The sequence below is a fragment of the Sprattus sprattus genome, assembly GCF_963457725.1.
Source record: "Sprattus sprattus genome assembly, chromosome: 16".
Lineage (NCBI taxonomy): Eukaryota > Metazoa > Chordata > Actinopteri > Clupeiformes > Clupeidae > Sprattus > Sprattus sprattus.
In genome coordinates this window covers 24,174,385-24,423,341 of record NC_137914.1, presented here as the reverse complement: position 1 = coordinate 24,423,341, position 248,957 = coordinate 24,174,385, and the positions used below count along the sequence as shown (strand labels likewise).

The 248,957-nt window shown below is 41.2% G+C and overlaps 3 protein-coding genes across 3 annotated transcripts; 1 reads left to right on the top strand and 2 right to left on the bottom strand.

Annotated features, from left to right (window-relative positions):
* Positions 1 to 20,097: 20,097 nt before the first annotated feature.
* itpr3 (inositol 1,4,5-trisphosphate receptor, type 3) lies at positions 20,098 to 175,295 on the bottom strand (the record flags this gene model as incomplete). The annotated part of the gene is made up of 57 exons (XM_080853365.1): positions 20,098 to 20,211; positions 27,221 to 27,382; positions 27,981 to 28,141; positions 28,351 to 28,516; positions 28,915 to 29,039; positions 32,965 to 33,154; positions 33,291 to 33,455; positions 34,210 to 34,391; positions 35,413 to 35,526; positions 35,796 to 35,988; positions 36,779 to 36,889; positions 44,493 to 44,579; positions 47,852 to 47,953; positions 55,768 to 55,863; positions 56,017 to 56,127; positions 57,892 to 58,092; positions 67,591 to 67,793; positions 70,177 to 70,339; positions 82,763 to 82,938; positions 83,190 to 83,289; positions 83,376 to 83,484; positions 83,837 to 83,985; positions 96,165 to 96,346; positions 96,491 to 96,611; positions 97,702 to 97,824; positions 97,965 to 98,090; positions 98,185 to 98,436; positions 99,694 to 99,894; positions 99,993 to 100,115; positions 103,564 to 103,683; positions 103,886 to 103,960; positions 104,126 to 104,290; positions 115,046 to 115,211; positions 115,424 to 115,478; positions 120,127 to 120,247; positions 123,794 to 123,969; positions 125,087 to 125,231; positions 125,345 to 125,489; positions 125,575 to 125,826; positions 135,916 to 136,104; positions 147,125 to 147,244; positions 147,757 to 147,929; positions 148,228 to 148,389; positions 148,504 to 148,645; positions 148,769 to 148,929; positions 149,031 to 149,130; positions 154,831 to 154,973; positions 155,454 to 155,498; positions 155,958 to 156,053; positions 156,142 to 156,288; positions 156,534 to 156,617; positions 157,368 to 157,466; positions 157,675 to 157,833; positions 159,668 to 159,754; positions 159,960 to 160,081; positions 165,045 to 165,115; positions 175,204 to 175,295. 57 exons carry the CDS (start codon positions 175,293 to 175,295, stop codon positions 20,098 to 20,100), a joined length of 7,920 nt encoding a protein of 2,639 aa, XP_080709491.1.
* Positions 175,296 to 202,047: 26,752 nt separating this feature from the next.
* On the top strand, positions 202,048 to 203,900 carry gpr37l1b (G protein-coupled receptor 37 like 1b; the record flags this gene model as incomplete). The annotated part of the gene is made up of 2 exons (XM_080853281.1): positions 202,048 to 202,551; positions 203,040 to 203,900. The coding sequence occupies 2 exons, from the start codon at positions 202,048 to 202,050 to the stop codon at positions 203,898 to 203,900; spliced, it is 1,365 nt and encodes a 454-aa protein (XP_080709407.1).
* A 22,771-nt stretch (positions 203,901 to 226,671) lies between these two features.
* Positions 226,672 to 245,258, bottom strand: LOC308376849 (E3 ubiquitin-protein ligase NRDP1). The gene is made up of 6 exons (XM_080853333.1): positions 245,198 to 245,258; positions 242,551 to 242,693; positions 241,075 to 241,346; positions 232,992 to 233,127; positions 231,064 to 231,167; positions 226,672 to 227,722 (listed from the first exon to the last, which is right to left on the bottom strand). Exons 2-6 carry the CDS (start codon positions 242,638 to 242,640, stop codon positions 227,368 to 227,370), a joined length of 957 nt encoding a protein of 318 aa, XP_080709459.1. The 5' UTR covers positions 242,641 to 242,693; positions 245,198 to 245,258; the 3' UTR covers positions 226,672 to 227,367.
* Positions 245,259 to 248,957: the final 3,699 nt, after the last annotated feature.

The following is a 248,957-nucleotide window of genomic DNA, read 5'->3' as shown; positions in this document are numbered from 1 at the left end:
CTCAGAAGCGACCACTCTCTTGATTCAAATCAACACCCTAAAGTTATATATGCCATTCTCAAACAGCACTTCAGTGACATTTTATATTCTTGCATGCCGCTTGCAGATTTTTACAGCACATTACCTAAACATAGGGAGAGTGCATTTGATTACTGGGTTCGCGTAAACAAAGCAGCAGACGTCGCTGATGAGTGCTTGAGGCGCCAGGGCAAGAGAATAGAGGATGTGAACAAAGAGGTAACAATGATGTTTGTGTGCCACTGCCCTGATCAGTCCCTTGCCATGGTGTTCAAGAGTAAACTTGTCGAGCAGTGGACGGCCAAGGAGGTCCAGGAAAGGATTGATGAGCATCAGCGTGAAATGAGGACCAAGCACACTGAGGTCAGTTCCTTGCCCAGGCAGAATGCAGCGTTCATGTTTAACAGTGAAGAGAGTCACAGTGACTGCAGTCCAGATGGTGCATTGCAGTCCTGTAAACAAACGAAATAGCAGCCCCGCCGTCTTGATGAGTCTGTACCCACTTCACAGATTAGTGTAGACAGGATGGCTGACATGCTCAGCAAAGTTCTTGACAGTGTCAATGCCCTGCGTGCTACTAACTCATTCAGTGCTCCACAACACACTAAGAGGGGCTGTGACAGTTGCCGCATATGAAGTGAGGGCTCTCACTCCACCCTCGAACACTGCCGAACCCACCATCTGTGCTTTGCCTATCACCAGCCTGGTCACCTGAGACAGTCCTGTCCCTCTGCTCCAATGTGCCATCACCGTCCCCCCAGTTAAACTAGATAGCCTGCATTCTGAGAGGGGAAGTGAAGGCTTTTCTAATGCATCGCTCAAACACACTGTTGACTTAAAGGTCATGTTTGAATCAGTTAAATGGGCAAAATGGGCACCCTTGGCTAACATCAGGATTTAAAACAGAAACAAATGCATTAACTCCAACAGCACCATTCAGAATTCTCCTCAAGCAAATCCCCAATTTTCTTTATTAATGGTAACTTGTAAAACGTAAACTTGCTCTCGTGTCCAGCATCCTTTTGTTTTAGGAATTAACACAGGTTTTGTATAAAGCTTTACCGGTTGCTAGCCTTGGATCCAAGAATGTCAATTTATCACATTGCAAGTAAATTCATGTGCATTCCAAAAGATTGGGAGGCAAAGAGAAATTGGGAAAAAGATCACTGCAGTCTGGACTGCACAACCCACTAGGCCCATATACATGTGTCAATTTAACCCACCCAATTTATCGAATCGCCTTCACGAGAAGTTCTGAAGATTTTTAAGGGAAACGGCTCATGTCGTTACGTGTATATATGGAGCGAAATTTGAACCGGTTACCTTGCCTTGGGCATGCGTAAAGACGACGGAGATGTGCTCCCACCTGGTTTGTTTACTAACAACATCAACGTGGATCCGCATCGTGCACAGGCAGTGTAGTGGCTAATAGTTCCCTTCTTTCTTTCAGCATATAGTTCTTCATATTTTCTTTGAATAACCACTCTCAGACGGAAAGAAAATGAGCATGGATGTGTTTCAACAACGGTAGAAAACTGTGTTTGCTGAACTGAACTCATAATTATATGACAGTGGTATTAGTATAGCTGAGACATGGGTACAGTTGATACACCCGAAATAACTTGCATGCGCAGCAATCCTGAGACGTGATTTTTAGTTTGCACATGAATACTACAACTTCTTTGATCCCAGGAAATTTGAGCACATAACCCATCTCCCTTACGGAGATATTGGCGAAAGTTGTTTTACCTACTTCATTGCAAACGTCTAGGTTTGCAAACGTGTCTAGTTTTTGTGCAGTAGTGAATAGAGTCTCAGTCTACTACACCATACATAGTGTAGGAATTATTTAATGAGTAAGAAGTAATTTAGGATAATTCATTTCAGGGGTTAGTGAAACACACACACACACACACACACAATACGATGTTGAGGGGATTTTACCTAAAAAATGGGTGTGGTATAAGGTGCCAGGGACATCTTTTGATTTGGTTGGAGTCAGAGTAGATGAGGTCATTTCATTGGGTGAGGAGTTCAACCACTCATGAGGAAGGTGGGAGTGTCTGTTCATGTTTTTAAAATGTGAGCCGCGAAGCTCAGGTGGGCAGAAATTCTACCGGTCTTGTCTTTCTCTAATTGTGGTTTAAAATCTGCAATTAAACCGCACTGAAACCAGCATTTGTAATCCGTCTTCTGATTGTGAATTAGTTTATAATACTTAATATTGGCCACAACAATAGCATATCATGTTTGTAGAAAATGATTAAGGTGCAACAAATGCCAATAAGCATATTTAAATTAAATGATTCATATTGCAAGTAAAATGGTGGGGCTGGAGCACATACAGGGAGGGACAACGGTGACGCATAATTTGGATGTAGCGACAAACATTTATGTGCTGTATCAAACAGTGTTAACCTGTATGTGGGGAACGTGGGTTTTATTAAAGCATAGCGTGTGTAATGTGTAGCTATTTCATTCCGTTTGATAACCTTTCCGGCTGTCTGTATTTACTAACCAGCAGCAGACGTAAAGGAAAGGGAATTAACCCCGAAGTTAAAAACATGTAATCTACTTCAGCAGCGGAGCATTTTACTCCCCTGCAATCTCTCTACAAACTTCCATATAGACGCGGGATCAGCAGAGGAAAATCTACTTTTCTTTTGGGAGAAACAAGGCCAGTCGTTCCCACGACTACAGCACCTTGCAAAACGAATTCTATGCGTTCCAGCAACAAGTGCTGCAAGTGAGTGCTCCTTCAGTGCAGCAGGGCGCGTTATAGAAGCCAGGCGCTCTCACCTGAATCCTGACACTGTAGATGCTATTTTATTCCTGCATAGTGCTAAGACAAATTCTAAATAGAACGAAGGTTAGGCATATCAGCAGAGGTATATTTTGGTTACATTAGGATGGCTACGTTTATAGCTTGCGTTTTGGGCGCACCACAATGCCAAGAAGTTTGTCGCGAATGTAATGGCATATTTTATTGTGTGGGTGATTGATAGCTTAAGGCTTACGAGACACAATAGCCTATATGCCGTTTTTTTTTTTTTTTTGTAACTGTTTGCAGCTAAAGGCTAGGCCTACATTAGGATATTTATTTATTTTGTTTAATATTTTTTTCTGCCTGTTGTTTCTTTTGAAATAGGCATTGTCTGATAGAGGCTATCAATAAAAGTTCATCTGTCGCGGAATTGGTGTTTTCCGATGTTTCACTGAGTCCTCTCTGTCTCTATCACACACACACATACACTAATATAACGGAAGCAAAAAAGTTTAAATTAAGTGACGATCCATCCCATGCCGCGTCTCCTTGCAGCGCCGCAAACCTGCAAGCTATGAGTCAGCTGTCAGTATTGGAAGAAGCCTTAACGTCTTGTAGATGAAACTGCCTGGGTTATTTTGTTTCGTTAGGCTACTAGTTATATTTTAAAACAGCCAGTCATTGTAGCCTACCACTCGTGGAATAAGGAATTTCAAAGAGATGATGGAGTGATTTGACTCAGAAGTGACATTGGGCATTGGCAGCGCGAGATGTTCAGAACAAGTTAAACTTCTAGCTCAGTAACATCAACAGTTAAGAAAGAAGGTAAGAAAAATTGTCGGAAAACTTTGATTTGCAAGGGAAGCAGGCAAGTGTTGGGGTTGTTACAGTATATAGCCTACAATATGGGGAAGTTTGGAATTAATAGGCTCGAGTCGGCGTTTCCTTAAAGGGACCAAGTGCAACTTTCGAGGCTTAAAAATAAACATTCAATTTCTATTTTTTTTTAAACGTAGTAAGTTTCAATAACTCCATACCATTACATATCGACATTCAAGGAACAAAGATGAGACATCGTCGTGTGGTGAGAACTGATAGAAAATCGATAACAACAACAATCGCCGCAATTTTCTTTATTTTTTTGTAACCTACAATAAATACAGCAGGCTTCCAGTCAATGGAAAAATGGCCTCTCCCCACCGGCGATTGTTGTCGTTTACGATTTTCTATCAGTTCTCACCACACAACGACGTCTCATCTTTGCTCCTTGAATGACGATATGTAATGGTATGGAGTTATTGAAACTTACTACGTGTAAAAAAGACTAGAAATTGAATGTTTATTTTTCATTGAATGTTTACATAAAGTTGCACTGGGTGCCTTTAATAGGCTTTCTTTTATTTTGCAAAAAACAGTAGGCTATATTACCATATTAAAATGGTGTACCAAATTACGTTTTATTACAATGATTTTATATTACAAAATATTGTAGGCCTACTAGCCTATGGTAAGGTCAGGTTTGCCGATGTGCTTGGCTAATTATTTATTTTTCACCCTGTGCATCGATCGGAGACAGACGTCACTTCACTGATAATATTCTGGGGATAGGCTACAACATAGTCAAAAGGCTATCATACTAGGGACCAGGGGCGGCTCGTCCATAAGGGCGATTGGGGCGACGCACTGCCTATGGGAAAAGGAAGAAAATAAAAAATAATAATTCTCGATGAATAAATTCAATTGTACGACTTTTTTTCTGTCGGATTCTACCACTAGACCTTCTGATATGCCTCTGTATGTCATTGACGAATCACAAAACAGAGCTCTCAATGCATTCTCTATGGCTTCCGGGAGGGCTAGCCCTTCCAAGTCTAGTCATAAGGCCCAATCTCAATTCTTCCCCTTGCCCCTTATCTTCCCCCTTACCCTTGAAGTTGCGCGTTCATGTGAGAGCTAGTGGTGTCTCAATACCCAGTTTGATCAAGATTAAGGGATAAGATTGAGGGCTATATGGCCCTTGGAGTTAAGATAATCCGAGACCTTACTTGCTCCTCCAAGGGCTATCCCAGAGCACACAGCGAAACCAGCTCGGGAATTTTCAAAAAAACATGGCTGCTTGAAGTGAGGAATATTTTACATGAATAAAGCTATCTACACAACTTTTTATATGTTTATAACAACTCGGTTTGATCTGAAATGTGCTACACCAACGATGCAGAGTATTGTAGGTCTTAACTGAAGCTTTCAAACAGTAGTTTTAGGTTACAGCTAGCGCGTATGCCACCACTTCATTGGATTATATGGTAGCTTGCTAGGACTAGCCTGACTCCATGCATGTGTACAGCTAACTTTATTATCCACGAATTACGTTTGATATCTGTGAATGACAGCACTTGCTTTGGAGACATCGATCCGTGCTTTACATGTACCGTCCACAAAACAATTACGACAGTCTAGTTTTGTGCTCTATACAGTCGTATATATTTGCAACCATAATTGAAACTTTTTTTAAATCGCTAGTTTCATAGCTCATACAGTCACGCATGTCTACAGATAACTTATCCACAAATTCCGTTTGATATCTGTGAATGACAGCACTTGTTTGAAGACATCGACCTGTGCTTTACATGTACCATCCTGTATTATCCAGGGACGCCAAGTGACGTACCCGAAACAGAGTGGCATCTCATTTCATAGGGGAAAGTTTTCAGCCCTTGGCCCTTACACTTGCAAGTGCTAGGGTTAAGACAAAGACAAAGACAAAGCAAAAGGGGCAAGGGGAAGAATCGAGATTCGGCCTTAGTTTCTCAAACGTCACAGTATGCGACTAAAAATGCATCACGTCATGTGAGCGTCCTATGTTTACGGTTAGTTTGCTTACTGATCATGGATGCTGTTAAGGTAGTGCTCATTTATACGTTAAGGCAAACGCAGAAATCTCCACTTTGGCCAGAGTTTTTAGAAAAAAAAAAAGTTTTTAGAAACGATTGTTTTCCGTGATAAAACCTCAGTTTTTGTGAAAATGAAAGGCCAAACCGCATGAAAATATATGCGTTTTCCCCAACGTGTAAACGGGGTCTCAATCTCTTTCTGGACCTGTTTAGCGATGGAGAGGGCACTGTCTTTAGTGGTCGTTACCTGAAGAAGCACTCGATTCCTATCCTCAAACAGCTCCTCTAGGGCTGACTTCTTGGCACGAAAAATACATAAAAGTAGTGATAAGACAAACATGCTTCAAAGAAATGCATTAATTTGAGATGTTTCATGATTATATATTTACATGTTTCTCTGCCTTGTCCTCATCATGGTTATCCGATACATCTTCCTCACGGGTCGGTCACACCTATGCGTTGATGCGTCAGGGTTAACGTATCCCCATTCACTTTGAATGGGGTGACGTCATCCTTTGCCGAACTGAATTGTGGTTCCGTTTGGTTCGCGTGCGTTGCGTTTCATGATTTGCTTGCAGCAAGAGTTGAAGAATTTTCAACTTTTCGAGAGGCAATGCATGAGTCAGCCAATCAAATTGCCTTTCATGCATAACTGACAGCACATGAGCTAGCCAATCATATCCTGTATATGCTCACGTCTACAGAGCGGCAAGCCCAAAAAATAAAGATGGCTGACCAAACTCCGTAGATGGTCGTATTTGTACCTGCAAGTTGGTTGTTTGACTTTTTTTTTTGTTAGATTTTTTTAAAGGTTACCGAGAAATAGACACTGTACAATGTAAAAACCCCTTTATTGTCACTGAAAAATACGTCTCATAGGATTTGCGAGGTGTCTGAGCACCCTATCTAATGATAGCATGCAACTACTCACATGCAACTACTCACAGGGTAAAAGCTTGCTGTGACGTGATTGGTTTGTTGACCTGTCAATCTCACTTTAACGTCTCCGGTATCAACAGAACCCCACGCGCCAGACTACTCCTCCGCCTTGCGTTGGATCAACGCATTCCAACGCATAGGTGTGACCGACCCGACAGTGTCTTGAAGGCCCTCCATTGGAAGCTGTAGAAACAATTTTGCACGTATAAATTGCTGCTGCTTTTTCCAACCTGTCCCTGGCACAAGCAACAGCACACACAAGTCTGCCCTTGAAGCGAGGGTCCATCAAAGTGGCCTCCTGGAGAGAGTTCTGAATGTCTTCATCCTCTAATGAAAACATGGCGAACTATTTAGTGTCTAACTGTAAAATAGGCTCTGAATGGAAATGGAAAATACCGTTTTTTTTTTTTTTTTTTTTAGATCAATCCAGACCTTCTCTTTTACAGCACTGGTAAATGCAGGGTCCACTTCAGCCACCTTCAAATGCACCTCCAGCTCAGTCAGGATGGGGAGAATTTGATGTGGGGGACCTCTCACGGCATACACAGAGGGTTGAGGTGTACAACAGCTTTGTCAATCTGCTTCCTGGAAGTCGTCAGCAGTGAGCCTTTCCAGTCTTATAAAGAGGATACGAAGATAAGAATGAAATATCAACTATTATTATTGTTACTGATTTTCTTATCCATCAACTCACCTGTCTTTCTCCATTGGCTTCTTGAGTCGTTGGTCCAGTGATGGCCGGGTACTGCTCCAAAAGCCTTTCCACCATCAGGAAAAGTGAGTTCCATCGTGTTCTGACATCCAGAAACACATTGTGTTCTGGCAGACCTGAAACACAAACACACATTTACAATCTACACTGCCGAAGACGTTTGAAACAAATTTTTTTTTTAGATTTATAAGGCTACTTAACTTAACTTACCAAGAAGTCGTTGCAGGACCTTTTTGGCCATGGTGGACCTCTTTAACCACACCACGACAGCTCTCAGTTTGGCACACCACTTTGTCACGGCAGTGAAGCCGTAAACTTTCTGTGCTGCCAGGTTAAGGGTATGGGCAAAGCACCCTACCTTTAAAAACTTTGATGCCTTCAGTGCGACATCCATGTTGCTGGAGTTGTCTACTGTGGCAGCTACAACTTTTGTTTTCAGGGAAAATTCCACCAGAATGCTAGTTATCTCGTCTGCCACCACCAGGCCTTTCTGGGACTCGTATTCAGCTTTGGTATTAAGCACCTTCTGCTTAATGTGGCCATGACTGGTGTAGTGTATAGTCACTGTTACATAGTGGTCCTGTGCTAGCCTGACGATGTCATACTCATAATTCTAGTCAGAATATGAGTCTGAGACCGAACCATTGGGCTGTGATTATGGGGCGTGTTTCAACGAACCAGGAAAGAAAATTCCTCTTCGCTGAATTGGATACCTAGAACCAATCAGAGCAACATAGTATTACTATCTGATAGATTAAACTTTTACCTGATCCCGTAGGAAGGACGGCAAAAACATCTTTTCAATCGACAAATGCCTTGATCGCGTTTCTCTGTTCCTCTTTCAAAATGAATGCGCTGTCAATATCTGTTGAGATATGCCTGCTCACGTTACTTAATTAGCACTCAAGGCTAGAAGCTACCATCTGTTTCAATGTTTTTTTTTGTCTACGCGTTAGCATAACCTATCAATAATGGTCTAGAGTGCTTCAGTTAAGACCTACAATCCTCGGCAACACTCGTTTTGCGTATACACAACTAACCGAGTCAATGTAGACATAAAAAAAGTCGTGTAGATAGCTTAAATCATATAAAATATGTCCCACTAAGCTCCCGAGAAGGCGCCATCTTTGTTCGGTGTATATTCTATCTATATCTGTCCATCAACGTATAAAGCCCGCCCTTACAATTTGATTGGTTTAGATTGCTTTCTCAACTTTTCTGAAACGTTTAATCCCTCCCAACTAGCCCGACTCCAGACTGAATCTCCCAGACCAAAAACTTTGTGGGCGGAGTTCAGGCTGGTATCCAGGCTAGTCCTGTGCCACACTGGTCCACCCATCCAGCGTTTCCGTTGTCCGTTATTTACCAAAAATAAAATGTCCGAAAATATTAAATCTAACCGGTCAAATTGTCCAATTGAAATTGCTTAAAAATCCCCTCCCCCAAAGCCAATCTGAATTTTAGAATAACTAAGCCCTATAAGGCAAACATGCACTGCCCTTATTATGTTTTAAAGGAACAGGCTATTCTGCCGTTTGAAAGTTATTAAACAACACGCATATGCTGCATTTTAAATATTGCACAAACCGTCAGTTATGAACAAAGAGCGAACTGAAAAAAAAAAAAAAAACATGGCCAAGCAGACAAGCCTTAAAAGCTATTTTCAGAGGCCAAATGCAAGTGATCAGGGTGAACCATCTGATGAGGATGAACCAGTTCGGACAGCTCCACCAGGAAAAAGGGCGTTTAGGTCGGAATGGAGCGAAAAGTTCCCTTGGCTAAGGCCCTGTGCTTACAAAGCCTCGATTATCTTAATTCGGGTAAATATTTCACCCGGATCGAAACTTTAATTGCGTGCAAATGGAGCCGGGTAAAGAGAAATGTGCGTACACATGAACCCAGCCAACCAGATTGAATCCGCTGTAGTTCATCCCCCAAGCCTGTTGGTGGCACTTTAACCCTGCTACAGACAACTGAAAAAACGGAGGAGCACACGGATAAACAGAAGACAGTAGTCAAGCTCCAATTAGCAATGTTTAGCCTAGCCGCATAGCCTACATTTAATCTGCACAGTAACAGATTATGGTAGTTAATAAAATCAGCGGTCAGAGCAGACTGTATGTTATGCAAAAACGAATTTTATTTTGTATTGATAATAAAGAGTTTGGAACAGTGCAACAAATCAATGTGCAACATGACATGTCTGTGAGTTGTCTTATGGAGAGGCTGAGCTTGAGCACAAGAGACCACAATTCAAGTGGTGTGGATCCTTGATGTTTCATGGTTTACAGTTGCTTCCAATTCCATGGTTTTATTACTAACAACAAATATATGCTATAGTTGAGGGCTTTGTCCTTCACGTACTGTACCTCTGAAGTGACGTTAATGCTAGCTATCATTGTCTGAAAGGACTAGAGCTAACTTAGCATTCGTCTTTCAGCATTGACTTTAAAAAAAAAAAAAAAGTTTTGTACAATGGTCTGATGCAAATAGATTAAACAGTGATAGATTAAAGTGTGGTTTGTCAATGTCATGCCTTTCCTAACAACATCGATTTAGGTAGATGGATAGTTAAACTTGTATTAATCCTGTTCGCCAAATTCACGTGTAATAGCAGCAAGATAATGATGTTTGTTTGTCAGGGTTTTGTCGGGAATCGAACACAGGTTGCTGGACTGGTAATCCAGTGCTCAGCCATCATTGGCCTGAGCTCAGATGGTGCTAGTGTAATGATGGGGAGACATGGTGGGGTTGCTGCTTTGCTGAAAAAACAAATCCCTTTTCCATCCAGATGCACTGCGTGGCCCAAAGAGCTGCACTTGTTGCGCTGGATGCAGTGAAAGCTTTAGACAGGGTTTCCCCAGGTTTGATCATCCCAAATTTTAAACTTTTTTTAGACCTTTTTAAGACCACTTAAAGCCCCATTATGCAACAATTATGCTTTCAGGATTAGGGTTAGGATAAGCAGTTTAACCTTAAAATAACAGCTTAAAAAAAAAATTGTGGCGCTACAATGACTTTTAATATGGAGAATCGCGTCCGTGCCATTGGCATATAACTGAGCGGGAATAAGTTAGCCGGACGTTCGATATTAGACAGATATTCGTTTTCGAAAGACGTGTTCGCATTCTGATTGCATATATATTCTCATTTTGATTGCTGTAGTAGTTGCCAGTGGTAGGCAACTACATACTACAGGTGAAATCTTCCTGATGTCTACCATCATAGTGAAACAGCATGCATTTAAATATTTAAAATATGCACCAAAACTCAACCGAAAGATATTTTCTCATTCCGATTGCTGTAGTAGTTGCCAATAATAGGCGTTTACTTACTGCAGGTGACATTTTATTGATATCCACAATCGTAGTGAAGCAATATAAATTTGAATGTTTAAAATATTCACCAAAAATCAACAAAAAGATATTTTTTCATTCTGATTGCTGTAGTAGTTGCCAATGGTAGGCAGCTACTTACTACAGGTGACATTTTGCTGATATCTGGCAAAATAGTGAAACGGTATGAAATTGATTTATATAAATATTCACCAAAAATCAATAAAAAGATAATATTCACCAAAAATCTATAAAAAGATATGTTTTTATTCTGATTGCTGTAGTAGTTGACAATGGTAGGCAGCTACTTACTACAGGTGGAATTTGGCTGATATCTGGCATTATAGTGAAACAGTATGAAATTGAGTTTTTGAAATATTCACCAAAAATCAATAAAAAGATATTTTCTCATTCTGATTGCTGTAGTAGTTACCAATGGTAAGCAGCTACTTACTACAGGTGAACTTTCAAGTTCAGATTGTAAATTTGATATGGTTGCCGAATTGTTAAATTTGATGAGACATCTGCTTAGGTCTTTCAGTGCAGACTCAGGAAGACCACTGGTTTTGATATCTGGGAAGTTTTGGGGGTCCAGAATTGAGAGGTCCGCATACAGATTGCCGTTATCGAGAAATCGTCTTTGCATGGCCTCAATAACGGTGTCCATAATTTGGTTATGGACTTTAACCTCATACGTCTTGCTTGGGTCATTGGAAGTTTCATCCTGGGCCATCTCTCCTGGCATTGACTTCTTCTTCTTTGGCCTCCTCTGCGGTAGTGAAACCTCCACCTCCATGCCCATCTCCTCATCCTGCTCCTCCAGCTTGTCATTTGCCTGTTTGGAGGTATTTGGATAGTGGGGTGGTCTTCTCAAATATCCGCAAGAATAATTGCGCGGTCAGGATGGTCTCGTGTCTGAGAAGGCCATCTTTGTATCCCCTTGCTTTGGATCTTACATTTGACTTCACTGTCGTCTGGTCTTGAATGGCTGAAAGGGTGCACAGAACATCAATGTAGAGACAGTCCTGCGGTTTCCCAAATGAGCCAAACACTTTCTTTAAGGCATCATGCTTTGCCCACCAGCGTGTCTCTCCAATGGGTGTTATTCGCTTGTGCCTGCTGCTGTGGCTTTCCTTCTCCCATACGTTCATTCTCTGATGAGATTCTCGGATGAACACAGTGATGTCATTCAGGAGATGAAAAAGAGTTTCCCATGGCTGTCAGAGCATAACCCTCACATTGACTGGTCCACAGGGAGAATATTGGGTTGGGACAAGAGGTGCTCTGTCACCTGCTCCTCTTCAGTAGCTACCTCAGAGGGTTACCACATTTCTGATGTATTGTCTCCAATCAGCCTTGTACTCACTGCGGTTCCGTGCAGCTCTGCTATTTCATCTCAACCAGCATCGCTGGACTCCGACTTCCCGGATCTCTCCAGGGTTCCCCGTGCTACCTCGACTTCAAGAAGGTTTTCAATAAGACCCGGGCATCCGCTCTACCTCCTCACCGACCTTATGACTGTGCCATTAATCTGTTATCAGGCACTTCACCCCCTAGGGGGCGCCTGTATTACTTGTCTACACCAGAGGTAGAGACCATGAGGAAATACATTGAATCCTGTCTGTCTACAGGACTCATTCGTCCATCCTCTTCTCCTGCCGGTGCAGGATTATTTTTTGTGGACAAAAAGGATAAGTCTTTTCTTCAATGCATTGACTACCGAGGGCTTAACGACATCACCATCAAGAACAGGTATCCTCTCCCTTTGATGTCCTCTGCTTTTGAGTTGTTGGGGAACGCCAAGATCTTCACCGAACTGGATCTAAGAAACGCGTATCATCTGGTGAGGATAAGGGAGGGGGACAAATGGAAGACTGCCTTCAAGACGCCTAGTGGCCACTATGAGTACATTGTGATGCCCTTTAGATTGACCAATGCCCCAGCTGTTTTCCAGGCTCTCGTCAATGATGTCCTCCGAGACATGCTTGACCATTATGTTTTTGTGTACCTAGATGACATTCTCATTTTTTCTCCAGATGAGACGACACACGTTCAGCATGTCCGGCAAGTTCTGCAACGCCTTCTCGCCAACCAGCTGTTTGTTAAAGCAGAGAAATGCAAGTTTCATGTCCCCTCCGTCTCGTTCCTGGGGTTCATTGTCTCAAAGGATAACATTGAGATGGACCCTACTAAGGTCAGTGCAGTGACAGAATGGGCTACTCCGTCTACTCGCAAGCAATTACAACGCTTTCTGGGCTTCGCTAATTTTTATAGGCGTTTTAGTAGAAATTACAGTTCTGTTGCTGATCCCCTGCATTTTCTGACCTCTCCCATCAATACGTTTCAGTGGTCTCCCTCAGCGGAACGAGCCTTCCAGAGGCTGAAAGAAATTTTCACTACTGCTCCTGTCCTCACTCTTCCTGACCCACACCTACAGATTGTGGTTGAGGTTGACGCCTCTGATGTCGGAGTTGGTGGTATCCTCTGTCAGCGTTCACCACAACAAACTCCATCCCTGCGCCTTCCTCTCCTGAAAGCTCTCTCCTGCTGAGAGGAATTATGATGTTGGGAATATAGAGTTGTTAGCCATCAAGTGGCTCTGGAGGAGTGGCGTCATTAGTTGGAGGGAGCAGAGGTTCCTTTCCTGGTGTGGACTGATCATAAAAATTTGGAGTACATCCGTTCTGCTAAGCGGCTAAATTCTAGACAGGCCAGGTGGACCCTGCTTTTCTCTCTGTCTTATCGCCCTGGCTCTAAGAATGTTAAACCTGACGCACTGTCCCGCCTGTTTGATCCTAGCTCTGCTCCCAGATCCCCCTCCAACATCCTACCTCCATCCTGTGTGATAGGGGCGGTCACGTGTTAACTGTCATGTGCAGGAGGGCTGCCCCCCAAACCGGTTGTTTGTTCCTGTGCCCCTTTGTTCCCAGGTCATCCACTGGGCCCACACCTCCCTGGTTTCCTGCCATCCTGGAGTACGATTAACACTCTTCGTCGCCGGACAACGGTTCTGGTGGCCATCCATGAAGAAGGAGGTCGGGGAGTATGTGGCGGCCTGCTCGGTGTGTGCCCGGAACAAGGTTTCCCACCGCCCTCCCTCGGGTCTGCTTCAGCTGCTTCCTGTGCCCCAACGTCCTTGGTCTGACATCTCTTTAGACTTTGTCACTGGGTTACCATACTCTGAAGGTCATACCACAGTCTTAACAGTTGTGGACAGATTTTCTAAGATGGTGCATTTTATCCCCCTGCCTAAACTGCCTTCTGCCAAAGGGACTGCGGAGGCAGTATTGTCCCATGTTTTCCGCATACATGGTTTTCCCAGGGATGTGGTGTCAGATCGAGGACCGCAGTTTATTTCGCAATTTTGGAAGGCTTTCTGTTCTCTCCTTGGTGCCACGGTCAGTCTCTCTTCAGGATACCATCCCCAGTCTAATGGTCAAGCTGAACGACTGAACCAAGAACTGGAGACTGGACTACGCTGTCTAGTCTCCCAGAATCCAACCACATGGAGCAAACACCTTATCTGGGTGGAGTATGCGCACAACACGTTACCCAGCTCTTCTACTGGTCTGTCTCCTTTTCAGTGTGCTTTCAGCTACCAGCCACCACTGTTCCCTGACCTGGAGATGGAAGTCAGCGTCCCCTCTGCGCAGAAGTTCATCCACCGTTGCGGCGCATTTGGAAGGGAGCCCGGAATATGCTCCTGAGAAGTGCGGCCCAGTCTAAAAGAATGGCCGACCGACGACGGATTCCCGCTCCCATTTACCAGCCTGGTAATAAGGTCTGGTTGTCCCCACGTGACCTCCCCCTGCGTGTGGAATCCCGTAAGTTGGCTCCCCGGTTTGTGGGACCATTCCCAGTGGCTAGTATCATTAACCCTGTTGCAGTGCGCCTCAAGCTCCCAAGGTCGATGAAGGTTCACCCCACATTCCATGTGTCCCGGGTCAAACCAGTTATGGAGAGTCCCCCCACTAAACCTCCTCCCCCTCCCAGGATGATCGATGGCGGTCCTGTTTTCACAGTTAAACGCCTTCTGTCTGTTCGGTGTCGCAGCCGCACACGGCAGTATATGGTGGACTGGGAGGGTTACGGTCCTGAGGAGAGGTCATGGGTATCTACTAGGGACTAGGACCCGTCCCTTATCCAGGATTATCATCGTCTTCACCCTGACCAACCTTGGACGTCAGGTGCCGTCCCTAGAGGGGGGGGGGGGGGTATTGTCAAGTCCCGTCCTGTTAGATAGTTTATGTTTCCCCAGTGTTGTCATTATCTATGTTCTGTGTTGTGTTTGTTTACTCATCTCTCCTCTTGTTTCAGACACGTCACGCCCTACCCTTGTGTGTGCGCCGCCCTGTTGACTGTCTGTCTCGTCATGATTGTTGTCACCTTTCCAGTCATGATTGTTGTCACCTGTCCGTCATCACCTTGTGTGTATATAGTCTGTGTGTCCCTGTCTCTCGTTGCCAGTTGGTCTTAGTTTCTTTAATGTCTCTAGAGTTCCAGCGTTTTTCCGTGTTCATTGTTCTCTTGTTGCCGACCTTGGATTGCCTAACGGATTACGCCTCTGCCCTTCCCCTTTCCGGATACCCTACCTCATCTTGGACTGCCTACCCGTGTACCGAACTCTACCGTACGTTCAACGGATCACGCCTCTGCCTTTCCCCTGTGTGGATACTGTGCCTCAACATCTACTGCCTGCCTGTGTACCGACCCTGGACTGTTCTTACTACGAACTCTGATTGTGTACTTATTTATGGACTACCGTTACGTGTACAAATCCGAAAACCAGTAAAAGAATTGAATTGCACATACCTCTGTCTCCTTGTCGTGCGTTTGGATCCACAGTCTCAACTGAAATCATTACAGTATGTTCCTTAGTTCCACCTTTTTTTTCTGCAAGCTTTGGCTGTTAAAAAGGCCATAGTAATTTTTTGTAAAGTTGCCCAGACAGAGCATATTTCGGAAAATGACCATATTTGGTAATTGCGTTGGTCATGTGACTCCAGTCCACATGGTATAGTTTTAGGTTTTGCTTCATGGCATAAATAGATGGAGTGGCAGTTCGCTTCGAGCAATAATTTCACAAAATTCAACGTTGGACATGTGTTTGTGTGCTGGTGTATACTGAGTGTAATTTAATCAATAAGCATGATGGCACTGTTCGTTTAGCATAAGCTGCTAATGTACAAATACGAGTGTTGAAGTTAACCTACGCAAACTTTTGAGCAGTCTTTCATTTAGCGGACATGCCCTTTTTGATCTTAGATTAAGCCAGAAGCATGTCATGGCTTAAGAGGTCGACTTCTTACTATTCCCTGTATAATTTATTATTTAAATGTCACTACAGGGTTGTGTGTTAATGTATATTTCTGTTTGGACTTTACTTTCAGAACCATACACACTCACACACACATACAATCAGGGTGCGATTTGCCGGGGGGGATTTACCCCCCCTCTGGTTTTTACATCCCCACCTCAGCTGGATGAATTTCATACATGGGGGGGATAACCCTCAATTATTAAAAAAAAAACAATGAAAAAACAGATAGGTTGTGACAGCGTTTTCTTACACTTGCTTACATCGCTGGCACTAACGTTCACCTTACCCGAACTGTCGGCATTCTCAGAATTCGCTGGCTTTGCTAATTTCCGTGTATAGGCTACTGTACAATGAATATGAAAATATTTGTTCACTGAATTAGCGAGTTCTGTCCAAAACAGTCGCGTTTCAGTTTCAAAGTTTCAGTTTCGGTTTCAGTATTTCAAGGTGAATGAGAAGGAGCACAAGAACTGAGCGTCTAGCAGCGATTATCATATCATAGACATATATGATGCATGTATATGAAGAGAATTAGGCCTATGTATTGCTTGTTTTTTTTTTCATGATAAAAAAAACAAAAAACATCCCCCCCTCTGGTTTTTGGACAAATCGCACCCTGCATACAATTCATTCCATTCGTTTTTGTTAATGCAATACAAGGTGTGAACAATCAAACTCGATATCCAAGTTTCCATTTTTTTCCATTCTAATCGGATGACCCTGAGTGATTACACATTTCCCGAACCCCCTCTATAACACTGGCTGTAGAGAGAACTGTAATTTTGATCGACAGCCTTCCCAGTGTTGCCAGATGTATAATAATTATCCTCCAAATACGATAATTTTGAGCCTTTGGTACGATACAGTACTTAGCCATTTCTAATTTGGCAACACTGGGGACCTTGCCAACTTGTTACATTGTTTACAATAGTACATGACATCTGCATGTGAAAAAGATGTGAAAACTCCGTCGCGGGGAGGGGGCAGGGTCCTGTGACGAAGTGTCCTCTTTTCACAAACTCAAATCTGGTCACCCTACATCACCACCTGCAGCTGAACACCAGGTGGTCAGCACCTACAAGTACTCAGGAATTTATCTGGACAGTAAACTGGACTAGTCAGCCAACATAGATGCCATCTACAAGAAGGGTCAGAGCCGGCTCCACTTCCTGAGGAGGCTGAGGTCCTTCAATGTCTGCAACAAAATCCTGCGCATGTTTTACCAGTCTGTTATTGCCAGCGTCCTTTTTTATGCTGTGGTGTGCTGGGGAGGCAGCATAAAGAAGAGGGATGCAGGGCGACTTGACAGGCTGGTGAGAAAGGCAGGAGCTGTTGTTGGCACCAAACTGGACTGCCTAACAACAGTGGCGGAGAGAAGGACACTGAGTAGGCTGCTGACCATCTTGGACAATGACCACCACCCACTGTACAGTACTTTCAACGGACAGAGGAGCATTTTCAGTGGCAGACTACTAGTGCTGTAGCGATGCGTCGATGATGTCGACGCGTCGATTTCAAAATTACGTCGACGCCATATTTTTACGTCGACGCTTCGCCACATACACGTGGTTGACCCAAACAGAAACAAACATTGCGCAAGGGCTGAGAGAGCAGAAACCCAGGGAATTGCGTGGCGCCATTCTTTGATATTGGCGATCTAACGTAGTGAATCATGATACATACTATAAGCTGACCAACACCATGACTTAGCTCTCTGTGCCGTTTGTTCATGCTTAGTTGCCGTGTTCTGCAGCCGTAAGTTAACGTTAACTAAACTGACACACTAGTAGCTAGCTAACGTTAACTACTAGCAACCAAGCACGAACAAACTGCACGGAGAGCTATAGTCGAAGTGCGCAGAGCTCAAGCTACACAACACACTGAACAAACGTTAAATTAATGTAACCAACGTTACTTATTGTCCCCTTCACGAGAGACAATGGGGTGCGTTTCTATCTCCATTCTCAAACGCACCCTATTGTCTCGTATTTAACGTTTGTTCAGTGTTGTGTAGCTTGTGTAGCTTGAGCTCTGCGCACTTCGGTGGTGCTAGCTAACTATCTTCTTAGCTCTCTTAGTGCAGTTTGTTCGTGCTTGGTTGCTAGTAGTTACGTTAGCTAGCTACTATAGCGACAGCGGCTAGACAGCTGTGTCAGTTTGGTAAACGTTAACTTACGGCTGCAGAACACGCCAACCAAGCACCAACAAACGGCACAGAGAGCTAACTCATGCTGTGGTCATTTACGAGTCAAACACATAACATTTGACTAACGTTGGCCAGCTTGTAGTATGAATCATGATTCACCACCACGTTAGATCGCCAATGTCAACTAATGCAGCCAAGCAATGTCCAGGACAGGGCTGCACATAAGGTGGTGCGCAGTGCTCATCAATGAATGAATGTTTTTATAAGCACTGAAAACATTTAAATTAATGAGCACCACATCCAAATGTGATAGGGCTCATTTGAGTACCAAACATTTTTACTGTGAACTCTAGATAAACATGAAATGCATTGTTGGACTTTTGCTGTGCAAAACGGTGCTCATTAAAGGATATTATTAAGATTTTTTGGGGTATTTATTTGAGATACATTATGGTTTTAATCGAGCAACAGAAAAATAATCGTTAGACTAATCGTCCAATTAGTCGTTAGATTAGTCGACTATTCGATAAAATAATCGCCAGATTAATCGTTTTGAAAATAATCGTTTACCCCCAGCCCTACAGACTACTGTCATGCTCATCGGACAGGCAGAGGAAGTCCTTTGTCCCCAGGGACATACAGCTTTATAACGCCATGCAGAAGGGGAGGGGGAGGGAGATGGACTTCTCTGCATGAGTCTACCTCAGTCTGCCCTCCTCTTCTCATCTCACTATATTCCATCCCACTGCCCATCCTTTTTTACTGGCTACACAAGCCCCTTGGACAGACTTTACTTTATTTTTACTATTTATCTCACTTTGCACTTTCCTCCCACACACAAGCACAGGACTCTATCTTTGCACTATCCACACATACACATGAACAATATCTCTCTGCACTGCACTCCTCGCACTACTTTCCTAGTGAACATCAACACTTGTCACAATTAATGCACACTGTAATATAGGGCCAGATCTATCCTGTACCTGTAAACACCCCACTCCCTGTGTACATGTTCTCCCTACGTGTATTGTTTTTATTGGGATTCATGTATGTATGTTTGTGAGTTAAGTGTATAAGATGGATGAGATGGATACTGAATGACCTTAATTTCCCTCCAATATCCATCCATCTATCTATCTATAGTAGCAGAGCTAATAGCAGCTTCACTCTCTCTCTCGGTTTTGTATTGTTTACTAATAAGAAACTACACACATCAAACAGTACATGTTCCCGTGGCAGCAATAACACAAAATATGAAACACAGGTCTCTGTCAAATTCTTTGGTGAAAGAAGCATGTCTACCATGTGACCACCACAGTAGATTGAATTCAAAGTGTTATACGACACATTAACTCCCATCTACATTTTGATAGATAACAACCAATTTTGCAAGATAACCCTGTACTGCTAAATATGCTAGAACACCAGCTAAGATAGAGCAACATAATTCATGTCTATTAGCACAAAAGGGGGACAGCACCGGTGGGAGTGTCACCTTACATCACAAAAACGTTTAATAAGCAATACTGCAACCCTCTCACAAAAGTTTAATTGTACCTTCCCATCAGCAGAAAACACAACAATGCCAAGTTCAGGATTCGAACAATAAAATAAAATAATGTCATACAACAAGTTTACATACCGGCAAGAGACATAAACATCTAGAGATATTCTGGACTGGTTAAGGCTAATGACAAATACATCTCTTGCATTATTAAATAGTAATATTATTTACGGAATGTGGTGGGACATCATGGATCTGATGAAAGAGAATGCACTTCCATGATTATCTTAATGCTATGGCAAAAAGTTTACAATAAAAGCTAGGAACACCAGTAGTTTTAGGTAAAAAACCTATTACTTGTGCTGATTATAGTCCACAGTTTTCCTTGGTGGACAGTGGCCTAAATAAATGTGTAAATGTAATATAAACTGAAAATGGGTGTTGCTCAAACTAGTGAGACATATGTTAGGGTTTATAGATTTGGTGGTTTCCTCCTGATGTGCTGGGTGGGAGAGTTGCACTGGCCCCTGCTTGTACGTCAAATCCCATTCTCTGTCTCCGCTTCCTCTGTTCAATCATCTGCAAACAGACATTAAAGGATATATTAAAAACTGACACACAAAAAAGCTGACAACACAAACACAGCAATACAAAACAGACAAATATCCACAATCCAAACTTTGTCTTTTGTTTTAGAAAAATATGGCCAATCAAATTATACCCCTCCTTTTTGTGCTCATGAAACAAGATGTATGGCTCTGTTGGTTCCCTTTGTTTTCCATTTACAGAGCCAAGATGCAAATATCCTTTTTGCAGGGTTGCTGGGGAAAACTCATGAAAAGTCATGAGGAAAGTGGTGTCGGATTGGCCTGTGAATGCCTCAGCACCTCACCAGCGTTGTTCTTGAGGAAACATCTAGAATGGACAGACATGGCTAAGTTCTATGAATAACGGGGCACTCACACCATATGCCTTGGAGGCTTCAACGGAGGCGCTTCCCATTCACTTTGAATGGGGTGACATCATGCATTGCCGAACTGATCTGATGGGTCAGGTTTCTTGTGTTGCTTGCGGTGAAAGTTGAAAAAAGTTAAACTTTTCAAGCGACAGCTAGGGTTGCCAACTTCCTCAACCCCATTTATGTAAGTGTTATATTAACATTTTATTATAGCTTTGACATTTAGGCATTTAAACATGATATTTAAACAGGTGTTGAACTTTTTGTTATTGTCCATCCATCTTCACTGTTTGTCTCTCATACATAAATTGTATTGGTGCTGCTATCCTGACCTGTTTCTGTTGTTTCTTACTATTGTAGTCTTGACTGTCTCTGTTATTATCCTCATTTGTCTGTGTCTTTGCTGTCTGTTTCATGGACCTCCTCTTACCCTGCAGTATATGACAATTAATTGGATTATTAGTTTGAGAAGAACTGCCCCTAACATATGGGGTCAGCTCATTTTTCCGACGCCCCATTGGTCCGATGCGTCAATATTCCGAAAATGTCCCATTGATCCTACAGCCCTTAGTCTTAGATAGATTTTCACCGATAAATTGAAACCCTTTGTCCCGACAGTTCAATGTTCCGACCAAAAGCTGCTTTAGATCACCGTCACCTCATGATAAAATAATGCATGCCTACAGGCCTATAGTATTATTATTATTATTATTGTTACTATAATTATATAGACTAAATCGATAGAAAACTGTGAATCTCAAAACCAAAGCGGAATCATCTTTCCATGACAGCTCTCGAAAAGCAGCGCAAACAGGGTTCTTTCCATTAAGCTATCCTCCCGTCCTCGAACTGTGCGTGGCTGCAGTAGACCTATGCTGCTGTTAGCCCATCCGTAGTTGGTTTGTTTTGTTTATTTTACATTTGCAAAGACGCTGCTGGCCTAGACTTCACTAGCTCGACCAAAAATCGAAATAACTTGTCCGTGTCTGTCTCCATTGCGTCTCTGGTGTCTGGGCGCAAAGTAGAGAAGCAACAACGTGCGTCTGCAGTCGTTACAGCGGCAGTCTACTTGGCACCCGGTAAAAGAGGGGCGAGGAATATACGACCTGGGGAATTATGTTGACCGACCCCAAACAGCCATTGGTCGGAACATTGAGCTGTCGGAGCAATGGGTTTATGTTAATCATTTCGAATTAGTGGGCTGTAGGATTAATGGGAAATTTTCGGAATATTGACGGGTCGGACCAAAGGGGCGTCGGAATAATGGCATGCTACCTAACATATGAGGTTATGTGTGGGGGTTGCATAAATAAGAATTAACAATCAAAGCCAAAAGAAGACTCACCATCTAAGCTACTTCCATGGATATATATTGCTGCTCCTCACTGATTTAACAGTTGACAGTGCCTACAAGTTAATTTTTGATCAGCTCTGTGCTGCATCTGTTTCTTGAATCTGACCATTTATCATCAGTGAGAAGATCCTCGCTACAAAGGCATTTGAGCCTGGCACACTGAGGACAAATCTGTTAACTCTAGCTTCTTAACAAGTTGACAACCAACATTGTGAAAAAAGGCACAGGTAAATGTCAGCAGTGTAGGTTTTTACTTCATCCTCAAACATTCTCCTCAGTACCACCAGACAGGTTTCCCCAAGGAACCTGAAATATGAGGTAAGAACAGGCCAGGTTTCTAGGAGACGAGTCACAGCAGGATGGAGGGAGAGCCATCTTGTGCACACATGACGCAATATCTCACGCCACTCTTTATCGACAAAAGCGAAAAAGGAACGTAATTCCTCTCTCCGAGATGTTGAAAAGTGGCAGTTTATGGTCTCAATATCCACTGCCATCTCATCGCTGGCATGTTTGCATGCATTTTGTTCGAGGTGGGCCGGTCAATTTGCTTTTAGAATGCCATAGTTTGCGCTGCTGAGTAACTTGTAAACAGAGTAGGGTTGCCACCTGTGTCTGACAAAAAACCTGGACATATTGATGACACGCCATACCACGGCCAACCATTGGACGGATTATAAAACCATGGGCCCCTGGGCCTGGCCGTGTAAAAGGCCCCCCACTCTTCGCGCCCGAAAAAAAAACATTCTTGTGCGCTCGCAAAACCTTACATTGAATTGACATTGACATTTTTTTTGTCCAACAGCACAATAACTTAATTCACCGAACAGGATATACAGCACACATATACATTTGCTAACACAGCGCAGGTACACTTAATAGTTAAAAACAGCGACTTCATGCAGAGGCTCTGGCTTAGGGGCCCCCTGAGCTCATGAGGGCCTGGGCCCAGTATGCCTGTTCGGTAATCCATCCCTGGGCCCACCTGCATGAACAAAAATGTCCCTAAGACATCCAACCGACGCGACAGAATTGTCTTTTGTGCAGATTGTATGCACTGAATATTTTAAACATAAAGCAAAATCATGAGTGGAAACAGCATACCTAGTCCTTAGATACTGGTGTGTGCATTGCTTGTGCTTGCCTTCTCTACCTCTCAGCTAAACACATGAAGGATGACAATAGAGTTTCCTTTAACATACTTTGGTATCACATAGCCTCTTACGCTTAATGCATCTGTCATATAGGCCTTCTTGATTTAATAATTGTCTTACCTGGTCTTCCATTTATACTGTATTTTTCCCTTTGCTGCAGCTATCAGTGACACTTGACAGGTAGCTGTAACCATGTCACACACCATGATAAGTAGCTGTTAATTCGGCAACAGTAACATTGTCTGCTGAACATTTTGTAATCATAAATGAAATTGCCTTGGTTTGTCTGGTAACTTAAACACGATTCTGATGTTTTTTTGTTTAAGCATGTTCATCCTAAGCAGATTTCACTTCATGCTTAACGAGAATCTTAACTGAGCATAGGTGACATGTAGCAGAAAGTGGATCGCCTGGTGTGGTTATTAGCCATTTGGAGTAATTTCCGTTTTTCATTCAATCATTATTAAAACAAGTGTTACGTTAAATTTACTTTTTAACTGGCCTGTCAGTTCCAGTAGTGCCATCCTCGTCCTCAGTCTCCCCCCTCCCATGTCAACGTTGTTTCTATTCAGAACAACCTAAAGTAACGTGCAGTAAGCGATTCAACCTCTTTCACACGCCCTCCGATAGCAAGCATCAGTTAAATTAATGCGCGAGCGAGATTGGCTATGCTACGTCACACCCCTAGTGGCCGTGCAGTCTGCGCAGGAGAAAGAGATTGAGCATAATGAGATACAACGCATATTTTGAGTGTATGGACCCGCAGGAAAAAACATTTTATGATCAGGAATGTTCATGTTGACAAAGCCCATGAAAAACCGGGACATTCTGTGTCCCGGGAGAATTTTGAAATTTTCCGGGACAGGTGGCAACACTAAAACAGAGTGATGTTTTCCATAATTCACGTTCACATTATCGGCTACGGCTACATATGCAGTAATGTTTCTTATATCCAGCCTATCCTTAATTTTCCAGGCAGGTCATTAGCTCTTGGATTGTAAGCCATCGGATACAAAGAAATACAGTCATGGACGAAAATGTTGGCACCCTTGCACTTTTCTCAGATAATGCACCACTACTCCCAGAAAAGTGTTGCAATTACAAATGTTTTTGCATTTACATGTTTATTTACTTAGTTTGCATTGGAAAAACACAAAAAATCTGAGAAATAATGCCCAATCTGACTTTATTCCACACAAAACTCAAAAAAGGGCCGGACAAAATGATTGGCACCCTCAACTTTATAATGGGGAGGACACCCTTAAAAATAAAGAAATACAAATATCTGAAATCAATTGCTTCCTGTAACCATTAATGAGGTGTCTTACACCTCTCTACTGGAATTTCGGACCACTCTTCTTTTGCCAACTGCTCTAGGTCTCTCACATTTGAAGGGTGCCTTCTGCCAACTACTGATTTGAGATCATGCCCCAGTTGTGCTATGGGATTAAGATCTGGAGTCATCTCGGACACTTCAGAACTCTCCAGTGCTTTGTCTTAACCATTTCTGGGTACTTTTTGAAGTGTGCTATGGGTCATTGTCCTGCTGGAAGACCCATGTCCTCTGACGGAGACCCAACTTTCTGACACTGGGCCCTACATTGCGCCCAAAAATGATTTGGTAGTCCTCAGATTTCCTGATGCTATGCACATAGTCAAGGCATCAGGTTCCAGAAGCAGCAAAGCAACTCCAAAACATCGGTCCAGCTCCACCATATTAGCCTGTAGGGACCGTGTTCTTTTCTTTGAAGGCCTCATTTGGTTGTCTGTAAACTACTTTACCAAAAAGTTATACTTTGGTCTCATCTATCTACAGGACGTTCTCCCAGAATGATTTTGGCTTCCCCAAGAAAGTTTTGTCAAACTCAAGTCTGGCTTTTTTAGGTCTCTGTGTCAGCAGTGGGGTCCTCTGGGTCTCCTACCATAGCATCCCATTTCATTCAAATGGTGACGGATAGTGCAAGCTGACACCGTTGTACCCTTTGTCTGCAGGGTAGCTTGAATTTATTTTGAAGTTTTTCTAGGTTATTTATCCACCATTCAAACAATCTTTTGTTGCATTCTGTCATCGATTTTTCTCTTCCTTCCACATCCAGGGAGGTTAGTGACAATGCCATGGGCTGTAAACTTGTTGATGACACTGCGCACAGTGGACACAGGAACATTAAGATCTCTGGAGATGGACTTGTAGCCTTGAGATTGTCCATGCGTTTCTACAATTTTGGTTCTCAAATCCTCAGACAATTCTTTGCTCTTCTTTCTTTTCCCCATGCTCAGCGCGGTATACACAGACACACAACACAAAGGTTGAGTCAACTTTGCTCCATTTTAACTGGTTGCAAATGTGATTTCTATATTACCAGCATATGTGGCTCGCCACAGGTGAGTTTAAATAAAGATTAAAGGCACCCAGTGCAACTTTCGAGGCTTAAAAATAAACATTCAATTTCTAGTCTTGTTTACACGTAGTAAGTTTCAATAACTCCATACCATTACATATCGACATTCAAGGAGCAAAGATGAGACGTCGTTGTGTGGTGAGAACTGATAGAAAATCGATAACAACAACAATCGCCGCCATTTTCTTTATTTTTTGTTACCTACAATAAATAAAGCAGGATTCCAGTCAATGGAAAAATGGCCTCTTCCAACCGGCGATTGTTGTTGTTTACGATTTTCTATCAGTTCTCATCACACAACGACGTCTCAACTTTGCTGCTTGAATGTCGATATGTAATGGTATGGAGTTATTGAAACTTACTACGTGTAAAAAAGACTAGAAATTGAATGTTTATTTTTCATTGAATGTTTATATAAAGTTGCACTGGGTGCCTTTAAAGGAGAATTACATGCCTGAAATACAATTATTTCTTAAGGGTGCCAACAATTTTGTCCGGCCCTTTTTTGAGTTTTATGTTTTTATGTTTTATGTGGAATAAAGTCAGATTTGGCATTATTTGTCAGATTTTTTTGTGTTTTACCAATGCAAACTAAGTAAATAAACATGTGAATACAAAAGCATTTGTAATTGCAACTCTTTTCTGGGAGTAGTGGTGCATTATCTGACAGAATTGCAAGGGTGCCAACATTTTCGTCCATGACTGTACCTCACGCATACAGTTTTCTATTTCCCTTTTTAGAGGCAAGCAGCAACCGTGTCCCATAGCAACATTTGCATGAGTTTTGGCAATTTTACAGTAGCCTATTATTGGCCGGTGAGGCTGTAATTGGAATACGGGACTGGAGATCAAAATCACTCATAATTAGGGATGTCCTGGACAATTCGGGACAGTTGGCAACCCTAGCGACAGCGCATACACTAGCCAATCAAGTCGTCTTAATGCAAATAGTCCAGGTGCTAGCCAATCAAATCACGTTTATCCAAGGACAGTGACATTTGTACACAAAAAATTTAAAATGAAAAAAAAAAAAAAACTTTATTGTAACTGAAGAATATAGAAAAATATTGTGTTGCCCCTTTTTTCCAGGGCAAAACAACTGCCCTTCAAAATTCCTGTGCACGTCCCTGATCTGAGGTGCTTGGCGAAGCGTCGGAGCCAACTATCTAACGTTAGCATGTTAGCAGAGGTAACTACCCACAAGGTAAACAGCTCGCTGGCGAGGTTACACAGCGGTCAGCAGTTTAAAGTGATTGGTTCTTGACCTGTAAATCTAAATATAATCGTCTGCATTATCAACACAATCTCAAATGTCGAGCCCAAGCACACTATCATGCATTAACACAACGCATACATGTGAGTGCAGTAATGTCAATTAGCTTCTTACTTAGTTCATTAGCTACTTAGGCTACTTACTTTCTTTAGTTACTTACTTAGTTCATTAGCTTACTAATTAGCGTAGTATTTCTACAAATGCATGTTTCATTTCATAACATAACATGAATAGAGAATGTATTGTACTCAAGCTACAACACTAAATGTTTTCTGTGGCACATGATGATGTAAAATATAGGGGAGCGTGCCTATGTTCCCACAGCCCTATGTTCCCACATATGACTTACAAAATGATTAATACCTAACACAATACCTCTGTTTAGTCAACTGTATGTAAGATTTTAAAATAGTTTTGCAGATAAAGTGAGACATGACATCTCAACATCACCTGCTCCTTCAGCTCAGTGAGCTGGCCAGTGAGCTGAGTCACCACATTCATTGTAGCATTCAAACGATCCTGCAGATTCCTCATCTCATTCTGCTCTCCATCTCCTTCGCTCACCACCAGAGACATTGCCTGCATGCGTGGGAACCAGTCTAGGTTTAAATCCTATCCAAGAAACAAGAAATGCATTTAATACATTTCACCAGAAGGTGAGCTACCAGCAATGCTCTCCTGGATTTTGGAGCATGACCAGTAATGTATTACACACATACCTGTTTTGAGTAGCAGTTCATATCATACTTAGTTTTAAGTAACCCTATGCCCTTTGTACTAATTAATAAATTATAACAGCGTTCAACTAATGTCAATTTTGTTACAAGACATAGTTATGTCTAGGAACCGGAATGTGACAATATGTATGTAGAGGTTCATTGTATCAAAACCATAGGCAAAAATAAATATTTATTTTCTGAAAACCTTGTGTGTAGGATTAGAACTAAGTTTAAAATTATGTCTACCTCTACAGAATTTTTTATCAGTTTTCTTCATTTTAGCTCCTGAATATGAACCTAGAATAAATGCTGTGTATAGAGTGAATAGCTGCCGGTAGGGAAGTCAGTTGCCTAAATTCTTACATGATGCAAAGGGGTCTTGTTTAAAACTTAGAATTACACAACTTCTGCTTAACTATAAGTGCAACTGCTGCTTTTTTATAATGTACTGCCTTAAATGCTGCTTTAATTGCCCCACACTCCTTATTTACCTTGATCATACGAACCACATAGCTCTCTGGACCAGTGTAATCTGTCTTGTTTTTCTCACGTAATAGCACAATGAAATACAGGTAATTCCAAATGTTGTGCTCCGCCTTGATGTGCTCCTCAAAAGAAACTGTCTTGTTATCAAACTTATCTCTCTCAAGACCTATTAAAACACAATAAAATACATTACAAATTGAGAGTTTCTTATAAAAGCATACTGTACATAACATCCTTTTTAAAATTCAGAAGGCTGAATATATGAAAAAAGCCAACAAAAATGATTCAATCAATTAATGTATTCCCCCTGTGTAGTTTATATTGGTTTGAAGAATCAAAGGAACACTAAGGGAGGTATAATATGTTGCTATATACCACAGATGAAGCAGGTATTCTTCAGGGTCTCCTCTTTGTTCTGCTTCTCACTGCGAAGGTCAGCGAAAGTGTCAATGATGACTCCAAAGATTAAGTTGAGGACGATAATGATGACGATGAAGTAGAAGAGCAGGTCGTATACTACCCGAGCTGGAAATAAGGGTTCCTAACAAAGAAATACACTGGGTGTGACATGAGCAACTTTACATGTGTGACATGATCAACTATACACGTGTGATATAAGCAACTATCATACGTATTAAATTCTAACCTACTAAGCTCTATCTGTTCTGTAATCCTTGCAGTTTTTTCTCCTTTGCTCATAAATGTATTTTATGATAATCATTATGTGATTATTATTATTATGATAATTATTATTAATAAACAGTGAATATCCATAGGCACAAAATGATGTGTCCTTCTGAAAGTTGCAATTCCGTTTCAAAGGGTACACTCTGCAAATTCCATCTGTTTTCCGTTATCGCAGAAATTGGACATACTGATTGGACATACTTCATGATTGTACATACTACATGATTTTACATACTACATGATTGCACATACTTCTTTGGATGGTCTGCGCAGCACGTCTCCAACCCCTCCTCCATTCCGGAGCCCATGGTTTAGCACCGTCACAATGCACATGAGCAGGGTGTCACAGGCACGCTCTGTGTTGTCGTCGTCCTCATCTACTCTCACACACACACACAAAAGCAGACATAGTACAACAGTACAACAACAGTACCTGCTTTTAGAATTATGTTTGTATTATGAATGTCTTTTAACTTGTGATCATTAAAGACACCTACAAGCATCCAAAAAAAGGAATTCTGCTGATTGGTCACAAATGATTATGGTTAATGATTATATATTGTGAATTTGTTTCAAACAAATATGAACAGCTACTGGTGACCCTGGCTGACCCTTTGCATCACTTTGTCTCCCAGGATGCCCAATGCTGACTAACAAGAACTTACAGTTCCATTAATGATCTACTCATTGCATCTGGAAATGGATTCAGATTTGACACTACTGACACCATCATGTTTTACTTCAGAGACTTTAACACCTGAACAACATGTTGGTATCCAATACTGTGCTCTCTCTACTGGCTTATGTCTTAACTCATTGGCTGTCTTCAGTGTGTACATGTGTACAATGAATCATCCAGTCATACAAAAGTAAGTTATGAAGTTCCCCAAGGCTCAGTGCTTGGACCCTTGCTGATGAATCCTCTCCTGAAACCTCATTAAAACTATAGTACCCAAAATAAAACCTTGGCTTAAAGATGTCAAAGCATGGATTACTAACAACAATCCTGCTCCTTAACATAAGTACAAATGAGGTTATGGTTGTGGGCCCCAAACATTTGAGAATGACACTATCCAGCTGTCTGCTTACACTTTATGGCATCTCACTAACATCCAACACAAGTGTTAAAGATATTGACTGGGACCTCTTATTCCACTCGCACATAAAACAGATCACAAAGTTAAGTGCTTTGAGACTAATCAATTGTTACTGGTGCTATATAAATAAATTGAATAGAGTGTTTTTTCTCCAGTGGCCTCCGAACCAATTCTCTGAACTCTTTAACTAACTTTAAGAAAGTGCCACACAAGTATGCACTGTTTCTTTGCAAAGGAATCTGCTGGAAACCTCAGGTCTCCTCTTCACTCCAAGCACATCATACACACACTCCAGCCGCTGTTTGAAAGATTTTAACAAGGCTGTTGGTTGAATAAAGCTTATTTTCATTACTGCTAAGGCCTAGGAAAAAAAAATGGTGTTTCCTGTTTCAGTCCTGAAAAAATTAGGGGAGGTAGGTAGGGATTATCCTTCTTTTTTTTTTTTATTTATTTTTATTTTGTTTTACGTCTTTGGCCAAAACTCTAGTGATACAATACAGTTTAAAACAGAGTAAAACTGAAATACATGAGGACATTTATTTTTTCAATGTCATACTTCAATTTTGTGCATAATGGTTACAAATCTGAGATACATTTATCCTTTATTAGATAGGACAATCATGACAAAAACATGACTGCAAACACTTCAAACTGTGTAGTATATCATTGTCACCTTGTAACCGGCTCAAGGAACGAACACAAAGGGGAGGCCACGCAGAATGTATAATAATAATATATGAAATATATATACAGTTATATATTTTAGCTAATAATTATAGCAAACGTGTAGTGGAGGTCAGTGTTGTGAATAAAAACAAAAGATGTAATGTAAAGTCAGTTAAATGGTATTCCAAAACAAACGACGACGATCCACTATCCAACGAGTATCCCAAATCCAGTGGACCCTTCCGCGACCACTCCCCAAAACGGTAACTGATCAATCATAGCATAGCAACGGTTACTAAGCTCGGGACCTCAGTCAAGCGAGCCATTTTGATGAATGGAAGTCAATGAGAGAGACGTCTGCTCGAGAAGAGAAAATGAAACGTTGCGCTTATGGAGTGTGTAATTCTGACAGCCGATATCCAAAAAGGCTGGAGGGAGGGGTTACATTTTATCCCTTCCCGAAACCCAAGACCCAGAGAGAGAAATGCCTGCTGTGGATCAAACAATGTGGACGACCCCCCCCATCAGCTGAATGTCAGCAACGTAAACAGAAGCACCTACTTTGTTCCAAGAAGCTATGTCGCTAAAATCTGCCCACTGCATCGAAAACGTGAGAAAACCCTTGCTTAAAATACGATTCAGTTTTACCACCTTACATGTTTGCGTAGCGGCGACTGTGTAGATAATAGAACAAATAAACATAGCTGGAATGAACCTGTTAGCCTTAGCATTTGTCTGTCTACAAACACGGCATGTAATGTCGTGGTTGTAGCCTATATAAGCATATTGCAGACCCTTTTGCCTGCTTCAATCTGAGATCTTGCCGTTTTTCCAAAAAATGCTTGTGATTTCTTTGGGTAGAGCTGAAATTGACATGGTTGAAAACATGTTGCCACGCCATTCATACCAATGCTGAGAACCTGGGAAACGTGAATGCTTGACTGATATAGCAACCGTTGCTAAGGGGGGCGGAGTTTGCGGAAGGGTCCATTCCTATCCAAATCCAACGATATCCAAAGACCAACGACCAATCCAACGCTCTCCTTTTAACATGGCACTTCCTTCTTTCACCTCCTGCAAACTCTGCTTCAGGTTCTCCTTCTCGGCCAACACCTCCCTCAGCTCCTTTTCCGTGCTGTTAGGCTGACGACCGGGTGCTGCACATCCCACCCCTTTTGGTGATTTAAAGTCAGTCTCCTCGCGCAATTTCCGATCCTGTTTAATTTCGACTTTCAGCTTTTCCCATTCTACATTGCGAGCTTTATCCCTTTCAGCTGCGTGAGCTTTCATATTCTCGTATTCTATTTTGCGAGCTTTATCCCTTTCAGCTGCATCTCTTAGTAAATATGCTCGCCTCTGTTCCATTAGCTGCTCAAAATCTAACGCACTCATGCACTCCATTTTAAACCTGCCCAACTTTCCGATCGTCTGAATTTAAACAATAGCCCCGACGCAATCGTGCACAGGTATATCACCACCCAAATACAAAAACCCACAGACTAGAGCTTTCACCACATCTATCTCCAAAACACAGTCCTACCTATTTCCAAACCTTTTTCTTCAGCGTGTCCTCATACAATTTGGTTGTCTAAACAACCCTAGCGCATCTGACACACCCAATGAAAATAACAAACTCTTATAAGCACGGCCCAAAAAAATAAATAAACAGCAGTAAGCGCTCTTTACCTGCGCAGGGTTTCTTGTTCGCTCTGTAGGTGTAACCTACCTTTACCCACCCAGTTAGCAACACATGTGCCCAATTGAAGCAGTATGCACAACACGTTTTTCTCGCAACGAGAGCCCACAGCTGTAGTCACTTTTTAAAAATGACTTTCCTCTTTCCAGGCAACCCAACGAAAACTTAAAAGTTTACAAATTATAAATTTTCCGCGTGCCCATGCCAAAGAAAAGGCTAGTGTCGGCAGTTTTTTTTAGGGTCGGTCGGGAAACAGGAAACACAAAAAACAAATGTCTAGGCCTAATCAAAATCAATTGGGTCTCTACTCCATAGACATTGAATGCAAACTGAAGAGAAAGCGAGAGCACAATCAACTTTTTTGCACCACCTCAGCAAGAGGTCCCAAGATGACCTAGTAAGGTTGGCTTCAATATATCAAACGGCTGCTGAGATATGACATCACTTCCTGTTTCACTTTCTGATTTCGATTGGCTATCTATATGACGAATTTTGTGACGCTTGGATTGGAAATCTACTGCATCAAATTTGGTGAAAACTTTGGGGCCTGTAAGGAATATTCAAACATTCTGATCCGAAAGGCAGGCGCATCAATTAGGTTGACATGTCCCATCACCATGTCAGAATTATTTCTTTAAGGAAAACACATCAACAAACATTTGCGTTTATTGCAGTACACCCCAGGAGTCTGTCCCATACATTTTACATCTGCTAGCCAACTGCTTTGAAGCTCCTGCTGCAACTCTGACACAATAACAGGGCTTTAATATTTACGTAATGTCAGGCAGCTTCTTGCTATAATTAAAATATCTATAGATCAGATTATGTAATCACACAGATTACCTGTATCCATGTTTGGTAAATGGTCAACTTCCATAATGAAGTCATTCTTCAGATACAGAAAACCCACAATGGAGAAGAGATAGACCAAGATGAGGGCCAAAAGTGCAGTCAGCAGGATAGAGCGCCCATTCCGTGTAACGCTCTTAATGACATTAAACAAGGTCTCCTCACGGTATATAAGGTCAAACAGCTGCGGAGAAAGAGAGAAAGTGTCATTTTCAAACATAGCATATACCTGCAATTCTCGAGTTTGTGTGATAATTCAATAAGGGAGAGAAAGTGGGTGCTTGCACACATATGAAGAAATGGATGAAATTAAAATATACCAGGATGCTGTAGAAGAGCTCATTCACACATAGTCCCAGGGTGCTGGTCAGCACATAAGCCAGATGATAAAGGAACTCAACATCCATCAGCATTGCACGGTATCCCATAATAAACGTACCATTATTGCCAACAAAGCTGACAACAAAGACAATCTTGTTGATAAGCTGTAAAAGCAAAAAAAAGTCAGGTGATCAAATAATGTCAAATGTTCATCATTGTAAATAATAGATTATATAATGACCAAAGAGTCAAAAGTGCTTTTCTAGAATGTACAGAGGCAAAACTTCTTCATGAAACATTGATGGAAAAACTAAAGAAAGACAAGTAAAGAAGAATCCAGATCCATAAGGCCGTTCCAGAGTTTAGTGGACAAATCTACGTAATTCTGTCTGGACTAGAGCAGCCTCATGGGAACAAATGGGGTTTCAAATTATTTGTTTAAAGTTCATAGATGAAATACTGTTGTGAAGTTATTTGTCCTTGTCTTAAATAGTTTTTTTTATGTAAAGTGATTTTGCATTTGCAGATGATACAAAACTTTTTCACAATCTCCACAAATCACTTCTAAATAAAATAAGGCTAAAAGTTTGTGAATGGTTTTAAGATTGCCCTCTGCTGCCATTGTTATTTCACCTGCTACCTCTTTAATGCTACTTCCCTTATATTTATACTCGTCTGCAATTTCAGAATCTGTCCCTTGGTGATGTTACATGGGAAGAGTTAGCAGAGGTTGTCATGACAATGTCCTGCTGACTCAGTACAAATGTTGATATTTAGAATATCTTGACTTATCACTCACAGCATTGTGTAACTTCTTTTTGGCTGATTTTGTCTGTATAAATGTGCTGCTATAGGGGAGCTCTCTGGCATCTAAAGAATGACAGCAGCACAGTGCCTTGATTTGAACCAACCACTCACATTCAGGGTTCCCAGCAGGATAAGGGTTGGGCCAATACCAAAGTGGTAGATGGAGCGTAGTATGAGGGCCACAGTGAGGGGTCTGAGCCCAAGGCGTTGAGACAACAGGCCCATAACGGACAGTCCTATGAAACCCCAGAACAGCATAGACAGCAGGGAAGAATCTATGGCCCCTGAAAGAGCTTCAACAAAACAATCACCAGAATTATTACATTTAAAGACACAGCACGTATTCAAAATGTTATACATTGACAATGATCATATCACCATAATGCACTGAAAAACTACTGCTCTGAGTTACACCACTCGCATGCAGTGCTCAAAGTCTGCTGTTACACACCAGTACATAGTAAAACTCACCAGTACATAGTAAAACACACCAGTACATAGTTGAACACACCAGTACATAGTTAAACACACAAGTACATAGTTACTAGGGGTGGGAAAAAAAATTGATTATTCGATTTTTCTCGATTCTCTCTAAAACGATTCTCTCTCGATTCAGAGAAGTTCATAATCGATTTTGTAATTTTTACACATCCATTTTATGTTGAAATGCAAGCTGCATCGATTATTGGATTGTTCATAGAAAGTCAAAATTGTGACAAGGAAAAGCTTTTTCTCTAATAAAAAATAGAGAAGGGAATTCATCTGTTGATTTTCTTTAATTATCAAACACAAAGTAGGAAGTGTAGCAAAGACTCTGAGTAGCAAACTCGAATGTTTTAAAAGTCGAAATGGATTGATAATCGTTTTATCGGTTTCTAATTGATAATCGATAATCGTTTTTTTTTGTTTTTTAAGGTATGTATGTCATAAACCTCCATTTTTTTTATTAAATAAACAATAAATTGTGTACTAAAGTAATGTCTTGAAAAATGATTTATTCCCCAAATTAAATTAAATGCAATACTTTATGGTTGGTCTAACAAACATGCTTTGTCAGGGCACTGCCATATCTACACTTATATAAATAAGGTCACAAATTACTGGTAGGCAGAGGCCACCAAACTATAAACTAGACTGACATAGGATAAACAGGTCCTGAAGTTGAATTGGTCAAAACTATTTAGTTAACTGATTGCTAAAGGAATTATTTCCAGTTCAGAAATACCAACATGTTATGACAGAAATACATTTAATATGTGGAAATTAGATTAATCTTAATCCAGATCCACTTTGGGTGGGTTCTTTCTTTCTCACCAGAGTTGTATGGGTAGAAGAAGGCAATAATGAGGTTTATAAAGACAGCCAGATTGAAGGAGATGCTGCCCCACAGCGTCATACGACCAGAGAACCAGAACAACACTGGCATACCTGCACACACGCACAGAGATTAGTTCACTCAAGCTTCAGGAATAGGATCATATCTTTGTTCATATATCTGTTAATAACATAATTTGTGTCTGACACCATAAGTCTATGAACAGTCACTCACTTTGTGACTTAAGGAGAAGATGTAAATTAAATCCAAACATATATGCTGCACAATGCCATTATATACAACTTTAAAAAAAGCTTTCAGTATGAGTAATGGATCTTTTTGAACAATATTCAGACACATGCCTATAAAAAGGATTTCTTACTGCGTAGCTTTTTCTGCCACTCCATCTCATTGTGCAGGAAGGATGTCTGCTCAAAGAACTGTGTCACTTTACTGCCCTGTTCATCCTGCTCTGTGCTGTTGAACACACGGACCTTCGACTCCTCTGTTAGGTACTCGCAGATGGGATGAATTGGGAAAACAATCTGCTCCATGCTGTGATCCTCACGCACAATCTGAGCCCAGACACACATAAACACATTGATCCTCATTGTTCCTCCGCAGACAGAGAATGATATCTGCAATTTAAAATCAACTGGCTGGGAATTTTCATATGGCTGCAATATGCTCAAATCAAAAGAAGTTGAATAAAAAAAAGATGCCCCATTTCCCCAGTATGTTTTCAATTCTATATAATTCATTATCTCCTTTACTTTACTACGTCTGTGACTGAGTCAACGGTCAGCTAAACTTACCACTATCCACGTGTGACGCTTGTGCGAATAAAGTCTAAAAAAATATTATTATTACAATTATTATTATATATATAAAGTAACTTGGTTTGTAGTACTTAATTGAATTATTAACCAGAGTTCCAAATTGATTTTAATACATTGAGTTGAATATATTTAAAGAGACTGATATATTTAAGACTGATTTGTGGATTATCTTTATTTTGACCACAGTGGAGGACACTACCCTTTGTGTGGCGCCCCCTAGGTTTTCAACTTAATTTATCTGCCTTTGTGTTGAATGGTTGATGCCTATCCAATCGTATGAGATTACCAACATATTGGTGCTGTTGTCAGGATAGTACCAACGTGTCTTGGTGGCCCTTTTGAAGACGGTTTCACAATTTACACACAATTGCACCCAAGTTGACCCGGCCCCTACTCACAAGGTAAGGTACCTACATATTCTGGTAATCCCATGTGACGCTGGTACCAATTACACCTACAGGTGTATGATACATGGGAAAGAATTTGAAAAGGTATGAATGAGATTTCTCCAGTGTTCGCAGTCTACCTCAATTTGTGAAGTGTGCATGTCATAATGCTCCAGCGGTTCCTCCTCTGGCTTCTCCACTGGGCCACTGGACTTCAGCATCTGGGAGAGCTGCCTGTTGTTCAGGTTCAACTGAGGGACACAGACAAAAACACACACACACTGTACCATCATAATATCCTTATTATGGAAATAATAGAATAAGAACCTGTTTTACATGTAATGATTTTGTTCCTTATTCTGATGTCAAGTAGTGTTTGGCAAGAGAAAACCTATATGTTTGTTGTTGCCATTCATCTTCATGCATTCTTGTCGTAACATATATCCAACACTGCACTTTCAATTCATACTTTTATGGTTTGGGTTTGCGACAAATCAAAAGGTTTTAATAAACGGCTGGTGCCAAGAAGTATTTTAAGTATTTAAGTGCTGGTGCCAAGAAGTGTTTAAGTATATCACAATCACTGAAGCACCTTCATCTGCTCCTGTCACAACCCGGCCTGGTTCACGCCCTCTGTAGTCTGTGATCTGGAGTATCAGTGCTGTTCCATGTGCTCCGTGCCAGGTTTTTCCTCTACCCTGTCTCCTGACTGACAAGCCAGGCACCCAATCACTGGTGCCTGCTCCACCACACCTGACTTCACTCTCATTTGCCACGGCTTTAAAAGCACAACAGGACTGACATTCAGTGCCAGATTATCGTGTCGTTTTCCTGATCCTGGTTAAAAACCTATCGATTCTGTCTTCAACCAAGCCTATTCTCGACCCATGTCTGTTTTTGGACTCTGATTATTGCCTTGTGTTCGATTTAACTTGGCTAATTTTAGACATGTATGGCCGAACTTAACTAAAGAGGCAGCCAAACTTTATATGCATGCATTCATCTTTTTTCACATCTCAAACTGTTACACAAGCTGGTCTCAAGCAAACACAACAACTCTGAAATCAATAGAGACCCTCTCCATGCAGACATTTAAAACTCTAGACCAGATCAGCTATTACCACTGCCATATATCATGATGATCAGATGATCAAGATGGCGCCGTGGATGGCTGCCACGGTGTTGCGCTCTCTCGTGCTTTTTATGTTTTTGTCACATTAAGTGTCCCACCAGAGACAAAAACACACTGGACCATTGCTAATGCATACTGCTCTGTTTCACGTGCAGCCTTGGGACTTTCCGATCACTGCCTGGTTCATCTCCTACCCAACTACAGGCAGAACCTGAAATCTGCAAAGCCTGTGGTTAAAACTGTGAAGAAATGGACCAACGAGTCAAAGCTGGAACTACAGGCCTGCTTTGACTGCACTGACTGGGGTGTTTTTGAGGCTGCATCCACATCTCTGGACGAACTCACAGACACTGTGACGTCATATATCAGTTTTTGCGAAGGCATGTGTGTACCCACCAAAACGTACCGCATCTTTAATAACACTAAACCATGGTTCACAGCAAAGCTCAAGCAGCTTCGTCAAGCCAAAGAGGAGGCCTTCAAGAGTGGGGACAGGATCCTATACAACCAGGCCAGAAACACACTGACTAAAGCCTAATTTATACTTCTGCATCCCTCTCCGTCCTCGAAAAAAAAATGGGCGGGCGGGGGCAGGCTGTTGATTCAGAAAAAATTGAACGTACTGGTCGGGCTTGCATACTACTCCGACGGCTATGCGTCCTAAAGCCTATTCAACCTATTCAACGCCAGACCGCTGGGTGGGGTAACTACTGTTTGTCGAGCCCGTAGCTACCACATAACCTCTTTATTGGAAGTCATTGATTGTTTTTCCTCCCAACTGTCACTGACATGACACGGATGCTGCTTCAAGACCTGTCGGGCAGGTGCAGTCACATGGGCCTTGGAGACATGTAGCACAGATACTAACATGTCTAATGCTATATATTCACTTGAGTAGGCAAATGTATCTCCATCGTGGTGGTCATTTTTTTGTGAAAAACATTGCGATTTATAACAAAACGATATGCTTATCTTACATACAATACAGAAACTATTATAAAACGATCCAATAAAATGAATACATTCTTATTTTCTTTGGTATTTTTGTCACATTCATACTGCAATGATCGCTGGGTAACCTTTGAATAACTACAACGCTATGACAATGCACTCATTGGCCACGAGACGGTTGCCCTTGTCAAAAAGTGGTAACGTGAATGTGTCACTATGAAACAAAGCATGCACACTTCGAACAAAATTACCCCCCAAACTCTGAGGACAGGGCCAGAAAAATAAACCCACGGTATTCATCATACATCATGCAGTGTTATAGTTATATCAGACACACAGCAAGAACATGCATACCTCAACATACAGTTGTGGGACTGCGATTTCAACCATGAATATATTGGAAAAACACATACATTAGCACACTTACTAATGATCATCTGCCAGGCTCTCACACACGAAAAGTTGATTCCAAAACTCTCGAATTTAAGACAGAGTGGACTGACAAGTAGGCTATGCATTTGTGCTGCTTGTGGGCAGGACAAAACCGATGTGTTTAATCTGCAACGAGACGGTTGCCCTTGTCAAAAGTGTTAGCGTGAAACGTCACTATAAAACAAAGCATGCACACTTCGAACAGAAATACCCGTAGAACTATGAAGTAAGGGGCAGAAAATTAAACCCACTGCAGTCTTCATACAAATCCACATGCAGTGTTATAGTTATATCAGAAACACAACAAGAGAACTAACAACTAACAGACAATGGTTGATGGTGGAGCTGCTGGACTAGTTTGAGTTATAAGCAGAGGACGTGCTTGTAGCGATTTGAGCGACAACTACAACAACAACAGAACAGGAGACAGGTGGTACGTACGTTTACTAGATTTTCCGCTAAATCAAGCGTTAGCGTATTCACAATAACTCTCAAAAGTGTGCTGCTAATAAGTACAACGTTGTCGTGCCGATTATGCTCTCACACGCCACCCTCATTGAGGCAAAAGTAATGTTTGACTCAAATGTCTTTCACTGCCGTTTTATGTAAAGTCAGTCATTCTAAATAGGTTCTACACATACATGAAATACATTTCCTATTTAATAGATGCAAAGTAATTATGCTGCCAGCATTACTCCGTAGCAAATTACGTTAGATGTCAGTTGAAGCTGGTTGGAGAAGGCACTTTCAACACCGAGCCACCAGCCAAGAGACCAACAGTGGTCGGGAGAAATGTACTTTTCGAGGGTTTATATAAGATACGGTAGCCTAATGCTGCATGCTGTGCAGCTTTGTAGTTTACCAAAGTCGTACTAAAACATTTTGACAGAAAACAGGAAATGTGAGGTCCTGACATGTGTGATTCCGGAAATGATGTCGTAAACTGGCCAATCACAGCCAAGGGGGTCTCCGACTCTCTCCGTCTCTTTAAGAAAAGTTAGAAAAAAGCGTTTGTCTCCGACCAGCTCTCCGACGGCTCTCCGACGGGTCGGATGGGCGGCAACACCTGGGTGAAGGTGTTACCAAGGCGTGCCAAGGCGTGCCAAAGTGTCCCTCTACGACCAAATCGGAGAGAATCGTAGAAGTATAAAAATGCCTTAAGGAGATCAGAGCAAAGAGAAGCTACTCTGAAAAGCTGAAAAACAGGTTTTCAGCTAACGACCCTGCGTCAGTGTGGAGAGGCCTGCAGGACATCACCAACTATAGAAAAACCTCCCCCCGCTCCATGGAGAATCCTCAACTGGCTGACGATCTGAATGTGTTTTACTGCAGGTTTGATCACCCCACATTCACACCCCTCACCCACTCCAACCCAGACTCTACACAATCATCGGCACCCCCTGTTATCACCTCCCCCCTCCCCCCTGACTCCCCCCCTGCACTGACGGTCTGTGAAGAGGATGTGTGCCAGCTATTTCAAAGACAGAAGACAAGGAAGGCCGCAGGCCCAGACGGTGTGACACCCTCCTGTCTGAAAGTCTGTGCTGATCAGCTGGCCCCCATTTTCACACGGATCTTCAACAGATCTCTGGAGCTGTGTGAAGTCCCCTCCTGCTTCAAACGCTACACCATCATCCCAGTCCCAAAGAAACCCTCCATCACTGGACTGAATGACTATAGACCCGTCACCCTGACATCTGTGGTCATGAAGTCCTTTGAAAGACTGGTGTTGACCCACCTGAAGGCCATCACAGGCCCCCTGCTGGACCCTCTGCAGTTTGCCTACCGGGCAAACAGATCAGTGGATGATGCAGTCAACATGGGGCTGCATCACATCCTACAACACCTCGACTCCCCAGGGACCTATGCAAGGATGCTGTTTGTCGACTTCAGTCCGGCGTCCTCACCAAACTCACCCAGCTCACTGTGCCTGCCTCCACCTGTCAGTGGATCACAAACTTCCTGATAGACAGGAAGCAGCAGGTGAAGCTGGGTGAAACAACATCCAGCACCCGGTCAGTCAGCACTGGTGCACCTCAGGGATGCGTGCTCTCCCCACTGCTCTTCTCACTCTACACCAACGACTGCACCTCAGGTGGCCCATCTGTTATACTCCTAAAATTTGCAGACGACACATCAGTCATCGGCCTCATCCGTGATGATGATGAGTCTGCATACAGGCGGGAGGTTGAACAGCTGGCCCTGTGGTGCGGTCGCAACAACCTAGAGCTAAACACGCTTAAAACCGTGGAGATGACAGTGGACTTCAGGAGGAGCCCCCCAGCACTGCCCCCCCCCCCCCCCTCACCATATTCAACAGTACTGTGTTGGCTGTTGAATCCTTCAAGTTTCTGGGATCCACTATCTCCAGGAACCTGAAGTGGGAACCCAACATCAACACCATCATCAAAAAGGCCCAGCAGAGGATGTACTTCCTGCGCCAGCTTACAACCTGCCTCAGGAGCTGCTGATCCAGTTCTACACTGCAGTCATAGAGTCTGTTCTGTGCACTTCAGTAACTGTCTGGTTTGGCTCAGCCACCAAACTGGACAAGAACAGACTCCAACGGACAGTCAGGTCTGCTGAGTCAGGAAACGGGCAGGAAAAATCACTGCAGACCCCTCACACCCCGGAAACAAACTTTTCAAACGCCTCCCCTCTGGTAGGTGTTACAGATCTCTGTTCACAAAAACATCCAGACACAAAAACTGTTTCTTCCCCCTAGCCGTCTCACTATTGAACAACTCAAAGTAACATACATATTTATCCATGTAGCATATATATTTATCCCTGCACTTCTTGCACTCTCCACTTTCTTCTTTGCACTATTGTAAAAATTCACAGCTCCTGTACATACTTTGTCAAACTTTCATGGACCATTGTACTGTTTGTTTTTGTATTGTATTGTGCTTGTTTTTGTATTGTGTTGTAATGTATATTTTGTGTAATATATTGTGTTTGTTTTTGTATTGTGTTGTAATGTATTTTTTTGTGTAATATATGTGTAAGCACATTGAGAGTCAGTTCACCAGGTCAAATTCCTTGTTCGTTCTAACTTACTTGGCGAATAAAATCTGATTCTGATTCTGATATAACAACAAACAAATGGTGCACTCAGTGAAGTGTGACTGCTGATAAGAGTGTTCAGTTGATCAGCTTCTCTGGGTGTCAAGCAACATTAAAATCCACAAATGCTTTCCTCCCTTTCAAAGCTAACTGAGAACAGGACAGAGGTCTTATGTTCAGTAACGAAGAGTGGACCTCAGTGTGCAATGACTTGAGTAATCCTTCTACAACTAATACCAAAATAGAATATACAATTTCTGAACTTCTGTTGAAATATTATCACACTCCATCCAAACTCAACACTTTGAGTACACAGTTTCTTCCCTCAAATGAAATAGGAACATTAATTTGGAACAGGCCATAAGCCTTTAAAACATGGTAATTTGGAACAGGCAATTAGCCTTTTAAACATGATCATTTGGAACAGGCAATGAGCCTTTTAAACATGAGCATTGAGGATTAGCCAACACAATTTCATTGATACAGGTGTGATGGTAAATGAGACTACAGCTTTGTACACCTTTGTAGATATTCCATTTAAATACATAATTTTCCGTAATAATGTATTTAATATAATAATTATGTAAACATTTGATTAATGTAACAATTAATTAAAATATTATGGCAGCACTTTACAGATCCCAGGTAAGTTGGTAAAAAATGTATTTGTAAAAAATAATAGTTTCCAAGGTGTTTATTAACAATTATCCACCATTTACTGTGGTAACACGTCTGTAACAAAATACCAGTATTTTAAAGTTCATATGAAATTTATTTTTAATAAATAGTCAGGTTTTAAATGTAGTATTGAAATGGGAAGAAACAGCAATTGCCAAGAAAGAAATACCTTACTTGCATGGTGATTGCATGGTATCAGGGCTGTAAAATAAGCCTTCTGAATTGCTTATTTTCAATTTATCTGTACGTGCCAAATGACTAACCTTGAATAATGGTCTAAAAACTGATGCTTCACACAAACTTCAGCTCAACTCTGACACTAACATTTCAGACAGTGAACGTACAGTCGAATGTGTGTTATGTACTGTATGTGTGCAAGAAGAAATATGTGCTTGCCAAAAAAAAAGTCCTCTCAATGTTCACATTTAGCAGTACAACTTAAAATGATAATAATTCAATTAAATTCAATTTTAATTATATAGCGCCATAACAATACAATTGCCTCTAGGCGTTTACAGAGCCCAGAGCCTGAACCCCCTTAGTGCACATAATGAATAAGAAAATTCATGCCTCATGCATAATTAGCAAGAATATTGGTTGATTGGTCCATTGCATTTTGTATGTAGTGATATCTGAATGTGAACATTGACAGAGCGTTTTGGTGCGCACCATTTCCCCCATTGCACACAGATTAAAAAAGGGTTGCAGTAGTGCATAGGCCAACTGAAGTTGAAGGTTAAAGGATTAAACGGCTAGCAGGCGAGAATGTGACTGAAAGGGTAAAGAATATACACAAAATATACAAGTGCTCTGTTTTTATGAATATTTTAGTCTATTTGTGTCCATTTCCTTTTATGAGTATAGCTTTGGCTTGTATGGATGATGTTAACATTTGCATGCTCCTGTTTTCATCACAATAAACAATTAAATCAAAGATTCAACGTTTGCAATGCATCAGTTTTTTGACCACTATAAATGTTAAAAGCTAGTCATATCCATTGCCATGATAATACCCACTTATAGTCACACCATTACCATGATATTACCCACTTATAGTCACAGCCATTACCATGATATTAACCACTTATAGTCATAGCCATTACCATGCTATTACCCACTTATAGTCACAGCCATTACCATGATATTACCCACTTATAGTCACAGCTATTACAATGATATTACCCACTTATAGTTGTAGCCAATTCAGATGTTTTTCAGTGTTTAATACAGCCCTGACCACAGCAATTGCCATCATGCCATGATTGTTCCATGATTTGCCCCACTCATTACCATGATATAAGCCACTTATTACCGATCTGTAAAGTGCTACCACATTTACCATGCCTATTTCTTATTATATTTCTGGTATTTTAGTTCTATTTTAATTTAAGAAAATGGGACCTCACTTCCTCACTTTGAGCCACACTTTTGAACTACAGTTTTGAACACTACTGAAGATACAAACAGTAATGAATACAAACAGTGTTTTTAAAGTGACAGCCCTACCATGAATACAGACACTCACACAGTGTTTTAAAGTGAAAGCCTAACATGAATACAGACACTCACAAAGTGTTTTTAAAGTAACATCCTACCATGGAACTGATGCCTTCCTCGCCATCTTCCTTGTTTTTTTTTGGCGGTTTCAGAAGACCCTGCAAGACTTTATTGTGCCGTGCCAACTGCCAGAGAGAAAGATCAAACATCAATCATCAAACTGCTGATGTGTAAAACCCTCTGCAGTTACAATTATATGGGCCATTCTACCGAATTCGTGTAATATGCAGTCCCTCAACAATAAAAACTATTTACAAAACAATTAGGTATTTAGGCATAGATATTTAATTAGAAAATGTTATGGTCTATATAAACCCAATGCATTACATGAGATAGTGATAAGCTAAATATATACAAAATCATCATTTATAGGGTACTTTCTATTGGGAAGTAGCTGTCCCCAACCCTGACATCTAAATTTCAATGCCTTTAAATAACACTTTTCAATTTTTTAAGATTTTTTTCAATGATTTAATTTCAAAGATCTTTATGATTGGGTTGAAACAGAACTTGGAATATTTAGATTTATTGTGGGTTTAATTTTTAAATCAATTTTCTATACTCAAAAAATCATGTCCCTAGTTTTCATGTCACTACCGAAACACAAGAGTTTTAGTCCATTGGCTGAGCCTGTGTTTTAGCCACGACTCTGCATTTTTGACCATGCAGTGACACTGCATCTCTGACCCTCATGGTTGAATGGTAAGTAGCTAAATCCCATAGTTTTTATATAAATGTGTTCCAAAGTCTGAAAATCGACGTGTAACCTTAAGAATTGTCACTACCGAAACGCATGTTTTCTTCAATTAAGTAAACCTTTTGGGGTTTCATGGAAAATCTTATGTTTGTATGTGTGTTCACCTCTTCAAAGATGTGTTTGCATGCCGTGTGCTTGTTAGAATTCTTTATTTATGCTTAAAGTTAGCTAGAATTGTCACTACCGAAACAGTCACTACCGAAACATATGGTAGTGACCTGATGATTTCAGTAGTGACAAAATGAAATGGTAAGTAGTTCAATCCCATAATTTTTAAATAAATGTGTTGTGTGGACTAAAGGGCAGCCCAGAGCACCTTTTGGAAGATTTTGGGAGAGAAATGAACATCCATCCAACAGTGCAGTCACTACCGAAACACTGGATGTCACTACCGAAACAGTGCAGCACTACCGAAACACAGGATGTTTTGTAAAAAATTAAGTATATTGAGTAATCAACTAAAATGTTATGATACTGATTGGATTAATGTATGTTCAATTTCATCAATTAACAACTCTGGAATCAATATGATCAGTATTTTGCATTTTACAAAGAAATATTGCACTTAGATTTTGATGAATTGTATAAATTGAACTTGAAAATTTGATAAAAAATTCATTTTTATGGATTTCATTGTGAAAACCTTCAAGAAATATTTGTAAAAATACTCTTCAGAGAAGGGAAGGAAACACAATCTGAACAGGTCAATAATAATACTTTTTTACTATAGTAAATGTGATGTTTCGGTAGTGACAATTTTTGGAAGAGGAAAAACATTCCAACACATTCTGAAAATACAATATAAAAATTGACTGTTCTTTTACTAGATAAGTGTACTTTAGATATGGTACAATATACATACGGACAAAGTTTTGGGAATAAAACATAAAAAAAATCTAAATATTTCCGACCTGACTTTGCACCAATTCGGTAGAATGGCCCATATATGGCAGTAGATCCAAAAAAATTGCAGAAACCATCACGAGTGAGAGTGGGGTTGGTAAAGGATATCCCCATAGCTTTGATTCATCTGTAGGACCGAGGCTGTGGGTAATCACAGCCGTGGGATATATCCTTTACCAACCCCACAGAGTGTAACCACAGCAGATTGTGATTTCTGTGATTTACATATTGTGATTTCGTTAAATGTGTAATCTCCACCCAAAACTAGTTCCAACCGGAGCATTCAGATTTAAGTATTGTCAAGCAACGAATACTGTTACTCACTGTAAGTAACTTACACATTAGTTTGTACATAACCCTGGACAGAGCACTCAGTGAAATGTGACTTTTTGCTAACAGTGCACAGTTGATCAGCTTTTCTGGGTGTCTAGTCATGTTAAAAAAAAATTGTTGCCTGACATTCTGATCTATCTTAGAAAGAATGGAATGTGGATGTCATAAGATTGAATGGGTAAAGTGAATGTGGATGTCATAGGATTGAATGGGTAAAGTGAATGTGGATGTCATAGGATTGAATGGAAAGACCCACATCTTGACATCAATTCTGCTGATTTGGACTTACCATCTTGTGTGGCAGTGCATTTGTGGATGTCATAGGATTGAATGGGTAAAGTGAATGTGGATGTCATAGGATTGAATGGGTAAAGTGAATGTGGATGTCATAGGATTGAATGGTTTAAGTGAACGTGGATGTCATAGGATTTAATGGGTAAAGTGAATGTAGATGTCATAGGATTGAATGGGTAAAGTGAATGTGGATGTCATAGAATTGAATGGGTAAAGTGCATGGAATGTAGACTGAATGTGTTTGTGTCGGGATGTCCCAGCGCCTGTGATGCCTCTTGTCCAATCAGAAAGCAATACATTGTTCAACCGAAGCAAACTGTTGTTTAACTAACCTCAGAATCCTTAAATACATACCAGGGTTTCCACAAGGGTTTGGTTTTCTTGCCGGCCCGATGTCCGGAAAGGATTTATTCTAGCAGCCAAATTTCTAATTTACTAGCCACATTGTTTAATAACAATGCACCAAGACTGACAAGATAATGACATCATCCTGGGATTAGCATTTGGAAATGTAAGGGGGGCAACTAAATGAAAGATGCCATAGAATGCATTTTAAAATTGTTCTGATATATATATATATAAGGTAAGTGTTAAGGCTTCTTTGCCGGAGAGGAGTTTTGAAAGGTCAGGATCAGCATCATAACTCAAATGGTGGTATCCATTTTTGCAATGTTAGGTGTGATAAATCAATATAGCCTACATATTGACTAGTTTGTTGCAAAACTGTGCAAAAATGAGTAAACAAAACAGCACGCAAATTTGAATATCAGCAGGGCAGTGGGACTTGATGTTCGTATATCACTGAGAAATGTGAGCTAGAGGTTACTTTACTATCTTGTCAATTGAGGTTGGGGCCCATCCAACATTATGTGGTCTAGCCCAAAATGTACATGTACAAAGCAAATACACATTCATAAATATTCCACTAAGCATTTTGAAAAGTTGCACTTACTCAATTCTTTCATTACACATTTATATGTGAGTGTTACTTGGAATGTGGTGTGACATCAAATGTGCACAGAAACTGTTACACACACAAAAAACAAATGTTACGTTTGAGTTGAGTCAGATTGGAGTAAAACATTGAGGTCCATGGAGGCTCTGGTGTACCTGCAAGGCTAGGATGTATATATTGTGTCCAACTTCTCGTGGTGAAACCTCTCCTTCTTCACAATCCCTTTCCTGCAGGTATGCTTTCTTGATAACCTCAACCTGTGGGTAGTCATGCACAAATATTTATAATTACAAGACAATTGACAGCGAAGTCTTATCAGATTATTACATGGAACATTTTTTGGGGGATTTTGATTTTAAAGACTCTACATACTCAGGGCATAAACAAAGAAATTATCCTTAAAAAATGTTATACCTTCTGGACTGTCTAGTGATCACGGACCGTAATGGTCTTAACTTTGTAATATACTGTACTGACATACCCTGAATTGTTGTTGGTTTTGGTATCATGCCAATCCAATATTTAGGGTTCATCTTATGTCACAACCAACAAGACGTGAAAGTTCATGACGCTTTGTTGTTTTATCCTGCTGCTCATGATCGATGGTTGGGCAGTTCTTATAGTGGTTAAGGTTGGGTTGTTGGGTATGAGAAGCTGCATGTGACAGTGAGAGGATTGGCTACTGTGAGAAATTCCCAACCAAAAACAAGGTTTGCTAGGTTCTTGCTTGGTGAGACATGGTGGTTGCTATGGTAATTGATTGGATTAATGGTGGTTGCTATGGTCATTTAATTGATTTATATGCCTGTTACTAGGCCATTGCTCAGGTAGTCATGGTGGTTTCTAGGTTGTCATTATGGTATTGGTTGCAAAGATGTTGCTAAGGTAGTCGAGGTGGTTGACAGGGTAGTCATGGTGGTTGCTATGGTAATGTAAGTGGCTGCTATGCTGGCTTCCAGTGTGTTGCTAGGGTAGACATGGTAGTTGCTAGGGTGCTGAGGGTCATAGAGGAGAGAAAGGTGGGGGGAAAAAACAAGTAGAATATGGAAGGTGCCTCTAATCATTTCTCCCAGTAATACAGTTATATTGAGATGGACCAAAGAGAAAGGGAGATTTTTTAATATTGAGAGTTGACAGTTCAGCACATGTGCAAGCCATTATGAGGTCACAATGGTTCCAATAATGGCTGCGTTCAATTAAAAAACACTATGCCCAGACTGCTAACTGAATTACAGAACATTTAGGTGAAATGATTTGCCAGGTCAATTTGACCTATCGCTAAGCCCCGCCTTTCGAACGCAGACGGGCCAATGGCAGTTTAGTAACAGCTGCTTTAGTAACAGCTGCACTCGGACATCGTGAGTTTACAGCTCCATAAGATAGCATTAGAGACCGTGATTTTTCTGCTGTTTTATGAGGTTTGTGGTAATGTAGGTTCAACAAAAATGGCCAAACGACGTGCATGGGGTAGATACAACACTGATACGAGGTATCATGAGAGGATAGGCAATGGGGTGTATTGTATCTCATTTCCTAAACGAAAACAAGACCGGCCCAAATATCTCCGGTGGATTAAGCTGTGTGGCAGACCACACAGTGAACGCTACGTTCATTAGCTTTCTGCCATAATCTTGTTAGGTTGGAATTTTCCTTTGCTAAAGCAATCAACTAAGCCTACATGATAAAAGACATACTCATTATTCACAGTACCTGCTTACTTTCACCACTAATGTTATGCTAGGCTTAGGCAAGTTATCTCTGGTTCAAACTAGCTAACGTTAACGATTCACGTGCTGCGCTAGCGTAGCTTTGTCGGTTATTTGGTAAAAATCGGCCATTCTATTAAACAAACAATATGCACAAGTATACATAAGTTTAATAATGGATTAACATGACAATGTGAACGAAACACACGCATGTCGGTAATTAACAAGGTTACAATAACAAGCTAGACAGTTAGGACCATATGGTTAGGACACTGTCCTGTCAGGGGCAGGTTAATGCTAGTTAATAAACGTAGGTCTCAGCTCTTGGTGCCTTCCAGATGAGTTAAATTAACTGAATGTGAATTCATTGTATCTTTCCCATGCGGTGCATGAACAATGCTGGTATTGGATGTATTTATCTGCAATCGCGCTGACCGTGAGTTGAGGCTTCTCCCCCTTGCATTGAGCTCTGTAAATTCTCGCCTCAAATTTAAGCTTGTTATCCACCATATCGAGTTTTAAATTGTATACATATCCCTCCATTGCATAATTAAGTCCCTTTTGAAGGCTTCTAGACGAAATCAGGTCCTTTTGTCTCCAAAAGTTGTCTAGAGCCTCTTGGGATATAGTTTTGACACTGATATCTGCCATTGTAAACTCTAGTCAGCTCTGATAATGTGTCCGAGTTAGCAACAGTAACAATGGGGGGCGGGGCTTAGCGATAGGTCAATTGTTGAAAACACAGGTTTCCGTAAGCCCCCATCACAGAAGCTTAATAAAAACCTTTGCCAATGGCAGCAGTCATGTATTTGCAGCGGTCAATATAAAGAAATATCACACCTCCGAATGCTGGGGTGGCCCATTCAAATACAAATGTTTTTGGAACATTATGAGGAGCGGTATAAAAAAATTATAATAATGATAATATTCAATTATAAGGTTTTTCAGAACCATACAAACCCTGATGTAGGCATCAAAGGCCATGAACTTGCCTGGCTGAGGTCTAACCTATGGTTATGGTTATAGTATTTAGCAGTCACTTTTGTCCAGAGCTAACATACATTAGAAAACAGATAAATAAAAATAAACATTTAAAAAGGCAGTAATACTACCCTAAGAAACAATATTAGGAATTATAAGTATTATAATTATTCATATCATTATTATTATTAATGAAAAAAATAACAAAAATAAATACCCTAACTATGACTATAGAGTCGGCCTCAAGCAAATAAACTAATTCGACAGATGATAATTAAAAAGGTTAGTTAAGCACTTTTTAAATGTACCAAGGCTGTCAATGGAAAGCGACCAGTGTAGGGTGACTAACAAATGTTAATTTTCAAACCACTCACCATTTGTGAACATCCCTGCATCTATTTGTGGATTGACACGGATTGATTTACGATTTTGGAGTAAAATCTACTTTTTTTTAATTCAGCACAGACGATTGAATGACGATTGATACCATTTCAGTTTGCTGGTTAATCTTGTTGATGGCTAATGTTTGCAAATATTTGCTAATGCTTAGCTTCAAACAGAGCAAACATTAAACTTGTTAAAGGCACCCAGTGCAACTTTATGTAAACATTCAATGAAAAATGAACATTCAATTTCTAGTCTTTTTTACACGTAGTAAGTTTCAATAACTCCATACCATTACATATCGACATTCAAGGAGCAAAGATGAGACGTCGTTGTGTGGTGAGAACTGATAGAAAATCGTAAACAACAACAATCGCCGGTGGGGAGAAGCCATTTTTCCATTGACTGGAAGCCTGCTTTATTTATTGTAGGTTACAAAAAATAAAGAAAATGGCGGCGATTGTTGTTGTTATCGATTTTCTATCAGTTCCGCTCCGCGTCGTGGTGTTGTTTGCCCCGCAGCGTCCATTAACTTCGTAGAACTGCACAGCTCGTCGGCCGTTATCCCTTACATAGTAATTATTGCCAAGACAGAGCATGATTCGGTAAATGACCATATTTGGTAATTGCGTTGGTCATGTGATAGTGTTTTGATTACTCTTCACGGCTTATTTAGATGGAGTGGCAGTTAACTTCGGGAATATTTTCACATAATTGAACGTTGCACTTTGTTGAAGTTGTGTGCGTCCATGTAGCCTATATGTAAGTTTGACTTTGTAGCCTACCTTGTCATTATGTGTTTGTTATAGTTTAGCTTGCTCATTGTTACGAGCACTGTCACTTAATTAATCCATCATGATGGTAGTGTTCGTGAACTGGCTTAGCATGAACTCGCTTAGCAAAAACTGCTAATGTACAAATTACATGTTACAGGGTTTACCTTTACTAACTATTGAGCGGTTTTACATGCTCTTGTACATGCTCTTGCATATCTTAGATTAAGCCAGTCGCATATCATTGCTTAAGAGGTTGCATTCTTACCGTTAGTTCCCTGTATAATTCATTATAAATGGTACAACAGGGCTGTGTATCTGTGTATCTCTAAGTTTCAGACAGTAAAAATCATACCTTTCTGTGCAAACTATGTCCTCCTGGAAAATTAGCAATTATTTAAAAAAAAAAATGAACTGAACTGAACAATGAACGAGTTCAGTATTCAAATGGTGAACTATGAACGTGAACGATTCATATTTACTTGTATGAACTGAACTTTGAACTAGTTCATGAGAGGTGTGAACGTGCACAACACTGCATAACCCTGCAAACAGGGAACGTCCCCAGGACGTTAACAGGACATTCGCAAGGTCCCCAATCGTCCCCAATTGGTCCCCGGCACAACGTTCGCTAGAGGACGTTACCAGAACGTTTTTGACGTTCGTAGCAAGTCTACGTTTGGTCCTTCTGTGACGTTCGCATGAGTCTTAAATCGGACTTTTAGGGAACATTATAATTTGGTCTCTCAGCACCAGCCCCAGGACGTCCTTCAAAAACGTCCATGTTACCTTATCCTGCAGGTCCTCTGCGTGACGTTCGCATGAGCCTTAAAACGGACTATTAGGGAACGATCTTATTTGGTCTCTCAGCATACGTCCCCAGGACATCCTTTAAAAACGTCCCTGTTACCTTATCCTGCAGGTCCTCTGCGTGACGTTCGCATGAGCCTTAAAACGGACTATTAGGGAACGTTCTTATTTGGTCTCTCAGCATACGTCCCCAGGACATCCTTTAAAAACGTCCCCGTAACCTTTACCTGTGGTCCTCTGCGGGACGTTCGCATTCGGTCCTTCCAAAACGTCCCCTTGACGTCCTCTGATGGTCCTCTCTGAACCAGAGGTTCCGCTAAAGAAAAATGTTTTTCATTTGCGAGACATTTTAATTATTTTATTTTCTTCATTTAGCTCAGCAAAAACGGTCGTGCCTGCTACGTCCGCGCTGCATCCTTGAATAACGTACCCAGGACGTCTAAAACACGTTTCCCAGATGTCACCACAATGCCCTTAGGACGTTCTTGCAACCTCCTGCAGAACGTCCCCAGGACCTATAGAAACACGTTCCCCAGACGTAACCACAATGCCCTCGGGAGGTGCTTGCAACGTCCTGAGTAACGTCCCCAGGACCTATAGAAAACGTTTCTCAGTTGTTACCGCAACGTCCTCGGGACGGTTTTGGAACGTCGTGCAAAACGTCCTAAAGTTGTCACGGGAACCATACACATTTACGTTTTTAGAACGTTCAGAGAGACCATTACAGGACGTCTAGGGGACGTAATTTTGCTTATAGGGAATATACATTGAGCTGGTAGGAGAAGGTGATTCAACAACTCAACTTTTTGACACTTGCTAACTTGAAGTTTTGAAGTGACGTTTTGTATGCAGTGATGTTGTTAACAAAAAAAAAAACATTTAAAACTATATGAATCTTTCTTCAATTAAAAAATCTTAAACATTGACTTCAGATATGGCCATGAGTGCTGTGGTGGGGTCTGGTCATCTATATCTGCTGTAGTCATCATGACCACAGCCAAATTCAAATTGAACTGAAAAAAATGCAGCAAGCACTTTGAACTTGACTGACAGCATAGGAGGGATGTGTTTTTCTTCTATGATGAACACAACGTATGGCCTATCGCATATTAGAAAAGAAAAGAACATTCATCTGCTGACTGCTGTATATATTATTTATACCAATCATCCGATGTGTGTTGTTTGAGTGTTACTTCGACTACTATGTTATGAGGAGATGACTTAGTTCCCAATGTTCAACAATTTGTGTTGTACATAGTCCTACTTACTGTGTCTGCCCAGTCAGCCCATTTGTCTAATCATTTTTGATAGCCTCAATCCAAGACATTGGGCCTCATTCTCGTTCATTTTCTGAACTTCTTCTGAAATGTTACTTACGCGACTTTAAAAACTACGCGACTTTTAAAACAACGTAAGGGAAACGCTTCCGCTGCATTCCCGCAGGCTTGAAAATGCGTTCATAAACAGCAAAAGTCTTCTCAGCTGTGTTCCTCCGGATTAGTTTCTTAAATTGATGCGCGTTCTCGTGAAAGTGGATTTGCATACATACACACCCCGCCAGCTCCTTATTAGGGCATGCAACCGTAGAAACGTTTGCTGTCGGAATCTCCCGTAAATACGAAAGCACCTCGCGAGTCATGTCTAAGCGGAAAGTGAGCAAAAAGCGCAGCTTTAACTTAACCAGTGCAGACATGGAGGTACTGCAGGATGTGTCCATTCTATTCCACTATGGCTATTTTAACGCGATTGGGTTTAGTGTGTATTTATTTATTCACTTACATGAGCAGTGTTCGTGTACAATTACATTCACATTCAGTCATTTAGCAGACGCCTTTGTCCAAAGTGACGTACAAGGGAAAGAACAGCTACGAGCAAAAGAGACCTAGTGTAACAATAAATACTACTTTACATAAGAAATAAAAAACGAGGCAGTTCATTCCACCAACGTGGATCTACAAATGAGAATAGTCTGGATTAGAATTCTGGTGTAGTCCTTTTATTTATTTAATGACATCACGATGCCTCGTAGAATCATGACTTTAAATGTGAAACGTAATTGTTAATAATACAAATATTCTCGTATGTATTTTATTATAATTATTTTAGTCCGAGGAGGTCTGTAGTTGACGCGAACGCAAGCACCAACGGTTTCTCACAAATTCAGCCATTAACCCAGTTTTTAAAAATGCGATTCCTCAAATAACCACAAGATGGCCACGTCATGTGATTTGAGCAATGGAACTGACAGTATTATATTAAACACCTCATTATCATGGTGTGAAGTGATTAAACACACCGTTCATGTGAAATGTGCTACAGACAGCTTATGTTGTACCGTGAAGGAGGGCAACAGATCCCGGGTACAGCATACGGCGCGTCTTGCAACTGTCACCAGCAAATTGGGCACTGTTGTGCACCCTTACAAAGCGTATGGCTAAAATATCTACTTGTACCAAACCTAACTAGATACTAAATAATATTCCTATACATCTAGCCAGGCAGCTTCTCCCTCTCTCTCTCCTTTCATATCACATTGCTAATGCCTATAACAACACTGATAAAAAAAGCCATATTGCCTACTGTTAAATCTACTACCCAAAGGTATCTCCTTATCTGTTTCTGAAATTGATGTCTACTTACAAAAATGTTCTCTCTCCGTTATAGCATGTTCAAATTGCTGATGGAAGTGGAAACATTGCTCCTCACCCCCACCACTCCTCATCTATGCATATGGACAGCCGAACTTTACCCAAACACTCTGTTCTTTTTCTCCACCATGGGACGCTGCTGTAGTCTCTCCACCTGGTCTACCTGTAGAAACCCTCGGCCAATTGCACCCACCGCCACCGCACTGCTGTACACTTACTCTACCCCATACCCTATGCTAGCATTTATATACAATATACATTTTTGCCACCACTGAAATGTTTCTCTGTCCCTACATCCCTTACCCCTGTAACAGTAACCCTATGAGCACAGTGTATACCCACTAAACTGGTCTTGCCTGTATCATGTATTTACCACCGGATGTCTGTATACGTACATCTACCAAATGCTGGCTGTGTACAACCCCTGTTGTTTCCCTTCCCCTTCTGCCACACAACCCTCCCTCTCTCCTATCTCCACCCGGCCGCCTCAAGCAGATGGGTCCCCCCTTATGTGCCGTGGTTCTGCTTAATTTTTCTTCCTGACCAACAGGGAGTTTTTTCTTGCCCCTGTTGTAAAGGGGTTCAGGCTCTGGGCTCTGTAAAGCTCCTAGAGACAATTGTATTGTTATGGCGCTATATAAACAAAATTGAATTGAATTGAATTGAATGAGTTAGCGTAGACTAGAGGGTGATTTCACTCAGTTAAATTTTGAGGATTTAGAGGTTATTGCCCCTCCTTCGTTCTCTACAAAAAGGTTTATTTCCTAACCAGTTCTTTGGGTCGAAGGTTAAACAGGATCCGCTCTGCATTCTCACTGTCATGGCGACTCTCCATCAAAGCAAGCAGCAGTTTGGAGGCATTGTCCTGAAATGAGAATACGTGTGAGGTACACACATTCTAAAGCTGAAACAAATAACTCAAAAAGTTCTTTATGTGGTACAAAGAAAAACAACATTGAAACATATTTTGGGCACACATTTGAATTCATCTTAGCTAAAATAAATAGCACAGACAAACCTTGAGCTGCAACACCATCTCCATGCGATAGCGACACAGGGGGCTTATATCATTCAGGATGAGGGCAGTTATGATGTCTATGCCATTACATTCATGGGTAACAATACAGGTCTACGTGGGGGGAAGCCAAACAAACATTACATATCAGAAAAAACATTTAGTATATGACTTAATACATTAAGGGCCTGATTTACTAATATGCGAGCGCTTCTTAATCTGCGTTCGCAAATTGACGCACAGTGTTTTTTTGCATTTTACTTGGTATTTATCAAACCAGATCTGCGCTGGGCAAACTGTGTTTACTCCGCCCTATATAGGGCCTGATTTACTAACATTGCGACCGCTGCTTAAACTGCGTTCGCACATTAACGCACGGTGTTTTTCCGCATTTTCCGTGGTATTTATTTAGGAAGAGAAAATGAATCTTCAGCGAATTGGTTATATATTGGTTCACGTTCGCTCAATCACTGAACCTGATTCAATGTGCTGCTATATTGTTGTTCTGCCCGCCATCGACTACAGCAAGATGTTTAAAAGAACACGATTATAAAGAATATGATATTGGTGGCATTAATGCATAAATTGTCTATTATAACAATATAGATGTGTACATGGCGAGATTAATTATTTCTACAAGGACATGGGTTCACTACAATATATATGGACGTGGGTGCAATCAATGGTTCATATTACGTTCGGAAAGTTTGCGATTTCAAAAAAAGTCCTGTTTGATGTCTATAATTTCAGCTGTGGCAGTGGGGAAATGTATTGACTAGTGCGCCATAGCAATGCTTCGAGTACCTGTGTGAATATTTGTGAAGGCTGAGATATATGAACTGCTGATACTATAACTGTTTGAAATGATCCGGTGCCAATATTTGCAATGCTTACCAACTGATTGAATGGAATGTGATCTCCGGTTGGAGGGTTAGATGTCATCTCTGATCTGGTCCAGTAATTGAAGTATTGCGTGGCTGGTTAACCTGTACCGTCTAATGATTTCTGGTTCGCTTAATTGAAAAAGTGTTATACGAGTTGAAAAAATTCTTTCTGTGCGCTGCCTCTGTCTATGTCTTCGCCTTGCTCTTATTACTGCTGCCATATCAACGTATTCAGACTCAGTCGAAATGCGCTTCCTGGTTAAGACGTGCTTTTATGAGGCGGAGAATTAAACTGCAAATTGGAGACGTGCGCTCGACAGGCAGTTTAGTAAATACCACGCATGACATCATTAGGCGCACTTACCTTGTCTCCGCCCATGTAAATTGCGCCTCACGCCTACGTTACCACCCACCTCCACGTTTCCTCCCCTGTTCACACCCACAGGTGTTAATATGCGCTGCGGCCCCTTAGTAAATACCGTTTTATGTTTACGACCGCTATTTTACGCCAGAAATGGGCGCAATCCTGTTAGCAAATCAGGCCCTCAGTATATTAACACTTTAGGCTTTGTTTCTGTAAATGTAATTTAATGAACATTTCTGTTTTATGAATATGTGCCAAACTGTCAAGAAAGCAGGAGTAGGTGCTTTATTTAAAGATGTATTCCATTTTCAAAAGGATCACATTTGATAATTGTATTGCTTTTAAATACTTCAGTTTCATATTGAAGGGTCCTCCCCAAATTGTATTTTGTAACTATTTACAGACCACCAAAATACAACTTCATTGATGACTTGTTCCTGTGTATAACTAATATAAACTAGATTTTCATTTTCAAGGAAATACCAGTGCATGCAAAGCAAAAGAAATAAAAAAAAAATTATATATTTTTCTGTTATATGACTAAAATGATTGTTCATCTTATTTCTATGTGTTTTGAGTTGAGTTTGTTGATCTCCAGGTTTTGACTGTTAGATGGAGCGTTGACCTCACCTGGTTCTCCTGACATGGTCCTTGGCAGTACTCTGTGAGCGTCTCTAGGGTCTGGATGATCAGGTCAACATTATACTCATTGATGTAAAGTCCAAGCAGACCTAATCCCCCAGTAGTGCTGCCACACATGATGTCCAAGAACTGTAGAGTTTCGCACACCAAGTTGTAATTTGTCTTGTTGTTCTGACAGCGCAGGAAATTCTGTGACAAATTGAGTGACAAACTTAACTAGAGATGGATTTCCACAAAAATATGCAAAGTGTGATAGCAGACCCTCACCCAACAAATGACAGATTATACAGCCCAAATGGTGGTTATTATAATTTATATATTATAAGGTTGTAACCATAATGCAAAAACATAGTTTTGACATCGACGAGTAGTCTCATTACTCTTGTACATACCCTTGTAATAGTAACCTTAATGAGCGCAGTGTATACCCACTAAGCTGTTCTACAATACTTGAATGCTCTCTCCCCATCTTATTCACTATACATTTTATATGTGTCATGTACATACCATCTTTATGTTTGTATGTATCGTGTACATTTGCCACGTGGACTTTGACTGAGACAACTGCACGGCAATATTGGGGTGGAAAATATATTCTAGTGCCAGGCCGTGTAGTTCTTTTACAATTAATCAGCAGAACTGTAAAGTTGATGTGAAAATGTACTAGAATTGTTAAGATCCCAGCGATCTAAGACATTTGTATTGCGATTGCTGCTTGTGTTCTGTTTTGCTACTGTTTTGCTACGTGTTTTCCTATGTTTGTTTTGTTCCTGTGATCAGGCCATGTGCGTTTGTTATTGGTTGCAGACTCCGCCCTCTGCCTTTCCCTGACCTTTCAGTAACTCACCGGTTTCCCATTTTACCCCGTGATTTGTTGGCCTAATTGTTTCTCCCTTGCCTTGTTAATTCCCCTTATTGTTTTCACCCGTGTATTGCTCTGTTCCCATTCATTTCGCTGAAAGTTTGTGCAAGAATTCTGTTCACCTGTGTTAATTATCCCTGGCCCAATTTATCGTTGATTGCTTTACCTGAAATGTTTCACCTGTGTATTCTGTTCCCCCAGCTATATATTGGTCTGTCCCTCTTTAGTTCACTGTCGGATTATAATTCTTATCGATGCATATCTATGCCCGAATTCTGTCTTTTCCCGAGTGCCTGTGGTATTGTATACGATTTTCTGTTTTGTGATCTTCCGTGTTTTGCCCTTGGAATTCTGTTTGCCTGTTTTGTCTTTCGGACTTTCTGATTTTTGCTCTTCTGTGTTTTGCCCTTTTGGAATTGTTGCGTGTTCTGTTTTTGGAAGAAAATAAATCTCAGTGTTTTTGCAATCTGGTTTGTGATTGGGTCCTTGCCCTGAGAAAGCCTAACAAGAATCCAGTGAAGTGAGGCTAAAATAGGAGTAATATACTCTAATCTCTGAGCCTTGACTAAAATAGGAGTAATATACGTTAATCTCTGAGCCTTGGTTAAGCATGGCTGTTGAGTATGGAGGACCAAACCTGCCATATTTACAAATGAATGAATAAATAAATAAATGTCCACATCAATGCATTTAGACAGAAATAAATGGATAAATGTAAAAATGAATGCACAATTGTCAATCAATAGTTACTTATAATTTACATTTTTGTACGTATTTATTTATTCATTAATATATTCATTCATTCATTTATTCATTTATGTATTTATTCATTCAATCATTCATTCGTTGTTCCCAATATGATAATGAGAGGAGGCCAATAGGCGTGGAAACTGACGTTCAGACATTTTGCAATCAATCCAGAGCCTTGATGATACTGATTAAATTCTATGGCTGTTTATGAGATCGCCAGGTTATTGCTCTCAGGTTGTGCTTTATGCATACCATGGGATACAAAGGCCTTTTGGGACGTTTTGTTCAACATTGATGCAGTGTGTTAAGCTCCTAGCAACTAGCTGGCGTTTGCTATCGCTAGTAGCTAGGATAGCTCAGAGTGCAATTTTTCAAACAGTAACATTAGCATTTTGATGGTAACATTAACATTTTGATTTTAACATTAACACATTTGTTGGAGAGACTAGTTATGTACTTCTGATGGTAATAATACTAGTTGCCATGAACAATTACTGTTAGGGGATGTTCTCTCAACTAGATAGTTAGTCGTCATAACTAGCGATAGATAGCTAGCTAACTGCAAGCAGCTTCATTTATTTTGGAGCAGACATATGTGTATTTTGCGATATGTTGAGTTGGGAGAGGGGTCTCCCACACTGTTTAATCCACAGCTGGCAACTTTCCTCCTATGTTTTGGGCTTTGAAAAATGCGAACAAAGACGACGTATCCCTCTTATCTCTCAGGGTACCTTGTGTCAGATCTACAAGTCCCGTTGGCCACTGGGGACGGCCCAGTGTTCCGAAAGGCCAATTTTCCGAAATCTCAATATTGCAAGAAAAAAAAGTCCCCCTGGCATACTTTAGAACTAGTTTAAGTGGCACAAAACACACACACAGCTTTTAATTTGCGCAGCGGAGACGCTCATAGGACTATCACGCATATCACTTTTCCTAGGCAATATTTGTTAACTTAGCCTACTCTGGTTTTGAATATGGGGTACCATTCGTGCGAAGGAAATCACCGTTATTGTAAACAATGCACCTAGTGGGGCCGGCAAAGTGCTCAGTATCGTGCCAAATGCTCAAATTGATCGTATTTGGAGGATCATTATTGTGCAGTCGACCTCTCTAGTCAGAGCTTGCACAAGAGGGTGGAACATAAGGGAGATACCCTTTCCAAAACTTGTCAGGGCGTAAAAACTAGTTTGTGAAAGACCCAGAAAAAAAAAATATCCGATGACGCAAAATTCCGGACAATTTTGGAATCCCAACATTTTTTACGCATTTTTTAGGTCTCGGAATGTCCGAGTAAAAGAGGACGTCTGGTCACCCTACAAAGCACAACCTGAGAGCAATAACCTGTCGATCTGATACGAAGCCATATCATTACATCAGTATCATGAAGGCTCTGGATTTATTGCAAAATGTCTGACCGTCAGTTTCCACATCAGTTCCCACGCCTACTGGCCTCCTCATTATCATATTGGGAACAACGAATGAATGAATAAATAAATATATGAATGAATGAATGCATGAATGAATCAATGAATGAATACATAAATGAATAGACGAATAGATGAATTAATAAATAAATGAATGAATAAATGAATAAATACATAAATGTAAATCATAAGTAACTATTGATTGACAAATGTGCATTAATTAATACATTTATCCATTTATTTCTGTCTAAATGCATGGATGTGGACATTTATTTATTTATTTATTCATTCATTTGTAAATATGGCAGGTTTGGTCCTCCATAGTTGAGTTCTGCACCCCTTGAAGCCGAGCAATACAATGTGGATTTCAGTAGGACAGTAGTCAAGTTGTTATGAAATCAAAAAGTATGAATAATCCTGTCAGTGTCATTAAAAGATAGTATTGGGCCTCATTTACCAACACATTTACAAACACATTTTTTTCTTAAATGTGTTCCACTGTTAATGGAGAACACATAAGCTTCTCATATATACAGCACTGAATGGCCTTACTACCAACTCATTTACACCGCTGACGGCCTTACTAACAACTCATATATACAGCAACAAAAAGAATGGGGCTCTGTGCTGAAGAGCATCACAACAACCCCGAGAGTAGAGCGTCTGTCCGGTATAGAGGCATTATTTGGGTTATGAGGATAGTAGACGAACAGTATAGAGACATTATTTGGGTTATGTTAGTAGAGCGTCCAGTATAGAGACATTGTTATGTATGTGATTGCATATGATGTGTGTGACGTATTGCACCCTGTATGGTTACAACGCACCTGCGCCTGGCTATGTAATGAGACTCACCTGCCTGATGATTGAAGTAAAGAGAGCGACACGCTCAAGTAAACCAGAACTATGTGTCGGTGACGTGTTCTTAATGTTGAATGTGTGTGTATATACTTATAGGAACATACATAACAATTGGCGACGAGGTCAAAGATATGCACACTCGGGAGAAGGGAAACTTCACAAGGATCTGAAACGAGAATTGGGAGAAGTTCGTCGATTCTAAGCGGATTGCTGGAGGAAGCTAGCTAACAAACTCACTGGAATAAATGTCTGAGGAGGAACTAAACGAAGCGGAATATAAACCAAGGATGGCAGGAGCAATCGGGAGACTGGACTGTTTCGACAGCTCATCGGAGGATTGGGCAACGTACATCGAAAGGTTAGATCAGTATTGTGTAGCCAACGACATTGCCGAAGGTAAAAAAGTATCTGTCCTTTTGTGTGCAATGGGAGCTAAAACGTATACATTGTTGTGTAGCCTCTAAGCGCCCATTAGACCAGCAGAAAAGTCTTACGGAGAGATAGTACGTGTCTTACAAGAACATCTGAATCAGAAACCACTTCTCATTGCTGAACGTTTTAGGTTCTATTAACGTAATCAGCTAAAAACAGAATCGATTGCTGTCTTTGTAGCGGAGCTTAGGAAACTGACTGAACATTGCAAATGTGGGGGTAATTTAGCAGAGACTCTGCGTGATAGATTTGTGTGTGGATAGGACAGAGAAAACATACAAAAAAGACTGTTGACTGAGAGAGATCTGACATTCCAACGTGCCATAGAAATAGCATCTTCCATGGAAACTGCTGCAAAAGACACGGTGGAATTGCGAGAGCAGATGGGGCAAGAGCATCACGTACAGAAAATGGAGTGGAGGCCACAGAGAATTAGGCCATGTTTTCGCTGTGGAAAGAATTCACACACTCCAGATGATTGTTGGTTTAAAGAGAAAGAATGCAGGCAGTGTCAGAGAACAGGCCACATAGCGAGGAGAAAAAGGGTTATAAACAAAAATGGAAAAATCTAAATATCCATGATGTTGAAACATGCGAATCAGACTCTGATCAAGATCTAGCCTACTTTGATGTGTGTTCATTGAACAAATCCGACAGGGGAATTATCTGGGTTTCACCCAAAGTGGAAGAGGTTACATTGAACATGGAGTTGGATACTGGGTCCGCCTTGTCTGTGATCTCTAACAAAGACTACAAGAAGCACTTTGCACACCTGCAATTGAAATCTACTGCTGTGATGCTGAAAACATATACTGGGGAGAGGATTACACCACTGGGCGTGATCACAGTGAATGTGAAGTATGCTGACCAAATGCATGTGCTATTGCTGTATGTTATTGAAAAAGGAGGTGCACCCCTGTTTGGACGTGAGTGGCTGCGTAAAGTACAACTGGATTGGGAGTCAATTAAAGAAATGCAATCTGTAACAGACACTGCAAAACAGAGCTGCAGCTACACAACTGAAAGACTGAGAAAAATACTGATGAACACCGGAGAAGTTTTACAGGAAGGCATTGGGACGTTGAAGCACATGAAATGCCAGATTGTGTTGGAAGACGACGCAGTCACCAAGTTTATCAAGGCTCTTCAGGTACCATATGCCCTTCGCCCCAAAGTGGAGAAGGAGCTCCAAAGCTTGGAAAACGTGGGCATTCTATCCAAAGTGGACTGGTCAGAATGGGCGACGCCTATCGTTCCAGTAGTAAAGGGGAATGGATCAATACGCATCTGTGGAGACTTTAAAGTAACCATCAATCCCGTCTTGAAAGCTGAACAATACCCCTTGCCACATATCGATGACATCTTTGCAGCATTGGGTCAAGGTAAGCGGTTTTCCAAGATTGATCTGGCACAGGCGTATCTACAGATGGAGATTGATGAGTCTTCCAAAAAGTACCTCACGATCAACACCATGAAGGGCCTTTATCAGTACAACCGCCTGGTGTTCGGCATAGCTTCTGCTCCAGCTATATGGCAGAGGGCAATGGAACAAGTCCTACAAGGCATACCAAGCACACAGTGCTATCTTGATGACATAGTGATAACAGGAGCCAATGACGATGCACATCTTGAAAATCTGGAAAAAGTTCTGAAGAGATTAGAAGACTAGAAGGATTAAGGGCCAACAAATCGAAGTGTGAGTTTTTCCAGGATTCTATCAAGTACTGTGGTCATAAAATTGATAAACATGATCTACACAAGTGCAAGGACAAAGTTTAAAGGCACCACCACCACAGAGCATTACTCAACTGCGCTCTTTCTTGGGCTTGGTAAACTATTACAGGAAATTTCTCCCCAATCTATCATCAGTGCTTCACCCACTGCATGGTTTGCTCCAAAATGGCACTAGATGGCACTTGTCAAAAGAATGTGAAGATGCCTTCAAACAGGCAAAGCAGTTAGTTTTATCTGACAATGTACTTACATGTGATGCTTCCCCATACGGGATTGGGGCAGTACTATCTCACAGGTTCGCTGATGGAGCAGAGCGACCAATAGCATTTGCTTCAAGATCTTTGAATGCAGCAGAACGCAACTATGCACAAATTGATAGAGAAGCTCTTAGTCTAGTCTGGGGAGTGAAAAAGTTTAATCAGTATTTGTACGGCAAACACTTTACCCTTATCACAGACCATAAACCTCTTGTGTCCATTTTCAATCCAGAAAAAGGAGTCCCCGTCATGGCTGCTGCACGTCTCCAGCTGCTGCACGTCATAATATAGTTGGGTACAAGACTGGAAAGTTTGGTATATATAGGTTGAACTGAAGTGGAGATTTTTTCCTTGGAGTATGACAAAAAACTAATTTTGAGAAAATCGCATTTAAAGATTCCAGGAAGTGTCAAGCCATACCACGTGATGCGTCTAAACTAATCACGTTCATTGGTTACTGCTGGAAAGGAAATGTCCTTATTTGGATTACATAGCGTTGTGTGGGAGATACAGAGCTTTTCAACGATACCAAACATGTCAGGCATCAGAAAGCCGATATACTGCACGTTACCTTAGAATGCTAACTTTCCAGGAAACCTAGGAGAATGCTGACGCCGCAAACAGACAAAATGTGAATAAATATACACATTAATGTATAATTAGGATATTTTCTTTATGCTAGTATGAAAGATTATATGTTTAGGGAGTAAACTAGCTCAAAATCTCAAAATTGACCACTGCTGAAAAAAACGATGTTTTTGCCTGCCGTGTCTCGTCCTAAGGCCATGGACAAAGACGGTGGATCGATTCAGCATAAGATTGCGAACTTCCTCTTGCCGTATCGAAACAGCTCTCATGCCAAAACTGGACAGACCCCAGCCATGCTCTTTCTAGGACGTCCACTGAGATCACGTTTGGACTTACTGAAACCCAACCTACAACAACATGTTGACATCGAAGGTTGTGACGTCGGCGCCTGAGATATGGCTGCCGCTGCCGTTGCTCCTCCAAACTTTTTTTCATCTTTATAATGTTATTTTCACATGTATTAACAACATGTCAAGCGCGAATCACGTACGACAGAGAGGCTTTACTGAATATCAGGCTGAATCTTCAAATTACAAACGCATCTTGGGACTTTCACTCCGTTGGTTACCAGAGTTGTTTACCTGGCTGTTCGGGCAAGAATAAAGGAGGTGGTGTGTGTATCCTGATCAACAACCAGTGGAGTTTGGATGCGAAAAAAACATCGTCCGGCTGCTCACCTGACTTCAAACATCTAATGGTCAAGTGCAGACCATTCTCTGCAGTCGCTGTTTACGTTCCACCTGACACCTTCCGTCACATCCCACGCCTTCGCCTGCTTTGTGTTTGTAATGTCCTGGTACATGTCATGAGACTCCTGGCTATGCCTAGCGCCAATGCAAGTGGCAGCTTTTTCATGTAGCTCTGGTGTTTTCTATTCATGTATGAATTGTTTGTGAGTTGTATGTGCTTATGTGCTGAGGTGTGTTTCTTTACTGTTCCCACACTGTACTCCTCTAGGAGCATAGTCTGGGTGTTGTCTTTCTCTCCTTCTCTTCTTCCCTATCTTTAGCCAGTTTCACTCTGGCAGGGGGACTGCCAATGGAAACTAGCCTTTTGGCTACAATTGGGTGCATTTACATTCTAATGTTTATTAATGCACACGGTCCCTCTTCATCAAATAAACAAATCAATCAATCAATGTACAGCGAAAGCAGTCTGGTGCTGCCTTACCTTCAAAAAGGCGATCTTTGCGCACCTTCCGTGTTGGACAGAATGTGCTGGCCAGAGACTACCGCAACAATAGTCAGAAATGGCAACCAGGTACCATCGCATCGCAGACTGGGTTGTTGGCCTACACCGTCAGCGTCGGCCAGGACGTGTTCTGGCGTAGACATGTTGATCAGCTGTTGGATGCAGCTGAGCAGACAGGCAAGGACTTTGAGCCTACCCCTAGCTGGGATGAACTTGAGTTCAAAGATCAAGTCCCTGACAACAGCCACACCCCTGAAAACCAGGCAGATGCAGTAGGCCCACCTGTAGTCCAAGAGCCTGCTGAAACTGTGACTGAGATGCCTGCTAGGAGTTACCCGGACAGAGTTCGTAAACCACCAGAGAGATACAGACCACATTTACACATAGCCGGGTATTTTCAGAAACGAATATTTCTGCCCCTCCGTTTTCAAAAATAACGTTGTACAAACAAGGTCGTTTTCAAAAAAGTTTCTGTTTACATGAACCCGCATATACGCCCCCAAGCGCCATCATAACTATGCCAAACCTGTAGGTTTGCATAAGTAGGCTAATCCATTACATTGGCTATGAGTCCTAGATATTTAAGCGTATTTAATCTGGGCTACTACAATAGGTAGACAAAATGGAATGGAAAACTCGTTGTCCACTGGTGAAAGTGCGGGGGATACCATTGTTAAAGCCAATAGTCACAAACTGGGAAACGGTTGAGATTCCGTTAGGCTATAGGGTTGAAAGAATGCAATCCTGCGTTTGCCTTAACGTAAATGAGCACTACCTTAACAGCATCCATGATCAGTAAGCAAACTAACTGTAAACATAGGACCATCACATGACATGATGCATTTTTAGTCGCATTCTGTGACGTTTCAGAAACTAAAACTCCGTTTGACCCAGTACACACCCAAACACAAAAACTGAGTTTTCAGAAATCTCCACTTTGGCCGGAGTTTTTAGAAATTATCGTTTTCCGTGATAAAACCTCAGTTTTTGTGTAAATGAAAAGCCAAACCGCATGAAAATATCTGCGTTTTCCCACCGTGTAAACGGGGTCACAGTCCACAAGATTAAGAACCTGTAATTATGTTGTTCAGATGTAGTTAAGTGCTATACCCCTCCTTAGTTTAAATAAGAACATCAATGCTGAAAGGGAGGAGTGTTATGTATGTGATTGCATATGATGGGTGTGACGTATTGCACCCTGTATTGTTACAACGTACCTGTGCCTGGCTATGTAATGAGATTCACCTGCCTGATGATTGAAGTAAAGAGAGCGACACGCTCAAGTAAACCAGAACTATGTGTCGGTGCCGTGTTCTTAATGTTGAATGTGTGTGTATATACTAATAGGAACATACACAACAGGTTAGGACAGAAGAGCGTCCAGTATAGAGGCATCATTTGGGTTATGATAGTAGAGCGTCCAGTATAGAGGCATTATTTGGGTTATGATAGTAGAGCGTCCATTATAGAGGCATTATTTGGGTTATGATAGTAGAGCGTCCAGTATAGAGGCATTATTTGGGTTATGAGGATGTTTACTTTACTGCAAGACTTTTTGCCTTCAGACTCAAGGAACTGTAATAATCACCTGCAGGTCCTGGTTGTGGTTCTCACACAGAAGTTGCAGGAAGCGCAGGATGGGTTTCATGATGCCGACAGAAGGACCCATCTCTACCTCCACCTCCTGCTCAGGCTGCTCTGGGGCAGGAGACAGGGGAGCATCTGGGGGCACTGAAGGACTGGAGCTTAAGGGGAGGACCATGGTCTGTGGAAAACCTAGCTGCTGTGACCCTGATGTCGAAAGAGAAAGAAATAAAGAAACAAAGAATTCACAGTTAGACAAAAAGAGGTAGTAAGAGAGAAATTAAATGAAAGGAAGAGAATAGGGACAAATCTGAGAAGTATTTAGACATTTGTCATAATTCGTACTTCAAATCAAATGTTTGTTTTTTTAACACAAGATTTATTTAGAATTATTCATTCATGACCACCTGCCTAATCTGCTGTTAGTCTTGACTTTGCCTCCAAATGAGCTCTGCCCCAGGCATGGTCTACAAAACCTCTGTCGTTGCCCTGTGCTACTTGGCACCTGTAAGTTGGAGGTACGGCCACCACTGATTCAATTATGTTGTGCTACTAAATGCTATTAGGTTTTAAAATTTTACAACTATTGTTTTCATCAAAGTGACCCAAATCTTCAGCCTGGTCTAAGGCATCTAGTTTGACAACTATGATAACTGACTGTTCAGGGGTCATAATGTTTTGAGTCATTGATGTTTACAGATCTGGTTAAAAGGACATACCATCTCATTCAATATGTTGTATTTTAAAAACACATCAAATCTGTGAAACAACACATGGAAATAGGGTAGATGGAGATCCTTACACTTTGCTAATCGACAACCACTAGCAGACCATTAAACATACCATTAGTGGTAGCACATAGCAATGGATTGTTTAATTGGCAATACCTCAGTGGCATTGAGCTCAATGAGATAGGGGAGACAGTGCAACATACTATAGTCCTTGAACAAACAGATACAATATGATGTAGTATTGATGTGTATTCTATGTTACATTGAGGGGCTTGAGGGGCCTTACCAGGGACGTGCAGTCATAGGAGGCAGGGGAGGCAGAGCCTCACCTGTCATTTTGAAAAGTAAAAAAAAAAAATATTTAAAAAAAAATTTTTTTTTTGTATAATAATCATATATATTTATGTATTATAAAATGAATATTCATATTTCTCTAGTTATCTGTGTTACGAGTGTCATTTCTGCATGATTCCGAGCATTTTTATTATCAAAATCGCTGAATTTGAACATTTCCGGTTCCCAGTGATCAGCCAATGAGCATTGGACGTGCGGTCAAGGGAGGCAGATGCATTGCAGTCTATGGGCAGGGTAGGCAGTGCCTCCCCTAGGATTGCGAAATCACTCCAAACTGGGTTTTACGCATGCGTGCGCAAGCGTAGAACCTTTTGAGTTGAGCTGAAAACGCATTGAAAAATATTGCAAGGGAGGCACGCACTTCCACGGATTCAAGAAGGGTGGCGAGCGAGAGGGCACTTGTTGGGTATATAATCTGAGGTTGGATTTTCTTCTTCACTTCTCTACTTGAGTTTGACAGCGAAAATGGAAGATTGCATTGCTAACCTGAGGCATGTTGAATTAACTAAGAATGTTTAAGTATTTTAAGTTAACACAGTAGTATTACACATTTGCATTGGAGTATTTCACGTTTCCCAACGGGACTACATATTCATGCGCAACACGAACCTAAAGAAGCTAAAGGCTGTTGATGCAGGAAAGTTGCCTTGAAGTTGTGAGCAGACTAGGTAGGTGCTAATCCTGAGCTAAACTAGCCACTGACTGCATTCACTCAAGAAGAGGACAACGGATTTCCACTGATCTATACTGATAATCGTGAGTGGATTCATTTTGTTTCACCTCAAACTGACGGTTATGAGCTCCAACGAAAGTGCACCAACTTTAAATTATACTGGCCAGTAGAACATTTTGGTATTGTGTGCTATGTATGCGGTGTTTAACTGTTTACATGTTAATATGTTGTGTAAATAAATATGGAATTGTTTTTTCGAAGCTGTCCGAGTTGGTTAAATGGTCATTTAAATGAGCATCCCACCACCGTAGTTATATTTTCTCCAGACAAAATGAAATGAGCCATATCATTGGTGGGACGGCTACATACACTAGCTTGCAACTATTAATATCTTATTAATAACTCATCATAATACAATAAAAAAACAATCGTTTGAAAATAATGGTATTAGACAATAAAACAACGTTTTTTCAGTTCTGATCAGATGACAATTTTAAAACCATAGACATATATACATGTATATATACATTATATATATAGTTTAAACTAGAGCTCAAAATGACGTAATCACTTCCGGTTTCTGTGCCTCACCAGCTCCGAACCTCACTGCACGTCCCTGGGCCTTACTGCATGCTACTGCTATTAAGGAGATGAATTGATGAAAGGCGATGAGCTGAAACTAGGTGAATGTGGGTCCAAGTGGAACCAAACAGTTTTACTGGTGCGAATATAACCAGTGCAAACACTTAAGTTAAATGTATCCAATAACGTCTGTCTAACAAGTTCCGGATACTGTATTCCGTCATGTTTGGCTGCTTCCACCCAATCTCACCAGTGTCCAGGTCTTTCTCATCCTTGGCTTTGTTGCTCATTTCTCCCACATTCACAGAGACTGTGGCCTTGATTTCCTGTTGGGCATCTTTCATTCGATCATTCAGGACCTTAAAGAAGGTCTCTGACTTATTGTCACCCATCATCAACTTGTAGAAAGAGTTCTGAGTGGATGGCAAAAAAAGGAAAGAGATCAGATGTTCACCACATTGATACAACAGTGCACACACAAATACACTAAATAGACTACACAAAACTTTTATCAATGTTGTTAGCACTTTGTTCTACCAGTTGAGCCACGGAAAGACAGGAATATTTTAACATCATTGTAAAAGATGTCTGAGCATATAAGAAATCTGCATGATCATTGCCAATATCTTAATAAAATTAATATTAAAAATATATAATTTTTGTTTTTGTCCTTGAACCTCATTCTCACTCACAGTGAAAACAATGTATTGAATGTTTATTTAGTCTTATGGTTTTGTGTGGGAATTGTTGCTCAACGTTTAAGTTGAATCATTAATCAATCCCCTAGTGACCTAGTACCATAAACGATAATCTTCTGACAGGCTTGCAGTGAGAACCATTGAACCAGAGAAGGGCAAGGGGGAGGGGGGACTACTATACTGTAGTTGGCAATTTGGTGCTGTGAAAACTATTTTTCATATCTTCAGGGGTGGACCGACCTGGACACTGTGTGTAACCTAGACGACTAGTAGTAACAACAGGTGTGTTTATCTGTCCTCCACATGACCACATAAAGTACTCAACAGAAGTGAGTAAGCCCCTGTGCAATATTATTTAAATGTTAAATGATTTTAAATCACCCCTTTATAACTGCATTATTTCTAATTGCACAACTAGAGTGTCCCCTCTTATAAACAATCAAACAAATATTTAAAAAGACTATACTGAAAATATAGGCATCAAACTTTCAAAGTACAAAACTCAATGCAACATAGGTGAATACACCAGTGATCACTGACACAAAAGTTAGAAAACCTGTGATCATTGAAACCAAATTGAGAACACCTGTGTTTTTCAGTTAGCCTAACTGCATGAACATAGTTATAAAATTACCTGATAACAGTGCTGTGTCTATCTGCACGCCTGCACATGGTTATAAAATGACCTGATAACAGTGCTGTGTCTTATCTGCACGCCTGCATCATGGCTCCACATGGTCAAGAATTGTCAGATAAAAAATCTTATTGTGAGACTTCACAAAAATGGAAAGAGGTATAGGAAGATGCTATAAAAATATATAAATCAGTCGAAACACAGTTGCAGCTAGCCTGACGATGTCATACTCGTAATTCTAGTCAGAATATGAGTTTGATACTAACCCATTGGGCTGTAATTATGGGGCGTGTTTCAACGAACCAGGGGGAAAAAATGCCTCTTCGCTCAGTTGGATACCTACAACCAATCAGAGCAACGTAGTATGACCATCTGATACATTAAAACTTTTACCTGATCCTGTAGGAAGGACGGCAAAAACATCTTTTCGATCGACAAATGCATTGATCGCGTTTCTCTGTTCCTCTTTCAAAATGAATGCGTCAATCTGTTGAGATATGCCTGCTCACGTACTTATTAGCAGCCAGGCTAGCTAGCTACTATGTGTCTTAATAGATTTGTGGTCTAAGCATTAGCATTTACCTAACAATAATGGTCTAGAGCGCTTCAGTTAAGACATACAATCCTCGGCAACATTCGTTTTGCACATACACAACTAACCGAGTCAATGTAGACATAAAAAAGTCGTGTAGATAGCATAATTCACTTTAATATTTCCCACTAACTCCCGAGACGCCGCCATCTTGGTAAGCTCTACTGTTAATTCAACTCAAGCGTTGGTTGATAATCTGTCCATCATCGTTTAAAGCCTGCCCTGACAATTTGATTGGAACGGCATAATCCGGTGATACTCCGCTGATACTCCGGTGATACAGCCGCTGATACTCTCTCCCCAACTGCACAAAGCCAGACCGAACTTCCCACACCAAAAATGTTGTGGGTGGGGTTCGGGCTGATATCCAGGCTAAGTTGCAGCAGTAATCAGGACATATAGAACGAGTCACGTTACCACAAATCACAGTGATAAATAGTGAGTTCTACTTGCACAATATAGCTCTGAAAAATAGACGGCAAGGGTATATTTATTTGACCTTCTTATGTATCTTATGTATTATGTTTCATGGAATCATGCATGTACCATGTATATATTGCACATTTATGCACAAATCCATCTGCTTGCTCCTGATTCTCTGAGTTTCCCTTGCCCTTGTCACAGAACGAACAGACTTCGAGATGGTAATTGGTTGAACAAAGTTAATTTGCAGATGAAGACAGCCAGGGACACACAGAGCAGACAACAGGTTGCAGACACGTAGATGCTGAGGTAGTGTTCGCCACGAGGATACAGGCTCAACTCACGGAGGGGCGCAGGCTCGTGGCCCTGCCGAGAACTAAGAATGCTGGCGGTTAAGCGCGCAGAAAAGAACACTTACAGGCAACCTCTGTACGAACTAAACTGTAAACTATGAACGCCGTTGCGGCAAACAAAACACGAGTCACACTCGGCAAGGGATTAACTAAACTGAAAATAAAGAGGTAATACAAAACAGAAACAAAGGCGAAGCTCAAACAGGTACAAACTATGACGGGGAAAGGCAGTAATCAAACTGAGAGTCAGGCTGTGGGAATTCTCTGGTTTGTGTATCCGTTGAAGTGCGATACCAGAAACCGAGTGCAAGGAGTGGGAGGTATATGTAAGGCTGTGACAGGTGTGGTTGATCAGCTGAGTGCAAATGCGGTGCAGGTGAGTGAGGATGCAGGTGTGAGTGATCAGTACTCCAGTGACAGAGCGCTCACACGGTTCTGTCTGAATGCGTTGATACATTAACAGCTCACTCACATTGTTGCGTTGGAATGCGTTGATGCGTCAGGGTTAACGCATCCCCATTCACTTTGAATGGGATGACGTCATCCTTTGCCGAACTGAAATGTGGCTCCGTTTGGTTCGTATGCGTTGCGTTTCATGCTTTGCTTGCGGCAAGAGTTGAAGAATGTTCAACTTTTCGAGAGGCAATGCATGCGTCAGCCAATCAAATTCCCTTTCATGCATAACTGACAGCACAGGCGCCCGTATATGCTCACGTCTAGAGAGCGGCATGCTCAAAAAAAAAAAAGATGGCTGACCAAACGCCGTAGACGGTCGTAGTTGTACCTACAAGTTGGTTGTTTGACTTTTTTTTTGTTAGATTTTTTAAAAGTTACCGAGAAATAGACACTGTACAATGTAAAAAAAACCTTAATTGTAACTGAAAAATACGTATCATAGGATTTGTGAGGTGTCTGAGCACCATATCTAATGAGGGTAAAAGCTTGCTAGTGACGTGATTGGTTTGTTGACCTGTCAATCTCACTATAACGTCTCCGGTATCAACAGAACCCCACGCGCCAGACTCCTCCTCCGCCTTCTGTTGGATCAACGCATTCCAACGCAACAATGTGAGTGAGCTGTAAGGGCGACCGATCCCCATTTACCAAGGGGCACATCAACACACGGTGTTTTTCCCTATTTTCCGTGGTATTTATCAAACCAGATCCGCGCTGGGCAATCATTATTTAGCGCACCGTTGAAAGACGGGAGAAATCGCCTGCAAGTTACTGCCACCATGAAGATTCGAGAAAGAGAAAATGAAGGTTCAGCGAAGAGGAGATAGATATATTGGTTCACATTCGCTCAATCACTGAACCTGATTCAATGTGTGTGTGTTTCTGTTTCGGTAAATGTGTTCGTGGATTGAAGGTGGGAATGTTTGGATGTGGGTGCAATCAATGGCTCAAATTAGGTTCGGAAAGTTTGCAATTTCAAAAAAAAGTCCTGTTCGATGTCTCTAATTTCAGCTATGGCACTGGGGAAATGTATTGACCTGGGAGCCGTAGCAATGCGTCGAGTACCTGGGTGAATATTTGGCTGAGTGAAGGCTGAGATATACCAACTGCTGATGCTATAACTGTTTGAAATTATCCGGATGCCAATATTTGCAATGTTGTCCGGAGTTTAACAACTGATGGAATGGATTGTGATCGCCGGTTGGAGGGTTCGATGTCGTATCTGATCTGGTACAGTGATTGAAGTATTGCGTGGCTGGTTAACCTGTACCGTCTAATGATTTGTGGTTCACTTAACTGAAAAAGTGTTATACGAATTGCAAAAAAATATTTCTGTGCGCTGTCTCTGTCTATGTCCTCGCCTTGCTCTTATAACTGCTGCCATATCAAAGTTTTCAGACTCAATGGAAATGCGCTTGCTGGTTAAGAATTATCCCGCAAATTAGAGACGCGCGCTCGCCAGGCAGTTTTAGTAAATACCACGCAATACATCATTAGGCGCACTTAACTTTTCTCCTCCCATATATTTGCGCCTAACGCCCACGTTCCTTATAACCTCCCATGTCGTTGCGGTACACACCCACAAAGCGTAAAAATGCGCTTCTACTCAAATGCGCCTCCTTTGTAAATACCGTTTTATGTTTATGACCGCTATTTTACGCCTGAAATGGGTGCAATCCTGTTAGTTAATCAGGCCCCCAGTCTCTAGAACCCAGAAGCTCTCTGTCAAAATGCGCAAGAGTTTCTAAAATAAATAAAAATAAACCCGTCAAATTAAGTGGCCTGGCTTGAACCCAATAGAACACTTTTGGGTGTATTTTAAAGAGGAGTAGAAGGGTAGAGCAACACAACCCCTCCTGAAAAGAGCAACTAAAAAAATGTAAGACATTTGTGCACCACTAGTATTCTCCATTCCAAGGAGGATTGAGTTCATCAAACATGAAGGTGAATATACTTAGTATTCAACAAATCTGATTCCTAGTAATGAAGCGTTCCTACTATGGGGCCTGTATTTTTAACATACTACTGTAAGGCGCAGGGACGTGCGGTCAGAGGAGGCAGAGCCTGGTGTAAATCTCTCATGACAAAAACGATTCGATTCGTATCTCGATGCATGGGCAGTTTGGCACGATACGATACGAGAAAAGATGCATGTTGATAAAAAACGATTCAGTACAATATGATACGATGCGATGCGATGCAATGCGATGCGATTCGATTCGATGCCGTTCAATTATTGAAAACACTAAGTCAGGCATCCCAACCTGCAAAAAAATCATTTCAGGGAGGTATTCCCCCCCTAGGCCTAGATATTTCTGTTGTGGTCCCTAAAAGTTATAAAAGCATAATATCATTCTATAGGCTATAGTCCTATGCAATTCTTTGTTAATTATGTTTAAATATGTAGATTACTTTTAGTATTTATTATATGCTGCTAATACTTTCCTATTTTTGTTAACTGCTTTTATTTGTATTCCATTGCAACTTTAACCAAGTCTAAGGAGCTTGTTGTTTTCATGTAGCCCTGGCAACTAGCTGGCATGAATAATATGCACATGAAATTAAACTTGTTGAACTCAACTCAACCTGTCTATAAGAGTAATTTAACCCACCATGGGCAATGCTGAAATCACTGTAACAGATAGTACAGCGTGCAAGATGGTCATTGTGATTTACTTTTATAAGAGAGGGGTACACCTTTGTATAGTCTGTTGTAAAATGTCTTATATTTTCTTTTTGGGGGCCACTGTCCCTGTGCCATGGTGCCCCTGTTCCTAGATACACTGAACTGATTAATTCGGTTCGGCAGAAGAGATAAAAGCCCGTCCACACTGAAAATTGATTGGGAAACAGGCTAATCAGGATGCTCATGAGGCACACATGCACACTGCCTCACACACACACACACACACACACACACACACACACACACACACGCAGTCTCTAGGTCCCTCTCCCTCTCTGTCGCGCGCGTGCTACACAAATGCTAACACGATTTGGAGCACGTCTATCTTGTGTGCGCAGTCTTGTTCGCCCACTCTTGATTCCGAGAGATTTTAAGAAATTTGCGGGCATCAGGGAGTCGTTATCAATATGTGGGAGACTCCCGGAACTTCCGGGAGACTTGGGATGTCTGCACTGGCATTTGCACTGTTCATACTGTGCTTATAGTTATGATAGGACATCATGATGGCTCGGTCTCGGAATCATGACTGTAAATGTTAAACATAATTGTTAATGATACAAATATTCTCCTATCTATTATATATATATATATATATATGATAGGAGCCTGATTAGCCTGATTAGCCTGTTTCTCCCTGCCTCCATCAGAGCTGCAGACACCGTGCCTATATTCAAATCAAGACTTAAGACATTCCTCTTTAGTGCATCATATAGCCAAAAGTAACCGCGATTCCCGACTAACAGACCTGCAGACTGATTCGTCATTTCCTGTTTGTTAGATGGATCAGGAGGAGCCTCCTGGGCCTGATCACTCCCCTCCTCAGCCCGCCCCGAAACGCCCCTGCAGACCGGCTCCAGAGCAACACCAGCATCGCCCACGCCGCCCTGCTCCCCATCCTGGGCCCTCAACTCAGTCATCATCCCCTTGACGACTTCTCCCGCTTGATGTGACGACCCCCACCCTGGTCATCGGCAGCTCCATGGTCCGAGATGTCCACACCCCCCCCTTCAACAAGCGGCCCCTGCAAGGTCCACTGCCTCCCCGGAGCCAGGCGTGTTCCAATCGCTGTTGGATGTGGAACTTCCCTCCCCACCCCCACCACTCTGCACGTAGTCTCTCTACCTGGTCTACCTAGAGAAACCCTCGGCCAACCGCACCCACCGCCACTGCATTGCCGTACACCTACTCTACCCAATACCCTATGCTAGCATTTATGTACAATATACATTATTGCCTCCACCGAAATGTTTATCTGTCCGTACATCCCCTACCCCTGTAACAGTAACCCTATTGCCACAGTAATCTGGTCTTGTCTGTATCATGTATTTACCACCAGATGTATGTACACATATGTCCAGTGACCAAATGCTGGCTGTGTATTGCCCCTGTTGCTTCCTTTCCCCTTCTGCCACACTACCCTTCCCCTTCCCCCCTTCCCCCCGTCCCACCTTCCTGTCTCCACCCGGCCGACCTCAAGCAGATGGGTCCCCCCTTATGTGCCGTGGTTCTGCTCAAGGTTTCTTCCTGCCTAACAGGGAGTTTTTTCTTGCCCCTGTTGCCGTTGTGCATGCACTAAGGGGGTTCAGGCTCTGGGCTCTGTTAAGCGCCGAGAGGCAATTGTATTGTTATGGCGCTATACAAATAAAATTGAATTGAATTGAATTGAATATATATATATATCTATTTATAATTATTTAAATCCGAGGATGTCTATAGAAACACGCAATCAACAACGATGAATCTTCCTTGGCTGAAGTAGCTAGCATAGCATCGGCCATTGAAAATGAATAGCGAATCTAGCATAGCATTGTTGAGAATCTGTCATTCTCTCCAGGTCCTTGCGTAAATACTGATAATACAGCCTGATTTGTTTATGATATGCAGGCTTTGGCCAATGACAGGCTGTCATTATTCTGACTGAGATAAAATGCATGTTCCAAACTGGGTTTTGAGCATGCATAGAACCTTTGAGTCAAGCTCAAATCGCATTGAAAAATAATTGTTGGTGAGGCACACAGTACCTCTGCCTCAATGAAGGGGGCGAGCGAGAGCGCACTTGTCGGTATGTGACGTTGGACTTCTTCTACACTTCTACTTGACGGCGAAAATGGAAGATTGTATTGCTAAGCTGAAGCAGTTCTCAAAACTGGACTTTCAGTCCAAACGTGAAATGATTAATAATGGGAGACCAATGCCAGAGCTAAAAAGGTCTGCTTCCAATGACGGGACAGAAGGTATTGACATTTGCATTGGAGTGTTTCACGTTTCCCAACGGGGCTACATATTCATGCGCAACACGAACATCGCTAAAGGCTGCTGGTGCAGGAAAGTTGCTTTGAAGTTGTGAGCAGACCAGGTGCTAATCCTGATCTAAACTAGCCACTGACTGCATTCGCTCAAGAAGAGGAGGGAGATTGCGGGAGAAGACAACGGATTTCCACTGAACTTTACGGGTAGTCGTGAGTGAATTACTTTTGTTTCACCTCAAATTGACAGTTACGAGCTCCAACAAAAGTGCACCAACTTTAAATCATACTGGCCAGTAGAACATTTTGGTATTGTGTGCTATGTCTGCGTTCTTTTTAACTGTTTGCTTCTTAATATGATGTGTAAATAAATATAGAATAGTTTTTTTCTAAACTGCAAATTCAAAACTGTGTCTGAGTTGGGTAAAAGGTAATTTAAATTAGCATCCCACCACCGTAGTTATATTTTCCATAGACAAAATTAAATGAGCAATATCATTGGTGGGAGGGCTACATACGCTAGCTAGTTACTACTAATATCATGGCTGAGGTCCAATAGTCTTAAAATTCTGTCTTACTACCTTCCTCTCTTAAATAAGAGAAGGAAGGACCGTCCCAATTTGCTTAACTATTTTCTTCTGGGTTATAAGATACCTTAAAATACGTCACATAACGGTCATTTTTCAAGGTACCACCGATGTAGCCTTGATGCTGTCTATTACCCGCATACCTGTGCACCACGACCCTCCGGCAACTGAACAAACTCCGCTGACGGTCGTGTTTTGTATGTAAATGTACACTTTTCCGCGTTTTCGTGCTTAGATTTTTCCAAAGTTAACGAGAAATAGACACTGCACTATCCGACAACACCATTATTGTAACCAGCAATAATGGTTGATGTGATTTGCGAGTCGTCAGTCAGCCAACTTTCTAACATCAGTACGTTAGCCTTCGTAAGTTAGCGACGTAAGCTACGTAAGTCACCTACGTTCTTTCAGCATACCAACGTCTAAAAAAAGATTGTTCGTAAACAACGTTTTTTTGAATAATCTCACCCTTAAAAATAACCTTGCGCAAGACAGCTGTCTGGACGAGACATCAATGTTGTAAGACAGCTCTCTTACTTTTAAGAGAATTGAGACGCAGCTTTTTTTAAACAACTAGAGATCAGAATGACGTAATCGCTTCCAGTTTCTGTGCCTCACCAGCTACGAACCTCACGGCACGTCACTGGTAAGGTGGTACCATTTTGAATCATTTGCCATTAAAGTGATATTGCACTGGTGTGACTCACTGCTGTGTACCATGGAAATAAATTTGAAGTTGACACCAGTATAAAAACATGCTTCAGAAAGTGGTAAAATGTTGCATACTGTCTCTTCAACACACTCCATTTTGTCGGTCACATACATTCGACCTTTGTTGTGTTATTTTGATGATCAAATTTCTACCCAAACATTCATTGGGTCTTGAAGGTCTTGTTAACAATGCCCGTTTCCACAGCGTCTGCTGAGCGGTCATTCAGTACAATCTTAAGACATATCTACGAAGTACGATGACTGTCAAAAGACTGACCGGACTGGTTCTCATGCATATTCACACAGATTTGGAAATCGACAGTGAAAAAGTACTTAAACAATATGCAAAAGGAAAAGTAACTTAAATTAGAAGGGCAATGCGTTTTGGCTGCAACTCATTATTTGCGCACGTGTGTGTGTGAATGAACGTGAGTTTTAAGTTGTTGTTTAAGTTGCGCATACCTCACAATTTTTTTTTCTGCAGGCACCCCTGATATACTTTATACTTTCAAACTAAATTAACATAAAAATGTCCCATTGGAGTGAATGGTAGAACATTCTATAACTGTCAATCATGAATTATCAACAGTAAGTTGTCACTGCTTCAATCTCTGCTGCTGTCTCTGTCTATGAATCCTCATCCACCCACCCACCCATCTTTCTATCTATATATCACTTTTATGTTAATATCCAACTTCCCATCCATTTCAATTTCATGTGGAACTAAACGGTGAAATTGGAACGGTAAACTGGCCTGTAAGTCTGGCACAACGAAGGCCTACACCCAGTACTATTGCACAGTTGCCATGGCAGCTACACTCATTCCTTAAGGAGGTAAACTTGTACTAAAACCAGAGAATTTGCTAATATGTTCCTTGAGCGGTCCCCTTCAAAATGACATCTGATACAAGTCTTTCCCCCACTCCATTTAATCTTCAGTTTATTTTGTCCACAAAGTCAAAAGTGCATTCAGGCTTTTAGACTCTAGCTGTGAGGTTGCGGTATCGCGCATACTGAAAATAGGGCCAAGTGATAACGAGGTGTGACTTTTTCCACTACCGTGTTTTTGGGATGCAAATATATCACTCTTTTGAACACATAATGTTTTGGGAAGAGAAACGTTTTATTTAGCTGGGTCTAGCAAACCTGCCGGACTACTTTCGGTTTGACCAAAACTGGACGAGAACTCTGCTCAAAGGACGCTGCAGTCGGTAAGTCAGCGTGATTGCATGACACTGGTGATGGGGGATGCCATATAGATTCATGTAAAAAATCCCGAACTATCCCTTTAAACTGAGAAGTCAACAAAAAATATTCTGCTATTCCACAAGGATAGGTTGATAATTAACAAAAGCCGAAATAAATAAATAAAGCATTTGAAAAACCTATCCCACTCTTCAACAACGAGGATATTGATCTAATGTTTACAGTTCAACTCACAGTACAGTAAACAGTTACATTGGGAATAGCACCAACAGCATCTACAGCATCAGTAACCGCCTAAGCATTGCACTGGTTTCAGCCACTTTATCTATAACTGTGTCACTGCTTCTAGACATGAGGATTTCCTTTTCTGTGCACATTTACATGAAATCCTCCAAGTTCTCCTGACTCAATGAGCTTCGAAGCCTATTCTTCACAAATGTTAGGGTTTGGAAAGCTTCTCTCACATGCAACCTGTGTGATGGACAAAGTCAACCCAAACTTATATGCTTACCTAATGACATGATAAGCATCTGTGAGGAGGTTGTACAGTGAGAGTATTAAATGGGCACAAATGGCACAGTTTTTGCAGGAGGAACAGGTCCTGCTTTCAAGCTCCATCTCTGGTTCTTCCATATATGGTAGTCCGCCACTATCCTCCTGACCTTCCTGTGCTATCTCACGAGCCTACATGCCCTGACAGCACAACCTTCAGAAGAGGACTTTTTCAGTCTCTCCCACTGGTATGCCAGGCTAGACAGCTCAGATTGTAATGTGCTAACAGTAACTCTGTAATCAAACGTAAGCAGACATTTGCTGATTTCCTGGAGTGCTGAGTTAGGGAGCCCATCTATCTTTATTTCAGGAATGTTTTTAGGGTCAAGACAAGCTAAATCTAAGGCAAGTTTTGCATTTGCTGAAAACCTCCTATCCATGCTACCTGCCACAGTGTCCAGAATAACATTATGGACATTCACTTCAAAAGCAACATCAGATGAGACAACTGGTTCATCATTTAAAATCTCCCCTGGCATTCTTTTCTTTCATCAAGCACTGTCATATACTGCTCTTTCTTACATTAAATAACTTTAATTCATATTGTGTATTTGGTTAACCTCTCTACCTGTCCCTGTAGTCATGGCCTCCTCATTGCACATTTCGTTTAATTTTCAGCAGGAGTCATTTTACCATATATTGGGTGATATAAAAAGGCTAATATTTCAATTAAATGTAATATTTTGCTTGCGAATAGGTTTACAACGCTACAACGATATTAACCAACGCTACAATGCTAGCCGAATATTTACATTGCTAATCATTAGGCCTATGTCTCTCTTTACCAGTTGCCACTTGTGTTTTTACCTCTTGAAAATAAATCGGTAAACTTGGCACATTTGGCAGCATCCTCCTCCAATGCCTTTCTTTATTTCAAAGTGGCTTTTTCAGCCCCTCCTGGCCTTTTCCTCCCATCCGTCCTCCCTGCCTCGTATCGTTGCGTTTGGGCCTGCCCAGCAGCGGTCTAATGAGAAAACTTTTTGGAAAAGACGGGCTGTGGACCCAACCAACTCTATTTGGGAGGGGAGAACTTCCTCGCATGGTACAACCCATGCAGAGGCTGCGGTGTCAGAATGTGAAACGTGTTTAGCCTACTTTAAGAGAAGATGAACGAACGTGACAAATGTCAAAAAATGTCATTCTCGACCGGCCCAGAAGTGAAGCGGCCCAGCGGGAAAGCTCCCGATTCTCCCGATTACCCACCCCGGGCCTGGCTACACTTGCATAAAATAGACCTCTACCCTATTTTAGCCCCACCTAGTTGGCAATGCAACGGTCATATATTACTTGTCACTGTAAATTGCCAACTCTTATTGAAAATGAACGCCAGCTGGTGGTTTAGTCTCTCTTTCTTGTGGTTTTCGGTCAAAAGGCATTGCAGTGTTACATGGTTTAATAAAAAAAATGAATGCATGTTATACCACTGCATTTTTTTCTGTCTACAAAAATTCGTTTTACACGTGACGCCCAATTTAAGCCTAAATTAAGTTGTCAATTACAGTGTTGGAGTCTGTATCTGTGTTGGAATCTCTCCACACTCTATACTGCTGGTCTGAACTCCGAATAATTTAGCCTGATATTAGTTATCCGTTTCAAAATCATCTTTGTATTTACAAAATTGGGCTTCTCCTCCTGGAGACTAACCCTAGCACCACTCTAGAATAATTTACATGACCCGTGTCTAGTTCTTACCTGAATATCTGTGTTCCCCCCCTCAAGCAGACAGATGGCCAGCTGAATGCATTCCTGGAAAATCTTGTCACTTTTGGTGCTCATGACGAGGTCAGTAAAAAGCTTAGTCCCTCCCTCTCTGTCCAGACGACACTGGACTGCAGCTACAGCTGTCCAATCATGCTCTTCCTCACCACCTAAGGATAGACATTATGCAAAGACTTGGACATAAGGAAGGATGAGTATCTATCTCTTTATCTCTTTACAGTGTTACTGTCAGAGAATTTGGAAGTGAAGTTGTGAGCAGTGAGATTTGCTGTTCTGAAATATGGGGAGTAAAGAGTGCTTTGAATCTTCTAAGATTGAACTGAAGATTTGGAATGATGCCAATCGCAGTATTCATGGTACGTATTATCAGGCTGAGTTCACAGGCTCCTGGTGGTGTTACCTCCTCCTCCTGCTCCGATCTCAACTATCTCAGGCTTATTGCTGCCATTGACGTTGTTGTAGAGATAGTTTTGCAGTAGTACCTTCCTTAAGGATGTTCCCTGAAAACAAACATATAATTACATGTTTTGCACTTGTGGTTAAACAGACAGGCACTGAAACACTGAAATATTGGGTAACTTCTCACCTTCTCATCAAAGTCTAGTGAACGGATGAGCATCTCTTGCAGAGTCCTCAGTACCTTGATGCACAGCTTCTCCTCTGAACTCATCAGAGCTTTAGTATGCTGGATCAGCCTTTATTAGCAACCACAAACACACACACACACACACACACACACACACACACACACACACACACACACACACACACAAACATACATTGATAATTTCAGCAAGGTTCAATTCCCCTCTCCTCCTTACCAAGTGTGTCCTTACATTTCCTTGTAAGTCGCTTTGGATACAAGCGTCTGCCAAATGACTAAATGCAAATGTAAGGTCATTTATTTAATTTTTTGGCTTCCCTTTTACCTGTGTTTATAAAATGATCTGCAAAACACCTACCCAAATACTTACACGTATACATATGCGCATACACACATACACAGACACACACACACACACACACACATACACTAGTGGCGCTTACTTTGATATAAACCCTCCAGATTCACAGCGTGTCCTAGCTTCTGTGCCTTCCAGAAAGAGTAGCTCAGGCTGGTGCATGACATCCACTAGCACAGACAGCTCAGCGTTCACTAGAGGCTTCAAGCGCTGCTCCAGAGTATCTATAATGTCCTGCAATATCAATACCAAATATTCATGCAGGATTTACTGGATTTAAAAAAATATGTACAGTATATTTTCCTAATCTCCCACAATTTTGGCCTAAGACGACTTCACCATACCAACTTTTCCACCACAGGCACAAAGTCATCAAAAAACATCAGAATAACTAACTCTTCCATCTCCATTTTATGCATTGTAACTCCCTTCTCTACAGCAAGAAATGGCAAGACTCTTTCATAAGTGGTACCGTGATGCTAGAATGACATACAGTACCAGGTGTTGTCCTTTCCAGCAACAACCTTGGTATATTCAAGAGTTATTTAAATAGTTTAAAAGGTTGCTATTATTAGGTTTCCTCCGTCAGGAGCCCCTAGAACCATATGGTAACTTTTTGTGAAATCTGGCACACTCATTAAGGACAGTCCCTTCTTTATTCACATCAAGTTTCATGTCTCCCATTAGACCACTGTATCGCCACTTACGGGTCAAGTTGGACTTGTGTTAACACACGCAACTTTTGAACCGTATGACCAATTTTGAAGAAGGTTCCGATTTTGGACCGATTTTGAAGAAGTATGAACATATACCATTCCGACACCCTATTGTTTTTTTACGCGATGCACCTGCAGAATAAGCTCCATCAGATGACACAACTCAACCGTTACAAATCACGTCACTCTTCAGCAAGGACAGCAGAAAAGCCCATTACAAAGATGTCTGTGTCAGATAACTCATTCTCCAGCGAAATATCCCACTCCCAACCAAGTGTCAGTGAGGAGGTTGATAGCCAACAAGACCAGCCAACCCTTGTACATCCCTTGCCGTACCTGGAAGAATTTTTCGAGATGGTTGGGTGCAAAAGCAATTAATTTCGAATGCGCTGCAAGCTCTGCGCACCCAAGGTACCACGAGCTAATGGCTTCGACTCGCCGTCGAATTTGAAAAGGCATATTGAGGTGAGCTGAAAGTTTGTTATTATTAATTATTATATTATAGTAACTAGTGCTGTCAGTTTAACACGTTATTAACGGCGTTAACGCGAGCCCATTTTAACGCCGTCAATTTTTTATTTTGTTTTTTGATTAACGGTCTTTTTGCTCTCCCAAACTGTGTAGTAGGCTAACGTTACGTTTGAGTGAATAGTGAGCGCGATACGGCGAAATGGATGATAAAAAGCTTCTGAATAGAAAGTTTACCTTTAAAAGTTGTGATGTGCAAAAAAGCGAGCTTCACTGTTGTCTGAAAATGTCAACAGGCAGCTGGCTGAATGCACAGAAGTAGTAGGCTTACCTTTTATTGGTAACCTAACTGTTACGGTTCATTGTTTTTGAAATAAGAGGCCTGACTTCTATGTTCACAGCAAACTTGAAAAAAATATATATTAAGCTATGGTTTAACTGCACTATAGGCTGAGTCCTTGTTTATCTGAAATGTGCATTTTATAATTTTATTTTGTACCGCCATGTTTGGCAATGTTGTTTTTCAATAAAATAAAACATTGCAGAAAGCAAGCCAATCCACTTTTCCATGTTGATAAGAGCATTAAAAATATATATATATATTGAAGGGACATTTAGAATAGATACAAATTTGCGATTAATACATTTGCGATTAATCGTTTGACAGCACTAATAGTAACCTTAACCTATATTATTATATTGTAGTAATAGTAATGGCTAGGTGCATACTAAGACATGCCATGGTTTGCTTGCCAGCAGTAGTTAGGCTATGATTCAACTTTGCTAGTTCGTTTGTCGGGCTCTGTGGAGATTTGATATTCGACTTTAGCCAAATGTTATCTGAGCTTATATTTTTTCAATATGCAACATCTGCATGTAAATTGCGCAAAACTACTTTTCGTCATGATAGTCGATTATTGACTAAATGTTGTAGTAGTGACCAACGTACTGGCTAATGGTAAATTTGCAATGTTTGCTATGGCTAGGTACATGCCACGACACGCTATGGTTTTCTTGACAGTAAAAGGCTGTTCGTTTGTTGGGCTCTGTGTGACATTTGAAATTCGACTTAAGCCAAATGTTATCTGAACTTACATTATTGCTATATGCAATATTTGTAGGTTAATTGTGCAAAGATGTAGTCTACAGCTTGATGATAAAGCATGTACTAAGACAGGGGCGAGTTTAAGCTATTTTTAGTGGGGCCATGGCCCCACCGTGAGATAGCTTGGCTCCACCTGGCTCAGCACATTTTAAAAATATTATATTATGCGAAAATCTTGCTCTGCCATCGCGCAATACTTTGGTTGCACTGGCCAATCTGGCAACCTTGTATGTCTGGCAACCCTGCTTCAAAACGAGGCTTATGACTCGTCCACTTATCGACTACATCTCTTCTGATTGGTTTGCACATTCTACGGCTTGACAGTTTGATCTGGTAGTTAGATAGTTGCGACCATAAACATCACATTTCTGGAGTGGCGAGCACCTATACAAGAGATGAGAAGGTAAGTGTTTCTTCTTCAGTAGACGTGTGTGTTGTAAGAAAATATACACCGACACCAGATTATGCAAGCGTCTTCACTTCACTGAGAAACGTATCAACTGAAAATTTTCGCACCGAGTCTGTTGCAAGGCATTAGCAATTGGATTCAATTGAATTGAACTGAACAGACACAACAGTGTGTCGACCCGGCTAATTTGGGCATCATGGCGCTGTGGTTCACTAATAATTTTAATCCTATGTTGGTCCGGTTATAAGCGTGTATGTGTGTGTGTGGTAATGTCAGTATGCAGAAGCTTTTCGTAGTCCAGTAGAAGTAAATAGATGGCAAATGTGGGAGCCACTGAGTGCATTTAGCCAGGTTGAAACCTAGAATACGGGGTCAAGAGTGCGGCCGAGTGCAATTCCCTGACGTTAAACCGGACATTTTGAGATGTTAATGGAACATTAGGAAAATCTGACCGATTTTCTGTCTTTCCATAGATGGACGTACGTTCTTTTTTCAAGAACAAAGGCCAACGCTCAACTTCAGGTGAGCGAAGCAAATGCTGAGATAGTTTCGGATATATATATATTAGGGCCGGGACTCGATTAAAAAAAATAATCTAATTAATTAGAGGCTTTGTAATTAATTAATCAAAATTAATCTCATTTTAATCGCATATAAATATTTGACCTGAGAACAGTGAGAAGTAATTTTTTTCACATGGATTTTTAGTATACCATTGAATAATGACTGAATACATAAGCTTAAGCAACAAAAATATTGTTTATTTTATTCAAGTCCAACAGACCAGTGCAATTTTTGCCATTAAGTGTAGCAATACCATATTTAGAAATGTAGAACATTTCAGAAATGCAGGTAGCCTATAGATAGGTAGACCTTCTGTAAACTATAATACTTTGGGTTTTTTAAGTAAAACACAATACTTTCAAGTACATTCAGAACATTGGAAACCCTGACTGTTAGAAAACATCTCTGGTGGAGTGTGGGTTGTGTGTGGGTTGTACCCGGAGTAACTAACCCGGAGTCAGGCTTAACGTCCACGCTAGCTGCTATATGTTTTTGCATTGAGGTGATACTCGATGTGCTGCGGTGATATGCGAATTCCTTGTTGCATAGCTTGCACTGAACCATGTTCTTATCGACGCCTCCATCCGTTATTTTTTTGTAACAAAATGTCCCATCAATTGGCCCAACCAACGCGGTCTCATCAGCTTCTTTGTTCATGTTGGTGCGCCAGTATAATCGGTCCGTCTGGAACTCTTCCAGTGAGAAACGTTCCGCGGTGCAAAAATAGATGCGATTAAAATGCGTCAATTTTTTTAACGCGTTAATTTTTGTGTAATTAATTAATCTTAATTAACGCGTTAAAGTCCCGGCCCTAATATATACAGCCGCGGAAAAAATTAAGAGACCACTTCAAAATTATCAGTTTCTCTGGTTTTACTATTTATTGGTATGTGTTAAAGTAAAATGTACATTTTTGTTTTATTCTATAACCTACTGGCAACATTCCTACCAAATTTCAAATAAAAATATTGTCATTTAGATCATTTATTTGCAGAAAAATGACAATTGGTCAAAATAGCAAAAAAGATGCAGTGTCTTCAGATCTCGAATAATGCAAAGAAAACAAGCTCATATTCATTTTTAAGCTACACAATACTAATGCTTTAACTTAGGAAGAGTTCAGAAATCAATATTTGGTGGAATAACCTTGATTTAAAATCACAACTTTCATGTGTCTTGGCATGCTCTCCACCAGTCTTTCACATTGCCGTTGGGTGACTTTATGCTACTCCTGGCGCAAGAATTCAAGCAGCTCGGCTTCTTTTCATGGCTTGTGACCATCCATCTTCCTCTTGATCACATTTCAGAGTTTTTTTTATGGGATTCAGGTCTCGAAATTGGGCTGGCCATGACAGGGTCCTGATCTGGTGATACTCCATCCACACCTTTACTGGCCTGGCTGTGTGGCATGGAGCATTGCCCTGCTGGAAAAAACACTTCTCAGAGTTGGGGAACATTGTCAGAGCAAAAGGAAGCAAGTTTTTCTTCCGGGACAACGTCGTACTTTGCCTGGCTGAGGTTTGTAAAAGACCATAAGGATTGAACCAAAGCGGACTGGAGGGTCTCCTAGTTCGTCTTCTCTGATGAGTCCAATTTTCAGCTTTGCCCAACACATGGTCGTCTGGTGGTTAGACGGAGACCTGGAGAGGCCTACAAGCCACAGAGTCTTGCACCTACTGTGAAATTGGACTCATCAGAGAAGACGAACTAGGAGACCCTCCAGTCCGCTTTGGTTCAATCCTTATGGTCTTTTACAAACCTCAGCCAGGCAAAGTACAACGTTGTCCCGGAAGAAAAACTTGCTTCCTTTTGCTCTGACAATGTTCCCCAACTCTGAGAAGTGTTTTTTCCAGCAGGGCAATGCTCCATGCCAAACAGCCAGGCCAGTAAAGGTGTGGATGGAGTATCACCAGATCAGGACCCTGTCATGGCCAGCCCAATTTCGAGACCTGAATCCCATAAAAAAAACTCTGAAATGTGATCAAGAGGAAGATGGATGGTCACAAGCCATGAAAAGAAGCCGAGCTGCTTGAATTCTTGCGCCAGGAGTAGCATAAAGTCACCCAACGGCAATGTGAAAGACTGGTGGAGAGCATGCCAAGACACATGAAAGTTGTGATTTTAAATCAAGGTTATTCCACCAAATATTGATTTCTGAACTCTTCCTAACTTAAAGCATTAGTATTGTGTAGTTTAAAAATGAATATGAGCTTGTTTTCTTTGCATTATTCGAGATCTGAAGACACTGCATCTTTTTTGCTATTTTGACCAATTGTCATTTTTCTGCAAATAAATGATCTAAATGACAATATTTTTATTTGAAATTTGGTAGGAATGTTGCCAGTAGGTTATAGAATAAAACAAAAATGTACATTTTACTTTAACACATACCAATAAATAGTAAAACCAGAGAAACTGATAATTTTGAAGTGGTCTCTTAATTTTTTCCGCGGCTGTATATATGGGTCAATGAATGTGCTGTCTAGATAATCAACTCACTCATTTAATTTATACAATAGTGGCATTAGCTGTGGTTGCACCACCCTGACTTCTAATACTGAAACGTCATTGACCCATATATATATATATATATATATATATATTCTGAATCATGTTACTACAGAAGCAGAGGAGGAAGAGCAGGTTGAAGGTGAAGGTGACAGGGAGGTGAGCGGAGAACAGGAACAACCAGCAGCTTCAGTTTCGACAGAGACAGTTTTGGATTTAGGTGACAGAAACACAGGACCTAAACAAGTAAAGCTAGCCCAATACCCACAAAGTGTGTGTGGCACACACAAAAGGGCCTTCCAGTTCAAATGGTTTCAAAGCTTTAATTGGCTTGAATACTCCTGCAAAAGGGATGCTGCATTCTGCTATGGCTGTAGGGTGTTTGGGCGAAATTTAAAACAGGACGTATTCATTAGTGGTGGTGTGAAAAATTTCCACAAACATGAATCCTCACAGTCCCATAAAGATAGTGTCATTCGATGGCAGAGCTACAAAGCAAGTCTTTTGAAGGGTAGTGTCGTACAACAAATTCAGAGTGCTACTTCCTCTGAAGTGCAAGAGAGAAGGGAGTACTTAAAACGCATTGTGGCAGTAACTTCCCTGCTGGGGAAAGAGGGAATTCCATTCAGGGGTCACGATGAGTCTTGTGAAAGCCTCAATAAAGGGATGTTTGCAGAATGCTTCCAACTGGTTCATAAATTTGACCCATTTCTCCAAAGTTACACTCCTCCACTGAACACCACATATCTTTCAAGTAGCAGTCAGAATGAAATGGTGCAGTGTTGTGCAGAAGAGGTCACTGCAACTATTGTTAAGGAGATGAGGGAGGCGCAGATGTATGCCATTATGGCTGATGAAGCCAGGGATGGAAAAAGAGAACAGCTATCTCTCTGTGTGAGGTATGTCACAGGGGGTATGGTTAAAGAAAGATTCCTATCCCTAACAGAGTTGATGAGCTTTGATGCTAAGTCAATTGCCAACACCATTGAGCAACAGCTGGCTCTAATTGGCATTGGAGATCTCAAATGTGTGGCTCAAACATACGATGGTGCAGCAGTGAAGAGTGGGGCTGTGGGCGGCGTCCAGGCCCATTTCAGAAAGGAACACCCTGAAGCAGTGTATGTACACTGTTATGCCCATGAATTGAACCTTGTCTTATGTCACATATGCAGGGCAATTCCTGAGGCCAGAGAGTTTTTCGAAATGCTGGAAAGTGTGTACTCATTTTTCAGTTCATCACTTGTGAATCACCACAAGTTTACAGAGACGAAAGCAACCCTTGGGCTACAGCAAACTGAACTTGTCCAATTGTCGACAACGCGTTGGGCATGCCAAGTCCGTTCAGTTAACGCTGTTCTTGAGAACTTCCCTGCCATAATTGAATGCCTCCTTGGCATCAATACACCTTTGGCTGTGGGACTGAGAGTGAAACTCTCCAAATTCTCCTCTGTGTACTTGCTTGTCATGTTCCACGCTCTCCTGTCGGTATGTGCAGATTTGCACTTGTATCTGCAGAAGGAGAACATTGACCTTGTCAGAGCACTGGAGTACAAAGATGCAGTAACCCACACCCTTAAGGAGAAGCGTAGTGACTCCACTGCTGGTGAGCTGCATGCCCGAGCAATGGCCATTTGCGATGCCAACAAACTGGTTGTCTCTGATGAATCATCTTAGCAGAGACGCAAAACCAAAAGAATGACTGACTATATGGTGGAATCTACATGTGGGGCAGGCAGTGAGGCAACTGGTTCCTCCAATCCAGATGACCTAAAACAGAGGCTGCTATTTCCTTGCTTAGATGGAAGAATGGTAGCTGAACTGGAGAAGAGGTTTTCTGACGTCAGTGGGGAGCTCCTCAGTGGGATTATGGCTTGCTCTCCCAAATCTGAGCACTTCTTGTCTGTGCCTCTCCTGTCACCACTGGCATTGCACTACAACATAGACCTCAAGCCAGCGGAGGTGATGGTGGCCAGCAGCTTTTTTAAGCGGAAGAAGGAGACTGGGGGACATGTTGAGGACATGCTGGCTGTCTATCAGCAACTTGATGTTGACATGTTCCCTACACTCAAAGCTACTGTTCAGGCTGCTCTTACGATCCCAGTTAGCAGCTGTAATTTGGCTGTAATGGCAATTGAAGCAGAGGTTCTTGATGGCATTAGTCATGCTGCTGTGATCGATAGGTTTGCCAACCTTAAGGTGAGGCGACACCGCTTGGTTCTTCTGAAGTAGGTTGCTTAGATACTAGTCACTTAGTTCTTATTACTGTTTTTGTGTGAAGTGAATGGGATGTGAGTGGACAGATCTTTATTCCGCCTTTGTCAGGTATTAAAAACTTTCAGTTTGTCCTCCTGACCACTAGAGACCCCCTGTCCTTGTTCTGTTTAGGGCCCTTCTATTCTTAATCCACACAGAAAGAGACCTTATTTGTTTATTTTATTTATTTATTTTTCTATTATTATTTATTTATTTTATTTTCAACCAAGTGTGTGGTGTTCGTGTTTTTTGGCTCAATGATTAATCATTTTAGTGACCATTTTATTTCTTTTCTAGCATTTGTTTTTGTTTTATCTCTTTACTCCCATAATAAATGTTGAGTTATCTTCAATATTTGTCTCAGTCTCTCTGTTACCCATCTCAAGCCAGTCTTTTGAAATGAAGAGTTTAAAATTGACAGTTGCAGGGGGAAACACTACTCAAAACAAATCTAATACTGCAGCTCGAAAATGTATAAATGAACTAGTTCACCTCATATAGCAAGAAATAATGTGCCTCTGTGAGCACTGGGGGCTGGGCCCCCCTAAAGACCAGATCCTAAAATCGCCCCTGTACTAAGAATAGGCATGATCCTGTCTGTGTATGAGAGTGCGTGCGTCTGTGTAGGGCAGGCCCCATGGGTCCTTGTAAAGGCTTAACTATCAGCCAAATGCGGTTTAAAATGAATTAAAGTCGGACTATCTGAACAATAATGCTACTTTTTGGTCATGTCAGCAGCTGCTTGTGTTCCTAAATCAGCTGTAAATATTCTGGTCTGGTCAACATTATTGCATAAACCAGTGAAACTGCTCCCTAACTTGTAGTCTGACCTTCATTCATGAACCTCAAGCATGTCATTTAATACAGCAGAAGTCCTAGATAATCTGAGCTTGTGGTTTGAGATAAATAATATGAATCTCAATCTGTACCTGTACATTCATTTTCTCCACAGAAGAAACACTCCACTCGTCTAATGAGGTACATGCATCTAGTTCCCACATTAAAGACCTGCTGGACAAGTGACAAAAATAACCTCAAACTTGGTAAGTGTCTATCTTCTCAAATTCCCCTCAGTATGTGTAATTTTTATGGAGACAGTGAATGACACACACAATCCAATACACAATTACAATACCGTCATATGGTCTAAATTATCCAGATTTTTTTTATTTTTTTTATTCCACAGGCCTTGACTATATTAGAAGCCACTTGGACTGTCAGGCTGAGAATCACGTCATTGAGGGCTCCCAATCATCTGAGGAAGAGGACTTCTTTTCCTCCTTGAAGAAGGCCGGCCCTCTTAAAACGACCCAGCAGTCAGAGAATTTGTTTAATATGGCACTCCCTGCCTCAGCAGCCTATGAAAGACTGTTCAGTGTTGCAGGGCTCATCTTCAGGCCAAGAACAGCATGCATTGGCTTAAATAACTTTGAGAACCTGCTGCTTTTGCGGCTGAAGAAAGCCTATTGGTAGTGTTGTACATACGGGATTGAGTCCAAAGGTCTCAAGGTCTCGTCCAATAAAGGTTAAGTTTGACTTTTTGCACTATTACAATACTTATAGGCAACTAGTTATCATGTCTTCCGCTCCATGAAACCCATGTTAATGCTCAGTAGTACACATATGGTACCTTAATGTATTTGCATTAATAAAATGTAATCCTTTTCAATGGGCATATATGCAGCTGAAATTGGTAGCCTAGTGCATCGGACATTTTTAACATAACATTTTAATTCAACATTATAGTCATTATGGCCTTTAGAAAAATATTTTCAGGGGGGTGGGGAAGTGCACTATAGGCCCAAGACGCGGCTTAAGAGTTTGTCCTTAACGGGGGGAAAAAAATACCCTTACATTAATTTTTTAAGTAAAAAGCTTGAGTTGATACTTCAACTTTTACAAAAGTATTTTTAAACCCTTGTATTTATACTTCTACTTAAGTAATGAATGTGAATACTTTTGACACCTCTGATGTCCTCAGACGTCTCCAAGTGTCTTATGACCTCTCCAAAAACCAAAAACCAAAAAACACAAAAATCAGTTTTTCTAGCATTCAAACTTTTTCTCATCTTCTGTACTTCAGCAAACCATTAGGAATAAATTTCAGTTTAATATTTTGTATTGTATTGCATTTTCTTGAGAGAATATACATAAAGGTCTTTAGCGATGTTGACCATTATTTTATTGCTCCTGCTGCTTGCTTTTATTGATTTTATGTAAAGCACTTTGAATTGCAACTCTTGTACGAAATGTGCTATAAAAATAAAGTCTTACTTACTTACTTACTAGCCTCTCCTAAACATACCCAAACCCTATCCAAATGCATATAGAAGTACATTATGACATTGTAATGAATGTATTTTAGGAGGCAACTGACAAACTCCAAAAACAAGAACTATTAACAAATATGTAAAAAAAAAAAAAAAAAATGCAACCAGCCTTTCTTTGCTTCATGGGACCATGCCAGCTGATGTAGCACATCCTATATGAGACTAGGCACAGAGACACATTACAACGTAAACATTTGAACATAGTGCAGAGCTTGCACAGCACACATCTTCTCCTTGCCATGGATGCACAGATGAGTACTGGGTAACATTCTAGCGGCTCTGGCTCTGGCTCTGGTTGAGCCTCTTTCCCAACTTTAGCCAACTGTTCCAACAGAGCTTACCTGAAGCTCTTCTGGTTGAGGGGCTTTTGATTCTTTGCCTCTGCCATCTCCTTGTGGATAATGTAGCTGTTCACCACTACAATATCTACAAAGTGTAGAAACAGCTTCAAATACCACCGGTTTGTCTTCCGAGTCACGGAGAATTACTTGATGAGGGCATCAGAAAGGTCCACCCCCCATGTACTTATTATACTCCTTGATTGGGTCAGGTACAGGAAACACCTTCCTGGACCAGCTTTTATCAGGGTTGCGGACACGGCGCTGCGCAGACTCTCCACTGTATGCCTTGTGGATTGTGGAACACATGGCAACGTCACGCGTGTCCTTCCACTTCAAATACAGCAAGGAGCCCTCGCAGATCCAGCGCATTTCCCCTCGGTTGGCTTTCTTGTCCAAGCCGTTCTCTTTTGTGCGGGGAAACCCCACACGGTTCTCCCTGATGGTCCCACAGGCCCCAAAGCGCAGCTGGTGGAGATGACTGAAAAGCTTGGCACTGGTGTAAAAATTGAATCTAAACTGGCACCGTCTGAGAAGTTATCCTTGTCCCTAGTTTGTCTAACTTCTTCTTCGTCTTCGTCTTCACTGTTGAACAGGATCTCCAAGACTTCTTGATGCGTGTCTGTCTTCATGTCTTCAGCAGTTGTAATACCAACACAAGTAGTACAAAAAGTCGCCACAGGTAGAATCGCTTCGCAGTTGTTGTTGTCACAGCTGTATCACGCGCAATGGTCGTTCATCATGATGCACGGGCCATAAATCATGGTCAGAGCGATTACGCAGGATCCAATGAGGCTTCTTCATTACTCAAAGACAGATAATAGGCGTATCGTTGTAAACCTGAGAATGACAACTATTTTATCCAATAGTGCACAATCACTTTCTAATGCCTGGATTGGTGGAACAACCGTTTTGTAAATGGTACACTTTTACATGAATTGGGTACTTTACATAAAACCTATCGTAGAATGACAAATAAAATGTACTGTGGTGAATAATAACCACAAAGTTTAGTAAAAGAGACTTATGTCTTTCCTTATTCAGGTTTGTTTTTCGGAAAAAAAATATTTGTCATGGCCGCGAAAAACACGAGAAGTTTGAGATTGTATGATATGGGAAATGGAGGCACATTTGTTGCAGTGATGTGAGCACAAAAATAAACCACGATAAAACCCTCAGTTATAATTTCCAGTGTCATCATTTAGTTGTTTGGATAGATAACCATTTTTCCATTTAAAAAAATAAGACATTTTGGCAAAGATAGCATGTTTAAATGGACAATTAGTGTGAGGAGGCATCAAAACAGTAATAAAGCAGTGGGCACTTCCGGTTTCAAGTGAACACAATATCTAGAGAACTGGTGCACACTGGCATTTGATATTATAGGTGCTTGTGGCAGTAGTAGTGCTTAACTTAAAAATTCAGCTGCTTATGTTTTTTATTTTTGTTGCTACATACGACGTAAATTATTGAATCAGCTTGATCTCCCTTTGGCGACCACTAGGGGCGCTTCTGCACAGAGAGGTTAAAGCAACGGGTAGGTGGCAGTTTGTAAGTTAACTATGCGCTACCAGGAGCGTTTTCAACTAATTACATTTTGTGACTTGAACTAACTTTTGGTAAATCTAAAATTTGTGTGACTAGGAGGGATTAGGTCATGATGCCTAAAAAATATTTTAGCTATTTAATGAATAGGTGTCCTGAAATTCTGTCTCTGCATACCTGTAGTTTCTCAATGATGTTCTTGTAGTCCCATGGATTGGTAGGACCAGCTGGGCGACTGGAGCGTGAGGAGCCCTTACAACTCGTGTTGGCACGGGACAAGGAATTCTGAGTAATACTGGCAAGCATAATGGTAATCTGAGCCTCCAGCTCAATGGGCAAAGAGATGGTATGAGTCTTAGCTGCAGATAAAGGTAGAAAGGATAACAGGCTGTAATGCATATGTATGTATAAATATGTTTGCATATATATAAGACTATTTAATTCAATTGATTTCTTTGACCTTGACAGTAAGATAACTGTTTTAGCTTCTGTGAGGACCTCACCAGTAGCAGCAAGTGTGCGGATACAAGTATCAACCAGGACCCTTTGCGTTGGCTGCAGCCAGGTACAGTCCGACAGACGCAAGTTTGCCTGCAGCAGCTGGGTCACAATCAGGCTGTGGTTCTGAAAACACAGGGTTAGGGGGAGAAAACAGAGCAATTGTAAACCTGACTGGTACAAACTGTAACAAATCAAAATTATTTACACAGAATTCCATGGTTAACACATGCAGTCTTTTGAGTCTCTCTGAGGCAGAGTCTAGACCTGAGTAAGAGTCTAGACCTGAGGCAGAGACTAGACCTGAGGCAGAGACTAGACCTGAGTAAGAGTCTAGACCTGAGGGAGAGTCTAGACCTGAGTAAGAGTCTAGACCTGAGGCAGAGACTAGACCTGAGTAAGAGTCTAGACCTGAGTGAGAGTCTAGACTTAAGGCATACCTGAGTCAGAGCCTAGACCTGAGTCCAATTGAACACGTGAAACCTAAAGAGGGTTGTGTACACAAATTGTCCTCAGAATTTGCCCTTTCCAGAACATTAACTGTTTTCCCTTTTTGTAACACTGGGGCATGTGACAAAATGCTACAGATGAATGTCAATTTGAGTCCATATGTCAATGCCAGTATGTCAATTTGAGTCAATCTATCAATGTCAGTATGTCACTTTGAGTCCATATGCCAGTATGTCACTTTGAGTCTATGCATCAATGTCAGTATGTCACTTTTAGTCAAGCACCAAATGCACAAACCACATTTCCATCCATGCGTGTGTGATGTTTTCACTATAACCACCCAACAAAGTGATGCATTAGTTTGGTGAGTTCATGGTTCGGGGGAGTATGGGTAAATGCCACTGTCTTGTTTTAACATTTGGTTTGATGTTTGTCTTGGGTGGCATGCCAAGATGTGTGCAGGCAGAAGGGGTTATACGCTTGGTAACTGTGTATGTAGTTGTGAGAGAGTGGATGGGCATTATGGAAAAGGCAAGTCCTAGAAGCTAACCTAGCTCAGTGCTAATGTAATTCATTTCTCCACTTGCAATGCCTAGGCTGACAACGTACATTGTAGTATTATTTTGAGAAGAGGTCATGCTGGGTGAAGTTACGCTTCTAATTGTCTTAAGCATTCATTTTAGGAGTACTAGAGTACAGGAGTCCAGTACTAGAGTCACAGGCAGGCAGGTAGTGGTACTGTTTAAAAATATATATTTTTACCAACCTGGAGTGAGGTGCTGTTCTCAGAGAAAGGTGAACTTAAAAAGGCATGTATGGTGTCCAAAACCACATATATGACATACTTCTCCAGTGCAGCATCAGTTAGCTTTCTGTCCTGTCTGCATATCTAACACAAAAGAGAGCAATGTCACATTGTAATATATCTTACATATATATATTAGATATCAGGGTCCAATAAAATAGTGCCGTTTTGTGTTTTAAAAGTAGCAAGTTCCATATACTTGGTAGTAGTTCATATCCACTTACCTGGGCCAAGTCTACTGCAAAGTCATCAAACAACCTCCAGATGTGGTTACTGGTGTAGATCTCTTTCATTTCCACCTCTGTGTCCACGTAGCAGTGATTCACAAAGTTCACATAGGCGATTTTAACCTGAAGAAACACATGGGAGTCAATACTCATATTCAGTCACTGTCATTTGAGCTACAAAGCAGATTACTCCCCGTCAAAAAATCTTTTGCTATACCTCAGTGATACAATCATCATGTGTGACCACTCTGACTACATCTTCCAAAGGCAAGAGAGAGGTGCACTTGATTTCAGTGTACACATTCTTGCCCTCCGCACAGGCTGCCAGGAGCTCCACCAGTGAGATGTGGTAACGGAGAGGACTGTTGTCCTGGATACCCTCCCGTGACTCCACCATCAACTCCAACATGGTGGCAAAGGAGGCTTTGTCATTGTAGAATACCACAACATCCTCGCCTGCATTGGTTAACTGCATGAAAACGAAGAGAATATAACTAAGTTGAGTCTTGATCATTTTACTTTACAATGCAACACTATGATGTCAGAAGTACTTGTGTAAGGTGGGTTTAGTATTTTATATTTTAAGGTGAAATCAGTTAATCCAAAAAAAATTGTGTTTCAATCAATCAGCATTAAGTGACTATAGGTATGCAAATCAAAATACTTAAAAGGGTGCCCACATTTTTTCACAGCCTATTTTACACATTGATTTTGTTTCATACAACTTGTCATTATCTTAAAAATGATAAAAATACTAGCTGAGAAAGTCCTTTACAAGGCCTACTCAACAAAGTTCTAACTGATTGAGTTTAAGCAGACGAGAGTCTGATTTATTTAGTTTATTTCGAATTTGATTCTTCACTTTCCGCTTCAAAGAAATTGTTCCAACCGGAGTGTGAAAAAGAATATATATAAATATTGCTTTTGTAGGCCAATACTTTCAAGATTAGTCAATTCATATTGTTGGCTATGACTTATATGTTGCCCCTTTCTATATGTTGTTACTGGACATATCATGTGTTCTGTTAAGCTATTTTACATCATACAATATTTGACGAATGTGAATAATGAATAAGTGGGATCATTTATTGTGAAACCTCATTGCTTATGAAGGGTCCAGGGTGCAACTTTCTTCCATAGCTTTCCACATATAACTATAGCTACTCTATGTAGCTAGATGGGACATCTTACTGTTGTGTACTACCATCTAGTGAACAAAAAGGTATTGCTGTATGAGTTAATCAGCTAACACCAAATTGATTGTACCTACTGAATGGGTAGCCTTAATCATTACCCAAAAAATAGCCCCCCACCAGAGATTTCTTTCTGGAGCCGCCGCTGCTAGGATCACAGAAAGGCACCGGCCAGACCACTATTGACTTGAGCAACTTTATGCAGTGGGCCATGTGTTATTTGTATTTCGTTTTTTTTTTTTTTAAGGCACAGTCAGCGATCCGAATCCCATAGTTTTTGTCAAATTCAGCGAATTGCTCTACACGTTCCTCTAGCTGTCCGTTCAGTCTTTCAGCTCTGGTGTTCGGACACTGCACTGGCTCTGGTTCTCAATTCTGGTGTTAGTACACAGGCCTGGGTCGAGAGCTCAACTCTGTTCGTACACAGCCCTGGGTCTGGAGCTCAACTCTGGTGTTCGGACACAGCCCTGGCTCTGGAGTTCAACTTTAAATCTTCCATCCTTGTTGTCATCGTTCAGTGAAGGACCACTCACCTCAGTCATGATCATATCCTGACACTTCTTCACATACTTTCCCTCTGCCTTTATGATGGTGTGCAGGAAGTTGAGGTACTGGACATGACGCCCATGTGTGGCCAGACAATGGATGAAATGCTGGAGGACATGCTCACTGATCTCAGTGCACAGCTGGTAGTTATTACAGAAGATGTGCTGCACAGTCTCTGCCTCAAGTAGCTGAAGACAGAGCAAACAGTGAGAGTTCAAAAGGAAGGATGTAAACAGAAGTGGAGTACTAATATCATGAGACAACTGAATGAAGTGACTGTACTCACACCAGGGGTAAGGAACAGGCTCATGTGCTTGTGGAGGAGGATCTGATTCTCTTGGTTCCCTGTGCAAAACCTTTGTAGGAACAGGTGTGTGTGCTTAATGATCTCTTGCATTTTGGTGTCATGCTATAAAAGGAGATAGAACAAGATATACATTATCATGGTTCCACAATTAATCTGATCAAATATTCAAGGTGTTAATTAGTTTGAATGTAATCTCATACTCATTTTGAGTAGTATTTTATGAGAGTATTTAACATTCAAGCATTTTGTGCAGATCTAAATCCATTTCATACATTATTTTGGTTTATTGTAAATGTACAAAGCTTAATTTACATGCCTGAAAACAGGTTGCTTGGTCACATTTGAATTCAAGTCAAGTCAAGTCAAATGTATTTATAAAGCACATTTAAAAACAACCCAGTTTGAGCATGGCTATGTGCAGCAATTCAACTTAACTACACTATTAAATACAAAAGAAGAACTTAAATTTATATTACTATATGAATATTGTAGAAAATCAAACATGATGCCTGACAGAGCGTTGTAAATGTCACGCTCCTGTGGAGCTCCGTTCTGGCCACGCCCCCTTCTGCTCATTAACTCTCCCAGCTGCACGCTCATCAGCTGCATTCAGGTCTTCAATCACACAAGTACATACACCTGTCCCACTCTCTCGCCTCTCTCGCCTCACTCACCAGCACCACACTCACGGGGCGATCACATTGATGCGTTGATGCGTCAGGGTTAACGCACCCTCATTCACTTTGAATGGGGTGACGTCATCCTTTGCTGAACTGAATTGTGGCTCCATTTGGGTTGCGTGCGTTGCGTTTCCTGCTTTGCTTGCGGCAAGGGTTGAAGAATGTTCAACTTTTCGAGAGGCAATGCATGAGTCAGCCAATCAAATTCCCTTTCATTCATAACTGACAGCACAAGCCAATCATATCACGTATATGCTCATGTCTACAGAGCGGCAAGCTCAAAAAAAAAAGATGGCTGACCAAACTCCGTAGATGGTCGTATTTGTACCTACAAGTTGGTTGTTTGCCTTTTTTTTTGTTAGATTTTTTAAAAGTTACCGAGAAATAGACACTGTACAATGTAAAAACCCGTTTATTGTAACTGAAAAATACCTTTCATAGGATATGCGAGGTGTCTGAGCGCCCTATCTAATGATAGCATGCTACTACTCACAGGGTAAAAGCTTGCTAGTGACGTGATTGGTTTGTTGACCTGTCAATCTCACTATAACGTCTCCGGTATCAACAGAACCCCACCCGCCAGACTCCTCCGCCTTCCGTTGGATCAACACATTCCAACGCATCAATGTGAATGCTCAGTCACAGCCACCAGAGTACTGATCACTCACACCTGCATCCTCACTCACCTGCACCGCGTTTGCACTCACCTGGTTACTAATCATCCACACCTGTCACAGCCCCTACTTATACCTCACACTCCCTTCACTCTGTGTCTGGTATCGCACTTCAAAGGATAACTTTGGATTTCCCGCGGCCTGACTTCTATGTGGATAACCTGCGCTCCTGTTACAGTTTGTTCATGTTGCTTTCATAGCCTTAGTTATAGTTTAGTTCATAGTCTCCATTCTGTTCGTAGCCTTAGCTATAGTTTTGTTAGTCCTAGTACTTATTTTGTTTGTAGCCTTGCCAAGTGTGACTCGTGTTTTGTTTGCCACAAAGGGGTATACGTTTATAGCTTGTTTAGCATCAGGGGTTGCCTCTTTAGTTTCTTTCTGCGCGTTGATCACCAGTTCCCTTAGTTCCCAGCAGAGCTACAAGCCTGGGCCCCTTCGTGTTTTTTTTTCTGTGTTCTGGAGGATTGAAAACCTAAGCACCTACGTGTCTTGAACCTGAGGTTTGTCTTGTTAGTTCATGGCTGTAGTTGTCTGCAATAAACTCAAGAATTCCCATCTTGAAGTCTGTTCCACTAGTAAACTAGCCTGGTCCCCGGCAACCATAGGAATTGTGTTAAAACTATGGACTTTGATAGAAGTTGCTGATGGTGTTCAATGGTTGTATCAAAGATGGGGCTGGAGATCATTAAACATAAAAGCTACATTTACTGAGGGTGTGTTGCTATATCCCAACCTGAAGAGATCTGAAAATCACAAATCCTTTCTCTATTTCTGCTTTATGTATTTTTATGTTTCTGGCAAATATTGGTTGTAGGATTCTTGGAGTAAAAATGTATCCTAGCATACCCTTTACTTCTCACTGGAGTCAAACTAATTAAAGCAGAGCCTGCCTGACGAATAGAGGTAATTTCCACTTCCTTTCTGCCACTCTTTTGTGAATAGATTCATAGTTGTAGCAGCGTTTTTTGGGGGGGGGGTATTGTTTCTGTCTTTATCAGATCTTTATCTATGGAACCCGGGAGAGGTCACTTTAAATGATATTTTTTTCTGGCCGTGATAATTCCTGAGTACGTTTTCCTTTGATTGAGCTCTCGATTTAATAAAACGTGAGCACGTTTTCCTTTAATCGAGCCCTCGATTTAATAAAAGTGCTCACTTTTGTCATTTCCGACATTTGGAGCTCGCTCAAAATTAACTCTATAATATGACCTAAATCGTCATACTCACGACGGCGGAGACGGTTCGAGGTGAATTTCAGAGTGTGTGTGTCTACACCACCTCTGCCATAGAGAGGACTTTCACTGGGTGGCTAAAGTTCTCAATATATCCTTGTACACCATGCCCAAACCATGGTATACCCTGACCAGATCCATCTCGCTAGACAGGTTTCCACTATCTCCTGGATTGTTGTAACATGCTCATGTTTAAATGTGTCAACTCAAGACAATATCGAGTGCACGTTTTACAAATTGTGGCCACGTTTAAGTAGATCGTGCACCCACTAAATGATGCTCTTGTTGTAGCAAATCGTTCCCTCGTTTTAGTAAATAGTGTCCGTTTTAATAAATGGTTCCCTCGTTTTACAATGCTTTAAATGAGAGCACAATTTAGTAAAATGAGAGCACACTATAGTAAAACGAGGGCACACTTTAGTAAAATGAGAGCACACTATAGAAAAACGAGCGCACACTTTAGTTAAACAAGCGCACACTTTAGTTAAACGAGCGCACAATAAAGTAAAACGAGAGCACACTATAGTAAAACAAGCGCACGTTCTAGTAAAACGAGCGCACGTTCTCTGCACATGTAAAACATTTTGTGATGACCCCTACAGGGTTCCGTATTTATCTGTTGACCAATGGGGTTTGTTTAAATTATTTGGGTATGGACAACTTATCTTCCTGTGTAGGCAGTGGTCTCTGGACAGAGAAATAATTCTGTTTACTTATCTCTGGTTTGTAAAGAATCTGACTTGGTTAAGTCAGGGTTTTTCACTCACTTCAAGTATTATGAACAAGAATCTCCAGTTACCAGAGCAAATTTGTAACAAGTGCTACTTAGGGTTGAACTGTAAAACTATAAAAACTACATAATAATTTAAGATAAAATATTTTGTTTCTGAAAACAACTATGGTGGAATAACATTGGTGACATGTAGGTATTGAATATTTCTCCTCATTCTGCCACCAAGCTTACCTTGTCATAAGACACCTGTAGCAGATCCAACATCACTTTGTGGGCCCCCATGTTCTTCAGTAGCCGCTGCTGTTTCTTAAACACCCCTGAGCTACACATCTTGTTCAGCCTCTCCAAGATCTGCGGTACAAAGTCAGTGAAAAATAAGTACAAAACTGTACTATCAACTTTTGTACATCCTGTTTTGTGATGTTAATATCAATGATCAAATGTCTGAAGACATTGGAACTACTACCAGGGGTCCAACACAGAGAAGCAGCTGGGACCCTGTTGGAACTGTTTTGATTCATTTGTTCTTACAGGGGAACAAAAGAAAACCAACCTCTTTAACAATTTGGTAGTTCTCATTGCTCTTCTCCTGCTTGCCCTTCTTGGGGGCCAGCACTTCTGAAGAAGTCTGACAAGGGGAGGGGAGAGATCAGGTATTACATAGATGTGGTCTTATCAAAGCTTTGGCAGTGTATAATAAATGTTCACAAAATATTCCCATTAAATAAATCATATCAAACAATTTAGGTAGAGGCATAAAGAATAAAAAGATAATTTCATAGTGGATTATCACCTCCTTTTTCTCCTTCCCTTTTTTATCTTTCTTCCCCTCTTTCTCTGAAATTGCTTTCTTCTCCACCCACAGCTCTGACTTCTCCACCATAGTGCGCAGGCGATCCAAGTCACTTTTGATCAGCTTATAGTTCTCTACGTCCTGAGCGGAGATGAGCAGCTGTACCTGGAGAAATGGAAACGGAAAGAGTTTTTGAAATACCAAGAAACTTTCCATAAGGTGTCTAGACTGAGGGATTTATTGATTTCTTTGAATAAATAACTTTAAGAATGACTGTACCTGTTCCCTTACTGAAAAACAGTGCAGGTTTTCTGGTATACTGACCCTCCAATCACTGGGAGATTGGCAGTGATTGACATACTCTGGCATACTCATCACTTTTAACCAGGACTAAGAAGTTTGATTATATAACACCTGTTTTAGCTACACTGTATTGGCTCCCAGTGAAGTTCAGGGTGGATTTTAAGGTTGTATTGTTCTTAAGTCTGTGAATGGTCTAGCTCTAGCCTATATGTCACATGTCCCTATTGACTCCTGCTCTGCCATGAGCCCTAATATCATGCAATTAACTTTTAAGAGAGATTTAAGAGCAGATCTGTTGCATGCTTAGATCCTTTGAGAAACCAGACTTAAAACATGATTTCACACACTAGCATTCCCTGGTGTCACGTCCCTGCGGAGCTCTGCTCTAGCCACGCCCCCTTCAGCTCACAAACTCTTCCAGACTGCACGTTCACCAGCTGCATTCCGGTCCCCAATCACACAAACGCATACACTTGTCCCACTCTCTCGCCTCACTCAGCAGCACCACACTCACAGTCACCAGAGTACTGATCACTCACACCTGCATCCTCACTCACCTGCACTGCGTTTGCACTCACATAATTACTAACCACCCTCACCTGTCACAGCCCTTACATACAGGGCTGTAGTGGAGGGAAAACGCACGTAAACGCTGTTTATGCACCTCTGGAATTTTGAAAATAGCGTTTACGCACCTCTAAATAGCGTTTACGCACCTCAAAGTGGCATTTACGCATCTCAAAGTTCCCTGCGCCTTGTATTCTGCCGTTGGAATAATCTGAAATACATTTGGTGTAATTTTAAACCACCTAAGACTAAGTTTCATATTGTTGAACATATAAACGCTGAAGTTTTAATCATTTTTGTGTGCTGTATTATGGTCTGTGACTCTCCATCAGTGCCTTGCAGCTACACGGCGACACCAATAAGGATCCAGGAAGTATGTTAACACATATTTGTCGTGGATTAGCCTGCCTGCCTACCCGTTCGGAATGTATATCAGGCAATTTTTGAAGAGACCATGGAGTGCTTTCACTCACACAGATGCCCGCAAAAGGCCTCAAGTACAAGGTAAGACTGAAGAAGATTAATTCACATTTTTAAACGTTGCTTTGGTTCGCACAACATCGCATTTAGACAAACGGCAGGTAACAAGCCAGCCTTCCCGGTTCCATCTAAATAGGCCTAATAAAATGTTAATTCTTTCAGCAATTGAAAATTGTAGACAGATTCTTTGCAAGCCAGTTAGACATAGCTAAGTGAAATGTTTTAGCTTAGCTATAGAATCTTCCATTTTTGTAGTCAAGGTCAAATATAAGTGTAGGAGAAGAGCAATGGAAGAAGGAGGTTCATGTAATTTATCTTCAGGAAACCCATCTTTCTCGCCCAGAACATGAGAAATTAAAACGATTTAGATATAAACAACACAGTCATAGACGGGGGGTTATCAGCCTTATATCCAATAAGATTATCTTTTATTTCTTTTTGTCGCTCAAACTAAAAGAAGGCAGATATGTCATTGTGAAGGGAAAGCTTGATAATCACATGGTAACCTTGATAAATATATATGCACTGCCAGACAGCGATGAGCATTTTTTCAAATCATTGTTTGATGTAATTGCACTGCAAACTAGATTTACCTCACATTGGTGAAATACAGAACGATACTATGACGAAATAAATTACCCTAAAGGAAATTAAGAATGCAATTAGCAACTCAAAATCAAATAAGACCCCGGGCAGTGATGGTTTTGCATCAGAGTGGTATAAAGCCTTCAAAGGAAGGAAGGAGGCAATCATTACAGTAATCCCCAAAGAAGGGAAAACTAGGGAATACAGTAGTAACTACAGACCTATATCAATTCTCAATGTTGATTAAAAATTGTACAAGACAATCATTGCAAAAAGACTTGGAAATATTCTCCCAGATATAATAGATGAAGACCAGACGGGCTTCATTAAGAATCGCCAAACGCATGACAGTATCAGAAGGACCTTACATTTATAGATAATATACAAAAGGAGAATAAATCCACTGTCTTACTAAGCCTTGATGCAGAAAAAGCCTTTGATAGAGTCAATTGGGAATTTCTCTACCAAACCTTAGAAAGATTTGGCTTTAATAAGCAGTCAGTTAAGTGTATTAAAACATTACACCAGCAGCCAACAGCTAGGATCAATATTAATGGGTCTCTTACCTCAACAATCACACTGAAAAGAGGTAGAAGGCAAGGCTGCTGTGTGAGCCCAGCATTATTCAGTCTTTACATTGAACCCCTGGCCCAGGCAATTGGTCAGCATGAAGAGCTACAAGGTGTTAAAATAGGTCATGAGGACCATTTGATTGGTCTATTTGCGGATGATGTTATGGTTTATTTGACAGAACCTGAAACCTCACTACCCACATTGATGAGAGTCTTAGAAGATTTTGGCTACTATGCAGGCTATAAACTAAACATTGCAAAGACACAACTGCTAACATTTAATTATATCCCTTCAGAGGAAATCAAAAATAAATATACATTAAAGTGGGACATCATTGAGGTATTTAGGGGTGAACATTTTAAAAGACCTAAGTGAATTATATAAGTCAAACTACAACACGATTATCCAAGACATTAAAAATGACATTGAGAGGTGGTCCACAAACCCATTAGATTTTGGCGATAGAATTAATGTAATTAAGATGAACATCTTACCAAGAATACTGTATCTATTTCAGGCCTTACCAGTAGAGATCCCACAGAGTTAATTTAAAGCCTGGGATTAACTTATTTCTAGGTTTGTTGGGATGGAAAGAAACCTAGGGTAGATTACACAACACTTCAATTAGCCAAGCATAAAGGTGGAATGGCGCTTCCTAATTTAACCCCTTGGTGCCGCCCCATGTTAATATCGTTCCTTTTAGAACGATGACGTATTGCCGCCATGACAAGGAATAATAACATATTTGTGAACAAAAAATGTTTTACAAAAGCCACAAGACATCCAATCAGATTGCATGACGTATACATCTGTCTTATTGATTGGCTGGTCAAATTATATAAAAAAACAAGCCCTGCTTCTCACGCCACAAACGAAGATGGCATCAGCAAGCAAGAGACCGCGTACAAGAATCCGAGATTTTCCGCCCAAGAGGTAGCAGCGATTCTTATGAATGAGGAGAGTGATGAGGAGAGCAATGTCGATTCAGAGGTTGGAGGGATATCAAGTGGAGAGGAGTTGGAGTTGAACAGAGGGTTGGAGGGAGAAAGCGATGGAGAAAGCGGAGGAGAAAGCGTTTCTGTCATGAGGTAACCTTCACTGAAATACACACACCCAATAGGTAGTCACAGATATACATGCTATCCTCATTTGATTCTTGGAGTAGATAATAAACTTTATCCATTTGTGTTCGGCTCTCAACTTGACTACATGTGTAGCTTCATTAGAATGTTTTGAGGGCGAACATGTATTACCCGCAAAGTGCTAGTATGCACCTTGAAATATTTGCAAAGAGCCTGCGACTCTGTTGGCGTTAGCATAAGAAAGCAAGCATGGACTTATAAGACATTTACAAGAAAAGATAAAGGAGTATTTGTCTTCTTTTTTAAGATATTGTTCTAACCTAATGCATAAACAATTTTGAAAGTAGTTATGTTTTCAGCGTAGTTATGTCAATATTTCGTTGATTTGAGACATCAAGGTTTTGTGTGCTTGTAATTTCACGTCTTTACAATAATATATATATATATACAAAGAAAATTAACTTTAGATTAGATAAGATTAAACTTTATTGTCATTGTACAGAGTACAAGTACTGAGACAACGAACTGATTGTTTTTCTGATCAATTGATTTGCAGCTTAGGTAATGGTGAAAAGTGCTATGAGGAGAGCAGTGATGAAAGTCTGGCAGCCAACCCAGTACCAGCTAGAGGGAGAGGTAGGAGACCAAGAGGCCCACAAGCCAGGAGACCAGTGCAGAATCAACACAGTGAACACGGCAGCAGTTATGATGACCCAAATGAGCTTCCCGTTTTCTCACCAAGAAGACCTGCTGGCATTCATTTAGTAAAACCGGTTCTTAGGGGGACAATGACACGTGCTCTTGATTTTTTTCCCGCTGTTTTTTTCTGTGCAGATCCTTCAGGACATTGTTGCCCACACTAACTCCTATGCGTGGGGTGTCAGTGAGAAAGCAGTCTTTTGTTGACAAGAGTAGGGCATGGACTGAAACAAGCCCTGGAGAAATAAAGCAGATGATTGCCCTTATCCTATACTGTGGTCTGGTGGATGTTAGATTCTGGAGCACAAAGACCCTGTACCATGGGCTTTGAGCAAGGTCTATCTTGTCACGGGAGCGTTTCAAGGCCCTTATGGCCATGTTACATGTAGTTGACCCAAGTGCTGAGGATGGAAAGGATAAGCTGAGAAAAGCCAGACCATTTCAAGGAGCGCTGCAAAGCTCTGTATCAGCCCTTTCAAAATGTGGCTGTGGATGAGCAAATGGTGAAAAGCAAGCAAAGGTCTGGAATTCAGCAATATATAAAAAGCAAGCCAACAAAATGGGGTCTGAAGTTATGGGTGCTAGCCGATAGTAGCAATGGCTACACCTGTGATTTTAATGTGTACACCGGAAGAGATGCTGGGAGACAACTGAGTCTTCATGGATTGGCTGGTGAAGCACAAGAGAGCCTTGAACCCAATATCCAATGGTTCTCAAATGGTTAAAGAACAGGGGAAGTGTTTAATTGCAGCATGGTTTCTTTTTATATTTTACTTTTCAGCTGTCACACACTGGGCCTGTTTCCAGAGGCCTCCATTTTTTTTAAGGTCCTACAGAGGTCCTTTATTTTTTGTCTCCCCAACCAGCCCCTTGATTTTTGTGAGGCCTACACAAACTTTCTTTACTGTTTTCTTGACATTTTATAAACTAAAAACTCCAAACACATTCACTGTCATTGATTTATTATGACTTTAACTGATAACATAATGGAATATAGCCAGGTCAGCCTTACAGAGTCACAGCACCACGCTGGATCTAGCTAGTCCGGAAGCAAAACAATAGGCATGCCGCTTGGGCTTGGAAGCCGGACAAAAGTAGAAGGCTAACGTGCAGGTGCACATCAATAATTAACATAAAAGATGAGCTTTGACGAGCTCTGGATTTTGAAAACATCACAGCTTTCTCTTCATCGGATGGATTTAAGCCACATCAATAACCATTTGCAACATAAGTCATATTAATGAATTGTTACCTATTGAATATAGTAATCTTTTTAATGTCTACATTACTCACTATGAGCTCACAGAGTTTACCATGCAGCATATCTTGGGTAGTACAAGTTTAACAGCCACCATTTAAAGTAAATTCTAATTACATCTATTACATCTATAACATGTGTATGTACAACCCTCACAATACATAAAAGTGCTTTACAGAACCCAAGGCCTGAACCTCCTGTAGCAAGCACAAGGCAACTCCCAAGGAAAAAGCTTTGAGCAGAATCAGTTCAGAAGGGGAAGCTATCTGCCTGAGGCTGGCCCAAAGGGGGGACAGAAAGAGGGATTGGGGTATAGGGGGGAAGGGAACTCACATAACATCAATATCATTTTGGCACTTTACTTTCAATTTCCTTTCCTTGATTTAGTTATTTCCTTGCATTGTTCCTCACTTGTAAGTTGCTTTAGCATGCTTAATGTTAATGTCAATATGTGTATGCGATTGTTGATAGAACCATTCCAGGACATTAATTTAACTTCTTAAGTCTTCAATGTGTTTGACTTAATTAATCAAAAAAACATGTTGGGTAACGTCTCGGTTACTTACGTAAACTCGGTTCCTTTAGTGGGACCGCAGACATTACCAGATGGGATGTGACGTAGTACTAACACTATTCATTCACGCCTGGAAGGCTGAGATGCGTCAATCATCTCCTGAGCCCGCCCCCTCAGGAGCGCATAAATATGCACAGCAGACGCCGTCTTTTCCTCTTGGACAATTTAAGCGTAACATAAGAACACACCCACTCCAAGAAGAATGGACACTGTACACGCAAACCTTGGTAATGTCTGCGGTCCCACTAAAGGAACCGAGGTTACGTTTATAACCGAGACGTTCCTAGTCGCAGGACCTGCGACATTACCAGATGGGACCGTATCCCTTCACGCGTGAAAAATAGAGTGTCAATCAACCTTAACCAGTACCCGTACTTCTGACCTCCCAAGAGGCTCTCACGACAGCTGGCGGTTAGCATCACGGGGCAATCCCTTTTTTTACATAGGCTACAAGATCTCTGATCACCAGCCTACATGATTCCCCCTTATATCGGTTAATTTGCATTTATCATATAAAAGCTGATGAACACATGCATTATTATACCTTCCTTTCACGTAGCCCAGAGTGATCCCTGATCACCTGCCTTCATGATTTTCTCATATAACGGTTCATCTGCATTTATATAAAAGCTAATGAACACATACATTATCAATAACCTTCTCACGCACACTAAAGCGATCTCCAATCGTCTGTCTACATGATTTCCCCATGTATCGGAACGTCAGCATTTAACGTGTAAGCTGGCAACCGTTCATATTAATAACCATTCACAGGCTCTGGGGAGCTATTGAATTTTCAGCGTGTAAGACTCCTTGCAAGAAAGAGGGAATAGACACATCTAACATATAGAATCTAATGAAAGTGTGGCGAGAATTCCAACTTGCAGCCTTACAAATATCTTCGACTGAGACGCCTTTCAATAAGGCCCAGGAGGAAGAGACCCCCCGAGTAGAGTGCGCACGCAACTTTACTGGTGGCTCTAAAGATAAACTCTTATAAGACAAAACTATAGCCTCCACAAACCAACGGTAAAGGCTTGGTTTTGAAAGAGGTCTGCCCCTCGCGTGTGACCCAAAGCACACAAATAGCTGGTCGGAGAGCGCGCACAGGGCACAGCTTATTCAAGCGCTCCTTCGAAGCGAAAGTGGGGGGCGAAAATACTGCCAACTCAATTACTTGGAGTTGACACCACCTTAGGCGTGTAAGCTGCATTCGGACGCATAACCACTTTGTCACCAGCAATCGCGAACTGTAGGCATGATGCGCTGACTGACAGAGCCCGCAAATCACCCACGCGTTTTGCTGACACCAGAGCCAACAACAGCGCGGTTTTAAATGAGACAAATTTCATGTCTACTGTCTCGAGGGGCTCGAACGGAGGACCTGTGAGAGCGCGTAAAACCACCAGCAGATCCCATGAGGGTACTAAGTGCCTTTCAGGCACTCTGAGACTCCTAACGCCAGCCATAAAGCGTGACGTTAAAGGGTGATTACCTGGGGTTTTTACCATTAATGCCTGCATAGCAGGCCGAAATAGCCGCCAGGTAAACTTTGAGAGTGGAAGCCGCCTTCCCCTCGTCAAATAACTGCTGCAGGAATTCTAAACTGACGCTCAGAGCGCAGTTGATAGGGTCGCACTGACGCGCGACACACCATTGATCAAATCTGCGCCACTTCAGCATATAGAGGGATCGTGTCGACAGAGCCCGAGCACTCTGTATTGTGGACACCACTGCATCAGACAGCCCCGAAGCTATGAGCCTGCTCCATTCAGGTGCCAGGCTCTGAGCTGCCATAGCTCCGGTCGGGGATGCCATATCGTGCCGTGCGCCTGCGTCAGGAGATCTCTCCATAGAGGCAGCGTCCAGGGAGGTTGCACTGACATCCTGTATTGATCTGTGCACTATGGTCGATTGTGCCAATGGGGGGCTATTAATATTAATTATCTGCCCTCGTCCCTTATCCTGCTCAGCACCTGCTGAAGGAGAGAGATCAGGGGAAAGTGTAAAGACGCATGTTCGGCCATTGGTGGCCTAGCGCGTCTACACCTAACGGGGAGTTGTCTCCCCTCAGCGAGAACCAGAGCGGGCAGTGGGCATTCTCTCTGTTGGCAAACAGATCCACCTGAGCTCTGTGAAAACGTAGCCAGATCTGCTCGATCACCTGAGGGTGAAGACACCAGTCTGCAGCCTTTGGATTGCCCCTCGACAGCAAGTCCGCGCCCCAGTTGAGGTGGCCCGGAACATGAACTGCTCTGAGGGAACTGATGCGAGCTGCTGCCCACAAGAGCAGGCAGGATGCCAGGTGATGCAGCGTCGGAGACCGAACACCCCCCTGGCGGTTTATATACGCCAGGGCTGATGTGTTGTCTGTTCTGACTAGAACGTGCTGACCGTTTATTAAGGGCAGAAAGTGCTGCAGCGCCAAGAAAATTGTCTTTAGTTCTAAGACATTTATGTGTGACTCGGCCTCCGCCGCAGACCAGAGGCCGTTTACTGATTTCCCCTCGCAGATTGCTCCCCACCCTGACGTGGAAGCGTCTGTAGTTATTACTAAACGGCGTGTCACTATGCCCATCGGAGGTGCCGATGTGAGGAAGTGTGGCGTTTTCCAGATCGCCAGAGCTTTCAGGCACCTGGCATCCACTGTCACCCTCTTGCACCTGTTCCTGAAAAAAAGAGATACCACGTTTGAAAGGGGCGTGTGTGTAGCATTCCGAGAGGTAACGCTATAGCGGCCGAAGCCATCATTCCTATCAGCCTTTGGCAGAGAAGGGATGAAACTTTCTTTTTCAGTTTGAACTGACTTACACACGATCTGATTGCTTCAATTCTTCCTTGAGATGAACCCACCTCCATAGAGGTGGAGTTTAATATCATGCCCAGCAAGAGAGCGGACTGACTGGAAATTAAAACGCTTTTTTGTCTGTTCACCATGAAGCCTAGCCGATGTAGGTGCAACACCACTATATGGCACTCTTGTAACGCCGCTTCTTTCGACCTCGAGCAAATAAGCCAGTTGTCTAAGTAATTGTGAATTTGCAAGACTTGTCGCCGCAATGGTGCGATGGCGGCTTCTACGCATTTTGTGAATACCCTTGGAGCCAATGCTAGACCGAAAGGGAGCGCGCAGAAGCCTTCCCTCCGAATGCAAACCTCAGAAACTGTTGGTGTCTGGGGTGAATCGGGATATGGAAATATGCGTCTTTTAGATCGATGGAGGTGAACCAATCTCCCGGTCTTATGTATTGAACTAGCAGACGAGGGGTCAGCATCCTGAATTTCATCGTCATGAGAGCTTTGTTCAGAATACGGAGGTCTAAGATTGGTCGATATTTTCCGTCCTTTTTTGGGACTAGAAAATAGCGACTGAAGAACCCCCTGTTCTCTTCTCCGAGAGGTACAGGCTGTATTGCTCTCTTTCCTAGATGGGAGTCTATTTCCTCCTGTAGGAAACGCGTTTGGTGTAGTGGCACTTACGTTTGAACCACGCCCCTGAACTTCGGGGGGGGACGGGCAAACTGGAGAGTGTAGCCTACTGATATGGTTTTTAGAACCCAAGGTGACACTGCGCATGCGCGCCAGGACACTGCGCATGCGCGCCAGCTCTCCACACAGTCGTGCAGGCTGGGCCGAGGCTGGGAGCCGTGGCTGGAGGGCCGCGGTAGAATTCCCCGTCCAGCAGGGAAGACTGCACGACGGGAGGTGGAGGGAGAGGGAGACCGAGGTGGGTTGCAGCCCTAAGTGCCACCTCATGCAGTTGTTGGCCCAGGGTCCTGGAAGTGACGGGCGGCTGCTCGGCTACATCCATCTCCTCGTTCTCCGACGAGAGCTCGTCGGATTCGGGCAGGATCTCGGTGTCCAGCCCGAAGTCCAGTTCAAGGGCCGGCATCTCCTCGAAGCTAGAGGGTAGCTCCACCGCCTCGCGTTCCGTGATCACCTAGCGGGTGAGGCTATGGCCGGAGGGCGGATGCCAGACACCACGCTGCTTGAAGCGGAGGGAGCACGCAGCATGAATGGGGGAGCCCCCCCAGCCGGCACTGGCATACGCGTCCCTGAGCTCCTGCGTTCCCAGAACGCCAGGCGCTTCCTGACTCTGGCCAACTCCATCTTTGCACAGAGTTCACACGAGGGGTCGTCCTCGCCGAGGGCAGCAGCCGCATGGTCTTTGCCTAAGCAGACCAGGCACAGGCAGTGTCGGTCCCCTTTCTTTCTGGCGTGCCCGCAGTCCGGGTACGCCTGTCTGGTAGACATATCTGCAAATACAAAGAATTAGTGCGAGTGAAAGTAATTGTAACAAAGCACGTTAACAGGTGGTTAGCAAGCTAGTAAGCGACTGGCTAGTAACAGTTACAATACAGTGACTCGACTACAGAATAAAACAAGCCAATAAACTCGAGGCACTCAGAGCTAGTGAAGGGATAAACCCGACTCACCGGCTACAAGAGTGTAAGCACACGAGAAATTAGCAAGGAGCTACATTTTCTTGAGCGTAACGAGAAGTGTGATGTTAGGTACGAATACCTAACGTCGAAAATTGGAAAGAGGAAGAGACGGCATCTGCTGTGCGTATTTATGCGCTCCTGAGGGGGCGGGCTCAGGAGATGATTGACGCGTCTCAGCCTTCCAGGCGTGAATGAATAGTGTTTCGAATTGGATGCGTGACTACGACACGTCCCATCTGGTAATGTCGCAGGTCCTGCGACAAGGAACTTACAAGGACATAAAAAAACAGAGACCTGTTTAAAGGGGTCAGAGTACACAAGTACCTGTTTGAAGGGGTGAGAGGTCATGAGTACCTGTTTGAAGGTGTGCAGGACCTCCTGTCTCTGGCTGAAGTGTTTGAAGAGGAGTTGAAGAGCCCCGGAGACGAGTGGAGCGTAGTCATGCATGGTGAGGTGGATCAGCACCCTGAGGAACATGCGACCCCCTTCATCATCTACCTCCAGCATGCTGTTACCCTTTCTGCTGACAAAAAATATATATACATATACACACACATATACACACGCACATTCACATACACACACACACACACACACACACACACACACACACACACACACACGCACAAATACATACAAACCATAAACTTGATGCCTTCTGTCTATATGTAGTACAGAAACTGTAAAAAAAAAACATTAATAAACTAAATTGGGTGTTAACATTTCACTTACCCAACACCAAACATTGCCTCAGCTTGTTCCCCAATGTACTGCAGATTAATAGTAGCTGGTCGAAGAAAATTAAAAAAAAAGATTTTTGTACACTTACGTAACATTTAGACAATATCCAGACACAATTCACCCACATTGTATTTACACAACACCAGTTATGTGGTTGCCCTGTTTAAAACAGGATATTACTAAATTCAATTTTAAGAAATTATGACAAGTATTATACGAAAGACATACTGTAGAGGCATAGGGCCACATAGTATGTTCTGGTCCCATAAACACTCATTGTGGTGATGACATTCACATCAGATTATCATCACGTACTTCCTGGCTGTCAGAGTTGTGTTTAACTAAGGTCATGTTATAACAAGGGCTTCATACAGATCCTGCGATCATTCTGGGGAAGCACCGGCCTCTTGAAGAGGGACGGTACCCACCCTTTATGAAGAGGGACGGTACTCACCCTTCATGAAGAGGGACGGTACTCACCCTTCATGAAGAGGGACGGTACTCACCCTTCATGAAGAGGGACGGTACTCACCCTTCATGAAGAGGGATGGTACCCACCATAATTGCCTTTTTTGACCACTAGAGATTGCTATATTGGAAAATTTCAATTGTACAGGATGGATACAAAAACCTACTAGCTTTCCCAAAATACCAGCATTCAACACTTTTCCAGTCCAATGGTGATTGGACTCATTCTGTGAGCATTTTTGGTCAGCAGCGGCAGGGAAAGATTGACTGATGAAATGGAAGGCAAGAAGCCACACTTTACTATACAGATCGGAAATACAGTCCCGCTCAGCAGTATTGGCACCCCTAGTGAATATGAGCACACAGGCTATGAAAAAATATGTCTTTGCTGTTTATCCACTTGGTCTTCCACTCAAAATATTCATAAAAATCTTACCTTTTCATTGAGGTAAAATAATTGAGAGAAAAAGGTTTTTTTTTACATTAAATAAATATTATTCTTCAAAACATGTGTGCACAGGTATTGGCACCCCTTAATTAAATGTTTTGTGCAGCCTCCCTTTGCCAAGATAACAGCTCTGAGTCTTCTCCTATAATGCCTGATAAGGTTGGTGAACACATGGCACGGGATCTGACACCATTCTTACATACAGTATCTCTCCAGATCCTTCAGATTCTGAGGTCAACGCTTGTAGACTCAGCTTCAGCTCATCCCACAGATTTTCTTTGGGGTTTAGGTCGGGGGACTGTGATGGCCATGGCAAAACCTTTATTCTGCGGCCGGTGAACCATTTTTGTGTTGATTTTGAGGTAAGCTTCGAATCATTGTCCTGCTGGAAGCTCCAACCATGGCCCATTTTAAGCTTACTAGAGGGGGCTGTTAGGTTTTCATTTAATATCTGCTGGTATTTGATCGAGTCCATGATACCATGTATCCTAACAAGATGTCCAGGGCCTTTGGAAGAAAAACAGCCCCACAACATCAAAGATCGGCCACCATACTTCACAGTAGGTATGGGGTGCTTTTCTGTATGGCTATCTTTCTGTCTACGCCAAACCCACCTTTGTTGTTTTTGCCAAAGAGCTTTATTTTGGTCTCATCTGACCATTTAACTCAGTCCCATTGAAAGTCTGACTTCCATTTGGCAAACTGTAGGCACTCTAGTTTGTTGTTGATTGACAGCAGAGGCTTTTTTCTGGCAACCCTTCAAAACAACCTGTGGTGATGTAGGTGGCGTCTGATGGTAGTTTAGGAGACTTTCTAACTCCAAGACTCAACTAATGTCTGCAATTCTCCAGCTGTGATCCTTGGAGATTATTTTGCCAGTTGAACCATCCTCCTCACGGTGCGTGGGGTCAATGTACACACACGTCGTCTTTCAGGCTGATTCTTAACATCACCTGACGCTTTAAAGGCACCCAGTGCAACTTTATATAAACATTCAATGAAATAAACATTCAATTTCTAGTCTTTTTTACACGTAGTAAGTTTCAATAACTCCATACCATTACATATCGACATTCAAGGAGCAAAGATGAGACGTCGTTGTGTGGTGAGAACTGATAGAAAATCGTAAACAACAACAATCGCCGGTGGGGAGAGGCCATTTTTCCATTGACTGGAATCCTGCTTTATTTATTGTAGGTTACAAAAAATTAAGAAAATGGCGGCGATTGTTGTTGTTATCGATTTTCTATCAGTTCTCACCACACAACGACGTCTCATCTTTGCTCGTTGAATGTCGATATGTAATGGTATGGAGTTATTGAAACTTACTACGTGTAAAAAAGACTAGATATTGAATGTTTATTTTTAAGCCTCGAAAGTTGCACTGGGTGCCTTTAAACTTCTTTATTATTTCCATGATAGTGGAAATGGGTATTTTCTTGTGTCCATTTCTTGATTTGTGCAGCTCAACAACTTTTTATTGCACATCGTCACTGTGTTCTTGGGTCTTTCCCATTGTGATTAATGACTAATGGAATTTGGCCTGTGTCATCTCATATTTGTACATCAGTGGAACAGGAAGTCATGGTTAACCTCTTAAGAGTTCATAATTAAACAGGTGAACTTAAAAATGTAAAACATGACTGGAAATATACTTCAGTTAGATTTCAATTATAAGATTTTTCTAGGGGTGCCAATAATAGTGGTACACATGTTTTTGTAAAAAATATTTATTTAATCTCAACCGTTGTTTTCTCTTACAATAATTTAACTTCAATGTAAAGGTAAGATTTTTGTGAATATTTTGAGTGAAACACCAAGAGGATAAACAGCACAGACATATTTTTTCATACCCTGTTTGCTCATATTCACTAGGGGTGCCAATACTGCTGAGCGGGACTATAAGTGTATCATGTAATGAGTATAATAAGTATCATGGTACTGAGTGGTACACTTTGTTTGTTGGGACAAAATTACATTTTGTTATTGACTTGGTGGATTATTGTTTAGAAACAACCTCAAAAATGTGAATTGCCGATTCGTATGAGTGGCTACCATGATTTTACCCACTTAATGCCATGAAACTACCCACTTATAACCGATCTGTAAAGTGCTACCAAAGCATCTGAAACTATCATTTTGTGGGCTTCTTCATTACGCTATTAGCTAACTAGTAACATCAGGTCGTGCGGTACATTAGGGGGGAAGGCGGGTGGGAGAGAGAACAGAGAGACAGACCCACAAGCCCACACACATGTTCTGCCCTAACCTTTGCTGGGATTTCCCTAGCCTAGGTAGGAGGCTTAAGGAGACAGAACTGCATATGCAAACCTAATGTTACAGGGAGATCATTCAGGGTGTGTGATATGATAGCACAGTGTTGTATTAACTGGATTCATGTGATGTTATTTGCCTATATTGCAGAATATTGCATCCCAAGCTGCAAGAGGGCACACTTACAGCTACTAAAAGAAACGAGACAGAAGTACGGCTGAAGATGGCACCATCAACTGGTCCTAAGTATAGCTGATGAACCCTAATTGATTTGTTCATGGTTGTTTTGGTAAAGTCTCTCAATAATGGTGGTGGTGTACCTTGAGATGTCAAAATTCAATGAAACGCTAATGAAGGAAGGTGCCCAGGGACATGCTAATGAAGGCATCTCTTTGTTGGTGATGTTTTTAGTAGTATGATGGTTGTGGTGATGTGGTCTTATACATGGTGTAGACTCTAGGTTATTTTAGTATGATTACTTGAATGATACATGGTGTAGACGTGTCGATCTTGGAGACTTTCCCTGTCGATCTCCAAAACAAATAAAAATAAAAATAATTTTCATTTTCAAACTGTTTTCTTACGGACTTCGGAAGACCATAGTCAGAAAATATCTCTGAACACAGCTGAAGTGATCTCAAGAGGATTCTTAAATTGAACTTGAAATTGAATAAGTTGCCAGATTTCTAGAGACTTCCAGGCGAAAAACACATCGTCAACAGCCCTGTATCCAGGTTTGCCCAAACAGTAGATGCTGCTATGCTTTCTATTACTATGTATGCATGGCAAGTGTGAGAGCGCCGAAGTTGCGTAGTGGCCACGAGCAGTATTGCAGACAGATAGAGATTTCAAATTGGATATGAAGATGAAATCTGACTCATAGTTTCAGTGTTAAACTAATAAAATAATTGCTGTCTGTGGTTCTATATGGGCTGTGGAAATAATTTAGAAAAAATTATAGTTTGAGATGGATTGATAATTTATATAATTGAGAACCCCTGCTTAAATGTGTTCTAGGTCACATCAACTTGAAAGCTGGACCAAAGTGTTTGATTTAATTCAATTACAACTAGGCCCAATACAAAGATAAGCTGTAAGTGCAGTTTGGAGTCTGCACAGTCTTTTTCTCTCAACACCTCAATAGGTAGATCTTGCCTTCACCAAGGCAAAGGTCGGTGATCTTGGGCCTAAAAAGTTTCGGGACCACTGGTGTAGACTCTAGGTTGTTTTGGTATGATTACTTGAATGTGACATTGAGAGGTTTGGCTGCTGTGGGATGTCCGGCACCAACAGAGGTATTTAACATATTTTCCTGTGTATAATATAAATTACCTTAATAATATTTAAGATGGATTTGATAATGGTACAAATCATCACAAACCAGTTTTATGAAAACATCTCACCAAATGAACTGCTGTGATATTAGATGGCAGCCATTGGATAGATCACAATTGTGCATTTATGATAAAAATGTCTATATATGGATCAGTTTAATATTGAGTACCTGCATTTTCTATTGATGACGTGGCGTCAGCATCTGCCATAGGGTACATTTCCACAAATTCCTTCTTGAAGACAGACAGCAGAAAGGAGAGGCGGTAGTCCAGCCGCACATTGAGGATAAACTGAGAGAGGGTAAAGAGATCCAATGCATAGAAAACATGAGAGCACTGAGACAAGAAACATCAAAAGAATGTATTGGATATAATCTGTTCCCCACCCCTTAGTGGCTCTTGAATCATGTACTTGAATGCAATGGGAGAAGGAAGTGATTGAGAAAATGTGCAGAAGCAGATAGATTAGTAACAGTAAACTAAAATATGACTTATTGTAACTGTTTAGATTTTGTTTTGTTTATTTTTGTTCAAGTTTTGTTTGTGGTGATTATTTTCGTTTTGATAAGTTTGTTTTACCTTTTGTCTGTCTCATGATTGGGTTTAGTTTCGTAGGAAGTGAGGTCATGGGGGTCAGGGGTCACACACACCTTTATTATGGTAGCATACATTGTACCTGACTAGACCTGAGACGCCGGCTCGCGGTCATGGTAGAATACCGCTGAGCCCAAGCTGATGAGTGTGATTGCGTTTACCTTGCCTCATTTCCCCTCTCAATCGTTATGCAGCCAACGAGGTATGTTTGTCTATTTATGATGCTTTATTTCTTTGATTTCTGTGGGTTTGATTGTTTGGTTTGATTGTCTGTTGATTGTGTTTTTACTGCTTTTAACCAGTTCGACGTTGGATTTCAAATGAATTAAAGAGAGAAATAAATCCATCAGTAAATGAAGAACTTGCCTAAAGTGACTTCGAGCATGAACTGTGTTCGGATTTACAACGTGCTTTTCAGCGATTGAAGACGCGTGGAGGAACGGCATGAAACAGATAAGCAGTAGCCTATTTAGCATTCATGTTTTCTTTTAGACTGTTTGAAGCTTTAATCAATGAACAATGATAATGGGTTGTCTTTATTAGCCTAATGGCCACATTTTAAGGACATTTTAAAACTGATATTGGGGGCTTTGACATGCAACCGAATTGAAAATGTTTGCACGTGTACCACCAGGTTGCTGAATTGTATGTTGATGTAGGTTTGTATTGTTATTGCCGACTGTGTTCAAGTGTAGCTGAAGCTGTCATCAAGTTGCTTTATGAACCCTTCAAGTTTAGTAGCTAGTAATTGTTTGAAGACGGCGACTCAGTGTAACAGTACATAGGCAATACACAATCCACTATGTCTCAGATTGGTAGAGATGAAGGCCTGCCTTTAGTTGAGTCTCGGCATCCAGAAAATTCAGCAGAGCTTCAAAAGGCCAATGAGTCTGATGTTGTTGAGCAACAGCCTTTAGGCGCATTGGAACTACAGAATGAGCCTCGTAGAAGTGACCGATCACGTACATTGACAGAGAAGGGCAAAACCCTACACATGGACCAGTTAAACTTATTGCTGCTTCGTTTTAACAATGTCTATGAATATTGGAAAGTCAGGACTAAAGTGGCTAAAAGATCTGTGCAGCAATACCTTCCAAGTGTCATTCTTCAAGAACTTGTAACCCGCATTGAAAAGGAATTAACTTAACTTAATGATATTTACGATGCCTATAGAAAACTTGATGTTCCAACTCAAGACATGCGCCGCAAATTCGAAAAAAGCACCTCTATTACTAAGGTTATGATGAAGAATGTTAAGTCTCGGATTCAAGGAGCCGAGGAAGAAGCTGCAGTGGAGGGAGAAGCTCCAGTGCAGGAAGAAGAAGCTGCAGTGGTAGAAGAAGCTCCAGTGCAGGAAGAAGAAGCTGCAGTGGTAGAAGAAGCTGCAGTGGTAGAGGAAGCAGCTCTGGTAGAGGAAGAGGAAGCTTCTTTAGAAGAAGAAGCAGCAGTTTCGGAAACCGTAGAGGGTGAAGAGGCACCCACAGAAGGTGAGGCCGATCCTGCTGCTCCAGAGGAAGCTTCTGCTCCACCACCATCAGAAGACGTAGAGGGTGAAGAGACACCCACAGAAGGTGAAGCTGCATCTGATGCTGATACTCCTGCACCGGCAGAAGAGGAGCCCCCAGTGGAAGGTGGATCTGACACAGACACGGAGGATGATGCTGCAGTAGTGTCACAAGAGGAAGCCGCGCCTGTAGGAGATGACAAGGTGGGAGAAGTCACTGAGGATGATCCAGAACGTAAAGCTGTCCATGTGTTTAGGACCAAAGCAACGGAAAATGTGACATTGTTAGATCGTCTGACAAAGTTCTCTGATTGGAAGAGTTGTCAAGGCTGTCGCATGTCTTAAGCGTCATGCTAAATGTTTCAGTGGCTGTAAGTCAAACCCAAGTTGTGCCACAAGTATTGAAGAAAGACGAGAAGCAGAGGTATCTATTATTAAAATGGCTCAAATGGAAGCATTCAGCGTTGAAATTGAAAGTTTAAAAAGGAACCATGAAGTACAACAAGAAGTGTGCCATCAAGGGGTGGTTTCTCAAATGACACTCAAGATCTTGGCTGAGGCCATAGCAGCAAATAGGCTGCTGGTTCCAGAACCAACCATCTTCTGTGGCGACCCACTGCAGTTCAATCACTGGAAGTTATCCTTTCAAATTTTAATTGAGAGGAAGAATATCCCTGAATTTTGGTCAAGATGGAGAAAGGAATATCTCCTCAATCTTCAACAAAGACAGAGGTGGCAAAAGGATAAACCTAATACAAGAGTCAATGATAGTCATCCTCCTAGAAGATGATTCACCTTGAAATCAATGGAGATTGGCAAGGGTGGCTGAAGTTTATCCAAGCTCTGATGGAAGGGTTCGAAAGGTTAAGCTATTGATGAGCGATTCAACTTTGGATCATTTAGGAAGGCGCACTTCTTAACCTGTGTATCTTGACAGACTGGTTCAAAGGATTGTCGTGCTGCTTGAGGCTCAAAAATGCTGTACTTTGCACAGTTTGCCGTATAGGGTTATAATAGTTTGAACCATTTATGATTTTTTGAGTGAAATCAGTTATGATTCGGTGGGAGTGTAACTGTTTAGATTTTGTTTTGTTTATTTTTGTTCAAGTTTTGTTTGTGGTGATTATTTTCGTTTTGATAAGTTTGTTTTACCTTTTGTCTCTCTCATGATTGGGTTTAGTTTCGTAGGAAGTGAGGTCATGGGGGTCAGGGGTCAAACACACACCTTTATTATGGTAGCATACATTGTACCTGACTAGACCTGAGACGCCGGCTCGCGGTCATGGTAGTATACCGCTGAGCCCAAGCTGATGAGTGTGATTGCGTTTACCTTGCCTCATTTCCCCTCTCAATCGTTATGCAGCCAACGAGGTATGTTTGTCTATTTATGATGCTTTATTTCTTTGATTTCTGTGGGTTTGATTGTCTGTTGATTGTGTTTTTACTGCTTTTAACCAGTTCGACGTTGGATTTCAAATGAATTAAAGAGAGAAATAAATCCATCAGTAAATGAAGAACTTTGGCCTAGCGTGTTTCCTGGAGAGGAGTGGAGGGGAGTGATACTTATGAATGTTATTAATTCCTCATTTTGAAAATTGTTAGGCCTTTAGAGAAGGCTTAGCAAGCTCTGACATTCCACCACTAATGGCACTAATGTTGACTATATAACCAAGTGGAATCAACAGACTAAAAGCAAGAATCGTTCCATTGACATTCATGGAAATTGACTAAGCTGATACCTGGAGGATCTCCAATATCTTGAGTTTCGTGTCCATGACAGTAACATCCTGCATGTCGATGCTGTCTTTGAAGCGATCCAGGCTGACACTAGGTCGTCCTGGGGACTGTTTTCTGTTGAGCACCATTGTGGACACCATCTGCCCAACCCCATGGATGGATCGCTTCATGTTTTTCCCTAACAGAAGCAAAGGAAAAAACATAATTGTATCCAGTAAACTACAGAATGAACTCAAATTGCTTGATATCTATAGACTAGTTCAGGGGTACTCAATAGGCGGACCGCGGTCCGTATCCAGGCCCAGACGCAATCAAATGTGGACCGAAGCCAAAACCAACATTCTAATTTAATCATGATCCAAGCTGGTATTAATTGGTGCCTGAATTCGCGCTATATATTCTTGTCCTACTCAATGTGGTTTCTATCTTCCGTGTTCAATCCAGAGGTCCAATCAGGACCTGTAATAACAGCATCACTATGACAACTCACTCACTCAATGTTGGTTGCGAGCTTTCTGTGGGTCACGCAGGTTGTGTGTGTCACTGGCAACAACAAGGGCAGAAAGAGTTGTGAACAGTATCTTTTCCCAGCAAACGAAAATCATGGCGTGCTTTAAACCCGACAAAAAACGAAAAGTTGATTCCAAAAATCGCAAATTTAAGACAGAGTGGACTGACAATTATGCATTTGTGCTGCTTGTGGGGAGCACAAAATCGATGTTTTTAATCTGCAATGAGACGGTTCCCTTGTCAAAAGTGGTACCGTGAAACGTCACTATGAAACAAAGCATGCACATTTTGAACAGAAATACCCGCAGAAGTCTGAGGTAAGGGGCAGAAAAATAAACCACCTCCAAACAGACCAAGCAACATGCAGTGTAATAGTTAGATCAGCCACACAATAAGAGCGTGCATACCTTACCATAGCTCCCTTTTCAACCATGAATATGGTGAAAAACAAATACAGGAGCACGCTCAACTAATGAACACTTACATCAGTGCCTCCGCCTGTTATGCCCAAATAAGGCCAGACCACATCACCTTTTGTGCATAGTTCGAGCGTTTTTGTTGGAATTATGTTTTTGGATTTTGACTGTCACTGTTCCAGACCCTGGACTGAATGGAAATTTGGCAAGTGGACCTTTTGGGTTTCTAATTGAGTACCCCTGGACTAGTTGGTTAACATGAAGAGTGTCTAGCAGCCTGTCGCTAAACTCAACAATATATGTATGTAAAACCGCAAAATAAAATAAATGTTTAAAAAAGCTTAGTAAAAAGATAAACACAAAACTCACCAGTGCCATCCTCCTGGACTATGTGGTTTTGAAGCGCTGGGTGGGGGATGCAGTCTATGATGCCAAGTAATGTACGGGTCAGGCGTAACAACTCAAAGAAGCTATAGAAGCCAAAGTAGATGAGGTGCCTCGCCAAACTCACCACCTGAGATTCAATGATATTAACATTATCCATATATCCAAATCTTTCATTAAAACTATAGTACAGACATAATGTATGTTTCTATTCAAGAGGAAAGAAAATGGTCCATGCTATACCTCATAGGTCAGTTTGTTTTTTTCCTCATTTGCAAAAGGCAAATCATCGTTCAAGACATTATTGAGGTACTCCTCCATAAATGCCATTGTGGTGGCAAATTTATTCTTCTTATTATCTCTTGAGTAATCCATGTGTGCATCATAGCTGTGTCAAAGTAAAACAGTAGAATACATGGTCAGAGCAGCTCTGAGCTTGACATGCAGCTGAGCTGAATGGGAGGTAGCCTTACTCTTTAATGGTGATTGTTGTAGGGATCTCTGTCCAGAGACGGGCAAACTTCACAGGGGTGACGAGTTCCTGAGGGTCGCGGTCCACATGTGCATGCAGCATGAGCCGGCAGAAGGAAGCCCGCAGGTCAAAAGGTAGCGTTTCATCCATCATGCACAGGAAGATCAACTCAACATCCAGCTGCTTAGAGATCTCATCTATGGCCAGATACTGGCGGTCTAGACACATGCGTGCAAACAACTTCAGTTGGTACCTAAGAGCAAAGAGAGGGCAGTCAGACACAACCCAGATTATTCATCATTTATTCATGGGGTTCTATTTAATTTCTACTGACCCCCACAGGCGGTGCTTTCAGCACTGGATGTCAATCACGTGTACGTGTAGTTCGAGTGTTTGTAACAACAAAGTCACCTGTGACCTGGGCAGTGTTGTATAGTAACAAAGTAGAAATACTTCGTTACTGTACTTAAGTAGTTTTTTTTTTAATATCTGTACTTTACTTTACTACTTATATTTCTGTTGACTTTTACTTTTACTTCGCTACATTTTGCAAAGAAAACGTATACTTTCACTCCGATACATTACTCCTGAAACTCTTACTCTTACTCGTTACAAAATCGAATCATATTTAGAAAAAAAAAAAATCATGAGTGTGATGAGACCAACGTCGGGGACTGTGGTAGAACACATATATCCGCCATATCCTCGAGATCATGGCAAAATGGACTGCAATATGCAGTAGAAGGACATATTCAAAACATTAAGATCAACAACGAAAGGGACACATCAATAATCGAAGCAAAAGCATACAGGTCTCAATCAAAAATGATAAACCCCACGACACGACACTTCATTAATAATAATTCAATTTTCTATAGCGCTTTTAGAAATACTCAAAGACGCATTAAATACCACCAGCACAACCTTTTAAAGTAACTAGTCAGGTTCTTTCACCGCTGGGTAAGATCTGTATATAATATTTCAAGCTAGCTAATAACCTATAAAGATTATTTATTCGTATTCTTTATTCCATCTCTGGCGAGGTATCTATCTAGCCAGTTAGGATGGTGACAATCTAAAGTACAGAACAGTAGCGTGTGGAGCAAGATAGCTGCTAGTAACCTTATTGTTCAAGGGATGTGAGTGCATGTTGCTGAAAGTATTTCAAAGTCACTGGTCCGATAACTTGCTTGTAAATGAAATGCTATGGCTTTGTATCAGATCGCCAGGTTATTGCTCTCAGGTTGTGCCTTTGCATACCTTGGGATACTCGGGAGTAGGTTGGCCATTAACAAAATGTTTAATGATTAAAATTGAAAACATTCATGATGGCTTTTTGAGACGTTTTGTTCAACATTGATAAAGTATGTTTAGCTCCTGGCAACTTGCTGGCGTTTGCCAGGGAATAGCTCAGCGTGCAATTCCAGACGGTAACATTAACATTTTGACGTCAACATTTACATTTTGATTTTAACATTAACACATTGAAGAGACTAAAAGTGGTAATAATACTAGTAGTCAGGTAGAACTTTGTGGAATGTGGGTGTCACATAAGGTACTAATGCAATTTTTTTGCATAAATTGATAGCTTAGGGGTTGTAGACTCAGAATCTGACGGGTGCGGCTCAGGCACCCTTGAGCAACTTTTTAAAAAATGACATAATAGACCACGCCCCCTTTTTGACCATACAATTTTTTTATCAGATGCACATTATTGTATAAACCCATCATGTGTGGTATCAAATGAAAGCTCTTCTCATACAGAAATCAGAGTTGACAAAATGAATGGTTAAAAATAATTGTTTAGGTCCCTCTGGAGAACAAATGACCGTTTACAAAGTGACCTTTAAGGTAAATAAAGTAATATTGAATATTATAGCAAGTGTGATGTCCACAAAAGTGTAACTTTTTAGTTGACAATAGCCATAACTGTTTGGGGATGTTATCTTAACTAGATAGTTAGTTACCTAGCAAAAGTATAGATCGCTATCTAGATATCTAGCTGCAAGCAGCTTAATTTGCAGACATGTGTGTTTGTGTGTGTTGATGTATTGAGTAGGGAGTGGAGTTCAAATCAGCCCATGTTTATTAGTTTGCTCATTTTAGTCTGAATAAACTTGATTATTCTCAAAATTCTGACCCTTTGCTTTTTGAACTGTTAATTGGTAACTGACTGACGGTTGATTATTTCCCGCAATTTCAGTTCTAAAGCAGCTTGTTTTGGTAACTGTTAACGAGCGTGTCCACTCTTAAACGGAAGCCTACCTTACGTAACGTAAGAGGAATCATTGCAATGATCAGGTTTAAATTTGCTTGGTTAATATGGAGGCTTGGTCCATAATTAACTGCAGTGATTGTTCTTCACCCCGCAAACACAGTGGTTCAGCATTTATTATATGGTTTCAGGTGACTCTGTAGAGGAGTGTGTTCACTCTTAATCTTATATAACAGGGCCTAGTGTTATTTCGCTAAGGCTGCTGGTAAAATATCACTCTCTAAAAAATATATGGGCCATTCTACCGAATTTGTGTAATATGCAGTCCCTCAACAATAAAAACTATTTACAAAACAATTAGGTATTTAGGCATAGATATTTAATTAGAAAATGTTATGGTCTATATAAACCCAATGCATTACATGAGATAGTGATAAGCTAAATATATACAAAATCATCATTTATAGGGTACTTTCTATTGGGAAGTAGCTGTCCCCAACCCTGACATCTAAATTTCAATGCCTTTAAATAACACTTTTCAATTTTTTTAGATTTTTTTCAATGATTTAATTTCAAAGATCTTTATGATTGGGTTGAAACAGAACTTGGAATATTTAGATTTATTGTGGGTTTAATTTTTAAATCAATTTACTATACTCAAAAAATCATGTCCCTAGTTTTCATGTCACTACCGAAACACAAGAGTTTTAGTCCATTGGCTGAGCCTGTGTTTTAGCCACCACCCTGCATTTTTGACCATGCAGTGACACTGCATCCCTGTTCCTCATGGTTGAATGGTAAGTAGCTAAATCCCATAGTTTTTATATAAATGTGTTCCAAAGTCTGAAAATCGACGTGTAACCTTAAGAATTGTCACTACCGAAACGCATGTTTTCTTCAATTAAGTAAACCTTTTGGGGTTTCATGGAAAATCTTATGTTTGTATGTGTGTTCACCTCTTCAAAGATGTGTTTGCAAGCCGTGGGCTTGCTAGAATTCTTTATTTATGCTTAAAGTTAGCTAGAATTGTCACTACCGAAACGGTCACTACCGAAACATATGGTAGTGACCAGATGATTTCGGTAGTGACAAAATGAAATGGTAAGTAGTTCAATCCCATCATTTTTAAATAAATGTGTTGTGTGGACTAAAGGGCGGCCCAGAGCACCTTTTGGATGATTTTGGGAGAGAAATGAACATCCATCCAACAGTGCAGTCACTACCGAAACAGTGCAGTCACTACCGAAACAAATAAATTGAACTTGAAAATTTGGAAAAAAATCAATTTCTATGGATTTCATTGTGAAAACCTTCAAGAAATATTTGTAAAAATACTCTTCAGAGAAGGGAAGGAAACACAATCTGAACAGGTCAATAATAATACTTTTTTACTATAGTAAATGTGATGTTTCGGTAGTGACAATTTTTGGAAGAGGAAAAACATTCCAACACATTCTGAAAATACCATATAAAACTTGACTGTTCTTTTATTAAATATGTGTACTTTAGATATGGTACAATATACATAGGGACAAAGTTTTGGGAATAAACCATAAAAAAATTCAAAATGTATCCGACATGACTTTGCATCAATTCGGTAGAATGGCCCATATACAGTCCCGCCCACAATTATTGGCACCCCTAGTGAATATGAGCAAACAGGCTATGAAAAAATATGTCTGTGCTGTTTATCCTCTTGGTCTTTCACTCAAAATATTCAAAAAAATCTTACCTTTTCTTTGAAGTAAAATTTTTGAAAGAAAAAAAAAAAACGTTGACATTAAATAAATATTTTTCCCCAAAACATGCGTCCCACAATTATTGGCACCCCTAGAAAAATCTTATAATTGAAATCTAACTGAAGTATATTTCCAGTCATGTTTTACATTTTTAAGTTCACCTGTTTGATTAGGAACTCTTAAGAGGTCAACCATGACTTCCTGTTCCACTGGCGAACAAATATGAGGTGACACAGGCCAAATTCCATTAGTCATTCATCACAATGGGAAAGACCCAAGAACACAGTGACGATGTGCAATGAAAAGTTGTTGAGCTGCACAAATCAAGAAATGGACACAAAACAATCTCTAAACAGTTGGAAATACCCATTTCCACTATCATGGAAATAATAAAGAAGTTTAAAGCAACAGGAGATGTTAAGAATCAGCCTGGAAGACGACGTGTGTGTACATTGACCCCACGCACCTTGAGGAGGATAGTTCGACTGGCAAAATAATCTCTAAGGATCACAGGTGGAGAATTGCAGACATTAGTTGAGTCTTGCGGTCAGAAAGTCTCCAAAATTACCATCAGATGCCACCTACATCACCACAGGTTGTTTTGGAGGGTTACCAGAAAAAAGCCTCTGCTGTCAATCAACAACAAACTAAAGTGCCTACAATTTGCCAAATGTAAGGCAGACTTTCAATGGTACCGAGTTATATGGTCAGATGGGACCAAAATAAAGCTTTTTGGCAACAAACAACAAAGGTGGGTTTGGCGTAGACAGAAAGATAGCCATACAGAAAAGCACCTAATGCCCACTGTGAAGTATGGTGGCGGATCTTTGATGTTGTGGGGCTGTTTTTCTTCCAAAGGCCATGGACATCTGGTTAGGATACATGGTATCAAGAACTCCATCAAATACCAGCAGATATTAAATAAAAACCTAACAGCCCCCCCCCCAGGAAGCTTAAAATGGGCCCTGGTTGGAGCTTCCAGCAGGACAATGATCCGAAGCATACCTCAAAATCAATCCTTATGGTCTTTTACAAACCTCAGCCAGGCAAAGTACAACGTTGTCCCGGAAGAAAAACTTGCTTCCTTTAGCTCTGACAATGTTCCCCAACTCTGAGAAATGTTTTTTCCAGCAGGGCAATGCTCCATGCCACGCAGCCAGGCCAGTAAAGGTGTGGATGGAGTATCACCAGATCAGGACCCTGTCATGGCCAGCCCAATTTCGAGACCTGAATCCCATAAAAAACCTCTGAAATGTGATCAAGAGGAAGATGGATGGTCACAAGCCATGAAAAGAAGCCAAGCTGCTTGAATTCTTGCGCCAGGAGTAGCATAAAGTCACCCAACGGTAATGTGAAAGACTGGTGGAGAGCATGCCAAGACACATGAAAGTTGTGATTTTAGATCAAGGTTATTCCACCAAATATTGATTTCTGAACTCTTCCTAAGTTAAAGCATTAGTATTGTGTAGTTTAAAAATGAATATGAGCTTGTTTTCTTTGCATTATTCGAGATCTGAAGACACTGCATCTTTTTTGCTATTTTGACCAATTGTCATTTTTCTGCAAATAAATTATCTAAATGATAATATTTTTATTTGAAATTTGGTAGGAATGTTGCCAGTAGGTTATAGAATAAAACAAAAATGTACATTTTACTTTAACACATACCAATAAATAGTAAAACCAGAGAAACTGATAATTTTGAAGTGGTCTCTTAATTTTTTCCGCGGCTGTATATTGCATGCATGTTCATTACATGCACTGATTGCTGGGCCCCTCTTGAGACAGAGGACGGCCACGATAAGTGTCCCTCATGCCTAGGTGTTGAGCACCTCAGGCAAGGACTTACTGAGCTGGCATGCATGAACTGCAGCTGCATGAGTCTAGCTGTGCGTTTGGAGAGGCTGGCCCAGCCAAAACCACCCCCAGCACAGAGACGCAGCGCCATGTCTCCTAAGCAATGCAAACGCCGGAGGCCTGATTCCCAGGAAGCCTCTGGTAGGGGCAAATGCAGGAAAATTGATCCGCTTGCCCAGAAGGTAGACACTTCGACTTTGGAGTTCGCAGAAATAAAGACTCTGCTTCTAAATCTTCAACAACCTTCTGCACAGCCTGCTAGTGCTCTTGTACAGCGGCTCCACAGTCTCCTTCGGAGGTGCTCCCTCCAATACTGTCGCCAGCTTTTGAGATCCTCAAGGAGGATGTTCTCTCCACCAGGGCTTCAGAGAGGCCCCTATTACTCTCATCCCAGTTCTCTGGGTACGAGCCACACCACACTGAAGGGCTCCGAAAGAAGCCAAACATCAGTTAGACCACAGCGAAGATGGCACTAGCACGTCTGGGGTTGGATATTACACCCATGCAGACCTCTCCTCAGAGTGCCTTTTTTCAGAAAAGGCCTCTCCATCTACAGCTTTTAATGTTCCACCCTCGGCCCCATATATCAAGGAGCTGCAGAGATGCTTGGCAGATCCCAGACGGTGCTCTCATCTCCCAGGGGACTATAAAGCACTAGCCAACATGTAAGATGCATCTGCCCATGGCCTTGATCGTATGCCCAATATTGAACCAGCCGTTGCTGCCCTGGTGCTGACGCCTGGTAAAGCACTCCAACCTGATTCTCGCTGCCCCCAACCACAGTGCCGTTTGACAGACGACTACATATTCAATGTCACACCTGGTACTAGCCCTGTCCCAGACATTTCAGACTTCTGAGGCTGACTCCTCTGCACAGGCTGACTCCCTGCAGGCGTTTGCCTACATGACCAGGGAGTTGGGTAGGCGGTGTCCTAGTTAACCCAGGCTCGACGCCAGATATGGTTGGCCCAGTCTCCACTTGGAGCCGTGCAGGAAGGCCCTTTTGTCTCTTCCTGTCATTCCAGGACAGATATTTGGTCCTGCTGCGCAGCAAGCTCTGGAGTGCAGCCTACAGGTTACACAGGCCAAACAACAGTTTGCCAGTCTGAGCTGTGAGGCTCCCGGCAGACAGAGGCCCTCGGTTTGGACGTCGACCACTGAGGTTCCATGGAGTCAAAATGACCATCCTTGGGAGCAGGAACAGCACATACATTTATTGGAGATGCAGGTTGTTCTGCTGACGCTCAAACATTTTCTTCCAGTATTGGTAGAAAAGCATGTCCTGGTAAGAGCAGACAACACATCAGTGGTCTACCAGGTAAACCACCAGGGGAGCACAAGGTCCAGACAATCCTTGAGGCTGTGGCTGTGGGCCAATCCACTCTTTCTGAGCCTGGGGGCAATGCATTTGCCAGGCATTCAGAACACGGCTGTGGATTTGCTATCCCGGAAGCACCCACCTCCTGGGGAATGGAGGCTGCATCCACAAGTGGTGGAAGCGACCTGGCAGGGGTGGATCTTTTCCCCTCCCAGTTGACAACGCACTGTCCCCTCTGGGGAGTCTACAAGCCCCTTGGGCCAGAATGCACTGGCCCAGGCGTGGCCAAATCAGCTGCTGTACGCCTTACCCCCATTACCACTGATCCTGCCCACTCTGGACAGGATCCTCATAGGGAACCACAAGGTGTTACTTGTAGTGAGTCTGGCCTCTGAAGGGCCAGAGCCATTGTTAGGGTCATGTGACCCAGCGGTCCTGCGGACCATCCACAGCTCCTGGGCACCTTCCACCAATGGGCTGTACTAGTAGAAGCTTTTTTTGTGAGTGGTGCCAAACACAGAAGCAGGACCCGATACAATGTCCTGTACTGGTAAAACTCCAGTATCTCCAGTACCGTTTTGACAGAGGCCTTTAGCCTCCACCATCAAAGTATATGCATCTCAGCCATCTCAGCCATGCACAGTAGGGCAGATGGTCTGACAAGTGGGTCCCATACGCTAATGACCCGCTTTCTTAAGGGTGCTCAACGACTAAGGCCGCTTCAGCGAAGCTCAGTGCCCTCTTGGGACTTGCCTATAGTCCTAAAGGCACTCTGTCAGTCCCCATTTGAACCTCTAGAGATGGTGGAATTGAAATGGATGTCTATGTAGACCGCTTTTCTCTTGGCCATGGCATCGGCTAAACGAAAGCCATGCCAAGAAAGTCTATATTGGAACCCTGGAGGCACAGGGGTAACTTTGTGGCCGAATCCGGCCTTTCTTCCAAAAACATTTTCATCATCCTACCAGCGTTTCCGTTGTCCGGTAATTGCCGGTCTTTGTCCGGAAAAAAATTGAAATGTCCGAAAATATTAGATCCCACCGGTCAAATTGTCTCGCAAACACAATCTGAAATTGACAACAATCCTAATATTTAGACCTATAAAGCAAACGTGCACTGCCCTTATTATGTTTTAAAGGAACAGGCTAATATGCCGTTAGAAATTTTAAATAGAGCGCAAACCGTCGGTTATAAACAAGGAGCGAGTGAGAAGGATAAAACATAGCCAAGCAGACTAGCCTTAAAAGATTTCAAACACAACTAATGAGGGTGAACCGTCTGATGAGGATCAACCTGTAATACCTGCAGTGTTGTGCTGAACGCGTTTCATTTCATTATATTGTCTATGTTTGTGCGTGAGCGCGTCGAAGTTGCGTAGGAGCCGATAGCGGTATTGCAGACAGATAGAGATTTTGAAAAATTATAGCTCGCAGCCTATTGAAATAACGAACTGAACAAGTAATTTTTTGGGAGCTGTGAACTTAGTTCAAAATTTTGAATTATGAACTATGAACTGAACTAGTTCATGTAGAAAGTGAACTTTCCAAACACTGAATACCTGAAGCCCTAGAGGTTCGAGCAGCTTCACCAGAGAAAAAGCCGAAATGTCGGGCGTTTATGTCGTTATTGAGTGACAAGTTCCGGTGCGAGGTAATTGATAGTCACAGTAAAAAATTCTGTTAGCACTGCGAAAAGGCAGGACAACACAACGGATTCACAAGAGGGTCGAATCATTTTAGAATCTCTGCTCTCATTGAACGTAGACAGAGCAATGACCATGTTGCAGCGCTCAATTTAACGCCACAGCAGGTTGCGATTAAAGGCCACTTATTGACGCGCATCAAACATTTATGTTTTTTTTCATTGTAAACTTAGGCAAATAAACATGTTGCATTCTAAACTACCTGATTATGTTATTATTTAAGCTACGCATGCCGTCAGTTTTCTTCAATAGGCTAATTTAGAACCAGAAATCGATATTTGGCCGGCTTATCATTAAAATGTCTGGCAAATGAAAACTCTGCCGGTCATTTTGACCGGCAACATTTTTCTCTAGCGGAACCTCTGCATCCTACACAAATCAGCCGCTCAGGCTGGCTGCTTTTGAGCCCCCAGCTCAGTAGGATGAGCAGGGACAGAGCACCTACCTGTTGTGCCCAGTGAGAGCACTAAGGGCTTATATTGATATGACCGTGGAATTCCGCCAGTCTGATTCACTGTTTCCCTGTCATTCAGGACAGAGGAGATGGCACATCGTATCCAAACAACGGCTATCACGTTGGATTGTGGACGCTATTATTAGTGCCTATAGGAGCAGTTGCCTTCCGGTCCCTCAGGTCCGAGGTCACTCAACCAGGAGTGTATGTACATCGTGGGCAGCCCTAAGAGTTGTCCCCCTTTTATATTTTGGGGACAGCTGCATCATGGGCATCAACCTGCACATTTGCGAGGTTTTATAGGGTTAACGTGGTCCCACATAACCCAGTGACAGCAGCTGTTCTTCTTACTTCCTTACAGCGGGAGTAAGGTTAGATTTCCTTGTGACTTTGTTGGTATTAGTCATCCAGTGCTGAAGGCACCGCCTCTGGCGTTCAGTAGAAATGAAATAGAACGCTAGGTTACATATGTAACCATGGTTCTAGGAATTTCGGATGACCGCCAGAGCTTGGCAGTCACTCGAAATATTCGCGAGAAGATTGCCAAGGGTCAAGTCCGCGGTGAACATGCCTTTAGTACCGGGGCGAAGGGGCATACGTCACGCAGGTCACAGATGACTTTGTTGATACTGTAGCAAAGTAGTGGCCCAGTAGGAAGAAATCAGCTGGTGCCAGACGCTTGGAGGGAGCGTCACAGAGAGGAAAGTTAAACCAAGGCCACTCTCCCTACCAGCCCCAATACCGCACTAAAAGGGATTAGGCTGAATATTGGACCTGCAGTGGCTAGCTCAGGGGTTGGGTGCAGACAATGAACCAGAGCAAGGCAAATTAATTATCCAGAATTCAGTGTATTGGAGATTGACACAGGGCAGGAGCAATTTGATGAAACAAAACTAAATATATACAGGAAAAGAAAAGAACAGGGCATCAACAAGGCATCAACTGTTTCTCCCACAAACTCTGTTAACTTCCTTATCATCTGACAGCATCGTATTTACACACAGAAATGATCTGAAAAAAAAACTCAGGGTAGAGTTGCAGACATGTGACTTCATACCTGTAATAAGTGAGCACATTCTCATCATGGGTGTTTCCCTGTCTGGCTTCTTGTGCCAGCTGACGAATCCCCTTCTCTTGTAGCTCCTTGGTCTTGTCCATCCAGACCAGCCACACCTCATCCTCTTCAGTATAGTCCTCCATGCCCAAATATTCTGTGCCATGGGGTATCTCTTTGGGTGTACGGCGCCTGTGTGATGTGATATACACGTACCACTCACATTTACAAAACTAGTTTACAGAATGGGGCAAATGTAGGTTAGGATGCCAACCATCCATATTTCTAAAACAAAACAATACTACAAACAAACAGATGCTACAACTTCTACAAACCACAGACAAATTGCTTCAGGAGAACAAGAATTAAATTACTTATTTTGTAATGACAACATTTATTCACCAAACATGTTTATACATATGACTAGCATTTTTTATAAATCACTGCTAGAAAATATAATTTGGAATAATTTTTTAAAGGGTAAAATCCACATTCCACATTTTAAGGTTAAAATGTATTTGGTAAATAGAAGATGTCAGCACATTAGTGTTTGGTAGCATTGTAATTAGGGCTGAACGATTTTGGAAAATAATCTAATTGCGATTTTTCCCCAAAATATTGCGATTGTGATTCAATATGCATTTTCTTTTTTCATTGTATCCTCTTTTTTTCCCAACAAAGCCTAATGAATAATTTAAATATGACCAACACAATATTAGATACATTTAGTGTAAAATATTCTTTCCCACATTTTTTGCATTTTTATTTAACTGCTCATTACAGAAACAAATCGGTGGCTTTGCCCCTGTGCATTTAAGTAATTGAAACAAAGTCATTGTATAAACATAAGGCATGCACTTTTAAAAGTGGCATTATGCAGTAATTGTACTTCAGGGTTAGGGTTACGATAAGCAGTTTTACCTTATAATAGCAGCTTTAAAAAAATGGGGGCGCTACAATGACTTTTAATATGGAGAATCGCCTCTGTGCCATTGCCATACCAGGGTCCGTAGGCAATTGACTGCTTTATGTAGGTTTGACTGAAGCCGCCCGTTTTTTACTGTCTGCTGAACTAGTAAGTAGCTTATTTGCCGTCTTGCTTTTGTCTTGTGTTGCACTTGCTTGATGTTTGACTGTGTTAGGACAGTTGTTGACAAACTAGTTTGTCATAGTGTCAAAGTAAGCACATTTGACGATATTTCGCTAGTTGGAGCCACTAGCCTCTCGTGAGCGATTAGCAATTGATCTGTTATGCTCAGTGGCGGCTGGTGACATTTTTTTTTGGGAGGGGGGGCGCACTTGGGCGGCGCGGTTTAAATAGCCCTCCGCAATGAGAAAAAAACCCCAGAGGTTTTGATTAGAATATAAAAAAAAACATAGCTTTATTTCAATTCAATTTCTTTATTTCGCCATGTACACAGGTACTAGGAATTTTGAATGGTATTCTCCATGCAGGCTGGAGCATTACAAATAGAACACAGAACAGAACAAAGGGACAAGCCGGAACAACAATACAAGAAAAGTACCAGTATGACCATGGAGGTAGTGCAATAATAGAAATGTTAAATAAGTTAAATAAATAAAGTGCTGAGAGGAGCCATAAAGCTCATGTGCAAGAGCTGTTTATGAGGGCTATTGCTTGGGGGAAAAAACTATTGAGGTGACGTGAGGTTTTTGTCCTGATGGCCCTATATCGCTGTCCAGAGGGGAGACGGTTAGGCAGGATGTGAGGGGTGATCTTCACAGCTTTCCTGCGGGATCTGGAGCTGTGGAGGTCCTTGATGGAAGGAAGGGGGCAGCCGATGATGCGCTCTGCAGCCCGTACGACTCTTTGGAGCCTGGCCTTAGAGCGGGCAGAGGCAGAGTCATACCAGACCGAGTGTGAGGATGTGAGCACACTCTCAATGATGGCCCTGTAGAACTGCACCATAATGGGGGGGCTGACCTGAAGTCCTCTCAGCTGCCGAAGGAAGAACAGGCGCTGCTGGCCTTTCTTCACAAGTTGAGTGATGTTATTGTCCCATTTCAATAACATACAGTGCTCAACACTATCCAACAACAATAACCTGTTACTTTGGGCATGACAGTTCAGAGCAGAATGGTAGGGACATAAGTAAGAGACATTGGGTAGGGTTTCAGAGATGAGCAGAATAAAAAAGGTGCCCACACCCTCACATGAGAGGTTTAGAGCAGAAGAGACATAACATTTTATGAACCTCACTTACGATCTTTTCCCTAACAACAGCCAGCATACAGGCAAGAAGTTCATTCTGGACCGTTTTGGATGTTCCCTTGAACACAGTCGCGCTCTCGAGATGGTCTTTCAGTGCACCGTCGAGTGAGGCAACAACGTCCACCAAGCCACGAAATATCCCTGGGTTATCAGAGTTCTCGCTCTCATCATGACTACGCAGTGCCAACTCAAATGCACCACAGAACTTAATACAGTCTATAATTCTTGAGAGAATGTGCCTGTTCTTCCTTACTTCCTCATTGTGTTTACGGATACCGATTCGGTACCCTTCGTCGAGCTGTTCCGCTATACTCAGTCTCCCAAAGAGACTTAGCTTCATGCTGTTAGTAAAATGGCTGCGGCACGATTCGTGTTTCTTGCATTTCTGGGTGAACTGCTTTAGATCCCTCATCCCGTTGTAGTCCAGAGTATTTCAGTCCCAGTACATTGGAACAACAACCAGGGGAAACAAAAAAACACATTACTCACTGCACAGCCCGCTAACCAGCTCCGGTTAGCATAAAGGCTGGAGGAGAAGCTCCGCTTGTAGGTTCTTCCGCGGTCAGTGCTTATCTGTTCAAGTTTTAAATCCGGACGCTCAGGTCCCATTTCTTTTAATTTCTTAATTAGTGAAGTGCGCCCATGGCTCGAACTGTCATCCGCCAATGAGAAGCTGTCCTTGCTCAAATGTTCCTGCCCCTTTTTTTGGCTTCCATCGACTTCAACTTGGCCGGCGCCCACAGGGAGGAGTGGCTTCTCTCAGTGATAATGAATGGCAATATATTATATTTGGTCACATTTAAGTGGTTTTTGACAGGGGCTTATGGTCTCCGGCACACATTTAACGCTTTAAATCAGTACATTTCTTATTAAATGATTTGATATATAATGTTTTTTGACATGTCAATTTTTTTTTCATCTCAAAATTCTAGGGTGGGCGGCGCCCCAGCGCCCTATATTGACGCACCGCCACTGGTTATGCTGCTTTATCCACTGTGTGCAAAATGTACCATCTTAAAAAAAAAAAATCCATTTTAGACCACGTTGTAATCGCGGACGTTGCGGTTAGAAAATCGCGTTTTACCATATCGCGATTTAATCGCAAATGCATTTAATCGTTCAGCCCTAATTGTAATGGTCGTGGTACAAGGAGCACAAAGGGTCTCAGTAGTAGAACAACAGGGTAAATCTTTATAAAGTTTCCAGAACCATGGGGAAATGTTGGTCTTCAATCCACAGTGACACACCCTGCTGGGGTCACACAATGCAGCCCCAGGATCCTACCTCATGCCACTCATATGGAAATAACCCCAATAATGAAAAGGTCCCCAGATGTGTTCCCATTTGCCTTGTACTTTAAGAATGTCTTTCTGGCTGGGTAATTTAGGGAAGTGACAACTTAGGTTGAAAACGTTCTGTATCCAGAACTACCACACACATTTGGTGTGAAACCATGGGGCGTATTCACAAAGAATCTTAGGGCTAAAAGTAGCTCATAAGTGGCGAATTTAGGAGAAACTCCTAAAAATAATGGGCGTGTCAGTCTTAAATGTAGGACTCCTAATTTTTTTTACTAAGAGCAATTCACAAAATATTTTATCCCTAAAAGTAGCACCTAAGTCTAGGACAGCTTAAAACTTCTCATGAGGACTCCTAAGTCACTAAGACCTATTCACAAAAAATCGTAAGATGGCTGCAGCCGACTTGGAATTGATAAAAGACATTGCTTAAACCGTGAAGGTATTAATATTGTCGTAGAATTAGCGCGGGATGCAATGACGCCTTTAAACAACGATGTGTCCCGAAGTGAAATGTTTGGAAACATAAAGATAGATTATTTGGCTTCGCAGAAAACGCAAATGACGACACTGGGAATCATCATTCAGCCGTTTAATTCATCAAACTATCAACGCACTGTAGGCCCCACATCATCCAACAGTTGGATGTACCGATGACTTGTGCATTTCAACGGAGAGCGGTCTGCAGCAGGTTTTTGAGAACTTACCAGCTGGATGCCGCTGGGGTGACAGTGGCTATTGGTCCTGGTACCAGTAGGCTTTCGCTTAGGCTATACGTTTCACGTTCGTTTCGCTTTGATCAATTAAGATTGGAGGGCTTAAAGGGCCGCATGTGCTGATATTTGAAGTGGTCAAGGGCTGGAAATATAATAGCCTTACAGTTTGCTGGGTGCTTTAATTATTACTGCCTTGATTACATGCAATTGCCATATTTTATATTGATCGCTTTATATTTCTCTTAACGTGCAAAGTGTCATTCCCGTTGGATGCACAAACTTGTCATCATGCGTGTGCATTCTGCTAACTGCACTGTCCATGACTATTTAATATGACTTAATTTGAAGCCTAGGTTATTCTCTTATTTTCAGTCGATATAGTGGGATTGTTAGAGAGACGTCACAAATTAGTTTTTAATGAGAGAGCCTGTCAACAACCAATCACCGTCCTCACCCCTTCTAAACTCGTGCATGAGAAGCGACGTCATCCATAGCAACGGAGTTTTTATCTTAAGCTTAGGAGTTGGTATTATCCTTAGTATGAGTAGGTCTCAGAGCCGTTGTGAATCACTTTTAAGAAATTACTCCTACGTAAAAGGTTTTAGCGCGAGTTAGGAGCACTCCTAGTGGTAAGATAAAAGGCTTTGTGAATACGGCCCCATATCTCTAACAGGTATGCTAGATCCCTGACTTGCTTTCTATTTTGTATCACTGTTAATAGTATTACAACTTTGTTTTATTCTTGATTTAGGGTAGTCATTTAGTTTCTAATATGTATTTTATTGTCTTTGCTACTGTAATCTATTGTCTTTATAGTATCATAACTTTGTGTTATTCTTGACTTAGCTAAATCTATAATATTTATTTTATTGTTTAGTGTCTTTATCTTTGCATTGTATTTTCTAATTCCTGGTTTTACAATAAATGAATTCCTGGCAATACAATAACTTTAAAAGAGGGATTACCACAGATTAACAATAAGCTTTTTTTTGTAAAGCCAGGAATGAGCAATATAATGTAAAGATAATCCTGTACTATTCTCTCTTCTAAAGTAATTTACTTCCAGGAGTTACAAGGAGTTTGTGTATCAAGCACTCAGTGGGCAGAGTTGCTGTAGATCGCGCCAGAACTGTGTGATAATGTGACTGTGACTGTAATCGCATTCGTGACTACGGTCCGTGAACTGGTTTACAGACCGCTGTCAGAGTAGCATGTTTATCCGTAAGTGATTCTTTTTTTAACAAATGACGATTAATAAACTTTCAGAGAGACATAATATTACTGATTTGTATTTGCGGTGGTTAATGATAATAATAAAAGGAATTGGAAACAGACTGGTCAACCTAAGTAGTTTCACTTAGACGCTGGATAAAACCGATTACACATTAAACCTTTGGCCACTAGATTAGTAACCATCTCTCTGAGCCAACAATGGTTCCCCTACACTTCCAAGTGAAAAAAATGCATTCCCATCCGAGTAGGGCTGCACGTATCAAAAACAGGTTTTTATTCCAACTCCAACACTTTAATTGGATCAATGCTCAACAGCTGTGCTTTGTGTGTGTGATCCCAAACTTTAGACATTTTATGCCTTTTACGGCCGATGTCTTGATTCTCTGCCATCGCGCCACCTTAAATTTGAACGTGCGTGTGTCAATAATAACAGTCCTCGTGAAACAATGATACTGAAGCTGAGCAGGCCACATACCGTGAGTCATATGATAGCAGACACTTTTCATTAGAGGGAATAGAGGGAATTTTTTGTAATCGAATAATTTGAGTATTCCGAGTTTCCGAGTATCACACACAAGGCATGCACCCGCGTCAAAGTATAGATATATGTATTAAATTTAGGTGTTTGACTACATGGAAAAAATCCCTACAAAGATAGAGTTGTTTCTTTACCTCAATAACTGTCTGTTTACCTCAATAACTGTAAAGAAACTGTCATTTTCTTAACAAACTGAAATTTCACTACAAAAACTGTACAAAGGTTTTAATGAAAACTTTGTTTGAGCGAGATTTGTTTCTAATATTTTGCACATAAGCTATAAGGATTTAGGAAATACAGATTTTAATGCATAAAAATGACCCGTTCCTTGATGAATGAGACAAGAAAAGACCCCTGAGTGGAAGAGAAGATAATATCAACAGATAGTATACCACGTAATCCATCACCCTGTACATTTTACAGTCTGAAATTATAACGTCTTAAATACATAATAAACTGTCCATAAAATGAATACAGAGTAAGGTCTAACTCTTACCACTCTACTCACTACTCACTTTAAGGGAGACACTTGTCTGTCTTTTCTATTAATTGAAGTCATTCAAAATAAAGAGATGTTACATTTAATACTACTGAGGTTCCCACTGGACGGCCATATTTTCATGACTGTATAGAACCCTAACTCAGGCAGCGTAGTGACATTCTTCCTAGGTTTTTGTATATTGCAGATGAAGCCAAACATCAATGACTCTTGGTGAATTTTGAATGTGCCTCTGAAATATTATGTTAGGCGTTATTAGGTGCTGAGTAATGTTGTTTGTTTGTTAGTCTTATCAGTTGCTACACTACATGTCAGTTTACCGTTTTTAAAGCATTGTGTGAATTTCCATGTTTTTTTAATTTGTTGTTGTTGATGCTTGATTTCTTTCTTAACATATTTATATCTATTTATGCTTTTCCTTTTTTTTGTATGTGTTCACATCTGATATGTTGTTAATAATAATAATAATAATAATACATTTTATTTATAGGGCGCCTTTCAAGAAACCCAAGGTCGCCTTACAACAGTGAATAAAACATTGAATAATACATAATACAGCAACAACTTCAGTTGGCAGGACCTTTACAGGTATAGGCTTGCCTAAACAGGTGTTTTTTGATGTGTGTTTTAAAGAGAGTGATTGAGTTAGGGTCAATGTTCCTGATGTCAGGGGGGAGGGAGTTCCAGAGGTGAGGGGCAGAGCGGCTGAAGGCTCTGGATCCCATGGTGGACAGATGGGCTTGGGGGACGGTCAGGGTGATGGAGGAGGCAGACCTGAGAGACCGGGTAGGGACATTGATGTGGAGGAGGTCAGAGAGGTATGGAGGGGCGAGGTTATGGATTGCCTTAAATGTGTAGAGGAGGATTTTGTAGTTAATGCGGTGTTTAATGGGAAGCCAGTGGAGTTGATGTAGAACGGGGGTGATGTGACTGATGGATGGCGTCCTAGTGACGATACGGGCAGCAGCATTTTGTACCAGTTGAAGTTTATGGAGGAGTTTGTGTGGGAGACCAAAGAGAAGGGAATTGCAGTAGTCCAGGCGGGAAGTGTCAAGGGAGTGAACCAGGATTGCGGCGGTGTTGGGAGTGAGTGAGGGGCGGAGGCGGTTGATATTGCGGATGTGAAAGTAGGCAGATCGGATGGTGTTGTTGATGTGGGTATGGAATGATAGGGTGCTTTCGAGGACGACACCCAGGCTTTTAACCTGAGGAGAGGGGGTAACCGAGGAGTTATCTATGGTGAGGGTGAAACTGGGGTGTTTGGTGAGGGTGTGTTTGGAGCCAATGAGGACTGCCTCAGTTTTATCACTGTTAAGCTTTAGGAAATTGGAAGAAAACCAGGATTTGATTTCCTGTAAACAGGCACAGAGGGAGGAGGGTGGGAAGGTGGAAGTGGGTTTGGTGGAAACGTAGAGCTGGGTGTCATCCGCATAACAGTGGAAATGAATATTGTATTTACGGAAAATCAGTCCAAGTTGGAGGAGGTATATGATGAATAGGATAGGGCCAAGGACAAAGCCCTGGGGAACACCAGTGGAGAGGGGGGATGGGTGGGATGAGAATGATTTTAACTGGATGAACTGAGTACGTCCAGAGAGATATGAGCGGAACCAGTCTAGGGGTGTGTGAGTAATGCCAATGGAGGCTAGTCTGTCAAGGAGGGTGGAGTGGGATATGGTGTCAAAAGCAGCGCTCAGGTCGAGGAGGATGAGGATGGATAATAGTCCTGAGTCAGCTGCCATCAGGAGGTCATTAGTGATTTTGATGAGGGCCGTTTCTGTGCTGTGGCGGGGGCGAAAACCGGATTGGAATTGTTCATAGAGGTTATTGTTGGAGAGATGGGCATGGACCTGTGATGCCACTACCTTTTCCAGGATTTTTGAGAGAAATGGCAGTTTGGAGATGGGACGAAGGTTATTGAAGTTGTTGGGGTCTGAACAAGGTTTTTTCAGCGTCGGTGTCACTGCAGCAGATTTAAGAGAAGATGGGACTGAACCAGAGGTCATGGGAGAATGGATAATGGCAGTTATCAGGGGCAGTAGAGAGTAGGGTTGGGTACCGAGAACCGGTACCAATATGGCACCGGGACTATACAACCGATACCTACCCGGACCGAAATGTCACGCAGATTTCGGTGCTTCCTTTCGGTGCCTGAGCCGATTGAAATGAATAACATCAACAATTCATGCAGCTAAATGAACAAACCGGACCGAAATGTCACGCAGATTTCGATGCTTCCTTTCAATGCCTGAGCTGATTGTAATGAGGAACCGCAACAAATCATGCAGTTAAATGAACATAACGTACGTAAAATGTTGTCTTATAAACAGGAATTATTTCAGGCTGCAACATGAAGCACGGAGGCTGGTTCCAAAACAGTAGAAAACTAGCTAGCAGTAACGTGAGTGGCGTATGTATGATCTGTATGAATTATCTTTTATTTTGTTGCCAATCATGCATATTTCGTGGGTCACATTTAAAACTGCCCCATCTCCCAATGTTAACTTTGTCCTTTGGCGCTCACGCTTGGTGTTTTCATAGCAACAGTCTTATGACAGTGAAGCAGGCAGCATTTAACAGCGCAAGCACAAACAGAGCTCGCCATCAACCTTTTAACAGAGAAAATAGCGAAAGGTAAACGGTCAAAAGTGTGGCTGTATTTCGCACAAAAAGATTCAAACACCGCGACTTGCAGTAAATGCAACAAAACAATTGCGGGTAAAGAGTGGAGAGAAGGCAAGAGTCCTGGGCAGATCTGCAACCGCAAACTTAAACTGTAGGTAGGCTACCGGAGCTATAGTCTCTTAAAGGGGCAGTACACTTTCACGCAATCGGTGTGTTCAAGTAAACAAGATAGAAAAGATAACTAGGTATAAACAAATCAGAAAATTGTGAAATTTCATTAAATAAATGCAAACTAAATAATACATGTTTGACTACATAGGCAAATATGCTCATAAGTTTGAAGCTGTAGTCTGTGTGTGTGTGTTTTGTATTTATTTATATTTATTTAAGCATACTATAAACTGTTGTTAACAGTTAATATAATATTCATAGTTTGAAGCTGTAGTTTGAAGCAAAGTTTTTGTATGTATTTATATTCATAGTATTCTTTAAACAGTTAATATATTGTTCAATTTGAAGAAAAAAATTGGCCTCTGCAATAAAAAAAAGCCTTTCTTTAATGTCGTCAATCCTCATTTTGTGCTTTTTTTTTTTAAAGTATCGGTTCAGGCACCGTTTAGGCACCGGTATCGTTTTAAAAGTATCGGTTATGTACCGGTATCGGAAAAAACCCAAACGATACCCATCCCTAGTAGAGAGGGGAGGGAGGCTATAACCAGGGAGGATGGAAGGGGGTCGAGTTGGCAGGTGGATGATTTGGATTTCCGGCTGGCATCTGATAACTCGGCGGCAGAGGGGAGTTGGAAGCATGAAAGTGGTACAGAGATGGGGGAGTGGAGAACTAGAGGGGGTGGACAACTAGACATGTGAGGGGTTAGTTGCTGGTGGATGGTGGCTATTTTTGTATTAAAAAATGACATCAGGGTGTTACAGTGGTCAGTGGAGTAGAAGTGTGGGGGAAGGGAAACTGGGGGGCGCAGTGTGCTGTTGACCACTGAGAACAGGGCCCTAGTGTTCCCAGCACCAGCAGTGATATTTTTCTGTAAAGTGTTGGGATTTGGCTGAGGAGAGGGCGTCTTTGTATTTGATGATGTGGGCATGATAGATCTGCTTGTGGATAGTGAGTCCAGATCTTCTTGTTGTATGTTGTTGGAAGGAAGGCTAGGTTACATACAGATGTGCAGCTAAATACATTCATAAATAAAAGTCAGGCCATTGGCCATGGATGTTGATTATATGGCAACGACAGTACAAGCATTCTGATTGGCTAATGGGTAGTCATGACAGCCGCGTATTGCCCTCCTCACCGGTCAATACAGATCCGTATTGCCCTCCAGTGACGTCATCTTAAAAATGAGCAATACCATGTACCAAGTACTAAACATTACATCCTTAAAAATTTGCGATATTAATAGGGTCACAGCCATGAACATGTAATGTTTAGTACTGATATAATCAGGACTCCTATTATGAAATTATCTGTGAACAGGAAACTAGTTGAATGTTGTGGTACCATGACAGTTGATGACAGTTGAAGAGTGAAGACTCAAGAACGTGAACATTTTGAAATCGGGTAATACTTTATAGGACTTAGTACAGGTCAGTACAACTCAGAAGCAGCGAAAATGTCTTATTGAAAGTGATGATGAAGACTTGACTACTATAGTTTGAAAAACTTGTGTTTAACTGTAAATTAAAGCCATTTAAGCTGAGCCCTGTTGTCCGTTTTCTATTGATCATTGTAACTTGAAGTTAGCAAGTCATTGTTGTTTTCTATTTACAATTACCATTTATTTTTAAAATGAAAAGAGCTAAAAATGCCATATAATAAACAACTTATTAACCTCGACCGTTCGGTCATAGAGGGAAATATCGCAGTATGATATTTCCCTGCATGACCTCACTCTCGGTTAGTAAGTAGTTATTATTACAGTTAAATACTATTCATAAAGTATGATGGTGAGTATTTACAAGTGAAATGTCAATTGATATGCAATTAATTGTACTGGATTTTTACATCCATCCTGCATGCTAGATATTAGGAACAGAGAAACGTCAGTAAGGTCTTACTCTGTCTTAATGAGGATGTCCTGGTTCTTGGGGTCTAAGACACATTTACAGATGAGCTCCTGGGTTACTGGGATTGCCACGTTGTTAGACACGCACAGGTCTGAGAGATAGTCCAGAAACCTGAGGGCAACATGTAGACATGTTAACAGCCAGCACTGGTCAGAAAAAAGGGTTATGGAAGAACAATAGTACCAGAAACACTCAATGCAACTCAATGGTTTGTTGAATTAAAAGAACTGAATAAAAACATATCGCAATAACAATGCTTGAATTTGTCTGCATTGTAATTCAACAGGTAATATGTATGACCGCCGCTGCAGCATAGTGTTTGCCAAAGACTTTTATCTTCTGTTTTTCTTTTCACTGCTTTTTGGTTGGTGATTTCATATGCTTAGACAAACCACATGAAACGTGGCATGATTGTATTTGTGAGGGTGAGAAATAAACACTGCATATATCAAGCACATATCAAGCATTGCTATTGCTGTTTTTTTTTCTTCTTTGTATCAAATTAGAGTGCAGAAATATTCAAGCATTGTTATTTCAGTGTGGATTTATTCAATTCAGTGGCGATTCAACTGGCACTGAGGACTTCAGGCACTTCTATACTTCCATAAAAGGGAAACAGGTACCTTGGCTCCCGGTTCCTTCGTACCAGGCTCACAAAAGTCTCCACCTCGGTTTTAGTGATGTGCTTTTCCAGCAGTTTTCGGTTGTTGTGTAGCAAAGCAGTGATGGTGTCTTCAGCGAGGATGTCATACCCTATCTGAGACTGCATCACTCCAAACTGCTTGGCAATGTACTCCTATTGACATTAAGTCAGTTACACACAAGTTACTCAATGTACTCCTAGTGACATTGAGTTAGTTACACACAATTTACTCAATGTTCTCCTATTGACATTGAATTAGTTACGCACAATTTACTCAATGTACTACTATTGACATTGAATTAGTTACGCACAATTTACTCAATGTACTACTAATGACATTGAGTTAGTTACACACAGGTTACTCAATAACAGGTGGATTCAGACATGTAGCCAGCATCATTGATAGGAAAGATGTAGAGCCTAATAAGAAGAGTGTATAAGCCTAATTTACCTGATTTTTGCGATAGTCATCCTGTGAGTGTCGGAGTACCCGGTAGCAGAGGCGGAACATGTACTGGAATACCGCATTTTTCTGGTCTGACAGCTCCTCTAGCCGCAGCAGAGGGCCCTCATCTCCTCTTTCCTTAAACGGGACCTTAATAATCCCAAAAATCTGGGGGGAGGATATAACATTTCATTTTGTTACAGTATCATGTATAAAAAACTATTGTAACTAACTTTATGACAGAAAAAAACAACAGCTAGTCTTCTGAAATGAGGAAGATACCTGTTTGAGTATGTTCTGTTCTCTCATGAGCTTCTGTCGTTCCCGGTTTGGTTTGGTCATCACCACCTCTAGCACAGGTTGCTCATTGTTCACCTGGTCCACCACAAAGAACACCACATCCTCCAGAAGCTTAATGATAAATCTACAGGACCCCAAAGACAGTATCAACGTTACATGAAGCAGCTTTCAGATGTCATTCACATCACTGTCACATATTTTTAGTCGACAACTACACTTGTGGGAACCTTTTGCCACAGATCTGTACCTCCTGTCATTCTGGCTGATAACGCCCGCACTAAAATGATCCACCATGACGCTTAACATAAAACTGGCATCATTGGCAAAGTCCAAGTCCCTGATTTCCATCACTGGCACAGACACGATGGCAAAGGCCTCTTTGTCTTCCTTTGTAGGGCAGGTTCCCAGCTATCATCAGGAAAGGAACATAGAATGCAAATTATTCCCATAAAACAGCAAAAATACAAAGGAATCCCCTGAAGGGAAATAATATGTTTACAAATACACACCATGAGGCGAATAGGTCTCTCCTCGTCAATGTCTATGGGTGCATTGGTGCTTTGGATCCATGTATTTGTACATAGATGGCGAAGCCTCACATAAGAGTTTCTGTAAAGACAATTGTAAAAAAGTAATAGTTTAATCATAATTGTCTAAAATAACTATGTCATTGTTACAATAAATACATTCAATTCAATTCAATTCAATTCAATTTTATTTGTATAGCGCCATAACAATACAATTGCCTCTCGGCGCTTAACAGAGCCCAGAGCCTGAACCCCCTTAGTGCATGCACAACAGCAACAGGGACAAGGAAAAACTCCCTGTTGGGCAGGAAGAAACCTTAAGCAGAACCACGGCACATAAGGGGGGACCCATCTGCTTGAGGTCGGCCGGGTGGAGACAGGAAGGTGGGACGGGGGGAAGGGGGGAAGGGGAAGGGTAGTGTGGCAGAAGGGGAAAGGAAGCAACAGGGGCAATACACAGCCAGCATTTGGTCACTGGACATATGTTTACATACATCTGGTGGTAAATACATGATACAGACAAGGCCAGATTACTGTGGCAATAGGGTTACTGTTACAGGGGTAGGGGATGTAGGGACAGAGAAACAATTCGGTGGAGGCAATAATGTATATTGTACATAAATGCTAGCATAGGGTATTGGGTAGACATATGTGTCCTCATCATTGAAGTGGACTGGTCTTTGGATCTGTCCACGCTGTACCACTTACCTCCTACACACCAGCACATGGTGGGCACTATTGGTGACCAAGGTTACCACTGGAAGTTAATGTCTAAGGGCCTGATTTACTAACATTGCGACCGCAGCTTAATCTGCGGTCGCACATTAACACATGTTTTTGCGCATTTTCCGTGGTATTTATCAAACCAGATCCGCGCTGTGCACTCTGTGCTTACTCCGCCCTTTAAAGGGCCTGATTTACTAACATTGCGACCGCAGCTTAATCTGCGCCTTTGCCAGACGCACAGTGTTTCCCCGCATTTTCCGTGATATTTATCAAACCAGATCCGCGCTGGGCAATCATTATTTAGCGCACCGTTAAAAGACGGGAGAAATTGCCTGCAAGTTACTGCCACCATGGAGATCGAGGAAGAAAAAATTAAGGTTCAGCGAAGAGGATATAGATATATTGGTTCACGTTCGCTCAATCACTGAACCTGATTCAATGGGTTGTATTGTTGTTCTGCCCGCCATCACCTACAGCGAGATGTTTAAAAGAACACGATTATAAATAATGTGCTATTGGTGGCATTAATGCATAAACTGTCTATTATAAAAATATAGATGTGTACATGGCGAGATTAATAAGTTCTACAAGGGACATGGGTTCACTACAATATATCCCCACTGAAACAAATACATTTACCAAGTAGCCAGGTCTCTCCAAAATCACCGATGCTCAATCATGGATAGATGCCACTATTCCGGAAGATAAAACTGTCATGGACAGATCCAGGGTATTTGGCTACCACGTAAGTAATGGTCATGTTGGCATCACATATGACCTGGACATTCATTGAATATGTGTGCTTTCTGTTTCGGTAAATGTGTTCGTGGATTGAAGGTGGGACTGTTTGCATGTGGGTACGATCAATGGCTCCAATTACGTTCGGAAAGTTTAATTTCAGCTATCGTAGTGGGGAAATGTATATTTGGATGGCTCAGGAACATCATGACATGTCCAGCATACATTATGCCTCATAAGTGAATGAACAGTGGACTCAAAGGTAGGGCAGACAATGTGGAAAAACCAGCAAAATAAACTAGACTAAACTGGACCCGAAAAAATCCCAACCCCTTCCTTCCAGCCTCCCTCAAAGCCACTCCTCCAAAACACACTGCCTGACTACTGCTGGAGGACGATACGAATCATTATTAACCTAACCAATACTAACCATATCTAACTAGCTCATGTCTCATTCTCACAACTACAGAAACACACAAAAAGCTACATCACCACATTTATATAACGTCAAAGCCAATATAGACCAACATAAAAAAAAATATAAGATTTATAAAATGCATCATCCAAAGGGTATTGTGGTCAACAACAATGTAGACAGCACAAAGATAGATTACATACAAGGTCAATTTCCTGTTAACATAGCTACATAGTTTGCTAGCTTACACCTACAGAGTAGCTAACAACAGCGTACACAAGTAGCTACGTTGGCTGAATAGATGCGGAACATAACAAATTCACCCAAAAACAAAACAAAAACCAGAAATACTGCAACCATGGTGTCACTTTTCAGGCCCTTCAGCTTTCTCAGTTGTCGCCATCATGACCTCCTGACCTGTTGGGGCTTTGTTGGGCTGAAGAGCTAGGTTATAGCTCCCCTACTGCCACATCACCATTTATAAACCAACAACTGCCTGGCTTCCTGTCCCTGTGGTGGGTGCTTCTACTGAACTGTCAATCTTGACTTCTGGACCCCTTTATCCTTATTCTCCTTCTGGATCCCTTCATCCCTATTCTCCTTCTGGACCCCTTCATCCTTATTCTCCTTCTGGACCTCTTCATCCTTATTCTCCTTCTTCATCCCTTCATCCCTATTTCCTTCTGGACCTCTTCATCCTTATTCTCCTTCTGGATCCCTTCATCCCTATTTCCTTCTGAACCTCTTCATCCTTATTCTCCTTCTGGATCCCTTCATCCTTATTCTCCTTTGAGTTCTGGACCTCTTCATCCTTATTCTCCTTCTGGACCTCTTCATCCTTATTCTCCTTCTGGATCCCTTCATCCCTATTCTCCTTCTGGACCCCTTCATCCTTATTCTCCTTCTGGACCTCTTCATCCTTATTCTCCTTCTTCATCCCTTCATCCCTATTTCCTTCTGGACCTCTTCATCCTTATTCTCCTTCTGGATCCCTTCATCCCTATTTCCTTCTGAACCTCTTCATCCTTATTCTCCTTCTGGATCCCTTCATCCTTATTCTCCTTTGAGTTCTGGACCTCTTCATCCTTATTCTCCTTCTGAACCTCTTCATCCTTATTCTCCTTCTGGATCCCTTCATCCTTATTCTCCTTTGAGTTCTGGACCTCTTCATCCTTATTCTCCTTCTGGACCTCTTCATCCTTATTCTCCTTCTGGATCCTTTCATCCTTATAATCCTTCTGGACCTCTTCATCCTTATTCTCCTTCTGGATCCCTTCATCCTTATTCTCCTTCTGGATCCCTTCATCCTTATTCTCCTTCTGGATCCTTTCATCCTTATTCTCCTTCTGGATCCCTTCATCCTTATTCTCCTTTTGGACCTCTTCATCCTTATTCTCCTTCTGGACCTCTTCATCCTTATTCTCCTTCTTCATCCCTTTATCCTCACTACTACAAGTTACATGGTCAATTAAAATGTCTGTATTTGTACAATGCAGCATGAGGCAGGATGTGGCAGGATGATAGAAATGACCAGTTATGTAACGAACAGCATGGATGAACTCTGTGTTTAAATACAGCTGCAGGAGAAGGGACATCCAGTAGTACTCAAGGGGCCAGTAACACACAGGCCAGGAACACACAGCCTGCATCAGGTGAGTCCATTTTATAGTATTTATTCAAGCCACATCCATACTTTAAAGTAGACTAGAAACATGTTAGCATGTATTCAATACAACAGCTTGTTTTCTTAAAGTTTGTTTTTTGAACCAAAGTTCAACCACATTCATGATCATTTCACTTATTATATTTAACACTGCTTGTCTGGCTATACAATATGCTCGAATACAGGTGAAGGGACATCATGGACCACATCAAGCATTCAGGGCACCAGTGAAACTACACTGCCGCCTGCAGACACGCCACCCTCCACAATTCCTGATATCCAGGGAGAACCTATAGATCCTGCTGACTGGCCAGCCCTCTGTGATGCGGTAAGGACAGAGTTAGTTTGCAAAGGACCATACGAGACCAGTCTAGACTTTACATTTCCAAAAAGAGATGATGGGAGAAGCTGCCACCACAACCACTTCTTCAGGAAATTAGTAAATGGGGAGAAAATCAAGAGAAGCTGGCTTGTATATTCAAGGGAAAACAATATCCAGAAACAACTGTTCATCTTCTATTATTTGAGATGGGGATATAACTACTCAGAACTTCAATCTTTTAAATATGTAGTGGTACATACAGTATCCATTAAAGCACTTTTGTTTGTAGAGGGTAGGGTATAGAGGGTCATAATTTGCTTAAATGTACTTACAGGTGCTTAAGAGTGTTTTGCACAGTTTATGGAGTTAATTTAATCCTAACTTTAAATGTATAATACATTATACAAAATAATACAAAATAAAAAGTTCTGAAACTACTCTGGTGTTTGTTGTCCATGCACCATTTATTGTTAAACTGCAAAGTAGAATAGTAGAATTACATTATAAGTGGGTGAAAAAACTGCTATGCAAAGTAAAGCAGTTAAGTTAATATATGTATTTTCTTTGATGTTAAGTATTGTGTGTGTGTGTGTGTGTGTGTGTTGGGGGGGGGGGGGGGCGCAAAACAGACAGACAGCGAGAGGACTATGATGCATAATCTCACACACACACAACAGACAGACAGCCAGAGGACTAAAATGCATAATCTCACACACACACACGCACACAACGGACAGACAGCCAGCCAGAGGACTAAAATGCATAATCTCACACACACACACACACACACAACGGACAGACAGCCAGCCAGAGGACTAAAATGCATAATCTCTCACACACACACTTACACACACACACACACAACGGACAGACAGCCAGAGGACTAAGATGCATAATCTCACACACACACACACACACACAACAGACAGACAGCCAGAGGACCATGATGCATAATCTTGCGCTCTTGATATACAGCCAGTAAAGTCATGTGTCATGTACTTTTACACAGACATATTTCAGTACACATCACTACATCAGCTCACACACAATATTCACGTTATGAAATGTGAATGGTTTATGTCATTCACACTATGATGCATCACAATGAAGGAGGCCTTAATGGAATGACTCACAGTCTACGGCCAGCTACATATAAGTGACAGGGTGTTCAGTAACAGTCGTGTCCCACTGCGGTCTAAGTTTATTTAAGTTAACCTGTTAGTTCTGTCGTGTCCCACTGTGGTCTAAGTTTATTCCTGTTAGCCTGTTAGTGTTAGTGTCTAACTGTGTTAGATTTAGGTGGATTTCATATATAAGATCATAACTCCACATAGCAGACCGTATCTCAGTTTGCTCCCACTCTTAGATTGAATAGCACAAGGCCAGAGCCATCAAGCTTGGCCCCTGACCTTTTGTCTATATTGAGAGCCATCAGACAAGGTTACTAGCTTTTGTGAGTCTTGGAGCCAGAAACATTGGTCTCTGATTGTTGGCCTTTGTCTACAGCCACGACAAGATGGTTGAAGCCAAAGGTATTAGCATCTCTATTGCCATATCTGGTATTTTTTCTGGCAGCAGACGTGCCTCAGGGCATGCTCGTGCTGTGTGGAGGTGTCCACGACTAGTGTCTGAATAAACCCATTATTTCGCTAAGCCCTCTTCCACAAGTCTCTTACTCTGAACAAAGCTAACTTGAATCAAGTACAGGCATATTCTTTCACCTGATAGTTCTCAGCAGTTTTCTTTGATTTGAAAGGCAGGTGTAGGAAAAAGATTTGCCTCGTTGAGGTTGATGTTGGCATAGCATGCAACCTCTTAGCTTCAATAATTAAAACGTTTTTAGAAAGCAAGTATTTTTAGAGGCAATATCAAGCAATATTTGAACACTTTATGCACAGTGACAATGATGCTAGTGTACCGTGGCACAAATGAGTCTGTCTTCTGAAGGGTGGTGGGGTCCAGTTCAAACAGCGAAGCAATGTCACTCCCATGGGGCACGGGCACAAGTTTGTATTTGATTCCCTCGCCCAGGCTCCATTTGTTGTTCCTAGTGCTGTCCACCTAGGGATATCATCAACAGTTTTCTTCAACTCTGTACTTTTGATAAAGAAAAACAGCTAACAGCTCATCTTCTGATCTAGCATGTTGTATATGTATCGATGGATGTCAGCTAACAGCTTATCTAGGACTTTATGGAGCCTTAGGTGGTTCCGGTCTTATTTAGAAGGCCAGAGTTTCTTTTCCAAAGGTGCATGCGGTTTATGGACCTCACTAAGCTATGCTTTCAAATTAGGGCCCATTATATTAATCATCTCCTTTGTTACCATCTTGTATGCCCTGAGGGTTGGTCCCAAATAATTGTGAAACATTAATAGATCTAGCCCATGGTGACCTAACCCTGAAGAATGTGTTAGCATGTCCATATGAACAGCAATATTGTTGTATTAAATAGCAGAGGGAAGACAGTGACTGTTGCTTTTGTTTATGCATAAGAGAAACAATATTTAGGTCCCAGAACATAACATCCAGATGAATACTCACAATAGTTTGGACCTCATAGTTATCGCCTTTATAACCAGGGTTTTCCTATGACAAGAACATCAAACAAAAAAGACAAAATCCCCTTCATTTTACTGCTATTACAGGTGTGTTTTGACAGATTTCCTGTGTTCATAAAACTAAAAAATATCCTGGATCAGTGGACAAGCTACTGTGCAATGATGACCTGCTCTGAACCCTCTTGCTATCTAAGTCCCATGTGATTTTTTTAAGTGTCTAAACTGAAATTGCAAAATCTCAACCATTTCATTATATGTGTGTCTGTAAGAGTTAACAAGACATTTTCTTGACGTGCATGGAACACAATGACAATTTCTCCCTGCCAATAGTATTTATAAAATGAATACAACTCATCGCAATCCTATATTGTTGTTCCCCACTGAAAACTCCCTGTCCTTACAATACACTGGATAATTATTGCCCATTTTGTACACAAACATGGACAGTGTGAAGGAGAATGTGCACTTGTGCCAATGAGCTCTTTACCGCTGCTGCCAGGTAGTGCCCCGTGGCCAGGTGCTTGAAGCGATACAGGCTGTTCCAGTGGCCTGCCCCTCCTCTGCAGGGATCATGGTGCACCACCTACAACAGAAGAAAGAAAGGCTTTGGCATAGTACCTTTTGCAGTGTGGAGAGCAAGGTATAACTTATCACTTAAACTTGAGACTCACTTCCACCTCCCACAACGCATTGGAGCTAGTAGCAGAGGTAGCAGACTGACGCAGGGTTGTACGCAGGAACACATGAAGTTTAGATTTATACTCATCACATGTCAGGAACTTCTCTTGTTCAGCATGGAAGAGACGGACAACATCGCCCTGTCAGGAAACCAAAGTTTTAAATAAATAATACATATAAACCCCTAATTTTCTTGTCATTCAAGAACACAACACCGACACTTAATGGTGGAGAAAAAAATTATTCTGTACATTTCAAAAATCTAACATAAAGCTTTAATTGTGTGGTACTAAACATTCTGAACACAAAAGCTCAGAATTTGGACTTTAATTGAACTACTGTCTTGTATGGTTGGAAATCCAGGTTTCAGTGATGAGAAACCTACTCCTTTTAAGACGTCCTCCCTGTGGTCGCTATACATCATGAAGAGGTTGATCTTCCAGCTAGTGTTGCTATTTACTGAGTTCACCTGCAGGGGGCACAATGTGAAGAATGTGAGCCACACTTCCTGGCTGCATTGATTAATGTCTGTGGTTAGTGGCTGTTATTCTATGACAATAGCATTTGACGGAAAAGGAAAGACTCCATCAGCCATTTACATTAACCTAGAAATGGAAACAGTTTCCTTTTTGGCAACTGGTTATTACTTTGTGTTACTTATATGGCTACACCCATGCAATGTACACTGACATAAAGGGCTTCATAAATAAAGTCTAATCCTTCGGAGACTAGCGTGTGTTTCATGTTGTTCATCTAGAATGTTGTTCATACTCTCCCAATGTAAACTGAAGTTGAGATGATGGCCGTTTTGTGTGACTTGTTGATGAGATATTATTTCAGTGCTGTCTAATACACAGAATGCAAAGTGTTACCCTTTATCAGTCAATCCTTACTCCTCCAATGTTACCCTTTATCAGTCAATCCTTACTCCTCCAAGTGTTACCCTTATTTAGTCGAACCTTACTCCTCCAAGTGTTACCCTTTATCAGTCAAACCTTACTCCTCCAAGTGTTACCCTTTATCAGTCAATCCTTACTCCTCCAAGTGTTACCCTTTATCCAGTTCTCAGATCTATCATGTTTCCGTACAGAACGTCACCATTGTGTTTCAGTTCAATAAAAATAATAATCTCCCAACTGCTCAAAATTGACACAGATTTTTTAGTTGTGTGCTTTAAAAGCGTGTTTACTTGGATGAAAACCCACTGCCCCCTCGGTACCTCTTTGCATCCTGGGTGGTCGGACAGCTCATAGTTGCTTGCATGTAGAGGCTGGCCTGCATTTACCGGATTCATCATCACCTTGTCCCCTACCACAACCTGAAACAGTCAGTGATAAGCATGGTTAGTCATTGGCCATGACCTTCAAGACACAACACAGAAGTGTAAGGGAGATTTGTACTTGTGTATATTTTAGGATTTAGTTGGCATGACAACACACAGTGGGTTTACATTGTCTCTGTTGGCATGACAACACACAGTGGGTTTACATTGTCCCTGTTGGCATGACAACACACAGTGGGTTTACATTGTCTCCGTTGGCTCGGAGCTTCCAGAAGGGCTGGATGAAGAGCCAGGAGCCCTCGTTGCCAGTGCCGTCCAGTGTGACCCGCATTGCATTCTTCTCCAGCAATGCAGGCAAGCGTTTATTCACCGTCAGGTATTTGTTGCTCTTCATATGCAGAAGCTGTTGGGGAATGACAATTAGGGCACCTATACCAATGTCACACTTCAGCTTTAGTGCTTTAAGTTGGACAGCATTCAAGACAAATACATACAATTATGTCCATTATTTCAACAGCTTCCTCTTTCATTTTGTACTTTGATTTCATTTATATTTAGTAATTTATATACAATTGAATGAGGATCCTATGAATTCAGGGAGTTCTCCTATATTTGCGTCTGCCCTGTATCAGTGGAAGAAATAACAGAAATCAAGAGCTACTGTAAATCGCAACTACTGGGAAGAATTTGATAGCTTTACTTCATAATATGCTCTGGACAACAATTGTCACTTATCTCAGACTTTTTTTGTCACTAATACGTAATTGAAACCAGGGAATTTTACAATGAGTCACATAGTGATTTGACCAGTGCCTTACTCATGCTGAATAACGTATTATAGTACTAGTAGGCAAAGTTTAATAATGCGTCTTATATCATGCCTAATTCAGAAAAAAAAACAACTAGGTTTATATTCACTATTCTCATCTTCCTGCTGGATTTGGTTCTACTTTTTGTGATAAAATGCTTCATGACATTATGTAACTTATTTTCTTTTTAACCTTTACATATATATACATAGAACATGAAAATTGCTATAGTGCTATATTTGGTATTCATTTAAACATAAGATTTTCCGGCAATAGTGGTTCAGGAGGTAGAGGAGTCGTACAGCAATCGGAAGGTTGCTTGTTCGATCCTGACCTGATCCTGACGTGTTGAAGTCCTTAAGCAAGACCCCCAACTGCTCCTGATGTGCAGGTTGACAACTAAAGGGTCGTTTACACGGAGCCTTGATTGCCTGAATCCGGAAAGAAACATTGTCGGATCGGCCTCTCGTTTACACGAACCCGGTGGATTGGGTCACTGAATCCGCAACCTTCTGAATCCGGTCTCCAGAGTGGGTAGATTCAAACGTGCCAGCGGACCCGTCGTGTAAACGGACAATCTGCACAATTTCTAACCTGATGACTAATTGCCCCACTTGAATCCTGCTGCGTCATTTAATTACAGCAACAAAATGAGCTAAATCGATGTTGTTAAGATGCTGGTTAGAAAAGGATAACATTAACAAGACACACTTTAATCACTGTTTTATCTATTTGCATCAGACCATTTAAAAAAAAAAACGTTTTTTAAAAAGTGTCAGCAATAACCTATTTGAGCAAGGCTGACGTGAAAAGATTTGTATTATAGACGGACATTTCAAAACGGTAACTTATCACTAACAGGGGTCATGGCGAAGTAAGCAATTCTAACTAGTTCTGTTTGAGTGATGTGGTAACAGTGATTTCAGGTGCTAGAGAAGTTATTCAGCAATCAGAAGATTGCTAGTTTGATCTCGACCCGACTCGTCCTCTGTCACTTTATGCACATGCTACATGACGTCTTTACAGCAGATTCAACCGCTCCGCTCCGCACCAGCGTTTCCGTGTGAACAAAGATTTTTCTTGACACGGCTCCGTGTGACACGAAAAAAAAGGTAACAGATCCAAAAATGTTTCCAGGCAATCCAGGCTCCATGTAAATGTAGCCTTAGATAATAGCCTCTGACATCTGTGTATAAGTGGGTAGAGGTGAGGCTTTCATCTGTAAAGCGCTTTGAGTGCGCTATGAGTAGAAATGCACTATATAAATGCAATCCATTTTTGTTTCATGTAAAAGCATCCTGCCCTGTGACCTGACATCTAAATGCTGTTGGCATGTATGTATGAGTGTATGCCTATTGACCATCTGTAATAGTATCAAAGTTATCCTAGCACCACAGGTCTGTTTTTATGAATATACTCAGCCTTTACCTGTACGATGGTGCCATATTTCACAACATCTCCATGGACCTTCTTATTCTCGGTCTCATTTTGTTTTTGCTCTAAGTTAGATGCATGCTGTGGCAGTGAAATATGGAGAGAGCATGTATGAAAAAGTGAGTTTTACAAAATAGTACAATTATAATAATTATAATTGATTACATTCAAAATAACATTACAAAATTACTAAAACACTAAAATCACAAACATACAATAATGTGTTTGTGTGTGTGTGTGTGTGTGTGTGTGTGTGTGTGTGTGTGTGCATGCGCACTAACAATACCTGCAATTTCTGAAGGAGGACTAGATCAGCTATCTTGTCTTTCTCATATTTGGCTTGTTTGGCCTTCCAGAACTGCTTCTGTGCTGAATAGCGGTTCATGGGACACACCTTGAAGAGGCAGTCTGGCACATAAAAACAAACATTGTGAGACATCATCAGGAACTCAAGTCTTGGAACTCTGTCAGTAGGTACCGTCAAGATTATCAAATGTTTCAAAAGGCCAGGGTGAAACACTTGATAACATAGCCAATCGAAACTTACTGGAATTCAGAATTCATTAATTGAGACAAGGTTTAGCAAGCTACATTTGGCATTGTATCAGTGGATCTTACAGTTTTTCTCAGTTGCTTAAACAATTTTTTTCAAAGCATGCCTTGGTTTCTCTTAGCTGTTTTCAGATGACAAACACAGACCATTATTTGAGTAGACATTCTAAACATTGATTGAACACTGATGTGCTCAATGGAAAACACTACTATAAATTGATTTAACTCAAATATATAAAACCACACAAATATACAACTTAAATATTCCTTTTTTTTTTCAAAAGTGCTGTAGCCTTTACATCAGAGCAAACACAACTGAATGTGAAGATGATTAGCACAGAACAAACAATAGGATATAGGCCAGTACAGTCAACAAAAAAAGAAAGAAAGATTTACAGTTTTTCTCAGTTGCTAAAAATATTTTTTTTCAAAGCATGCCTTGGTTTCTCTTAGCTCTAAACACAAATCCCAAAACCTCTTACACAAAATGCAAAACCATTTATATCTCCTGCAAAATGCTACTTTGGTTTCAAAACACTATTATGTCACCTCAAAAGGGTATTTTGTTTTCAAATGACAAACACAGACCATTATTTGAGTAGACATTCTAAGCATTGATTGAACACTGATGTGCTCAATGGAAAACACTACTCTAAAATGGGAAAACACCCGTATGAAGGCCTTATCAGGAGCATTATGCCTTTTCATCTCTATTGTTACTGTACGCTTTCTCCTGTTGTAAATTATTGTAACTGTATAATGTTTTAACTCAAATATAAAACCACACAAATATACAACTTACATTTTTTTTCTCAAAAGTGCTGTAGCCTTTACATCAGAGCAAACACAACAGAATGTGAAGATGATTAGCACAGAACAAACAATTGGATATAGGCCAGTACAGTCAACAAAAAAAGAAAGAAAAATTTACAGTTTTTCTCCGTCGCTAAAACTCAATTTTTCAAAGCATGCCTCGGTTTCTCTGAACTCTAAACCCAAATCCCAAAGCCACTCACACAAAATGCAAAACCCTTTATATCTCTTGCAAAATGCTACCTTGCTTTCAAAACACTATTATGTCACCTCAAAAGGGTATTTTGTTTTCAAATGACAAACACAGACCATTATATGAGTAGACATTCTAAGCATTGATTGAACACTGATGTGCTCAATGGAAAACACTACTATGAAATGGGAAAACACTAGTATGAAGGCCTTATCAGGAGCATTATGCCGTTTCATCTCCAGTGTTACTGTACGCTTTGTCCTGTTGTAAAATATTGTAACTGTATAATGTTTTAACTCAAATATAAAACAACAACAATTTTTTTTCAAAAGTGCTGCAGCCTTTACATCAGAGCAAACACAACAGAATGTGTAGATGATTTGCTCAGAACAAACAATAGGATATTGATACAGTCAACAAAAAAAGAAAGAAAAATGTAAAATAAAAAAGGACAAAAAAACTAGACTGCATCCTGTTCTTGCTCAAGACAATATCGACAATTGTTGTGTTGTGAAACATCTGAAAATAACATTGGATTGGATTACAATTCAGTAATGTTTCAGTGCTGATAGGACGTAATCAGTTGTGGAAACGTACAGTACTGTGCAAAAGTTTTAGGCAGGTGTGAAAAAATGCTGTAAACTAAGAATGCTTTCAAAAATGGAAGTGTTAACAGTTTATTTTCATCAATTCTTCATAAATTAACAAAATGCAGTGAAGGAACAGAAGAAAATTCTAAATTAAATCAATATTTGGTGTGACCACCCTTTGCCTTCAAAAAAGCATCTATTCTTCCAGATACACTTGCGCACAGTTTTTGAAGGAACTCGGCTGGAAAATTGTTCCAAACATTTTGGAGAACTAACCACAGATCTTCTGTGGATGTAGGCTTCCTAAAATTCTTCTGTCTCTTCATGTAAACCCAGACAGACTCGATGATGTAGAGATCAGGGCTCTGTGGGGGTCATACCATCACTTGCAGGACTTTCTGTTCTTCTTTAAGCTGAAGATAGTTGTTAATGACATTGGCTGTATGTTTGGGGTTATGTTCCTACTGCAGAATACATTTGGTGCCAATCATACGCCTCCCTGATGGTATTGCATGATGGATTAGTATCTGCCTGTATTTCTCAGCATTGAGGACACCATTCATCCTGACCAAATCTCCAACTCCACTTGCAGAAATGCAGCCCCAAACTGGAAAGGAACCTCTACCAAGATTCACTGTTGCCTGCAGACTCTCATTATTGTACCTCTCTCCAGCCCTTCGGCGAACAAACTGCCTTCTTCTACAGCCAAATATTTCTAATTTTGACTCATCAGTCCAGAGCACCTTCTGCCATGTGTCTGCACCCCAGTTTCTATGTTTTCGTGCTTAGTTCAGTCACTTGGCCTTGTTCCCTTGTCGGGGTAGAGCTTTTTGACTGCAACTCTTCCATGAAGACCACTTCTGGCCAGACTTCCCCGGACAGTAAATGTCTGTACCTGGGTACCACTGGTTTCTGCCAGTTCTGAGCTGATGCCACTGCTTGAAATCTTCCGAAAAAGTAAATAAGCTTGATGTGTTTTTCATCAGCTGCATTAAGTTTCCTTGGCTGACCACTGCGTCTACGATCCTCAACGTCTTCTTCAAAAGTGTTTGAGCTGCACATTTTGAAACCCCTGTCTGCTTTGAAATCTTTGTCTGGGAGAGACCCTGCTGATGCAGTATAACTTTGTTGTGTCTTGTTGCTGTGCTCAGTCTTACCATGTAAATGGATAAAAAATAAACATTTATTGTTTACATTTTTCAAAGCATTCTTAGTTCATAGCTTTTTTTCACACCTGCCTAAAACTTTTGCACAGTACTGTATATGACTTACTTGCACATTGTCATATCATACTGTAATTGTTTGACTATCAGAGTTTCTGTCAAAAGGCTCCCTGTACACCTGCTTCATTCTCAAGGTGTTCTGCCTCAGAACATGGTTCACTGTGGCTAGGCTCACTGTATTGATGTTTAGGAATATGTCTTGGTCATCAATGGTTGCACTTTGTATTTGTTTATAATTTTACAAATACAGTACAATGTAAAATACTCTAAATACAAGAATACTATGCTCCTGATAAGGCATTCAAACTTGTGTTTTACTGTCATAGTAGTGTTCTTTACCCATTCTCTCTTCTGAATGTCCGGAGAATCGATGCAACTGAGAAGCGGCTTATGTTTGGTTGAACCCTCTGGCCAGCCTCCTGCATTGTCAAACCCATGTTGACCACATGGTTGAACACATTGGCCTGAATCTCATCAGAGAGACAGTAATGGCTCTCCTTCTTGCTCTTCCTCTTCATCATTTTCCTCCTCCTCCTACTCCTCCTCTTACTCTCACTCCTCTGCCTCTCTGATCACCTCTTACTTCAATGTTGCCATAAATTGTTCTCCAAACCAGGAGCTAAAGTTTTGATTTAAAATTGCACAACAGCTTTGGAAATGGAAGTTTGGCCATTTGAATAGCAGTGTGTTCTGTCTGAAAACAAGGAGGTTTTGGCATTGATGAAGTGTGCAAAGTAGAGAGGATGGTGTTTAGTGTTTTGTAGAAAGTGTGGTTAACAATTGAAATCTGTGTCTAAAGCAGAGAATTGTGTTGTGTTCTGAAGAAAGTGCTTTCAGCTTTCAGTGTTACCTACTCTTGTAAAAACAGTATACGTTGTCAGTGGTGTAGTGAGCCCATGAACCCGTGGTCCCCACTATTCACCTATGGACTGTGTGAACAATATATTTTATTGGCCTAATATTTCAATGGATTATAATACAATTTTCAGATGTTTCAGAATGGCCTTGGCGGGAGAATCGGTGAGAAGGACATGCATAATTGTCACACCTCTGTTGTGTCTCACATATAACATTAATTACATAATTTTACATTCTCAACTACGCTTAATGCAGGTGAAATTCTGTATGGATGTGATAATTATAGGTTTGCATGTATGGTTACTGTAGATGTGTGTGGTGAAGGTCATGAGTTTTTAAACATTAGAGGTGTCAGTTGTTTGTGTATGGAAGGCAGTGGTATAAACAGAACATAGGACTGTGGGACTGAAACAGATGCATTGAGCAACTAATCTACACTTGAACAAATCAGATTGGTTTATTTCAGCCTGTTCATATACCTCTACAATTGATGGGATATTATACAAGATTGAGTACAGTATTAGTAAGGAATAAGTTGCTTTTGAGAAATATGGAGCAGCTTTGGTCAGAGGATGGTTCACGTAGTTCAACAGCATGGACATGCCCACTTCCTATTTGTTCACCTTGGACTCAAACTAAAGGAATTATACTTAGACCTGGATGAAGTTTTGTTTTAAATGGACTTCTGCCCGCGTGGTCTATCTCCTCTCTTGAAGCCACAAGTAACGACGAACTGTTCAGCATGCGAACAGTACCACTAATGAGGGGGTGGGTGTTTACGCTGTCCTACTGGTGCTGTGACAGAGATGTGTATACCTGAACAATTCACTTATTTTTAGTTATTTTTAAACTGTCATTTTATTTGACAGTGTTAATCGAAAGGAAAAGCCTTTAAGGTTTATGGCAACGCTGCGATCGTGTTGGTCTAATAATTTGGTGTGAAGGATTGGATTCCAGATTCCAGACAACGATGCAGCTGACTTCAGGGGGTGGAATAATCTGTGATGATATTTCAATCTACATGGCACCGCAGACTCATTTTGTTATGTACTAACCCTATTATGTCAGGTTTTGCTTTGGTGGGTCTCACACACTTGCGCACACACACACACACACACACACATATGTTTATAAATTCATACCTCTGAACTTTTTTGGAGGATTTTCGAGGTCGCCTCCTGCTGGTTCCACAACACAGCGGTCATCTACAAGCCTATAAGGAGAGAGTATTAAGCATGCAAATCTAATGGCACACAAAGCAATAAGGTCTCACCATTTGTTTGGACATATGTGTGTGAAACTGCAAGCAAGCTGAAGGCTAGTCTGTAACTTCAGTTGATATCAGGGCTATTTTTTTGTTTACTTAAACACACAATATGTTCAATCAAGAAACAACAAGCTTTTATATGTCCATGCATGTCCATTTAAAGGCACCCAGTGCAACTTTATGTAAACATTCAATGAAAAATAAACATTCAATTTCCAGTCTTTTTTACACGTAGTAAGTTTCAATAACTCCATACCATTACATATCGACATTCAAGGAGCAAAGATGAGACGTCGTTGTGTGGTGAGAACTGATAGAAAATCGTAAACAACAACAATCGCCGGTGGGGAGAAGCCATTTTTCCATTGACTGGAAGCCTGCTTTATTTATTGTAGGTTACAAAAAATAAAGAAAATGGCGGCGATTGTTGTTGTTATCGATTTTCTATCAGTTCTCACCACACAACGACGTCTCATCTTTGCTGCTTGAATGTCGGTATGTAATGGTATGGAGTTATTGAAACTTACTACGTGTAAAAAAGACTAGAAATTGAATGTTTATTTTTAAGCCTCAAAAGTTGCACTGGGTGCCTTTAAAACCTGAATTTGTACAATTTTACATTAATGTTCTCCTTAGTCTCTCCTGGGCAACAGTGAGATTAAAAGTGACATTTAGTCTAATTTTCATATTGTTAGGTATTTTCTACCTGCGTGCTGGTTTAGAGAGGACGAAGCTTTTTGTAGCAAGATAAGTTTACTTGCTAAATAGTGATACAATACAGCCGTCAATGCAGTCCAGTTGAGAGTATTACACAGTCCCCCCAGGATTTCGCGGGCCTTTTTTGTGATAGTTGCGGCCTAAAATTACTGATTTCGCGGGGGCTTTTCAAAAAAGTTGCGGTGAAAATTGCGGTTTTTTAGGTGATTGTAGCGATGAAATTGCGGGAGCAAGTGAAAGTTGCGATAAAAAGATGCTTATTTCCCTCATTGTAATTATAATTGAGTTATTTGTTGAAAAATAAATAGTTAATAAACAAACATTCTCTAAAGAACCAACCTGTTGAGAAATGGTCCTCTAAATAACCTTACCAACATGCCAAACAAAAGATTACCAGTACTACAAAAATGTAGCACAATAGGCTGTTCTGCTCTCTGCTTATTTAGGTCAGAAAATGTATATTGTTTGTATTGTTGTTATAGAAACGAACACAGGACTTTTACTTTGACATCATTCAAATGTTCATCTCGTGGGAATGGCAATAGCTGTTAGACAGTTCTCTAGAAACATAGCTAGTTATGCTAAACACGTAGGGGGAACAGTACATAGGATTTACTTATCCACAACGAAGTGCACTGGTTGGAATTACAAAAGGACCATAAGTAAGACTGAATAAAATGTTACGAATATCTCAGCCTACACATAAAACTGCGTTTAATTTCCATACCTGGTGTAGCCTTTCTCATTGTTTACAACGGATTAGAACTCTGCTAGTGTCTACACCATGTCTGCAGAGCAGGAGAAAGTTGTGGGAGACGACAATGATTTGTCAAATTTGCGGGAAAGTTGCGGTGATGTGTTAAAATTGCTACGTCGCGCTGAATTCGCGGGTATTCGTTGAATTCGCGTGAATTGGCGCGATCGCGACATTGCGAAATCCTGGAGGGTCTGATTACATCAGCACTACACTAACGGCTGAAGAACCCGGATTCTGATTAGATACAGAAAATGTTCAAACATTTAAAGCCCCAGCACAGTGATGTCACTCTGGGCCCACGAGCCACCCCGATCATGGGATGGATGGTGACATACCGTCTGGTCCACTCTGAACATAGTAATAACCCATGACTTCTTGTAAAATCCCTGCTAACAGAACTTCTACATTTCTTGATCTGCTGACACATCTCAACTGCCTAACTGCCTTTATCACAGTGCATTCTGTCCCTGCCTGACTTTTTCATAAAGAACACTTCAAATGTATCTTACAATATGGACCTAATTTATCCAATGAAGTTAAAGGAGATATCACAACCAATTATGTTCAGTTTTTACTAAATGTTTAGACATCTCAATATTGCCTGCTCTGTTTCTCTCTAAGGACGACCTTGGTGTTTGGGGATGAGGCCGAGATTTTCACAATAAAGGGAACGTAACGAGCCTATGACAAGAAGACTGTTTAAAGCTGTTATGAAGAGATGTAGCAAGAGATAATTGTCAATTATGGTAGATTTTTACTAGTGCTGTCAAACGATTAAAATATTTAATCGCGATTAATCACATTTTTGTCATAGTTAACCCAAATTTATCGTAATTAATCGCAAATTTGTATCTATTCTAAATGTCCCTTCAATAATTTTTTTCAATCATTTTTATTTTATTTTAATGCTCTGATCAACATGGAAAAGTGGATTGGTTTGCTTTATGCATTTTTTTTAGGGCTGTCAGCGTTAACGCGTTAATCTATGAGATTAATGTGACCGCGATTAACGCGTTAAGATATTTTAATGCCGTTAACGCAACTTTGTTTTCTTCCGGTGTGCGGAATTAATTTACACGTCAAAGAGGAGTTTTATTTTGACACACGCACACAGTTCCCTGGGTGGTCTGAGTTCGTGCCCCCCTCCTTCTCCCGCTCTAACGTTACTCTTCTCCCTGTCACCTCTTCTTTCCCTGTTTCAAATCTTTTATGGAAGAGGTTTGCTATCTATTTTCAACCCTGACATGCTAGGTCTCGCTAGCATTTATGCTAACATGTTAGCTGGGCTAACTAGCTACCTGTGTGGGGCATGACCGTGTTTCTAGCATTCTCTGGAGGGGGGAGGTTGGAAAACTCAGAAGCCAGAGCCGAACAGCTAATTAATTTAGGTGTCGTTGGTGTTTTACAGAAGTCACAACAAAGAACAACCGGCCATTAATGTTTTGTCCGAACCAGAGTCTGAAGCAGTCAATGTCACAACTGTTCAAAACTAATCACATATTTACGTACGTTTTTTATGAATAGCCTGCCTTTATTGAACTCGGACAGCAACAGATAAATGCACTTGTTCACACAAACAAGCACAAGAGCATGAAATCAAATTATTCACATTGCAAGAACGGAATGAAATAGCCTACACATTACACACGACCGGCATCTGCCAAGCCTTCACGTTGTATGCTAAAACGGAGGAGGCACAGCAAACGAGAGAATCTTTTTCTTTCTTGCGGCAACGATTGTTATAAAACTACCATCATAGTCCAACCATCGAAGTCTAATCCATGTTGTTGTGGAGAACAGCCTCATTAGAATCTGCATCGACAACGTAGCAGGAATATCTTTACAGTAGATCTCTTCGTTTATCCCTCTCCTGATGACATTTTCTTTTAAACTTCCCATGATGCTTTGCCGATAGCAATCGCGTTGTCACTCAGTCACAAAAGTTTTTTCAACATTGTCTAAAATACACGCTGTCTGGAGTGATTACTAGTTTAAAAATAATAATAATAATAATAATAATTTAATCGCGATTAATCTAGATTAATGAATTTCAAAATGTGAGATTAATTAGTTAATTTTTTTTAATCTATTGACAGCCCTAATTTTTTTATTTTATTGAAAAACAACATTGCTAAACAGGGCGGTACAAAATAAAAGTGCACATTTCAGATAAACAAGGACTCAGCCTATAGTGCAGTTAAACCATGGCTTAATATTTTCTTTTTTTCAAGTTTGCTGTGAACATAGAAGTCAGGCCTCTTATTTTAAAAACAATGAACCGTAACAGTTAGGTTACCAATAAAAGGTAAGCCTACTACTTCTGTGTTTTCAAAAAGAAAAAAAACAACGTTAATCGGGCGATAAAAAAATTGACGCCGTTAAAATGGGTTTGCGTTAACGCCGTTAATAACGCGTTAAACTGACAGCACTAATTTTTACAATAAAGTATCTCATCTCGTGTCTGTCTCAAACGGTTTCTAATAAGGAATTTTAGGAGAAATATCTGATTAAACTGATACATAATTGAAACAATAACAAGATCTTTGAGACGGACATAATTATATTCATGTTATCTATACATGCATTAGATATCGACCATTTTACAAGCTTGAGCATTAACAAGAAAAACTGTGAAGACGCATTATACAAAATGGTGGTAAGCCCTAAGCCACCATTAACCTAGAAAACATCCCGTCATAATTTGTTGAAGTAGGAAGAAACTGGAATCCAACATAATAGTGGCAAGTTGCTATGGGGACACTGTTCCTTAATGACAGGACATACTACACTTATTTTTCAGTCAGCATTGCATATACCCAAATAATTGCAAAATTATGTTCTTTGCTCAACCCTTGACACTATTGCACCACTGAAAATACGATACAAAAACAGAAAGACTTGCCCCATGGTACACTGACCAGAGTTTAACACATTACTCAAAAAATAGACGATTGATTATGTGATTATGTTGCTCTGTAAGACCCGTCACAAAGAGAAGGGGCATGATCTAAAACTATTAATGCACCCAGCATGTGACAGTATGTAACACACAAACAAACTATGTACAGGCCTTAACAACACAAAGCCAGCTAACTATTTACAACTGTACACCCCCCTAGACAGAAGGCAAAATGCCACCTCTGAGAAAATTAGGGGAAATAGTAGGGGTGGGAATCTCTTGGCACCTCACGATTCGATTTGATTCCGATTCAGAGGTCAACGATTCAATTTAAAATTGATTATCGATTATCGATTTTAAATCGATTTTGTAATTAAAAAAACAGTTGTTTTTTTTAACACATCAATTTTATGTTGAAATGCAAGATGCATCAATTATTGCATTGCTCATAGAAAGTCAAAATTGGGACAAGAAAAAGCTTTTTCTAGAATAAAGCAAATGTGTTTGATAATTAAAGAAAATCAACAGATGAATTCCCTTCTCTATTTTTTATTAGAGAAAAAGCTTTTCCTTGTCACAATTTTGACTTTCTATGAACAATCCAATAATCGATGGAGCTTGCATTTCAACATAAAATGGATGTGTAAAAGAAAAAAAAAAAATCTTTTTTTTTAATTACAAAATCGATTATGAACTTTCTGAATCGAGAGATAATCGTTTTAGAGAGAATCGAGAAAAATCTAATAATCATTTTTTTTCCCCCACCCTTAGTAAATAGTATGCAGTAGAGCATGCATCAATTCAGTGGTCATCGATCAGCAACTTCATTTCATTGGCTCCTTTCTGTTACAGTAATCTCCATTTTTTCAACCTGTTTTACTTGATTCCCTTTTAAAATAAAAGTTTCTGTCAGTTCTGTCACTCAGGGTCTCACTCAATAGAAGTGTCAAATGAACAGGTATGTACATTTATCAGTGACCGAATTAGTAAAGACCCAAATCCTTCATTACCAGATCCCCTTTTAAAAGCAGGTGCAATCCATATGTGACCCGGCACGCGAAAAGGGGGAACAAGTCGGCCGAGACGATTTTGAGTAAAACACAATTGAAGGGTTTTTTTTCAAAATGAGTGATTTTCGTTTTTTTGCAGAATGTGCAAGTGGAAGTCATGAAGAAGCCACTCCATGTTTCAGATAACAGTATTGGTTACCTTAAAAGTATACATTTTGTCGTTGAAGTTGGTACAGTTTGGTTAAATTCAGCTTCACTCTCGTCACGCTTGGGGGGTGATACCTAATTTCCATATGAACTGCTGAATCGCGTTTGTTATTTTTTTCGACCAATCAGCTGCACATTACAAGCGATACACATGGCTACTTACACAGCATCATACTCCACTACTCTTATCCGAGGTTAAAAACATGTAGGCTAATCTACTTCGGCAGCGGAGCATTTTACTCCCCTGCAATCTCTACGTTCAGAGACAGACAGCAGGAAAGGTTAACAAACGGAATGAAATAGCTACACATTACACACGCTATGCTTTAATAAAACTCACGTTTTATGAGACACCAACAGAGGCTCAACAGACAAGTTTTACCATTGAAGATCTTTTTGCACGCAGACGTTCGTTCTGAAAACTATCTACATCCAACCAGCGAGGTTTATCCATGTTGTTGTGGAGAACGAGAGTTGCATCATCAGAGTTGCATCATATTTCATTAAAACTTCACACTTCTTACATTGGACATATCCACCAGCCTAATTACAATCTGCATTGTCTACTTAGCAGAAATATCTCCATACAGTAGATTTCCCTTCGTTTAGTATCATTTTAAACTTTCCAGATGACTGTATTGCCCCAGCTCGTCAAGTGAAACGTGTCCAGAAACAAGGCTCCTTTGTCTGGATAGCCAGAGCTAGCATAACTGCCATTCAAATCCAATGGTAATGCTATCTAGCTAGGTATGCTAATTGTCGGTATCCATTAGTACATTTAGTAGTACATTTATATCAGTACACTTGATTCATTACTGCTGATGTGTTACTTATGTTACTTATTAGCAGCTAGCTACCTAGCCACTATGTGTTCCAACTTCCAATGTGTTTTCAGTTAGTGTTAGCGGCAAGCTAGCTTAATAAGAAAGCTACATACAGTCAGGTGACGGTGCCTGTTAGCATGACCCATGATGTGAAACTTATTTTTTTCCCTTTTCAGAATTGGCAAAAACAACCTGACTGATATTATCAAACACTTTTTAAAATCTTTTAAATAGTATCTTTATTCTTATTGTCTAGTGTATTGGATTCATATTGACTTCCATTTTGCAGTCCTGGTTTATACTTTGGATTATGGGATTGTAACAATTTATTCTGTGTATTAATGCATGCTATTCAATGTCTTTTGTAATAAAAGCATTTCCATTTTAGTACCTTCTAATTCCAGTTCAAGTCCTAATGAAAATAACACTACATAATTAACAACACTAAAATTCTTGAGTCTTCAGTGACACCTGTAGGGGGAAGGGCTACAGATACCAGATGTCAGTGTGACATCTGTAGAGGAGGGCTAATCTCACTGAGATGCAAATGAGCACAACTGTCTTCCCTTTGTCCAAGGTGAGGTGGCAATTTGGAAAAATTAGAGGTCCTTTTTCTCAGCGAAAGCTTTTCTGAGGGGTATACATTCAAATTATCACAATTTATACAAATATTATCAGATCTACATGAGTGAGACATCATTGGATAGCTTTAAACCTACACTTTCAGAATCTGAATAACTCAAAATGTCTCTGGGGAGACTTGTGGCTGGTTTAGCCATGCCTGGTCACATATTATCTCTATATCTCTTAAAAGCAGATGAAATCCAGATTACCTCTATATCTCTTAAAAGCAGGTGTAATCCAGATTACATCTATTTCCCTTAAAAGCAGGTGTAATAATCCAGTTTACCTTTATTTCTCTTAAAAGCAGGTGTAATCCAGTGTACCTGCATTTTTCTTAAAAGCAGGTGTAATCCAGATTACTTGTATTTCTTTTAAAAGCAGTTGTAATCCAGTTTACCTGTATTTTTCTTAAAAGCAGGTGTAATCCAGATTACTTGTATTTCTTTTAAAAGCAGTTGTAATCCAGATTACCTCTATTTCTCTTAAAAGCAGGTGTAATAATCCAGATTACCTCTATTTCTCTTAAAAGCAGGTGTAATCCAGATTGTGCATCTGATGTGTGCATAGGAGTAGTGCAAACACCATTCATTTCTCAATTGTACCCTGTTAAAGTAACACTATGGAGTTTCTGGGGCTACTTTCTGATGGACTATTCAGTAATTTATTTGCTGTCTTGCTTTGTCTTGTGTTGCACTTGCTTGAGGTTTTGATATTTTAATGTGTTTGGAAAATGATTTACAAGCTAGCCAACATAGCTATCACAATAACATTACAAAGAAGTCGACAAGAGAGCACTTATTACAAGCATCAATGGCCAAGCTTTCTAACATCGCTAACAATGTCTTGCTAGCTGCTAAACTTAGCGAAACATTTTGGAATTTGCTTACTTTGTTGACAAACCAGCAGGTCAACAACTTTCCTAACACAGTCAAACATAACGTAAGTGCAACACACGACAGCAAATACATTACTGAATAGTCCAGCATAAAATAGCCCCCTACCTGGCGGCTCCAGAAACTCAATAGTGTTACTTTAAAAGCAACCTTTTCTCTCTGGGGGTAGTGTTTTTATTTTTATCGGAATCAGGGGTCCAGACTGATTTGGTTCAGGTTATTAGGGGTCCAAGCAGTGTGGTGAAGCAAAGCAGCAGGAACCTGTTTGTTTTGGTTCTGATGTTTTTTTTCTCCCCTGTTTGGACAGCAAAAAAAACATAATGCCTAGACACCTCAAAACTGGCGAGTGGGTTGCAAATTCAACCCACTACCCTGGCACTTAAATGCAAACTGTTTTGTCATAAAATTGATTATTTATAGCATAGTCAACTTAATATAGGCTAGAAAAGGTTTTAGCTTTGTCAACTATACCAGCTTATCTTCTTCGTTGATAAAAAATCTGTCAGTAGCATGCCATATTGCAGCCAGTATCTGCCACAGGAATTCATTTTCAAACTGCATACTTTTCTCTCTCTCTCTCACACACACACACACACACACTCTCTCTATCTCTCTATTGCACACTCTCTCTCTCTCGCTCTCTCACACACACACTCTCTGTCTCTCTCTCTCAGTCGCTTGTCTCTCACACACACACTCTCTGTCTCTCTCTCACACACACACACTCTCTGTCTCTCTCTCTCGCTCGCGCTCTCTCTCACACACACACACACGCTCTGTCTCTCTCTCACACACACACACACACTCTCTTACACACACACTCTCTCTCACACACAGACACACTCTCTCACACACAGACACACTCTCTCTCACACACACACTCTCTCTCTCTCTTAATTGTCATTACAGTATCTCCTTGTATGGAAATAAAAACATTCTTAAAAACACGTGAGCCTGACATGCCTCAGTCCCCAGAGGGTTAACACAGTTTTCAGATAAAACAAACATCTTAGAGTAAAAATGTTGTGTTAGTGTCTAGCCGTTCATTTCTTATTTCTTGCATATCCAGACCTATGAGTACTATCTAACCTACTGCTATCCTTATGTATTAATTTTATATTTATAATTTGACTTGCACACGTTTTCTTTTTTTATATACATTTTATTAATGATCACCTGCGGTACGAAACTGAGTCATGCCTGTGTGAATGACAATAATCAATTACAGAAACATAGATTCAGCCTCTTAAGAAATACATAGAAATGTTTGTCTTAGGGAAACTTTAAATAAATGGTTAGGGGAAAAAACACGTAGAAAAGTAAACAACTTCAGTAAGAATCTTCTTAAAACGCTAAGAGACATCGTTACTGGGAAACCCTCTCCAGGGAATTCTCTGGAAGCTCCCCATATAGCGATTGCTATGACATGCATTGCTTTATTTCAACAAAATCAACTTGCGGAATTTTCAAGCGCAGAGTGGCCTTCAAGATAAGAGTAAGATTTAGCCTATAATCACAGCCTATAAAAGCAGAGTCAGCTGGCATCACAGTCCGACAAACTACTGGTCATGAATAGATGAGATAGACGTAGCACAAAATAGGCCTATCTAAAAACATGAATCAATAACATCCCCAAAAATCAAACCAAAAAAAATAAAATCTCATACTTCAGTTAGGTTTACAGCTATGCTGTGAACCCTTTTGTTGCAAAAACTGAATGAGTTATAATAGGTTGATATAGGTTGAAGACACACTATTAGGCACGTCGAACTGGTTCAGGTGATAATCGTATTAAGAATCAGGTTTGGCATGTGTTGAACTCCGACAACTATTTTGCGACAACTATTTGACCTGATGTAATAACCTATTCTGGCACGCTTTCAACCAACAGTAAACAGCACTGGCCGACTGCAGCCTATAAACTGTGTAGGCTACAACCATTGTAAGGCTGTGCCATTGGCTAGTAAAGCCAAAAAGTTACCAGTGTCAAATTCTCCCTTTGCAATTAAGATGTACGCATGCAACACACTGTGCACGATTTCAAAGCAATTACAAGAAATTACATTAAAGTGTATTTTAAAAAAAATACGGCAGGACACTTACCCAAGTGTACTTATAAAGCCATTCACCGTGCCCTCCGCATAAAGGGAAACTATATCCCCGATATGTAAAAAACTAGACATTGAGTCAGACATTTTCAGTGTCTTTTCTGAAAACTCTGAAGTGCAGTCGAGGAAGGCAGTAACATTGTCCGTCTTCTCTCCGGGGCACCAACATTATCTCATTAATCTTCCTGGCGCGAGAGTTGTCCTGCTTTTGCATAATCATGAACATGTAAATTATCTCAACTGCTCGGTTTTTCAAAGGAAGGCTTACATCATCGTTCAATTTAAATACTCAAATAATCTGCGGTTGCTGAGGCGGTCAGGTTACTCCTGTATAGACTACTTAGCTGTGCTGTCACAAACCAGGAAGTTGTGGTACCCGTGATTATTCAATGAATAGTGTTTACACTTTGACTACAATACATTTCAGTTGATAACCGATACAAAAGCGGTCATCAGCTCGGCATGAGCAATCTACTGGTCATTAGAGAGGTTGCACATTTTAAGGCCCAATCTAAATACTTCCTCTTACCCCTTATCTTCCCCCTTACCCTTGAAATTGCGTGTTCATGTGAGAGCTAGTGGTGTCTCAATACCCAATTTGATCAAGATTAAGGGATAAAATTGAGGGCTATGTACCCCTTATTTTTAAGATTATCTGAGAGCTCACTTGCTCCTCCAAGGGCTATCCCAGAGCACATACCGAAACCAGGTCGGGAATTTTCAAAAAAACATGGCTGCTTGAAGCAAGGAATATTTTACATGAATAAAGCTATCTACACAACTTTTTATATGTTTATAATGACTCGATTTGATCTGAAATGTACTACACGAACGATGCATAGTACTGTAGGTCTTACAGTTTTTCACTGTTGCTAAAACCCGTTTTTCAAAACAGTAACTTCTTTCTCAAAACTGCACACAGAAAATTGAAAACCTCACACACAAAATGCTAAACCTGACACTCCCTTTGCAAGATGACTATTTGCTATCAAATCTCTTAACTGTTCACAAAATGGAACTCGTGTTTTCATTTGGTACACACAGCCATATTTTCAAAACACACACACATACATTCATTTAGTACACACAACTAGCTGCACACTACCAAGCATTTACAGCACACAGAAGTGCAAAATTGAAAACACAATCATCGAAACACACCATATGAATGACAATGACTCATTGAGCCCTTTCTCCTTTTGTAAAATGTATCAGTGTAGGCCTACATTTTTCATAGTCAAACACAAAACAGCAATACCGTTGTTCTCACAAACCATATTTACAATTTCAGTCTCCTGTTCCACCAGATTGTATTGACATAAAACTGTATACAAAATGCTTATAGTTTTTCTCAAATGCTTACACACAATTTTTGAAAGCATGCCTCATTCTCAAAACTCTAAACACAAATCCCAAAGCAACTAACTGAAAATGCAAAACCCTTTATATCTCCTGGAAAATGCTATTTTGCTTTAAAAAAATATTGAAAGTGTGTTTTCTTCCTCCACAGTGTGGTTCTCTTTCAGTCCTGCAAAATACAAATACTGTGAGCACACTACGTATATTCTATTGATATGCAGTATTACAGTACACAAGGCAAACAGATTTCGTACTTGTTCTCCATCCTGAAGGTTCTAATGAAAAACCATGAAAACATGGTCTACCACAGCGGCGCAAATCTCATTAGAGATGACCATTCTCCTTCTTCTTTCTCCTGATCCTCCTCCTTCTTCACCTTGTCCTCATTCTCTTCCTCCTCCTTGTCCTCCTCTTCCTTCTCTCTGTCCTCCTACTCTTCAACCTCCTACTCCTCCTCCTTCTTGTCCTCCTCTTCCTCCTCCTCTCACTCTTACCCCTCTCCTTCTCTGGTTGTCGATCTTTTCAAAGTTTTCAATAGTTTATCCAACAAAACAGAGGCTCAAGACACTTTTATGGTGCAGTCCTCACTGCAAATTGGTCAAAAGACCTGAAAGTTTAGAGATTTGACTATTTGTGGCTTGCAGGTTGATGCTTTGAGATTTTACTTGAAAATTGTGTGCAACAACAGAACTTTGTGTACACTGTTTTGACAACAACGTGATGTGTAATTGACATCAGTGTGTTCACAAGGAAAATCGGACTCTAATGTAGATAAGGGAATCTTAAGTATTTCCCACTTGGGGCGAGCGATTGATACATGACGTGAAGGTTGTGCAGATTGTGCCGAATTTTCGCTTTATACTTCTTAACAATAGTGAAAAACTGTAACCGTTCTTTTATAGGGTTCTAACCGGTTAATAACATGAAGAGAAGCATAGGAACACTGGAACGGAACAGAAAAATAATGTTTCTGGTCAGAACGAAACGAAATGAAAAATATTTTGCTTTTAATCCCTGCCTTAAACTATTTCTCATGGTAAAACACAATTTGCTGATCTCACTTAGACTTTTTAGCAAAACTCTAAACACATTCTCAGTCTCAAAACACATTCTGCACTCTAATGCACATGTCATCCATACTGGTAAACACAAGTGGCACAAATCAAATACAAATAGAGAACACATGTCATTGATTAAACACAACCACTCAAAATTGATTTCACTTGTGTCAAATGATGTGACACAACCAATATAAGCCAGTTTAGAGAGCAAACAGGTTGATGAAGGTAGGAAGGAGAAAGTATTGAAATGGATAGAAGAATCATTGTGAGAGGACGAGGACGAGTGCGTATGCGAGGTGGGGCACGAGGAGGAAGAGGAGGAGGGCGAGGAAGAGGAAGAGGAGGACAAAGAGGAAGAGGACAAAGAGGAAGACAAAGAGTGGCAATATCGGACGAAATTAGAGCAACAGTTATAGACCATGTTGTAGTCCATGGACTGACAATGAGGGAAGCAGGACTTAGAGTGCAACCCAATTTGAGCCGATTTTCTGTGTCCACCATAGTAAGGACATTCAGAGAAGAGAACAGGTACAGTATACTACTGTGTTTTTGTAATTGCAGATTTACTGTACTTCACTATTGCAGCGGTTTCAATTGACATTTGTAAAGTTCATCACTGTATGTATTGTACTGCATGCATATTTTTGTAACTGCACATCTACTTTTTTTAGAACTGCAAGGCTGCCACATGCAGGTGGAAGGACATCTGTATTCACTGCAGAGCAAGAGACCATTATAGTGGGCATGGTCCTTCAAAATAATTTAATTCGACTCAGAGATATCCAAGAAAGAGTCATACTAGACAACACAGACTTCCAGGGAATTGAAAGTGTTAGCATATCCACAATTCACCGTGTCCTCCATCGCAACGGCATGAGGATGAAACAGGTCTACCGAGTACCTTTTGAGCGCAACTCACCCAGGGTGAAAGAACTGCGAGCTCAGTATGTACAAGTAAGTGTACATTCAGACACATTTATTGTAATCCAGATTGTCTACAGTACTGCCACATTCTATGTGAATGACATTTCTGTACTCTTTAGTACATACAATGTATATTAATCAGAAGTGCATACAGTAGGCCTAATTGAACTCTACAATATAGCACTGTCTCTGTACGACTTACATAATTCTACATGTAGAATTGTATACAGTAATGTATACATTATGTTGTATTCCCACACAGACAATATTTGACCTGGAATCATTGGAAAGACCCCATGAGCTTATATTTCCTGACAAAGAGGAGAAGGAGAGGCCGAAATGTGCTTGGACAGCGGGCAATTGTTGAAGTACCTGGTCAACGAGGTGGCAATGTCACAATCTGTGCTGCTATCAGCAATCATGGTGTTTTACATCAGCATGTTACACTAGGGCCATATAACACCCAGCATCTCCTTACATTTCTGGGAAATTTAAGAGATATTTTATTTCAGCAGCGAGTCCAAGAGCAGCAGGGTCAAGAGCTACTAGTAAATGAGAATCCCATGCCCACCTACGTTATAGTGTTGGACAATGTAAGTTTCCACCGAGCTGCTTTGATAAGGGAATGGTTCAAACTGAATGGTCAATTTATGCAATTGTTCCTCCCTCCATACTCGCCTTTCCTTAATGCCATTGAGGAGTTTTTCTCCTCATGGCGATGGAAAGTCTATGATAGACAACCTTACACCAGAGTTAATCTGCTGGAAGCAATGGGATTAGCTTGTGGTGATATAGGTGAGGATTCGTGTCAGGGTTGGATACGGCACACAAGAGGCTTCTTCCCCCGTTGCCTCAGGCGAGAAAACATTGCGTGTGACGTCGATGAAGTGCTCTGGCCTGACCCAGCCCAAAGACAAGATGAAGCACATTGACATGTTTACTCCTTTGATTTTTGTCCCTGTTGTACAGTGCATTGTAGGCTGTATACAGTAATGTACAATAAACAAGGTGTCTGATCCTGAACATTGTGCTTTGTATTTGTTTTGCTTTGTACAGTAACAGTATTGACTGCTCAATAGATTTTGACTGGTTGCAGGTTCATATCAACAAAGAACAAGAGTGAGTTGTGAGTAGTGAGATGCAGGGTACAGTACTATAGGGGTATAAGGAGGAGAAAGAACCACGAAAAATTAGAGCAAAGCAGAGTGGTAATTTCTAGTAATACATTTGTATAGCTACTATGAGAACATGTATGAGAACATTCATCAACATCGTTCATCAAAAGACAATGACGGATAAATATGAAATTAGTTTTGAGATTAAAAATGTACTTCTCCCTGAGAACTATATGTTTTGAACAGTGGGTTTTCTATTTTTTGGTGTATTGTTTACTGACTGCTTGAAAGTGTATATCATTTTGATCACTTTGTTTATTTGAGAGCAGTGTTTGATTTTGAGACAGGTAAAACTGTTTTGAGGCGAAAGTTTCATTTTGCAAGAGGATTCAGAGGTTTTGTAAATAGTGCTTGAAGATGAGGTTTTGTGTTTAGAGTTTAGAGAAAATGAGTGACTGTTTCAAGAACGTGTTTTAGCAAGTGTAAAAAAAACTGTAAAAGAGGGAATTCTATGTAAGGCCCAGCTCAAGAATGACAAAAAGAATTAGCCTAGTAAAAGCCTGAGTCTGTGTCTATGTCTGTTCTTTGACAAATTTAGCACAACAAATTGATTAACTTATATGATGGCCTTGACTAAATGGAAAATTCGTTTTTCTGGACTAGGCTACTATTTTCCCTTTTTACTAAAGCACGAAAGCTAGGGTAGACTGTTTTAGAAGCATATTTTGTCATAATTCTTGAAGTTCTCTTTTCATCAACGATAGCAATGAATAAATCAAATGCTCTGGCAATGGAAAGAAAACTAAATCTGTCATCTGTCTGTGGAATGAGTCTAACACATTTGTCCATCCGAAATGCAGACACCATACATATATTAAAAATCAAGACTAAAGACATTCCTCTTTAGTGCATCCTATAGCCAAGCAGGGCTGTAGTGGTAAAATTAGAGGTGGGTAAACTCTGAATTTTGTGATCTGGCAGACCTCGACGCTAAGCAACTCGACGCGAAGCAACCCAACACAAAGCGTTGCGACTCTGTAAGGCTGTCCTGGCTATATTCCATTATGTTATCAGTTAAAGTCATATTAAATCAATGACAGTAAATAACTGTGTTTGTAGTTTATTCAATTTCAAGGAAACAGTAAAGAAAAGTATGTGTAGACCCCTTCACAATAATGAAGGGGTGGAGGGGGAGACAAAATAAAGGACCGCTATAGGACCTAAATCAAATTAAGGCCTCTGGAAACAGGCCCTGGGTGTTACAGCTGAAAAGTCTAATATAAGGATTGCTAATATACGTCATGAAACGCATAGAATTGTGGGTACGTTTGGCCAGGTCGCTGCTTGCTGCTTGAAAACAATTGAAGTCCAAGCAGCAAGTAGCAAACTGGTCTAGTACGTATTGAACATACAGTAGCTGTAAGCGGTCAGTTAGCGGCTTCAAGCACTTCAAAATCACACCAAAAATGCAGCGAGAGAAATTAAACATTGTTGGGCAATACAGACTAAAATTAAATAAAGACGCAAAGACAAGGTATATCGAAAAACTCAAAGGAGTCAAAGGAGTTGATCCCTATGAGCACAGCGACTGGTCCGGGGACATCAACCTGTTGCCCAATTTCCAGCATCCATATATCTATGAGTGTACATGTCTATGCTCGCGCCGACTTGTTTGTGCCGCGGATTCCCAAAATGCGTTGCGTTCATGACGTCACATTAGCAATCTCTATAAAAAGAAACCTCCAATGTCAACACAGGCAGAGCCTCACCTGTCATCATGAAAGTAAATCATGGCGAGCATTTTTATAATCAAAATCGCTGAATTTGCGCATGTCCTGTTCAAACTGACAGGAGACAGTAGTGAGACGGTGAGGCAGCGACAAACTGTGCCTCATCTCAGATTGCGCAATCCTTCACAAACTGGGTTGAGCGCAGGCGTAGAACCTACTTAGTCTTGCTGATCTGACATTACTGTAAACCACAGTGAAAAAACACGGTGAAGAGAGCTATTCTTCTACACTTATATTTGACCTTGACCGCGAAAATGGAAGATTCTATAGCTAAGCTAAAACATTTCACTAAGCAATTCACTAAGCTTTGTCTAACTGGCTTGCAAAGAATCTGTCTACAATTTTCAATGAATTAACCTTATCTACAGCGATATGCTTGAGGATAATTACTCATGCATCCTCAATTGCTGAAAGAATTTACGTTTTATTAGGCCTATTTAGATGGGACCGGGAAGGCTGGCTTGTTACCTGCATCATCGTAATTGCAAGCACGTTATTAATATAGTTTGTCCCTGTATTAATGCGATGTTGTCCGAACCACAACAATGTTTAAAAACATGAATTGATCTTCAGTCGTACTTGAGGCCTTCTGGGGGCATCTGTGGGAGTAGGAGCACTCGATGGTCTCTTAAAAAAATCGCTTGATATCCATAATTAATCCATTCCGAACAGCCAGTCAGGCTAATCCGCAGCGTGTATGTGTTTACATACTTCCTGGAATCTGATATGTGTCGCCGCCGCAGCCAAGGCACTGATTGGAGGGTCACAGACCATACAGCGCAGATGAAATTGATTCAGACTACAGCGTTTATATGTTCAACAATTTGAAATTAAGGTGTATTGAAATGACACCAATTTATTTCCAATTATTCGAACGGCAGAATACAAGGCCCAGGGAACTTTGAGGTGCGTAAACGATATTGAGAGGTGCGTAAACGATATTTAGAGGTGCGTAAACGCTATTTCCAAAACCATAGGTGCGTAAACGCCGTTTACGTGCGTTTACCCTCCACTACAGCCCTGGCCACAAGTAATTGCGTCGACAAACCTATCACCTGCTGAGCCAGCCACCCAGACATAGCCGAACACAAAAATGTTCTAGTAAAAATAAAAATATGTGCTACAGACAGCGTATGTTGGAGGGCCTTTACAGATCCCGAGTACAGCATATGGTGTGTGTTGCGACTGTCACCAGCCAATTGGGCACTGCTGCAACCCTAAAAAAGCTTACGACTAAAATCTCCATACATACCAAATCAAACTAAATGCTAAATGCCAGCATAACTAAACATATCTAAACACATGCAATACCCCCTTAATCAACAAAACTGGGCTATAGACAGCGTATGCTGTACTGTGTAGGAGGGCCTTTACGGATCCTGGGTACAGCATACGGTGCGTGTTGCGACTGTCACCAGCCAATTGGGCACTGCTGTGAACCCTGCAACAACAGAGCTTACGACTAAAATCTCCATAATGTACCAAACCAAAAAAAAAGTTTCAGTTTTTCACTATTGTTAAGACCTAAAAAGCGAAAATTCGGCACAATCTGCACAACCTTCACGTCATGTATCAATCGCTCGGCCCAAGTGGGCAATATTCAAGACTCCCTTATCTGCATTAGACTCTGATTTTCCTTGTGAACACTCTAATGTCAATTACACATCACGTTGTTGTCAAAACACTGTACGCAAAGTTCTGGTGTTGCACCCACTTCTCAGGTAAAATCTCAAAGCATCCACCTGCAAGACACAAATAGTCAAATCTCTAAACTTTCAGGTCTTTTGACCAATTTGCAGTGAGGACTGCACCATAAAAGTGTCTTGAGGCCTCTGTTTTGTTTGGTAAACTATTGAAAACTTTGAAAAGCTCGACAACCAGAGAAGGAGAGGGGTAAGAGTGAGAGGAGGAGGAAGAGGAGGACAAGAAGGAGTAGGAGGTTGAGGAGTAGGAGGACAGAGATAAGGAAGAGGAAGACAAGGAGGAGGAAGAGAATGAGGACAAGGTGAAGAAGGAGGAGGAGGAGAAAGAAGAAGGAGAATGGTCATCTCTAATGAGATTTGGGCCGCTGTGGTAGACCATGTTTTCATGGTTTTTCATTAAAACCTTCAGGATGGAAAACAAGTACGAAATCTGTTTGCCTTGTGTACTGTAATACTGCATATCAATAGAATATAGTGTGCACACAGTATTTGTATGTTGTAGGACTGAAAGAGAACCACGCTGTGGAGGAAGAAAACACACTTTCAATATTTTTTGAAAGCAAAGTAGCATTTTCCAGGAGATATAAAGGGTTTTGCATTTTTTGTTAGTTGTTTTGGGATTTGTGTTTAGAGTTTTGAGAAAATGAGGCATGCTTTCAAAAAATGTGTGTAAGCAATTGAAAAAAACTGCAAGCATTTTGTATACAATATTACTGTATGTCAATACAATCTAGTGTTTGGTGGAACAGGAGACTGAAATTGTAAATATGGTTTGTGAGAACAAGGGTATTGCTGTTTTATGTTTGACTATGAAAAATGTAGGCCTACACTGATACATTTTACAAAAGGAGAAATGGCTCAATGAGTCATTGTCATTCATATGGTGTGTTTTGATGATTGTGTTTTCAATTTTGCACTTCTGTGTGCTGTAAATGCTTGGTAGTGTGCAGCAAATGCTTAGTTGTGTGTACTTAATGAATGTATGTGTGTGTGTTTTGAAAATATGGCTGTGTGTACCAAATGAAAACACGAGTTCCATTTTGTGAACAGTTAAGAGATTTGATCCCAAAGAGTCATCTTGCAAAGGGAGTGTCAGGTTTAGCATTTTGTGTGTGAGGTTTTCAGTTTTCAGTGTGCAGTTTTGAGAAAGCCGTTATTGTTTTGAGAAACGGGTTTTAGCAATAGTGAAAAACTGTAAATGCCAGCATTACTAAACACATCTAAACACATTCAAAACCCCCCTAATCAATAAAACTGGGCTACAGACAGCGTAGGTTGTACAGTGAAGGAGGGCGTGAAAGAGAGCTATTTTGTGAATTATTTTGTCCAAAAAGCCAACTTATATTGACCATGACTGATTTATAAAAGCCATAAAAGGGTAAAACATCCAAGGGGGTGAATACTTATGCAAGGTTCTGTACCACACCGGATGTCTGTATATATACTACATACATCTACCAAATGCTGGTTGTGTACAACCTCTGTTGTTTCCCTTCCCCTTCTGCCACACACCCCTCCCCCTTCCCCCCTTCCTATCTACACCCATTTTTCTTGCCCCTGTTGCCATTGTGCTTGCACTAAGGGGGTTCAGGCTCTGGGCTCTGTAAAGCGCCTATGCAATTGTATTGTTATGGCGCTATATAAATAAAATTGAATTGAATTGAATTGAATTGACACATCCATGGCTTAAAGCTGCGGTAGGGAACCCCTTATAAAAATGACTTTTCTCACAACCAATCACAGCCAGGGGGAATGTCTAATAGATTGATGAATCACTCAGTGTGGACACATGTGTCCAATTTCCGATTTCAGTCCGATAAATTGGAGATTGGACACACGTGTCACCCCAAATCTAGATTTCTTGTGTCCGACTTGAGTCCGACTTGAGTCCGACTTGACTCCGATGTAAACCCCTGGATACACGATTCGATTCCGCTGGGAACTGGACTGGGAGCGCAAGTGTCTCTCGAATCTAGATTCAAATTGGACAACAACAACTTTTGCACGTGCTTGAGATCCTGCCCACAGACATATACATGCATCATATATGTCTATGATATGATAATCGCTGCTAGACGCTCAGTTCTTGTGCTCCCTCTCATTCACGTTGAAATACTGAAACCGAAACTGAAACTTTGAAACTGGAACGCAACTGTTTGGGACTTAACAAGCTAATTCAGTGAACAAATATTTTCATATTACTTTTCCACCAGTTGTTAGTCATGTAATCCATTCATATCGATGTGAATCAATCAATACTAATACAACTTTAACTGTGGTGTGTTTTTGTTTCATTTCACAACGTATTTACTGTATAATCAACGGTAGCAGATGTAAACATTCTGCATTTGATTTGAACTGACGCGGCCAAGATCTGGATTTGTCACTGCCGTGTGCTTTGAGATAGAGCAGTTAACCCCCCATGGAGACCCCATGGAGAGAATTGGATCGTTCGGAGTACTGCCATCATGTGCCCGCACTGACTGCTCGGCATCCGTTGTGGGCAGCCCCCCCTTCCCTGCACATGCTCTCACTCGGTCAAGCTCAATATCTTCAGTGAGGAGCTGAAGTTACAGGGAACTACAGGACCTAAAAGGATTCCAAACCAATCCGAGTTAGATGTCTCCTTGACAGGTGGTTACCCAAGCTTGATTTATGTTTGATTTGTGAAAAAAAAAAAAAAACATTGAAACCAAGACGATATTGGTTAAAGTAACACTCTTGTGGCAATTTGGGGAAAGCCAAAGGGTAAAAGGAGATATTTGTTTTCTGTACGATTCTACCAGTAGACCGTGTTATCTGCCTCTGAATGCCATTGTCCAATCAGGCTAAAGTCGTGCTTCAAATGGCCCCGCCCCCTTTTGGATTTTGGGCAAAATTAGAGTCGCCCCATACTTCTCTCATAGACTCTCATGTTAAACCATTTTTTTTTCACCAAACAGGGCTCTCAATGCAATCTCTATGGCTTTCGGGAGGGCTCGCCCCGCCGTGCTTTCGTAATACGTAACTGCTTATTAGGACGTCATACGGCTTTGATCAAGTTACATTCTGTCAAGATGGGTAACGTTCAGTGCAAAAACTGGATTTGCTCTTTGAAAGAAACTCCTTTTAGTCGGTGTATTCATGAAGATAAATTGAATACAAAACAATTAGGACCTATTACAGAAATGGCTAATAGGCTGTGAACGCTGTCAGTTTTTCTATACCACTGTCCTTTTTCATAGGTTTCACAGTGTGAATGTTTGCTACTTGCAGTGAACAGTAAGAGTTATTTTCTATGTGATGACTTATTTTGCTTCTGTAAGGCAATACATTTTCAAGATCAGTCAATATGGTTGGTTATGACTTATATGTTGCCCCCTTCTTTATATTTTTACTTGACATTATCATGTGTCCTGTTAAGCTATTTTACATCATACAACATTTGAGTAATGTGAATAATGAATAAGTGTGATCATTTATTGTGGAGCCACATCATTTTCGCTAATGAAGGCTCCTGGATGCAACTTTCTTCCATAGCTTTCCACCTGTAACTATAGCTCCTATATGCATTAATTAGAAGTCCTTGACTATTTGTACATGTTGAGTAAATGTAGCATGTTGCTACCCACCTTTGTCTGTGACATAAGGCGAGCACAAAGGTGTGTGGTGTGACTTTTTATGGTGGGCCAGTCTCTTCTTCTTCTTCGTCCCAGGCCAAGGAAAGAGTGTGTTTGAAGCAAATGGCTGATGTGTGATTATTACAGGGAAATACACCACACCCTGTTTGTATATCTTCACCTTGTATGAACTGTAAACAAAATGTATCAATGGTAGAAGCAAAAAGTCAATATGCCAAAAATTCAAAGGAATATGAGGCCCCTTTATCTTTTAAGGGAAAAGCGGGGCATTGATCTCACAATGACTCTCTATCCTACATCATAATGGGGAAAAAGCCTACATCTCACACATTCTCATACAAATGCTTTTCTGCCACAATGACATCATTATTCTGGATGCATAGACAGAAAGACAGAGCAGGACATGGAAATTTGCTGGGACAGGACCTCTTTCTCTCTCAGGACCTCTCTCTCTCTCAAGACCTCTCTCTCTCCCTCAGGACCTCTCTCTCTCTCTCTCAGGACCTCTCTCTCTCTCTCTCTCTCGACCTCTCTGTGAAGAGACTGCAAAGGAGACATGACCTCTCTGTGAGGAGACTGTAAAGGATACATGACCTCTCTGTGAAGAGACTGCAAAGGATACATTTAGGACACTTTGTGGCTGTGTTATTGTTTTGTTTTGTGTTTCTCAGTGCATGTGTGCAGAGGTGGCCCCAAAACAAAATATGTAGGGGTTTCAGACTACAGCAATGGATACTACACACTCATATGCATTAACATATATGATGGTCATATTCATATGTGATGTTCATATACATGTGAATACCAAAAAAATTACATTTCACTAATGGTGACTCTGGTAACTCTATAGATTTAACACGATAGATTTAAACATTGTCTTCTCATAACGATTCCAGACAAAGATTTTGTAAAACATTTGAAATATCTTGCCAAACATTGCCACTTGCCCAAATCTTTCCTCACAAAGGCTAAGCTTTATTGACCCATAACAGAGCTCTGGGGGTATGATTGCTCCTATAACCATAAAAGGTGGCTTTCTTAATTACACAACATATGGTCTCCTATCTAGCCATTATGCCTGAAGCTAGGATTTTCCAGGTCACTGTCTCTTATAATCCAGGTTCTATGCTAGCACCATGTATGGTTAACTTGAAACTGACTTTGGCATTGTTTCTTATTAAATCCTAACACTGGAAACACATAACTGGATCACTGTTTTGCTTTCTTACACATGTGCCATACCAGTGTCAGTATTAGAGTAGAGGGGGCCTCTGATGGCATCCATCCGACACTATGTTAATGCCTTCAATTTTCAGCAGTTGAAGGAAAGGTGTGTTTCAGTTTGTTCTCGGTACACAGGATCTCAAATGTGGCTGGTAATCCTGCCTGTCCACATCCTTATTTACCCCCAGAGATAGGGCCTTCTGAGCAACTGCCCACTTTGTAAACACAATGTTTATTGTGCAAATGATATATGTTGACCCACTTGGGTGTGTGTGTGTGTGTGTGTGTGTGTGTGTGTGTGTGTGTGTGTTTGTGTGTGTGTGTGTGTGTGTGATAGAGTGGGAGAACGAGAGAGTTTATTTGTCTGTTTGAAATGTGAGTAAAAACTTGACATTGAGACACCAATGCTAAAAAACACAACAGAGGCCAATGGGTGCTGTTGATGACTCATCTTGGCACACTCTAACTGGGGGACGCAAGCACTTGCTCTTAATCTCAGTTAGATCTCAGGGTATTTAGAACCAGGGAGAATACTGACCGCTGGGCATCTCTCTAGATCTCAGTTAGATCTCAGGGTATTTAGAACCAGGGGGAATACTGACTGCTGGGCATCTCTCTAGATCTCAGTTAGAACTCAGGGTATTTAGAACCAGGGGGAATACTGACCGCTGGGCATCTCTCTTGATCTCAGTTAGAACTCAGGGTATTTAGAACCAGGGGGAATACTGACCACTGGGAATCTCTATAATCAAAACACAACTAAACACAGTTTGGTTAAATTTAACAACCCCCTTTTGCATGCAGGTTTAAAATGGTTTCAATAGAAACCACTCATTAATATAAATATTGCAGGGACTACTCGAACCATCATACTGGTGCGATTATATTCATCAAAAGATTAAATCAAGCTTTTATGAAGTGTTTTAGAGAAGACTTCAAAATATTTATATATATATAAATCTAACTCACTCAATGTCACTTACCTCACTTCGCTAAGTGAGAAGTGTATCTTCTTTTTGCCTATAAAGTTCTATGGCACATTCTGCATTCAGGTTTTTGCTAATTAGTGTGCTTGCCCGAAGGGAAGCACAGTATTGTTATCGTCAAGTTTTCTTTATTTATTCTCCCCGTTTTTCTTGCAGCTAACTACTCCTCGCCCGATTGAGCTAGAGACGCCATTCAAACACCAAAACGTCCGGCCCGATCCGGTGCAGGTTGCTATGACTTTTCGTGGCGGTACTCCTTGTCACTCCTTTTTTATCCCTCTTTTTTCATCACCTTTTTCCCCCATAGACTTGCATGGCAGAGCGCTCTGCCATGATGACATCATAATAGGGTCATTAAACTGGCTTGCAGCTGTGCTTCACTGACACCTGCGCCAAATTCAAGGAACCTCGTCTCTCAGTCCCTCTCAATTCAACTTTGAAAAAGAATAAGAGTAACTACAGTTTCTAACCTAGCTACCGTATTTCCACTTCGTTAAGGTGAGTTGAATGGCAGCATTTTCAGTGTACTGACTGAAATTTTAATGGAAACTGATGTTGTTAGCCGTAGCAGCTAACGTCTCCCATCCATGGGAGTATCCACTGGCAGTTTCAGCTAGCCGTAACAGGGGATACTTTTCCTTAATTCAAGTTTTGAAGTAAACCTTTGAAGTAATTCATGAATTTAGTTGTGTGGATTGATATAGTGGGTTAAGGCTTGTATTCCTACAACGGTAACGTTAGCTATCCTAGCTGTGTTAAGCAGCTGTAATACCTATACGTTGTAGATATGCAAAAGTAGCTTATACTGAAAGAATGGTTACCTTGTTAGCTCACCAGTTTATTTTGTTGCTAATGTGGTTGGAGAGGACCGATAGCGTGAGTTAACATTAACCCGTGTCCTGGGAGTAATGATTCATGAGAGACCTTGAACCATTAGGTTACCTGAAAAACGTTTGAGGATGTACCTGGACACAGTGTAGCTATTGTAGTGTGCTCAGTTTTCGAAAACTAGACTGAAACTAAGAAGGATAATTATGACTAAATGTGACTAAAACTAATATGCATTTTTGTCTTAAGACTGAATCTAAAATAGCTGCCAAAATGAACACTGATAGGGGACCCCTTAATCTGCAATTCATGGTTGCTAGCTCTAATCAGATGTACTAACTAGGCTTATAAGAGAAGACTAACTTTTTATGCCAACGAACACACTAAACCCTTTCACAATAAACAAGCAAACATGAGAGAAAAACAGAGCAAGCACACTCTCGCAGTTCGTTCACGAAACGCATTCTAGTTTATTATTTCTCCCTGATCATCCGCCTTGAATGCAAAGTACTTCCATACACCACACTTACTGCTTTGAATATTAAGTACTTCCATACACCACTCTTACTGCTTTGAATGTAAAGTACTTCCATACACCACTCTTACTGCTTTGAGTGGAGGCGGAGTGGACGCCTTAGCTGCACCATGATCTTTAATAGTGTACATCCCTGGCCCAAGCTGTCGTCCCATCTTGCTTTAAAAAGTCAATCATTGTACCGGTGCCCAAAAATAGTATACCATCATGTTTGAACGATTACCGTCCTGTGGCCCTGACATCTGCAGTGATGAAATGTTTCGAAAGGCTGGTGAAAAATTACATCTGCACCACCCTGCCCAACTCGTTCGCCCCCTCCAGTTTGCATACAAAGCAAACAGAGGCGGAGACGATGCCATCTCCAACCTGCTAAACACCACTCTTAATCATCTGGATGGTGGGGCGTGAACTATGTGAGGATGCTGTTCATTGATTACAGTTCAGCTCTCAATACCATAGTCCCCCTCCGCCTGATCGACAAGATGAGGTCGCTGGGGATCAACACCCAAATGTGCAACTGGGTGCTAAGCTTCCTCACTGACCGCCCCAGGTGGTGAGAGTAGAGGGTGGTGTAACCTCTGGGCCACTGACCCTCAACATAGGTTCCCCGCAGGGGTGCGTTCTGAGCCCGTTGCTGTATAACATCTACACCTATGACTGCACAGCCTCCGGAAGCTCAACCTCCATCATTAAATTTGCTGACGACACCGCGGTGCTGGGTCTAATCTCCGATAACAACGAGCAGCCCTACCAGAACCAAGTGGTAGACCTGGCACTGTGGTGTCAGTCCAACAATTTGGCCTTAAATATCAAAAAGACAAACGAAATGGTGGTGGACTTCCGGCGGAAGCAGGACAACGGGTACACCCCCCTCACCATCATTGGGGAGCCTGTGGAGAGGGTCCCTAGTTTTAAGTACCTAGGGGTGCACCTCACTGAAGACCTAGCCTGGACCCTCCACACACAACACATGTCAAAGTCATCAAGGCAGCGGCTGTACTTCCTCTGTAAGCTTAGGAAATTCAAGGTCTCCCCTCCCATCCTGAGGACCTTCTACTCTTCAGCTGTGGAGAGCGTCCCCACAGAATGCATCTCAGTCTGGTACGGAAGCTGTCAGGCCCAAGACCAGGCGAACCTTCAGAGGGCAGTGCGCTCAGCCGAGCAGACTATCAGAGCGTCCCTACCCAATGTAAATGACATCTACCACAGGAGGGTGGAGTCGAGGGCAAAAAACATCATGAGGGATGACACACACCCCAATGCCAGCCTCTTCACCCTGTTGCCGTCGGGTAAACGCCTACGAAGTCTTAACTGAAGGACTGAGAGACTTAAGAAGAGTTTTTATCCACAGGCAGTGAGACACTTGAATTAAAAAATGTAATTAATTTGTATTTACTTATTTTAAATTGTTTTTTATTTACAATTTAATTTGATCTTAATTAATTAATTACATTTTATATTTGTATTGTATTTATTTTTGCACAGTGTGGAGCGTAGACCCTTCTACATTTCACTACATTTGTTGTATGTGACAAATAAAACACTTGAACTTGAACTTGAGGTTGGCAAGAACACACAAAGCCAGTGGATATTGGTGTTAGAGGCTTTGTAGCTGAATCTACCACAACACTTTGGATTTTGGTTTTCAAGGATGGTCACTCAAAGAAGCCTTAAAGGAGTTTTCTGAGGCTGCTGAAAAACACACAGACTACCTGGGGTTGTAGATGAACCTAAACTAAAATACATGAAATCTGGTCAAGGTCTATCTTAAGGTGTTGTCTCCCATGAATATATAGGAAGGTGGCTCTGGGACAGCAGACACCATTGTTTTGCCATCTGGAGGTGTTGTGGAACTAATTCAATGAAACACTGATTTAATTGAATTGAATTGTATTTATGAAGTGCCAAAACAATAGAATTGTCTCAGAGCCCAGAGCTTGACCTATGGAATCAGATCAATGCCATAAATATTTTGTAATCTGTAATATAGATTTTGTATCTGTAATATAGATTTAGTATCTGTGAAACCATCTACACTTTCAAAACCTATCTACAGATACGGATTTCAAATACGAAATGTATCTACACTTTCAAAAACTATCTTCACTTTCAAAATGTATTTACAGATACAGATTTCAAATACGAAATGTATCTACACTTTCAAAAACTATCTACACTTTCAAAAACTATCTTCACTTTCAAAATCTATCTGCAGATACGGATTTCAGTTACGCATTACGGATTTCGGTTACTAATTACAAAATCTTTTTGGCACTGTTTTTACAGCCTTTCAAAAGAGCCAATCAGCGCTTTTGGCAGATTTTCTAAAGCGCCAATCAACACATTGTATCCTGTACTGACTAGCCAATCAGCACTAGCTTGCTGGCAACTGCTGGCCCGCTCATTATTCAATAGTTATAACCTAAATCTGCCACTGCTCTGCCTAGGGAGAGATCTGGGGTCTCCCCCTCACGGTTTGAATACAATTCGGTGTACGAACGCCGTGGGGGAAGTTAAACAAGCATGCCTTATGTCTGGCCCAAAGGGCTGATGAACACCTGTACTATTAAGTTAATCTTAGGCTCTGGCGATTCAGAGATCGCTTGGCTGCAGAACGCATTGTAACTAAGACTCCAGCTTGCTGCCTCATATCTCTTCCACTGAGACGCTAGAAAACTCGCTTCCACAAAAAATACACAATAAAGCGTTTTCAAGGACTTCAGAAAATGGTTACAAATAGCCTACCCCAAAGTGCCATGAAAAGAAACGAAAATGACATTGCAAGGTGGTTTTGAAATCAGGCTGGTCATTATCCAGTTGTTGAGGATGCATATGCACTAAACGGTATAGCCTACCCCCACCATCACTTTGCATGTGTCTGGAGAACAAGACAATAGCAGTCTGTCTGCTAAATGTTCTCATCGTGATAATGCGTCATATGAATACTGTTCATGGTTAACTTAATTAAATGTGAATAGGAGATCGGTCACGAAAATGCTAACGTTAGCTTTCGTTGGCTACCAAAGCAGATCCTAATATCTTCCATACAACGACAAGGATCTTTGAAACAGGTGGAACGAAGTGTGGAGTGAAAACCACTGACTATGATTGTGCATTTTACAATTACTTTATTAACAACTCCAAATATAGGACTTCTTACTTGTGCCATTTCTCGGTCTCTGATCCATGACTGTTGCACCGTTTCACTCAACTTTCCCAGCAAGCTAGCGCTGATCAGTAAGGGATACAATGTGTTGATTGGCGCTTTAGAAAATCTGCCAAAAGCGCTGATTGGCTCTTTAGAAAGGAAGTAAAGACACTGCCAAAAAGATTTTGTAATTCGTAACAGAAATCCGTAACTCGTACTTGAAATCCGTATCCGTAATGCGTAACTGAAATCCGTAACTGAAATCCAAATCTGCAGATAGATTTTGAAAGTGAAGATAGTTTTTGAAAGTGTAGATAGTTTTTGAAAGTGTAGATACATTTCGTATTTGAAATCCGTATCTGTAGATAGGTTTTGAAAGTGTAGATGGTTTCACAGATACAAAATCTATATTACAGATACAAAATCTATTACAGATTACAAAATATTTATGGCATTGATCTGATTCCATATTGACCTCCCCTGATGACTGATGAAGGAAGGTGCCTGCTTGAAAACTGCAGTGATATGCTCATGGAGGCAGTTGTGTTGATGTTGTTTTTGTATTGTACTGTGAAGAAGTGCTGGGTTGCAGCTGTCTCCAGCCAATTCTGTATTGTTGTATCTATGGATGTGTATCTTTGGTTGGGCAGTTGTTGTATGGGTTAGGTTGCTGGCTATGTGTTTGCATGTGACAGTGAGAGGACTGGCTGTTGTGGGCAGTCCCCAACCAATAGCACAAGGACTTTAACATCTTTTCCTGTGAAAGTGAAAGTCCTCTCTATGGCAGAGGTGGTGTAGACACACACACTCTGAAATTAACCTCTGCATTTAACCCATCCAGGGAAGTGACACACACACACACACACACACACACAGTGAAGTGAAGTAACACTAACCCGGAGCAGTGGGCTGCCATTGGCAGCGCCTGGGGAGCAGTGATCGGGGTTAGGTGCCTTGCTCAAGGGCACTTCAGCCGTGGATGTGGGCATGGGAGAGCAGTGGTCTACCACTTCCCCCGCCCACATTTTTCCTACTGGTCGGGGATCGAACCGGCCACCCTACGGTTTGACCAATCGAAGCACTTTCTATTCACGCCGGAAGGCCGAATTGCGACAAATCACTGCCCTGAGCCCGCCCCCTCAGGTCCCCATATATTGGGGGTGATTACATCGCCCATTCTCTGAAGACTCTGAGCCTTTGAGCCTATCAGAAGAAAAAACACGCACTGTGCACTCAGCCCTAGTCACATCTGGTCCCTTTACTCAGGGAACCGAGGTTATAATTATAATCGAGATGTTTCCTATCGCAGTTGGGATTGCGATGTGACGGATGGGACCAAGTCTAACCCCGCGTGCAACAGTGTCGGCAAACATACATATGCACACGGCAACTCATTCGCCTTGCCCTCAGAGAGGTTCATGTGGCGGTGGCGGTGTGCCTTATATGAGTAATTCAATATAAGTGAAACGGGATCACCGATCCCTTGCTTATGAAACTTACCCCCATCTGCGCCATCCGCCTTTAATTCATAAGGGGAGATGGTCACACAATCGATAAGCATATTCGCAGGCCGCATAGTATCACAGATCACTCGCCTGTAATGCGCTCTGCAGGAAACCAGGCTCCGCCACATCCAACATGTAGTAATTAGGCAATCGAAAACTGAATGCACGACGGGCTGACAGACAGCGCTTGCATGTCACCGACGCGCTTCGCTGACACCAGTGCCAGGAGCAGCGCGGTTTTTAAAGAAGCAAACTTTAAGTCCACCGTTTCTAAGGGCTCGAACGGGGGACCCGTGAGCGCCCGTAACACCACTAGCAAATCCCAAGAGGGCAATAGGTGCCTGACAGGCACTCTAAGACGCCGTATCCCAGCCATAAAGCGCGAAGCCAATGGATGATTACCGGGAGATTTGCTGTTAATGCCAATATGGCAGGCGGAAATAGCTGCTAAATACACTTTGATAGTAGAAGCCGATTTTCCCTCACCAAATAATTGTTGTAAGAATTCTAGGATGATGCCCAAAGCGCAATCAATAGGGTCGTGCTGACGTGCAGCGCACCATCGCTCGAACATGCGCCACTTGAGCGTATACAGAGATCGGGTAGACGTTGCCCGAGCGCTCTGTATAGTATTCACCAGTGGCGGCTCGTCCATAAGGGTGATTGGGCGACGCACTGCCTATGGGAAAAAGAAGAAGGGAAAAAAAAAAAAAAATTATAATAAAAAAAAAATTCCTGATGTATAAATTCAATTGCACGACTACATGTAAATGTAAATTTCATATATTTTTTCTGTCGGATTCTACCACTAGACCGTCTTATCTGCCTCTGTATGTCATTGTCGAATCAGGTAACAGTCATTCAGTCAGCCTAGAGTCAAGATTCAAATGGCCCCGCCCCTTCAGGGCGATCTGGGACGAAATGAAAATCGCCCCAGACCTCTCCCATTGACTCCCATGTTAAATGCGTTTTTTTCACAAAACAGAGCTCTCAATGCATTCTCTATGGCTTCCGGGAGGGCTCGCCCCTCCAAGTCTAGTCATAAGTAAGCGACGCAAAAGTCTATGGTAAAAGCCAATGAGGACGTCACACAGCTTCGACAAAGGCATGTCAAGATGGCACCTGTTCAGCACAACAATTCCATCCGCTCTTTGACAGAAACTTCTTTTTAGTCAGCGTAATAATGAAGATAAATTGACCAAAAAAACAATTAGGACTTCCTAGACCAAAAGTATCCATTCAACAGTTTTCTACAAAGGGAGGGAAATTGGAACAAAAGAAAATCGCGGTCGTGAAGTGGCTAACGCGGTCTGTATTTCTATTTACCACTGTCACTTTTCATAGGTTTCACAGTGTGAACTATCTTTGAATAATTTTTTATGTGATGACTTATTTTGCTTTTGTAAGCCAACACTTTCAGTCAATAAATATCGTTGGTTTTGACGTATGTTGCCCCCTTCTTTCTGTTGTTAGTGGACATATCATGTGTCCTGTTCAGCTATGTTACAACATACAACATTTGAGACGTGTGGATAACGAAAAAGTGGGATAATTTAATGTGGAGCCACATCATGTTTGCTTATGAAGGCTCCTGAATGTAACTTTCTTCCATAGCGTTCCACTTGTATCTTGCTACTCTAGCTATGTAGAAAGAGGGGAGATATTACTGTTGGTTGCTGCCAATAGTGGAAAAAAAGGTATTGCTGCATGAGTAAATCGGATAACTTAATGTACCTACTGAATAGGTCGCCTTAATCATAAAAAAAAAAAATTGCCCCCCCTGAGAATTTTTTCAGGAGCCGCCACTGGTATTCACCACTGAATCCGACAGGCCTGATGCTAAGAGCCTGTTCCTCTCAAGAGCCAGGCTCTGAGCTGCCACAGCTCTGGCCTGGGGTGCCAGACCGTCCCGTGAGCTTGCAAGAGGAAACCTCTGCGCAGAGGGAGCTCCCATGGAGGTTGCACTGACAATCTGATTAAGTAACCATGGCTGACTGGGCCAATGGGGTGCTACTAATATCATATCTATACCCTCCTCCTCCACTCTGCAGATTACCTGATGTAGTAGAGGGATCGGAGGGAATGCGTAAAGACGCATGTTGGGCCATTGCTGGCTCAGCGCGTCTACGCCTAATGGAGGGTTGTCGCCTCCTAGCGAAAACCACAGAGGGCAGCAGGCATTTTCTCTGTTTGCAAACAGGTCTACCTGTGCCCTGTAAAACCGTAGCCAAATCTGGTCCACCACCTGACGGTGAAGGCACCAGTCTGCTGCTTGAGGGTTGCCCCTCGACAACAGGTCGGCTCCGTAATTGAGATGACCTGGTATATGCACTGCTCTGAGAGAGCGAATGCGCTTCGCTGCCCACAGGAGTAGTCGGTTTGCCCAATGGTAAAGCGCAGGGGAGCGTACCCCCCCTTGGCGATTTATGTATGCCATGGCGGACGTGTTGTCCTTCCTGGCGAGAACATGACGCCCGCTTAGTATGTGTATGAAATGCCGAAGCACTAGAAAAATCGTTTGCAGTTCCAACACATTTATATGTGACACGGCTTGCGTTGATGACCAGCGCCCGTTCACAGAATATCCTTCGCATATCGCACCCCAGCCGTCCATTGAGGCGCCTGTGGTGACGATAACGCGGCGCGTCACTGTGCCCAGTGGAGCCGCTGCCGAGAGGAAATGCGGGGTTCGCCATACGGCCAGGGCCTGCCAGCATCTGCGATCCACCGTGATCAAGCGAAACTTGTCTTTGGTGGAGCTGAGCTTTAAAGACAGATACCATGCCTGAAATGGTCGCGCATGTAGCATCCCGAGTGGGCTTGCCACTGCCGCGGCTGCCATCAACCCCAACAGCTTCTGACAGCGAAGGGATGAGACCTTTTGGCCTAGTCTGAACAGCTGCACACATTCTCTGATGGCATCTATTCGTGCTGGCGACAGACACAACGTCATTGAAACGGAGTTTACTGTCATGCCCAGATAATGCATTGACTGCTGAGGACGCAGCGAGCTTTTCGCTTCGTTCAGTACGAATCCGAGGCGGTACAGGTGTGCCACCACAAGATGGCACTCTTGCACCGCCTCTGCCTCTGAGCAAGAAGCCAGCAGCCAATCGTCCAGATAATTGATGGGGCAATGGCAGCTTCTACGCACTTTGTGAACACCCTGGGAGCTAGGGAGAGACCGAAGGGGAGTGCATGAAATTGGTATGCTATTCCGCCGAATGCGAATCTCAGATATTTGCGGTGTCTGGGATGAATCGGTATATGGAAATACGCATCCTTTAGATCTATCGTGATCAGCCAATTGCTCGGCTTTATGAACTGACCCCACTCCTAGAGAGGAGGGTGAGATCTGGGGTTTCCCCCTCATGGTTTGAATACAAAATTGGTTTTGCGCCTAACGGGACAGTGTCGAGAACATGGGAATGTAATGCTTGTGGGAACGTTTTCAATGTGCTGGACATGAGACTCACATGAGCGCATCTGGCGACCTTCCCAGGTGGTGGCGGGCACACCACCTCCTCCCCTTTCTTTTCAGGGGGCGGCGAACATCAGGGCGCCGGCTGTCTGCCTCGCTCTCTCGTACCACGGCGTGTGGGTTTGAGTGTGGCCCCGGTGCTTGTCTGTGCAGCTGGCTGCTGCTGCTGCTGCTGCTGCTGCTGCTAAGCAGGCTGGGCCTGTGGCCGGAATGGGTTTTTATTCCAGCCACGGCGCACAGGCATCTTAGCTGGCAGAGCTGCTTGACCGAGGCATCCATGCCTGAAAAGCCTCACGGACTTTCTGCTCTGCCTCAAACTTGTCGTTCATCACCCCCACCGCTTCACCGAACACACCCTTAACGCTGACTGGAGCATCAAGGAGTGGTGCTTTCTCCCTGTCAGAAAGCTTGGCAAGAGAGAGCCACAGGTACCTCTGCGTTGCCACAGAAGCCCCCATGACTCGCCCCAGCCCCTGAGACGAACACCTGGTGAGTCAGAGAGATAAATCAGTCACACTCCGTAGCTCCTCCACGGTTTCGTCTTCCCCAAGTCGAGCCGCGAGCTCCGTGAGGAGCTTGGCTTGATAGCGTTGAAGCAGCTTCGACGTGTTCGTGGAACACGCCGACTACCCCGCAGCTAGGTAAGCCTTCTCGGCCAGAACCGCCATATGTCTCGCGCTCTTTGTGGGTAGCACGGCTTTCTGACCGAGGCGCATCTTTGGGGAAGCAGGCAAGAGGCTGCGTAGCCCACGGCGCGTCACCCAAAACCATGTCAAAACTCATGACTCGTGCCGTCGTCATCGCGGCACAGAGCGCACATGCGGGAGGGATATCCCCGGACAACACCGCCTCAGCGTGTGCTCTACCCAGGCAGAGCACACAGCGGCGATGTCGGTTTCCCTTCTCGCGGGGATGACCACAGTCTGGGTAGAGTTTGGTCATCATAAATCTGAAAAAGAGACACAAATTAGCAAGAGCTATAACAACGTAGTACGTTGTAAGCAGTAGTGAGACGGCAAATCGAGGACGAGCGTGGTCACCAGCTAGACAGCAGCTTGCTTAAGCGTAGAATATCCTTGTAGCACTCAGAGCTAGAAAGGGAATTAATCCGCAACTCACCAACTCAAAGAGTCATTTTGCACACAAAGACAAAGGATACGCAAAGCGTGTAGAGTTTTGTTCTGACGGTCCGTAGCCTCAAAGGCGAAGTTGTCAAAGAGAATGGGCGACGTAATCACCCCCAATATATGGGGACCTGAGGGGGCGGGCTCAGGGCAGTGATTTGTCGCAATTCGGCCTTCCGGCGTGAATAGAAAGTGCTTTGATTGGTCAATGAATGCGTAATTTCCCATCAGTCACATCGCAGTCCCAACTGCGATAGGGAACATATTGTTTTGCACAGTTGTACATGATCTCGGTAGTGCTTATTTAAGCTATCTTCCCAGTAATTTTTATAATGAAGTTATAATCAAAAGGCAAAGTCATCAGCCAGGAAAAGACAGACAGCCATGGCAAAAAGGATGTGGACCTTTGTTACCATTAATAGATTACCATTGCTAGATTACCATTGCTAGATTACCATTACTAGATTACCATTACTAGATTACCATTACTAGATTACCAATACTAGATTACCATTTGGAAGATTATGCTGAGCGCATGTTTAGTGGTCACAGTGGCTGTTTTGTCATGTTGGTCATGTTCTCCATCAAGATATACTGTCTTCTTGCATGTTGTTTGCTTAGTGATTATATAATGTATATGGCTTGATTTAGAGGATTAAGGATGACGTCTGACGGTTGGGAGACATAAACAGGTGATGTGTGTGTAAAAGGACTCAAACCCAATTCAAGGCAATCTGGATCCAGTTTGTACAACTGTTGACATTAACATTAGGGCATCAACCCATTCTGATGATAACTTTAACTGTTCACTTATCTCAGCTGAATAGAGTGTCAGTATAGAGTGGGGAAACAGTAAGGGCCAGATATGATGCATAATATTTATATTGAGTGGAATTGGTTAAAGGCCATAGTAACTTATTGTCACTTGCATATGCATATACCAGTCCAATGATGTGATTGATTGATGTGTCAGATCACACAACAGTGTTTTGGCTCTGAGCTGCTTGTTATCAAATTAAACTCTTTGTTTCTATTCTCCTCCCCATAGTGACATGTAGGATCTGTTACCACTCCGTATTCTGGGACCTCATCATTTACAAATTAAACACTTCACAAAAGGTAGCCATAATTGACATCTAAAACTCAATTACTCCATTAATAAGCATAAACAATACATTGAGAAATATAAGAAAATTAAGAGAGTTGATATTTTGTCTAATACTTTCAGACACCTGTGCTAGGTGCCATGAAGAGATTCCACCAGGAGATGGAGACAGATGGCTATAAGTGTCTCTGCAGGATGAGGAGCAGTGACATCACACTTACTGTACGCATCTTCATTAAATTAGTTGGTTGGTTAATGAGTGGGTGGGGTAATGAGGGGGTAAGTGAATGAGTGGATGGGAAAGTGAGTGGGTATAGATTAACTCTGAATAAATGGTAAATGGACCATCGGGATCAGGTCATCTTTCGTGCACAATCACAGTTAATATGTCTATATAGGGCAGGAAGCAATGTCAATTAGTATTATGACATTAATATTAATGGGTACATTTGACATGCATTTAAACCCTAACAACCCAAAAAGGGAAAAGCACAATTGTGTAGTGAAAAGTAGTATTTCATTATGAGGAAATAATTCATATTGTATAGAAAGTATTCCTGTGGAAATGACACGTCTTGTTTATTTTCATCTTGACGTCCACAGTTACCTTCAGGAAATGTGCTAGCTGGAAATGCTTTGATATATGTTTTGCTTTCTGATCTTCTCATTCATTGTTTGCTTCTTATCACTTCAAAACTCTTCTTTATCGACAAAATACAGATTTTGATCAGTGATGACCAAACCTTTGTCTACAACTATATGATTTTATAGTTACATAATGTATAATTTATAAGCAGCACATTATCTTCTATCAACAACAGTTGCATGTCTCTATTCCCTGCATCCAAATTATTTAATGTCACTCCAAACAGGGAGTTGGTTTCACCAGAAGGTGGGGTGTTTAACTGGCAGATTGGATTTGTTGTAACACTGTTCCAAAGGGGGCCAGGGAAGGGGAAAGAAGGCGTTGCAATCCTTTTGAAAGAGACCAACTTCCTGTTAATGCATATGGATGAACTAATTGTCACAGTCCCATTCAGGCACATGGGACACCAAGCCTCAAATTAGGACTTCTGCCACTGCCTCTATATCAAACTTCTCTTTTGAAGGGATAAGTCTGACAGTTAGCCCGAGAAGCGTTCTAAAATATGAAAATGCTGCTGTCCTTCTCTATGCTGCTGCTCTCTAAACTGGCTTCAGTGGCATTCACTTTTCCACAGGGGGAAATCCTAGCGTCTGTCCCAGCCCAGGAGGTTGTTCTTCCCCATACAGGAGCCCTAGCGTCTGTTCCAGCCCAGGAGGGTCTTCTTCCCCACAGGGATCTGAACAGAATGGATCTGATTGCCAAGACCAGCAGAGTGGCGCGAGCTGCAGAGGACCTGGAGGAGGCAATGGATGAAAATGAGCATTCTACCTCCAACTACATCACAGACAATCCCATCAACCATACAACTGTGTCTACTCCAGGGAACGGCACCTCCACTCTTCAACCCTCCGAGGGGACCACTGATATGGACCATGTTAATGCTACAGAATTAGGCCGTACATATATTCACAATCCACTATTTCCAGTGACCGACAGCTCTTACAGTGCTTATGGAGTTCTCTTTCTCTCCCTTGTGGTGTTTGCCGTGGGTGTGATGGGAAATCTGGCAGTAATGTGCATCGTGTGGCACAACTACTACATGCGAAGTGCCTGGAACTGTATACTGGCCAGCCTGGCTTTCTGGGATTTTTTAGTTCTGTGCTTCTGTTTGCCGGTAGTGGTTTTTCATGAGTTGACCAACAAACGTCTTCTTGGAGACTTCTCTTGCAAGGTTGTTCCATACATGGAGGTATGTTTGTATTGAAGGAGGAGGAGTTACATCATGAGTGAGCTTCTGAATATGAACAAATTATTCTATATCTGTTTAAAGTATCAACGGTTGTAGAGTATTTCTATATGTGAGAAGTTGAACAAGACTTTAACAAGAGTTGAACAAGAAGTTTAAGTATTCTGTTAGACATTTTAAAATCCTAATTCTAAGCAGAATTTCTGATTTTGAATATTGAAAACATTTGCATGAAGACAGGATTAAAGTGTGATTCCACTGTAGCATATGACACAGCCATGTGCACAAGTCCATCCCTGCACTGCTGAAACCAAACAAGCTTTGAGAACTGTGACAGTGAATGTTTAATGATAAGCTGGCTAAGGTATGAGACACTATCCAGGTAACTTCCTGTAAAACATTGTGGTAATTATTTATTGGTGAGAGCATTGGTGGTGTTTTGTGTTTTCCCTGTGGAAAACTAACCCCGTCCTCATCTCTCATCCTCCCAGGTAACATCTTTGGGTGTAACTTCCTTTGGCCTCTGTGCCCTTGGCATTGACCGTTTTCATGCGGCCACTAGTTCTCAGCCCAAGGTACGGAAGGTGGAGCGCTGCCAGTCTGTCTTTGCTAAACTGGTGGTGGTGTGGCTGGGCTCAATGGTGCTGGCAGCTCCAGAACTTCTGCTATGGCAGCTCCAGCCAGTCAGGTCTGCTAGCTTGGGTATCGTGGTTGATTCCTGTGTTATGAGTCCCTACACTGACCTTCCTGAGTCCATCTACTCCATTGTCATTAACTACCATGAAGCTCGTACATGGTGGTATTTTGGTTGCTATTTTTGCCTGCCTGTGGTTTTCACATTGTTATGTCAATTAGCCACTTGCCATGTGTCCGACGGCAGCACAGTCAAGAGCTCAGAGGACCACTTACCTTCCAAGAAGCAGAAGCTGCAGCATGTACAACAGGTAGAGCGGCAGATGAACTGCACTGTCCTGGCGCTGATCGTGGTCTACGGTCTGTGTACCCTTCCTGAGAATGTGTGTAACCTCACACAGACATATGCTCCGCTGCAGATGTCTGAGGGCGTGGCGGCATTACTGGCACTCATCAACCAATTCTGTCTTTTCTTCAAGTCGTCCGTCACCCCGGTGCTACTGCTGTGCCTCTGTAAGTCTCTGGGTCAGGCCTTCATGGACTGTTGCTGCTGCTGTTGTGAGGAGTGTCAGCCAGTTGCTGCCAGGTCCTACTCGCCCTCCACAGGCCCCACTGGCTCAGAGAGCAAGCTGAAGAGCTCTGTGGAGATGTCTTCCTCCATCTTTTTTGATAAAGCAAAGGACAGCTCCACCATCCTGGCCATTGGCTCCTCAAGCTGAGGAAGACTCCTGTCCTCCTGTCCTCCACATTGGATGTCTTAGTCACAGGACACTAGTCTGGCAGTGGTAACATGCAGTCACAGGACACTAGTCTGGCAGTGGTAACATAGCCGTTACAGCTGATAGCCCCCAGGTCTGATGTTGTGTTTGTGTTTTTAATGTGTGTCTGCAATATTTCCTTAATCATGTGTCAGTTTGAACAAAATGATAAGGTATAAAGTATAATTAGTGATCATAACTCATATCTCATCAGAAAACTTTTGTGTTTGTCTGCCCCATGAAATGGAAAGCTACGCATAAAATGCAAGACAAGCTGAAAAGCTATATGGAAGACAAGTTGGAATTAATGAAAAACTAAATTGGACTAAAACCAATGGCACATTGACAGAAACAGCTCTACAACTTGGGTTCACTTTAAAATACAAGACATACTGTAAGTAAGTGTCCAAAGACAATGTGATGTGATGTGACGATGTTAACAATAAAGTAGATTTGCCATGTTCAATAGCAGTATAGAAGAATAGCATATTACTTGTTGCGTGTTACCTGTCACATGGTGAGGTCTGTGGCTGAGGCTGGGCTGTCCATTATCTTAGAAAAGTAATAATATTTAAACCAACGCAGCTCATGTTCACAGCCAATACTAAGCCACGATGAACATGGAGCTTACTGATTATCCATTTTACATACCAGGATGCCTACTATTACGCACATATTATAATATTATACATCATACATTGTGCAAATAATTACACATCTGTGGGCTGAATCAACTGGGACAGTGAGGTACTGAAATGAAGAGGGTTAGCAACAGAAATGTCAAGGCCAATCTTACTAAAAATCAGTTGAATTGCATTGTTTCATACTGTTATTACTACAGTATATGTACAGTATGGGCCTAAACTGGCACACTGATTAGAACTGTTTTCTTTCAGGCTAGCCCATTCTTCAGTCTCATAAGTGCCACCTTTTCTAATTCTGCTAGAGTGTGTCTAACAAATTTGCTAGTTGCACAATTCTACCTGCCAGCAGTTATCACTCACATTATTACCCAAAAACTGTTAATTGTGTTATTTTTTTTTATATACTCCTTAACCTGAATAAATGGTCATTCATTTTGACTTGATGTGGCACAATTCCCCTTCCTGTCATTTTGACTTGATGTGGCACAATTAAATGGTGGTCAGAAGTATTCCTGAGTTTCCAGTTTGTTATTGTCACCCTTTAGTTCTGTGAAACTAATTGAGTTATACTATGTAGATTCTGTCAGGAAAAATCACAGTCACAATAAAGCATTATTGGAAAATTGGCCCTCTGATAATGATGTCAGTCCTGCACTTGTTGACAAACCCAGTGTCCTCTTTTGACCTCAACTCCTGGTTAACTTCTCTGATGTTTTATATAGGTGGGCTTCACCGTTGTTCAGGTACTGACCTTTTGCGCGGTGACAGCAGGTGCTGTGAGGCTTTTATTATCACATTCACAGACCACATTGCCACTTTGTGCTATTCAACATCCGCAAAATCAGGCCGTTCCTAACCCATTATGCCACCAAGCTGCTGGTACAAACCTTCACTACCACAACGCCCTCCTAACGGGCCTGCCAGCATGTGTGGTGAAACCACTACAGATGGTACAGAACGTGCAGGCGTGTCTGATGTTCAACCAACCAAAGAGGGCACACGTCACCCTGCTACTTATTGAGCTCTACTGGCTGCCTGTAGCTGCTCGCATTAGGTTCAAGTCACTTATGCTAGCTTACAGAGTAATTGCTGGTTCTGCTCCCACTTACTTAAATGCTCTTGTAAGGTCAAATGCCCCCCTGCCCCGGATGCTGCGTTCGTCTGATGAGCGTCGTTTATTGATTTGCATTTTCAAAGTGAAACAGCGCATTATATTTTCAAATTGACCTATAAATAGTCATGACATCTTAATATTGTCTGAATAGCCCAGTTGCAATGCCAAAAAAACACTTGTGTATAGTACATGTAGTGTTCAGCGAAATAATTACACTGCCAAAAATTGCTTCAGGTAGGTCAGTCAAAACATAGGCACAATGGTTAGCTCCCTCATCAGATTTCCTGTGCAAAGAAGAGGGAGCTCATTGATGCATGAAAATGGATAAATGTTTAAAAAGAGTTAATCCCCGGTCCAGAGAGACACCAATGGCTACTACTAGCAGAAGGCCTACAATCGAGGATGCACCTGCCGGCGACAGCAACCCAGGTTACTCTTCGAAGTCTACCTCGAAATGAGGTGGGGATGTGCTTACGCCACCTTCAGTGCCAGGAGTAAGGGCTGAGGCAAGTGTGGGTGGTAGTTTTGACATCAATTCTGCTGTAGACTTGTCAGATAAACAGTGACTGCAGAATTGGGCTTATTCCAATGTTGTTGTAATTGCAAGTTGAATGTAATGAGGTGAAGATCTGGAAGGGCAATATTTTGAGGTCACTGTAGGGTGGTCCATTTCTAAGCCATATGTTAGTACAAGGTCAATGGGGAATTTCAATTTGGGTTGTTAAGATTAAGTACGAGAACGAGAGATTTTAGATTCAATTCAGGGAAATACCTACATTGGCATGGAAAATTGTTGCTACTCCACCTCCATGTTCTAGGGTTTGGTTAGGAAGTTAAATAACTTGGAGGAGTAGGCTCGTTTAAGGCTAGTTATTTGTCTGGTTTTAGTTAGAAAAAAAGTGTTTCAATATGGTCTATATAGTCAGTTATCAACTAATTTACAAGTGCAGCTTTTGATTTTAAGGACCATATGTTAATGAGGCCCAAATTTAGGTTTGTACTGGTAGTGTTTTGTACAGATAAAGTTTTTATCTTTATCATATTGTCCTGTCTAATACCTCTATCAGTGTGGTTGACAGTGTGCTTAGATGTTCTGGGTAAAAATACAGTTTGTATGTGATTAAGTATTGGGAATTAATTATATTGGGGCAGCAGGGGTTAGTATAGGGTAGTAGTTTTGCTTCCTAGCGTTTTGGGGATTTTCAGCAGTTTTTAGACAGGAGACTGGCACCCTTGCGGGAGGGCTGGATACGATCTCTCTGCAGCAGTCCATGCTTCCTCCAGAACTGTGTCTGGTTGTCGATAAAGTCCTGGTCATTACATTACTGGCACCATTCTGATAGCCAGTTGCTAAGTAAATGATAAAGATGGTGTATGTAATGTATTAAGACTTGAGGAATATTGGAGGTTTGATGGGTTATTTGAACCAATAATGTCAAACCATATGCTAGTTCATATTTAAACGCAATAGTTGTATAAACTAAAAAAAAATCACTGACTTTAAAGTCACATCTCCTAACAGCTCAAATTAGATGCTAATGTAGCCTAATATCGATTATATAGACCTTATATAGAGGCTTGACTCTTTATACAGTCATTGATATAGACTAACATGACACACTCATATGGTGTTTAAAAAGTTTAATCTTGGCTCTGTTCAAGGGTTAGCATTTTTAACTATCAGTCAGATGCTAACCAGCTGCAATAATATCAACCATCCTTCTATCTGTTTTTTTAACTTGTTGCTCAAATAATGAAACAACTGAGATTAAGTAACCCAGACACTGGGTAGAGGAGCGGATAGCAAACTTGCATGGCAGGACGGATCCGGATCCGGATCAGATCTGACCCTACCCTTATCTGCTCACAAAGCAGCACATCCGGCCTGGATCAGATTTGGATCCTTTCTGGATATCTTGATATCTGGCCAAAATTAGCTACAAAAATATCTAAAATCTTGCTGACCAACATCCAGTTTGCACTATAAAAGCTTGAATATTTCTTATTACCAGTCTGCCTCTATTAATATACATAAAACATTCAGTTTTATATAGTAGTACAGTGGGTCTAAAGCTTTCCATTTAGCCACCCTGCGGCTCTCCAAAAGTCACCAACACCACCATAAATCTGCGTAGTAATGATTTTGTTTACCACGTTTGTGCCCTCAGACATGCTGCTCTTCCACAAGTTCTCCAAGAGATGACTGAAATCACTGTTAGCAAAGTTGGAGTCCGCAGTGAGTCCGCTGTTTGATGGTGTGTTGTCCTTATCTGGGCCATATCCTGTGCGCATCACCAAAATGAATGTTACCCTGTGAATCAAACGTGTGAGTCACATGATTTGGGGCTGCTTACCTTCAACCTGAAGGTGTTCTTTAGTCAAGGTCGAATCATGGACAGCTCAAGGTCGAATCAGGGACAGCTCAAGGTCGAATCATGAACAGCTCTGAATACCTGTGAAGGAACAACCTTTTGTCTTCTGCAAAAAGGAGCATACATTCTGGCATCTTCGAGAACAAGCAATCAAAATTTTAGAATGGCCATGTCCGAGTCTAAACTTGAATCAAATTGAAAATATGTGGAGTGATTTGAACTGTGTGGTGCACGGGAGATGCTCTCGCAGGATTTAGAACTTTTTTGCAAGCAACAGCTGGAAGATATTCCACAGTCAGTATGAGCCAAGCTGGCCCAAATGAGTGCTCTAACAGGGTTCCCACGCTTGCCTTGAAAAAAAATTCCATGCTACCTCCTGATTTTCCAGGTACCATATAAAGTGATGATCTATAGGCCCCTGAAGCGCCCCCCTTCCCTCACACACACAACCCCCTAGAACAGTGGTCCCCAACCACCGGGCCGCGGCCCGGTACCGGTCCGTGAGGCATTTGTTACCGGGCCGCACAGAAAGAATAAATAATTTATATAACTTCCGCTGTATTCATTATAAGCGTCCGAGAGGTGTTTTATTTTGAAAAATTACCGGATTTTCTAGGACGTATCATTCGCCTGTGCCTCTTGTCACGTCAAGACGCTTGTCTCGTTCAAGTGATCAAAATGAAAATGAATCCCGCAAACTGGCGAAAATGAGTAGCCTACAAAACTAAAATCTTTGGAGAGCTTATTTGAAAAGGCCCACTAAGGAGCCTACGGCCTCCAAAACATAAAGCTTCTTTTAACAGACAATACCAGGAGTCATACTTAAAATACGGGTTTATCGCAACAGGTGATTCTCACGCAACAAGTCTGCTCTGTATAATATGTGGCGACAAGCTAGCAAATAAGCCAATGAAGCTTTCAAAACTGCTTTGGCACAGGGAGACCAAGCACTGATTCAGCGTTATGGTGAGTTGTATTTTTCATGCACTTAGCATTCATAATACAATGGTGTTGGTCGCAAGTTAACGCCACTTCACGTTAATGTTAGCTTTTATAGACTCCATTCTATCAAACTCGCGATTGCCTCACGGGTGCAATTGATTGATTCACATCAATATGAATGGATGACATGATTTACAAGTGGTGAAAAATTACACCTTGAAGCCGGTCCGTGAAAAAAATTGCCTCGTTAAACCGGTCCGTGGTGCAAAAAAGGTTGGGGACCCCTGCCCTAGAACACCTGACTACTTACTTGATTTAAAAGATGTGTCAGTCAAGTCTACATTGTAAATGCTTAGAGATTATGTCTTTTTTATAATATTCATGCATGAAATAATGCAACAAGCTGTAGATGAACAATCAACTGTGAGGTTGACCTATGCTAGAAGTTGGCTAGAAGTCTCTCTCTCTCCCTACCGATCCCCTGCCTCTCTCTCTCTCTCTCCACCGATCACCTGTCTCTCTCTCTCTCTCTCCCTCCACCGATCCCCTGTCTCTCTCTCCCTTCACCGATCCCGTTACTCTCACCCCAGTGTGCTGGTGTACGGCCCTCAGAAAGCAGTGTGCTGGTGTACGGCCCTTAGGGACACGTTTCTAACCCAGCTCCCACGGCCCTCTCTTCCTCCCGTCCCTGCTGAGACCTGCATGTGATTGCTAACCATCATTAATGAATCCACATTCAAAACAAACTCCCCTAAATGTGGTGAATAACACGGTTTTAGGAAAAGTCAATGAGTAAAACTGCATATGGGGATCAATCATAGTTCTAGTATTTTAAAAGCAAGGTAAAAATCAGCAAGTTGCAGCCAGCTAGTTAGCAAGATTGCACTGCTTACTACCTAACATTGATAAACCCAGGTTTACCGCACAGTTAAAACAATAACCCTTACTTGCGTAAGATGTTTCACTGTAGATGTCAAGGCTCCCATGTTGGCTGGGAAATGTATGTATTTGACCCTTCTATTGAGATCGCTAGTAACGTTTCTTGGCTATATTCCCGAAGTCCACCAATCCGAAACTATACTTTTAAAGTCCATTTCACCAGGTTGCCTGCATCAAATTCCAACATCTAATATACCAGAAAGGATGCCAAGAGCATGCTCTACATCTACAACATGGGATCATCCATTTCTATCAACAGTAAAAGCTGTTCACATGTAAAGGTTTTTATAAACACATCTTAATTCTGTGCTCAATAGTACTATTTTTCACATCATCCAATATCATTTTCCAGGACAACGGTTTCAATTTCCATGTAAGTGTTCACTTTTGCCCAGTTTCCATGACTTTTCCAAACCTGGAAAATGAAAAAATTAATTCCATGTTTTCCATGGTTTCCAGGTACCGTGGGAACCCTGTCTAATACAGTGGTTCTCAAAGTGGGGGGCGTGAACACTCTCCAGGGCAGGGACGTGCGGTCAGAGGAGGCAGGGGAGGCACTAATCTGTGGTATGGGTGTAATTTGTGCATGATTCCGGCGCCATTTTGTTGGGACCACTTTGACACAAACTATGCATAGACAGCAATGGGGAAAAATGGGACACAGTGTTGTGCTTTCGCCTGCAAAAAGCGAAACAAACTAAAATACAATAAAAGTAATTCGTTCGAAGACGAAGAATCCCAGCAAAAGAGACAATTTCCATGTTCTTTCCACTCGTAAGTAAATTTTTCGCATGATGCTCAATAGATATACCTAGCCTGAGCAAATTAAAGTGGTTTCTGATTTCACCATGATTTGACTTATTATGATTCGACATATTAACTATAAGCTAGCCCTTTATGACATATTACATTGTTTGACCTATAGCCCTAGAGTGGAAGAAATAAATTCCCACAGTGTGTATTTTCATGTTCTGGCTTGCAAATAGCCATTAAACTTGTGTTTATAAATACAGTTATTGAAATAAAGTTATTGAAAGCTACCAATTGGCCAGGTTGTAACACTAATAAAATACGATAAAGGAACAAGTTTCAATTTTTTTATTCAAGCAAACACAAGCTCCATAACAAGGTTTATGAAAAATTCACATTACCATAAGGCTTAATATGCAAATTAATTAAATATCTTATATGTAATATCCATCGCCTGTCATAATCATTGGGCTCAAGCAGGAAAGTGCTCCTTTCTTTTTGAGATCAGTGGCTCAAAACGCATTGAAAATATTGTTACTGAGGCAGTCAGTAACTCTGCCTCAATGAAGGGGGCGAGCGAGAGCCCACTTGTCGGGTATATGCTTGTTCTGACGTTGACTTATTTTACACTTCTATACACTTCTACTTGACCTTGATGGCTAAATGGGAAGATTGTATTGCTAAGCTGAAGCAGTTCTCAAAACTGGACTTTCAGTCCAAACGTGAAATAATTAATAATGGGAGACCAATACTGGAGTTTGGTTCAAACGACGGGACAGTAGATATTGACATTTGCATTGGAGTGTTTCATGTTTCCCAACGGGACTACATATTCATGCGAAACACGAACCTCGCTAAAGTCTGCTGGTTGCCTTGAAGTTGTGAGCGTACTATGTGCTAATCCTGATCTAAACAAGCCACTGACTGCATTCGCTCAAGAAGAGTAGGGAGATTGCGGGGAAAGACAACGGATTTCCACTGAACTGTACCAGTAGTGAGTGGATTACTTTAGTTTCATCTCAAATTGACGATTACGAGCTCCAACCAAGGTGCACCAACTTGAATTTATACTGGCCAGTAGAACATTTTGGTATTGTGTGCTATATCTGCGGTGTTTAACTGTTTTCTTGTTAATATGTTGTGTAAATAAATATGTAATTGTTTTTTTCTAAACTGCAAATTCAAAACTGAGTCCGAGATGGGTAAAAGTAATTTAAATTAGCATCCCACCGCCGTAGTTATATTTTCCCTAGACACATCATTGGTGGGAAGGCTATACATCATTGGTGGGAGGGCTACAAACGCTAGCCTGTACTATTAATATCTTATTTGACAGGGTGTAAAAGTTCAATTAGCACACCGGTTGTACGTTAAGCTGTAGGCCTATAGCCTCGTAAAAGTTAGGTTAACAAGTCAGTTGTTGTTAGGTTAACAAGACGATTGTTTAAAAGTAATTGTATTAGACAATAAAACATAAAGTTTTTTCAGTTCTGGTCAGATGACAATTTTTAAACCATAGGCATATGTACATGTATGATGTATACATTTCAATTTTTTATAAAACGACTAGAGATCGGAATGACGTAATCACTTCCGGTTTCTGTGCCTCACCAGCTAGGAACCTCACGGCACGTCACTGCTCCAGGGGGGGCGCAATGTCACAGGTTACTGAGAGCTCCCTCAGTGGCTAAATGCAAGGGGCTGGACTTACACAAACAAATCAAATATTGTATCGTTCCTGATCCACTAATCAAAACGGAGTCTTATCATTTGAACGCAAGTTGCACCGACGCTTCAGAGTATAAACGTAACTGCAGGCATGGTAAGCGCTCACCCTCACTGACTGAGATGACACTGCAGAGTTTGTTCAAGTTCTCTTGTTTCCTTTATCGTTCAGATATTCATTGCTTTATAAAAAGACTCACTCTTTCCTTTGTAATACCTTACTGCACTTGCAGTAGGTCTATTCGTAGCCTATTCTAAGGAGTCATTTTCTCCAGTCTTTTTAAAAAGCCCCGAGTGAACCCTGACACTTCTAGCTAACTAACTTCTTTCAAATGCAGCTAGCCCTTTCTCCTTAACACCTTATCTTAAAAAAAAATTGAACATCCACCATGTTGCAACAAATAAAACACCAGCACTTGAACACTATTTTGATCTGTCCCTGTCTACATTGTGTACAGTTCGTTTAGTTTGGAACCATTGTCTCCAAGCAGTTTTGGAGGCACAGTATGTAGTTGCTCATAGAATTGCTAAGCTTGGCAAACCCCATACAATTGCTGAAACACTGATTTTGCCGGTCCCGGAGACGTGAAGAATAATGGTAGCAGAGAGTGCAGCTGCTGAACTCAGAGCAATACCTATTTAAAATGACACTGTATCATGCCTAATATCAGAAATCAGTTTGGGTCCTCAAAGAGGACTACCGTTCATTTGCCTGGGTTCGGGATCCATTTCTCTGCTCAGCAGACGAGCTTTCAATAGACATGCAAGATCAGCTTATTGAGCTGAAGAGTGACAGTAGACTTAATCATCTGTTTACCACCTCCCCTCTTTCGCCATTCTGGGTAGCAATGATAACGGAATACCCCGAGCTTTGCGAGCTTGTCTTACAAATGCTCGTTCTACTGTATCTTTCCTGATCCACAAACGCTCAAAACTAAATACCGTAACCGTGCACAGATCGAGGATGACCTGAGGATATGTTTGTCAAACATTGCCCCGAGATTTGAGGACCTTTGCCAGGCAAAGAAAGCTCATGTCTCACATTTACAGACCTGTAAGATTTGTTTTGTAAAGGTAACAAGAGGCCCATAATAATAACAGTATCCTAATGATAGCAATAATAACACTTTATTTATTATTATTATGACTATATTATGATTATGATAGTAATAAAACAAAAATAATAATTGGTCGATAATCATTATTTATAACTAGAAAATGCATTTCCCAAAGGAAATACCAGTGCATGAAATGCAAAAGTTAAGAAAGGAAGAATAAAAAGAAAGAAGAGTGAAAGAAGAAAGGAAAGAAGAGTGGATGAAGGAAATAAGAGTGGAAGAAGGAAAGAAGAATGGAAAGAAGAGTGAAGAAAGGAAAGAAGAGTGGATGAAGGAAATAAGAGTGGAAGACGGAAAGAAGAATGGAAAGAAGAGTGAAGAAAGGAAAGAAGAGTGGAAGAAGAGTGGAAGAAGGAAAGAAGAAAGGAAAGAACAGTAAAAGAAGGAAAGAAGAGTGGAAGAAGGAAGGAAAGAAAAGTGAAATAATAAAAGAAAGAAGAGTGGAAGAAAAAAAGAAAGATCAGTGAAGAAAGGGAAGAAGAGTGGAAGAAGGAAAGAAAGAAAAGTGAAAGAAGGAAAGAAGACTGGAAGAAGGGAAGAAGAGTTGAAGAAGGAAAGAAGAAAAGAAAGAAGAGTGAAATAATGAAAGAAGAAAGGAAAGAAGAGTGAAAGAAGGAAAGAAGAGTGGAAGAAGGAAAGAAAAAAAGAAAGAAGAGTGAAAGAAGGAAAGAAGAAAGGAAAGAAGAGTGAAAGAAGGAAAGAAGAGTGGAAGAAGGAAAGAAGAAAGGTAAGAAGAGTGAAGAAAGGAAAGAAAAGAGGAAGAAGGAAAGAAGAGTGGATGAAGGAAAAAAGAAAGGCAAGAAGAGTGGAAGAAGGAAAGACAAATGGAAGAAGGAAAGAAGAAAGGAAAGAAGAGTGGAAGAAGGAAAGAAGAGTGAACAAGAGTGGCTCTGTATGAAGAGATAAAGAGAGAGTGAAAATATTGAAAAAAGGAGATGAAAATGGAGTGAAGAAGAGAGATTGAGTGTGAGAGAAAGTAGAGTGAGAGGGATAAAGAGAAAGATGGAGAGAAAAAAAAGTAGAGAATGGAAGGTGTCTTAATGTTCCTAGTTACAGTTAAATTGAGAGGGACAGACAGAAGAGGTTCCTTGGATTTGGCGCAGGTGTCAGTGATGCACAGGTGCAAGCCAGTTTAATGACCCTATTATGATGTCATTATGGCCCAATGTTAGTCAATGGGAAAATTTGTATTAGTTTTTCTTTAATATCTTAAAAAGCATAAAGTTTAAAAAAGTGAAAAATGCATAGCATAAGTGTCCTTTACAAGACCTACGCGACAAAGTTTGAATGAAGTTTCTAAGTTAAGCGGTTCGAGCTGAATTAATTGCAGAAAAAGGTGAGAAGAATATGAAGAAGAAGCCTAGGAATAACAATACAGGGCATTTCATGCACTGTAATAATACCTAGAAAATGCATTTCCTGAAGGAAATACCAGTGCATGAAATGCAAAAGTTAAGAAAGGAAGAATAAAAGAAAGAAGAGTGAAAGAAAGAAAGAAGAAAGGAAAGAAGAGTATAAGAAGGGAAGAAGTGTGGAAGAAAGAAAAGAAGAGTGAAGAAAGTAAAGAAGAGTGGAAGAAGGAAAGAAGAAAATAAAGAACAGTGAAGAAAGTAAAGAAGAGTGGAAGAAGGAAAGAAGAAAATAAAGAACAGTGAAGAAAGTAAAGAAGAGTGGAAGAAGGAAAGAAGAAAATAAAGAACAGTGAAGAAAGTAAAGAAGAGTGGAAGAAGGAAATAAGAAAGGAAAGAAGAAAAGAAAGAAGAGTAAAGTAAAAGAAGAAAGGAAAGAAAAGTGGAAGAAGGATAGAAGAAAAGAAAGAAGAGTGAAAGAAGGAAAAAGAGTGGAAGAAGGAAAGGAGAAAGGAAAGAAGAGTGAAGAAAGGAAAGGAGAAGGGAAAGAATGAACAAGAGTGGCTCTGGATAAAGAAAGGAAAGAAGAGAGTAAGAAGGAAAGAAGAGAGGAAAGAAGAGTGGAAGAAGGAAAGAAGAAAGGAAAGAAGAGTGGAAGAAAGAAAAAAGAAAGGAAAGAAGAGTGAACAAGAGTGGCTCTGGATAAAGACAGTGAAGAGAGAGTGAAGAGGGAAAATATTGAAAGAAGGAGAGAAAAAAGAGTGAAGCAGAGAGATGGATTGTGAGAGAAAGAAGAGTGAGAGGGATAGAGAGAAAGAAAGAAGGGGAGAGAAAAAAAGTAGAGTATGGAAGGTGTCTTAATATTCCTAGTTATACAGTTGAATGGAGAGTGACAGAGAGAAAAGGAGCCTTGGAACATTTGCACAGGTGTCAGTGAAACACAGGTGAGAAGAATAACTAGAACATGCATTTCCTGAAGGAAATACCAGTGCATGAAATGCAAAAGTTAGGAAAGGAAGAAGAAAAGAAAGAAGAGTGAAAGAAGGAAAAAAGAGTGGAAGAAGGAAAGAAGAAAGGAAAGAAGAGTGAAGAAAGGAGAGAAGAGAGGATGAAGGAAAGAAGAGTGAAAGAAGAAAAGAAAGAAGAGTGAAGAAAGGAAAGAAGAGTGAAAGAAGGAAATAACAGTTGAAGGAAAGAAGAGTGAAAGAAGGAAAGAAGAAAGGAGAGTGAAGAAAGGAAAGAAAAGTGAAAGAAGGAAAGAAGAGTGGAAGAAGGAAAGAAGGGTGGAAGAAGGAAAGAAGAGTGAACAAGAGTGAATGAGAAAAATAGAGTGAAAATATTGAAAAAAGGAGATAATAATGGAGTGAAGAAGAGAGATTGAGTGTGAGAGAAAGTAGACTGAGAGGGATAGAGAGAAAGATGGAGAGAAAAAAAAGTAGAGAATGGAAGGTGTCTTAATGTTCCTAGTTACAGTTAAATTGAGAGGGACAGAGAAGAGGTTCCTTGGATTTGGCACAGGTTCATTTTTCTTTAATATCTTAAAAAGTATAAAGTTTAGAAAAGTGAAAAATACATAGCATAAGTGTCGTTTACAAGACCTACGCGACAAAGTTTGAATGAAGTTAAGCGGTTCGGGTTGAATTAATCGCAGAAAAAGGTAACAAGAATAAGAAGAAGAAGAAGCCTAGGAATAACAATACAGGGCATTTCATGCACTGTAATAATTGCATGTATGGGCCTAACAATAGCCTAACCTTGACATGTCAGGCCTATCAATAACAATATGCTATCTATCTATATATGGTGGTGTAGATGAGGGCGGTGGGCGGGCCCCAACTACCCCTAACCAGCTTTGGGGGACCCAGCTTGCAAAAGTTTGAGAACCCCTGCTCTAATAGACTACTACCAGGTACTCAGGGGATGTGTTAGTTTGGGCCAAATGAGTAGTGTTATAGACTACTAATTGGTACTCAGAGGATGTGTTATTATGGGGGTGGGCATATGTATGCAACTAAGGGTCTGGCTTGTTTTTTTATTAGTATCTTACTTTAAGAGGTTTCAGGGGGTTTTATTTCATATTAAATGTTGAAAAAATTGGAAAATCTCTTTTTTTCCAGCAGAAAATCACTTTTGTAGATGTGTTTTACCCACTGTGCTATAGTTTATTTATGAAATAAATAGAAATATTTAAAATATGCATTTGATATCGATTCACATAGTCATGTTTATATATACAGTACATGCCACCCACCTAACATCTCTGTGCACAGTAAATGCAGATATATAATATATAATGCTATAGAGCATGTACAGAAATCCCCATCCACTCCTGTTTGTCACATTGGTATTACTCACAAGTGGCCAGTGGAAGTATCCACTGTGCATATCAATGCCCATGCACTACAGCTATGTTGCCAAGTTACTGTGCAAGCATTCAAATGGATCTAGATTCAGCCAAATCCAGACAAAGTTGTCCTAGTTTTCCCATCTTGTATAGTTACCTCGGAAACTCAACCTTGGGCACATCTGTCTATAATACTAGCCATTTTGGTTAGAAGGATTGTGAAACTGCTTGTGTGATAAGAAATATGTATCTGATATATACACTGACATATTTGTAATTGTAATTTGTATGACATATTTTTGTTTCATATCAAATGTTACAAATGCTTTAGAGCACATTAAACCTTCTCACAATGTTTGGTTTGACATTCCCAGGTACACAATCTTGATCAGATCTGGTGTTGTATGTCTATGTGGGATTATAAAAGCTTAACAGTGATATTAGTACACCTGATTTGATAATCAGGGGATGATCAAAGGCAAAAACATTCTCTTGAAAAGCTCAAAGCAAGCTAACATAAGAAAGTGGAGTCATTTGGAATGTTAAAAAGTACAGATAATCACAACAACTACTGATCACCTGAAGGTTTCAGTTCTGGACAGTGGGCAGTATCTGACCAATTTTGAGTGTCTTGGCTTGTGTTCAGTGTCCGTCGGGGATTGGGAAGAGGAGTGTGAGAGAGTGAGAACAGCCTCATTAAAGAGCTGAAAGCGGTATGAAAACATTCCCTGTGAAAGGAGTCCTGTTGGCACAATGACACTGGGGAACAGTTCGTCCTCTGTTCTAGTAATGAAGGTAGGGAACACACATCACTTCCCCCGCCCTCCTGCCCCCCCCCACACACACACACAGCTTGCAAACAGGGACAATATTTTCTTCTCTCTGATTTTTTGTAGGAAACAAATACATAAAGGTAACTGCTTAATTTCAATCTCAATACCTGAATGCAATATACTGCATTTGCATATGTCAAAGTTAAAGGGTTGACCTTTCTTAAAATGTTTTTAAGGTTTGAAAAAAGAAAACATGTATCAAACACCATTTCTAGATCATTTTCAAACATGTCATGACAATGTCCTAATTATATTTGATGACTTGAAGTAACAGCAAGGTGTTTTGCTCTAAAACGAATTAGCTAACTACCTTAGCTAACGTGTTTCTTTAACTTTAGTAAACATGTTTTGATCCCAATTACTGATAGGAACTATTAAAGCCTAGGTGGAATATCATTGCAAGGTTTATCTTCTCCTAAAAGAAAACTAACAGTTAAGTTGATGCTTTGACCACACACACTCTTACTTCTCGAAAGATAACAGTGTATTACTGACTTGAGCTCAAATCATTGCATGTCAATGCTCCAATTAGGGTCAAATATCTGAGACATGGACTAACCTATCTAGAATTTTTAAATGTTTTGAAATTCAGACAGTTAGTTGTTTCAGTACATTTTGAATTGTGTGTACACACTCACACACACACACACACACACACACACACACACACACACACACACACACACACACGAACACTAACACTAACACATATATATGCTTGTTAATGATCTGGTGCAGATCTTCTTCTCTGCACTGGCTCACTGAACGAGCACAATCTAATGTGACCTGAATGTCCTTCACTGAGAGAGAGCAGAGCATTGGCTCTCATACCCCTCCCCTGCTGCGGGGACAATGTTTGTTCTGTTCTGACAGAATACAAGGGAGGAGGCAATGGGGTGGGCAAATAGGGCAATTCATTCACATTCCCATGGCTACAAGGGTTAGGTCAACTTAAAATACTAATTTTTACAAATCAGGGGCTGGCAAAGTGATCAACGTGCACACACACAGACACACAGACACACAGACACACATACACACACACACACAATGTGCAAGAGGGTTTCTATCCCATGACCACTATGATCTTAAGGACAGGACAAGTCACACTTGTTGCAGAACAGAACACTTCACAACAGACAACTTATAATCTTTGAGATAAGTATAAAATGTACTTAGTAGATGTGTCAGATCTGACTACTAACTTATTTATACAATGCAATATGTTTAAACTACATGAACACACTACCAGAGACCCTTACTACTGAGAGAATCTAGAGACCTATTGCGAGTACATTTGTGGGAGAAGATGAGACATTGTGTACACTGAAAACCAATGAAACAAGGAAATGTTCATAAAAGAAAGAAGTAGGTTTAAATGACGTTCTGTCTCGGGCCTTTTGGGGAAAAAAGGACAACAAAATTAATTTCACTTCTTACTTCATGGACTAGAGCTTCCCTTGTGATGGTGTAATTGAGAAAACATTGGTTCTCAAAGAATCAACAGAACCTAGGCTTCCCTCTAGTGGCAGGATATAAACACTGTAGATCAAAAAGGTTTTAAAACGGTGCTAGAATCTTCAAGAACACTTCATTATGAAGTGGTTGGAAGTCAGTGATAATGAGTCACTAAGGTCTTAAACAAGCTCTGCGACACCCGAGCAGACACAAATATAGTGTTTTGGACATGATTTTTGGTCGAACGACATTTATCATCTGGACTAGGAATTTGGCTTTATGAGGTGAAATCAAATAGACAGCCCCATTGTCCACAGAAACCCTGTTACCCAAATTACTGACCTTTGTTGACATACTATTTTCCCCTGGCTGTCTTATCTATCCCCTGTATCCATTGACCATATATGGCACATGCATTTAAAGACGACATTCATACCCTGTGGTGGGTTAAAATTGGAGTCAATTTAGAGTCAAACTTGCAGTTTCTTCACCGACTGATGTGTGTCTCAAATACTGCCTTGTTAAACTGATTCCTTCTCTTTGTAGGCTACTCTGTGTATGGGACCAGAACCATACCTGTCAAGTCTTACTTTATCCATGAGATTTTCAACATTTCTCATATCACACATACATGGCACTGAATCTCATAGATTAATAATGGTAACAGCATAGAATAATAGTTACAAGTCTATTGGACTGCTGTGCAGTGTGATTAAGAGCCTGCTATGTTGGCACTGTGCGGCTCACTATGTCTGTGTACTTGTTTTAGGCTACTATAGCCAACAAAGATGGAAAATTCAGCATCACCAAACTACTTTTTATCTCCAGTCAAACCAGACCTGTTTACAAAATGCCAGTTTGCTGTTACTGAAATCACCTTCTTGTGTGGAGCCAGAGCAGTCTAAAGTCCACGGCATACTGGACGTGCCTGCCCCGACAGACGAAAAAGGAGTCCTGCCAGCCATGGTTCATTTCAAAACTCACTGCCAAAACGATTTGCCTCAGAAAGCTGCTACAACACCATGTTTGAATGAACAGCAAGAAGTGAGCAAGAGTGGAATTAACTGAAAGAGACTCCAACCACTGCACCACTCCTTGCATTCTTTGATCCGTCCAAAAGAACAAAGATCTCCACTGATGCCTTAAAGGATGGTTTTGGAGCTGTACTATCACAGGCTGAAAGCGACAAATGGCAGCCTTTTGCATATGCTTCAAGATCCTTGAAAGAGACTGAACAGCGCTATGCTCAAATTGAGAAAGAGACTCAGGCTTTAGGCTTAGTTTTGGATGTGGGATATTTCACATTTATGTCTATGGCTTGCCAACCTTCACAGTTAAAACCGATCACAAACTGCTGATCTTCATCATCAAAAAGAATCTTAATGACATTCAGCGGATGATGATGAAGCTGCAGCGAGTTGATTTTGAGGTAGTCTACACTCCAGGAAAATACATTGTGCTTGCAGATGCATTGTCAAGGGCACCACCAGCATCCTTTACAGACAGACTGCCCTGTGCTGCAGTTGATGACAATGAATCCCATGTCAACATGGTGACAGCTTCACTACCTGTGTCTGATGTCATGTTGCAGTGAAATTGTGCAAGAAATAGCAAAAGACACTGTCCTACAAAAGGTAGCAGGCTATCTCCAAAATGGGTGGCCAAAGGGAAGTTGCCCAGAGTTGTATCCAGTGCAAGCAGACCTGAGTGTGGCTAACGGCCTGGTGCTGACACAAAACTGAATCGTCATTCCGCATTCCACACGCCAGGACATGCTTAACCGAATCCGTGAAGGACATCTTGGCATAGCAAAATGTAAAAGGAGATCTAGAGAGGCTGTCTACTGGCCGGGCATCAACATGGACGCACAGAAAATGGTTGCAAATTGTAGTCCATGCCTCCGACACCAGTAGAAACAGACAGAAGAGCAAATGCTGATTGAGGACATTCCAGCTGAGCAGTGGCAGAAGGAGGGAACTGATCTATTTATCTGAATGGCAAGGACTATTTACTGGTAATACTCAAACTATCCTGAGGTAGCACGGCTGTCCAGTACTTGAGCAAGTTCTGTCATTACACACCTAAAGGGTTTTTTCGAAGGCATGGAATCCCGCTATGTGTGGTTAGTGACAATGGTCCCCAGTACAGCTGTGGAGAATTCAAGGAGTTCACAAAACAGTATGGAATTCAACACACTACCTCCAGCCCTCTGCATCCATAGGCTAATGGAAAGGCAGAGAAAGGTGTTCAAATTGTTCAGAGACTGAGGAGAAAGGCCATGGACAGTACCACACTGCCACACATTGCACAGCAAAAAAAAAGGGATAAATGAGGAAAAATATGAAACTTAAACTCAAATAGAAGATGCACTATGAAACAACAGCCAGGAGACTGGAGCCTCCTTGGGAAAGTGATGTGAGAATTGAGGATCCTAATTCCTGGAACAGAAAGGCAAGGAGGTGACTCCCAGGTCAATTACTGTAAAGTCTGAGAATGGACAAGTGATTAGGAGAAACAGAAAGAGTCTGTTGAAGACTCAGGAGGACTTTGAGGAAAGTGTTGCAGAGACTGAATCTGACTCCAGAGTCACATACTGAACGTGCTCCACCTTTCTACGCCAGTTTTGAGCAACAAGTTTATTTCTTGGAATAAGAAACATTACATCTGAATCTTCCCACCCCCTCTCACTATAGATTCTCCACTGTGAGTTGTTGCTGTAGATAAATAAATTGATAAAAGAGTCCTCCGTTTCCTGCTGCCAATTTACATGTAACTCTTGCGCTACATATTGCTTAAAATGCATCAGACACAATATATTCACTGCCAGCCTACCTACCCATTACTCTTGGACAACAACAAGGCCCTCAAAATGTCGCAAGAACATTATTTTTGTATGCTGGCTTTCATCTCTTCAAAGTCTTAATAGGCTCGCCACACGGCAGCCATCTTAGTAGGATGCTCAGTACAAGCATTGAAAGGACATCACGTGAATCCATGTTAAAATATGACAAAAATGGTGCTGTGAACTGCTCAAATAAGGCTTTGTGTTGACTTTTTGACGTGTTGACATTATCATTGTTCTCCAGTCGGTTTTTTTTTAATCAAAAATAGATTTATTACAATTTCCAGATACACCATCATCTAGTTAGCATTACAAATATAACAGAAAACTAAGAATTTAAGAGTAAAGTATCTCCCTTGTAGCAGAGGCTAGGTACCTCAGAGCAAAAGAGCATTAATAGGAGCAAGAGAAGCTATCAAACTAAGAGACTCTTGCATCATTTATAGAGGCATCATTTACATCATGGTATGATCTCTTACTCTACCAATCAGAAAGACACTAATATAAAGAAAATCATTTGACAAAAAACAGCAGCATTAACCCTGAATTTGCAGAGGGCAGACTGATAGTCTATTGAGTTGAACATACCTGTTACTATGATAGATGAATAACAATCTGGATGAATAACGATTTAAGACATTAATTAGGAATCATATTAGCACAACAATATTTAAGCAACTTAATGACATATGTGGTATCAGGCCATTAGCCTACATGTTCATTGATGAATTCATCAGAACTCCACAAGAGTTCTGTTGATCTAAATCAGAGATTTGGTTCCATTTTTAGCGTTAGTGATTCCCCTGATTCCCCATCCATGATCTGCCATGTTTATCGTTAGGGATTCCCCCCGATTCCCCATCCAAGATTCGCCTCCTTCCTTATGTCTCAGCTCTCTCCCTTTTTTACACGACTCAACTTGTGTGTAGACCTGATGTAGATCTGCTCCATATTTGGCAATATGATGTTTGTTTGAAGCATTTCAAAAAGTATCTGCCTCATTTCCGTTCCCCCTGTGGCTGGCCCTCTACCTACTGGCCTCAAGCAGATGGATCCCCTTAGAAGTACATTCTTCTTTGCCCTGTGCTTATTCTGGGGTGGTCCAGGCCTTGGGCTCTGCAAAGCGCCCAAGTTTTCCCAGAAAATCTCTTTTCATAAATACGGCTTTCTGTGTAGAAAAGTGGTCTGCATGATTTGAGTGCATACTCACCATGGATACATGGCCCTTAGCGCATATTATGGTAACAAACATAAATATAGCTGCAAGCAGCGATGGCAGTTTCCTCCAAACATTGCGGACCAGGAAAAAATGTATTTTTGTGACAATTTGTCACTGTATAGAAAAATCCATGCTGCAGACTTGCCAATGGGATATTAAATTTCAAATGCAATACTTTGAAGATCTACAAGGGCCATGGCTTCAAGCTAAGAGTGAGTGGGGGTTTGGTCATCAGACAATGTTCTTAAATGAGGTGTGTGTGTCTTGCTCGCGCATGTGTCAAGAGAGAGACTGAGTGTGTGAGACACGCGTGGAGGAGCAAAGTAGCAGACCTTCTATTGAAAATCACCCTAGAAATTAGCCAAGCATGCATGTTTCAAATATTCACCAAAAATCTACTTTTCATCTTACAGTCAACTTTTTTCAGATTTGTGTACTTAACATTCTCAAGTGTCTTCACATGAACTTCACATATACTTATATAATCAGAGTATCACTTTTTGACCTGTTGATGTGTAAAGCATTATTTTAGCGTTAACAATGTATCCAATTTGCTTTATATCAATCATTTTTTAAGATATGAAGTTGCCTTTGCACATGGCAACATGTTGTAGTGTCTTCCAGTGACATATTAAGTTTGGTGTTGATTTGTCAAAGATTTGCCAAGATATGACTTCACTTCCTGTTTGGCGACTTTTCTGCTGAATTTGAGTGGCTGTACCGGACAAACGGTTGTGAGGATCAAAATTCTGTTGATAACTTTTGTGAGGCTAGGTCTGAAGATCATCTCTGGTGATTTTGAAGAAGATTTGCCAAAAATTGTAGGAGGAGTAGGCTTTCAAAGGTTTTTGATAAAACCGGAAGTAGCGGAAAATCTATGCAACCGGAAATTGACGCCATAGGGTGTGTTTAATTCGTCTTGATCCAGGGAATCCAATGGTACCTCATTTTTGAAAATCGGTCATACGTTTCCAAAGTTGCGTGTGTTACAAAAGTCCAACTTTGACCTGTTGGTGGCGCTAGAGTGGTCTATTGAGAGCCATGAAACTTGGTGTGAATGAAGAAGGGACTGTCCTTAATGAGTGTGCCAAATTTCACAAAAAGTTACCATATGGTTCTAGGGGCTGCCATTGACTCCCATGGCAGGAGAATAATAATACCTACGATAACAATAGGTTACCTCCTACCTGAGGAAACCTAATAAGAAAGCCTACAATAACAGAGGAAACCTAATAACAATAGGTTATCTCCTTACGGAGGAAACCTAATCAGTTTGATGCACTGGTTTTTGAAGAAAAAGGATTGGAGTTATGTTTTCTTACGTAGTAATATTCTGTTATTTGGTACATTCAATTTCAATTAACAAAGCGTTTGGCCCATGTGGCGGAGCCTTAAAGCTACATGTAGCAAAAACATTTATATGATTGCAAGATATCTAGGCGACCATAAGTGTCTATCAACATGGATTGATATATTTACGTTACTTCAATGTAGTTGAGGCAAACAGATGCCTCGTCTTAATTTAAAGTAACACTATGCAACAATTTGACACTTTTTGAGGTATGGTTTTATAGGCAACTAGTTTTGGTACCATCCCTACATTCATTTTGATAGAATATGGTTCTGTAAAGGACAAATAAACACCTGTGTCTTTCCCACTAGCCATCCAGGATATGCCCTATCTAGTTGTATAACAGGCTGAAACACCCTGCAGAAATGGAAGAAAAGTTTTCACAGCATAGCATTGCCAGCTACACTGCCAAGACACCAGATAGTGTGTTGAAAAGCTTCTATCAGTTTCAACTGGGCTGTTGGTGGTGTTTGCAAGGTGTTTGCATGCATTCTAAGTTAGCTTGCTAGTTTTTGAACAGACCTTAAAGCACTCAAGCTTTTGAGCTAGCTGATAGGTCAACAATTAATGTTGCAGGATATAGTCAAGCTTTCCGGTTGCACTATAGTGACTGTACAGTGATATCTTGTACAAGTTGTATACCGGTAAGTACAACGTATAACAAGAGGCTGAACCAACACTAGCTGGTTAGCTATGCTAACTTTAGTAAAGACCATACTATCATATATGGGAGATACACAGGTGACTTTGACAGTGTGCCAAAACTGTTATTTCTTCACATTCTATTGATATGTTTAGTTTTTTTCATGTTCTCTTGTGTATAGCATTTAACTGAGGAAACCAGAGGTGAAATGGCTATGATGCAATTGATTTGGCCCATCTGGGTTATACTATATAAAGAACTATACTAACTGACTTGCCCTCATTTTGTCAAGAGGACTACCTTGTAGTCATTTTATTTTTTGACATATTACTGTCTCAAAATAAAAGAAAGATTCCTGTTGATGCAGTCAATAAGTACACTGTGATGTAGGAAACACAAGGGGAATGGCTTGTACAGTGACTGCCATTACTTGTAGCAAGTTAAGAGCAGAAACATTGAATCAGTGAGTTCTTGTCAGATTCTAGAACACTAATGAAGGAGTGTGCAACTGCAAAGCAATCTTAACCAGGACACACACAAAAATAAACACAGTACGGTAAGGTATTCATTCTCTCATGATTACAGAAAAGACAAACCTTATTTTAACAGCACTCTAAAATACACTGGTGATCCAAGGAAGGTCTGTATTGCATCAGAACCTTAGACCCTGGCCCCCCTCAATGTTTACTATGCACATCCAAGCAAAGTGAAGAAAATACAATATTAAACTCTGAACAATGTTTGATACAGCTCCAACATCACTTTGTACTGCTTATGCATGAAGTGGTATCCATAAAACTGAACAACACATGGTCTACATATTTACATAAGCTCTCAACCTACATAAAGCACTGCAAGTCCAAGAGATGTCCAAGCTGATTGTCTTGGACCAGTTCCCCTACAGAAAAGGCAATGCTGTCCTGGGTCTGCAGTCTGCTCGAAGTGTGCATGAAGGTTGGTAGAGGTTTTAAAGAAAAAAAAAAAAATCCTCAGATGTGAGTTCCAAATTGTATCTTCAGATCAGACACCGATTGGATATCCAAAGTAGTTCTAAGGGCTGAATACCATTCAAACATCAACAAAATAATGGGTGAAAGGTGGAACAACTGAACCATTTTATCAGGAAAAGGACATCCACACACAGACATATACACGTAGTTGTCTTGCACACAGCCTTGTCTTAAAGCCATCACTTAAAAAATTGTAGAGGGATGATGAGCCTCATCAGTAGAAACATCACAACTCATTCCAGTCCTTAGCATCTAAAATCAAAACTTTGAAATAGCTCAAAAACATCCAACATTTAACATTCTTGTCATATCAATGTTGACTGATGCATACTTCAATCTTCTATGGTCAGAGCAGTTTCACATTAAGCAGGCCATCTGATTATGGGTCAAAAACATGTTCTGCCTTCCTGTTGTGCTCAGCATGGGACATAGAGAAGAGGATATCGATCTTTTGTGGTTTATTGTCTGTGATAAGCTGCGTAATACCAAGAAAGAACAGGATTGGTTGTGAGTTTGGTCCAATTAATAGGGTCCCGGTCTTGAAAAAGTCCTTGTAAGGCATATATGTCAATGGGAGGGGGCTCCCTATCAGAGCCTATGACGTCGGTGGCCTTCATATAAGTCAGTCTTCTCGTTTACCCACTTCTAAGCCTTCATAGAGGGAGGCACGAAAATATTCCAAACCGCGGTAAGAAGCATTTTCTCAAAGCCACCATGGAGCAATAAAAACAAAAGGAGCCATGCTGTGCCAATCCATTTCCACACTGAGTGAGGACTATAAAATCTCCTCAACCCCATGGGCAAAAATCATGACCAGGCCTGGCTCCAGGATCATGTCCTCCCCCATGTGTTGGTTCTCACAGGCCATCACCACCACAGCTTGTTTCCCAGGAATGCGCTTGGCCACATAGTTCTCATAGTAGCGGCGGTTCATCTGCCTGGTCTCCAGCGTGGCCAGGCCCTGTGGCCAGTTGCGCTCATGAGCGTTCTCGATGAGGTCATTGACGATGGACAGTGGGCATCCGCTATCAATGAGGGAGCGCTTGATGACCGCCTGGAGCACGGCGTCAGGGGTAGAGATCATGCCTCCCCAGCGGGTGACACGTGCAGGTTGTAAAGAGTTCACCCATCTGGGGGAAAGGTAGACAAATGTCCAATTACAAATCAGATAGTCAGAGCGGTTCATAACTTTAAACCCATTCCTTATGTACATAATGTTTTGCATCTTTAGCATACATGAAAGCTCATTAAATAGATCAACATTTTTTTTTTTTTTTTTTTTTTTACAAGAATTACTTAAAAAAAAAAATCATGAAGGCACCTCACGACTCAACTTGTGACGTATCCTAGACATAAGGGTATTTCATAAGCCTTGCTAATACCTTTGGATCAGAACAAAACAGTGGGGAAGGCATTCAGTTACTCTAAAGGCCATTAGCCACACATGGCAAACAATGCAACAGTGGAAAGCGATGGTGGAATTTTGTGTGCAGGAAGTCATTTCGTAACACACACTACTCATCATGTGACCGACAATTGTTTTGCCATAAAATAACACCTGTGTGTCTCCGTTTCCCATTTACAGAGCCAGGACTGTGTACAAACTAGAGAGAGAGAAGGAAGGGGTCGAGTTCGCTTGTTGGATATCAGGCCTACTTTACCTTAGTAAATATCTTACTTTATTCTTTTTTCATTTTATTGAATAAACTCAATTGGCATGTACTTTATTCATTAGTTTGTATGTGTAATGCAGGGGTAGAGAATGGAATACTGTTCATGTTGCCCAAACCATATTTAGCATGGGTGACGATTCCAGTATTTTCTACAGCCATTTGACAATTATGAGTAGGAGCATTATCATGTAATGCATGCAATGCCTTGAATCTGATAAAGGTTAGTTTCTTTAATTCTAGTCTTAATGTCTCTCCCCAAATGAACAAGTCATCACCATTTAAGAGCTTTTTTTTTCTTCCAGGAGAGCATGACCCAAGATTGCCCTAGCTTTCTGTGGTCCACAAAGTTATGCTTCCAACCCTGTTTCCACCACCAGTCACCACTGTCTGTTCAGTAGTTACACCAAGATATGACACTAGTGTTGGATGTTCGTACTGGTGTAAAAGAGTTGCAAATCAGGATTAAATATCAGAATTAATAATGATTGATAATAATCAATAATCCAATGAATCTCATATTCATTTGTATTTTTGCCTCTTAATTAGACTTGTAAAGCACGGATCGATGGCCCAATCTCAATTCTTCCCCTTGCCCCTTATCTTCCCCCTTACCCTTGAAGTTGCGCGTTCATGTGAGAGCTAGTGGTGTCTCAATATCCAATTTGATCAAGATTAAGGGATAAGATTGAGGGCTATATGGCCCTTGGAGTTAAGATGATCCGAGACCTTACTTGCTCCTAAAAGGGCTATCCCAGAGCACACAGCGAAACCAGCTCGGGAATTTTCCAAAAAAAAATGGCTGCTTGAAGTGAGGAATATTTTACATGAATAAAGCTATCTACACAACTTTTTATATGTTTATAATGACTCGGTTTGATCTGAAATGTGCAACACGAACGATGCATAGTATTGTAGGTCTTAACTGAAGCTTTCAAACAGTAGTTTAAGGTTACAGCTAACGCGTATGCCACCACTTCATTGGATTATATGGTAGCTTGCTAGGACTAGCCTGACTCCATGCATGTGTACAGATAACTTTATTATCCACGAATTACGTTTGATATCTGTGAATGACAGCACTTGCTTTGGAGACATCGATCCGTGCTTTACCGTCCACAAAACAATTACGACAGTCTAGTTTTGTGCTCTATACAGTCGTATATATATTTGCAACCATAATTGAAACTTTTTTTAAATCGCTAGTTTCATAGCTCATACAGTCACGCATGTCTACAGATAACTTATCCACGAATTCCGTTTGATATCTGTGAATGACAGCACTTGTTTGAAGACATCGACCTGTGCTTTACATGTACCATCCTGTATTATCCAGGGACGCCAAGTGACGTATCCGAAACCGAGTGGCGTCTCATTTCATAGGGGAAAGTTTTCAGCCCTTGGCCCTTACACTTGCAAGTGCTAGGGTTAAGACAAAGACAAAGACAAAGGGGCAAGTGGAAGAATCGAGATTCGGCCTTAGGCTGTGTATACAGGATTCCAACGTTTTAACAAATCCAGTCTTTTTTGGATGCGGTCCTTTTTTTTTATCTCGTAAACTGGACGTTGTGTCAATAAATGTCTGCGTACACATGGAAACACTGAAGTGGCTGAAAACACTGTTGTTTATCTGACATGCTGGTTGGTGATGTAACATTGCTACAGACAACTGAAGAAAACGGAGAAGAAGACATGGAGCATGCGCATAAAGCATGTGCGCCATATGTACAAACTTGCTGTAATGAAGTGACACAGCAGGGTTAGGGGTTAAGGCTGAGGTGGGGTGTTCACGTAGGGCAATGAAATCATCGTGTCACAGAATGTGTGGGTCGTTTCTATACATGAAAATGCATATGAGGGGGTTTTGAAAAGTATCCACTCTGGAGCTTGGTTCCAAAAATAACCGGATTTGGGGTCCCAAAACGCTGTGTTCGTGTATAAAAAAAGACAGATCAGTCAAAAAAAATGTGCCCGTTTTCGGCTAATCCCGTTTCCATCCTAGCACTCAGCTCTGGGGAACTCCATAACATGCTTTTGTAAGGCTGAATGTTTCATTGTGGACATGTACAAACTGAAAAGGGTCAAAGAGGTAAGACCTAAGCCAGGCTAGGGCACAGTCTTTGATTCAAAAATCAAAGTGTGACATAGTGATACAGTAATATGAGGATCTAAAGCAGCACTAAGGTCTTAAAGAAAGCATACATTATCAGATGCATTGAGTAGGTTATTCCGAACTTTGACCAAGGCCATCTCAGTGCTCTACAGCTAGATAATAATACTTTATTTCAAATGTAAGGGCTATTGGTCAAGTAGTTTGGCAAGACCCATTGACATTGCATGTACAATACGTGGGTGATGTGGCCTGCAGTCGAAACAGTTTTTTCAATAAAGTTTTTGGGGTTCCCCCTAGTTGTTATTATAATTATCATTAGCACTACTACATTCATACACCATATCAGATCATCTGAGGACACACACTGGACCAACACAAGGTGAGTCGTTTGATCAATCGAGGGATCTGTGCTGACCCAAGGTATGCACTGGGGGTAATCTGTTCTATTTGAAATACATGGACATGCATCAGTTTGTGTGTTTGCAAATGTATAACCTATATTAGGTTTAAAACTAAACTCTTAATAAGTTATTTGGCTATGACTATAGTCATATGCTGTGTTAAACCACAAATTCCATTTTTACAACAAAATTCTGCCTCTCTGTCCATGATTTGGGCATCACCAACATCCCTGGGTCCTACATTATGGAGCAGTCATAAGGCATGGGTGGAAACACAGCTCACTTACTCCAGGATCTCATTGTACTCGATGCTCTCCTCCAGGTTCTGCATGTTAGGGTTGGCACTGCGGATGGCCCTCATGTAGGCCTTCAGGAGCTGGATATCTCGTTTCTGAGGGGCACAATGCTCAAATGGTCAGAATTTACTGACATTTTAACTGATGATTTCAATGAATGTGACCTTCAACTTCTGTGATTTACAATGATTCAAACAAACAAATTCACAGCCGGAGGCAAGTAATGGTGTGACCAGGAGGCAGGCAATGTCGATGGAAAAGAGGGATGATTGTTAGGACAGTTGACAGATTACGGTACATTTCATGTAGGGGTTCCAGTGTCACTCAAAACCTGTGGCACTTTAGCAACTAAACACTTATGAAAACAGTACAATTACAGTAATCCATTTGCAAGATGAGGAGAAAGATTGTTGCATTTTTAGCCTTTTTTAGCCAAGTGAAGCACAAAGCACCTTTATTAAAATAATAATAATAATAATAATAATAATAATGTAAATGTATGATTTGGCTGACCCTGTTGGAGTGTGCAACCTCCTAAATTAATACTTTGTTGGTGCACCTTTTGGTTACAGTTCTTTTGGGTGAGCCAATCTTGCCAATCCTTTCCCTCTCTCAAAAGTTGTTGATCCATGAAATTGGGGGGAGGCCTCTCCATAGATTTTCAACTGGATCCAGACTGGACCATTGCAAAACATTGATAATTTTTTGCTGAAGCTGGTTCGGATGAATACTTTGGGTTTCTGAAACTAAAGAGCCAGTTCTGGCTTTAAAAATGTAGACCTTAAGCATGATCACTGGGTATGTTGTTCTTTCTGTGATTTTACCTTTTGGAATTAGGATCAAGAAGTTCAACTTTGGTCTCCCTACACATTAACATATTTCCAAATGGTTTTGGGACACTTGATGTGACTTACGTTTGGATATATTTTCATGAGTATTGGTTTGCTCTGCCACCCATAGTCACAGGTAGAGTTCAACCAGTGCTTACCAGAAAGTCCTGCATTAACTAATAGCAAAGATGTTGTGCCTTAAGTTGAAGATAAGGTCCAAGTTTATATTTTCTTTTATCAGAAATACGATTTCTCTTTTGCATTACAAAGAACTTCTGAAAAACCTGTTTGTGAAACAGGCCATTCCTATTTCGTACATCCTAAAGTCATGAAGGAACGCATCAAAAACCTGGCACCTGTCACACTACACTTCATACTTCCGGGCAGCCATGTCGTTGTCTAAAGCAGCAGTGGGCTACAGACAGCGCATGTTGGCCTACACCTCCCCACCCCCACCACACTGTCATGCACTTATTCTACCCCATACTCTGCCATGTTTATCATGGTCTCCCTTCCCCTTCTGCCACAAGCCCCCTTTTTTCTATCTCTACCCGACTGGCTCCAAGCAGATGGAGTTCAAGGTTTCTTCATGTTAACAGGGAGTTTATCCTTGCCCCCGTCGTTATTGTGCTTGCTCTAGGGGGGTTCTGTAAAGCGCCTTGAGACAATTTTAAGTATTTTAGTGGTCAAAAGGAAATGGCCTAAATTAAATGCTTGAGTACTAAGGTACAGTAATATAGAACTAAATATTATAAATAAATAGAAACAAATAGTTTCTAAGGTAAAATATCTCTTTATTTATGATTAATGTTTGAATATATGAATTTATGATTTTATGTTTGCTCAGGAACCAAAACAAAGAAATCAAATGATTTGCACTATATTCAATGACATAACATCGACCTGTTTTCGATCACACTGAGCTGTGTTGAACCAGTATGCATCACAATATGGCTGCATTTGAGTGCATCACACAGGGAGTTGCATCTGATGCATTCTTAATTATTACAATTAGAAATAGTTTTAACAACTTAAAATAAAGAATAATGCACAATTCAACATTATAACATATAACAGTATAAGCCTTACCTGTTCAGCCAACTGATGCTTGTGCTCTGCAGCGGTCTTCTCCAGCTCCCCTATCTTGCCCTGTTGCAGCTGCACTACACTGCGCAGGTGTCTGATGCAGTTGTGACCATGCATCTCATCTTTAGGCATCTCCAGCCTACACAAATCAGGCACAATTGATGCATGACACATGAGGTAGATAGAAAGAAATGGAACACAGGAACAATGCACAGTTTGGAATCATCTGGAAGTGTGCACACATTTGCACTAAGGTATGGAGTAGACCTTGCTAAGGTTGCAAAGGTCTACTACTTCTAGAAACTGGATTTAAAATGAATTAATTAAAGCTGAAAAGCCTTATTCTCATCAACCATCACAGGTGTCCAATAGATTAACTCTCTTAACTCTTTAATTAATCAATCAAATTGGTTACAAAGGCAATTTTTATCATTGGGTTAGCATACCAAAAACGCCATCATCTGCTCAATAAAGGCGGTAAAGTTCTTCATTCGTTTGCAATTCTTGGTTTAAAACTGGCTCAAACAATGTCTCTCAAGAAACTTGTATTCCATGAAACAAGTCCGAGCGGACAACAAGATGCGTCAACTCAACTCTGCCACCTTGTGGACACAGGAGGGAATTACAATTGGAAGAATGCGTTTCAGACAGACCGACCGACAGACGGACGGACATACCCTCTTATAGAGATGCCGGACGCATCTAAAAAGGTTATTCCATGCACCAGACTATCAACAAAGTGGAGATTTCATCCAAAAGTGTCCAATTCTGCCTGGAGGGCACACTGGACCTAACAAGGTCACAAGGTAACTTGGTAACTTGGTGGTTTGTTTCTGTTTTCAGGTGGAACAAGGTCACATGGGAGAATGTTCACTAGAAACACAACAGCATTTCACACATCATTAAATCTTGTGTAGGTACAGCTGGAACTCCACAGATGTATTTGCTCATTGTGTTGTTGGTATACCAAGACGTAAATGGTCAAAACCTAATTTCCAATCAATTACTGTTATCTGATGTCACCCTAACTACGCCCCCTGACCTAGTGCCCAAGAGCCCAAGTCCCCTACAGACTTCTCTCTTTCTCCCTGAGCTCACAGGACAGCAGACCTCTCCCTCCTAACTGTTGCAGCGTAGCTACCATTTTCTCTCTCTCCCTCGCAGGTTCTGCACTAGCAGCTGCAACACAGTCTGCTAGCTAACTCTACAACGGGAGCAAGCAAAGCAATGAATTACGAAGACAACACGCAAACCATGCAAGTAGAAAAGAAGGGGCAACCTGTTCCTCAGATCTGCACTGCACAGAAATGGCCACATTCAACAACACATCAGAGCTACTTTCAATACTGAGCTAGGTTTAAGTTCCTACCCACTGCAGTTCAACACTTTCCTGGTGCTTGTATTTAACTATCAAACTTATGTACTATATTGGGTACAGTGGGGCAAAAAAGTATTTAGTCAGCCACCAATTGTGCAAGTTCTCCCACTTAAAAAGATAGGAGATGCCTGTCATTTTCATTATAGGTATACCTCAACTATGAGAGACAAAATAAAAAAATAAAAAAATCAAGAAAAATGACTTTTTAAGAATGTATTTGCAAATTAAGGTGGAAAATAAGTATTTGGTCACCTACAAACAAGCAAGATTTCTGGCTCTCACAGACCTGTAACTTCTTCTTTAAGACACTCCTCTGTCCTCCACTTGTTACCTGTACTAATGGCACCTGTTTGAAATAGAGCTGTGAAAAATAACGCGTTAACGCGTTATGATTAAAATTCAGGATTAATGCGTTCATTTTTTTAACGCATTTAACGCATGTGCAGAATAATCTTCACAACTGACAGTCTTCAAAAGCCCCACCGCCTTAGTTACTGTTGCTACGTCGACAAAACTCCCAGGACTCAACCCAAAAGCATGGCGAGGACAGGGGCAAGTGCTACATCTGTCTGTGTGAGTGACTCTTTTTGGAGTAATATCTCCGTGATGTCCTCCGGATCAAGGCAAAAGCGACTGCAATATGCAGTGGAGGATATATCCAAAACATTAAGATCAACAACGAAGGTGACAACAATAATTGAAGCAAAAGCATACAAGTCTCAATCAAAAACTTAGGGGAGCAAGATAGCTGCTAGTAACGTTATTGTTCAAGGGATGGGCGTGCTTGTGGCTGAAAGTATTTCAGCCATTGTAGTCATAAGTTGCTTGTATGTAAATTGATGATCCTGATGTAATGCTATGGCTGTGTATCAGATCAGCAGGTTATTGCTCTCAGGTTCTGCCTTATGCATACCTTGGGAATTCGGAACTAGGTTGCCCATTCACAAAATGCTACATAGATTAAAATAAGCTCACTAACCGCCGCAAATTTTGCCAATATCCTTTTGAACTCTCACTAATCGTTGCTGCCACGCCCCCGTCCCCTGATCGCAAATATATATATTTCCTTCGGAGGGGCAACTTCAGCCTGGGGGCAAACGGGCAGTTGCCCGAGCAACCTTAGCCCACTCCTGTGCACGTCCCTGACGGTAACATTAACATTTTGATTTTAATATTAACAAATTTGTTGGAGAGAATAGTTATGTACTAGTAGTGTAATAATACTAGTTGACATGAACCATAACTGTTTGGGGATGTTCTCTCTACTAGATTGATTAGTTAGCATAGTTCGCTAGATAGCTAGCTGCAAGGGCTCGCAAATATCTAGCCACTCCTTCATCCACGGTGCCGTGTGAAAGACAGTCAGTCGCAGGACACATTGTGCAAAAGAAGCGGTCAGCTTTACAGTTAGAGAATGTGAACAAGTTAGTTTGCCTCACCAGCTGGCGAAAGGAAGACTAGCTAAGAGGGCCTTTCGAGCCATTAGATTGTGTCATGGAAAAAATCATACAAAAAAGAGAAACATTTTCAACCATCCATAAAAACAATGGCTAGGAAGCCAAAACAATTTCAGTTTGATTTAAAAAGATGAGACATTTTTTTTATTCAACCATACAATAGCTAAGCAGCCAGAATTCTGTTTAGGATGAAGACATATTTATGTTCCATATGGAATAGCAAAGATAACTGCTAAAGACAGTTCTTCTGAATGAAGAATGCGTTACAAATCAAATGAATTATTATTATTATTATTAATAAAGAGTTGCAGTACCATTGTTTTAGTTTTTTATGAATAAAAAAAAGAAAACATGTTAAATGTATATATCCGTCTTATGTCTTAAATCTTTTTGTTCTCACAAAAATATACAGACAAAATTGGTAATATGTGATTAATCATGATTCATCCACAGAAACCTGTGATTAATTTGATTAAAATGTTTTATCATTTCATAGCCCTAGTTTGAACTCGCTATCAGTAAAAAAAAAAAAAACACCTGTCCACAACCTCAAACAGTCACACTCCAAACTCCACTATGGCCAAGACCAAAGACTGAATCTGCAACAGGTAAGCAGCTTGGTGTGAAGAAATCAACTGTGGGAGCAATTATTAGAAAATGGAAGACATACAAGACCACTGATAATCTCCCTCAATCTGGGGCTCCACGCCAGATCTCACCCCGTGGGGCCAAAATGATCACAAGCACGGTGAACAAAAATCCTAGAACCACACGAGGGGACCTAGTGAATGACCTGCAGAGAGCTGGGACCAAAGTAACAAACGCTACCATAAGTAACACACTACGCTGCCAGGGACTCAAATCCTGCAGTGCCAAACGTGTCCCCCTGCTTTAGCCAGTATATGCCGTCTGAAGTTTGCTAGAGAGCATTTGGATGATCCAAAAGAGGATTGGGAGAATGTCATATGGTCAGATGAAACCAAAATAGAACTTTTCGGTAAAGACTCAACTCGTCGTGTTTGGAGGAGAAAGAATGCAGAGTTGCATCCAAAGAACACCATGCCTACTGTGAAGCATGGGGGTGGAAAAATCATGCTCTGGGGTTTTTCTGCAAGGGGACCAGGACGACTGAGATTTTGAGTGAAAACCTCCTTCCATCAGCAAGGGCATTGAAGATGAAACGTGGCTGGGTCTTTCAGCATGACAATGATCCCAAACACACCGCACGGGCAACGAAGGAGTGGCTTCGTAAGAAGCATTTCAAGGTCCTGGAGTGGCCAAGCCAGTTTCCAGATCTCAACCCCATAGAAAATCTGTGGAGGGAGTTGAAAGTTCATGTTGCCCAGGGACAGCCCCAAAACGTCACTGCTCTAGAGGAGATCTGCATGGAGGAATGGGCCAAAATACCAGCAACAGTGTGTGTAAAGCTTGTGAAGACTTACAGAAAATGTTTGACCTCTGTCATTGCCAACAAAGGGTATATAACAAAGTATTGAGATGAACTCATACATTGGGAACCCTGTTTCACGCAGGAAATCCTCTTTCACATTTTGCTGTTCCTGGGCACTGTATGGAAATCTAATAAATTGCGGGCATATAGGGGGATAATACTGCGATAGAACATCGGGCAAAATTCTGCTTAATGATTGCTCGACTGGTCTCCAATTTCTCGTCGGAACGTTCCTTTAGCCAGGAATCCAAGAACAGACGAAAACTTAATGTGTATGGCCTGGTTGCATCTGGTGCGCCTCTGTAGACGAGAGGCCATTTGGGCACCACGCTCTCGGCAAGCGGTTATCAGCCATACATCATCCTGTGTCAAAAAGTCTGCACGATTTTCTGGATTTTGTTTTCACATTTCGTCTCTCATAGTTGCGGTTTACCTATGATGAAAATGACAGGCCTCTCCCATCTTTTTAAGTGGGAGAACTTGCACAATTGGAGACTGACTAAATACTTTTTTCCCCCACTGTATATACCCGTAAGCGTTCTAATATTCTTCATTGATCGAAAAAAAAAAAAAAAAAAAAGAGCAAGGTTTCTCTTCAACACCATTTCTGAACTAACAAAAAAACTAATTCAGCTCCAACAATTCCTCCCACTATTGTTTGTGAAAGTGTGTGTGTGTGTGTGTGTGTGCGCGCAAGTTCTTGTGTGTGTCAACAAGTGTCTCTGGGTATTTTTGTACGTGCACAACTAGTCAAACACACCAATAGAAAGCCATGCGTGTATATGCCTCCAAACAGGTCACAGAGTTCCTGTCAACAAACAATCTCCTCGATCCAAACCAGTCTGGATTCAAAAGCGGTCACTCCACCGAAACAGCCCTGCTATCTGTGACAGAGGCCTTAAAAACAGCTAGAGCAGCAGCTCAATCCTCAGTTCTCGTTCTGCTTGACCTATCAGCTGCGTTTGATACAGTCAACCACCGCATCCTTCTGTCCATACTATCAAGTATGGGCATCTCAGGCAAGGCGCACTCCTGGTTTGAATCGTACCTCTCTGGGCGCTCATTCAAGGTGTCATGGCAAGGTCATCTATCTGTACCCCACCACCTCACCACTGGGGTGCCCCAGGGGTCGGTAATGGGACCACTTCTCTTTGCCATCTACACCACCTCGCTGGGCCCCATCATCCGCTCGCATGGTTTTTCCTACCACTGTTATGCCGATGATACTCAACTGGTTCTGTCCTTCCCTCCTGAGAACAACACTGTTTCGGCACGGATCTCAGACTGTCTTGCTGATATATCCACATGGATGAAAAACCACCACCTTCAGCTGAACCTGGCCAAAACAGAACTGATGGTCTTCCCAGCCAAACAGTTCATCCACCACAACATCAACATCAACACTGACTCTTTATCTCTGGCTCCATCCAAAACAGCAAGAAACCTCTGGGTCATTATTGACGACCAACTAACCTTCACAGCCCACATCGCCTCTGTCGCGAGGTCATGCCGCTTTGCGCTTTACAACATCCACAAAATCAGGCCGTTCCTAACCCAGTATGCCACCCAGCTGCTGGTGCAAACCTTGGTGAGTTCCCGCCTCGACTACTGCAACGCCCTCCAAACGGGCCTGCCGGCATGCGTGGTAAAACCACTACAGATGATCCAGAACGCGGCGGCGCGTCTGGTGTTCAACCAACCAAAGAGGGCACATGTCACCCCGCTACTCACTGAGCTCCACTGGCTACCGATAGCTGCTCGCATCAAATTCAAGTCACTTATGCTTGCCTACAAAGTGCTTACTGGGTCTGCTCCCAACTACCTAAATGCTCTTGTAAGGGCAAATGTTACACCCAGGACGCTGCGCTCATCCAGTGAGCGTCGTCTGGCACTGCCCCTGGTGCAAGCAAGCCAATCCAGACTATTCTCAGTTGTAGTTCCACGTTGGTGGAACGACCTGCCTAGCACTACCAGAGCAGGGGCGTCCCTCTCTACCTTTAAGAAGCTCTTGAAGACCCAACTCTTCAGAGAGCACCTCCCTTCCTAACTGGCACCCTGGCTTAACCTGCACTTAAGCAGTAACAGGCCCGCACTTCTTTTTTATTCTTTCTTTCTATGTCGCTTTCTATCTTTTTTTGAAAAAAAAAAAAAAGCAGTATTTATTGTTACACCAGGTTTTTAATGCTCTTAGCTTGACTGTTTTCTCCCTTGTACGTCACTTTGAACAAAAGCGTCTGCTAAATGACTAAATGTAAATGTAACTGTAAATGTGTGTGTTTGGGAGGACAGTCCATTTGTCAGGATGTTTAAGATTGGAGTAAGTTACAGGCAAAGCCTTGTTTTACTGCTCTATAAGGCAGTACTGCCTGCCAAACATGTCACTTCCCAAGCTTTACTAGTAATTATCAAGCATATGAGATAAGACTTTAGCACTCATTATGAGACTAGAGCACCATAGCCTGGCATTACTCATGCTCCAATACCCCATTGATGACATGTCTCCACGTCTCCACCTCTCCACCTCTGCCTTGCTGTGTGCCTTCTCACCGGTTATGACCTGTGACCCTATGACCCTGTGACCCTATGACCCTGTGACCGGGGAGGGGGCCCCATAGATATCTTAGATAAAGGCTAGATGGATTATGGCGGACTCTTGAATGTCCGCACAGGAGGCCATTTTGAGGACAGTATGCTTCCGGTAGGGATCAGTGGTACGTTCGGTAACGTCAGTGATCTTCACAATCGTTTACACTCTTATCTCGCGGAAATTTTGACGGATTTACAAATGACTTGATTTACAATCGTCATTACCTTGGTAATAATTCTGGATGCTTGAACATGTTGAAATGTGCAGCTTAATTGTGTATCACGGCTATTGTGTATCAGTGATTTTACATCAATTGGCGAGTAATTGTTCTTTCTTTTCAATATAACTTAAGTTGCACATAAACTGAAGTTGCACATGATTTCCAATCGGGTTGGTTTGTTAAACATCTTACATTATGATTTCAAGAGGAAATTGCTGAATTTATTGCCAATGAAGATGCCAGCATTTTGTGCAACCTGCTCTATTGAACACTCCTTTGAAACGAGACCTGTCAGAGACCTGTCAATGTTATTTTCATATGAAAACCCATGTTTATAATTCTTCATAAGTATGTAGTGCCAAAAGAAATATCTTACGTTTATAACAAACCAACCCGTTTGAAAATCGGTTGAAAATTGAGCAAGTTCTGGTTATTTAAAAAGTACCACTACCAACACAATGTTAAGGGGGAGTGATCTATACTGTCGTCAAAATGGCCGAAATGTGCGGACATTCGACTCCGTCGGCCAGAAACACAGGCAGGATATCTAGCCTTTATTATAGATATCTATGGGGGGCCCCCTCTTCAGATAGATTTGACTTGTTTCTCTTTACAGCTGGGCCATTTGCAGTTGGTGTGGTCCAATCACCTAGCCTTATTACATTATATTTACCAAATAAATCTGAAAGCCCTGGTTTAGCACTCCATCTCCATAACCAGCATATTTTGTTTTAATTTGGCTGTCAAAAAATCCCAACCGTAACCGAAGTTTAGGCTAGGCTAGCAGTTGCCCAAAGGGAAAGCATTAATGTGTTGACTTGTGGCAGCATATACGCAAAATTTCTTCGACTTCCTAAATATTTTAATGTTTTAACAATAGATGTTTAGAGCAACCCTCATATCAAACTCTTCATTGAGCAGTCATGAATAACAATCTTTTACGAACACAGCTAAAACACTTTACACTGACCCTAGATCAGTATGCTGTACTCACCCACAGCCTGCTTCACAGGTGACTGGTCTCTTAGGGTTGTGCTCACAGTCCTTCAGGTGCGACTGCAGCTGATCCAAGCGCAGCGTTGCGGTGCAGCCAAAGCTGGCATTATCACACGTGATCTGCAGCTTGGACAGCATGTTTCGCATGATCCGCGGCACTGGACGCAGGTGGGCAAGCGTCACCACCGTACGATCAACTGGGCAAATCTGCTGCTGGGCAAACCACTGTGTGATGCAGGCATTACAGAAGGCATGCTCACAATGAGGGGCCTGGAGATGAGAAGCAGAGAGGAAGAGAGGATGAGAAGAAAGGAAGGAAAGAACTCAAACAGCCTAAAAGGATAATATATTAATCTTTAGCCATAATAACATCATTTTGAATAACAAAATAACAAAAAGCTGCCCATACTCCTGGGGGTTAACTTTGTGCCAGGCTATGCAGGCTTCAGTGAGCCTCACAGACAGAGCTGGCTGCTAATAAAGGAGAAAACCCCTCTCCCTTATCACGGACTGGTAATTGAGCATATAGCTAGCACGTCAACTGTAAAGCGCCTGGGCTCTGTAGAGCGCCTTGGCTCTGTAAAGCGTCTTGAGGCAATTGTATTGTTTTGGCGCTAAATAAAATAAAATTGAATTAAACTGTGAAGTTATTAAGTAGTTGGCTTCACCACACCATATGAGTTACTGTTAGTTGTGGTTCACATAGGCAGGGTTTAACCATCCTTTTTCTTAACACTGTATCACTGGCCTATTTCCGTCACATAGACTTGACTATATTGACAGACATTGGCGTTCAGCAGCTCTGCACTCAGAGAGAAAACTCAAAGCTCCCACACAGCAAACACTTTGTTTCCTAAACGTAGTTTGTGTAGCTAGATACAATAAGCTCATCATGTGTCAAAGCTATGTCAGAATTAAAGACAGCTCAAACCAAACTCCCATGCAACCTCAGGATATACTTCACCATTTCAATGTAGTCTAAATTACAAAAAAAAACTTTACATTTTCAAGATCATTAGGTTGCTGTTATGGTCAACAACCTGTTTGTTAGTTAAAAGGTATACTTGCACCATTAAAGGTCAACTGTGTAAAACTATGATTTCATTTTTACCTAAAAAAAAGGTCCACTGTGAAATGTTTTGTTAAGCAATTTAGTTTTTGTTACAAAACCCTTTGAAAATGTAACAGCTTGTACAGCACGATGTCACTGAAAAGGCAACCAAAAGTAAAAGGGAGATCAATGGTAACCCTTAAAGAAAAAAACAATATGAATAGGGACTTTATTCTAACAATTCCCTGCTTTTCAATAAGTGGACCTGGTTCAAATTTGTAACCAACACTTCAGCCTAAATGCATACATAGCTATAGATATTATAGATACAATATCTAGCCAGTGATTACTCATTCATGAACACAACAGTGGAAACAAGGAGTTGCCACAGTAAGGGAATTTAGTGTTTTGCATGATTCCAACCTGCACAGGCTCCTCCAGCACCCCACTGCAGATTGGACACAGCAGGTCCTCATCCACCTCCCCTTGAAACCTGGTGACGTCGTACCCCATGGCACATCACTGGGAGCCTCCAAAATCTAGCTAGAGGCAGGGGACTCGGCACACTATAGACAAGGAGAGAGATATCATCAGCATGTACCAGCAAAAATATCAATTTACTTTTATCCAAGTTAGAACTGGGCAATATGGCCAAGTGTTATGTTAAAAAGGTTAAGAATGAAAGAGTTAAAAGAAAATCTAATTTCTTTAAATTACACCAACATTAAAGTGGTCAGAAATATAGTACTCACATTGTTAATGTTATTATTTTTATAAATGGAAACAGCAGATTGTAATTAAATATCTAGGCATTCTCTGCAACTCTTGTCTTCCTGTGGTACATTATGGTAGCTATTAGCTAATCACAATACATCATGATGAAAGGCTCATTTATCATTGGAAAATCCTTTAGCACAATTTTATTTTCGGCAGAGTGAATACAAGCCAATGAGGGTCAACTGAAGATATCATATCCACATTGAAAGCCCTTCTTCATCTAGAGGAGAAAATAGGCTACTCATGTTGCATTAACATTCACTGATCAGTTCAGCCTTCAGCACATTCCTTACCGTTGAGCTAAACTACTCACACACTGTAACTGAATAATGGACTTGACCATTGGTCATGGTCACTGGCAGACAAAAGTCTGATATCAATGCAAAAAAAAGAAAGACAGATAGAAAGCTATTATAGACACTGGACGCCCTAAAAACAGCATGCCAAGACCATCAATGTATTGCCTCCCATTTGAGCGACTTCACCATTTAGTTCACCGAGGATACTACCGTTATAGTCCTGATCATTAGTTAACTGAGGATACTACTGTAATAGGCCTGATCATTAGCTGTGATGATTCCATTTATTTCTCTGAGGATACTACCGTTATAGGCCTGATCATGAGCGGTGATGGGTCAATGGAAAAGTTTGAAACATCAGAACTTAAAATATGGTGTCACTACACAGTTGGCTGACCAGCCCCCTAGAATGTATGTAGGCCCTCCTGTAATAGGTACATTCCAATGCATGCTTCCTCCAGCTTGTGCCTCAGAAATCATTAAGAGTCAGACATCATTACTGACGTGCCATTTCATTAAATACTGTCAGAGGAACCGAGAAACCAGGAGAGGAGTAAGTTAAGGGAGGAAGCAGAGGAGCATCCTACATGAAAGCGTTTAAACTCGAATTCCCCTCCCCATTCTTCACATCTGTCAATCTACATTTTAAAATACAAAGTAGCTGAATATGAACGAAAATAAATAATCAGTCAAACCAAGGAAAGACCTTCATATGCTTCAATTACGAATCAAATGTGCCAACGCAACATAGATGATTGTGTTGTCTTCAGTATCGTGTTTAAAAAAATACATTCGTATCCTGTCACGAGAACAAAAAAAGTATCATGAGGAGGATTCGTTAATGGAGATTTATCCGTGCTTTAGCACATTTGAACAGCTGCAGTATGGTAGGTAATTATGATGTCAATATTTAGCACATCAGTCCTACAATGGTCCTAATCATTGAAACAAGCCAAATGTTTATTTGGTGCCTTTACGATGACAACTATAAACAGTGGATTTATGTTGAAGTCCTTAACATAGACTATACTGTATAGAACCACAGGTCCGTTAAGTCTAGCAGGAGGTGATGCTGCTGTTTCATCAGCAACTGACTTTTCTTAAAAGGAACGCGTCAGTGAGAAGGCACATCTAATTCGTCACGTACGTTTGTCCTTGATTCCTCCATCCTTCTTTGCAACATTCCTTGTTCCCTTCACCATTTTATCAGCGGGTAGTACCTAACGAAAGGGAGGTAGGGGTTGGACAAATAAGGAATTGATATGTACACAATGTCTCTAGTAGGCCTGAGTTCGTATAATGTCTCTGGGTATGTCTGCCGTCTGTAGCAAAAGCAAATTACAAGCTAAAAAAAAAAAAAAGAGTTCCCTCTTCGGCAAGCTGTCGCCAACGAAGTGGCAGAGCTAGATAGCTAACATTACACATCATAGCTAGGTACCTAGCTCACTAACGTGGAGATGGCGTTGAGGAGTAGGAAGCAAATGTAACGAAACGTAGTAGATTTATCTCCATTTCTGAGAGTTAAAGCTGTTGAATTGTCATATGTCATAATTACGATTTACCGGACTACCTAACATATGATAGCTTCTTCATCCTGTCACAGCTGTACCTTACATTCGCTAATTTGGCCGTCATCATCTCCGACAGCCAGCTAGCGTTAACATTAATGTCAGCATGCTAACTGCAATTATACAGCCACCGGAGGACAGGAAGAGCTTAGTTCGCTATCCGAACTTGCCAGACAATTAGCTTGCCAAACTTTAACCAATATCACTTGGAATGTAGGTGTGAAATCCGAGTCTAATGTATAGCGTTATTAGTCATAGCCATGCTAGTTACCCTAGCTAGAAAGTCAAATAGCTAACGTTAACTACCAAGCTGAATTTATCAGAAAACTCCGTTTCTCAACAAGCGTTTTCTTACAAGCTCAAGACCACCAGTAGAAACGCAACTTCCTCAATTTGATCACCCCGTGGAATTCACTTTCACGTTACCTCTTGCAAAGGTCTGTCCTGTATCAACACATTGTGACTTGGATGGACGTCCAGATCTCGCATGGAATACATTACACATCCGTCTACAATCCACCTATACGCTACGCTGCATCGCAACCTATAGGTACACTCGACGGCGGCGCTGCGCAGTGCTGACCGAGGGCCTTTTCCAAACTCGCCCCTACTACACCCTCTCCCTACCTACTTCCACTCCGTTTGTGCCTTCACGTGGAGGGTGACGGTCCGCCACATTAGTGCTTGTCCTATCCCAAACCAATTTATTTTGGAAGTCGACCGGAAGTGTGTAGTTTTCAGTGTTAGCATTTAACACTTCCTGGTTACAAATAAAAAAATCCATATGGAGAAATGAATGGGTTTATGCAAAACCGGCGTAAAGCAAGCGGTGCAAGCGAAACAAAGCCAATAGAAAGCAGAGGGAAATAGTTTGTTGGGTTAAAATGGAATTATCTGTCGGTCTTTTGCAATGAACTGTCGTCTTGTCTGGTAAAAAGTTAAGTCCATTCCGAGTTCTGTATGGAATCATATCAGATTTAGCCTTTTTCTCTGCTTTTTTTTGTGTTGTTCTAATGCAAACAAAAGAAAAACACATGTGAATACCAAAACATTTATAATTGCAAACAATTTTCTGGGACACAAAAACCCCAGTAACCCCAGTAGCCTATTATGTAGGCTTCCCCTTCTATGACTAAATTATTATGCATAGACCTAATAAATAGGCTAGCAAATGACTCCACCTACTGGACCACAATAATAATGTTGGGAGTTGAGTTTCTCTCCTGATTTCCTCTCTATACTATCCCAGCTTTGCAATGAGACAAGCTATGACTGTGTTCCATATGGAGATTTGGAGAACTTTTTACGCTTACAGTCACCAAAAGGCCTGTTTCCCCCTTGCTTCCAATTGATCAAATCCAAAGATAAAATCACCCGAATGTTTGCAGTAAAAAAAAGTGTTTATACATAGCACTCAGTTGCAAAGCAGTTGAAAATAGGTAGGGAGCTTAGTCTTCTAAAATGGATTGCATTTGACAGAGAATTTATTCCAGGGAGGATGGATATGACCTATAGAGGATGGGTAAATGTTGGCATAACGGCCATGTGTACCATTATCAAGGAAGGTGTAATGCTGAGTTTCCAAGAATTGAAAGATAGATTTGATGTAAGGAACGCAGATCTGTTCAGATATCTACAGATGAGGGACTACTATGAAAAAAAATAAGAAAGAAGGATGGGGAGGTTCATCCCCTGATCAAGATTCTTGTGGCATCATACTGTAGAGAAATACCTAAGGCAATTTCAATTCTTTATACTTGTTTAATGGAATCCAAACAGCACTCAACATTATATATAAAAGCTAAATGGGAGAAAGAGCTAGATGAGGAAATAACTCCTGAGATTTGGTATGAAATGTGGAAATGTCACCAGACCACCACACAATCTCATAAGTGGAGAGAGTTTGCCTGGAAAAATCAGATCCGTTACTTTATCACTCCATTAATAACAAGTAAGCAGTTGTCAACTCCGCAAACATGCTGGAGACGATGTGGTGATATTTCACCAAATCATACACATATTTTTTGTAGCTGCAAGAAAGTAGAACCTTTTTGGAGAGGTACATAAAGTTGTATGCCAGACCCTGGGATATCCAATTCCCTTTACATGTACAGTCTTATACTTAGGAAATTTAGTAGAGTGTGTAGCTAGAGATGACCTATATCTGGTAAAAATTCTTCTAACAGCGAGCAGGAAGACAATCACAAAAAATTGGATGAAAGCAGACATGCCACAATGTGAGCAATGGCTATCTATAATCAAGGAAATCTAGGGAATGGAATGGTTAACATATAAACTGAAATTGAAAGAAGTTTATATTGTAGTTAGAAGTATAGAAGTTTATATTATATTGGAAGGTCTCCCTCCTCTTTTGCCAGGAGGACACGGCGTCCATAATTTCCAACAAGAATGTCAAATGTGGACTCGTTGGACCATAGAACACTATTCCACTTTGAAATAGTCAATTTTAAATGAGCCTTGGCCCACAGAACACGAAGGCCCTTCTGGACCATGTTCACATATGGCTTACTTTTTGCATGATAGAGCGTTAGTTGGCATTTGCAGATGGCACGGTGGATTGTGTTTACCGACAGTGGTTTCTGGAAGTATTCCTGGGCCCATTTAGTAATGTCAGTGACACAATCATGCCGATGAGTGATGCAGTGTCGTCTGAGGGCCCGAAGACCACGGGCATCCAATAAAGGTCTTCGGCCTTGTCCCTTACGCACAGTGATTTCTCCAGTTTCTCTGAATCTTTTGATGATGTTATGCATTATAGGTGATGAGATTTGCAAAGCCTTTGCAATTTGACGTTGACGAACATTGTTTTTAAAGTATTCCACAATCTTTTTACGCACTCTTACATAGATTGGAGAGCCTCTGCCCATCTTTACTTCTGAGAGACTCTGACATCCCTTTTAAGGCTTATCATATTACAGACCTGATATCAATTAACTTAATAAGTTGCCAGATGTTCTCACAGCTGAATCTTTTAATTTTTTTTTGCTCTTTCAGCCATTTGTTGCCCCCGTCCCAACTTTTTTGAGACCTGTAGCAGGAATCATATTTGAAATGCCCTAATTTAGTGGATAAAAGTGTAAAATTTGTCAGTTTAAACATGTGTTATGTTATCTATGTTCTATTGTGAATAACATATTGGCTCATGTGATCTGAAAGTCTTTTAGTTTTCATTTTATTCAAATTTAAAAAACGTCCCAACTTTTCCGGAATTCGGGTTGTACATTATAAACATTATTATAGAATATCAAGAATTATATTAGATATTAAAGGACTCATTTATTCATATGTGGCTCCTGTAAAGTCTCCTCCTGTTATAAGGCCACCCTTGTATTTATTTAAATTATAATTTTTTCTTTATTTTTTTTATTATTTCTTTTCTTTTCACTAATATAATTCTGTTAACCTATTTTCCAATATATGTCTGTACTATATTTCTGTTACTGTATGTACAATATGTGTCTTCCAATAAAGAAGAAAAAAAAAGTGTTTAGATACCAAAGTTAAATTGATACTTTTTGCACAATTTGAGATACGGCACAGGGAATTGGTGATGTAGTCCCTGGTGATTCCAGTGTTTGGGGTCAAATGGGATAAGGAGCAACAACTTCCGACTGCTGGAATGCTGATATCCTTTCCGCTTTTCTACATTAACAAAAGCTAGCTATGATAATCTCACTGAGACAGCAGTGTGGGTTACTGCTGTCAAAAGGTAGAGCCTATGTCAGCATTCAAACAGGGGACCTCCGGCATATCATGATCTGGAGATCAACCACTGAACTGCTTAATTCACCCACTCAAACTGTTGAATTGTTCCAAGCAATGTAAACATTTCATTATGTAACACGCAGCAACAAAGGCAAGTAATCAATCATTGAATGTAACAGACATTCAGTTTGCCACCCCTGATATGATACTATATATATATTTGTGTGTGTATATACAGTATATTTGTAAATAGGGTTTTTTCTTCATTGTATGTTTTGGGATTTATGTGAATTGCTGCCGAAACAGTTCAATAATGCCTTTTCTTGTTATCTCTAATCAGATTATGCAACCTAACTAGACTAAGACAGATGAAGATGATTGCCATGCCAATATTATTACATTGTTGGTTCCAATAATTACATTTGTATGACTCAGCCAATAATGCAATAACTTGTTACAC

Excerpts from the sequence above, each read along its gene's own strand:
- LOC308376849 (XM_080853333.1), bottom strand. The coding sequence starts at position 242,640 with ATGGGGTACGACGTCACCAGGTTTCAAGGGGAGGTGGATGAGGACCTG. Across the intron at positions 241,347-242,550 it reads TGCTGGAGGAGCCTGTGCAG|GCCCCTCATTGTGAGCATGC; the intron begins GTTGGAATCATG and ends TCTCATCTCCAG. Across the intron at positions 231,168-232,991 it reads AGCATCAGTTGGCTGAACAG|AAACGAGATATCCAGCTCCT; the intron begins GTAAGGCTTATA and ends TGTGCCCCTCAG.